Source organism: Chionomys nivalis, chromosome 4, assembly GCF_950005125.1.
Source record: "Chionomys nivalis chromosome 4, mChiNiv1.1, whole genome shotgun sequence".
NCBI lineage: Eukaryota > Metazoa > Chordata > Mammalia > Rodentia > Cricetidae > Chionomys > Chionomys nivalis.
The window spans coordinates 94,876,583-95,145,078 of NC_080089.1; the positions used below are offsets into that span (position 1 = coordinate 94,876,583).

At 45.4% G+C, this 268,496-nt stretch overlaps 3 protein-coding genes across 3 annotated transcripts; all 3 read left to right on the forward strand.

Moving 5' to 3' along the window:
• Window positions 1-7,659: 7,659 nt before the first annotated feature.
• Nmnat3 (nicotinamide nucleotide adenylyltransferase 3) lies at window positions 7,660-128,642 on the forward strand. Its single transcript, XM_057768045.1, has 5 exons — window positions 7,660-7,796; window positions 63,445-63,594; window positions 115,604-115,787; window positions 120,069-120,148; window positions 127,304-128,642. The coding sequence occupies exons 2-5, from the start codon at window positions 63,486-63,488 to the stop codon at window positions 127,705-127,707; spliced, it is 777 nt and encodes a 258-aa protein (XP_057624028.1). The 5' UTR covers window positions 7,660-7,796; window positions 63,445-63,485; the 3' UTR covers window positions 127,708-128,642.
• A 16,635-nt stretch (window positions 128,643-145,277) lies between these two features.
• Rbp1 (retinol binding protein 1) lies at window positions 145,278-164,871 on the forward strand. The gene is given in 5 exon segments (XM_057768485.1): window positions 145,278-145,439; window positions 145,441-145,546; window positions 145,998-146,176; window positions 162,965-163,066; window positions 164,629-164,871. Coding segments are annotated over 5 exon segments (597 nt in total). The 5' UTR covers window positions 145,278-145,283; the 3' UTR covers window positions 164,683-164,871.
• A 37,903-nt stretch (window positions 164,872-202,774) lies between these two features.
• Rbp2 (retinol binding protein 2) lies at window positions 202,775-221,280 on the forward strand. Its single transcript, XM_057768826.1, has 4 exons — window positions 202,775-202,889; window positions 209,797-209,975; window positions 219,684-219,785; window positions 221,230-221,280. The coding sequence occupies exons 1-4, from the start codon at window positions 202,817-202,819 to the stop codon at window positions 221,278-221,280; spliced, it is 405 nt and encodes a 134-aa protein (XP_057624809.1). The 5' UTR covers window positions 202,775-202,816.
• Window positions 221,281-268,496: the final 47,216 nt, after the last annotated feature.

Here is a 268,496-nt window from a genome sequence, read left to right on the forward strand (position 1 = left end):
TGAACATATCTGGGTCTGAAATGGGGTGAAGTAACCTTGTTTCCAGAGCCAACCTCTCAGGGAACTCAAACAACACATGACAATTTACCAAGATTATGTATAATTTGATAAGACAAAGGGCATCTCAAGACACAGAAAGAAGAGGAAGAGAATGCAAGGCCACAGCTAAAAGAGGACTTGTCACCTACAAAGCCAGGGACCACCGGGTATACAGGCTCAGGGAGGACAAGGATGTACTGGGAGGAACTGACAGACACCAAGCAAGGCTGGGTGCAGGCAAGGACAGTGGATAGATGCTGGGAACCAAAGGATTAAGTGGAGGAGAGAAGATGTGGGCAGAGCCCTCCTCTGCAAAGCATAGATTAGAAGAGGAGGTGAGGATGGAAACAGGTCTCTGGTAAAGGGAGGGGTTTTTTTTCCCATGAGGTAGAAGAGACTTAATCCTCTTTATGAGCTGAGAGGAGAGAACAGGAAAGATGAAGATACATCAGAGAGTGATCACAGCAGACAGAGGACAGGACCCAGAGGAAGGGCAAGAATGTCCGGGTCAGTGTCGTCCTTTGAACTCTGTCTTTGCCATTCTAGTGTATCCTAGCTACTAAGGATAGATTGTAGGAGCAAGGGGAGTGACTCAGAAGATTAGCACACTTGCTGTCCTTCCGGTGTGACTCCTAGCATCCATGTTAGGTGACTCACAACCACCTATAACGCCAGCTTAAGGTGACCCAACACTTCCATCTGAGCTACAAGGGCACCTGCACCGTGAGTTTGTATGCACACATTTTCAGAAAATGGATTGTGAATTAATTTCTTGCTTTCTAGTTTCTTTTACTTTAACCTCTGTGATGGGCAATTTTGCCTGTCAATTTTACTTGAATACATGATAGCCAGGGAGTAGGTAAAACATTATTTCTGAGTGAAATGAAGATGAGGGTACTTACAGAGGAGACTGCATTTGAATCAGGAACCTTCTTCCCTTCCTCCCTGTTCCCTCCCTCACTGCCTCTGTCCTTCCTCAAGCAGACTCAGAAATTATCCTAGTATTCTTGTTGCCAGACCCCCACCTGTTCCCCACCCCCAGGTGTTCCCCACCCCCAGGTGTTCCCCACCCCCAGGTGTTCCCCACCCCCACCTGCTCCCCACCCCCACCTGTTCCCCACCCCCACCTGTTCCCCACCCCCACCTGCTCCCCACCCCCACCTGTTCCCCACCCCTACCTGCTCCCCACCCCCACCTGCTCCCCACCCCCACCTGCTCTCCACCCCCACCTGATCCCCACCCCCACCTGTTCCCCACCCCCAGGTGTTCCCCACATACTCTCTGGCTCTCAAACCTTCAAACTCAGACTAAATTCCACCAGTTTTTCTATCTCCCCCAACCAGCAGAAGATCGACAGATTGAAAGACTTCGCAGTTTCCATAGTCACTGGAGCCAATTCCCATAATAGATCCCTTCTTCTGTAACTCCAGAAATCCTTCTGGATCTGATCTGATAGAGAACTTTGTATAATGCAACCTCAACTTGACCTTAAAGTCAAGAACTGTGTCTTTGTAAGTAGAAAGAACGATACTCCCATCGTAGGGTTTCTATTGCTGTGAAGGGACACCATGACCACAGCAACTCCCTTACAAGGAGGGGACAGACATTTAACTGGGGTGGCTTACAGTTCAGTGCTTTAGTCCTTTATCGTCATGGCAGGACATGGTGGCATGCAGGCAGACATGGTGCTGGAGAAGGAGCTGAGAGTTAATACATCCTGATCCGAAGGCAACAGGAAATGAACTGAGACACTGGGCAGTATCTTGAGTATAAGAGACCTCAAAGCCCAACTCCACAGTGACACACTTCCTCCAACAAGGTCACACCTACTTCAACAAGGCTATAACTTCTAATAGTGCCGTTCCCTATGGGTTTATGGGGGCCAATTACACTCAAACTACCACAATTGCAAAGAGAGTCAGAAGACCAGAATTCTAGGACCGGTTTGTATTATGGGATCCTTCTCGACTGTGGGTTACTAAGTTCAGTGACATGGTCAAGGAAACGTTCAGTTTTCTTGTAAGAAATCACAAGGCAGGAAGTTCGAGTTGGTGTGGCTGCGTGTGCTATGTTTCACCCACGTGACTTGAGTCACCCACTCCTCCATTCTCGGCAAAGTGCTGTAGATGTTCTGTTTGCCATCACATTGACTTAAGATGGATGTCTGACCAGGATCATATCCACAGTCCATGGCCAAACAAGGAAGAGACAGAGCTAGGTACCCTGTCTTTGGAAAACAAAGCCTTCCTGATTGACCTACCAAGTCCAGTTTGCAGGTAGTGGCCCCTCTCAGCTGCATGAGGGCTGTCACTCAACTAAATGAGGTTGTCATTGCACCTGGCTTCTCTGGGTCCTTGTCTTCCTCTAACCACTCCCTGGGCTTCTAGGGGATACCCCCCCAACTCCTCCCACCCTCCCCTGCTGTCAGCACCCACAATGAGTCTCAGAAGGAGAGTAAATAGACATCTCCCACCCAATCTCCAAAGCCAAACACCTTTCCCAGATGGCGGAGTGGATCCTAGTATCCGTCTATAGATCAGAGGGCCTCTCTCAGGATTTGCCCCCATGTGTGAGTGTGAACAAGACCAGAAGAAGCACCTGGAGATTAACCCTCTCTCCTTGCGCATATCCTAATTAGGCCATTTCCACTTAGGGCTCCTTTTCTAAGGGTTCACATTCCAGCCTTCCAGAACTGCTTCCTCCCACCTCTTTCGCAGTCCAGATTGCCTGTCTGCCTGTAAGTTCTGAGGGGACATTCAAACCAATATGGTCTCTTCTACTCTGCTGCTTGGAATACACAAGCAAAAATCCAACTGGCACACGAATGCCATCCCTGATCACTTGTGCGTGACCTTGAGAAAAATCGCCTTCCATCATATGGCGCGAGTGTTCGTCTCCAAATGATAGGTTGGCCCCAACCTGTCTTTTTCTCTCTCACAAATGACGGTATCGGTAACAAGGGGGTCCGAATGAACGTCAAAATGTGGATGTGAATTTCTGCAGAGACTGGAACAATTCTGTAGGACAACTAAGCCTAGGTAGAGTCTACGACCCTCTTACCACAATCCAGCTTTTCAGGAGCAAATCTGCACTAGTTGGTGCTTTCCTGCCTTAATTGCAACACAATCGTTTCAGCGGTGTCTGATTGTAAGCTTTTGAATTACATCCACGAGCCAAGTCTCAGGGAGCATGTGCTGTCCGCCGGAGGGCGTCCTCCTCAGCTGACTTCCGTTAGAAAGCCTTATAAAAGCTCAGCATGGAAGGAGAGCACCTCCCCTGTAAATTCAGAGTCTGAGCCTTCAAGGAAAAATTATTTTGTTAGAACAGCAGAGCGGCCTCAGTGTGGCCTTATGTTCTAGAAAAGGCTCACTGCTTAGCTGCATTTAATAATCCATGAAACATCCTATTAGCTTTGGTGTGAACTGTGCGATTGCAGGGGTAAAAACAAAGTGAGAAGCCGAAATACAAAATATGCAAAAAAAAAAATGAAAATAAGTGAGATAATAAATATTTGATCAGGCCTCTATTTTCAGGTAACCAGTTACCATCGTGGGCTCTCCGATGCCAACAGAAGTCATAGAACACCATGCTGAATTATTCAAAGGACCAGGGGAACCTTTCTTTTCTTTTTACTACCTTTAAATAAGTATGCAGCCTTCCAAGCTAACCTTTACTTAAATATTTAGCACAGACACTGGGTCAAATATAAAACAGCAAAATTTCTCGAAAACTCAAGCTGTAATTCTGAATCAGATTAGGGAAGGCGGTTCAGTCTCTTCGTCTTCCCCTTTGTGCCCCCACAGATTCATCTAGTGTGGGAAGACCTGTTAATGTTAGTTGAAAGTCTGATTTTTAGCATGACTTTTATGTTTGTGTTTAGCCATGATATTTTTAACATCATTTACTGAGTCCACCCGTCCTTCATTCATTCAACACACACTTTTTGAATACTTGCTGCTTCCCAGGTGTTGTCCTAGTTGTGGGAATACATCAGGAGGAGCCTGACCTCTTGACCTCATACTACAGTGTGAGAGACAAATTAAAAGGTAGAAATGTACTCCAAAGGCGGGTAAACAAAATACTATGAAAGGGTGGCGTGTGGGAATGTTCCCTGCTTTTGAGGGCAGCCTGGTTGAATGGAAAGCTAAGGAGTGGGTGGTGGGCTTGAGAGTGGGAGGAGCCTATCCCACCCATGAGTGAGAAGTGCCGTACTGGTGGGGACAGGGCCAGAGTGCCTGTCTTAGTGACTCTTCTTGATGTGACTGTGACTACATGCCTGACATGGAAAACTTAAGGGAGCAAAGAGCTACCTTGGCTCATGGTTCAGAGGGCCAAGGCAGTGTGTACGTGTGGTGGGGAGGCACAGTGGTCGAAGCAGATCACGGCAGGGGCTTGTGGTGTGGCTTTCTTCATAGCTTGCCAGATCAAGAAAACAGAGGAAGGCCCAGAAGTCGGTTACTATAATAGTCACTGTCTGCCCTTCATGGTATGTCTGCCGGCTAAGCACCATGTTTCTAAAATTTCCACAGCCTACCAAAAAGACACAAAGTAGGGGTCAAGTACCCAAAACACAAGTGCATGGGGGGGGGGCGGGGACCATTTCCTATTAAAGCCCCCTATAGTGTCCGAGGAAGAACAGCAACATCCAGGAGACTGAAGATGAGGAAGGGCCGGTGTGCATGACATAATTTATGTGTGCCGTGTGGGCAGTGAGGAGCCTTGTGATTTTAGACTAATTGTGATAGAAACCAGTAAGGGCTTCCGTGTGGTGTGAACTGATTCAGGGTTTGAAAGGATCGGTCTTGTTCCAGAGAGGCTCTCTAGTGAAGGCCTGCTTCAATAGCCAGAAAAGAAAGACTTGGCATGAATACCATCTATCTGGTCTTTGGTTCTAAGTCTGCACCCACCTTCTGAAGCACTAGCAGTGACTAAAAAGCCTGCCATCTTTGGTCATTTTAAAAGTCCACCAATCTCCTTTCACACACCCTATTTTTTCTTTATTCAACCACAGCTTGCTTTTCTGAATGAGGGCTTAGAAGACAAGTTAAGAAGGGCTCATGTAAGGGCAGAGGTTGGCCAGGCAATGGTCCCATGCACAGTTCTTCTAAAAGTCAGTTCTTCAGAAGGTCCTCAGAACACAGCCTAAGACCATCACTCTCAGCTAGCTGTACCTTGTTGGCCGCCCAAACAGCTCCTACAGAGGGAGACAGCCTCAGAACCTGATGGCGACAGAGGACAAGAGAAGGGCAGCGTGGGACAAATGTTGCTCTCGTGCTGGTATCGGAATTTTATGCCTGGAAATAATCTCCATATTGTTCACAAATACAAGCTAATTTGAGAGCTCGTTTCTATTCCTTGGGGACCTACCTCCTGCAGATTCCCCTGGGAGGGATAACCCCGAGCCATGTTCTACATGCTGCTTTCTAGAACATTCCTTCACGATCACTCTCTGACTCTAGTCTCCTGTTAGACAGGAGTGCTGGCTTTACAGGACCTCCTTCCTGAACACTTTCCCTACCCTGTACGCCTCCTCCTTACTTGAATTCTCATCATACCTCATGAATAAATAGCTTTTCACTTTCCTTGTGCTGTAGATCGCTTACGAAGACTCAGACAGACGCATCCTCTACAGCAAATCCCTGTCCTTCTGCGAGGTCATTTCCTAGGTATCTTCCTTTAGTGAGCAGAGCGGTAGAGACATTATGTTTACCCATAAGCCCCCATTATACTTATACCCTGGTAGTCAGCTGTGACCACAGCCAAGGGATCCACTTACTCCCCTTCAGAATGCCCAGACTGGATTTCTCAGGCCTGTCTCTCTCCTTATGTTCGCTAAACCTGGCTGTTCTGTGAATGTTATGTTATGGCTGTTACTGCCTTCCAAAAGCACACACTACTTCTTGCCCAGGAAGCCAGGGTCCTCTTCAGCCAGGTCCTAGTCTTCACTGGGGCAGGACAGAGCACTTGCTCTACAGGAGTCGTTGACCAAGATCTCCTCTATCTAGTCTCTGCCTTCCCAGCCCCAGGTCCTGGCTCAGAAGGACTTGGCCTTTGATTAACTTGCGGAATTAACCAACCTGCTGTAGCATATGCTACCTATATTCACAAAAATCCCCAACTTGTGATAAACCACCTACTCTGCAGGCACAAAAACTGGCATCAGTAGGAGACCAGCCAGAGGGCACTGTACACTCAGCTATTATGCCACTTAAACCTCCAAACACAGTGTGGCAGGGGATTGTGCCTGCTGATTACAGGGAAGAAAGCAGAAACCTGCATAGGTAAAGCTGCTTGCTCAAGGTCACCTTATGGAGACACACTGCATCCTGCGACCTGAAAAGAGACCCAAAGGGCATGGAGTCTACTACCTGAGTGGGGAGGTACCCTTTTCCTGGGTACTTAGCGGGGGTTACCTGTGTGCCCATGTGCCCATGTACTGATTAAAGACAAAGGTGTGACACTTTCCTGAGTATGGGAAGACTGTAAGGGGCTGGGGGCAGAAACACAGTCCAGAGCCAACTTCATAAAGCACTGCCCACAGCCAGGAGCTGATTTGTCACTGTGGTTACAAAGAGGGGGAGATTAAGAATTCAGCAGTCACAAAGCCTTGACATTATCCTTGATGTCATTATTATTATATTTATATTTTGTAGTTCCAACTCATTCCATTAGAATTGACAGACGCCGGTGAACTTGATCTTAGAGACTCCTCCCTGAAAGATCCCTGTGAGTGTTGGGCAGTTATAAAGGGTTATGGGGAGGCTGAAAAGCTACACTGTATTAGCAAAGCAAATTAAGGTCCTAAATCACACACAGACCTCAGGGAATAAGAGCTGATCTCTAAGGATTTGGTTGTAATTTCTTGCTATGAATGAATATACTCACTAGAAAGCCCTAATTTTATCTTCTTTCTAAAACAGCTCTGATGTCCCCATCCCCCAAAACCATGTCATCTTAAGGACCCCACCCCCCAACCTTCATCCTCACCAGGGCAGAGCTGGAGAAGAGAGGTGTAAATGTGTCAGAAAAGGGAAGTGGGGACGCAGGGAGAGTAAATCCTCATGTAACACGGCAGAAAGTCAATAGATAAATCAAGAAATCGCTATGTAAGCTCTTTTCTCTCTCTCTCTCTCTCTCTCTCTCTCTCTCTCTCTCTCTCTTTTTAGTGACAAGAAGTGACCATCAAAAGAAAAGAAGGAACTGATCAAAAAGGGCTATGGGTGGAGCAGAGTAAGAGGGCTTGTTGCTTTCATTATAAGTGGTTCTTTTACACTTTCACACTTTCATTATAAGTGGTTATTTTAACATTTTACACTTTTATTATAAGTGGTTATTTACATACATTGCTTGATAGATTTTTAATTCAGACCTTTAAAAAGGCGAGTAAAATTATCTAAAATAAATAAACGGAACACAAAACCGAAAAATAAAAGCAAACGCGAAGCAAAGGCCAACAGTTGTAAGGGGTTGTAACGTACTGCGCCTCTGAGGAGCAGGGGCGGGGCATTGGGCGTGGCCTTTGGCCTGTGAGGGGGCGGTGCTCCATCGGACCCACCCTCGGGGCTGGGGCCAGGCTCGGAGCCTACTTCCTCGGGCTCCTCCCACGACGGGAGGCGGGGAGCTCAAGGTCAAGTTCACTCTGGGCCCCGCCCCCAGCCTAGGTCAAGGCGAGTAACCCGGGTTGAGCGTTAGGTCCACAGTCTCTGTTGACCCCCTGAGATTCTCCGGGTGCCGCTGCAGAGCCCAGCGACGTGCAGGTAAGCACAGCCAGCGGCCTTGGCCGCCTGCTTGGGTCCTGCGTTCTTCCGGGACCCACGTGACTCGAAGCGTCTGTGGTGGCGGCGGTGCCGTTTTAAGCGCGCACGCACATACACACACACACACACACACACACACACACACACCACAAGGGCTTCAGGTAGCTACGGAGCACAGAAACGTGCCAGTTTCACGGTCACGTTTCTGATCCACAGGATCGAGCTGACACGGGTTCGGATGCCTCCTGCATCATGTGTACAGTCAGTTAAACCTAAGCGTGTATCAGTTACGGTGTGTTATGCGGTGTTCTCCTTCCATTGGCCTAAGTGCCGGGGTCCCAGGGATAATGTGCAGCGTGCCACCCCGCGGAGCTCAGGGGAGACCCGACACACGTTAAAGTATGAACTTTAGTAGGGACTGTGGAGATAAAAAGCCCAGAGTGCTGGGGAGGTTTTATCCAGTTCACTACCTGCAAAACCTGTTGAATTAAAGCTGCCGGATGAATTCCTGGGTGGAAAACGCAGGGACACATTTTCTGAGGTGAAAAAATTGTGGGCTGGGGAAGGAGGGTCAGTAGGACAGGCCTGCAGAGAGCTGGGATCTGCAGGTTCCTGTGCTGGTCAGTTTTGGTCACCTGGACACAAGCGAAACTCATCTGAAAAGAGGTCAAAATGCCCCCATCAGACTAACCTGGGGGCCAGGGTGAGAGGCCGTTTTCTTGTGTAAGATGTGAGAGAGTCCAGCCCATATTGGCGGTTCCACCACACCCTTCCAACTTCCCTCACCCGGAAGATGGTCCTGGGTTGTATAAATTGTTCAAGCCCTGGAGAACAAGCCAGGAAGCTGCGGTCGTCCATGCCCTCTGCTTCAGCTCCTGCCTGGATTTCCATCATCTGATGAACTGTGATGTGGAAGCATAAGCCAAATAAAGCCTTCCCTCCCGAGTTGCTTTGGACATGGCGTTTGTCACAGCAGTTCCTTAACCTCGCCTCTGTCCTAGAATGGCGTTGTTTGTACCACCAGGAAATGGGTTTGTGGAATGCAGCGCCAGAGCTGTTGAGGCAGGTGCAGCGTGGGGGACGATGTCTTGCAAGGAGGCTAGGTGCCTCAGGACTGAACTTGGGTGTCAGTCCCCGCGCAAGCATGCCTTCCCTTCCTTAATCCTTTCTCTGACGTGTGAGAAGACACACAGCCTGTTCTCTAAGTTGAGGACTGGTTAGTCATTCCTTTCTGAAACACTTGACCTTTCCTTGGCTCTTAGGCTTTCTAGAAGCCCTCCTGGCGCCTGTGCAGGGTTGGCCATGTGGCCATGCTGACCCTGAGCTTTGTGAGCTAAGCTGCCTGCTTTCTGTCTGGCAGGTTTCCCAGCAAGCTCCACCTGGTTCTGCCAGCCCCAAGAGTCCCAGAATACATGCTCCCACACTTTCCCAAGTGACTCCCAGCTCTTTGTGTGGCTCTCTAAAATTGCCAGATGACTCCCCAGAGGGAGCATCTCTTCTGGTCCCTTCCTGAGGACCCCTTGGAACTTGACACCTACACAGATTTGAGAGAGTGCTCAGCACTTTGAGAAACTCCTGTCAGCCACTTGCTATTTACACATGTGTGCATTTATATTATTTCCTTTATTTACACATGTGTGCATTTGTGTTATTTCTTTTATTTACACATGTGTGCATTTATGTTATTTCCTTTTTTAAGATTATAATGTAATTACATCATTCCCTCTTCCGTTTCCCCCTCCAAACCCTCCCGTAACCTCTCCTTGCTGTCTTTCAAATTCATGGCCTTCCTCTTCATTAATTGTTGTTACATAATGTATATATGTATGTAACAGTTAATACATAGAATAATACATACATGTATATCTGTAACAACAACTAATAAAGAAAGAGGCTTGGTATATTCTATGCCTTGAATGATCCTGATGTCTTCTGTGACCTTGTCCACACTATTGATATAGACTTGTGATTTTCTCCAAGATAAGAGAATGGGGAACACAGTTAAGGGGGAAACCTGGTAGCATTGGAGGGCTGTGGTCAATAGAGGATGATTAACAGGGTGTTGGAAGGAGAGGAGAAAGAGTAGCCATGGTGCACCCCCCCCCCCCCGTTCCCCTCATAAGCCGTGGCAGTATGCTGGCCAAGTCTGAAGAGGTCGCTTGTCCTCTGAGTCATGAGGAGCATGCAGGTTTTTGGTATATAGTTCTGTTCTGAGTCATCCCGTCCCTTCTTTCTCCAAATAAACTAAAACAAGAACGATGGTGCCTGCTCTAGAGGCCATTGGGATCTCGAGTACCCAGAATACTTGGCATTGTATCCAGCATGTAGGAAGTTACTACACTACTGGCGTCGCCCACTCCTTATCTTGGCAGACACTGATGAGGTGGGGAGGGAAGTGTGGTGGGGGGATGAGGAGCTGGGCAGGGTGATTAGTGGGGGGGGGTGAGTTATCTGTGGCAGTGGTTTCCCCCAGAAAGCAGCAGTCTCCAAATGAGAGGCGTGTTCTACCTGATAGTGAACCTCTATCCATCCGCACTGTCAGAAGACCCAAAAGTCTGAGCAAACCTGGGCCAGATAAAAAGTAGAAGAAAACAAAAGTGGAGAAATTAGTCAAAAGGTCTAGAATTGCCTTCAGGGCTTGTCTTTAACTCCCAACTGGTGAGTCCCCTGCAGTGGGCTACTGTTGCTCTAACTGACCTCTGTAATCTTTGTGACTTTGGTAGTATGGCTATAATAATTGCCTGGACTGATCTCATTCACCAAGTGGCTTGGGAGCTGTGGAACATTATAGCCCCTGCACTAGGCGGTCATGCTCTAAGTAGACAAACAGATGAATGAATGAACAAGTGAAAATAAACCCGAGAGCTTTTTGAAGTGTGTGTGTGTTTGTGTGTGTGTTTGTGAGTGTGTGTGTGTGCTTTAATTGAGTATGAAGGCAGAGAAAAATAATGTGCTTAAGCATTTGCACACGACTGAGCCCTTTCATGTAGGAGGCAGCCTCATGGATAACCCCATGGCTTTTCAATCACATAGCACAGCCTATGACTGAAGTCTTAGCATCTATATTTTAGTCCGGGAATTGTACTCAGCTCATAATAAGCAAGTTAAGTACCTGAAGGGCTTACCTCAGCACACAGATGGGGTATGGAAAATTCATCAGTCAGTGATAGCTATTGGTATTGTTTGATGTTTGTTAATCCTCCCATAGACCGCCACTACCACAAGGAAAATAAAGGTCACAGATGGGTGACCCCAGTTCCGAACCAGGCCTGTGTGATAGCAGAGGCACTTTAGACGACCAGACCACGTGTACAAAGTGCAATCAGCCTCATGTGTATTTCTTTTATTACTTAAAACACCTGACTATGGGATTTCTTTTCTTTTTAAGATTATAATTCCATCATCTTTCTCTTCCCTTCCCTCCCTCTAAGCCCTTCCATATATCCCTTCTTGCTCTTTTTCAAATTCATGGCCTCTTTTTTTCATTAATTGCAGATATATATATATATATATATATATATATATATATATATAACCTGCTCAGTCTGTATAATGTTACTTGTAAAGGAAAAATAAAACCTGAAAAATCATAATTTATGTGCCTTTGAGTGCAGGTGTTTTATCATCTAGATAAATCTTCCATGCATCTATGTTAAACCACTTTGGGCTGTCAGAGCTCTTAAATAAAGTGGCTTGTCCTGACCAGTGTCTGTCTGTGCTCGTTTATCATTGCTCCCTAGTAAAGACAGACAGATCCCATTGCACAGGGCAGGCCTCGGGCCAGCAGCTCCCACCCCATATATTAGCCGTGCAGACCCTGAATGGAGTGGTGTTTAACAAGTCACAGTGGACTCCACCCTCCCTTGTAGGTGGGGATTTTTCTTTCTTTTTTTTTTTTTTTTCCTGCCATGCTAGGGATTGAACCCATGGCCTCATGCATTCTAGGCAAGGGCTCTTCCACTGAGCAGCATCCCCAGCCTCAGACAGCCAGGCATTCTATGACCAGTGTGAATGTGGGAACACACAGTGAGGAAGTCTTAAGTTCTTTGAGGTGATGGGTTTGAGGGTAAATGTGCCTGGCTTGAAGGTGCCAGGGAGGCCTACTCTGCTCCTTGCTGCCCTGCCTCTGGCCACAGTTACCCCTGAAATCTTGATTCATAGGCACTAGAGAGGCACAGCTGTATCAAGTGAGCCTTCCTCAGTCACCTCTGACTTCATGGTGATGGGACATCTGTCTGCAGGCCACAGTGCTGCCTCTGCTGGCTGGAACTCTTCCACTGCAGTGCAGGGGCCCTAGCGCGGCTCCTGACCCATTGTCCTGCCTCCCTCTATTGTTTCCTTGTACAGATTCCTTAGCCAGTATCCTAGGGATTTCAGTGGGGATTCAGAAATGGCAGTCTAGACCCTTATGAAGGCCAAGCACGGGAGGCAGGTTTATTAAAGACAGATAAGTGAGCTTGTAAGTCTGTAAGTGGACAGACAGCCTCGAATCGTCAAGGTGGTTATGTGCCGAGCAGGAGAGGCCTGGGAAGCCAGGTCAGCAGGTGAAAGCAGGCCCGCAAACACTGCTGGTTGGACATGGTCACACACCTTCGAAGAATACTGCAGGGCATTTTTCTACAAATTCTGGTGAGCAGTGATTTGCATACTGACCGAGAATGTACGCTTTCAGAGCGGTGTGCCGCCAGCTTCCAAGCAGGAGAGCAGGCCTCATGTTCCCTGCCTGTGTTGATGCATCTCCTGGTTCTCTGTTGTCTCCTCGTAAACCCCAGGTGTCATTACTGCCCATCTCAGGCTGTGTCAAGGCAGCAGGTGGCACTAACTCACCCAAGGGCATATCCGGTAAGCTGGCTACTAAAGCCCTCTTCCTTTTGAGGAGCAGCATGTCCAGAGAGTTTGTTTTATCCTATGCCTAGGCCTATCAGGCTAAAGGTCCACATAGATGTTAGCATATGGTGGCCAGTGGCCTGTCATCTTAGAGGAAGGGAGGGCAAAGGTACCTGCTGCTGACCCCCAGGGTGGGCCTTGTATGTCTGCACCTGTGTGAGCTGGCTAGGCTAGCGGTATCAGGGTGAGGCTGGCCTTCTTAGAGTGGACACTTGTGAGGGACACCATGCCTACCTTCAGCTGATAGCTGTGACAGAAATGCCTATGGAAAACATTATCTCTGTATGCCTGAATATTATTAGACTAACATAATTTGCTTGTCCAGGGATGTTGACAAGTGGCAACTTTATTTAGAGAGCTGAGCCGCCTGTTTCCCTAGAGCAAAGGACAGAAGCACCAGAGGCCCCTGATTCCTGGTGGAGAGTGTTTGACTGCCACACAGACCAGTGGGGAAGGGCTGGATTCCCAGGGCACAGCTTTAATAGGATTGTAATTGTGTGGCTCATGGCCATGGAGCAAAGAAATAGCTCTGGCAATCTCCCTTCCATAAAGGCTGACATGCAGGAGGTATTTATGCCTCTTGAAAGTGCATGTTAAGTGGTAGATATTTATGAAAGGGGTACCGAGGAGTAAATGTGTCCATCAGTCAACCTGGAACTCTTTAAAGCTCCTAAGATGCTTTTAAATTAGAGCCAATCTTCCCCCTGCCTTCCACCTCCATCACCCCCTCCCCCGTTCCTCTTGTAAAAACCAAGTGCCAAGGCAGGGCCAAGCACAGGCAGGATGTTGGAACTCCCGTGTAGAAGAGAGTGAGCACGTGTGTGGTGATTCTTCCCCCTCTCAGTGCTCCAGAGATTGGCAGAATGTGGGAGGGACAAGGCTGACAAACAGGGTCCAGCCTAATTGCATCCTACCCTAGCCATGCGCATCCCGCCTTCTGCACTCCACCATTGGCCAGGGCGTTTGCTCCTGAGGCTGCAGAGGGAGATGGTGAAAACAAGTGATCCACACAGCCTCAGTTTGAGCTCAGAGAGGGTGGATGGGAGAGAGAATGTCGTTGTTGTAAGAAGGCTGCAGAAGGCTGGGAGTTTGTGAGCAGGTGATCATTACTACCAAGTACCTGGCGTGGAGGAGTCTAGCTAGAAATTATTATTGACTTCTCAGTGCTCATTTTAAAGATCAGAGGTAGGAGTTTGTCATAAGAAGTCTATCCTTAGTAGCCAAGCCTGCTTAGCGTCTAATTCCCATCTGGCCTCTTATGAAACTATTATTGGCCACTTTTTGTCTTATTGCTGTTTTGTGTGTGGGAGAAAAAGGATGCTAATGTCTGCTCCCCACTACACGTTTTGTTAAGAATTGGAAGAGCTGTAGACGGTGGAAGGAGAGGGGCTGTCCCTCTCAGCTCCGCCTGGGATTCTGCCTTAAGGAAACAGTCCGAAAGTGGAAAGAGTCCTGCATGATGGCTCTCTGCCCATCATCACTTGTCATGGTGAAAACTTGGGCATGACCCGCATTAACTGTTCAGGGAGATAGTGAAATTATGGGACACCACACTGGTGAGGCCGTGTGCATGAAGCTGAGTCCCCAGCTGCAGAGAGAGCAGAAGGCTGTTAGATTGATCGTGTTCAGAAAAACAAGTCTTCCAGGAGGTGCTGGAACGATGGATACTTGATTTTCATGACTTTAATTTTCTGTGTTGCTATAGCAGTTCTGTTAGTTCCTTTTGCCTCTCTGTGACCACAGATTCTGACAACTTAATGGAGGGAAGGTTTCCTTTGGCTCATGGTTTTGTGGGTCTCAGTCCATCATTGTGGCAAAGGTGAAGTCAAAGGGTTCATGACAGTGGGAGCATGTAGTAGTGGCTGTTCACGTGACATCCAGCCAGGAAAGAGAAAAGAAACCACCAGAGTTCCTTCATGGCAGAGCAATAGCTGAGGGGGAGGAGAAGAAACCAGAGCGCCTGGGTCTAACCTTCAAAGCTTTGCCCTTTTAACCTGCTTTTGCCAGTTTGTTCCTACTTTTTCAAGGTTCCACAACCTCCCAAAGTACTGCCCCTGGCTGGAAACAAGAGGAATGGTGCCGTAGAGAGGAGTAGTTGCTGCTAAGCAAGGCTGAAATGCAGCAGGGCAAATTGAACTATTGCACCTCCGCAGCCAGCTTCTAGGGCATATGGTGACATCCTCTGCAGCCCCACCCTCATGGACTTGCTGTTCGAAGACTGCATGGCCTCTCTCTTGGGCTGACTCCACTTGGTGCCTGTGACTTTCTTCAACAGATGCCCCACGTCCCTGGCATCTCTAAGATCCCTTGGGTTTCCCTAGAGGCTTAGGCTTTACTTTCAGATCTCTATACATTGCATTATCAAGAGCTTCTCTCTATGGTGCCTGACCCACTATACTTTCCTTAAAAATCTGAGTGCAAGCCTACATGACTTTGTAACTTACATTCCGCTTGCTTATAAAACTAAGACTATATGGATAATGCCAAATTCTGACATCACCTGGGTCTCTTTGGACCATACAGTGGTTTCTGTGTCCTTCAACTGCTGGGCCAGGAAAAGCACTTCTCTAAGCATCTCTGAGTGAGCGGGGTACCCTGGAGTCTGTGATAGATGAAGGAGTTGCCATCAATCCCCAAAATCTTCTCAAGGCACATTTCCTGTGGTTCCAGTACAGAGCACAGAGTGTCTGGCCTCTCTTTAACGGTGCTAATCTTTTGAACACTTACAGCCTCATTCTCTGTAACTGTAAACACTCCCCTTTCCTAGCCAAACTCCTCTACATTTTCGTCACAGTTTTCATTGTAAACTGGATATAAGTCAGCAATAACCATGCTAAAGCCTAAATGCTATCCTGTTTTGAAATTTCCTCTTGTCAAATTAATCAGTCTATTACTTTTTGAAACCTTGCTAGTAATTATTATTTTATGTGTATTGGTGTTTTGCCCATGTATGTATATGTATGTGCAACATGTACATGCTTGTGGAGGTCAGAAGGGGATATCAGATCCCCTGGGGTTGGAATTACAGATAGTTGTGAGCTGCCACGTGGATGCTGTGCCTCAAGCCTAGGTCCTCTGCAAGAGCAGAGCCCACTCTCCAGCCCCCTAGTCTATTACTGTTTTTTTTAATCAGGAGGGAGTTTTCAGGGATTCCTCATGAAATCCTGAGTTCATATCCTGAAAATTTCACCTGTGGTTATTCTTCAAATAGCTTTTATACCGAAATGTAAACTGAGGGGGAAATTCATTAGCATTCTGTTTCCTACCAGCGGGACTTAGGTCATGTCTGCAACTATGGCTGATCTGTCATGGAGACTGAATTAACACCTCTTTCTCAGGTGTCCTCCCAAGTTACAAAGAAGGAGCTGAGCGCCATTAGCATATTCTGACCCTTTGTTTAGGATGGCGACAGTTTGTTTGGAAAAGTGTGGCCAGGTACAAACTGTGGCCTGAAAGTCTGGCCACCATACAGAGTAGAAATATGGGCCTGTATAATATGGCCCTACAGCCCACTCCCTCTTATTACTTTTAATAAAACCTGTGCTTCTGCAACAGGACAGATTATCACATCTGTCTTAGGCAAAGACTCCTTCATTTACCCAAATTTACCCATCCTTGGAACAGGCATTCCATTTATGCGAGCTCCTGTCTTAGGCATCTAGGGAGAAGAAACTTCAAACTTGTCTCTGACTGCTGACCTCTGTGAACAAAAGAGATTAAGGGAGAGAGATACCTTTGGGCTCTGTGTCTCGGAGCCATTCTTTCTTGTCAGGAGAAATCCTAATCTTCTATGAATAATCATGCTTCTAAAGACTATAGTCTCCTATTTAAAGAAGAGGAGGATTGCCTGAATTGAAAATGGTTCTTCAATTGGTTGTATCAAAATCTAAAATTCTTAACATATGCATTAAGCCCAAACATTTACAGGGTGTGTCAAACTTTCCTCAACATCTTATAAGCACTTATAAACATTATCAGGTCAATACCATAATTAACAATAAATCCACAATTAAATCCAAACATTTACAGGGCACATCAAACTTTTCTCAACATATTACAAGCAGTTATAAATGTTACCAGATCAATACCATAATTCTAGAATGGGAATTAACAATAAATCCACAATTTAATATATCACAATTTTCTTAAATCCATGTTAATCAAAAGGCAAGAAAAGCTTTTCTGATGGGTGAGAGTACAGTGACATTGCTCTTATCAAGTACAGTTCTGGTCTCTGAGCAGCAGTTAAACCCTTAGGCTGCCCCTCTCTTAAGAGGGCCTTCAGTCATTCATTATTGAGGCTTTCTTCCCTGAGGGGAAAGCTTAGGTCTTAGTTCTCAGGTTCAGTATTTTAATCAAAATGAGTTCTGTGTCCCAAAGAGTAAAACAGCAAATGTTCAGCCTGTGTTTACTATAAGAAAGTTGTGGTCACCGTGCAGCTGGGCCTCTGTGACTCCTCTATTGCTTTCTAAACTCATCCTCACTCAGATTTTCTGGACTGGGACAGAATGTACACTTTGCTTCTTTCCCAAAATATAATACAAATGGCTTCTGCTGTTTCCCAATGGAGTTTGTAATCCTATTTGAACCCTCACGAACCCTCACACTGTATCTGACAGAAACAACTTAAGGGAGGAAGACCGACCACTCTGATGAGGAAGGCATGGTAACACAGCTCAACTCCTGGTGGTGCGAGTATGTTACACGGGCTGCACACATCATGGTGGACCAGGAAGCTGAGGGCCAGGAAGAAAGCAAAGATTGGATATAGCCTCCAAAGGCCCATCCCTGACACTCTCCTCTGTCTGCTAGGTGCTACCTCCTAAACATCTCAGGCCTCTTAAAATAACACCATAAGCTGCAGATTATCATTCAAAACATGAACCTATGGGGGCCATTCTAGATTCAAAACTTAACATTATTTCTATAAATGTTTCAGATGAGACAGGTTAAATAATGTTCTTTTCTGTTGTTTGTAGCCAGTTGTGGCTTTATCCTGAATTAAATCTTCCAATCAGCTATTATTGTGTGTTTGAATTAAGGTAGCCATAGCTTTGTAACTTGCTGTGTGCAATAAGCTAGTCTTGAACTTGTGACGATCCTCCTGCCTCAGGTACTTGAGTGCTAGGATTAGAAGTGTGTGCCACCACATCCAGCTCAATCAAAGCAGGTGTGGCTTTTTGCCTCCACGTCTGTAATTCAAGGTCATAATCTGTGTTCCCTGAATGTATTAACTGTGGATGTGCTCAGCCCCATGAACTTAGAGTCTTGGGGTTTTAAGGTGAAGAAGGCTAATGCCCCTTCTGGTATCCAGTGGTTTGGGAGGGGTTGATTTGGGTTTGTAACTTTTGAGAGCATCATTGGTGAAGTTTTAGCACTCCCTGTCTCCAAGATGTGTACAAGTGTGCACACACATGCACAGACACACAGCAACAGCAGGAGCAGAGTGCTGGACCACCCCTGTGTAATTCTGTCTTACGGCGCAGGCTTTGATACCGCAGGAACTGAATTCCGTGTTCTGTAGTCTTTCATGTATCCATGTATACCTGTGCTGCCTATTGCTGGCCAAAGTCTAGTGCACAGTTTGTCCTAAGCGAAGTGTATTCAATCATCCAGATGCTGGGGACTTCTGGTATGTCTTTATTTGAGACATGGATTTGAGTTTGAGAGGTTTATTTGGGAGAGAGTCCAGGAAGTGCTAGCACAAAGGGGGGGGGGGGGATGAGCCAAAGATGTCATGAGCCCAACCTGAGCAATTAGAATCTAACCAGAGGCTACAGATTATCTCTCCAGGGGTTGTCCTCTTGGAAAGGCCCGGGACCGAGCTTACCCACACCAGTGCTGTCAGTCATTGGTTGGGCATCATTTCTTAGGGGTGAGTTAGTGGTCAGATTCTAGGTACCAGGCAAAGCACCTAGACGAGGAGCTGTAGGTCCTGGTGGTTGGAAGTCAAGCGGGCTTGCCCCAAGGTGGCAACACCTGAAGCAAAGGCCATCTCCCTGGCAGTGCCTGCTGCTGTGCTTAAGCCACAGCAGCACCGTGTGCAGGCTGAAAATAATTCACTTCGTCATTCCGCACTAAGTCACAGCCAGTCACGCCAGGTTGAAGGCCAATTAAGTGGTAGGTAACACAACGTGTATGCGAAAGACAGTCTTACGAAGAACGTGATCTTTTCCCAGTGGATAGGGCTAGAGTCCCAGTATCGACTTAAGAGGCAGAATGCTAGTGTTCTTCAGCTGTACGGTTTGAGACCCAAACTTCAAAAGCAGGCCTGATGGTCTAATCAGATTTATCTGTTTCGTGGCAGTGTTTCCCCTTCTGTTGATTACTCCTGCTATTTCTCTAGTACATTGAGATGCATTCAAAAGAAAAATTCACTGGAAGAAAACATTTAACCTCATTTGTATCAACTCACAGTTAAATCTCCCATGCCATGTTTTACTATTTACTGGATTTACTACACTGGTGCTGATGCCAGAGTGTCAGGGAATTTCTGTAGTTATGGCTTTTGGTGCCCTGATAAATGATTTGTAGTCACTGCCTCTCTACTGAAACAGTCTGTCCCCAATTAAAGATTTAGTCAGCTCTTTATTGCAAAATGACTGTGCACAGTTGAGGTCTGGGTGATGGTTGTGCTGATATTCTGACTTAATTCACCAGGTAGTGGTGTGTCCTTAACCCTCCCATCTGTTTTGTTTTCCTAAACATAGAGGAGGAATATCAATGGCAGTTTGAAACATAAAAAAGATCCTAGGAACGCTACATCTGCTTATTATAATTGAGTCCACTGGAGTATTTATTACCACAGCAAGGGCCTTACTCAGTGAGGCCAGCGGCTAAAGTTCATACGCTTTAGGTTATGGATACTTTAGAATTTATATTGGAAGATTTCAAGATTCCACTGTTTTAGAAAAATGAAGCCATTTCCCTTTAAATTGTGTTCTGGGGTGCATTCCACAGAGACCAAGATGACAAATATTCTATTTCATGCCCTATTGTTATGCCCTGTGCACACGCAGACAGCACTGACTGATGCTTGGGCCCAAACCCTGCTCTGCAGAGGCCTCCAGCAGCCACTTAGTAAATCATAACTGGCTCACAAGCTCCAATCTGTGGCTGCTCCCTGCTCTACTCTGTACCCATCCTGACTACTGGTTAAAATAGTTACTGCAGGACTGACTGAAAACATACATACAACTAACATTATACAGACCGAGCAGGTTGTGTTTATGTGTACAGGAATGCGCGTGTGTGTGTGTGTGTGTGTAACAACAATTAGTAAAAAAAGAGACTGTGAATTTGAAAAAGAGCAAGGGGGTATATGAGAGGGTTTGGAGGAAGAAATGGAAGGGAAAATCATGTAATTATGTTTTCAAAAATAATTTTAAAAATAGCTACTGTACACACACATAATGCACATGTGATTGCATACATATCTGTATAGAATTAGCTGTGTGATGGGGTCTATGTATGTGCTCTCACTTTTCCTTTGTGATAATTATTCAATTTGCCATTGTTTGTATCCCTTCATTTTCTTCTTCTACCATGAACATTTTATTTCTTCTTCCTTCTTTGCTTCTTTTCTTGTTTAGCCAAAAGATTAAACAGGCAGCCCCAATATTACGTGCTCTTGTTTCATACAGACTAGAGTTGATGGGAATGCACTGAGATGCTGAATACTCTGACTCAGGGTGACACATCTGCTGGAGGTCACTAGTGACCCCCAGATTGCCAGGTCTCACGGTCATTCTCCTATCCATGTCTTCCAGCAGCATTTGACCCCTTAAGCTGTTCTCGTCTTTGGAGCCATTCTTTCTGGGCCTTTCTCATTCTCCCTGGCCATTCCTTCTTTGTCTCGCCAGCATGCTCCCTTTTCTTTGCTGTCTTCAGTGGGGACATTCTCACAGCCCCCTTTATCCACTTCATCTGCGTGACTTAATTCATCTACAATCTGGGTATTAACAGCCATCTTTCCATGAGTGCCTTGGACATCCTTATGGCCATCACATCTCCTCCTTAGAGTCTGAGCCTCTGTGTCCAGCAGCCTGTTGTGTGCTTGCTCTCATGACACCCATGGGCATGCACAGTCAGCATGTTTCATTTGTTCTAGTGTATTCCACTGGGGTGTTTCTGCTGCTACTACGTGAGGTGGTCAGAGGCAAACTTGTTAGAAAGCTCCTGCCCTAGGAAGTCAATCATAAGTTACAACTTAGAAATTCAAACAGTCATTTTACTATTATGTCACGGTCTGGGGAGGTGGGGTTGGCTGGGCTCAGTTAGGCAGTTTTGCTCTGGGTCTCTCATTCAAGTAGGTAATGACTGGCTGAGGCTGGAGCCGCCTCACAGGCTTTCTCACTCTGTCAACATGACAGTGGCTTCCATCTGGATCCTTGGAATCCATATGACTTGGATTTCCCTAGTGTGCCAGCTGGGGTATGGAGACAAATCCCAAGTGTGCCAGGTAGAAGCTGGATCAATCTTCTCCATCTACCCTTGGAAATCTCATAGCATCACCTCTGCCATGTTTACTAGCCTATCTGGTTTTAAGAGGATAGAATATAGACCCATCCCTCCATGAGAACCATCACTTTGTAAGAAAAGTTTGTGATGGGAAATTGCCATTGGGGTAGTATAAAACTCATAACCCCACCACCCCCGTATCTAAAAAAAAAATAGAAGGTTTCTAGGTTGGGTTTACCTTTTGTGTGTTTTTGTCACTAGTGTACAGGTGGGAGCAGGAGAGATGGCCCCATGCTACTCTTGCAGAGGACTTGAGTTTAGTTTCTGTCACTCATGTGACTACCAGATCCACGGTATCTGATGCCCTCCTCTGGCATCTGTAAGCACCTGCGCACGTGTACACACACACATACACACGCACAAACACACACACTTAAAAATTAAAAAAAAAATTTTAAAAAGAGAGAAAAGCATATAAACGAATACAATGAGAATGTTCTCCTGCCCCTGCTGCTCCATGGACAATCACTGTTTATTTCTATAATTTTAGGAGTCTGTGTTCTCATACATCACTTTGTAACTAAGCACTTTGCTCCCCCCACCATCTAACAGTGTATCTGGCATGGGCTGTCTTTTCAGTATGCAGAGAATCTCTTTCCCCATCTCCCCCTCTCAACTACAGATGCATTCTATTCTATAATAAATAGTGTTCTACCTTAGCTTATTTCATCAATTCTGTGGGTGTGTTCTGAGCTGCTTCCAGTCCTTAGTTACTGCAGACAACACTGCAGTGAATAACATATATATGCCCTCCTCCCTGAAGAAGAATAAATCAGGATGCTTCCCTCAAGGGCCCCTAGACATAGGCCTCTCTTCGCATCCCCACTTTACATCTGATCCCATCATACAATTCTTGTTGATGTTGTTGTTGTTTGTTTTTCAAGACAAGGTTTCTCTGTGTAACACCGTTGGCTGTCCTGGAACTGGCTTTGTAGGTCAGGCTGGCCTCGAACTCACAGAAATCTACTTGCCTCTGACTCCTGAGTACTGGAATTAAAGGTGTATGCTTCCACCGCCGGGTCACACGATTCTTGTGAATCTTAGTGCCTTTTCCTGTTGTCCCCAGGTCTCCAAAGGAAGCAATTTATGGGAGGGAAGATTTACTTTGGCATACAGTTCAAGGAAGTGTAGTCAAGGGGTGGTGGCAGGAATGTGAAGTGGCAGGTCCCATTGCCCCCACAGGAAGGAAGCAGATGACTGCATGTGCTCGGTTCATCCTTTCTATTCCTCTGGACTCCAGCCCACGCGGGGATCCTCTCTCCTCAGTTAAGCCTTTCTGGAGACCCCTTGTAGGCATGTCCGGAGTGTGTTTCCATAATGGCTCCAGTCCCATCAACAGTGAAGGCTCACCCTCATACCAGGCCTCCACTCAGTGGCCATGAGCTTCCAGAGGTCATGCAATATGTCCACCATAGTCCATGTCCTTGCCATCCAACACAGGGGCTGGCAGTTCACACTGAACAGAGGAGGCCAGGCAAGGAGGAGGGGCAGGTAACAGGATACAGGTGACTGGGTGGCTATACTGCCTAGTTTCTGTGTCAGCTTGACACAGCTAGAAGAGGGAACCCCGAATGAAGAAATGCTACCGAAAGATCAGCCTATGGGGAGCCTGTGTTGCATTTTCTTAATTAATGACTGATGTGGGAGGGCCCAGCTCACTGGGTGGTATCACTTCTGGTTTGGCGGTCCTGAATGCTGTTAAAAAGCAGGCTGAGCAAGCTATGATGAGAAAACCAGTAAGTGGGACCCCTCCTTCCAGATTCCTGCCCTGACTTCCTTCTAGAATAGACTCTGATATGGAAGTATACTCGACATAAACCCTTTCCTCACCCAGTTGCTTTTGGTTATGGTGTTTTATCGCAGCAGCAGAAACCCCAGCAAAGGCAGTGGCTCAGGTTTGGCCTCCCTAGTTGTCCTTTTCACTGTGTCTCAGGAGTAGTCAACACTTTGGGCCTGTGTGGCTCCTTCCTTAGTTTGTTCCTGAATCTGGTTTGTTCTCATGCATGGGCTGGAGGAGGTTCAAGACCAGTGTTGATGCAGACGGGCTCATTTGTCAGCTCAGGTGCCAATTGTACCACACTGGACTTGGTGGTACTTGACAGTGGAAATGGTAGACCTAAAATATTGAGGACTTGCTGTCCTCTATAGAGCCAGGAAAATGAAATTTCTGCTGGGCTCTCCTGACCCAACTGTTTTGAGGTGTGGAAGTCTTCAGCCATTTTGATGTCAGACCCTCCAGAATCGTAAAGGGCTGCTATCCCGGCAGTTCAGACACAGCGGGAGGAGCTCCACACATAAGGGAGGCTCATATCCTGGATGGTGTTCAAAACCTGAGTGCAGACTGGAAAGTACCTGAATTGCAGATGCGAGTTGCGTGCATGCGTGTGTGTGTGTGTGTGCGCACACACACACACACATACGGGGGAGGGCAGCAGGGATCAAGGAAAGACTTATTATGTTAATCTTTTGGCTTTGGTATCTGTTTTAAAAGTTCTTTCTTAAAGTGTCTTAGCAAGAAAGGGAACCTTTTCTTCCTTGAAATGAGGACTCTCAACAAACCAATCTTCCTGGCCCAGATTGCTTACTGTAGTGATTTTCTCACTATTTTCCTTTTGATTGTACAAAGAAACCTTAATCCTTCCTTCCCTCTGGCTGAGGACAGGGAGAAAAACACACAGTGCTTGACTTCAGATCTTTGCAGTGTACTTACAGCAGTAGAGGAGGCAGAGAGGGGCCCTCAAGCCTCCACAGGTTCTGGAACAGAAGCATTGACATTGGGGAGAAGCTGAGCCAGAGTGCCCCACCTGAGCCAGGTCAGCGTGGAAGGACACACAGGTGCGTGCTTGGTTGTGTCCTGGACTTTCTGCTGCAGACACGAATGCACCCCGATCCTCAGCACTCCGTGACATTTGCTGATGCCAATGATGGTTGCTTTCTCACTTAACCTTCATGGCACTGCCCAAAGCAGGTCCTTTTTATTCACATTGAAAGGCCTGACCCGAGGCACCAAGAGTTCATTCTCAGGATTACTCTGGGGTCACCAAGTAGTGTGCCTGGCTCTAGATTTGGCCTTGACAGAACTGGTCACTGGTGTGTTGGTAGAAGGAGACAAGTGTCATATCTTCCACTGCCAAGTGCAGGATCCTAGGAGCATGTTGAAGATGGTGTAGCCTATGCCAGGGAGTGCTTGTGTCTCTTCCCTCAGTAGAGGCCCCTCCCATTCTCCTGCGTCTGGGAATGATGAAGCCTAGATGAGACAGGATGTGACACACTTTCTTTTTAGGGACTTTATGGAGATAAGTCAAGTCTTCCATTCACTGGATACTCAATGACAACTGTATCTACATCTTATTTTATATAAGACACACAGTAATATTTAACTCGTGTTAGATAATACTGGAAAATTTTGTGAATTACTAGTTTTTTTAGGTGTGAGCATGATGCAGAGATAAAAGAAAGTTTGATGTAGGAGGGTCATCTGTCTATGTGTTACTTTCATTGGTTAATAAAGAAACTGCCTTGGCCTTTTGATAGGACAGCAGCTTAGACAGGCGAAGCAGACAGAACAGAATGCTGGGAGAAGCAGATTCAGGCAGTCGCCATGGTTCTCTGACCCGAGATGGATGTAGTCTAGAATCCTTCCCGGTAAGCCAGCACCTCGTGGTGCTACACACATTATTAGAAATGGGTTAATCAAGATGTGAGAATTCGCCAATAAGAGGATACAGATAACGGGCCAGGCAGTATTTAAAAGAATACAATTTGTGTATTGTTATTTCGGGTATAAAGCAGCCATGCGGGAACTGGGCGGGAACACAGCCCGCCGATCCTTCTTACAAAAGTTTCATTATTTTAGGGCATATCTGTGCTTTTGAAGTATTTAGAGACAAAAATATCACACTATTTTTAATGGACTTTAATATACTTTAAGCACAAACAGTAAAGTTTAACATGGAAGTATGTTTGTGATTATCTGAAGACCTTTTGTCACATTCATTATACTGTTTATTTTTGTATGCTGGTAATTTTTTATAATAAAACACTGTAAAAGACATTCTCTGTCCCTTAGGATTACCCTGTCCAAAATAGACATGGCCCCCATAATCAAGGAGAAAACACACAGATACATCACTTTGCTGCAGTGGAAGAAGCATCTTGAGGGACTGTGGTTAGATGATGGCTGGGAGAAGAGGTAGGACATGGTCTGGGAGAATGGGCTAGGAAAAAGTAGGTGCCAGAGGGGTTCAATTCCAGGTCTCCCAGGTAGGACATGACCTGGGAGAATGGGCTAGGATAAAGTAGGTGCCAGAGGGGTTCAATTCCAGGTCTCCCAGGTGCTCTGGCATGTGTTGAACAGTTTTTAGTCAGTCCTGAATCTTATAAGAGAAAGCAGATCATTGTCCTCCAGGAAGGACAGACCCTTGCTCATCTGCAGCAACAGGTATTTATGTGCTTCGCTGTGACATTAGAAGAGTTAGTTCCACCATGGTAGCTTGTCAGACACCTTCCTGGGTGTGTGCCATCTCAGATTCCCCATGCTTTCTTTTGGGGAGGGGAAAGATTCTGTGATCTCATCAGCTTTATGTGAATGTTCATTTTTCAGACATAGCCCTGGAACTGAAAATCAGATTCTCCCATCTCCAAGTAGCTTCTTACTTTGTGTTTTCCCTTATCAAAAAAGTCAGCAGGAAGAGGCACAGCCCTGCAAGTGTTCCACTTCTGTTATCTTCTCTAACTGTTAGCTAAGAACAATGCCAAGGACTCTACCAAGTCGAAGAACTGTGTTGGGCATCTCTGAGAGAGCACTGCTAACCGGGAGGCCAAGCTTCACGTGCATTGGTTGAGCTCTCTGAATTCCCTGTTAGCCTTCAACAGGATTCCATTCTCTTCAGCTAAGGCATTGGCATAGGAACACAAACCCAGCAATCTCAATAGTGATTTCCTAAGTTCTTGGGGGAGATGAATTGTATGAATTCTATCCACAGATATACCACACTTTTTGAGCTGTGGGGGACTACAAAATGAATCTGGTACAGCTCTGTTAGTGGAAGAGACATTCACTTTTACTGCAGAGTCAATTCTCAATTAACAAGGGTAATGGAGTAGAAGGAGGTCACTGATAATCAAAAATCATGGTGAACAGAAGATTATAGTCAGCACTCGGTTTTCTGGGGGCTGATTAACTGGTTTTCGGGTTAACTGTGGGTAAGGCATGGTGAATCCTAGGATGCCATCTGGTTGCTAATTGGCCAGCAGCTGCTCAGCACCTGACACACACACACACACACCTCCCTTATCCCAGAGAGAAGAGAATTTCCCTTGGGGAAATCATAGTGGGGTCAAGTGGGACAGAAGATCTTGGATGAACTGGACTACTGACAGAGATAATGGTTGGGCTGTGAGGAAGAGATGGCAGTTAGGGCTTGTCCCACCAGTCACTTGAGCAGTGACTTTCAGTGCTATCCATCAGAATTGCTAGAGGGCTTTGTGAAGCTCCAGACTGCTGGACCCCAGCCCTGCCTCCTGACTGAGTAGATGTGGGATGCGACTTCGGTACTCACAGTCCTAACAAGTGCCCAGGTGATGCTGATGCTGCTGGACTTTGAAACCTGCTGTAGGAGGAGAGAGCCTCTTGTTGGTTCCTAGCCACTCAGCCCCAAAATAATCACACAGAAACAGTATAATTAAATCACTGCTTGGCCCATTAGCTCTAGCTTCTTATTGGCTAGCTCTTACATATTAATTTAACCCATCTCCATTAATCTGTGTATTGCCACATGGCAGTGGCTTACTGGGTAAAGTTCCATCTGGCTCTAGCAGGGCTACATGGCTTCTCTCTGACTCTGCCTTTCTTTCTCCCAGCATTCAGTTTAGTTTTCCCCACCTACCTAAGTTCTGCCCTGCTATAGGTTCAAAGCAGTTTCTTTATTCATTAATGGTAATCACAGCACACAGAGGGAAATCCCACATGAAGTTGCTGCTTCCTAACACATTCTTTCCATGCAGGTTGTACATTAGCATCCCACAGGAGCTTTTAATAGCTACCACTAGCTGATGCTCTTGGCCAGTTATATGAAAGGCCAAGTTATATGTGGGACCTGGGCAGAACCAGTGTCAGCACTTCCCTGGGTTTTTGTTGTGCAGCAGACATTGAAAGCCATTGCCTCACTGAGTGCTGCTTATACTTTAGACATCCACATGTCATGTCCACAAATCTGCACCTCGGACACTCAGACCGCATTTTGTATTTTTTTCCCTTTCCATGGGTCATAAATGGGGGATAACTGTAAGTACAATAACCAGCTGTTGATGTAAGGTCTATTTTGGAACTACCCTGCACCTCATCACACTTTGGGGGTCTCTACTCTAGAGCTGTGCTTTTCAGTCCCTCTTCTATCTCAAAGGTGTGATATACACCATTTGTGTTCTTTGTCCAGGAAGGGCAGTGCTAACAGACACCTGGTCTGCCTCAGAAAAGACACATAAGAATGGTTGTGTCCGATAGGTCAAAACCCTTACTGTTTAAAAGGAAACTACCCAGGAAGAGCATAATTACGGTATAGCTGAATAGTGGGCTAGCACTCAGCAATGAAAGACCAAACTATGGATTCAAACCACCGTGTGGATTGCCCCAAGTGAAATCAGACAAACGGAACTGTGTGTGCAATTTTACTTCTGCTTAAGGTTCTAAACAACAAATCCATGATGGGAAAGCAGAGTAGTGGTGGCATCTGGGAGGGGGACAGAGATATTGAATGGGACTGACATGGGGTCTCTGGGATGATGTGTGCCCATCGGGAGGGACGGCGGACATGGATGTATTGATCAACATTCATAGAATGCTGCCTTCCAGATTTCTGCATTCCATGGTAGGTGGAAAGGGCATGAGAGTGAATGCCAGCTTGTAGCTGTTGGGAGCATGCAGGTTGTAGGGCTAAATGTAACACTGTCAGTATATAACTTTGTTAAGTGTGAAAAAAGTAAGCTGGATCAAAGAATGGATACAAGGCAGATTAACAAAGTAAAAATTGTGTACATTGGGACAAGCAGGTGTTCACTTTACAAGTCTTTGAGCTTTACTTTGTGTTTGGAAATCTTGTCATCAGCTTAGTGGAAATTGACACATGTATTCAAAACAAGACCTTCACCCACCTGCCTCACCACTTCTGGGTTTGCCACCTTCTAAGTTATGCCAACGGTGGCTGTACATCCAGGTATGTATGGGTGAGAGACCCAGATACTGAGCCTGGAGTGCAGAGCAGGGTCATTCATGAAGAGCTGCCATGGGGGTAAGAGCAAGTATCTTAGTTAGGGTTTCTATTGCTGTGAAGAGACACCATGACCAGGGCAACTCTTATTGATGGGGGAGAGTCTTCTGTTTTGTGTTAATTTCATTGGTTAAATAAAGAGACTGCCTTGGCCCTTTAATAGGACAGAAAATTAGGTAGGCAGAGTAGACTGAACAGAATTCTGGGAGAAAGAAAGCCGAGTCAGGCAGTCGCCATGATTCTCCAACCCTAGACGGATGTAGGCTAGAATCCTTCCTGGTAAGACACCATCTTGTGGGGCTACACAGATTATTAAAAATGGGTTAATCGAGATGTGAGAGTTAGCCAATAAGAGGCTAGCTTTACCCAAAATAATTACACGGAAACTGTATTCTTTTGAACACTGCCTGGCCCATTAGTTCCAGCCTCTTATTGGCTTTTATCATAACTAAGGAAAACTATAATTATCTATTCATTCTTCAACTCCATCAAAGACTCCAGAAGGATATAATATTACCTAAGTAAACAAGAAATAAGAAACTTCCAAAACTCTAGAAATGTCAGAGACAACTCGCTGCCTGGACAGTCACCCAAAGTTCCTTTGTACCTTTGGGGCATCCATCTTCGGCCTACAGGCCCATAGTCCAGCAGACATTTCCAAAGACAGTTCAGTCACTTTCTGCTGTGTCCTGCAGAATGTCTCGCAGACTCTTTTATGAGTCAGGAACCCCGAAAGATCATCTCACCTTTAGGCAAATTCAGCAGTCCTCTCTCTGCGGGTTCTCTGTGTCCAGTTTATGCAACAGTCCAGGCAAGAGCAGTTTCTTACCCAAATGGCTAACCAACTCCATAAGGAGCCTCTTCGATGCCCATCTTCCTCTTGAAGTAGATTGGTGCTGCCAGGAGCAGATGTGTCTCATTGTCATGAAAAACCCTAATTTATTAAAACATTTAAATGCCATATTCTGCAGTATTTGAAAGATATGAAGAATGCCTATCTAACTGAAATATATCTTTATATAGGGCGCCACTCTGTAGTAAGGAGCAGCGGGCCGCTTCCCGCCACCCAGCTAGCTTTACCCGAAATAATTACACGGAAACTGTATTCTTTTAAACACAGCTTGGCCCATTAGCTCTAGCCTCTTATTGGCTAGCTCTCACATCTAGATTAACCCATTTCTAATAATCTGTGTAGCCCCACGAGATGGTGTCTTACCAGGAAGGATTCTTAGCCTACATCCGTCTGGGGTCAGAGAATCATGGCGACTGCCTGACTCGGCTTTCTTTCTCCCAGAATTCTGTTCAGTCTACTCCGCCTACCTAATTTTCTGTCCTATTAAAGGGCCAAGGCAGTCTATTTATTTATTTATTTATTTATTTAACCAATGAAATTAACACAAAACAGAAGACTCTTCCCCCATCATCTTATAAAGAAAACATTTATTTAATTGGGGTGGCTTACAGTTTTAGAGTTTCAGTCCATTATTATGGTGGCCAGCATGGTGGCAGGCAGGTAGACATGGTACTGGAAAAGTAGCTGAGAACCAACAGGAAATGGACTGAGACACTGGGTGGTATCCTGAGTATAGGAAACCTCAAAGGCCACCTCCACAGTGACACATTTTCTCTACAAAGGCAATACCCACACCAACAAAGCCACATCTCCTAATAGTGCCACTCCTTAGGAGATTATGAGGGCCAGTTACATTCAAACTACCACAGCAGGGGAACCCAGAGTCCAAACTTCCTACTGCCGGGCTCTGCTGCAGAGAGAATTTCAAGGCTATCTCCTTCTGTCACCCGTGCTGGGTCCTTAGGGGTTCCCAGAGAGGGTCACCTGGACAGCTAACCCTGGAGGAGGATCAGAGAAGAAGCCATTCCAGGTGTGAGCTACACAAGCCCATAGGGTAATGGTGCTCAACTTGTGGGTTGCGACCCCTTTGGCAAACCTCTATTCCAAAAATATTTGCATTACAATGCATAACAGCAACAAAATTGCAGTTATGAAGTAGCAACGAAAATAATTTTATGGTTGGGGGTCACCACGAGAGGAACTGTATTAAAGGGGCCACAGCATTAGGAAGGTTGAGATCCACTGTCCTAGGGTTTTGTTACAAATGGAACTAGTCCCCATGCCTCTCCTAAACCCAGGATATGCTAAGGCTAGCAATGTTACCGTGGAAGTTTCCTCGCCTGACAATTAGGAAAGAATGACCTTAGGCACAGGTGGGTGCTTACAGTGTGATACTGTAGCACTGCCCAGAGACCACACTGAATCCCAGCTGCTACCTTACCTTCAGCCTATCACAGCTCGCCCACAGACACCCACAGCACACCCACGCACTCTATAGCGTGCTTGCACAGAACTCCACAGCACCCCACACACACACCTACCACATGCCTGCCGCAGCCCGTCAGACTCGCTTGTGTCAGACTCTCCTTCCCTCTCAGAATGTATCCCATTTAGTGTGCACAACGTAATACCCATAGTTCACAACAGAGCATCTCTCTCTGTCCTCTGCTCCACACCACACTCATAGAACACCTTCCATGGCACACCCAGAAGACCCATCACAGCCGTCCTTGTCAGAGTCCTACACCATCCCTCTATACCGCAGACTCCTGGGGACACCTTTGTGACTCGTGCTTCCAGCAGGTCACAGTACATTCCCCATGGCACATCCCAGAGAGAGCATGAGAGGCCCCTGGCTGCACCCTTGGAGGAGTCATATCCTGGGATCCAACTGCAGGAAGAGCTGCCTGCTTTTCCATCCTTACTTTTGCAGAGCCTGAGGTACTCCTCAGGGAAGAATTTATGATTGATGTCTAAAGTACTGTTAACATGCTGATTCCATCTTTTGTTTCCGACAAAAATGAATGTGCCCATCATGAATAGCAGAGAGCTGAAGGCTAGGGTGGACATCTGGGCTCTTCAGGGCTCCTATCACCTTCAGAGATAGCGGGAGTAAGTGGTCCCTCAGGTCCACAGGAACTGCACATGCTCTGTAGAAATGAATCTTTGAGCCAGGCCTTCAGCCTCTGAGCTTCCATCAGAAACAAGATAGCCTAACCATTTTCTCTATATAGAGTCAGCACAGAGGAAAGATAAAATGCAGGGCAGTATAGGTACAGGTACAGAATATGAGTTCAAAACCATAAAAGTACCTCTTAGATAGCATACTGTTTAGCTGGTTTTCCTATTGTTGTTTACATGGCTGTGATTTGTCTTTGTTGCCATAGGAGTTCATTCCTGCATCCCATTCCCCTTCTACAAGACACCCTGAGATCAGGAACTGGATGTACCCTAGTCGTCTTCATCCCCCAGGACCAAACAGTTGCACACAGACCTTAGGGATCTGGATGGCGTGTGCAATGGCACAATTTCTTGGTGAGCAAGCCATCACAGGAACAGCATCATTTAGCTTATCTGAGCGACACTTTCAAACCAGCTGTCATCAGAGCACATTCTCATTTACATCTACTCAGCCAGTTAATGTCACATGCTAATTAAATGGGTCATTAAGATGCCAATAGGTCTGCAACTCCATGTGGTACAATCTTTTCACTTTCAGCCAGTGACCTGAACTCGTTGCTTCCTATCCATTACCAAGGCTTGTCCTCAACCCCATTCCCAGCCACCCCCTACCACACATGGCCCTGCCCAAGACCTATTGGGAAGAAGCCCCATAGCAGTTAGCACGACTGCTTCCAATCACAGTATGACCAAACATTGGAGTTATGAGCATGCATCTGAGTTATAGACATTGTCGTCTTTAAAATGCCCCCCTAGAGGGAGAAAACACAAAATCTAGGGTGCCCATCTCTCCAGGGAAGGCTTGCTTGTCACCAAGGGAAGTTCAGCTTCCAGTGAGCTGCTCTTGGAGTTACAGTTCCTGCCAGCAGCCAAGCCTTTGGCTCGCTGCAGACTCGATTAGGTTTAAGGCAAAGATCACTGTGAGCAGATGCAGTCCTCTGGAAGGCCGCTCCAGTGCAGCCCACAGCTTGTATGGCATTTTTTGAACTCTTGCTATTTTATTGCCCCGGGCACAAAGATGTGGCGGTACTTACTTCTTCCCTCCCTCTGTGGCTCGAACACTTTAGTAATTTAAAAATACATTCCTCCTCCATCTAAAGAAGTAAAAATAATTATAATAGAAAATGGGTAATTTGCAGCTGCGATGCCAGGCTGATAATCAAAAACTTGTAAATGGAAACATGAACATATGTTTATCACTTCTTGAAATTAGAATGCAATTGCACAGAGCTGTGGCCTCTGAGAGGGCAGGAAGGCAGGGAAGGCAGGTGTAGCTGTTAGCTGGAGGCCCGCCTGCTAATGAGGCTTTCAAACTGCCTTTGCCTCAGGAGCAGTTAGTAAAGAAGGCATCCCAGGAGAGACCCAGCTGTCCAGGGGACCCTCAGGTCCCTCAGGGGACAGCTCACGAGCCGCTGCCCCCAGGATCAACGTTAGCCTTAGCAAGCTAGAACCCTCTCCACCTGCCTACTCTGCCTGCCCTCGCGCTGTCCCCACGCCCCAAAGCCTCCCACTTTCCCAGATTTCGCAAACCGTGCGTCCCTTATGTATCTGCCTCAGTCCTCTTCCTCCTCAAAGCATCTGTCACTTCCTCCTGGCCTCTCTCCCTCAAACTGACTGGGCCACAGCCCTCTTCCATGCATCCGGCCCCTCTGATTTCACTGTGCCAGCTCTTTCCTGCGCCCTGACCCTCTAGCAGCTGGCCTGTCTATGTATTACTGTCACAGACAAGCCGCCGGGCCGGGATGCAACTTACCCTCTGGCTCCTGGCACCTAGTAGGTGCCATGTGAAGTTTGTGATATGAAAAGCCAATTAATGGCTGCTAAGGACTTTGAAATGATTTTAAAGTCCTTCTTTGAGAAAGAGCTATGGAGACTTAGTGTCACGGATAAAGTAAGCCCACAATGCATTCTGCAGCCAGGTGAGCAGTTCAGAGCCCCCGCGTCCATCTTCACCTTGGTGATGGACAAGAGACGGATCATGAGGTGCACCTGCCCAGTCTTCAAGCCAAATAGACAATTGGGTGGTAAACGCCTCCCGCCATTCTACTGTAATCAGGACAGCAATGTGTTTGTTGCTCGCCTCTTCTTGTGATATTATTAGAAGCCTGAAGGGCTCACAAATGCTTTCAGCATCTGAAGGAGGTCAGTCCTATTACTGAATTGGTTGCAAGCCTAAAAGCCTTTTTTAAAAAATCCTATTTATGCCCTTGCTCTGGAGCCCAGTGCTTAGCTCGCTCTCCCTGATGGGTCCCCAGACTCAGTGTCTGTCTGTAAGAGGCATGTCTGTCTGTGGACTGGCTTCTCACCCCTGCCCTATTGCGGTTTCAGTCCTATGGACGAGGGAACAACATGTTTACTTCTTAGTCTGCTTTATTTTTGTTAACAGTTCATTACATGTGATTTGTTCTTCGTTCTGGCCTTCTGTTGCTCTGAGCCATGGAGGAGACAAGAGTGTTGAACCAGGACTCCTGCTTTTATCATCTCACCCCTCAGACCAACAGCGAGGACATTCCAGAGTCATCCTTGCTGGATTCCTTAGTTAGAATTTCTATTGACCTGATGAAACACCATCACCAAAAACAACTTGGGGAGGAAAGGGTTAATTTCATCACACATGTTCTGACCACAGTCCATCATGTAGGGAAGTCATGGCAGAAATCTGGAGGCAGGGACTGAAGCAGAGGCCATGGAGGAATGCTGCTTGCTGGCTTGCTCAACCTACTTTCTTGCAGCATCCAGAACCACCAGCCCACAGGTGTAATCGCCCACTGCCATCTGGGCCCTCCAATATCAACTGTCAATCAAGAAAATGCCCACAGGCCAATCTGGCGGGGGAATTTTCTCAGCTGAAGTTCAGCCTTCTAAAATGACCCTCGCTTGGGCCAAGGTGACACAAATCTGGCCTGCACACTTGTTCACTGCCCCAATCCAGAACCCTGCTGTGTTAGCTATCATAAAAATTAATCTGAACCACAAGGAGGGGGAGGAGCTGGGCACCAGGTATCATGTACTCTTGGTCAGATACTTACCTTATCTCCAGTGTGCTGACATACAGACCAGCGAGAGCCAGACACTGCTGTGGTCTGGTCACTGTCCCGGCCCAGGGTGTCGTAGCACTCTGGGTCTGAGGCAGAACATGTACCCTCATGATGCAGGCATTGAATGAATGGATAGAAGATGTGGAAGGCTGGTAGCCAGTCTGGATCCATCTGCTGTAGTGGTTCTGGGGAGGAACTCAGCTAGCATTCCCAAGCCCAGGCTTGGAACTGTGCCAGTTCTGTGCAGGGCACAGAAATGGGAAGGCAGCAAGCTGAGCCCTCTGCCCACACCCTGCTGCTCCTATCGTGTGGGCTCTTACTTACCAGGCAAATGTGTGGTTTCAGAGTGTGTTGGAGCCAGTTGTACTTAATAAATGTAGTCATACAACCTTATTAAATATCATAGAAACTGATGAGTTGTGAGTGTGGAAAAGGGTTCTGAGTACTGAATTGAATGGTGTGGAAAGAGTCAAGCTGCAAGCCACTGCCCTCTTATGCCCCTTCTCCCCACCAGGGGCTCGTGAGGGTTCTAGTTCAGAAAGATGGCTGGAGATAGAGGAAGGGGCTAGGAAGCCTCATGTAGACTCTGGTGTACTGTCACTTACATTTCTGTAGACCACTTCTCTGTCTCAAACAATCTGAAGCAGGGAATTGTTGCTGATAGATAATATTTGTGAAGTCCCATCCTGGTGTAACTCAATACCTGGCCCTGGATCCAGTGGCCTTCTTGTGTCTGTTTTAATTTTAATCTAGAATTCGCTTAGACTTTCTAAGGAATTCTCTATTTTTCCCATTTCCTTCTGCTGTTCTAGTTCATGAGGAGGGGCAGGTGTCACTGGGGTGGGGCTGAGAGGCTAAACTGCTGAGAGCTGAGGCTTTCACAGGGTCACCAAAGCCAGCTCAGGGCTCTTAGGCGCTGGACTAGGAACGTGCAATGATGAACAGTGTTGAGGGGTTGCACAGAGTGGGAAGCCCCAGCCCTGGGAGGAAAAGGGCCTGGCCTGGTATTGGGAGGGAGTAAAGAAAAAGGAGGACAGATGTCCCAGAAGGGGACATGCCATTTGTTATGGAAGCATTGAGAAAAGGCAAGTATGGTATGCTGGATATTCTTATGATGGTGTTTCATTGTAGCAATAGCAATTCTAAGGGTCCAAGATGAAGGTGTCATTTATTCAGGACGCATTTATTAAACACCTCTGTGTACCACCTTGGAAGGCATGGATACAAAAACAGTAGATTGGTCTCAGCTGCAGGACAACAAGAGACAGGGAGTCCACTTACTGTGCCTTGGGCAGAGTGGATCAAGGACAAAGCCATCATAGTGAAGGAGTGCATTGTGGCAGCTTGAAATGTGGGGTGTAAGGGGTGGCCAGGGCCTGGGCAGGAGCCCGAGCTGGCAGGGAAGTTTGGCCTGAAGGAGGACTCACAAGGACTAGACCTTGTTGGTGTCTCATAGTGTAGATGCTTTATGTTTGAAGCAGATTTAGGAAGATAGTAGCCACTAAGTTATCTAGTAGGTATGTAGAGAATAATGGCTTCAGTTCACAGAACCATTTTATGACTTCTGCTTTCAATTATTTCTTAACTGAACAGATTTTTAAATGATGATGTTTTTTAACAACACCCCCCTTTTTGTTGTTCTTTGACCCACTGAGAGGTTTGAGATTGTTTGCACTTGAATTTAAAAATAAAATAAGCATTCCCGAGTCCCATTTTATCTGCAAGATGCGTTCTTAAGGACCAGTTCATCCCAACGTGTGTTTTTATAGGATGCAGCGGGAACAGAAAGTGACAGAGTGACACCAATCAGCTGTGACATTTGTGAAACAGCCAGTCCTTGAACACCGACGTCCCTGGCTTCTGTCTTTTCCTCTAACATTTCAACTCTGCCATTGGGTAAAATAGGAAGAAGGTCCTTTCCACGACACTCATTCTGTACTTTTAATTCTTTTCTGTCCTAAGGACCTACTGCCCCTCTGTGATAAGCATCCTGCAGGTCTCTCTCCACCTTCACCTTTGAACATGAGAGTTCCAGCAAAGGAGAGCAAAGCTAGACTTAGTTCTACAGCACCCCCAGCCTCTCTGGAGGGTGGGAGGACAGACATGGGCGGGGCCTATTGGTCTCTATCCCCTCTCCTAGGGAAAGAGGCTGTGGGGTATCTTTATGGTCTTGCTTTCTAAACTAAACCGGATTTCATTTGTTTTGGAGAGTTTTGTGATTTCCACTTAAGCATGGTGTAGTTGAGACCTTGGGAGTAGAAGCAGCCACGCCCTCCTTGGAAGCTGAGAGGAACAGTTGTCATCCCTAGTGTGTGTTGTTAACTCGCAGCCAGCAGACACCTGGAGAACCCGCCAGGTAGGGTCCAATCCCAGCTCATCTTATCATGCAACCTTAAGCAAATTAGCTCACAGCTGTGGGTCTTGGTAGCCTTCTGCCAAGGTGGGATAGTGGCATCTCGTTGAGATGGAATATGTAAAGCAAGGGCAGAGTGCCCTTTGTGTGGTTGGTAAAGGCTCTGCCCAGGTTACATACCAACTCTACAGCTTTTCTCCCGGACTCAGAATTACTCTGTCTTTAGTCACTGACAAGCTAGGCCATACGAGAAAATGTGGGCCACCCTCATTCTGAAATTGGCCTTGGAGATGTACCTAGGATCTTCAGGAATCTGGAATCTCATCATTTCTGATGGAAAGTAGTTCAAAGCCACAGAGGGTCAGCTGCATCGTCTGCAGATAAAGTGCCACATGTCACCAGCATCTGCCCTCTTAGCATCAGATGTTAGGCTGACCTCTCAACACAACCTTTGGCTGTTTAATTTTTGGAATCAATGGAATCATTGGTGGAGTTTTTAATCTATGTGGTTTTTACTTAGCACAGACACTACCCTATGAAAAGTGGAACCTTCTTTGTCAAAATGGAAGCCATATGGTGGTTGCCATTATTTAGTTTCTTACAGGCAAGTTTTCATGTCTGAAGCACTTTGTCCTCAGGGGTGTTCATACCATTACTTCCATGTAAGTTCTCATACACTGACCCGAGTGTCCTGTGTCCTTACTATTTCCTATAAAAACCCAGTTAAGCTTTGAGAACATTTGAGATGAAGGTGCTAAATTTTCTTAGTTCCCAAAATGTCTTCCTTTTACAGCTGAAATGCTCATGCTGGATTAAAGCAGAAATAATCATTTCTGAATTAGCAAAGTGAGAGGGATTTTTTTTTTAAGCCATGTAGCAGTTTGCTCTGGTTATATCTTGAATCCTGCTGTTGAGGGGAAGTCAGACCTTCCCATCTGTAAGTGGTTGTGAAATCTCTGAAGGGCTTTAGATGGACCGATCTCAGAGTGATGTCAGTAGCTTCGGTTTCCAGGAGGAAGGGAAATGAACAGCATTGCCCTGGGTCCTCCTTATCCTTGTACTTCTCTCCATGTCCTACCTTCAGGGAGAGGCTCTTCTGTGTGTGTCCCCAGGTGCCTGTCTCACTGGGCCTGGTATGGGGGCATTCTGCAATGACATGGCCTGTAGCGACGTAAATGAATGCAGACAGATTGTAAAAATATATACAGCTTTAATGGGGAAATAGACTTACAAAACCAGAGGTTCCCGCGGAGAACAGGAAAGCAGAAGGGGCAGCTGGGAGCATGCCCGCAATCTTTATAAGTAAAAACATATCCTCGGGGGACCCTGCCCCCTGCTAGCAAGGTGATTGGCTGGGTCTACCCTACATCGGCCCTCAGATGTAACCCCCACAGTCTGGAACTGAAGCACTTGCTTCATGTAAGGCAATGTCACCTGTGGTAGAATTGCCAGTGCTGAACCAGAACACTGAGCCTGGAGCTCCGATCTCTCTGGCTTCTCAGACAACCCAGACCAAGGAGCATCACGTCAGTTCTTCAACAGCAAGATGGGTGGAGTGTGACTCCGACGCCAGTGCTGTGAATGGAAGCACAAAATAAACAGGGCTGAAAACTTAATTCATGCAATTCACCCTTTAAGATGGAGTCGCTCCCCCATGGAAAAGCCCAGATCCCAATCCTGGGTGTCTGTGTGACAGTTTTAAATTTGGGAGATGAAAGTCTTGAAATTTTATTAAGGAATCTCCAAGTGTCACTGCTTTTAAGATGTGTGGCAAATCTTGGCAAAATATACTTTGAAGAATAAACAGTTCATCTTGTATGGGAGAAAGAGGGCCTTGGTTTCTTTCAGTAGGCAAAACTCAATGATTTCACAAAGTGCCATCTTAAGCAGTGTGTAAGGACTTGTGGCTGTCAAGTGACTCTGTAGCTTGTGTTGCAGACAGCAGTGATCCATGTCCTAATATATCCTAAAGGGACTAGAATCATAGTTTTATTTATTTGTTTTGAGGCAGGGTCTTCCTGTTCTACAGTCCTGGTTGGCCTAGAGCTCACTGTGTAGACCAGGCTAGCTCTGAACTCACAGAGATCCATATGCCTCTGCCATGAGAGAGCTTAGTGTCCTTTTCCTGGCCACAACTATGGAAACCAAGAAGGCTACAAGAAGAATACAGTGACCAACCCTGCAGGGACTGTTGGCTTACTAGGAAAAAAAGCCTTCCTTCCTGGGGATGAAGGGACCTTCAGAGAGATCCTTCTACATCACAATCATAGCTCCCTTCAGTTCTGGGGGGAAATTGCCAAGTCTGTAACTAGGGGTACTGGGACACAGTCACTGGGAGATCTCCATTGTTCCCTGGCTCCGTGCCACACAAGGACCAAAAGGTTTCTGTTTATACCATTTTTATCTTTCTGTTTCCTCAAATATATGGAAAGACTATGGCAAGCCCCCCTACTGAAGTGATGTGTTAAAAGACACCCAGTGGCCACTTTAAATGGCACAAGGCACATTGTGCTGCCCTCTAGATGGGATCTGGCTTCCTTCTTAACCAAGCACTTCCTGGGCGCTGTGGCCAGGACTGTTGTTCTTTGATGAGCAACAGCAAAAGCTATCATGGCTTTCTCACTCCTACTTCAAAGTTTTACAGAGGACATTTGTTCTCACTGTAGATCTCTGCATGGCTTTGTTTTAAGATTTATTCTTATTTGTGTGTGTGTATTTGTGAGTATATGCTACATGCTCCCTTGAAGCTGCAGTTACATGCATTTATGAGAAACTTAGAATGAGTTCTGGAAGAGGAGCAAGGGCTCTTAACCGTCTCTCCTGCCCAAAAATTTTTTGGGTGTGTGTGAGGGAGGCACGTACATGTGCATGTGTATGAAATGTTTATGGGGGGGCGGTGCCCATGCCATGGCATGCATGTGGAGGTTACAGAACCTCAAGGGTCAGTCCTCAGCGTCCACTCTGTTTAAGGCAGGGTCTTAGTTCACCTCTGGATGCCAGGCTAGCTGGCATGTGTCTTCTGGGCATTCTCCTGTCTCTGTCTCTCATCTTGCCATAGGCATGCTGGGATTACAGACAGACACCACAGGTACTTTATCCACCAGGCTGTCTCCCCAGGTCAGGATGGTTTTTGTTGTTGTTTTGCTTTGTTTTTTTATTTTATTGAGAACTTTCACTGTATCAGTAAAGGAAGCACTATGCAGCTTTAGCATACCCAAATGCCAGCTAGCATCACTCTGCTTATACATGGGAGCCATTTCCAAGTAACAAACAGGTTACTTGAGCACAAGCATTGTGATGCTATAAAATCAGACTGATAGAGCAGATGGCTACTGAGTGAGTAGTGGGCAGGTAGCATATACAGGATACCTAGTCTGGACTAGGAGATGGTTCCTGTGATGGGTAGAATGGAGCGGAATGGTACAAAATGGCATATTTCACCACGTACCACAGAATAACATAAAATAGAAACCCATAAAAGATTTCTGTATAAAGAAAACTCATTTCAGTTTGAAATGACATGGCTATAGCCCAAGTGAGTCCACTCCTCTTGCCTTCTCCCAACAAGCCTGCTCCTTCTGGAAGACAGTGACTTACTGGACATTGGATATATATAAATTTACCTACCCAGTGAATTTATAAATGTGTGTAGATATATGTATGCTGTGTATCATTTCCATATATTATACTAACATAGATTGCTTTGTTTAACATGAGACAATGCTGTAATTCTGCTACTAACTTGCATTTCTTAATCTAATATTTACTCATTAATAATCTGCCATATCAATATATAGAGAAACAGGTCACTCTTTTTAACAGCTATATAAAACTCTATGTAATCAGTCCTCTCCTGGCAGACATACAGGTTTCTGACTTTTCATTATTGCAGACAAACCCCCAGAGAACAGCCTACTGACATATTCTTATAGCTAAATGGTCGTGTTTATTAATAATTACACTTCATTTATTTGAAGATGTGCTTCCTGCGTAGACACCCACACCCACATACATACACAGACATAGCTGCACTGTGAGATTAACTTGTGGGAAGTGTCTTAACTCTGTCCACTTAACAGTCACCTGTTGAGATGTTAGCTTTAAGAACCAAAACCCTCTCTTCATGCCCTCTACTTCCTGCTTCAGGGGAGACCACACCCAGAGCTGGGAGGTAGGTGCCTAAAGGTCAGCGCCTTGTAGCCCACTTGCTAGAGACTGAAGCTGAGAGGGCCTGTGGCATCGGCTCAGCTGGCAGAACACCTGCAACATTGTATGAGATTCTGATTCTAGACTGTAAGCACCCATACGAAAAAGCCAGGCATGGTCATGCATTTCTAATGCTAGCACAGGGAGGGCAGAGATAGGAGACCCCTAAAGGGAGGGGAGGAGATAGGTGACCCCTAAAGTTAAGGCTGGAGATAGGAGACCCCTAAAACTAAGAGTAGAGATAGACCCCTAAAGCTAAGGGCAGAGATAGATACACCCCTAAATCTACAGACAGAGATAGGCAGAACCCTATAGCTTATGGGCCATGTAGTTCAGCCAATCGATAAGTACTAGGTTCAATGAAAGATCCTGTCCCAGGAGATAAATAGACAGCCACCAAAGGAGAATCCTGACATGATCTCTGGCCTCTACATGCACCCACAGACATGTGGTGTGTAAGCTTCCTCCAATGACAACATGACCTGATGGGATGGAAGGTCAGGAGACTTGGGAAGTAAACTCACAAGTCTCAAGAAGTTCCTGAAACAAGGTTCACAAAGCCCTGCTCAAGGCCACACAAGTGTAACCATTACTGGGAGAGGAGACTCTAACACATCTAGTTGCCTGTAAGTTTTGCAGAAAGCTTCATGGTAGCAGCATCCCAGAGAAGTCACCCATACTAGAATGGACTTTTCAGTGACCCTGCTGCCTCTGAGTCATTTAGAGTGACCCCTTACCCATACTTCTCTATGTAACCCCAATAAAACCTATTGGACTTGGGTGAAATGGTTTCTTTGTTCTATCAGCAGTGCTCTATCTGGAGTGCATAGATGTTTGTTCATAACTCCTGAGAACACTCAGTCATGCAGCAGCAGCAGCGTGTGTGTATGCATGTGTGTGTGTGTGTTTGCACACACGCGTGTGCACTCACATGCACATACATACGTGATCACTGAGGAATCAGAGAGTGTTTGGGATAGCTGTTGTATGAAGTGACATTCTTCCTACCAACACCTCTGTGATACACAACAGATGGCTGGTACAACAATGACCACAAACTTGGCAGTTTAAAACAACGGAAATGTCATATTTACTCACAGTGCTGGAGGCCAGAAGTCTAAAATCAGGACCCACAGAACAAAAATCACAGTATCAGGGGACACAGTCTCATGGGAAGCACCAAAGGGCATCTGTCCTTTGTTTCAGCCTTGATGGCTTCCAACATTCTATCTTGATCGGGGTTTTCTGGAGGAATAGTACCACAGAATGGACGTGTATTGTAAGAGGGAATTTATTAGACTGACTTATAGTACAGGCTAGAGAGTCCGTTTGTACACTGGAAAAGTTGGAATCACCAAGAAGCCAAGGCAAACAGGCTCACATTGCTTTTTTCCCTCAGACCTCTATATCCAGCCCCCCAGTTAGATGGCGCTGCCTACTGTGAGAGAAGAAGAGCTTACCCTCTCAGCAAATCATTTTTGGAAGAGTCTCACAGACATGCAGAGGTGTCTCTTAGCTGATCTCACACTCCATCAAGTTGTCAGTCAATATTAACTGTCACACATCCCTTAGTTTGTGACCTTGTCCTCAGTAGCAGCAGTCCCTAGTCTCCCCTGCTGTTTGTTTACACGGCCTCCTCTCTGTGTGTCAGATCCTCTCTTCTCTCCCTCTTACAGGGGTACACAGCACCCCATCCCAGTAGCCTCAATGACATCTGCAAGACTTTGTTTTTGTCAATAAAGTAGTGTTTGGCCTGGGGTCTAGAGTATGGTATCTTTGGGGGACGCCATTCTTTGTGGGGCTTTGTGTCTCAGTTTCCTGTATATGTTGTGACAGGGACATCTTGCTATTTCCTTTGAGCCCTTTGGAAGAATGCATGTTCATTCTCGGAGAAGCCAGGTGCTCTGCTTTCTGCACTGAAAAGTTGGCCTCAGAGGTGAGGTGGCAGAGTCAGGGTCAGACAAAATCTCTGGCTGACACACTCCTTGAACCAGAGAGTGCTGGCATGAGCAGTGTGCACACCTCAGCACACGGCTTTCTGCTCTTTAATAGGGCTGCTTAGCTAGCTCTACACTGTGTGTACATACTAAAAGGAAGCTGAGAAGCTGCCTGACTCTTTTCTTGTAGAACAAGCTGTGCTCGAAACAATGAGGTAGTTTTCAGACTATCCAGACGGACACAGGGGTGTTCTGCTGTTGTTAAGAAAAACAATGGAGGGTACCGGACAGTAGTGAGGGCAGAAGGCCAGGAGAAGTGTATGCCTCGTTAGGCAGGAAGCGCCATTAAAACACAGGATGATCTTGTGAGCACACATCGATCTGACAGTGCTCAGCGTCTGCACCTTCTAACTCTCATCCTCCCCAGGAAAGCCCAGTTACAGTTTTGGAATTGGCCCTGCCCTGATCACGTGAAAGCTAATGTCTTATGCTTCCACTCCGCAATTTCACAGCAGACCCACATGCTCCTAAACTGTGAAGCTCAGCACACTGCGTGCATTCTAGGATTTGGTCCAAATGACTCAAACTACTGCCTATTTCAGCAGAACTCCCTTTGGCCATGGCTTGTTAATACATTATAGAGACATTAGGACAGCCGTTCGGGAGTGTGTACAGTCAGGTGCAGAGCATGTTTCTCTAAAGAGCTTCCTAGTCAGACAGGAGTGGTCTGAGGGATGAAGGGAGAGAGATTACTGACCATGTCAGTTCAGAGACTGAAGCACACAGGGACCCCTAAACCAGAGGGGGCTCCTTGCCTGAGCCCCCATATTTGTAAAGAGCCTTGGTTATGAGACTGAACTTTAGAGATACTGTATCATCTGTAAGAAGTTTGTAGAGGGCTGGAAGACTTGCTCAGAGACATGGGTCTTGAGAATGACCACATCTGCCTGTGAAAGGGCACAGACCATTGTGCTCATGGGAAATGTGAGCCTCTGCCTAGGGCCTAGTGGCATCAAGTGTACATTTGTAATCTCAGTGAAGTCAGGGCATGCTAGTGAGTATCGCTAGTGAGTCCCAAAGAATAACTGAGAAAGAAGCTAAATTGGTCTGCTTCAGGCTCAGGCGCAGTCACGACTGAACTGCCCACCAACCAGGTCTCATTTCCATACAGCACAGCAGTTATGCATAGCATTAAATAAATGTCGGTGAGCACAGTTAAAATTGTTAATTAATCACAGCCCCAAACTGGCTCAGGTCTCTGATTTCATAGAGCGTTGCGTGGATTTGCAGCTGTCTGCTCATCACCATGGTGGCAGTCTGTTCATAGCTGCATCAGGAGAAGGTAGGCTGCGGGGCTTCTCATTTCTCGAGGAAATGGTGTTGTGGAATTCTAGAGAGAATGGCTCTGTCCTTGGTTATGTTGTCCCAGGAAAGCTCTTAAGCAAACACCTATGGTTGGTGTCAGGCTTTTGTCTGCTTCTCCACCACTGCGTGTGATGCTCTGTTCTGCCTTTATGGAGAGCATGGCTGAGTTTCTACCTCCCTGGTATTCTCAGGTCCTTGTACTGTCTTCTTGTGGCCATGAAAATTTTGGCAGCAGTAACAGTTTGTTTTATATTGGGGCAAGCAAAAGAATGAAAAAATTAAAACAGAGATGTTCTTTTTAGAATGTGTGTGTTATGTATAGAGTATGTGCATATATATATATGTTATGTATAATGTGTATGTGTATATGATGTGCATGCGATATATAGTATTGTGATAGACAGTGTGTATGTGTATATGTGTTATGTATAGTGCGCATTTGTATATGATATGTGTGTCATGTATGGTGTATATGTGTTATGATGTGTATATTGTATATCTGTATGTTTATGTGTTATATATAGTGTGTGTATATATGATATATGCATTATATAGTGTATGCATATATTATATGTGTTATATATAGTGTGTATGTGTATATGATATATGCATTATATAGAGAGTGTATGTATATGTTATATGTATTATATATAGTGTGTATTTGTATATTGTATGTGTGTTATGTATAGTATGTATGTGTATATTATTTATATAGTGTTTATCTGTATATGATTGTGTGTTTTGTATAGTGCGTATGTATATATGATGAGTATTATGTATAGTATATAAGTGTGTATGATGTGTGTGTAAGAGTGGGTGTTCTCATGCCACAGAACATGTGTGGAGGTTAGAGGACAGTCTTGGATGTCCGTGCTCCGACCTCACCATCCACTTTGTTTGAGATAGTGTATCTTGCTTAAAGCTGGGCATACAAGGCTAGTTGGCCTGTAAGCTTCTAGGGAGTCTCTGTTTTCTTCCTCCATCTCTTTAGGAACACTGGGATTACAGACCCACACTTCAGGTCTGACTTTTAGGTGGGTTCTGCAGATTCGAAAGCAGGTCCCATACTGGTATGGCAAGCACTTTGCTCACTGAACAATCTCTTCAGCCCCTCTTACATAGAATTCTTATATTTCTCTCTTAGGGTCCTCATTGTTGTCTGGGTTCTCTGGAATTGTGATTTGTAGGCTGGTTTTCTTTTCTTTATGTCTATAAACCACTTATGAGTGAGTACATTTGATAATTGTCTTTCTGGGTCTGGGTTACCTCACTCAAAATGATGTTTTCTAGCTCCATCCATTTTCCTGCAGATTTCAAGATGTCTATTTTTTTCTGCTGTGTAGTACTCCATTGTGTAAATGTACCACATTTTCCTTATCCATTCTCCAGTCAAGGGGCATTTAGGTTGTTTCCAGGTTCTGGCTATGACAAACAATGCTGCTATGACCATCTACATGGGAAGTAGGAAAAGACAAGATCTCCTTAGTAAATTGGGGCGCATAGGAGAGGGTTAAAGGGGAGGGGAGAGAAAGGGAGGGAAGCAGAGAAAAAATGTATAGCTCAATAAAATCAATAAAAAAAGAATTCTTACATTTCATTTTAAAGCTTGTCTGAAAATAACCAGTGTAAGAGGATTTGAGATCATATAGGAAAGACAGCTGTCACACCATATCCCTTGGCAGTTTTTGTTTCTTCATTGCCAGAATCCTCCTTCCTTAAAACAAAAAGAAGACTTGCTGACCTGTGAGTTCATGGGACCAACATGGCCACCAATGCCTTCTGTCTGTCAGGGACCGACATGGCCACCAATGCCTTCTGTCTGGCCCCATGCTGTGGTCTGGAACCCACTCACCAACAGTTGCTCTAACTCTTAGAAGCGTTTGAGGTCCTGGAATCAAGCACAGCTCTGGGCGCTCTGTCGCCTCTCTAGGCTCAGGACTCCCTAATCACCTTCCGTACATGGACAGCTGGGCCACACTTTGCGTACAGTCTCTTTCTTTCTGTCAGAAGTAAAATAATTGTGTGGCATCTGGAGCAAGTGTGGTCACAGCCTTGAAAGTCTCTCCTGACGGTCCTCCTCAGTTGTCCTTCGTGGGTCATGGGGCAGTCCAGAATTTATTTTCATGTTTCTCAAGAATGGTAAAGGTGCTAAGAGTTCCCTCTCCTTACAAATCACTAAATTGGCATACAGCAGCCTCGTGAATACTGGAAGAAGACGTAGGAATCCTGGCCATGGACCACGGCATTGCAGCTGTAACAACGGCTGGGTAACAGGACTTTCTGTGACACTACCCTTGACTGCAGTTCCTGAGGGTGAAGGAAGGTCAGGTGACATCTCCATAAGTAGAGGATTTGGTTACAAAAGAGGAGCCCTGTGCCGGCTAGTTTTATCAACTTGAAACAAGCTAGAGTCATCTGAGATGGAACCTGAATTAAGAAAATGCCTCTAATAAGGCCAAGACTGTAAGCAAGCCTGTAGGGCATTTTCTTAATTGGTGATTGATGTGGGAGGGTGCAGCCCATTGCAGGTGGTGCTATCCATTGGTTAGTGGTCCTGGGTTCTATAAGAAAGTGGTGGAGTAAGCCATGAGGAACAAGCCAGTAAGCACTCCTCTCCATATCCTCTGCATCAGCTCTTGCCTCCAGGTCCCCATCCTGTTTGAGTTCCTGCCCTGCCCTCCCTCAGTGATGAACTGTTACCTGGAAGTGTAAGCCAAACAAATCCTTTCCTCCCCAAGTTGCTTTGGTCATGGTTTTCCATCACAGCAATAGAACCTTGACTAAGACAAGCCTTGTGCTTAGGGAGTCCAAATATTTTGAGTAGCAAACTTGCCTGTCTTTTGTTCCAAAGATAGACATCACCTTTATTATACCATTCAGTAACCACACCTGCTTCTGTCCAGAAAGTGACAGTGTCTCCACGTTCCAAGGCTGCTGGTCACTGCACAGTGTCCTTGAGCATTTGGTGCTCTGCATCTAAGATGAGCAGAAGTACAAGTGGTGATGGGTAATCGGCCCTCAGTGCTGTCCTGTCTGAGCTCCTCCGTGCAGTCTCAGTCCACACGTACCTGTTCTCCTTTACCTCTTTGCTGCTAGGATAAAGCACTAACCAACCGAAAGCAACTAGGGAGGGAAGTGTCTCGCTTATGCTTCTAGGCCAGAGACTGTGACTGAGGGAAGCTGGGAGCAACTCAATCAGGGACTAGAGCAGAAACCAGAAGGAATGCTGCTTACTGGCTCACTCCCTGGTTCATGCTTAGCTAGGTTTCTTACCCACCCTGGAGACCCCTGCCTAGGAATGATGCTGCCCACAATGGACTGGGTCATCAGTCAAGATAATCCCTAACAGACATGGCCACAGACTGATCTGAGCAGTCCTTCAGCTGAGACTTCTTCTGATGACTCTAGGCTGTGTCAGCTGACAGCTGAAGCTAACTAGGGCATATCTTACACCTGCTCCAAGCGTGCCCTGTGTTTAGAACTGGGAATAATAATAAAACACATTGTCTGCCCTCAAAGAGTATACTGTCAAATTGATAGAGAGTAAAGTATTATCGGATTGGCTATAAGGGGAAGGATTCAAAGGCCTGAAGACCAGGGGAGGGTCCCCGCCTCAGCCTGGAAGAAACAGGCCTTAGGAGCCTCCTAGAGTAGATGGGCCCTCAATGCTGTGGCCATTATCCTTGTCTGAATATATACGAGTGGACCCAGTGCTCAGGGCAGGCAGTAAGCATAGAGGGTGTCAAGGCAAGGGAAAAGTACAGCTGGCTACCAATCCCACTTTGGGCACCAGCTGGCACATGGCGCCATCCCCTGCTGACATGAAATGGCTACTGCATTTCTCTGACATACAGAGAAAACCCAGAGGTATAGAAGTGTGGGGCTTCTTTCCTAATAGTAAATATGGCCTTGGGCCCACTGCCGGACCAGATCAGAGGCCCTATGCACAGACTCCAAGATAGAAATGGGCATAGGCAGGAAAGGGACAGAGACCCTGCCAAGGCCTTTGGCTGTGACTGGGAATCAAGGTCCTAGGATGGGGTCACCCAAGCAGTGACCCATTTATAAAATTAGAACAAAGCGTAGGTTCAGAAAGGAATTGGCCCTCAGCTTAGGAGGAAGGAACACTAGAGGGGTAACACAAATTGAACAAGGTGTGTATGCCCTGTGTTGAAAGTGAGCTAGAGACAGGAGGATGGTAGCTAAGCTTGGGGCCTTGCTATTTTGATTGGGGGACAATTCTTCCTTGGTGACTCCCGCTGCTCCATGAAGGTCTTCTCTTAGTGGACAGTCATTCAAACTAACTCATCTAGGAAGCTCTGTCTGGCTTGTTGTTAAGTTGGTGTGGAGCTATAGGGACCTGTGAACAGAATCAAGACCAGAGCTGTCTGCCCTGGTGTTGTCTGCACAAATGTGGTGGAGAGCAGGTAGAAAGGCATGTGATTTATTCCATGAACCTTGGAGCCCAATTTCTCTCTCCCCCAGCTGATGGTAACTTCTGCATGGCCTTCTGTCAGACATGACTGCTGCCCACAGGCTCTGGTGGCTCTGAGATTTGGCTGGAGCTTGTTGGCAGCTGAACTCTCAGAACATTGCTAGAAACTTCATAGTCTCTGATGACTGGAAATAGCTCAAGTAACTTGAGGTTGTACTCACTTGTAAATGTTTGAGTATCATGTCCACAAATTGAGAATTGAGTAACTCAATTCTGAGGAACAGCTGTTATTTGGAAAAGACCCATCTAGGAGCTCCTTGCAAAATGATTGTGCTTCATTTTTGTCAAGTACCAGGAAGTGATTAAACCACTACGCCATATGGCAAATGCCCACTCGAAACAGAGTGCAATGGCAGTGTGGAGCGAGTCTGCTTTGGGGGAGTCGATGGGGCAGCGTCTGTGATGTACATGGGAACAGACTTGCCTCTGCACAGTTCATGTTTCTATAGCCCTGAGTAAGGGCTTTTCCACCCATGAAAAATTCATAGAAAAAATTAAGTGACAGCAGACTTTTTTCCTTAGGTGCATTTTTCTTTTTAAATGATATGCACTTGAGTTACTGCATATAAAATGAATTTAACCAAGGCCACAGGAACTTGTAAAAATTTTACATTTTCATTTCTTTCTATGCTACTTAGATCAACATTCTTTAGCTGTCACTCTCTCGGTTAGAATCATGTTCAATTGGACACAACAGAAAAAAGAAAGAAAACAATGGCAGCTTAGAAGATTATTTCTCCTCCAGATGGAAGACAACAAGAAGTAAGCAGCCTCAGGCCAGTGTGGTATTGGGATCCTGGTTTTTCTTAGTTTGTTTTCTGCCCAACTGGAGTTGACCCTTGTCCTCAGCATCCAGTATAGCTGGCATGCTCTAGCCGTCACATTGTAGGCAGCAGGAATGGGGGGTAGAGGAGACGTGCTTTGTTGGTTTTGTTTTGCTTTGCTTTGTGACAAGGTCTCACTATATAACTGAAGACAGCCTGGATTTTGCAGGATGTGGTTCAGGCAGCCTCAAGCTCACCGGCCCACTTTCCACAGCCTCCTGAGCACTAGGAGTATAGGCATGGGCCACCATGCTCAGCAAATAGCAATAAATCTCTCACCCCCGCCCCCAAAAGAGGTGTGCTAGCCAGTCATCCGGCCTCCCCCTGCCGCCCAGGGGACTGGTACAGGTAGTGATTGCCCAGTTAGAGGCAGGTTCAATGACTAACAAGAAAAGGAATGAGTCTATGGGGGTTTTTTGTTTCTTGTCGTCTGGAAAGAAAAATTCAGTTAAGAGACACAGTCTAGGGGAAGGATGTAGCTCAGTGGTAGAACACTTGCCTAGCAACCACAGGGTCCTGGGTTCATTCCCAAGAGACAGAGACAGTTGGGGGTTTTGTTTTGTTTCACTTTTGATTTTTTTTTTTTTTTTGCTTTTGTTTTAGCTTGTTTTGTTTTGTTTTGTTTTAGAGACAGGGTCTTACTATATAGCTTTGACTGTCCTAAAACTTGCTGTATAGACCAGGATGGCCTCAAACTCGCAGAGATCTACCTGTCTCTCTCTCTCCCAAATGCTGGGACTAAAGGAGCTTGCCACCATGCCTTGTAAGACATTGACAGTTTAAGCAAAGGTATACTTAGCAAATCAAAGCATACATTCTAAAGTTAGATAGGAGTGGGCTACCCTAAAAGTGGGAAACAGCTCAGTAGGTTCTACAGTTTGGATTTCACAGGTGTTTATGACTATAAGGTGATTCCTTTCCTTCTAGATCCCTGGGGATCAGAGCTCCCTTTGTGGTACTTATTTCCATGATCCTCTAGAATAGTCCATGGTAAGGGGCAAACCACAGTCCAAATGATACTCTAATGAAGTCAGGGTCCTCTAAGGATGCAGACCCTTCATTAGTGCGTGTGTGGTAACTGGGTAAGTGCCTTGCACCTTAGTTTCAGATTAAGCAGGAAGAACCTATCTGAAGCTTCAAGGATGTTTAAAGACAAAAAGAGCTAGGAAACAGGGCTACCAACTGCAATGTCCCTTGATCACTTCACATCCATCTCCCTGCCTACCTGATGTCACCAGGCATGCAAGTGTGAGTGGCCTGTGCGACAGCAGGAGGATGCAGGTGTGCCCACGGGCTGCCAGGTTCACACACAGGCAACTGGAAATTGATGGGATCTTTTTCAAGCAGAATAAACAAGAATCTGGAGGCAGGTGCAGAGATGGGGAATTATGCGTTAGACATCATTAAAGGAAACAGGAGAGGGCTCTGGAGAACCCTGTAAAGGGGAATAGAAGGTAACCAGACTCCAATCAGGAATGGAGTCACTTTCTCTTTCTTCCACGTTCTTGTCTTTAGTCCATCCTTTTTGCATCCTTTCCCCACCAGGAGGACCCTGGAAGGTGGGAATTTTAAACTTCCCTCCTCTGCAATACCTAGTCATACCCCTCCTTTAATTCAGGTCACCCAGTTAGCAGTGGCATCCTGCCAGTTCACTCAAAAGAAAGAGGTGAACCCAGCCCTCCCTGACACCCTACTGAGAAGGACAGAAAAGCACAGGTTCTCCAGCCAGGTAGAAGCCTCCAGCTCTGGGTCCCTCCTCTCAAAGCCAGGTAGAAGCCTCCAGCTCTGGGTCCCTCCCCATAGAATCTGTCTCCCTGCATACTGGGCTGTGGATAGTGTGACTTTCACTTTTTTTTTTTTTTTTTTTTTTTTTTTTTTTTTTTTTTTTTTAGTTTTTTCGAGACAGGGTTTCTCTGTGGTTTTGGAGCCTATCCTGAAACTAGCTCTTGTAGACCAGGCTGGTCTCGAACTCACAGAGATCCACCTGCCTCTGCCTCCCGAGTGCTGGGATTAAAGGCGTGCGCCCGGCTTGTGACTTTCACTTTAATGAGTCTTGACAGAGTGCTGTATCTTCAGACTTCTCAGCTTGTAATTCTTTATTCCAAAAGAAATGAACCCAAAGAAAGACCCCCTAGACAATGTAATTCACTCAGGACTTGCAGGAAGCTCATCTTCCAATTAAGGTCAGTCCCAACCAGTCCAAACTACAAAAGGGGCTGAGAACATGGCCATGATTGCCTGGCTCCTCTCTCACCCTAAAAGCATGAGGGGAGAAGGCTGCCTCCACAGGAAGACTGAACTTCTAGGCCAGTGTTGCTCAGTTTTCTTGGTAGGAGGTTCCCTCCCCATCCCAAGGAGCCTGACCCAAGGCGTATTTTCAGGTGATCTGTGGGGTCTAACCCAGGAGCTAGTTTGGTCCACCTCATGCCAAGAAGGTGCTCACTAGTGACACTGACAGCTGCAACCCTAGAATTAAAATAAAACTGAAAAGAACGAGTAAAGATGTCCCTTTCCCTTCTCTCTAGTCCCCTCTTTCTTTCTCCTTCCCTCCCCTCTGAGACCTTACCACATCTCCTCATCCTAAGAACCAGATGGATTAAAACTCTAAGGGAAATGGCCGAGAAATCTGTTGCCTGTTGAAGGAGAGAGGGCCTGCTTTTCATGCCAGCCACCCAGCTAGCTTACACCCGAAATAATCACACAGATACTGTATTCATTTAAACACTGCCTGGCCCATTATCTCTAGCCTCTTATTGGCTAACTCTCACATATTAGTTTAACCCATCTCCATTAATGTGTATCGCCACTTGACTGTGGCTTACCAGCATGAGTCTAACCAGCGTTCATCTAGGGCAGGAGAACCATGGTGCCTCGGCTCTATCTGCTGCTTTCTTCCTCCCAGAATACAGTTCTGCCCTCCACCTATCTAAGTTCTGCCCTATCAGGCCAAGCAGTTTCTTTATTGATTAACCAATGAAAGCAGCACAAATACTGAAGGACCTCCTACACCAGTTGCCTCTGAAATAAATGGGCAGCATTCTTTAGAGACACCCAGTGGCCACTGTTAGTTCACAGTTTGAATACCTCTGGGGACATTTTTATATTCCAACTTCCCCCATCCTTCTGTGACCCAGATGGAGACTGGATGAGCCTCCAGAGAATCCCCCTGACAGGACTTTCTGTCCTAACTTTACCATCTGGGTCATCACACGCTACTCCTGCATCCCACACACCCCGGCTCACTGAGACCTCATGCCTTATATAAACTCTTGAGAATATGGCCTATGTTGGCTGGCCCATCACCTCTTTTATTTATTTGTTTGTTTGTTTGTTTGTTTTTCTTTTTTAAAAAGAAAACAAACTATCTTTTTTCATTTTGCATACCAATCCAAGTTCCCTTTCCTTCCCTTCCACCTCCCCCCTCCATCTACTCCTCAGAGAGGGCAAGGCACATTGCTTTGGGGAAGGTTCAGTGCCCTCCCTACTATATCTAGGCTGAGCAAGTTACCCACCCAAAGAGAATAGGTTCCCTAAAAGCCATTAGAAGCAATAGGAATAAATCCTGGTTCCACTGCCAGTGGCCCCGCAGTCTGCCCCAGCCTACAACTGTCACCCACATTTGGAAGAACTAGTTTGGACTTATGCTGATTCCTTCCTTGTCTGACTGGAATTGGTAAATTCCCATTAGCTCAGGTAAACTGTTTCAGTGGGTGAACCCATCATGGTCTTGACCTCTTTGCTCATATTCTCATTTCTCCCACTCTCCAACTGGACTTTGGGAGATCAGCCCAGTACTTCGCTGAGGGTCTCTGCCTCTATTTCCATCAGTTGCTGGATAAAGGTTCTATGGTGACATTTAAGATATCAATCTGACTAAAAAATCATCTGAGTGAGGTAAAACAAACCCAGAAAGATGAACATGGTATTTACTTACTTATAAATGGATAATAGCTATAAAGCAAAGAATATTGAGCCTATAGTTCATGATCCTAGAGACTCTAAGTAACAAGGGGAACCCTAAGAAAAACATACATAGATCCACCTGGAAAGGGGAAATAGACAAGATAGCCTGACAAAATTGGGAGCATGGGGGTCGGGGAAGAAGAGAGGTTGGAAGAGGAAAAGGAGGGGAGAAGGGGAAGCTATTGCTTCCCTCCAGAATAGGACTGCTGTCTGCACTTAGTAGAGACCAACATTTCCCCATCAGTGTGAACAAATGGGGTCACAATCAGCAGGGCTAAGGCAGCCACCTGTCTTAAAGATTCCTCATCTTTCCCCCAATAAACCCCACTCAGATCCACATCAAGGGAAGGGTTAATTCCCATCATAAAACCTAAAGAAGCAAGGGCTACTAATTGAGTGTTGTGGTCCCTATAACATTCCAACCTTAGGTGTCCAAAGGGTCTCAATAAATGGAAGTTAATCCCAGACCTCTGGTTAGTTAATGAGGCAGTGCCCCCACCATGGTTACTAATCCCTAGGTCGTCATGACTCAGACATCCCCAAGACAGCCTACTATTCAGTGCTTGATCATTTACTTATTTGTTTTTATTTACATGCATTGGTGTTTTGCCTGTATGTATATCTTGGTAAGGATGTTGGGTCCTCTGGAACTTGAGTTACAGATAGCTGTAAGCTACCATATGGGTGCTGGGAATTGAACCCAGGGCCTCTGGAAGAGCAGTTGGTGCTCTTAACTACTGAGCCATTGCTCCAGCCCCCAGTGCTTGATCTTAAGGGTACCTTTTTGTCTGCATCCTACTTTACCATATTAAGCCAAACAACATTTGCATTTGATGCTCTCATTTGGAAAGCTTGCCAGGTTAAATGGACTGTCTTATCTATTTGACCCAGTCCTTGCCCAGTATTTAATGGAATGGACATACCCCAAACCACCCTAATTCTTTATGCAGATGACCTCCAACTGTATGGGCCAACTGAAGAGACTATCACTTGAGGGACAGAATTCATCCTTACTTTCTAGATGATGGGGGCTACAAGGTTCATGGGAGAAGACTCAACTACGTCAGAAGAAGGTCTTGAACTTAGGTCTAGTTTTATCACAAGAATCTGGTGCCCTAGGACCTGAATGAATCCAACCAATCTTGATTCTTCCCCTCCAAAGCCCCCAATTGAGAGCCTTTTGAGGGGAGTTGGGATGTTACAGGATTTGGATTCCTGGATACAAAGAGCTACTAAGCCCCCTCTTTCAAGTTCTCAAGAAGGCCCCCAGCAGAAGGCCCTAACCAAACAGAATGGTCCCCAGAATTATCAGGGGACCCTTCCAAAACTTAAGGATACTTAAGTTTAAGGATTTTAAAACATAGGCTAACCAAGGGGTAGATGGACTCAGCTCTGGATCCCCTTCCCTCACCGAGAGACTGTGCTGTGTGATGCTGTGCCGGGTTACTTTCTCTTTAATAAATCTTGACTAAGTTCTGTGTCTTTGAGCTTCTTGTCTTGTTATCCTTTACTCTGGTAAGAAATGAACCTGAAGAAGAAAGGAACCTGTGGTGATGTGAGTGAGACCAGCCCCCATAGGCTCACATATTTGAATGTTTGGTTCCCAGTTGAACTGTTTGGAAGGATTGGGACATGTGGCTTTGTTGGAGAAGGTGTGTTGCTGGGGGTGGACTTTGAGGTTTCTAAAGCCCACACCAAGTCCAGTGTCTCCTCTCTACCTGCTGCCTGTGTATCAGGATGTCAAATTCTCAGCTGCTGCTCCAACTCCATCCCTGTCTGCTTCCTACCATAATGATAATGGACTAACCCTCCGAAACTGTAAGCCCCAATCTAATACTTTCTTTTATAAGAGTTGCCTTAGTCCTGGTATCTCTTAATAGCAATAGAAAAGTGGCTAAGACAGACCCCTAGATAGCATCTCCTATATGGGCCAGGGCTTAGCCCCAGTCCTCATGAGAGTTCTATGCTATAGGCCCTGTAGTCATCTCTACTTTCCATGGGGCTCATTGAAGCTTGGAGAAGTGAATTAGGCTGTTTACCAGAATGTAGGCACTAACCTTTCCCTTCCAGGTGTGTTGAAGAATTAGCCTCGGTACGTGCAACATCTTTAGCACAGTGTGGAGCCCATTGCTCAATAAACCCAGTAGCTATTACTCAGCTCCCCCTACAGTGACACTGAATCAGTCACAAGTGTGGCATGGCAAGGGACCTCCTTCCATTCCTCGTGCTCCTTCAAATCTTTGGAAACGTCTCAAGCCTGAAGCTGCCTGCTTCCCTGGGAGTCTCATAATTAGGACGAGTGCTTGATTGGCATGTCTGTTTCCTCCACGGGGAGGTTGGCACAGGGTCTTCACAGTGACATAGAAGGCCTGTGTTGCTTTTGTTCTTAGCAGGACTGGGTGCCCATAGCAACACTGGGCAGAGCCAACAAAGTTAAAAAGGAAAAGTAGCTTAGCTCTCATGAAGGTTGATTGCCTCAGAGAGGTTGACACATCCACACAGATAAAAAATGGTCACCTAGGGTCCTGAATAACATGGTTGCCAGCCTCTTCCCACCCCAAAAAACAAATTGTGCCTTGTTTTCTTGAACGTAAGCATCCTGGTCAGGTGGTCTGTGTAATGAAAGACATGGAAGATTCTTGTTGAATCCATTTCTATTCTGCCCAAAGCCGTCTGCTTTATGTCTACAATAAACAGGATGTTTGCAGCCCAGGGTAGGCTGTCAAAGGCACTCAGTGCATGGAAAGGGAAATTGACAGCCTCCCAAGCCATGGGCATTAACACATCATATCCTCAGCAATGGCTCTTAACCTGCCTGGCTCACTTTCCTTTCTGTGTCTCACTGAGGACCTGAGGCAAATGACCACAGGATGGGTGCTGGGTTAGAACTGAGTATGTGGGGAGAGCGGCCAACTTTGAATTACCTGGCAAGTGAGGTCAGATGTGTATAGCAGAAAAGGCTGGCTTCCTGGATATGGCGACCACCACATCAAGACCAGGGCAAGGTGGGGTCCTCCCCTGAAGACCCTTTCTGGAACACATGAAACTGAAATCTGAACAGGTCATTCCTGGTTTAAAATCTTGCGAAGGTTTCTCCTTGCCAATGGGGTAAAATCTCTACCCCCATGTCTCTGAGTCTGCAGGGTCGTCCTGCCTTTGCACCCTCATGTTGAGCCCTCGCATCAGCTTACACCTACATGGGGCCATGCTGACCCCTGTTCCTTCTTGCCTCCTGTTGCCCTGTTTCTGTGATAGTATTCCCTGCCTCACCCCAGCTACCTCCTCCTCACCACCTGGGTTCCTGATCTCCTCCGCCCTGACTGGGAGCTGCCCCTAGACAGCGAGTGGCTGCCGTGACAAGTCCAAAGTGTGCTGAGGGAGTGGTAGCAGGCCTGAGATACCTGTTCCCCTCCGAAGGCTCTAAGGGTCAGATTTCCTTGCCTGACCTTGAAATCTGGAGGCCACGTACATTGGTGTGGGCCCCCTCCTGAAGACTCCCTTCCTTTTTTTGACCACTGTCCATCCATATATCATCTCTCTCCTTCTGTAAGGACTGCTTTGATAAAACTGGATAATTAAGATATGCACCTTGTGTCCTAGCTGTGGTAGTTTGGATGAAAATGGCCTCCATAGGCTCAAGGGCATTGTTTGAAGGATTAGGACCTGTGACCTTGTTGGAGTAGGTGTGGCCTTATTGGCAACAGGTCACTGGGGATGGGCTTTGAGGTCTCAGAAGCTCAAGCCAGGCCCAGAGACTCACTCTCTCTTCCTGCTGCCTGCCAATCTGGATGTGGACCTCTCAGCTACCTCTCTAGCACCATGTCTGCCTGCATGCTGCCATGCTTCCCGCCATGACAATAATGGACTAAACCTCTGAACTATTAGCCAGCCCTGAACAATGTTTTCTTTTGTAAGAGATGCCATGGTCATGGTGTCTCTTTACAGCAATCAAAACTCTGAGACAGTGCCCCTGTGTTTAATCACTTCTGTAAAGTCTTGTACCATGTAACTCAACATAAGTCCAGGGTCAAAGGATTAGGATGTGGGCATCAAGGAACTGTTATTCTGTTACTCTGCCTCTTGTGGTGAGCTGTTATGCTGTAAGCCCTCCCCTAATGATGTTGTTTCTCCCATCCTTGACTCAAAGATCTGTGAGGGCAGGGTACATATATTCTTTGCCTTCTCTTGTACTTGATGCCCAGAGGACCAGACACTAGCATTTGCTAAATATAGTTGTCTGGTGGGTACTTGGAAGATGGGCAGTGGCAGAGGCCTGACTATGGTGTGAAAACTGGAAAATGTCTAAAACTTGCAGTGACATCCCTTCAAAATGTCCGAACAGCACTTGGGGAGAGTGATCTGGAACAAACTGGCTGGACTCTGGGACTGCCAGGGCAGAATGACCACTATCAATTTTCACTTCTTCAAAGCAGAGGAGTGGCTCTGGGGTTGGTGTGTTGGGGCGGGGGGCAATATTCCTATTGGCAGGATCATTGTGCTGAAAATGGCACAGCACGGTAGATTTGTTTAGTTACAGTCTAAAGTGGTTGGATGGGTCTGTTGCATGGGGTTTCTTCAGTAATCTCTAGGTCAGCAGTTCTCAGCCTGTGGGACATGACCCCTCTCACAGGGGTCACCTAAGACCTTCAGAAAACACCAAGAGATAAACATTATGATTCAAAACAGTAGCAAAATTTCAGTTATGGAATAGCAATGAAAAACATTTTATGTTGGGGGTCACAAGCCATGAAGAACCTCATTAAAGGGTCACAGCTTTGGGAGGACTGAGATCTGCTGCTCTAGGTCCTCTAGTTCTATTTCTGTCTGCAGAAGGCCCAGTCCAATAGCAGTTTGCAACAGAATAAAATGAAACAACAAAAAATAATTAACCATGTAACAAAATGACCCATGTCAGGGACATTGGCCCTCACTGATGTTACAGGCATTTCCTGAGTCCTGGGATGGGCTGAGACTTGAAAGTAAGAGGTTGGAAGCCAGTAGAAATCACACTCTAGGACCCACCTTCCACTGGGGAAGAACAACAGGAGAAAAGGCAGCCTCCGTGATTCTGTGGCTGATAAAAAGGGGGAAATGCCTGCAGGTGCACATTCACTAGGTGGAGGAGGGGCCGTAGGTAAAAAACGCAGAGCATCTTTAAAGGGAGCCCACAGCATGATGGGGTGAGGAGAGCATTTCAGGGAGCCTTAACCTCATTACAGAAACAGCAGGTCCTAATTGACAGGCGGATGAATCACTCTCTGAGCTGACTGTAAGGTGGGAGACCATAGCTGGAGACCGGAAGGGGGGCAGAGGTGGAATCCACTCTGTCCCCCGTTAATGATGAATTCTAGGAAGGAACCCTCAAGGTGTTAAATCCTCCAGCAGCAATTATTGCTCACTCTGCAGGCCTCCGCTGAGGGCTTATCGATGAGCAGTCTTTCCCAATTGGAGAACTCTCCACGCGTCCTCACCCCACTAGACACCCTTAGAAGTGAGGGCAGAGGATCTCCTGTCACGTGCATCTGATGAGACTTGCTCACAAGCCAGGCTCAGGTGTGTCCTCCTGTCTGACCCCTGGGGTGAGTCATTTTGACCTGATGCTTGTCTTTTCTCCAGGTTTGCGTGGAAGAGTGTAGCTGAAGTCAGGAGACACACACGAAGGGTCCACACTGACTTTGTTCTTAAGCCAGGGTCAGATGCAGCTGGCCATGTGCTGTTTCCTCCTACTCAAGATGGGGCAGAACAGAGTCACTATTGAAGCAGTTATGCCCATGGCAAGGAAAGAAAGAGAGGTCCTTAGTACAAGCCATTTGTTCTCAGCGTGACGCTCTTCCACCATCGATGCCAACTTTCAAACAACTGTTCTAATTTGCCTTTGGAAAAATGAACCAAAATCCCAGGCAACCTGACATGTTGTGGTTACATTTCAGTGGCTCTAAATATTTATATTTTGTCAAAATGAAGTAAGATATTGAAAAAAAGGCTTCAAAACAGCTGTGAAAATAAAAGAGTCTTCCTTTCCGGGCACCTCGTCATGAGCCTGCTCTTGAGGATAGCTGGTACACTTTGCATACTCTTCCCTAAACTACCTCACCCACCTGGGGAGAAGAAGCCAGTAGCAGACTGTAGCCAACGTTCTTTGCGCACAGTAGGTAGTGTTCCTGCTGCTTAAACGAAGCTCAGAGAGCCCAGATGTGCTACATCTGGACTATGAGGCTGCATCCTCACAGGTAGCTCAGGATACATTCAGAACAACTTCCCTGCGTTGCAGAACACACTATGCCTTTTCATGACCGGAGGCAGGTTCCTGGCTAGCTGGCAGAACCCTTTTCAGTGCCCACTGAGCCCCATGGCAGGCCATACTTCCTGGAGCAGAGATCCACAAATGAAAGGGCCGCTCCTGTTCACATGGGGCATACCATCCAGAGAGCAGGAAGCATACTGACTTTCTGTTTTTTCCTCAGTAATGTGGCATGGGACTTACTTAAAGGTGCATCCCAGACTAGCTGTCCAGGCTCCAGGCAGAAAAGCCATGCTAGTTTTCTGCCCTCACAGCAGCTGGGCAGCTGTACCCCAGCCCTGACTCAGCCCTGTGGATTAGCTCACCCTATCCCAATCCCCCTTCCTTGCTGATTCCCACTGGAAAGCCGTGAGGCTAAATTCATACCTGTCCAGCCTCCTCATGACTAGGGCAACTGTGAGACCTAGCTCTGACCAATGACACAGAAATAAGTAAGTAAATAAATAAAACTTGTGATCTGAATAGGAGGGACAGCCATTCTAGTCCTTGGTCCTTTAGGCTGTGTTGGCCTGAGGTTGTGACAGTAGCTACAGGCAGCTGCAGCAGCATTCTTGTGACCTTGAGGGAAAAGCCAAGAGACCTGCAGGTTCTCACTGAGCCCTTCTTCCAGTGCCATCACCCAGACGTGTGCTTTCTTCTAGGCCTTTCTGTCCTGAGAGAAATAAACAGCCCCTGTTTGTTTCCACTCTAAGGTTAGCCCTCTGACTTGGACTAGCTCCCTAAGAGGCTGTCAGTAAACAGGGAGGAACGTCCTGGGTGTTGAATATTATCAGTTGTGCTGGGGGATGTTCTGACTGGGGGAAACTGGGATAGCTTTAATCTGGAAACTTTAAAGGACCGTGTCCTAGGGATCTTACAGTAATGTAAAGCTCACTGTTGCTAAGATTTAAAAGAGTAGCACGTGGGCAGTGCTTGGATACAAACCTGGAAATGTCGACAGGAGGGTGTAGGTTACACACAGGCCTCAGGTCCTGTTGCCTAAGAACCCTCTCTGTTCCCTGTGAGCTGCAGTAAGTGTGGCCAGGGTCACCATGACAGGTAGAGCAAGAGAGGAGTGAATGCTTCCTGTGGCCAGGCCACTGTCAGTTACTATTGCTGCAGGTCAGACTGCCCCAAAATGTAGCAGCTTCAAATAGCATGCGATGAATTTATTCATTTATTTATTATCATGGCTTATGGCTCCACAGTATCTATGGGTCAGGTGTCTAGATACAGTTTGATCTCATCTTCTGACTCAAGAGTGTCAGTTCAAGGTTCTATTGCTGTGTTGAAACACCATGACCGAAGCAGCTTGGGGAGGAAAGGGTTTATTTGACTTACACTTCCATATCACTGTTGATCATTGAAGGAAGTCAGGACAGGATCTCAAACAGGGAAGGAACCTGGAGAAAGGAGCTGATGCAGAAGCCCTGCTAGTCAGGGATCAGAGCTGAGCTGCTCACTGGCTTGCTCCTCCACGGCTTGCTCAACCTGCTTTCCTATAGACCCAGGAGCAGCAGCCCAGGGGTGGCACCACCCACAACAGGCTGGGCCCTCTCACATCGATCAATTAAGAAAACATCTTACAGGCCTACCTATGACTTGATCTTATTAAGGTATTTTCTCATTTGAGGCTCCCTCCTCTCCAGTGACTCTAGCTTGTGTCAAGTTGACATAAACCTAGCCAGCACAGTTTGGTTTTGAGGTATTCGCAGGGCTATAGTCTCGCTTGAAACTTTACCATGGAAAGATCTGCTTACACTCACATACATAGTTGTTACTGACACGGTTTCTGTGGTCTTTGGTGACCATAGCTCTCTCTCAGTTCCTGGCACTTCCAGCCCTTCCTCCTTGGGCAGCTCACAGCACGCAACAGCTTTATCGGCTTCATCGGAGAGCAAGCAGAGTCAAAGAGATGAACAAGTGAGAAGCTTTTGGAACCTTATCTCAGAGGGACTCCCTACCTGCCGGCTGTATTCTATTTGAAGAAGTTACTAGCTCCAGCCCACTCCCAAGGGGAGGGGTTACAAATACTAACCCTCTAAGGGCTGCCTGCCTCCCCTGCACAGCTATCTTCCTGTTCTCCTCCTGTGGGTGAGGAGGGAGGAGACCAAGGCTCAGAGAGGGGCTGTGATTTGTCTTTGGTCTCACAGGCACAGCATGAGTCGAAGCCAGGCCAGCCTTGGGTGATATTTCACTGCTACCTCCAAGGCAACCTGGAGGAATCCAAAGAGCCAACAGCAGCTAGCTCTCAGGCCAGGATCATTCTTCTCTCCTCTAACCTCCCCTTGGTGCCCATATGGTACCGGAGAATTGTCTATATTCTGTCAATCATGTTTTAAATAAATGCTGATTGGCCAGGCAGGAAGTATAGGTGGGACAACCAGACAGGAAGTAAAGGTGGGGCAATGAGAACAGGAGAATGCTGAGAAGGAGGAAGCCCCATTCCTCCACAGTCCTGCCCAGATCACTGAGAAAGCAGGATGTGACCTACCCCGCTGAAAAACATACTGAGCCATGTTGCTAACATAGATGAGAATAATGGGTTAATATAAGCTACAAGAGCTAATAAGAAGCCTGAGCTAATGGGCCAATCAGTTTATAATCTTCTAAAGACCTCTGTATAATTTTCTTTGGGGCTAAACGGCTATGGGAACTGGGCAGGACAGAAACCCCGACAAGCAGGCCCTCATGTTACTGTAATACAGACAATTCTCCCACACCATATGGACACCATATGGGAAAAACTCATATGTAGGGGTGTGTGTGTATGGGGAAGGAGAATGGATGTTCAAATGTGTGGCAAAAGATTAGTATTTGGGAATTATGGGTAATGAATATATCATAATTGTTTATACAAAAGTTTTCTGCAGCTGTTTTACAAGTCCAACATTATTTCAAAATACAAAAGTTTACAAAAGCACCACCTAGGCCTGGTGGTGGTGGTGCACACCTTTAATCCCAGCAGAGGCAGGCAGATCTCTGTGAGTTCAAGGCCAGTCTGGTCTACAAGAGCTAGTTCTAAGACAGGCTCCAAAAACTACAGAGAAATCCTGTCTTGGAGAAAAAAAAAGAGAAAAGTGCCACCTGAAATCTTTCATAGATGAATCATGAAAACCTCGCAGATCTTCTTTAAAGCAGAAAACCCGGGCAGAAGTCAAAAAGAGTAAATATAGACTTGAGTTTGGGCTGCCTCATTTCCAGGCCTGACCCAGCAGCTCCTAAGGTCTCTGAGCCACACAGCTTTCATGTCAGATGACAGAAGGGTTTGGAGAAAAGGTTTGTGTCACACTATGGTTTGTAACACTAACACGGTACCTGGACTGTGGTGAGCTCTGCATAGAGGTTACTGTTATTGCCTCCTTGTATATCTTGGCGTCATGGCTGTGCATGGCTTAGATGCTGAAATAGACAGTTGTCTCCATACTAACTTCCTAACTAATGTTTTTTTTTTTTTTTTTTTTTTGTCCCTATAAAGGCAGGGTGGCCGCTGCTGTGGATGTGGATGTGTGTGACAGCATGAAGAACCGAATCCCTGTGGTGCTCCTGGCCTGTGGTTCCTTCAACCCCATTACAAACATGCACCTGCGCTTGTTTGAGGTGGCCAGAGACCACCTGCACCAGACAGGTTAGTCGGGGTTGGGGCTTTGTTTAATGGTGTCTTTGTCACCATGAGGAAGGCAGCTTGGTTGTTCATTCTCCACTAAAGCTGTAGGCTGCATCTCCTCCAACCTGGGCAGAGGACTCATGCCCTCTGCTGTGCGGCACGTGCAAGTCCATCCCTAGCCATAGAGTTGATGTCTCGAGGCCCTCCCCCTCCCTCTTGCCCACCTGGCATTGACCATAAATACTGTGAAGACATGGGAAAAGGGTAGTTTAGGGAAAACATGCCCCACCCAGGGCCTCCTGGATGCTCCCCACATTTACCATACAGCTGAGAATAGGCCTTTGAAAGTTCCTGCTACCTGCAGCAAGTAAACCAATCTTCAGTTATGGGAATTGACATTTTTCTTTCTGAAGACTATGTCTTTTCCTGTAACAAACTGCTTTATGTATTCATAAATATATTTTATGTCTGCTTTATGTTTTTATAAATGTGTTTTGTATTACTGTGTTGTCCAAAATTTTTGCCTTTAAAGGCATTTTTACACCAGAATCAATGCCTATTTATTTTTAATATAGAAAAAAGTATTTGAGTAACATGTCAGTCATTTCTTCATAGAAATCATACACAAATGTTGGCTTATTTTTGATAGAAAATGACTTTGTTTACAAAACATACTTTTATTACTGAACAAATGATCATGTCTGTCTATTCATCCAAATAAATGGCTTTTACAAAGGAATTTTTTTTGAAATACAAACAATGCAGTTAAAATTGCTCATCGGATATTAGTAGGCAGTATACCAAAGAACTGTAAATAGCCAATAAACTTGAGGATGGATACTCCAGATCCCTAGGAAACAATGAAAACGCAAATAAAACATGGGAGACATAGTCAGGGTGTACGTATCACAAGGGCAGTACTGTGGCTGCAGTGGTGCCCCCAAAGTGCCACCACCTGTCACTGGGCTGGTAGTTGTAAACATTAGTTGTGGGAGTCAGTAGTCTCAGCCTATGAGATTGGGAAAGGTTAAAGATTAAAGACTGGCAGAGCCCAGCACTACAGCATAGGGAGGAAGTAGGAAGTAGACCCGTGTGTTCTGGTAGTGATTCAGTCAACTATGAAACAGCTTTAAAGGGCGGTTTGCTATTCTATGATCAAAACGTATAGAACCAACATCCATAATCATAAAAAGTAGATAAATCTGTCACTGAAACCAAACCAGAACCAGCAAAGATTGAAGCAGATGTTAGAATTAACAAAGAGATGATGATAATCGATAGTTATGTGCCATATGTTCAATGTTTAAATAAAAGCACAGAAAACATTTAAAATGAGCCCAAATCAAACTCCTAGAGATGAGAAAGTGTGCGGGGTGAAAGCACAACTGTTAGTGTTAGTGATACATCAAACTTTACACAACTGTTAGTGTTAGTGATACATCAGACTTTACACAACTGTTAGTGTTAGTGATACATCAGACTTTACACAACTGTTAGTGTTAGTGATACATCAGACTTTACACAACTGTTAGTGTTAGTGATACATCAGACTTTACACAACTGTTAGTGTTAGTGATACATCAGACTACAGAAAATGCAGAGGAGAGGGCAGAGAAAGCAGGGGACCAACCAAAAGAGAACGCAAGAGAAAAAATCATTTTAAAGCAGGAGTAACCATGATCTGTGTGACAACTTCAAGCAGCATGATGCACCTGTCACTGTAATCCCAAAAGGAAAAATCAAAAAGAGAGTAGGAAAAATGTTTGTAAAGTCACGGCTGCAATGTGTCCTGATGGAAACAAACCCCACCCCCACCCCCCACCCCCTACCCCCTACAGTTCCAAGGGGCCCAGCGAAGCCAAGCTTAACAGGCAGGAAGGAAACTGCCCAAGGGATGTGACCATCAGATTTCTTAAAACCAGAAGAAAGATAAAAAATCTTAAAAGCAGCCACATAAATAAATATATATATATAAATAAATAAAATAATAAATAAACAAATAAATAAACATGACGGCAGATGCCTTGTTACCAAATTCACTGGGAGAATTCAATACAGTGACTTCCTTAAAGGACAGAAAGGAAGGCCCTCCAGTCCAGAGTTCTGTAACCAACTCTACATCCAGCAAAAGTACCTTTGCAAAAGTAAAACCAAAGTGAGGATACTTGCACAGACACAGAAGCTGGGAGGACTGGCCATCAGCAAACCTGTTTTTCAAAAGCCATGCTCCTAATTGCCCTGGGCAGGGGATTGTCAACTAGGAATGTTCCCCTGAGAGGCTGCAGAGAGTGAGAAACAGTGGCCACAGGAGGCTTCGTGCCTAAGATGGGGTAAGATAGACGCTGTTAACATTTAAATGTCTTTGAAGGGAGGTAGACAGTTTAAGTGAAAATTCAATATTGTGGGATTCTAGGCTGCAGAAATAAACTCAGGATGGCATTAGTGCACTGGTGGGGAGGGGCAAAACCAAGTATTCTGCCAGTGAAATGCCTCGGTGTTACTCAAAGGTAAACTCTGAATGGGTGGATGGGTGTGTGCCCATGCGCACATGTGCATGCGTGCGTACAGGTTCTTGTGTGCACATGTGTGCATCTGTGGAGATAAGAGGACAACCTCAGGAGGTGTTCCTTAGGTCCTCCCCCCACTTATTTTTGAGACAGGCTCAGTCATTGGCCTGGAGGTTGTTAAGCAACCTGAATACCCTGGCTGACTAATAAGCCCCAGGGGTTGTTGGTTGCTTTTACTCCTTTGCTCTTACTCTTTTTTTGGGGGGGGGGGTCCACCACCCAGCTCCCAAATAAATCACACGTGGAGGCTTGTTCTTTCTTATGATTACTTGGCCTTAGCCGAGTATTTAAGACAACTTTTATTTAGTATTTAAGACAACTCTTCTTAAATTATCCCGTCTACCTTTTGTCCCTGGGCTGTTATCTTTTCTTACTTCTGTATCTCTTTCTGTCACTCTTAATCCATGGCTGGCTGTGTGAGTAGCCCCTAGTGTCCTCCTCTCCTTCTTCTCTTGCTCTTTCTTTTCTAAGATATCTCCTCCTACTTATTCTCTCTGACTGCCAGACACACTCTTTATAGATTGAGCCATTGTCCTTGCCCTCAGCTCCAAAAGATCAGAGCAGACAACTATGACTAATAAGTATACAAGGGAGATAACGCAGTACCCAAATATACTCAGCCAATTCAAAAATTCAAAGAGGGGACAGAAACAGGTGGACAGACAGAAAACAAGATGAGACCTCAAAACCTAAGATATCAATAATCACTTTAAATACAGACTAGTGGCATGTGTTGTCAGATTATAACCCAGTAAAATGAGCTAGTCTTGGCTATCTAGAGCTGCCCTGTCCCGCTGGAGATGTGTTCCAAGACCACTAATGGATGTCTAAAGCTGAAAATCACATCAAATTTGATATTCTGTGGTTTCAAAACACACTTATCTATAGTAAGTTGAATTTATTTATTAGGCAAAGGAAGATATTAACAGCAATAGCTAATTAAATGGAATGACTGTATAGCAGTACACATAATAAGAGTTATTTAAGATATATGTGCTATTTCTGGAAATTTCCATTTAGTATTTTCAGAGAAAAGTTGACCATGGGTTGAAATGGTGAAAAGCAAAATTGCTAATAAGAAATGATTATATATAAAAGCCACACTTTCATGTAAAAATATGGATATGTTAAGGGGAAAGGAATTGAAAATTATCCCACATGAACAGCAATTAAAGAAAAGCAGGAATTGCTATATCAGAGGACGGAAATTTCAGAGGAAAGAGCATTACCAGGGATAAGATAGTTTTTCCTTAATTACAAACTTAACCTCAGTTTCAAATTACAGAGGCTCACAGCCAGACAGTATCAGAGTGAGAGACCATGTAACACTCAGCCCCAGTGGTTGTCTCCATCAAACCCTCTCCTTGGGGTCAGGGAACCTGCAGAAGAGGGGGTGGGAAAGAGCACAGAGCCAGCGGGGATGGAGAACACCAAGCAAACAAGGCCCTTTAAATCTATGAGATCATGCGAGCTCATATGAGCTCACAGTGACTGAGGCAGCATGCACAGGGCCTCCACGAATATGCACCAGACAGGGTCCTAGAGTTGAAAGAAGTGGACACATGCCCTCATCTCTAACCCAGAAACCATCTCCAATTGATAACCACTTGCAAATGAAAATTTAGTTTTCTCTAAGAGTGTCTCACTAGGGAAACAAACTCCTCTTACGGGTAGGCTGCCTGCCCAGCTTTAGACAGCCAACACTAAGTGAACTCAACAGCATCTTTGGAGGGCCTTTGTCTCATAATGTAATGTCAGAGCTTTTTATTCTCATTTTTTAAACTTTATTTTGTGCGTATGTGTGTGTGTGGTAGTTTGAATGGAAATGGACCTATGGGCTCATATCGGCTGGCACTATTGGGAGGTGTGACCTTGTTGGAGTAGGTGTGACATTGTTGGAGGAAGTGTGTTCACTTGTGGCACGCTCTGAGGTCCCAGAAGCTCAAACCAGGTTTAGTGTGTCATTCTCTTCCTGTTGCCTGCTTATCCAGATATAGAACTCTCAACGACTTCTCCAGCACCATGTCTGTCTGCATGCAGCCATGCTCCCCGGTAATGGACTAAACCTCTGAAACTGTAAGCCAGCCCCAGATAAGTGTTTTCCTTTATAAGAGTTACTGGAATCATGGTATCTCTTCACAGTGATAGAAACTCTAATGAAGACTATATATATTTACCCTACAGGTCCTTTGAATATATGTTATTGTATTTCTATATAATGGTAACAATAGATTCTAAATAGAAACTTAAAGTTACACTATTTACAATTGTATAAAAAACACTTGGGACTTCCAAAGTGTGAAAAAAGTATACAATAAATAAGACATTGATGAAAGAAATTAAAGACCTCCTCATTAAAGTGGAGAAAACTTTATTTTATTTATTTATTTATTAAAAATTTCTGCCTCCTCTCCACCACCGCCTCCCATTTCCCTCCCCCTCCCCCAATCAAGTCCCCCTCCCTCGTCAGCCCCGAAGAGCAATCAGGGTTCCCTGCCCTATGGGAAGTCCAAAAACCACCCACCTCCATCCCGGTCTAGTAAGGTGAGCATCCAAACTGCCTAGGCTCCCACAAAGCCAGTACGTGCAGTAGGATCAAAAACCCATTGCCATTGTTCTTGAGTTCTCAGTAGTCCTCATTGTCCGCTATGTTCAGCGAGTCCGGTTTTATCCCATGCTTTTTCAGACCCAGGCCACCTGGTCTTGGTGAGTTCCCGATAGTACATCTCCATTGTCTCAGTGTGTGGGTGCACCCCTCGCGGTCCTGAGTTCCTTGCTCGTGCTCTCTCTCCTTCTGCTCCTGATTTGGACCTTGAGATTTCAGTCCCGTGCTCCAATGTGGGTCTCTGTCTCTGTCTCCTTTCATCGCCTGATGAAGGTTAATATTCAGGAGGATGCCTATATGTTTTTCTTTGGGTTCACCTTCTTATTTAGCTTCTCTAGGATCACGAATTATAGGCTCAATGTCCTTTATTAATGGCTAGAAACCAAATATGAGTGAGTACAGAAAAAAGCAGTTGTGGCCATACTAATTTTAACAAAACTGATTTCAAACTAAAATCAATTAGAAGAGATCGAGATGGACACTTTATACTCATAACAGGAACAATTCATCAGGATGAAGTCTCAATCCTGAATATCTATGCCCCTAATATAAAAGCACCCACTTACGTAAAAGAAATATTACTAAAACTCAAGGCAGACATCAAACCACAAACACTAGTAGTGGGAGACTTCAACACACCTCTCTCACCAATGGACAGGTCAATCAGACAGAAACCTAATAGAGAATTAAGAGCATTGTTGGAGGTAATGAACCACTGTCTTTTTACTCAGGAAAATCTCCAAATTTTTCTATAGATTCATCCTAATGCAATAGGTTTTTGGTAGCAATAAGCTGATTGTAAAGTTTATATAGAATTAGAATCGCTAGGAGAGTAGCATAACTGGAAGAAGCACAGGTTGGAGAGACTGCAGAGCTAATTGTCCAGCTGCCCCACTCGTGACAGTGCCACACTGCTGAAGACAAACAGCCAAACGGAACCATATGAAAGTACAAAAGACAGTGGTAGAGAAGGGTAGGTTTTCCATAAATGGTAATAAAATAATTAGGTATCTTTATCCAAAATGCGTTTAACCCATAGATCAACCATGCACTCCAATTCAAATGGATCATAAGCCTTAATATAAAAGTCCAAACCCACAGAATTCCCCGTAGAAAGAATAGGAAGCAGCCTTGGTGACTTGAGGTAGAGATTTCTTATATAAAACACCCAAAGTGTGGTTCATGATGAAAAATGATGGTCAGGTGGAGTTGATCAAAACAAAAAGATGCTTCTGAGAGCCACAGTTAAGAGAAAGAGAGGACCAACACCAGGCTGGAAGACCTGCAGCGTTCAGATCTGATGAAGGACTGGTGTCCAGAATGTAAAGGGTCCTCTCGACTCAGTAATTAAATATAAACACATATTCACTCAGTATAAATTAACATATCAATATTAAGTATGATACAAGTTAAAATTTTTAAAATTCACCCAACAGATATGTGAATGGCAAGTGTTCACATGAAAAGACGCACAGAGAACGTGCAATTTGGTCACAGTGTGACACCACCCCTGTGGGGAAGGTGGCTGAGGACAAGCGATGGGAGAGCTCTTATCCCAGGCTGAGGGATGCAAGTGGAGCGATGCTGTGTGAGGCAGCACTGCAGTGTCTTAGAAGTTAGGTCTACCTACTGTGCACCACCACATCTGTGCAGTTTGAGCTGCTACACAAGCCATCTTGTGAATACATGATCAGATTATGACTTCGCAAAATTATACTCAGCAAGAAACAGATCAAACCAATAACAGAAATGAATCTCAAAAATAATTACGCTGAGTGCATGAACTCGGCTCCAAAAGAACCTATTTTATAGCCCATGTCTCGAAAATTCTAGAAAAGCCAAGTTTTCTAGTATGTAATCTAAATGACATCAAGTACAATAGGAACTGAGAGGAGGAGGAGTGTGTGTGGGGGGGGGGGTGGAGACAGATGGATCCTGGGAGCTAACTGGCCAACTGGCCTAACCAACACAGTGAACTAGTTCACTCTGTTTCAAGGCATAAGGCAGAGAATGATAAAGAGACACCAGAATCCTGCTGTGGCCTGATATACACATATGTAAGCATGCACCCTTCATATTCCTGTATGTACAACCCCATCCCACAAGCACAAGTGCACACACGCATGCACATACACACACACACACATACATACATACATACACACTTACTAGACTTTAAAAAGATGACTCCACAGAGTTGACTTGAGTTTTATATGAAATTCTATAAGTTCTTTAGAACAAATGACCCAATTTATTTAACAAATAAATAAAAAGAAAGAGGAATAAGAAACTGTATTATTCAACAGAGACTCCACAACATAAATGAAATATTGTGTAGTGTATAGACCTAATTTGAATCCTGATTCAAACAAATCATCTATAAAATAGTATTCATGGAGAAATTTAAACCCATGTGGATATTAGATGTTATTAAAGAATTATTTTTCTCAAAAATAGCTATTACTTACATTTTTAAAAAGTTGTCCTTTATTGTGCAGAAAGAAATATACACAGTTGTGGTCCAGTATTCCCTGTACAGCTTAAAAAGGGATGCAGAACATTGTTAGTTATCTTCAGGACATAGAACTGCTGGGACTGCACTGCTGGTGTGCTATAGTGTGTCATGTAAGTGTGCTATAAGCATCTGTCCGACTGTAAGACCTGGCCACTGAATAGCTTTCCCGCCAACCGTGACTCATACAAAAGGCCTCTGACTTTAAGATTGATGTATTGTGAGGTTCTCAGGGCAAAACAGTCAGACATCATCTCCTCCTGCCCAAAGCCCAGATGGCTGCTACCACCTCTCACAGCCAGATTTGTGCACCAGGCTTGACCCAACACAGCCTCTCTAAGAACAGACATTTAAACGGTGCATTTTCTCTCCGTCCAAAACAGATCACCATTAAGGCCGTGTGAAAATCTGTCCCCACAGCTGACTTTTGTTTTCATAACAAAAACAAAATCTCTCTTCTGTTGGTGTATCCACCAAAAACAGCCTACAGAAACAACGCTCTATATGGTATTGCATACATACAAATTGTATTAAAGAGCCTGACACCATTTGTTTACCCCCTTTATGTAGACATTATACTCTCCTCCTGTAGCTCTCTCGGCCTTTTTTGTTTGAATCCCTTCCCTTTCCACAGCTAGCCCTTCTGCCAGCTGGAACTGTCCTTCCTACACTTATTTCTCCCTTTTTTCCTGAACAGAACCTTAAAACCTGACAGAAGCACTGTAATATGTCCAAAGCAAGTGCCGCTGGCCCTGGGATAATGTCCCCTGATGACGGACAGTGAGTGCAGTGGATGAGAGAAAGTGGAAACTGAGTCTGTAGATTTGTGTGACCAGTCATCCTCCACCAGAGTCTCCTCTCCGTGGATGAATGCCACACCCAGCGTTCAAGCTCCTTAACATAAAGACTGTTAGGGAATAAGTTATAGGCCAGAGGAATGAGAAGTGCCCATGGGTTTTCTGTGCCTTTTTCCTTGGGCACATCCTGGCCTTGCACTGTGTGCTCTGGGCACCACAGAAACTCTCAAAGCTTCGTGGATGAATTTGCATAGTGGATGTCAGTGGCTCTTAAAAGTTTGTTTGGAATTTTTTTCTTGTTTTCTGATTTTAAAAGAAATTGTTCAGCCAAACACATGGCTAGTCAATAGCCTCAGACATACCTAAAGCATTCATTGAAGCTCTTAGGAATTCAAGAGTGTGTTTCTCTGAAGACGTTGGAAGGATTCCCAGTTGTAAGTGGTCATTTCCCAACATGCAGTCACAAACTTACAAATGGAGGCTGAATAAAATTTAAATGTTGTTTTCTGCTGTTTAGATGGTTTGGTGTTTCTGATCAATATGTTTGGCCATTGGCCTATGTTCCAACAAGTCTACTTGTGTTTCCTTTTTCACATCAAACCTTGTCAGCTTAATTAAGGCACTCCTTTAGCTGTGAGTTAGTACCATTCATTTTTTTGTCTTTAACCACATTTGTGTCAAGCTTACTACACTCTGGTAGATGCCCGGTGAGAATTCATTTACCCTTGGTAACAGTCCTGTGGTGTGGTGTTACTGATTTGACAGATGAGGAGACTTGGGCAGAAGCTCAGGGAGATGTAATGTCTTGACCGAAGTCACACATTTAGCCGGTGGCTCTCCATCATGCCAGGCTTCTTCCATATACCTTACTGACCGCCTGTGCTGGGGGCTGTGCTAGACTGAAGGGCACAGTGGGGGAGAAGCAGTCCTCATGGTGGGGACAGACAGAAAGCAAATCTCATAGAAGTCAGAATTACCAAGGTGACATATGCCACTATCACTGTGGACAGTGTGGTGATTTGCCATACACAGAGAATCCAGGGAGGTCGTTCCTAAGGTTGTGAGTGACTGAGCTGGAGGAGAACCATGAGGCATTACTTAGGTTGCAAGTGAGCTTAGTTAGCTGGGGCCAAGAGCTGCAAGGACAGTTTGTGCCTGGGGAGTTACCTGTGTGAAGACGCTGCGGCAGATGACAGTGTAACTCTTAGGGCTACGAGATGAGAATCAGTTGCTTGCACATCTTTTGCTCTCTGTAGTGCATGTGAGCCTGCCCACTGAACAGGGGGTGCTGGGAAGCCAGCTGGGGACAGACAGCTGAAGCAGTATTTGCAACATAGTCATTGTCATGGATGCTGTAAACTGCCCCTCATAAACTCATGGATTTGAGAACTTGGTCCCCCACTGGTGGTGCTGTTTTGGTACTTTGAGGACTATGGCCTAACTAACAGAAGCTGGCCCAAGCTTCCATTTCCTGATCTGCCAGGATGAGAACAAGCTGCAGCCAAGTCCCTACCACCAGCCAGGCTGCTCTATCCACTGGGCCTCACAGCTTAGCGTTGGTTGTAGGCTTTCAGCCCTTCCGCCTGAAGGTCCCTGTGCGGCACCAGGAGATGGGACTGCAGCTCAAAAAACCTGGAGTGGATGAGCAGGGCCAGGATGGGTATTGGAAAGTGGGGCTTGGAGCGGGGGAGAGAGGCTGCCCCACTGTTCTTCAGCCTGGACGGCACAGTTCTGAGAGGCCTGCAGAGAAGGGAGAATGCTGTTGGTTATGCTGTGTGCGACCATGTGAACCAGAGCCTCTAATGCATTCAGGGTCAGTGTGGCAAGTCCATCTGAGGACATTTCTCAGCGACTCTGGAAGGTGGCTTTTCCAGGGGCCTGCTCTGGATAATGTTAGGAAAAAAGAGAGTAGCAGGAGGGTATGGTACTGAGGTGTGGTGGAGTGGAAGTGGCGGTGTTGGGGCATTGTGCAGTGGGTCTTGCTGGAAGTATCCATAGAAGGACCGTTTGGAATCCCAGAAAGATCAAAAGTGAAGATAGAACCGAAGGCTGGAGAGAGCGCGGCACAGGCTGAGCCCCAGAGAGGCGGAAGCACATGGTGAAGAGTTACTGGGAAGAGCTGATGCGGTGCAGGGTCAGTACATGAGGGGGTCTCAGGGTCTTCAGTTGACGGGGGACTTCTAGAGACAAGAAAGTGGGACTCCAAGTGGCTCTTCTGGGCAGACTTGGAAATAGAGTAGGTAGTGTTCAGATTAGTGGTGAAGAGAAACATGCCAGAGTCTGAGGCCAATATGTGACTGGGGTTTTGTGTGTTGGTGGCAGGATCCCTAAGGACAAGGAAATGGTCAGTGATGGAAAGGAGTGTGGAAGAACAGTCTAGGCAGAGGAATGCGGAACCTTAGACATGACAACCCTAACCCTACCGCAGATGGCGCTCTAGGCTCAGTTGCATTTTACAAAGACAGCTGCTTCGCTGTCTCAGGAATCCTTGAATCAAATGAGCCACAGAGGACACTGAGATAACAGGGATGCCCAGTGCAGCTTCACACAGGAGGGTGTGTACAAGGCTGTGCAGTAGTCAGCAGGCAGGATGACTACCCCTTACTCTGTGCTAGAGAAACTGAGGCACAAAGAAGTTACACTGAGACCTGTCCTCAGCTCTCTGTCCTCAGGGCCAGTGTTCTTCTCATGCCTTACCCCGCGCTGTAGAGAGGCAACAGCAGGTCATTGTGAGGTCTCCAAATGTGGAATCCCAGAGACAGATGTGGACAGGGCAGAGTCTGAGTCAGCTAATGAGAGTGGGAAGTGGTCACGTGTTCCATTTGCAGTCCAAAATGCCAAATAAAGATGGACCTTAGGAGAGGGGACTAAAGGAGAACCTTTTACCAAATACCCACTGGATGGCATCTTTGCCATGACACGGGAATGCACAGTCGCCGGAAAAGAGCCTCTTTCAGCCCGGATTGCTGGCCAGCAGAGCTCAGCTGAGGCTTGGTTGCCCCCAGGTACCAAGAGCTTTCTGATATCTCTTAGATACCCAACCTCATAGAACAAAGTGTGGTGGTGGTGAAATCCAGAGCAGCTACTGTGCCTCCCTGTGATTATGGGTCAGTAGCCACATGACTTTGAGCAGCTCACACCAGCCAGAGTTTAGGTTCTTCTGTTGTCACCCAGGACTAGCATCTCCCACCCTTGCAGGGTTATTTATTTTAAGGCTTAAATAAAAGGCTCACACTGTATACCAGTGTGTATTTGACCTTCCTTGCATTGCGCTTAAGCCCCAGCTCAGGGCTGGCCATGACCGGAGGGGTTAGCATAATCTTCTCATATCTATGCATGGAAGAGCAAGAAACCACAGAATGGTATCTCCTGTTTTCTCTTAGTCCTTTCTTGATACTTTATGGTGTTATTTCCTAACGATCTTGCCCCACATGCTTGTGGCATGCCGGATTAAATTGCATCGTAAAGATAACAACTGAAGCCCAAAGCCTTGTCCTTTTTTGTTCCCCTTTGGACAACCTTGAGGAGGGGAAAGGTGTTTTATGGCTCCCAGTTTTTCATCACAGTGACTTGCATTTTAAACGGAGGCATATTTATCATGACATCATTTACACTCACAGTTTTCCATGCTAAGTAAAAATGTCTGATCAGTGTTCGGTGAGCAAAGCCCCTCTGCTCCCCTTTCGGTTTGCATTTCATTCTCTGTTGCCCAGTGCATATGGAGAGAATTAAATGCATCATGATAAAGCAGTGCGATACAATCTGAGTTAAGGGGGAAATTAAGCTATAATAATTCCATTTAAGCCAGTGACAGCCCCAGCTCTGGGTCTTCTGGGCTTTCAGAGATACCGTGAGAGCATGAGTAAATACTGTACAAGCCCAGCATGTTCCTTTAATCTTGGGCTCACACGGATGTGTATTAATCAAACAGAGTGATCTTAATATATATTCATGGGCAGTGTTCCAGCTTGGTCTGAAGGGAAAAAAAAACCCTTCATTTCTATGTTTCTAGTTTAAAAGAGTTTTCTGGAGAAGATAGGTTTAAGAATGGTGAATTATTCCAGCAATTGTTTTGAACCAAGATAATTTTTTCCCTGTCACGTGAGACTCAAGGATTTGAGATTGTATTTATTATATTCTTTCAGAAGGAGGTGTTTTTCTGATTTAATAACACATCAGCATTTTTCTTGCCCTTCTGTTTCTTCCTTGAGATACAGCTTAAGGGAAACAAATCTTAAAGTGTCCATGAGGAGGCAGCTTCTGTGGCAGGTGTCATAGCATCGACTCTGCCATCCAGGATCGGGTATGGACAGCATTGCATTGGCATGTGTGCTTCATCCCTCAGCTCTTCACGGAGCCCTGCATGTGCCCATTCCTGTCCAGTGCTGGAAAAATGGGGGACCCATTATTCATCAGCTAAGATGCCCCCAACTCCTTCTCCTGTCCTCTCATCTCCTTCCTCCCAAACAAATACAGAACTGGGATATATCAGTGTTCTTTATACTCATAAAGAACTGTGTAAGCCGCATCTGATAAGACACTAGTTTCTGGGATAGATAAGGAACTCTCCAAATTCAGCCATCAAATCATTCCGCCCATCCAGGAAACAGGCGCAGGGAGACACTTCATCAAGGAGCATACACAAATAGGAAATAGTACGAGGAAGGATAGTCAGCATTCGCCTGTAAGAAAATATGGCTTTAGAACCACAAACGACATTACAACACACCTTTCAAAATAGCTAAAATGCAAAGTCTTGGCATCAGCCAATAGATGCCAGGAAGAACACTAAGAACTGAAGGCCTCCTGACTGATGGCAGGAGAGCAACCTGGCCCAGCTCTCTGGAAAGCTCTCATGTCTCACGGCTTCTTATGGAACTGAACATGCAGTTACCATATGACCCAGCAGTTGTACTTTTGGGCATTTGTCCCAGAGGAATGGAAAAATGTTCACATAAAAGCTGGTACACAAATGTTCATTACAGCTCTGCTCATGCAGCCAAAGCCCAGAAGCCACCCAGCTGTCCTTCAAGCACTGGCTTTATTCACATGGCAGAATTCTCATCAGTAAAAAGAGATGAACCAACACCTTGGCTGGATCTCCAGGGAATAGGACTGAGTCAAAAGTGCCATTCCTAAAAGGTCATGTGTCACGTGGTTACGCTTCTATAATACTCTTGAAGTGACAAAATTGTATAAGAATAGATTAGTGGCTGCCAGGGATGAGGAGTAGGGGTTGAGAAACAGGGGAGTGGGCACAGTTATTAACAAGCAGCATGGGACCAAGACGAGACAACAAGGTCTTGTCCTTGCAATGAAGGAAGTGTTCATGTTTTGATTGATGGTTACATGGAAATTGTAATGAAATAATCTCTGCAGAATTGTTCCGCACTCACACCTGCTTTGTGCACACCCTTGAATGAGTGCGTGTAAAACAAGGAAGTCTGAGGAAGGTCACTGGATTATGCCAGTCTCAAGATCCTGGTTGAAATATTGTAGTATAACTCTGTAGGTTGTTCTGTAGCAGTGTGAAGGGTACGTGAGATCACTCTGTTAGTTCTTTAAAATATGCAAATCCATAATGATCTCAAAGAGTTTAACAAGGAATACACAAGGAACAGCAAGAACACGCTGGTGTCTTCCAGCACACTCTCCTCTCTGCCGGTGCCTTTCTTGCTCCACACTGTCCTGGGGGTTCAGTGTTAAGGACCTAGGACCTTGTTTTGCAGATAAAGGAGCTGGGATTTGTGAGTGTTTAGCAAAGCCCAGGTCTCAGGCATGCAGAACCAGAACTGCTGCTGTACCAGCCCATCACACCAAACTCTCCAACCCCTGAGGAGGGAGCTCCAGACTTCAAGTGCCAGGGGCTGGTAACCCTCTCTGCCTTACAAATGGGAAGCAGCCATCACTCAGAGTCAGGGGCCAGCATTTGGCATCTTTGCTAAGCAGACCAGCACGACAACCCATGCAAAGAGCATTCAGCAAAGCCAGGGCAGTATCAGATCAGACAATCAGTGAAGCAGAATTCCCAACAGCACAGAGGGCATTAATTAAAATGAACTGAATAGATGTGTCTGTATAAATATTCCTAAAGATGAGGTTGTCAGGATAGAGTTAGACCTTGGGGAAATTTATGAGTTACTGATAATTATCGAGAAAATAAATTTACAAGGACAAAATCATTTAAGAATAGATTTTATAAACTAATGAGATTGGTTAGTTAGGGGATGGATGGGAGGAAGTGGGAAGGATGAGGGATGAGACAGGTAGGAGGGATGAGCAGACTACTCTGGGTGCTGCATTTCACAGCTCTGAGTTTCAGAAAGGCTAAATACATATTTAAAGTCTCCCAGGATACCTTGGGAGAGCTCAAGATGAAATACAAACAGTAGCAAATGAGCCTGACTATGTCACAGATGAATATCTAACTGCCCGGAGGAAGAGAGGGGAAGAACCTAGCCTTGGCTCTTTGAAAACAGCGCCAGGGTGGATCCTGCAAAGCTCAGGACAAGCATGCACAGGTTCATTCTTTTCCCTTTAGGGAGTGATTGTGCAGCTTTGCAACATCTGTATGTAAATATTAGGGTCCAGCAAAGGAGTATGTGATTGTGGGTAATAGCCAGGTTTATTGCTACTGAAGAAAGCCATCCCAGGAAAGGAAGGGAGTCTAGCATGGACTCTCGTGTTGACTTGAAAATTGAGGTTTCAATATAAACACATAGTTCAAACACACACACACACACACACAGAGAGAGAGAGAGAGATAGAGAGACAGAGAGACAGAGAGACAGAGAGAGAGGGGGGGGGAGAGACTGAGACCTAAGCCTGATACTGGAAAGATGGCTCAGTAAAGTGCTTGCCACATAAACATGCGGACCTGATTTTAATACCCAGGACCTACCTAACAAATCCAGTGCAGTTGCAAACACCAGTAATAGCAGTGCCAAAGAGGCAGAGACAAGAGGATCCCACCTCTGGAGTTCGCTAGCTCTAGCTGAACACACACAGACAAGGCAGGAGGAGGAGGGAAGGGAGAGGAGGGGAAGGGAGGACATCCCAAGTCTAGAAACAACAAAACTTGCGTAGCAGTGGGTGCAGTTAGGTCCCTCTTCTAAATACCATTCTTCTGCCTTGAAATGTTTGAGCCGCTCCCAGACCTGGTGGCACAGGGCCTGTAAACCCTGTTGCTCAGACAGCTAAAGCAGGAGAATCAAAAGCTCAAGGTCAGCCTGAGCAACTTAAAAAGGTAAAGAGATACCTCAGTGACAGAGCATTTGCCTTGCTTGCCTACGGCTCTAAGTTCACACCTAATACCACAGAGAAAGGGAGGAAGGAAGAGGGACAGGGAAAAGACTGGACAGCAAGATGATGAAATAAACCTGGACATCTTAGTGTTCTAGAAAACAAGGCCATGCTTCATAGATCATGAACACATGTCAGAAAAAGCTGCAGAGCTAACCCAAAGGCATTCCTATTAGACTCACCTAGGATAGTTTAAGAAACAAAATAAGAAAGAATGCTAGATTGCACCCTCATAGAATAAAATAAATACCCTGAGTCCATGTTGATAAAAATAAATAAATGAAATAATTTTGATAAAAATAAAATAATAAAAAAATGCAGGTGAAAGGACAGTTTTCTTACAGCAGAATTATAATTAATATGGTGGAAAGAATGTTGGAAAAAGAAAATTGCCCTTCCCAAAACATCACAGTAATGATTGTTGTGGACCAGAATCACCAGTAGATGCTAAAACTAGTAAGCAAAGACATGATAGGAAATAGGGTATTTGCATAGTCTTGTAGTTTTGTTTTTTTTTTCCCAAGAACTTACTAATAACAGATCCATGTAAGAAAATAGTAGCTTCACTGCTGGGATCTGGCAGATACCAACTTACCTATTCATCAAGGTTAATACGCCCAAGTTAATACACTTCAATATCCTGGGCCCTCTGATGAGAGGCGCTGAGAAAGGCTTCTCAGGTACTCTTGCCTAAAGCACGTAAGCATCACAGAACCCTGAGAAAGCATCAGGCAACACAAAGGCTCTCCACACAGTAACTGGCTGGAGCATTTTTAGAGTCTAGATTCTGGAGAGTGAGCAGCTCTTTGAAGGAGACTTAAGATGAAGGGCTACTATGTGCTACTGGATCCCAGATTTCAACTGTAAACCAGAAAGGGGGCGTGGTGGGACGTTCGAATCATCAGTAGGTAGTGTTGGATTCTTGTTAATTTCCTGCTTTAGGAGATCTGTAGCTTGGTTATTTAAAATGTTAAAATTAGCAGTAGCTGAATGAAGAGTATATGAGCATCCATTACACTTATTATCTTTGCAACTTTATTAAGTCTAAAATTAGGCAAAGTTAAAGTAAGTAGGATTGCAAAGGATGTCATTATGTTGGGTTCATTATCTAGATATTTAAGCAAGTGTGTTAGTCTAAAATAATTTTATCATGAAACCAACACAATATTAATAATAATGAGAATAATTTCTTACATTTCTCAAAATACTTATTTACCCTTTAAATATCCAAAATAACCCCATGAGGTTGACTTTTCTCTCCTCCCATACCTCTTCCTCTCCCCTCCCCAGCCTTGCCTCTTTCTTCTCAATTTCCCTCTCCCCTCTTCCCCACTTCCCCCCTCATTTTAGGGATGTAAACACTCATGAATTTTGATCTAAGAGGGTTCTTGGTATAGTTAAAATAAGCACAGAACACATAAACATGCAAAACATCCAAAGCCGGACAAAGAAGCGGCTTTCAATGTCATTGCTACTTCTCCAACCTTGAAATGGCCTCCTTGATCTCCTGAGTCAGGAAATGCAGAGGAATGTTTGGACACTTGCTATTTGAACTTCTGTTGGGATGTAAACCTGTAAGCCCTGAAGGATAGACCATGATCTGACCTGGGCACTGACAGAAAGGATGGGAACTCTGAGCCCCGAGCGTCTTTGAGTTAGCCCTGCAGCCTCCTCCAGCACAGGGTCAGAGCAGCCCTGACAATGGTTGGGACGATTTTGGTTGATTATTAGCATGGGCCACATCTTACCATTGCATGAGAATATCTATTTCCTTTTAAAATATATAGTGTTTACTCAGTTTAAAGTGTTTGCACTTTACACTCAGTATGTGTAAAGGAGTGTACATATTGTAACAGAGCTTTGTGTATGTCAAAGAGTTAAAATGTTATTTTATTTTAATATTATTTGCAGTGTAATAATTTATACCAACCTGTAGGAGAAAATGAACAAGGATGAGAAATTAGGATTAATTCCCACTTGTTGGCATTCTGGCAACCCCCTTAAACTTCCCCCCAGTGTGTGTATCTCCTCTGGCTCTCGCTGTTGTGAAAGCGCCTGGAATGCATACAGCTCTTTGACCCTGCGGTGTTTGTCTGGAGGCCCCTTCTAGGTATCAACCCGGGCAGTGCTGTGAGATAAGGGCAGGGGGCTGGCCTTGCCTGGCACACTGTGGCCTCTCGTTGCAGGGAGCAGAGGTGAAGTAACGAGGATCCGTCTATAGATCATCCTCTCTCTCTATAGTTGAATCGCATTGCTTTTCCCTGTGCTCACAATGCAGGAGGTCTGGAAATCTCATAGATCAGTAATCTGCCCAAACATCCCTAGGTTCACAACCTGCATGGGAGTATGTGTATACAGCTGGTACTTATACACTGCAGCAGTGTGGTGCAGCATTTTTGTTACGACTACATAGATCAAGTTCTTTGTCCTGCAATTGGTCAGCTATGTAATGCTGGAATAAACTTTCTGCATGATAACTTGACGATGAGGAAAACAGGCATGGCACTCACAGTTCTTCCAGAGGACTGGTAAGGATTAAGAAGACAGCAAGTGTAGGGCTGAGGAGATGGCTCAGCCTGTAAAGTGTTTGCCTCAAAAGCAAGAGGACTGGAGTTTGATCCCCCAGTAACCACGGAGAATAGCCCAGTGTGGCGGCTCATGCTTGTAATCCAAATACTGAGAAGAAGGTAAACATGGAAAGCAAAGATTTAATATTTTTCTACTACCATTTCACAATGTGTATGAAATTATTCTGTCTTTGGGTTTTGCTATTTAAAATGGCTGATTTTCAAAATTCCTGTTTGAGGACCATCCAAATGGCTCAGTAGATAAAAGCATCTGCTGCCAAACCAGAAGACCTGAGTTCAATCCCCAGAACCCACATGATCAAAGGAGACTCCAACTCCACACATTACCCACACACATACATACAAACATAAATAAATGTAAAATGATTATTTTTTTTAAGTGCTGTTCAAATTGTTGACTTGAGTTTGATTTTACAAAGAGTCATTCAAGAGATGGAGAGATGTTTAGCAGTTAACAGCACTTCCGGCTCTTCCAGAGTTCCCGGGTTCAGTCCCCAGCACCCACATTGTCACTAGCAACCATTTGTAACTCTAATTCTGGGAACTTTGACACCCTCTTCTGGCCTCCACAGGTCCTCTGCTCACATGGTGCACACGCATATATGCAGGCAACACACCCATATACATAAAATAAAATTTAAGTTTTAAAAAATTAGAAATCACCAGTTTTAAGTTAGAATTAGTAAATAATTTCTAACAATTTCTGAAATGACTTTAAACATACTTCTGGCATATATATATATATTTTTTTTACTTTTTTTTATTCTTTTTTAATTAAAATTTCCAACTGCTCCCCGTTTCCCATTTCCCTCCCCTCCTCCCACACATTGCCCCCTCCCCCCACTCCCCTCCCCCATCCCCACTCCTCTTCTCCTCCCCCCAGTCCATTCCCCCTCCCTCTCGATACTGAAGAGCAGTCCAAATTCCCTGCCCTACAGGAAGACCAAGGTCCTCCCACTTCCATCCAGGTCCAGGAAGGTGAGCATCCAAACAGGCTAAGCTCCCACAAAGCCAGTTCATGTATTAGGATCGAAACCTAGTGCCATTGTCCTTGGCTTCTCATCAGCCTTCATTGTCCGCCATGTTCAGAGAGTCCAGTTTCAACCCATGCTTATTCAGTCCCAGTCCAGCTGGCCTTGAAGAGCTCCCAATAGATCAGTTCCACTGTCACAGTGGGTGGGTGCACGCCTCGTGGTCCTGATTTCCTTGCTCATGTTCTCCCTCCTTCTGCTCCTCATTTGGACCTTAAGAGCTCAGACCGTTGCTCCAATTTGGGTCTCTGTCTCTCTCTTGATCTATCGCCAGTTGAAAGTTCCTGTGCCATTCTCCTTGGCCTCTCGTCAGCTCTCATTGTCCGCCACATTCAGAGAGTCCGGTTTTATCCCATGTTTTTTCAGTAGCAGTCCAGCTGACCTTGGTGAGCTCCCAATAGATCGGCCCCACTGTCTCAGTGGTTGGGTGCACCCCTCATGGTCCTGACTTCCTTGTTCATGTTCTCTCTCCTTCTGCTCCTCATTATAACCTTGGGAGCTCAGTCCGGTGCTCCAGTGTGGGTCTCTGGCTCTATCTCCATCCATCGCTAGATGAAGGTTCTATGGCGATATGCAAGATATTCATCAGTATGATTATAGGATAGGTTCATTTCAGGTTCCCTATCCTCAGGTGCCCCAATGAACTAACTGGGGACATTGCCCTGGGCATCTGGTAGCCATTCCAAGTTCAAGTCTCTTGCCACCCCTTAGGTGGCTCCCTTACCTAAGGTATGAGTTTCCCTGCTCCCCTATCCAACCTTCCTTTATCCCCAATCACCCCGATTCCCCCAGTTCCCCTCATCCTCTCCTTCACACTTTTCTCTCCCCATCACCCCTCATCCCCATCCCACCCCACCCCCAAGATTCCAATTTTTTGCCCATCAGTCATGTCTATTTCCCATAGCTGGGAGGATATCTATATGTTTTTCCTTGGGTTTACCCTCTTGTTTAGCTTCTTTAGGATCACAAATTATAGACTCAGTGGCCCCTATCCATGGCTAGAAACCAATTATGAGTGAGTACATCCCATGTTCTTCTTTTTGGGTCTGGGTTACCTCACTAAGGATCGTATTTTCTATTTCCATCCATTTGCATGCAAAATTCGAGAGGTCATTGTTTTTTACCGCAGAGTAGTACTCTAATGTGTATATATTCCACACTTTCTTCATCCATTCTTCCATTGAAGGGCATCTAGGTTGCTTCCAGGTTCTGGCTATTACAAATAATGCTGCTATGAACATAGTTGGACAAATGCTTTTGTCATATGATAGGGCATCTCTTGGGTATATTCCCAAGAGTGGAATTGCTGGGTCCAGGGGTAGGTTGATCCCAATTTTTCTGAGAAACCGCCACACTGATTTCCAAAGTGGTTGCACAAGTTTGCAGTCCCACCAACAATGGATGAGGGTACCCCTTTCTCCACAACCTCTCCAGCAAAGGCTATCCTTGGTGTTTTTGATTTTAGCCATTCTGACAGGTGTAAGATGATATCTCAAAGTTGTTTTGATTTGCATTTCTCTGATCGCTAAGGAGGTTGAGCATGACCTTAAGTATCTTTTGGCCATTTTAACTTCTTCTGTTGAGAATTCTCTGTTCAGTTCAGTGCCCCATTTTTTAATTGGGTTAATTATCCTTTTAAAGTCTAGTTTCTTGAGTTCTTTATATATTTTGGAGATCAGACCTTTGTCTGTTGCAGGGTTGGTGAAGATCTTCTCCCAGTCAGTAGGCTGCCTTTTTGTCTTAATGACAGTGTCCTTTGCTTTACAGAAGCTTCTCAGTTTCAGGAGGTCCCATTTATTCAATGTTGCCTTTAATGTCTGTGCTGCTGGGGTTATACATAGGAAGCGATCTCCAGTGCCCATATGTTGTAGGGTACTTCCCATTTTCTCTTCTATCAGGTTCAGTGTGTTCAGATTGATATTGAGGTCTTTGATCCATTTGGACTTGAGTTTTGTGCATGGTGATAGATATGGGTCTATTTTCATTCTTCTACAGGTTGACATCCAATTGTTCCAGCACCATTTGTTGAAGATGCTTTCTTTCTTCCATTGTATACTTTTAGCTCCTTTATCGAAAATCAGTTGTTCATAGGTTTGTGGGTTAAAATCCGGGTCTTCTATACGATTCCATTGGTCGACTTCTCTGTTTTTATGCCAGTACCACGCTGTTTTCATTACTGTAGCTCTGTAATAGAGTTTGAAGTCAGGGATGGTAATGCCTCCAGAAGTTCCTTTATTGTATAAGATTGTTTTGGCTATCCTGGGTTTTTTGTTTCTCCATATAAAGTTGATTATTGTCCTTTCAAGATCTGTGAAGAATTTTGATGGGATTTTAATGGGGATTGCATTGAATCTATAAATTGCCCTTGGTAGCATTGCCATTTTTACTATGTTGATTCTCCCAATCTAAGAGCAAGGGAGATCCTTCCATTTTCTGGTATCCTCTTCAATTTCTTTCTTCAATGCCTTAAAGTTTTTGTCAAATAGATCTTTCACTTCCTTGGTTAGAGTTACCCCAAGATATTTTATGCTGTTTGTGGCTATCATGAAAGGTGATGATTCTCTTATTTCTCTCTCTGCTTCCAGATCCTTTGTGTATAAGAGGGCGACTGATTTTTTGGAGTTGATCTTGTATCCTGCCACATTACTAAAGGCGTTTATCAGCTGTAGGAGTTCTTTGGAGGAGTTTTTGGGGTCGCTCATGTACACTATCATATCATCTGCAAATAATGCAAGTTTAACTTCTTCCTTTCCAATTTGAATCCCCTTTATCCCCTTATGTTGTCTTATTGCTATTGCTAAAACTTCGAGAACTATATTGAAGAGGTATGGAGAGAGTGGACAGCCTTGGCGTGTTCCTGATTTTAGTGGGATGGCTTTAAGTTTCTCTCCATTTAATTTGATATTAGCTGTCGGCTTGCTGTATATAGCTTTAATTATATTTAGGTATGACCCTTGTATCCCTAATCTCTCCAAGACTTTTATCATAAAGGGATGTTGAATTTTGTCAAATGCTTTTTCAGCATCTAATGAAACGATCATATGGTTTTTTTCTTTCAGTTTATTTATATGATGGATTACATTGATAGATTTGCGTTTGTTAAACCAGCCCTGCATCTCTGGTATGAAGCCTACTTGATCATAATGGATAATTTTTCTAATGTGTTCTTGGATTCGGTTTGCCAGAATTTTGTTGAGGATTTTTGCGTCGATGTTCATGAGTGAGATTGGCCTGTAATTCTCTTTCTTGGTTGGGTCTTTGTGTGGTTTTGGTATCAGAGTTACTGTAGCTTCATAAAAGGAATTTGGCAATGACTCTTCTGTTTCTATATTGTGAAATACATTAAGGAGAATAGGTATTAGGTCTTCTTGGAAGTTCTGGTAGAATTCCGCATTGAAACCATCTGGTCCTGGACTTTTTTTGGAAGGGAGGTTTTTGATAACAGCTTCTAATTCTTCACGACTAACAGGTCTATTTAGGTTGTTCACCTGGTCCTGGTTTAACTTTGCTAAATGGTATTTATCTAAAAAAGCGTCCATTTCTTTTACATTTTCCAGTTTTGTGGCATACAGGCTTTTGTAGTAAGATCTAATGATTCTCTGAATTTCCTCTGTGTCTGTGGTTATGTCTCCCTTTTCATTTCTGATCTTATTAATTTGCAAATTCTCTCTCTGCCGTTTGATTAGTTTGGATAGGGGTTTATCAATCTTGTTGATTTTCTCCAGGAACCAGCTTTTTGATTCATTGATTCTTTCAATTGTTTTCTGTGTTTCTATTTTGTTGATTTCAGCCCTCAGTTTGAATATTTCCAGTCTTCTACCCCTTCTAGGTGAGTCTGCTTCTTTTTTTTCTAGAGCTTTCAGGTGGGCTGTTAAGTCTCCAATGTATGCTTTCTCTGTTTTCTTTAAGTGGGCAGTTAGTGCTATGAACTTTCCTCTCAGAACTGCTTTCATAGTGTCCCATAGGTTTGAGTATGTTGTTTCTTTATTTTCATTGTCTTCAAGGAAGAGTTTAATTTCTTTCTTTATTTCTTCCTTAATCCAGGTATGGTTCAGTAGTTGACTATTCAGTTTCCATGAGTTTGTAGGCTTTCTGGGGGTAGCATTGTTGCTGAATTCTAGCTTTAATCCATGGTGATCTGATAAGATACAGGTGGTTATTAATGTTTTTTTGTAACTGTGGATGTTTGCTTTGTTACCGAGTATGTGGTCGATTTTTGAGAAGGTTCCATGAGCTGCAGAGAAGAAGGTATATTCTTTCCTATTTGGGTGGAATATTCTATAGATGTCTGTTAAGTCCATTTGATTCATTACCTCCATTAATTCTCTTATTTCTCTGTTAGGTTTCTGTCTACTTGACCTGTCCATTGGTGAGAGAGGAGTATTAAAGTCTCCTACTATTAATGTGTGCGGTTTGATGGCTGCCTTGAGTTTTAACAATGTTTCTTTTACGTACGTGGGTGCTTTTATATTAGGGGCATAGATATTCAGGATTGAGACTTCATCCTGATGAATTGTTCCTGTTATGAGTAGAAAATGTCCCTCTCCATCTCTCCTGATTGATTTAAGTTTGAAGTCAACTTTGTTAGAAATTAGTATGGCCACCCCTGCTTGTTTCTTAGGTCCATTTACTTGATAAGCCTTATCCCAACCCTTTACTCTGAGTAGGTGCCTGTCTTTGTGGTTGAGGTGTGTTTCTTGTAAACAGCAGAATGTTGGATCCTGTTTTCGTATCCAATCTCTTAGTCTGTGCCTTTTTATAGGAGAGTTTTTATAGGAGAGTCCATTGACATTAAGTGATATTAATGACCAGTGGTTGTTAACTCCGGTCATTTTTTAAGTTGTAAATTTTGTGTGTTCCCCTTCTTTGTGTTGCGCTGGTGAAGGGTCTCTAGTTGTCTGAGATATTGTGGTCATTGTTGGACTCCTTGGTTAGTGATTTTCCTTCTATTACTTTCTGTAAGGCTGGATTTGTGGCTACGTATTGTTTAAATTTGTTTTTATCCTGGAAAATTTTGTTTTCTCCATTTATAGTGAACGAAAGCTTGGCTGGGTATAGTAGTCTGGGCTTGCATCCATGGTCTCTTAGTTTCTGCAGTACATCTATCCAGGACCTTCTGGCTTTCATGGTTTCCATAGAGAAGTCAGGTGTAAGTCTGATAGGTTTACCTTTATAAGTAACTTGGCCTTTTTCCTTTGCTGCTCTTAGTATTCTTTCATTATTCTGTATGCTTTGTGTTTTGATTATTATATGGCGAGAGGATGTTTTTTTTTGATCCAGCCTATTCGGTGTTCTGTATGCTTCTTGAACCTTCATAGGTATATCTTTCTTTAGGTTGGGAAAGTTTTCTTCTATAATTTTATTAAATATATTTTCTGGACCGTTGAGCTGCGCTTCTTCTCCTTCTTCTATTCCTATTATTCTTAGGTTTGGTCTTTTTATTGTGTCCCATATTTCCTGAATGTTTTGTGATGAGAATTTGTTGGCCTTGCTGTTTTCTTTGATCAGCGTGTTTATTTTCTCTATGGTATCTTCAGAATCTGAGATTCTTTCTTCTATCTCTTGTATTCTGTTGGTTATGCTTGCTTCTGTAGTCTCTATTCGTTTACCTAGATTTTCCCTGTCCAGCTGGTCTTCTGTTTGTGTTTTCTTCTTTGCCTCCATTTCAGTTTTTAAGTCTTGAACTGTTTCCATTATCTGTTTGATTGTTTTTCCTTGGTTTCCTAGGGTATCATTCACTGATTTACTCAATTCTTCAAACTTTCTGTTATACTTCTCATCCATTTCTATAAGGGCATTTTTTACATGTTGTTTAAGGGCGTCAATCACTTTCATAAAGTCAATTTTATCTACTTCTTCATGATTAAGGTGTTCATGTCCACCTGTTGGGAGGTCGCTGGGTTCTGGTGGTTTCATATAGTTTTTCAGATTGTTAGGTGAATTCTTGCATTGGCGCCTGCCCATCTCTTTCTCCGAATGCTCCCCTCTGGATCTTCTTTTACCGGATCAGGTCTCCTTGCCTACTGATGTACCTTCCCAGTGATGGCTCTCTGCAGTGTTAGCTCTCCTGGTGTTCTAGTGATGTCTCTCCTTGCTTGTTGCAGGCAGGCCAGTGAAACAAAGGAAGTCTCGCCTGCCTACTTGCCCTGAGGATTTGCCCCCAGCGCCAGACAGACTGAGCTGGATGGTGTTATGTGCCCAAAGAGGAAAGGGGGCAGAAGGAAGAAGGGTTCTGGATGCAAGCTGGGTGGGACAAGAAGAGAGAGGCAGTATGTGGGGTATAGAGCCCCTGCAGGGAGCCCAGGGAGTATAGGGAGGGGGATGAGGAACTTCAGAGTTCCCTGTCCAGGGCTGCTTCCGCCGCCGCTGGTCACAAACTCACCGCACTGCTGTCTCTCCTGGTGCCGAGATCAGATCTCCGTGCAGGTTGGGTAGTTTGTAAACAAAGCGCCTATCTTGGTTGGTGCAGGCGGGCCAGTGAGACAAAGGAGGTCTCGCCTGCCTACTTGCCCTGAGGATTTGCCCCCAGCGCCAGACAGACTGAGCTGGATGGTGTTATGTGCCCAAAGAGGAAAGGGGACAGAAGGAAGAAGCCATATATATTTTTATACAGAACAGCATTCTCAGCATTGACTATTATAAAATCAAAATATTGTGATCAACTATAAAAAATATTGGACATTCTGTCCTGAATTATCAACTAATCAACCAAGATTTAATTATTTATGTAAAAACAAATGAACACTTTCATTCCATCAGTACTCAAAACTTGTTTTCACCTTTACTTTATGGCAAAATTATATCTATACTAAAGATTTGTTTTAAAGTAAATTTTTTATGATTTATTATCAGTGAATGTTTGATTTGTATGTCTGCTTATAAAACTAGGTACTGAGGTCATGTGAAACTTTCTTAAAAGATATTACAAGCAGAAAAAGCCCACGAAGCCCTGCTGTAGAAGGGATGGTGCCAATTGGTCATCGCATGGTGGCACACTGTACTGACATTGTTAATGCTAAGAGGGGTTGTGTTGCTATTGGCTTGCAGTGGGAAGGTGTGGAATAGGGGCACTGCATGCTGTAGGTCATGGTGATGGCATTAGCAGTGATCTTGTTAACCGTGGTGTGATGCTACTAGTGTTGCCAATGTGGTAGTTACAGTGAGGACCACAGTGTTGGCCAGCGATGCTCATGAATTAGCAGTTTTGGTGATCAAGTGCATGGAGTTTTCTATAATGTAAACCATCATTTAAATCTGGATAACAGAGCTGGGATGGTCTTATATACACCCACAGTTATAGAATAATGGAGATGACTCATTGAATAACGCTTGTCACACAAGTGTGAGGACCTGAGTTTAAATCTCCAGAAGCTCGGCAAAGCTAATGGAGGAGCATACATCTGTAAACTCAGCACTCCTATGTTGAAGTGGGAAAGAGAGAGAAAAATCCCTACCAGCTTGCAGGCCAGCTAACCTGGCCTATGTATCAGCAGACAACCAAAGGACTGACACCTAAGGTTGACCTTTGACCTCTGTACTTGTGCTGTGGCAAGTGCATGCCCCCCCAGCCCACCCCTCATCTCTCTCACACACATACACACAGAAGTCCTTTTTAAAAAGAAAAGTAAAGAATTTCTTGTCATCTCTTAAGCAATGCATCCAAATAGAAGCAGGCTGGCTTCTTGGCACTGTCTGTAGAGACCTCTGAATACTCTCTCATCCAGCAGAACAATCCATGAACGCTAAGGAGCTAAGGAAACCCTGGGGTTTCTGTCACCTCCTTAGTTACTGTGCACATCCACATGTTCAGGACTCTCAGAGGATCTGCAGCCGACAGAAACAGCCTGACTCACTTTGCCTACGCCAGTGTTTGCCCAGCACATTCCCTCCGCGAATGCTCTCCTCAGAGGAGGCCTACAGAGCAGACAGAGAAGCACTAAACAGCACTTGAAGTGAGGGGAAAAATACAGCTTTAAAAAAAAATCTCCCACAGGGACCAGTTGTTTTAAGTGTTTGTTGAGAATGGTTTGCTTTCGGTTAGTTTAAAGTGTGTCATATATTGTAAGTGGAAGGATCATCCTAAATTTACATAAGCAGAATTGGCCAAGGTCTATATTAGGCATGTAAATTCAAGGGTATTATTAGAAACAAAACTCAACAGTGAAATTGTATTAAGTCGGGAAAGCATTTACAACCTGAAAACCCAGGTCCTTTTACTCTGCACTCAGAATTGTTAATCTGAGCATTATACAAAGTGGTCCTTGTCTCCTTGGGAGCTCCAGTCTAGGTGAATAAAATGACCTGAGTGACTGAAAAGAAGCAGTCTGTCTCCATGGTTAACGCTCTTCTGATTCCTGCTCACCTGGGAAAAAGTAAAACTCCAGCGCACTGTCAGTGAGCAGGCGCACCACGAAGGCACACTAGTGAGCAGGTGCACCACGAAGGCACACTAGTGAGCGGGTGCACCACGAAGGCACACTCTTAACGGGCCTCCCTTTGAGCCACCCATGCTGATGCCAGAGCTGCCTCTGCCTCTGTTCGTTCTCCCCAGTGTCAGTCTTGGGGAAAATCCCAACTCCAGGCTTTTGTTCCTGCCCAGTTTCAAGAGCACCCAGGTGGGAGAGAGAGGTTGACCACTGGGCCACTAGGGTCTCTTCCCTGATTCAATGTCTGTTAACCTTGAGGCCAGAGTCCACAACCTTACCAGATGTTCTTAAAGAATTAGCAAAATGGTGCCCTGGCTTCTGTACTCTGGGTAATTATTAGTCTTAACACGAATAAGAGGGTAGGGGGACAGCTAAGCAGTTTAACTTTTATCCATAAAATTAAGCCCCATGTTCCGACACAGCATTTAACTCCATGACCTATTTTATTGAATCTGCTGGCAGATCTTGGATAGTTTCCTCAAGTGTAAATCACCATGAAGGTAAATTGAAAGCGTACCGAGAACTGGCCAGGGGTCCTCATGCGGTGTCAAGAAGTCATCAGACTTGAGTTGTTCTGGAAATTTCCCTCAAACTTTCCCTTTCAGAATAATTAAGGTAGAAATAATTGATTAACAAACCTCCACCTTCCTTAGGTTGCTGTTTGCACTGGGTGGTCCACTTATCTCTCCAGCCTCCATAAAAAACTGCTCCACCCTTCTCTGAGCCTCTCCTGAGACCCTGAGGCTGGCCTGGGTGCCTCTGCCCAGCACTAACTACCCTGTGTGGCTGCCTGCCCCCCTGAGGCTGAGGACCCAGATCCATGAGGGCTACCCCCATGTTTATTTATAAGTGACCAAGAAGAAATGGTGCTTGTGGTGACAAAAGGGGCGGGGTTAAAATTCAGACTCAGTAGTATTTCCTGTATGCCATCCACCATGGCTGCCTATGACCTACTTTCTGTCCCCTGTGCTCATGCATTTGACTGCTGTACCAAGGCTTTGAAATAGGTGCCATCATTAGTTCTCATTGTATAGGTAAAGGACTGGAGTACAGAGAAGTGACAGTTTCTTGAGTTCTCTGAGAAACCTGACTTTAGGGAGCAGATGAAGTGACAGGTTCCCCACCATTCATGTTCACAAAGAGCAGAGCCACTTTGCATGGTTCCACAAATAGAGGAGGACAAGACAGAGGTGAGCTGCTTTCCCATGAGTTAAAGGGCCACACACCCAACCAAAACTGCCTGCCGAAAACCCATCCCCACTGCTCCCTCACACCTACGTTTCTTTATATGGAAAGTTCAGTGAAGATCTAAGGCCCCCGAGGAGACGGTAGTCAGTTTCTGAGAAGCCACAAGACCCTGACATTTTCCAAGTTCTTAAAAACTCACAGGCACACACCTATATTCCCAGCACTTAGGAGGAAGAAGCAGGAGGATCATGAGTTTGAACCCTAGTGCAGGCTAAATAGTAAGGTTAAGGCCAGTTTGGGCTACATGAGACCTGTCTGAAAATAAATAAATGAAACAAAACAAAACAAAAAAACTTAAAAAGCACCCACCTACTCTTGAGACAATGAACCAACCCCCACATCTTGTGTTCATCCAGGAGTTTAGCACTGTTAAATACTGTGAAGAATGTTACGTTTCCTAAATCTTTACTATAAATACCTGTAGTTGGAGGCCGCTTGTTCGTTCCCAGCTACCCAGACCACAAAATAATCACTGAGAAACTATATTATTTGCAGTACTATTTGGCCAGTAGCTTAAGTGTACTGCTAGCTAGCTCTTACATCTAGAATTACCCCATTTCCATTATTTTATATTTTACCCCGAGGTTTGTGGTCTACCGGCAAAGTTCCAACAGACAGCTCGCATCTTTCTCCTCTGGCGGCTACATGGCCATCAGTTAGTACTATCTATCTATCTATCTATCTATCTATATATATATATATATATATATATCTTCCAGTCTGGCTATATTCTGTTAAGCCATTGGCCAAAAGCAGCTTCTTTATGCATTAACAATAAAAGCAACACATATGCAGAAGGACTTCCCACACCAAGTACCCTTTCATTTTTTTCCTCAAGTGAACAAAGCTGGGGGGCAGGCATATGGCCCCTGCAGTGACATGTAGTGACTTGTAGAACTTTCCCTTATGCCCATATGCCTAATAGGAAGCTCTCAACTGGGAGCCACTGAGAACTAAGGGCCCTGCTATCCAAAACTTAGCGTTGTAGAGAATTACTACGGCTAAGAGCCATGATACCCAAAGTTCCATAGCACTAAAGCAACCTAAGAGCTCCCAACCTGGGGCAGAATCTAGAAGATGCTAAGACTGTCAAGGTTGACAAAGGGCAAGAAATGCCAGAGAAGCTGAAATTGTGGAAGATGGAGGGTGTTGTAAAACAGCACATGGTGGACTTCAGTGGGTCAAGGGGCCATGTAGAGGGTGAGAGCCCATGAGGGTGAGGGACAGACACGCAGTACAGGCAGAGTTTATGCGAGAGTTTTACTGAGATAAAGGGAGTGGGGGAGGAAAGAGGGAAAGAGAGATACAGAGAAAAAGAGGAAGAGGAAGAAGAGGCAAGGACCACCCTGCCTCTTCAGAAGGAGTGGGAAGAGAGCTAGAATGGGTGGAGCTTGTCTCTTAAAAGGACCTTTGCACCAGCGGACATAAAGTACATATGTAGAAGTCATAGGACCCTGGGCGGGCCAGGATACTGCCTGGGTTCATCCTGCCAGGTGACAGGGTCCAGCATAAAGCCTGAATCCTAACAGAGGGCTCTACAGAGGCAGTGCTGTGAGGACTTTAAGCCATGATCCCTAGAAGAATTTAAGAGTGTTGCCAAGGGTTAAAGACCCCATCAAAGCTCTGGAACATTCAAGCATGCCTTAGCCTCTGCCTTGAGCACCTAGAGCAGCAAGCCTCCAGCTTGGAAAGCTTGGAGCCAAAAGTCTCTGGTTCTCAAGGCTTGGAGACAAAAGCCTGTAGATGTGGGGCCCAGCGTGTGAGCCCCCTGGAGTTCCGGGACATCAGTGTGAGGGGCTGCCACTGTGCCAGTCAGCGTTATGTCCAGATAGAGTAGCGGAACTGCCAGGCATGTGTGGCATTCTTAAAAGACAGACGTTAGATTCATCAAGCACATCATCACTAGATGCACACAGAGGGTTGTGGGGGCTGCAGAGGGAGCATTCGGGCTTTCATGCACATTAATAATAATAATCTTCACATATGCAGGACCCCAAGCACACAACCACCACACCCTACAGGGGCTTTGTAACCACTGATTCAAACAGAAGCACTGTCATTCAGCCAGGGCCACATGTCTGTAAATGATTACAGAGGATGGGGTTGGAGAGAGGACCAAAAATCCTTTCTGACAATAAATAAATAAATAAGTATTTTAAAAGTACCAAAGAAATGTCTCAGCAGGTAAAGATGCCTTCCACCAAACCCAGTAACCAAAGTCTGATCCTCAGAACTCTCGTGGTACAAGGAGAGAATGGACTCAGGAGCTTTATCCTCCCCGTGATGTGAGCACATGCCTCCCAAATAAATACAAACTTTTAAAAGGGTTTTAATCCCTTCTACACCGGCTCAGAAGGAAAGTTTAGACAACAGGAAATACTGCTGCCTTCTTGTTTACTTTCCCCAACTGTTACAAAGGTGTTTACAAAGAAAGCAGGCATTTGAAAATGAATGAAAGAGAAAACGCCCACTGGTAAGGTTGGGCGTTGAAAGGTTCTGGAGGGGGCTTTACAACTACCTGCAGAGGTTGCTTGTTGAAAGGAAAACACTGCCTGACAAAGAGATCATGAGCAGACAGAAGAGCAGCAAGCACCTAGAGCACCAAGGAGGGTGGGTGGTGCACACACTTGAAGCTGCAGACTCCACATGGGGGCTGCCGGCTACCTATACCTGCTCTCCTCTGTACCCCAGGCCTCCACAATCCAGGCACGCCATGGTCTTCGGAAGGGATGAAAGCCGCCTTTCCCCTAGAGCACTGGGCTGCAAAGGGCTAAAAATTCTGGCTGAAGAAACAACCATATGCAAAGTGTGTTAAAGGCACTTGGAATCGGATAAGGAAATGAAAGAGTGCCCAAATGGCCCCAAGGTCTCAGCAGCCTCGGCTGGAGCACGCTCTCCGAGCTTCTCTTGGAAGCTGGGTTTAATCACCATAATCTCTTTTTAAAAGCAGGCTTACCCTGTGTAGTTGAAATCCTGGCTTTTTAAAAACCTGCTATCCTCCAGCTCTCTTCCCGTGTTTCCTGAACTCCCCAAAGCATGTGCAGCAGTTCCTGTTGCTCTGTCTTAGATATTTCCCTTTCAAGGTCTTATTTCCAGGGTACCTTTCAGCCAACACAGCCAAAGAAAGAGAAAAATGAGCAAGAAGAGAATGCTGATGTGGGCGGGGCTGAGGCTGGGAACTCACAGGGACCCTGTGCTTCTTTGCTCCTGCTGAGCCCAGGACTAAGTCTTTGAAAGAGAAAAGGAATCAGCCCATGCTCCCCGGCAGCCACATCCTAACATTAGCCACCCCTTATCTCAATTGTTTTAGTATGTGTAGTTTTGTTTAAAATATGTATAGTAGGTCTTAATAAAATGTGATAAATGTGCCAAGGCATTTTCAGTGGAAATAATGCAGTTTTTAGTTTGGAATATCGTTAAGGCTTTGCTCTGTGGTTTGTGAGGCTGCCAGTGTTTTAAGTAGCAATAACGTTTTATTAAAGCCCAGTCTTGCTGGCAAAGATGGTCCCATTTTTCAGGTCAGCTCCAGAGAGCCTGTTTCTCATCACATTCCCCAAAGTAGCATGGTGTGAGGACCACACTCGGACAGGTGAAGAGTCGAGTGGTCTCCTTCTTAGCCTTGGCTAGCTTAGCCACCCCCATCTCGACTTCACTGCCCCTCACCAGCAGAGTGCATCGGGAAAGTGGAGGCAGACCTAATCTAAATCCTATATTTTCTGGTAGTGCCTACAATCAGATATTATAGAGGCATATTCTCAATTAAGGCTCCCTCTGCTCCTGTGGCTCTAACTTGTGTGTCAAGTTGGCATAAAACTAGACAGCACCACTACCATATGAAAAACCACACCAAAATTGGTGGCACAAATTGACCATTTTGTAATGTTCCCCAATTCAGTGAGTCAGGAATTTGGACAGAGCACAGTGGACATCACACTCATCTCTTGGCCAGTTTCTCAGCAAGACAACTCAAAGACAAGACACTATTTCACTCTCACCTGACAGACTATGCTGAGAGTCGAGACCATAACGTGGACATGTGGCCACTCAGCTTTCTCCAGGTAGACTGGTTTAGAAACTACAGCAGGATACCTGTATTGAAAAGATAAAGTGTCTCCAGACTCTAAAATGGAAGTATCCAGTTATCAAGCAGTATCACTTGTATCATGTTGTAACATAGTCACATAGAGGAATAGCCAGGTTCTCATAAGATGTGCTGCTGGAGGATAACATGCTCATGTTGTGTGTGTGGGTGGGGGGGTAACATGCTCATGTTGTGTGTGGGGGTGGGGGGGTAACATGCTCATGTTGTGGGAGGATAACATGTCTATGTGGGGAGGGTAACATGTCTATGTGGGGAGGGTAACATGCTCATGTTGTGGGGAGGATAACATGTCCATATTGTGGGCATGCTTGGCCCAGGCAGTTGCCACAGTCCCCCCACCCCCCCCCCCCCCAGGCCCACTGGACCAGGAAAGAGGAGCCCCCCATACTGAGCTGGGTTTGGAAGTATTTAAACAGTATCCCCCACGTTGTTTTGTGTTACGTTTGTGTTACACTGTTATTTTTGTTACATTTGTTAGCATTAGTTACATCTAAATCACAAGTTCTCAGTGACATGACAATTAATGGTTTATTTATTTTTTCTTTTTGAGACACCAACTTGTTTTAGAGCTCAGATCTCAAACTTGTGATCCTCCTGCCTCAGCCTCCAAAGTGTTAAAATGACAGGCCTGCCCTGCATAGCACACCAGACTAATGGTTTGTTAATCACAGATCAGTTGATCAACAGGACAATGAATGCTGCCTCTCTTGTTCTGGAGGCTAGGAAAATAGGAAGCTGCTGACTGACAACAGAGGTCCAGGGTAACAACTGTAACAAAGCCAGCAGGTTTCATATCACTCCCCACAGTCAGAGGGTGGAGAAGTACATTCTGTCTTTGTAGAATGGTATAATGGGAACATGAGGAGTGGGGGCCATTGATTCAATCTACCATAGCCATTTTCTAGCGCAGAGAAAATTGGATAAAGAGATTGTGGCATTGCAGCTAGTGTTAACAGCGTAATCATGGATACAAAATGCCCACATAAAGTAGAAGGTTATCAAATTGCTAATAAAAGAATAATTCAGCAAGACCAGGTATCATTTAACCCCAGTATTAAAGGACAGTTTCCTATAAAGATATCTATTCATGTATCATATTACTATGACAATATATTTTTATGAAACCTAAACCATCATCTCGATACATACTGAAAAGTCATTATGTAATATGCAATACCTACTCAGGTGGGTTTTTTTTCATACGCTTAGTAAATTAGATCTATAAAAATACTTATCTATCTGATGTGCAGTGGATTATCACTACTGAAACAAGGAAGCAGAAAGGAATACCTTCCCACTGCCATGTTTCCAATAGTATGAGTCCAAAATAGGAAACACTCAATAGAGGCACAGTCTTCATTACTTGCCGGTCACTGTACCCCTTGGAAACCTGGAAGGATTTGAAAAAACCATTAGAACTAATAAATAATAAGTTCAATAAAGTAGACTAAAGTGTGGGGTTGCCTATGTAATGGTTATAATACAACCTAATGAAAAAGATATAAACCATAACAGGAATGAAAATCAACCATAGAATTAATACCCCAAATACACATTTTTGGAGGTAACCTGAGCCAGACAGGTGAGAAACATGCCAAGTGGAACAGTCTGCCTTTGAGATACTTGACAAAGTGGAAATATGGCCTAGTCTCCATAGAGATGTCTTTCAAATGTTCTGAGCCCCCAAAGTCCAGTTGAAGAGTGAGAGGAGTAAGAATATGAGCAAGGAGGTCAAGACCATCATGGGGACACCCACTAAGACAGTTTACCTGAGCTAATGGAAACTCACCAACTCCAGCCAGACAGGGAAGGAACCAGCATAGGACCAAACTAGACCCTGTGAATGTGGGTGACAGTTGTGTGACTGGGAAAGACTGGGGGCCACTGGCAGTGGCAACAGAATTTATGCCTATTGCTTGTACTAGCTTTTGGCGAACCCATTCTCTTTGGATGGATACCTTGCTCAGCCTAGATATAGTAGGGAGGGCCTTGGACATTCCACAAAGCAATGTGCCTTTCCCTCTCTGAAGAGTGGATGGGGAGAAAAGTGGAGGGAATGAGAGGAGGGGAGGGAATGAGAACTGGAATTGTTATGTAAAATGAAAAAAGATAGTTTGTTTTCTTTTTTAAAAAATAAAATGATGCAAATAAAAAAAGGAAAGAAAATACCAATGGGTATGTTTATTTAACTTCTCAAGGTTCTCCTAGAGAGCTAAGCAGGTGTTGGGAAGCGCTCACAGATAGTCAAATGTAATTCTTCAGGTAGAGAACTGAACAAATACAGTACTGACTCCAGGCAGCAGAGCAGAGCATACAGTCTGCATTAAAGGATGAAGAATGGGGTGGGAGGAAAGATGCACATGTAATGCCATGCATTCGTATTCTTCACCCATGCCAAAAAAACACACAGGGTCTCACACTCCTGTGATCCCAGCTTGGAGGAAGCAGAGACAAGATAATTAATTCTTAGAGCTTGCTGGCCAGTCAGGCTAGTCAATCTGGTGAGTTCCGGGTTTAGTGAGAGATCCTTGCCTCAAAAAATGAGGTGGAGCAACTGAAGAAGAAGCCTGGCATCAACCTCCACCCTCCATGTTCATGAGTACACATATGCATAGTCACGAACGTATGCACACACACACACACACACAGAGAGAGAGAGAGAGAGAGAGAGAGAGAGAGAGAGAGAGATTAGAAGTTGAACCCAGGCCTCACATATGCTGAACAAATACTACAGTGAGCTACAGCTCTGTCCGTTTGTTTGTTTGTTTGTTTGTTTGTTTGTTTGTTTTTGAGTTTGGGTTTCATAAAGCTTCCCAAGCTAGTTTTGAAATTCCCATTATATTGCTTCGGCCTCCCAGGTAACTGGGGTTACAGGTCTGTCTGCAAGGCTCGCATTTGTTCAGAATTTCTAAGAAGTGGTGTAGGGAGAAGCAGCTCCTTAGGATTTTGCTTTTTCTATCTCTTGAATTATCCATAAGTTGGGACAATGGTCTACAAAGATGGTCAGCACACATTGATTCTAGCACAGATTTGTTTATTTTTCTTTTAATTTCCATTATTATGAAGATATGTAAAAATGATATTTTCAAGAGAACTATTACCCAAGAAGAAATGTCCATACAGTGAAGTTGTAAAGCAGATATAGATAGTAAGTGTATAACAGTAGACGTACATAGCAGGAAGGAAAGCATAAGGGACCAGCTGAACCAGATGAGCAGTGTAACTGCATTACTTTATTCTGATCCTTTCACTTCTCAGATTTAGATCCTATCTCTACTATACTATCTGCTTCCCATTATGAAAAATGAGGATTTGGCTCTCTCATGCCTCCATCTTCACATTCCTCCACAGTTAAGCCCCACTGAATGGATTGGCTCACAACATTTGACTGATATCTTTACTGCAGACTTTTGGGTTAGTGTAAAGAGTGTTAACTAGACTGCATAGTTCCCTATGACTCCATTGTCTCTCATAGAAGCTTTGTTTTTATCCTAGAGTTAGCGACTGCTTCGTTTGTTTACCTGGGTTCCTTACACCTGTCACTAATTTAACTCCAGGTCCTCCAGAAGATCTATCAAAGTTTTCTGTGTCCTCCTGGACCCCCCCCCCCACACACACACACACACGTACCCAGAGCTACACATCTCGGATTCCAACAGCCAGTCCCCCGTGCTGCCAAACGCACACTGTCTTCCTGGGTTGCGGGGGGTTAGTTTCCCCAAGGAGTCCCTTGACTGGTTCCTGGTCCCGAACACTCTTTCTTGAATGCTTTCTGCTTTTATTGATTTACATTCTCATTTTAGAAGAGTTTCATCCTCAGACATCTTCTGAGGAAGCCTGCATAATGGGTACATTTGCCAAGACCTCGCCTATGCATGAACAAGGTTTAGTCAGTGTTCCTGCGAGCTGCAAACTACAGCCCACAAGCCACATCTGGCCCATGGGCTATTTTTCATTCATTTTGTGAAATAAGAGGGGTTTTATGTTTTCTTTCTATTTAATTTTTTTTTACAAAAGAAAGAGTATCAAGAAATATTGTACATAGCCTAAAACCTAAAAGGCCTAAGCGTTTGCCATCTGTTCTTAGTAGAAAACGTCTGCCAGTCCCCATTTTAGTTGATTGGTAATCAGCCAAATAGAGAACTGTACTTCGGAAGTCGCTTCCATTTAATGTTTTGGAGACTTCTCTCTATTGTCTTCTGGGTTCCCTTGCTATGAAGAAACACAGCACTTCCCAACCAGGCATGTTCGATCTATAGTTTCCTCTCTGGAAATATCTAGGTTCTTTCAAACTAGTGGTCTGAACTCTCATAAGGGGCCACCACGGTGCAGACCTTCTTCCGTTCAGAATGCTAGTGATCAGCCTAAAATGTGCTTTTCTAGTCTAGAAAAAGCCTTCTCTCTCTCCTTTGATTTTCTCTCAGTTTTTCTGCTCTGTCTGGAGTTTCTGTTAATGTCAGCTACTTCCTGGTTTGAATGACTGGTGCTAGCATATGATTCTCTTACGTTTTTCTTCTAAGTCATCTACTAATTGATGTCATTGCCACTGTCATCCAGCGGAATGTAAGTTCCAAGAGTACAGGGTCAGCCTATGGCATCACCACCTGATCTCCAGCATCAGCACCACAGCTGGCCTGTGCTAGGCAGTTGATGAACATTGTTGGTTGGACGAATATCTTTTAATCTCTAAGAATTGTGTCTTCTTTTATAATTGTTTCTTTATAAACTCTCATTCCTATTTCATGGGTAGGATATAGTCCCTGAAGTATTTTTGACAATATTACTATAGGGTTTTTTAAAAGAACATTTATTGAGTTTGTGTGCTGTAGGGAGCTAGTTAGGTCCTAAGTGAATGAGTATTAATGTCAAGGACCCCTGCAGTGATATTTAATTTTATTTTAATAAATAAAGCTTGCCTGAAGATCAGAGAGTAAAACAGCCTCACTGATCAGCCGTACACATCAGAATAGCCAACTAGTTTGCCATAGAAACTGGGCAGTAGTGGTGCACACACTTAATCCCAGCCCTAGAGAGGAATACAAGATAGGAGGAGAGCCAGGCGGTGGTGGCGCACGCCTTTAATCCCAGCACTTGGGAGGCAGAGGCAGGTGGATCTCTGTGAGTTCGAGACCAGCCTGGTCTACAGAGCTAGTTCCAGGACAGGCTCCAAAACCACAAAGAAACCCTGTCTCGAAAAATCAAAAAAAAAAAAAAGATAGGAGGAGACAGCTCTCAGACAGTCTCGTTCTGAGGATTCCTGGAGGCAGGATCGCCATTCAGACTAAGGTAGAGGTAAGAGCCAGTGACTGGCTGTTTTGCTTTCCTGATCTTTCAGGTTGGACCCCAATATCTGTCTCTGGGTTTTTATTAATCTACTACAGACCCCAATGCCTCGTACCCATGGGAGTGACAAAGCCTTCCCTGGTGAGGCTCAGAGGGAGGGCAAAGCCGTCCTCTGGTTCTTGTCAGTGTTGATGTGTTATAGAAAGTGTCCACCAGAGCTTCCCTTAACTTCCAGATGCTTATAACCTAGAGATTGCCTCTACCAAGATTAGCTAAACCTGCCTCCCTAATAAACCCCGCCTCCCTAATCAATTGTATACCCTAAACCCCACCTACCTGTTCAGTTGTATACCTTAAACCCGGCCTCCCTGTTCAGTTGTATACCTTAAATCCTGTCTCCCTGCTCAGTTGTATACTTTAAATCCCGCCTTCTGCTCAGTTGTATATAATAAACACACTGAGCTTTCAGGGTGCTGTTGCTTCTCCATCCGAAAGCCCAGACTGTGCATCTCTGTGTCTGTCATTGCTTCATTCCATTGTCACCCTAGTTAGAGTTCGAGAACCCAAGCCATAGTGTGTGTGTGTGTGTGTGTGTGTGTGTGTGTGTGTACAACTTGGCCAGAATCTGTTCTTTTCTTCCATGATGTAGGTCCTGAGTATAGAACTAAGGTTGTCAGCCTTCATGACAAATGTCTTTACCCACTGTCTTCTGACCCATCTGGTTCTCCTGGAAGATTTTTTTTCTTTAATTCTCTGTTGCTTTCTGCATTGCCTGTGACTTCCAGAGACCTTTTCTCCTAGCATCTGTTTTAGTCTTTTTTTTTTCTTTTTTATTGAAAAAAAAATTCCGCCACCTCCCAGCCTCCCATTTCCCTCCCCCCTCCTCCCCCTCCTCTCTCCCTCTCCCCACTCGTCTCCCCCTCCCTCTCCAGTCCAAAGAGCAGTCAGGGTTCCCTGCCCTGTGGAAAGTCCAAGGTCCTCCCCCCTCCATCCAGGTCTAGGAAGGTGAGCATCCAAACTGGCTAGGCTCCCAGAAAGCCAGAACATGAAGTAGGAGCAAAACCCAGTGCCATTGTCCTTGGCTTCTCATCAGCCCTCATTGTCCGCCATGTTCAGAGAGTCCGGTTTTATTCCATTCTTTTTCAGTCACAATCCAGCTGGCCTTGGTGAGCTCCCAATAGAGCAGCTCCACTGTCTCAGTGGGTGAGTGCGCCCCTCACGGTCCTGACTTCCTTGCTCATGTTCTCCCTCCTTCTGCTCCTCCTTGGGACCTTGGGAGCTCGTTCCGGTGCTCCAATGTGGGACTCTGTCTCTATCTCCATCCATCGCCAGATGAAGGTTCCTGGTGCTGGCTCTCCTGTTTTAGTCTTTTGTGCCTGGGACTGAGTTGTTAGAGTTTTGGAGCCTGGAAGCTCAAGAGCAAGTTGTTCATCTTCTATTAAAGGCCTCATGCAGGGTATGACATGACATGAGAGATCACGTGACTAAGAGGAGCGCTGGAGACTCTGAGAAGCGGATCTCTCTTTTATGACAGCTGTCTCAATAGCTCATTCTGAAGCATCCATCCCATCAGGCTGTGACCCAATTGCCTTATAGGCCCCTCCCCTTAGTATGAACTACACTGATGACCAAGCTTCTAACATGTGAACCTTGGGAAGATGCTCTTAACCATAGGAGCTTCCAGGCATAGTTGCAGATCAGGTCCCAGTGCCAACCAAAACTCTAGGCACATGTGTGAAGTTGGCCTCACAACTGCACTCATGCTTGTGTAGGGGTAAGGTTCCCAAATATGAGAAGATGCCCTAGGAATCTGGATAACTTCCCCCAGAGATCGTTACTTGTGTTCTGGAAGAGAAACTTAAAGGATAATATCTAGATGTGCCCCCCCCACCCTGCTTCAACTGTACTTATACCCATGAAATCAAAGTTCTCTCCAGTCCAACCTAGTCAGAAGGCTCATATGTTGCCTGACTGGGTGAGAGATTTAGGGTAGGCAGCAGGAGACTGAAACATATCTAAGGTTCCTTAGAAAAACTCTCAACTGCTCCTGCTTTCTCCCTGTCTGGAACCCCGACCTATAGAGTTTGCCACCACTCCATTTCCCAAGTCACTCTGGGTTTTGGCTGTGGGTATAACTTGGCTTCTATTAGGTCCGCTGCCTACTGGCCCCAGTCGATCTGTTACCATCTCAGTCTCCAGATTCCAAAGTCTTGTTGACTTTGCTAACCACTGCTTTCTTTTTCACACCTTCATCACCTCTGTGATCCCAACTTTATTTTATCCCCCTTTTTTCATCTTACTCATTTCCAGAGGGAGCAGAAATAAAAAGGAGCCCTATCTGCCGCGGTAAATTCACAGCCCTATATTGCTTTAATAACCCCTAGATGAGGCCAGTAAAACTTCTTACTAACTGATGCTACCCAGGAAGAAATGACAATTGTGTGTCCTTTAGGAGCTCTCAGTTTCTTGGGGAAGACAAGGGCGGGCAGATGCAATCATATATGAGCTATAATGGAGGTGAGACTGAGCACCAGGGGGTCGCAGGAGAAGAACTTGCATGGAATGGGAGAGCAAGGCCCTATTCATACATAACAGGCAACACTGAGGTTGCAGCCAAGAACAGCACAGAAGGGAAATAGCTCAGACTCATGACCCATTTGGAAGGCACACAGGTGTCTTAGCTCAAAGTGCTATTTTGATTGACTCTCCTCTCCTGGCGACTGTAAAAGAGCATCGATTTCTCTGTGTATGACCGGCTGTCTGATTGAGCTAACCCACCAAAGACACACCTGACTGTCCAGGATACCCCGCAGAGCGGCACGTTGGTGTTTGTCCTTCCATCCTGCTTTCCTATAAATGAGAAGTGAACATGAAGGTCAACTGTATGTATGCCCCCAGATATCCCTCCTAGGCTTCCATTTCTAGGAAAATAGACAGGAAATAACAGGAAAATGGACTGTAACACACCTGTCCTCTGGAGAAAATGGGACACAGATGTGCAGAGATATAACATCCTTTGCTTTCCGTGATGCTTCACAAGTGTTGGAGAAAAAGACTACTCTATTACAGGTCAGATATTAGTGAAGTTTATCTTTCTCTGCCAAGCTCTCCAAGAGCAGCTTAACCATCCTGCCTTACACTCAGCCTCTGAAAAGATGCACCTGGTCCTTACTGCCCCAGGTCACAGGTGTGAGCTTCAGTCCACTCTGCCTCCACCATTGAAGCTTCTTCAGCATCTTTGGCTCAGGCTACGTCCCTGCTGTTGTGCCTGGGCTCACCATGGGTCCCTGTACTTTGTACTCTCGGACTGCTTCTTCTTAACCTTCTTTGTCACTGCATTTTAAGAGCCTCGAGAATCTGTGAAGGTGAGGGAAGGGTGTTTTATGAAGTGCTCTGCCTATACATGCCACCCTGAAGTTCTGTTCACACTGGCATGGCATAGTGCGAGATGCCTTTCTCACAGAATTCCAGGAGGAAAGCAAAACAGGAGCCTACCAGCCCTATAGCTTCCAGACTCAGCTGGGCCCCTTAGCTGTACCCATTGTCCTAGTTAGGGTTTTTTCTCTGTGATAAACCAAAAGCAGCTTGGGAAGAACAGGGTTCTTTTGCCTTACAGATTGCAGACCATCTTCAAGGGAAGCCAAGGCAGGAACTGAAGCAGAGTCCATGGAGGAATCGTGATTACTAGGTTGCTTCTCCTGGCTCACCCAGTTTGCTTTCTTATACATCCCAGGATCACCTGACCCTGAAGTGGCACTGCCTACAGTAGGCTGGGCCCCGTATCAATCATTAATAGAAAGCCCTACAGAGTCACTTACAGGCCAGTCTGATGGAAGTGGTTCCTCATTTGAGATTTGTTCATCGCAAATATGTCAATGTCTGTGTCAAGTTGTCAAAAGTCAGGCAGCATACCACCCAACCCCATCACCAGCATGGCTCATTGCTGAAAGGTAACAGCCTAAGGAGCCATCTTCATGCCATGGCTGCACTCTGTGAACCACGAGCACTTCCAGGCTCATCTCTGCTCCTATTGTCCAGTCCATCGAGCTCCAGATCTCTATTTCTGTGTTCTTCTATTCCTGCCGCTCTCTAGACTCTAGTAGAATCCTGTGCTCTGGGTGTTGATACATGTCGTCTGTGCACAAGCGCGGCTCTTGCAGCGAGAGCACTCACACAGCTTCCTCCTCTGAAATGAATTTAGGAGCCACTTCTGGAGTCAGAAGCGGAGGCTGCTGCCTCGTTCTCAGCTCTTTTCTCACCCCCCTCCCCTTGAGACTGGAACATGAGAGTCCAGGATAGCGGGCCTGAGGCAGCCAAGCTGTTCGGGGACATAAAATGCATCTGAGAGCTTCCGGTTTCCAGGAGGGAAAGCTGCACTTTCTCATCCACTAGCACAATAAGAACATCTTTCGAGCTTCACTTTCAAAGCTAAAACGATGAGCTATTAAACATTTGTAACCACAACATAAGCAGCTTAGTGTGATAGCACGGGCCTGCCACTACAGATGTCAGTCACTTTAGGAGACCACTCTGATGAGACTGACAGCCTGGAAAAGCAACTTTACTCCCACCGCAGTGCACTCTCTCTAGCTCTCTCTAGCTCTCTGTTTCTCTCTGTCTCTCTCTCTCTTCCTGTCTCTATGTCTCTGTTTCTCGCTGTCTCTCTTTCTCTCTCTCTGACACAGAACTAAGAAGTTGAGTGCTATAATGTGGCCCCACAGCCCCTCCCCTTCTAAGCTTTAAGGCCCTACCAAGTATCTGGTTCCATGCTTAGAGTTAAATAAATAGACGAAATCAAACTAAATTAGATGGTGTGGTACTTACCACCAGCCCCCAAAAGCTTATAAAAGCAAGACCATCCCCTTTGTTCATCCCCTTTGTTCATGCTCAGTCTTTCTCATCCTCCTGAAGAACCCTATGCCCATCATGTCCACAGCAACTCTCTTTTACTTTAAGCTGTCTCTCTTAATGAACTCATCTCCAACCCTTTTAAAGGGGACCTCTTTCCATCAATGACTGGTCATGCTGCCTCTGATATGATGGGCTGTCCCCTTTTCATGTCCTCTCACTTCACGGCCCAGTCATCCCTCAACATGCCTTTCTTAGTTCTGTCTTACAAGTGCAAAGAAAGAACTGTCAGAGACATTATCCAGCAAGCATCTAAAGTAAGCACAAAAGAAGCAAAAACATGGATGAGAACAAAGGATGTAAAAATAGCATGTACAAATGCTGAAATTGTATTATCAAATGAAGATACTGAAACACTTGTATTTAAAGAAAAAGAAAACTCTGAAAAGTGACATACCAGATTTGTTGAAGAAGCAACTGGTAATTTCTGCCAATTACTACAACAAAATTAAAAGCTCAACAGTGACCCCTAAGACATAGCAACCCTAAACATGTGCACACTAAGAACAAAATTATAAAACACAGGAAGTGAAAATGGAGTTAAGAGAAAATTATCAAATTTGCAATTGTAAGTGACACTCAGCTCCCAGCTCCTAGCATTCATGACATCTAGGCAGAATACAAGATGGGAAAGAATTCAGGAAGGACACAGGAAAAGTGTTCTCCTGTGTCTAACTGACTATATGGAGCTCAACAGACAGGACTGGTAAAATATGCATTTTTTTCAAGCACAATTGGAAAATTCAGTAAAACATACCATAAACTAGAAAGCATAACTTAAGAGATTTAAAATATTGAAATCATATAGTATATGGCTTTTGGTCCAAGTGTGTTGCAAGGAAAGGCTGCTTTTTTGTCCCGGCTGCCCGGTTATCTTGGCCCCAAAATAACCACACAGAAACTGTATTAACTAAATCACTGCTTGGCCCATTAGCTCTAATTTCTTATTGGCTAATTCTTACATTTTAATTTAACTCATTTCTACTAATCTATGTATTGCCACATGGCAGTGGCTTACCGGGTAAAATTCCCAGCATCTGTCTCTGGTGGGTCCATGGCATTTCACTCTGACTCTGCCTCCCTTCTCCCAGCATTCAGTTCTGTCTTCCCCACCTACCTAAGTTCTGCCCTATCAACTAGGCCAAGGCAGTTTCTTTATTCATTAACCAAGAAAAACAACACACAGAGGGGACTCCCACATCACCAGTGTGTCAAGCTGATAGCAAAAGAGACAACACAAACTATTAAAACATTTGGGAAAGTTTTAAATATATGGAATTATGTGGAAATGAAATCATGGCCAATCAAAATGTTGGATGCAGTTAAAACACTGGAACAGAGAAAAGATACCACTAAATATCTATATTTGTGTAGGAAGTATACACATCAGGGAGGGAAATAATAAACTTTCCCTAGTTGCATGTGGCAATGCTTGCCTATATAGCAGACCACAGTTACATTGTAGTCTAAATCTGAAATACCCACCCCCACCAGGCTTTTGTAGTTTGAATGTTTGCTGCCCAGCTTGGTAGCACTATTTTGGGAGACTCTGGAAACTTTAGGAGATGGGAGGAAGTAAGACACTAAAAACAGGTCCTTGAAGCTTTTTTGTTTGCCATGAACTAAAAGCTTACCCACATGTGTGTGTCTTCATTAACTAAGCTGTTCCACCATGAATTCCTAGCTATGATGTACTAAAACCTAATGAAATCTTTTTTTTTTTTTTTTTTTGGTTTTTCAAGACAGGGTTTCTCTGTGGTTTTGGAGCCTGTCCTGGAATTAGCTCTTGTAGACCAGGCTGGTCTCGAACTCACAGAGATCCGCCTGCCTCTGCCTCCCGAGTGCTGGGATTAAAGGTGTGCGCCACCACTGCCCAGCTGAAATCTTAAACCAAACTGAATCCCTCTTCCTTTAAGTTGACTATGTTACATTTAGTCACAGTAACTAACCATAGAACAAGCAATACAAAAATCAATCAGTACCAGGAGTTGGGTTGTTATTGTAATAAACCTGATTATGTGATTCTTTGCCTGTTGGGACTTTGGTTTGGGGAAGGAAGTATCCTGGAATACTTTAAGCAGAGCTTTATACATGACTCTTATGGGGTTCAAAATACCAGTAGAAATGGTTCAAAATGCCAATAGAAAAGTATATAATAATGACTGTGTTTATAAGGTTTCAGATGTAGACAAGAAATTTGAGGGGGGAATATACCAGGGATTGTTCTTGTTACCCTTTGTCAAAGACACTCAACATCTTATTGGTGTTCCAAAATTTTAGTTATGGCTAAACTCAAAAGTAATGGACTAATAAAGTTGGCGAAGGAACTTTGAAGATAGGATAATATTCCGCTTATTTTGGCCTGCTTATTACAATGCCTTTATTTAGGTTTAGAGTGAAATTGGGAGCAAAAAGAAGAGCAGAATGGTGTGGAAGGCATGAGAGTTAGCCAGAAAAGAACCTTAAAGTTGAAGCAAAAGAGACCATAATTAAATAGATTGGAACCATTAGAAAGAAGCCAAGTACTTCAGTCTGGGACAATAGGAAGGATGCCTTGAAGTTATTTCAGGATTTATCATGACCTAATAAATCCAGCTCCAGGGTGTAAAAATATAAACTTATTTAAAAGATCTTATTTTTTAAAAGTTTGACTCTTGTACCTGCTCACACAGAACCTCCTAAGGAAGTATTTCCCCAGGTTCTGCAGCCATAGTCCAAGAGGGTCAGGGGGCCTGACTGCTGCTTAAACAGCAACAATTGCATGTGATCTCCATGATGACATGCAAAATGCAAGTTACAGGTTCATAGAGGCTTTCACCAGGATTCCCGGGGAAGCCTGTGAAGCTAATTAATATGCAGATGGTCAGATTCCACGAAGGATGCTTCTAACAGGTTAATAAATAAAGCTGGGCGAGTGAAGCCTACATTGTAGAAGAGACCCTAAGATATTCTAGAGTCCAAGTCAGGCCACCACATACCTCTACTGTCAGACGTGAATCTGTAGAGTTGCTGCTTGCTCTAATGGGGTTCAGTCTTGCTTTGGTCCTCACCTTCCTTTCTGCCCCCATTCCTCCTTGGAAAATATGTTTTTCTTTTTATTTGTACAGGGACTCATAGCTAAGAGTTCGCCTTGAGTCTCAGTGGGGACTCTGGGCTTAGACCTTTGACATTACTGGAACAGTTAAGACTAAGGGGATGTTTGCAGATAGACTGAATGCATTTGTATTATAAGATTATCATAAGCCTTTGGGTGGCTGTAGTTGTAAAGCGCATGTCTACTCTATACACTTTCCATGAGCCAGGAAAGGGTTCTGGAGATTAAACACATATACACACAGAGACCTGGAGACACGGGTCATTCTTGAAACAAGAATGTCGAGAATGCCAACTTTATTGTGTTCAGCAGGGGCAGCTTATATAGGGCTCTGGCCACGCCCCAGCTCTTGGGATCTTCAGCTGCAGCCAACAAGAATACAGATTGCCTGCCCGGAAGTGGCAGACATACATGGTGCTTCTCAACAGCAACAATATAGGAAGGACAGCGGAACAATGGTTGAAGAGTACTGAAGAATAACATTTTAGCCCATTTATTTTATACTAAGTAAAAGTATCTTTCAAGATTATAATCTAAAATAAAGTCACCAACTTAAGAAAATCCTAGTGTTCTGCCAGAAGGAGGGTAATTCCAAGATAGAAAGACTAGTGTACAGGAAGAAAGGTACAAAGAAAATAGAAATTGTGGGCAGAAGTTTAAGTATTGATGACATTAAACAAAACAATATGGTCTAACAGAGTAAGGAGAAATACATATTTAAATAAGCCACAACAGTAACCAATAAGTTAGGAGAGTGTCATATAAAGCGACAGCACCCCAGAGTCCTACTAGCAAGGTGGTAATGAGCTTGGTCTCCTTGGATTGTAAAATTGTGCAAATATTGTCTACTCTAAAAGACAAAGAGAAGGAAATAATAAAATAATAAAAATCTAAACAGTCAAGAAAAAAGAAAGAAGCATAGAATGTGTGCAAGGAAGATAAAACACAAAATACATGGTACCTTTAAATGAAAATACATCACAGTATGTGAGTTCACTGTTCCAATTTAAAGTAAAAAATTGTCAGACTTGACTGAGAATGTCTTAATGGGCTATAAACAAAGGCTTGCCTATTTTTTTTAAAAAAAAAAGGTGTAGAAATATTGAAAATTAAAAGGTGGGAAAATCTCCAAGTGTGGTGATATATATCTTTAATCCGTGCACTAGGGAGGTAGAGGCAAGTGGATTTCTGTGGGTTTGAAGCTAGCCTTGCTAAACAGAGTTCCAGGGCATCCAGGGCTACATAGAGAGACCCTATCTTAAAGAAAGAAAAAATTAGAAAAATGCATACATCATGTGTATGTTTTTTATCAGACAGACTAAATTTCAACACAACCTTACTAGCAATTTTTAAAAAGCCTCCTATAAAGACATGTTATGATGTGTATTCACCCAGTCATGTAGCATTAAAATATGTCAAGTAAATGTTTAAGAAAGAGAAGGGAAAGGAAAAATCGAAAAACCTATGTATTAGTGGGAGATTTTCTAGATTTCTGTGGCTAATACCATAGGCAGACACAATACTAAGAGATGTAAACAAAGCCACCACTTAGCTTGCCTGGATGGACCCTGAACACCCACAGGATGAATGCACCTGCTTCTGAAGCACAGAATTCCCCAGCCCTGCTCATGTTCCAGTTCATAACATACGGAAAGGAAGACACAACCCAGTGCAAGAGTTTGGATCCATTTACAGTGTTTCTCTGACTATGGTGGAACTAAGCCAGAAATGAATATCACAACTACAGCTTCCCAAATCATGATATGCCTGGAAATTAAGAAAAATGTTTCTAAATAGCTGATCAAAACAGACATCACGATGGAGCTTAGAAAACTCTTTGAACTGAGAGATCATGAAAGCACAGATACTAAAATGTGCAGGGCATAAGGAAAGATGGGAATCTTACAGCCTGAATTGTTTATTTGAGGATCTAAGACAAACTTCAAGTTAATTAGCTGGGCAGATATCACAAAAAGCTAGAAAATGAACAGCAAGAGAGTTGCAGGGTAGAGTCTATAAAAAGAAGAAAAGAAATTGGTAAGACAGAAAACAAACATTTAGCAGAGAAAAATCAATACTCCACGAGTTGGCTCTTCAAAAAGACTAACAAAATAACAAACCTTGCAATCTTATGCAAGGAAAAAGAAAAGGGCCCAACATTAGGAATGAGAGGGACCCACATTGCAGATTGTGCAGATGTTAAATACTTAAGAGAAGGTTGTGATGAACTGAACCTTATGCCAGTAAATTGAAAAGTTTAAACACAATGGGAAAAATTCTGAAAAAATATGCAACTTACCAGAAATCATAATGGAAAAATGAAAAATCTGTATCATCTGCTAACCAGTAAGGAGATTAAACCAGCATTACAGACTTTTCATACAAATTATAGTCCTGCCTCACAAGACTTGACCGATGAGGTACAGCCTAAGGGCACGGTGCTTGCACTGGATAACCAAATATGATCCACAGGACAGAGAGAGAGGAGGGAAGGAGGAAGCAGAAAGGGAGAAGGGGAAGAAAGGAAGGAGAGAAGGAAGGGTTGCACTGGTGAGTTCAGTTCTTCATGCTGTCCTTTTAGAATATAAAAGAGGAGGATGTAGCCTTGATGAGAAACCTGACTAGGCGAACTACAGACATGTCTTCATCTCTAAAAATAACTAGCAACCAGAGCCCATCAATACACACAAAGGTAAGACAAGCCCAACATGGTGGCACACACCTTCCATCCCAGCACTCAGAAGGCAGAGGTAGGTTAGTATCTGTGAATTCCAGGCTAGCCTGATCTACATAGTGAGTGTCAGGCTAGCTTGGTGTACATAGTAAGTTCCAAGCTAGTCAAGGCTACAGAGTGAGACCCAATCTCAAAGAATTATGTGCATAAACAAATATTTAAATACACTAATAAATCACACTTTGTTTGGCACTTAAGAGATGGCTATATATGGTTTAAAGCACTAACTGTTCTTGCAGAATCTTGTAGGTCTCATTTCCAGTACCCACAACGGCCTGTGGCTCTAGCTCCATGGCTCCTAATGCCCTCTTATGGCTTCCACAGGTTTTTGCACACACATGGTTCTCATATTCTCCTACAAGAGCTCTCTCTCTCTTCTCTCTCTCTCTCTCTCTCTCTCTCTCTCTCTCTCTCTCTCTCTCTCTCTCTCTCACACACACACACACACACACAAATAAATAAATAAATAAATCTTAAAATAATAAGAAGATATCTTTCCTTAACTGAGATTGTTTCAGGAATGCAGTGTTTGTTAGTGATTACAAATTAACCAGAAAGCTGGAGAAATGGCTCAGTAGTTAAGATCACTGCCTGCTCTTCCAGAGGACCTGGTTCAATTCCCATATGGGAGCTCACAATTGTCTGTAACTCCAGTTCCTGGGGACCCAACACCCTCACACAGGCCTACATGCAGGCAAAACACCAATGCACATAAAATAAATAAACCTTCAATTCTAAATGGAAAAGCTATTATTCATTAAGAAAGAAAGAAACGAAAAGAAAATTAATCAGTGCTATTCCCCTGTAGTAACTGACCAGCAGAGAAAAACCACACAATAGTTTGTGAAGGGTGACAGAATATTTTAAAATCTTATACACTCACTGTGCTGGCTGCTTTTATGTCAACTTGAAACAAGCTAAAATCATCTGAGGGGAAGGAACCTCATTTAGAAAATGCCTCCATAAGATCACGCTGTAGGCAGACCTGTAGGATATTTTCTTAATTGGTGATTGATGGGGGAGGGTCCATTTCATTGTGGGTGGTGCCATCCCCTGTCTAGTATTTTAGGGTTCTATAAGAAAGCAGTCTGAGCAAGCTATGAGGAGCAAGCCAGTAAGCAGCGCTCCTCCATGGCCTCTGCATCAGCTCCTGCCTCCAGATTCCTGCCCTGCTTGAGTTCCTTCAGTGATGAGCAGGGATATGGAAGTATAGTTAGATAATCACCCTGTCCTCCCCAAGTTGCTTTGGTCGTGGTGTTTCATCACAGCAATAGAAACCCTAAGACTCATCTGAAAAAAGCTCTTAAGCTGGAAGGCACAAGGAATGTCTCTTAGTGTAGCATCATCGAAGTGCACAGGCTTGGTCAGTTGCCCTTGTTTCAGGGACTTAACACACCAGTTAGTCTCTCATTAGTTAAATTCCACATAGGCGCCCAATGTCCTTAGGCAATACCCAGCTCAGCCTACTCCCTTCCTATCAGCCTCCCCTTCTGTTTGGCTTCCCTTTCATTGGTCACACAGCACTGCAGAGTCACAGAGTCACCAACCCCGCCTTGGTCCAGACTCCCTCTGGCCTAGTTTGCTTCCTTTTGCTGTGATAAACACCATGACCAGAAGCAACTCGAAGGAGGAAACAGTTTATTTTTCTTCTAGATGTTAGTCCGTCATTGAGGGAGGCCAGGGCAGGAACACAATCTGAGTAGAATTGTGAGTTTGCTTTAAATGAACGCATTGCCTTTTCTAGGAAAAGAAGCAAGTTTCTCAAGGTGGGAACCTAGAGGCAGGAACTGAAACAGAGACCATGGAGGAGCACCACTTACCAACTTGTTCTCATCCAGCCTGCTTTCCTGTGCCACCTGTACCACCTGCCCAGGAGTAATACTGCCCCGTGGACTGGGCCTTCCCATATCAAACGTTTAATCAAGGAAATGTCCCACAGACTGCTTCAGTCCAGTGTGATAGTTTGGACAATTTGAGGTTTATAGCAAGCTTTTTTTTCTTGTCAGACTGTCTTGGACTGCCAGACCATAAATAATGACATGGAGACTCATTTATTAATTATGAAAGCTTGGCCTTAGCTTAAGGTTTTTCCCAACTAACTCTTATAACTTAAATTAACCTGTTTTTATTAATCCATGTCCTACCACATGGCTTTTGCCTCTTCTCAATACAGCACATCCTACTTGTTCTGAGTTTGCTGACAAAATCTGCACTCCTAGATCCCTCCTCCTCTTCCTCCCTCTCCCTGGAAACACCAGCTACCCTCTCCTGCCTAGGGCCCTCCTCCTCTTCCTCCCTCTCCCTAGAAACACCAGCTACCCTCTCCTGCCTAGCTATTGATCACTCATCTTTTTATTACATCAGTCACAGCAACACATCTTCACAGTACACAAAAAGATTATCCCACAAAGAGGTTCCCTCTTCCCAGACGACTTTAGTTTGTGTCAAGTTGCCAAAGACTAACCAGCATTTCCTCCCTTTGTTTTCCAGCCCAGAATCCTCTTCTTGGGATAAGACTAAACAAATACAATGCCCTACAGAAAGGCACCTTGTGATGTTCATCAAACGCATCATGATGCTATTTGTCCTATGATCTGCTGCCCTAACCCCCACCTCACAGCTTCCTCTCAATAAAGTACCATCTTAAGTTGTTGAAGACACTAGAGGGGAAGCACGGGTCACTGGTCCTTGCTTGCAAGCCCTAGGTCCGCCAAGAGGCCATGTCTGCTCACATGCAGGATGAGGTGTAAACCCTGAGCACCAGCCTACGCTGTGCTGCCAGGTGGCCAGTATCTTTCCTCATGCATGGCGTCCCCCATTCTCCCCTGCCTAGGACTGTACCAGGTGGTCGAGGGTATCATCTCACCTGTCAATGACAGCTATGGAAAAAAAGACCTGGTGGCCTCCCATCACCGAGTAGCCATGGCCCGGCTGGCCCTGCAGACGTCTGACTGGATTCGGGTGGACCCGTGGGAGAGCGAGCAGGCCCAGTGGACGGAAACGGTGAAGGTGCTGAGGTAACAGGAGTTGTGTGTTTTTGTAATAACAAATGCAGACTGGAAGGGTAGGACAGATGCTGAGGTGACCCCAGCCAGGACCCAGAGAAATGCCTCTGCTTCCAGAGAGAGAGACCTGCAGAGTCATGTTTTCAGAGGGGTCTCTGGGCAAAAATAAATGAGCAGCTTCTGGCTTTGGGGACATTCTTGATTCCAAGGGCTCCAGCGTCAGGCCCACTGTTACCATTTAGCACCTCTGTGACCTTGAACATGTGACTTAACCTGTCTGAGACCTCTTTATCACTTGCAAAATGAAGACAGTATAATTGAAAGAAGATTTTTTAAAACGACTTTCCTGTCCTAGAGCCAACACATCGCCTTCGGTACCTGGGGCCTTAACTTCTCGTCATTGACAAGTTTGAAAACTGAACCTATATAATAGCCATCTTTTCTTCTTATTTGTTAAACATAGACTCTAATGTAAAAGTGAAGGCCTTGGGAAGGACTTATTTTAAGAGCATAGATAGTTAATAGATAGATAGATTATCTTTTGTCTTTTGAATTCTTAGTAGTGTTCAGCATAGTCCACAGCCATTTGAAATCCCTGGACCAGCCCTGTGCTTTAGGGCAGCAGGTCACTGCCTTGGTGTTGAAGGGGAGTAAGGCAGGCCTGCCTCATCACTGGTTACAGGCTGCTCTGCTAGAAGGCACTGTAGGGCTGTGTCCTGTGCAATCATACAGGTCCTACACCTTCTGTTAGGGAAAGGACCACAGAGCATTCAGCAGCTCCAGTGCCATCTTAGAACCTGCTGCCAAACTGATAGGTCAAGTGTTTAGTAACCGCGCGGATGCATGACCTCTTCCTTTTAACCCTCCTTTGGGGTAAGCCAACTCTCACACTCACACCTGCACCTAGAACATCCTTTTTAAATGTGCCTTTCTCACCACTCACTTCTCCAGGCTGAGAACAGACGCAAGACAGCAGATTATCCAGCAAACCACTTAGCTTTAGTAAGTACTCAGTGACTAGGCCCTTCTCCCTCTCCCTATGAGAGCCACAGTTGCCTGGGACGTAGGCTTTGAAGCCACATTTGACTGAATGGCTTGATGAAAGTGATTTGTCCTCCCTGAACCTCAGTAAAATGAGAACAGCCTCACCTAGCTCACAGGACACCATGTGGGTTTGATGAGATGGTGCAGGCAGGTCAGCTGGTGGGTGGTAGGTGCTAACTAATGCCACCTGCCCTCCCTACAGCCCTACTGCTGGCTGTGGTCTGTCCTCAAATCCAGAAAACCATTCACAGACAAAGAGGTGATGGCATAGCAATTCCGTGTCACTACTACTTCTGCTGCGGATTGCCCATGTGAGCAGAGCCACTGCCAAGCACTCATTCTCCTCTTTCCCTATGCCCTTTGCTCAATGCTTCTGGACACTGGACACACAGGGGACACCCTAGGTCCACCACCCATGTCCCACCCACCCCAGAGATTGCCATCTCACCAGTCTGGGTGACGAGGGGAATGATCCAGTTTTTCAGCCGCTCCTGGTGGTTCTAATAGCTGTCTAGGCTTGAGTCCCACAGCTTCAGTCACTGAATGAGAGAATCAGGATTCTGATCGGTGTTGAGAGCCTCTTAAAGAGCATTGACACATGGTCACAGCCCTGGCTGCCAAAATCACTTGGAAAACTTTCTTTAAGGTTCTCTCCCAGGCCAGGGCTTTCCGCTCGCTGGCACAGACACTAACCACAGGCGTCTATTTCAGGGTCCCAGATGATTTAGGTTATGCTGTTGTGCTTGAGACTTAGCCAACGGAGTCAACAGTTTCTTTCAACAGATAGCTGATTAAGACGTTTTTCAAAGGTTAAAAATCAGGCTAAAATTGTAAAGTCAAGTGGTTTTAGGATCGTGGTAGAACTCAGCCTGAACATCTGCTGCGTTTAGTGTCCTCTTGATGTGGTCACAGTGGATTTACAACGTGGCATTCCAAAGGTCACTGTGCTATCAGCTCACTCAGGGACTCAGTGGAGACTCTGTATTCTGATGATGTTGGCATTTTTGCCAGTGCCATAAAGTCTCGGCCAACTTTAATGAGAGAGCCGTTGGTGGGTGCTGGGCATGTCACTTTTTCCTTACAGTGGGAAATAACTAAAAGAAACCGTTTAGTGAGAAATCGTCTTTTTCCTTACACTTTGAAAGTTTCCAGCCCTCATCCAGCATCGCTATCTCCACCCCATCGTAGGGTAGGACATCAAGGTGGAGGGGTGTGGTGGAGCCAACTAACTCATCTCCCGGTGGCCAGGAAGCAGAGAGACTGGAGCCCAGAATAAGGCCCAGGTCCCCAAGGTCATCTCCCCAAGTGACCTACTTTCTCCAGCTAGACCTCACCTTCCAGAGCTTCAGTCATCTCCTAAGAATGCCATCAACTCACAAACGTGCCAGTAGCCAGCACTGGTTAGATGAGAGCCCATCTTTTAATGACTGGATCTACAGCTGCGGCCCAAGCCTTCAGCACACAAGCCTCAGAGAGTACACTTAGTCACCAGCCACAACAGTAACTTTTCCCCGTGTTGTGGAAACAGCCACTTCCTGTAGTCTGTCCTCCACCCCCATCACCTCATGATCCCACTGCAAACATGACCAATGTCTGCATTTTACAGATGAGAAGCTGGAGGCTCAGAGATGCTCAGATGATCACAGTCACACAGCGAATAATAGACGAAGCACCAGCCCCTAGGCTCTGAAACCATACCAGAGCCAGCCTCTAAAACAGAGGTTCTCAACCTGTGGGTCATGGCCCCTTAGGGGATCAGATGACCCTTCATAGGAGTCACCTAAGACCATCAGCAAGCACAGATATCTACATTCTGACTCATAACAGGGGCAAAATTATACTTATGAAGTAGCAATGAGAATAATGTTATGGTTGTGGGTCAGCACACCGTGAGGAACTGTATGAAAGGGCCGCAGCATTAGGAAGGTTGAGAGCCACTGCTCTGAACGATGATGCTGGCCGGGAGTGTGAGGTGACTGACTTTTCTCTTGCCATAGCTACCCTTTGCTGGGGCATCCCTGGGCAAGAAAGAAGCCACACTGTTAGGGTCAGTTTAGAGACTTAGGACTGGGCACACTGGCATACCCCTCAGGCAGGCAGCAAAGAGCCATCCAGGACCAATACCGCCCCAAGGAACGGAGTCCTGAAAGTAAATGGCCTCTCTGAAACACAGCCCTAACAGTGCTCCCTCGAGTACAGGGACAGTGGAAGATAAATTGGCTCACACGGGAGTGCTGAGGTTACCTATGTTTGCTGAGAAAAGGAAGTGCCGGAGTCTCAATTTGAAGATAGATTGCTTAAAATTGAGCATGTCAAATTTGCATAAGTCTGATCATCCCTAACATGCTCTGTGACTTCGCTTGGATTAACTCCCTTCATCTTCATAACTACCCCTTGTGGGCGGCACTGCCGTCACTCCCCATTTGCACACGAGGACCCATCCGTGCTGACTGAGACTTGAAGTCATTCATTAGGGTGACAGCCGGCAGTGTGGGGGTTGGGATCCAATCCCAGCTGTCTCTCTCCAAGCCCAGGTTCTTAGCCACCACACATAGCATTTTAAAACACAACTATGATGTGTGTTCTGGAGCCAGTTGGAGGCCACACCTTCCAGGGCTTACTATACACAGCTCATTTACCTTCAGAATTCTGAAATCAGGCATTACCACTTACTGCTTTCCAAAGGAAAATGCATGTTCAAACTTACATTTGTCTGTTTTGGTTTTTTTTTTGGGGGGGGGGGAGGGTTGTTGTTGTTTTGTTTGTCTTTTGGCTTTTTGAGACAGGGTTTCTCTGTGTTGCTCTGGCTGTCCTGAAACTCACTATGTAGACCAGACTGGCCTCGAACTCACAGAGATCCACCTCCTCTTGCTTTCTAAGTGCTAGGATTAAAGGTGTGCGCCACCACCCGGCTTACATCTCTCTGTTTTGAGAGCCACTGCCTTGGGCACCTACTCAACACTAACACCTGTGTTTCCAATAGGGCATTGCTGAGATGCACGGGCGGGGCAGCGTCAGGCTGCCTGCTTCCACCCAGTTTGTGCAGAATGTGGTAACGTGAACGGAATAGGACTCTCTGTGGCATCTGCTTCCTGTCTTACCCCTGGAGCACCACCTGACATGTGGCGGATCCTCCATATTCAGGGAATGGTCTAAGATGTGTAGGAGCAAGTCTTAAATTCTGAGACTCTGGGATGATGTTGGGGGTCTAGAATACAGCACACCTGAGCCCTTGTGTTTACACAACAGGCACCATCACAGCGAGCTGCTCAAATCCTCAGCCCAGATGGAAGACCCAGACCCCAGCAAAACACCATCAGCCTCCGCAGGTGGGTGCCAACTCCCTTGTCTACGATGGGATTCAGGTAAAGACTGATGAACCTAGGGGTTTGTCCAACCCTCTCAGCATGAACTAGAACTTGAGACCTGCCTGGTAGTGTATGGAGAGAGGGGGGGGAGGGGAGGGGAGGGGAAGGGAGGGAAGGGGAGGGGAGGGGAGGGGAGGGGAGGGGAGGGGAGGGGAGGGGAGGAGAGGAGAGGAGAGGAGAGGAGAGGAGAGGAGAGGAGAGGAGAGGAGAGGAGAGGAGAGGAGAGGAGAGGAGAGAGAGGAGAGATCTCCAAAGTCAAAATGTCATTTCGGACACCCTGCCTTCCCCACTCCCACCCCAACCCCATTAATTGTGCTAATTTGAGATTTACTTCCCAAAGGAGTTTAACCACCCTGTGACTTGTGCTCATGACATGAATTACAGTGAGGGCCACACAGGGACAAACTGGTGACTGGTGCTGGGGTTCTTTATAAACCTTAGCCTTTTGAGTTGAAAAGGATAAGATTTGGACGAGAGACTAACAGTTCCTAGCAGCCACTCAAAGAAAGAAGCTTAATTTTAGGGGAGCTTGAGGCTCTCTTGGGTTATCTTTTTAAACTGGGAAACCCTGAGCTCTATTTTCTCTTTTCTTGCTTGGTAGAGGCAAGTCCTGTGATTTCAGAGTATGCAAAGTCCCGGTGTCAAGGGTCAAAGGCATGGCTCTCTCCTGCAAATACTCGGGAGTGTAGGATGGGCGTGGGAGGGAAGGATGTAACATAAGCTGGGAGTCGCTGACCCCACTGGCTGAAATTCCAGCAGGCCGTGTGTGTAGTTCAGGGTTCCCAACTCCAGTTGGTGAACACTTTCATAGGAAAAGGGTTCACGACTTCCAAGGGTAGCTGCACCTCCAACAGAACTTCACTGCAGGCTTTTGCAGAACCTTTGCCGTGTCTCTGTGCATTGTGACTTTGAGAAAAGGACAAAGCCTACCACTTTTTAACCATGGCACTCTTATGGTGTCTGCTGGTCCTCAGAATTCTGAGAGCACTCCCAAACTCACCTCGGAAAGGACTTGAGGATGTCCCCAGATCCTAAAGTTGCCATGGAGCCCTCAGATGCTGATCAAAGATTATACACAGCAGAATTACCATGAGTCTTGTTAGAAACAAGAATTGCCAGATCACTCCCCAGACCTCCCTGAGTGGGAAGGACGCCAATAGTGGGATGCTTAGTGTTTACACAAGCTATGGGGTAAAGAGAAATGCAGGCATTAGTGTGAACGGCTGTTGTGTGTAGGAGCAGACAGTTACACCCGTGTGCACAGGACCAGTGGGCTGTGGAGGTTAGAGCATTTCAAGGCAGAGATGTCAGAGCAGGATCGTGTAGTAGCCATGGGACACAGTAGACTGGGGATACTGTATCAGGGACTCCAGGGAGAGGCGGGGCAGCCAGAGGCAAACTGGGATGGCATACTGAACCATAGCTCTTGGATTGCCTCTCTGCAGGTGCTCACAGAACCCATTCTGCTCCGCTTGGAACCTACTCCTCCCCGTCAGAAACTGACTGTCCTGAGAGTCGTTCAGAATCCATACTCCCAGTGAAGCCTTAACTGCTAAATTTATGACTTCACCTTCTATCAGAGCCTCCCCCCACATCTGTTCCCTCTTCATTTCTCTGGGGGTTGCCATCCCTAAGACCCTGTTTGGGTTCGTGTCCACCTGCCTCAGGCTCCCAGACGTTGGACATAAACGCATTTTCCACCATGTCTCGCTTTTGTTGCTGTTTGTGTTATGAAACCAGATCTCACTATGTATCCCTGACTCTGCCTTCCCAGTGCTGAGATTAAAGGCATGCACTAACATACCTGCTGCCCATCCCCATTTTAAAAACTATTTTATTAATTCTCAAGAATTTCATACCTTGCCGGGCGGTGGTGGCGCACGCCTTTAATCCCAGCACTTGGGAGGCAGAGGTAGGCGGATCTCTGTGAGTTCGAGACCAGCCTGGTCTACAAGAGCTAGTTCCAGGACAGGCTCCAAAGCCACAGAGAAACCCTGTCTCGAAAAACCAAAAAAAAAAAAAAAAAAAAAAAAAAAGAATTTCATACCTTGTATCTTGAACATATTTATCTTCCTCACCCATCTCCTCCCATATCCACTCCCCCATTTCATACCCACCCAACTTTTTGTCCTCATTGTTTTAAGCCCATGAAGTGGAGCTCGAGAGATGGTTCAGTCATTAGGAGCACTTACTGTTCATGCAGAAGACTGGGATTTGATTCCCAGCACCCACATGGCTGCTCACAACTGTCTGTAATTCCAGTTTCAGGGGAAGTGATTTCTCTTCTGACCTCAGTAGGCTCTTTCACACGCATGGTACACATACATACACTTAGGCACATGTATGCACCTAAAATAAAATACTTTTAAAAACATCAAGCCCGTTAGTGATTCCCATGTCGTCTTGAGTGTGTAGCCATCCACTGGAGCACATTAGACTACCAGGGGCCACACTCTTATAGACCGCCAGCTCTCACTGTCAATAGCTTCTCAGTTAGGCGCGGAACTGCCCACCTGCCCCCGCCATGCTGACACTCGTCCGACTTGAGCTTGCACAGGACTTGTGCGCACAGTAGCAATACCTATGAGTTCATGTGTGCATGCCTGCCCTGCTGTGCCTGCCAAACCCTGTTTGTTTGTGGTCATCCACTGCCTCTGTCAGTTTTGCTGCCCCGTCTTCTAAAATGAACCCTGAGCCTTGGGAGGAGGGGTGTGTGATAATAGATATTACTTTTAAGGCTGAACATTCCACAGTCTCTTATTGTCTGAATCTTGACCAGTTGTGAGTCTCTGTGTTAATCACCATATTCTGCAAAACAGAAGCTTCTCTGATGAGGGTTGAGAGATGCACTGATCTATGGATATAATGAGACATCATTAGGAGCTGGTTTAATACTGTGTCCTATTAGCAGAGTAATAGCAATAGCTTCTCTCCTAGGGCTCTCTGACCTATCTGCTACAGGTACTTGGCCCCCAATAAATACCTAGCCACACACACACACACACACCTTTTTTTTTATTTACTTTTAATCTTGTGACAGGGTCTCACTTAAAGGTCAGCAACTTAATGAGACCCTCATATCTAAGGCAGGCCTCGAATTTGCAATCCCCCTGCCTCAGCCCCTTCAGTAGCTGAGATTGCAGGTCTATACCATCATGTCTAACGAGTGCAGCAGTTTTTACAATGGCAGAAAATAAAAGCAACTAAGAATTTAAATATAGAGGAACGCTGAGTAAATTACACTGTATGCATCGAAAGAATCCACACCAGAAGTTTCAAGGAGATTGAGAAACCCTGGGAAAGTGAGAGAGCCATCATATGATCGTGTGTGCATAACTTCAGAGGGAAACAAGCGCAATTCCATACTGTTGGTGTGTCTAACTCAATATGGAAACTGCGAACATACACCAAAATGTTGATGGCTGTGGAACCAGAGTCAGACTGATGGATTGCTGTTGTTGTTTTCAGTTTCAACACTTGCAGTTTCCATATGTTCCGTCGGGAACATACATTTCATGTTCATCATCAGAAAAGGAAAAAAATTAAAAATGAACATTTTCAAACAGGAAGGTGGGCTTTTCTCAGCATAAGCTTTGATTTTGATGGGACAGCACATATGTTACCAGTGACATATTTATTTCTAAGGGGCACTTGAGGAGCTGTGTGTTTTATTGTACGTTGTCACAGTCTGGGATGGCAGATTACATGCTGAACTCAGCACTGGTGGCAGCCAGATCTGAGCCTCCTGTCACCTCTGTAATTGGCAGCCTCTTTGGACTCAGCTGTCCTCATATGGAATGCTGTGATCCCGGCTGCTCAGGTGGCACACTGGAAGGGTGACACCTCAGGCCCTTTAACAGCAGCCTGTCTTTGGTCTGTAAGGGTGGCCCTGCCCTGGACTGATAGGGCTGAGCCTGGCTCAGAGAGCTCTCTCTCTGTAAAAACAGCAAGTGCCCAGTCTTGTGCCTATTTCACTGGGGATGGTTAGTTTGGGTGCTGACTGTCAAGTGTCATTCCTGGGTTCAGCTCTATTGTCCTCCTATGTAGATCTCCCATAGTGTGCCAGTTGCATGTCATTGTCCATGGCTGTAGTCGTACCCCTCAGCTGACAGGCTTTCTCTCTGCCTGTTACTTTCTGTTCCTTCCAGGGAGCCTTTACTATCCCCATCTTACAGCCGAAGAAATAGGCCCACAGGCAAGGTCACTTTCCCAGGGTCCCAAGAGATCTGAATTGTACATCCAAGACTGACTCACCTTGAGACTGCTCTTTGTCAAGGCCATTAGCTAAGGACACCAAACACTCAGGCTCCTAGGTTCTAAGGTATTTTCCCTGCTGCTTGTATAAGCTTAGCCCATCTGCTTTTCAGAGTCTGCAGCTACATCAGAGTGGACTGCTCACCAGATACCCACAGACCTCCCACTGTGTCACTGTGTGGCTGTCAGGCAGGTCACACTGCAACCGCTATTTAGTTTTCATTGTTTATTTGGTGGGGAGTAGTGCCTGCATGCATGTCTGTACTCCACGCACGTACTGTTCCCGCAGGGGCCAGAAGAGGGCATTGGATCCTCTTACAACTGAAGTTAGAGACAGTTGTAAGCCATTCTATGGGTGCTGAGGGTCCTCTGGAAGAGCAGCCAGTACTCTTAACTGCCGAGCATCTCTCCATCCTCCAGCCTTTATTCTTGAATTACATATTTGGACTTGGACACTTACTTGGTCTGTAGCATGTATATGAATGAGTTTGAAGGGGCGCTATGAGCCCAGAGTTGTGGTGGAGGCACATGTAGCCATGAGAGTTGATCACTTCACTGTCTTGTCTCGGGATAACAGGGACTATCCAACCTCACAGACGTGCCTTTGATTGAGGGGCAGAGCGCAATCCTTTCTAGTCACAGCTCAAAGTGAATATTATTTCTTTCTGTCGATATTAATGAATCCGTGTCTAATGTGGAAGCTGAAATGTCAAAAATTTCGCCACAGAACCCACTAGGAGAACCTGGGGAGATGGCCGCATGCTTGCCGTGCCAGTGTGAGGACATGACTGTTCAGGTCCTAACACCTATGTAAAAAGACAGATGCAGCTATGTATACCTGTAGCCCTCGCCATGGGGGATGGGAAACAGGAATATTGCTAGGGCTTGCTGGCAGTGAGCCTGGCTCAGAAGTGATAAGCTCCAGGCCCTGCCTCAATGGAATAACACAAAGAAAGTAATAGAGGGAGAAATTCAACATCCCCTTCTGGTGTGTGTACATGCATGCATGTGCGCGCGCACCCACCCACCCACACACACACACATAAATACACAAAGAGGGGGAACAGTAGGAGAAGACAAAGTGTCTTGTCTATTCCATGACATGTAGAAACAGCAGATATGCCCCAGGTCCCAGGAGATGCTGAAATCAAATGAGTATCATTGAGCCAGTTGTTTGAAACGCCAAACCCTGGTCTCTTACTATCCTGCAGTGATTCAATAAATAAGAATTAGAGCAAATCCTCACAGCTGTTGGAAAATACAAACCCATACCAAATTAGTAAGGCGTGAGTTACTGGATAATTTGTAGCACAACTTTATTGCTCTAGAAATAAAGAGATAATTCATGCTTATTAGATGGATATTTCTGCGGAGACAGAGAGATACGTGGATAGGAAAATGGATTAGCGACTGAATGAAAAGCGGTTAAAACACAAACACTCTGCCAACCGTGGTCCTTTCTTATTTGATAAACTCACTCGATGCTAAATAGCCCCACAGGTGAGCACTACTAACATTCCCATTTGGAAGTTGAGGTCACAGGAGCCACCAAACAGTAGAACCAGAACTGAGCCTGAGACATTTGGGGCTGTCTGTGGCCACCGAGAGCCTTGCAGGCACTAGTCTAAGAGTGTTCCAGTGTTGTTGACTAGACCAGTACTCTGAAGCGACAACATGGGAGAGTCCCTTTGTGTGATGATGTCTGCTGCTGTGAAGAGTCCCCAGCCCAGGGCGGGGAGGCCAGGGTCAGCCCCACAGCAGCTGAACCCCAGAGACTGCCAGCTTCTCTTCTTTCCTAGGGCAGGCCCTGCTTTTTTGTAAATCAATCCTCTCTGCATGACCGAAATCCTTCCAGCATCTCACTGTACCTTAGCAAACCCTTTATACCATGTTTACCCCCAGTGTGTGGCAGCCCGGGATCTCTTCCTTGCCAAGTCTTCAGGGTGACAAAGATGGAAGGCCAGCCTTTGCCATCTTCTGGAATCAGTTTCCAGAAGCACCAGGGACACAGCATGTGCTTCTGGCATGGCATGGCTTTTCTGTTCAGATGAATGGTGCTGCTACTCAGCTAATCCCTTCCTTCTCTAGTGTTCCCGGGCTTCCTGTTCTTGACGAACATGCAGATTCTCACCAGCAGGCGGCAGCAGAACTCCGCAGCTACAGGTGCCCCACCTGGAAACTGGTTGCCAGTTTGCATTCATTCAGTCTTCCCAACTGAGGTCATGAGCTCTCTCCTAGCCTCTCTGTGCCTTGGTTTCTCCCCTGCAGAGTGGGCACAACAGACCTACCTCCTATGTTTGTTCTGAGGGTCACATGTTACCTCACACATTGGTAGTATACCATGCTAAGAACACAAAAATGTTAGAATAGACTCCACAAGGCCACTACACTGCCCATCTGCCCTAGAGCTCTGTCATACTGCAAATGAAAATGCAAAGGCCACCAGCTGGGATCATAGAGACCTTGTTGTCTTCCAGAGAGCCTGTTGATGATGAAATGACAAAATGCCATGAAGTTTTGTATGAAAATGCTAGGTCCTCGGGGCTTATAATAACAAGGGCTGGGGGCTGGCTTATAATAACAAGGGCTGAAATGGATGCTGAGTGGTGACTTGTCCAGCGCTCACATCTTCTTGATATGGGGACTTTAAAAGTCTCATCAGATAATGGACGTCTGGGGACAGCATGGTCTCCTCTGGGACGCTCTCTGCCCTGGTCCGAAGCAATCACAGACAGACCTCTGTAGTAGTAGCACTGAGTGCTAAAAGGCAAAATCCTTTTTCTTAGCTTGACACTTTGCCAATATTAAACAAAAGCGATGTTGCCGAAATCATGACTTATAATGTTGCTGTATCACTTTCAGATTCCTGTAACTTCCCTGGGATCCGCCCTTGTTCTGTTGCACGCCCCGAACTGAAACTCCTCTGTGGGGCGGATGTCCTGAAGACCTTCCACACCCCCAACCTCTGGAAAGACGAGCACATCCAGGAAATAGTGGAGAAGTTTGGCTTGGTGTGTGTGAGCCGGCGCGGGCACGACCCGAAAAGGCACATCTTGGACTCTCCCATCCTCCGACAGTTCCAGCACAACATTCATCTGGCCAGGGAGCCCGTTCAGAACGAGATCAGTGCCACATTTGTGAGGAAAGCCTTGGGCCAAGGGCAGAGCGTGAAGTACCTCCTCCCTGACGCCGTCATCGCCTACATCAGGGAGCATGGCCTCTACAGCTGTGGCAGTCCCTGGAAAGGAAAAGGAAACACTAGCTAGAGGGCCTCTGAAGAATGGGCAGTCAAGGGCTTTGTTTGGCTTTGGGGTCTGTGTTTCCCTCTCTGTTTGTTTTGTTTCTACCATGGTGATGCCATGGGTGACTTCCTGCTGCAGGAAGAGATTTTTTTCTGTCGCTGGGACAGAGCAACTTAAATGGCTTGGCAGGTCTTCGGACTAGGCAAAACCTCTCTACCTTTAAGGAGACCTGCTTACTTGGTGCTTAGAGGATGCGCACTGATGCTTCTCTGAACACAGCAGGCCCCTGAGGGCTTGGATCACAGTTGCCCTCTGCATTTAAGAAAAACTCAGACCAGGTGCAGCATGGTGGTCTTGACTGGCAGGATTTGACAGGGTGCTAATTGCTGAACAGGGGGCCTTTGCAACATCCTTCTTTCAAACAGAATAATACCAAGTGAGGATTCAGAAATCTGGAAACAGTGCATCATTGATTTCCAGTGTAGACTCTCTTACCAACCATGGCCTGTCCGCCTATCTGCCTTTCTGTCCGCCTGTCTGCCTATGGTGTAGCATAAAAATTTTTTGACCACGTTTGTTCTATTTTGTAGCCAAGCAATATGTGTAAGATTGTGTGTGTGTGTGTGTGTGTGTGTGTGTGTGTGTGTGAATATGAGGTGAAATCAGAAGGACCTCAGAGTTCCTGAAGATGGAGTTATAGGCACTTGTGAGTCACCTGATGTGGATGCTGGGAACCAAGCAGTCTTATGGAAGAGCAGCAAAGGCTCTTAACCACTGAGCCATCTCTCCAGCCCTTCAAGCAATATTTTTGATACAGCAAGTATTTTTACACTGCTATCCTCTAAACACTAGGGTTCCCAATATCCTGATTTCTAAAGAGGAACTGAAGTAAAGCAGATGCCTAGCTGTTTTAGAAGCTCTTTTGAATGTTTTATGACTGCCTGACTGTTTGAATATTGGCAAAAGGATAAATAATAAATTGACATCAAAAAGTACTAATGAAAAGTTTCTTTTTTTCTTTGTTATATTATTAATGCCCAGTGTTCCAGCTGTTGTTCCTCTTTTTTGCTGCTCTGAAATTTGCTCCTGTTCCAATCTAAGTGGCATGAACTTAAAAGTTTGTGCCCTAAGTACTAGAAGTAGAGAAATGTCCTAGTCAGATTAGCACAGCCTAGAGTTGCCCAGAGGTCGTCTCAATTAAGGATTATCCAGATCAGAATTTATCATGTGGACATATTTTGGAAGCAGGTGTCTTGATAGTTAACTAATGAAGAAGTGTTCAGCCCACTATGGGCAACATCAATCCCTAGGCTGATATTCCTGAGCTGTATAAAAAAAAAAAAAAAGGTAGATGAGCATGAGTTTAAGCAAGCCAGCAAGCAGCCTGCCTCCACGGTTTCTGCTTCAAGTTCCTACCTTGACTTCCCTCAGTGGCAGACAGTGTTACCTGGAAGAATAAGATGGAATTACCCCTTTCTTCTCTAATTTGCTTTTGGTCCGAGTGTTTGATCGCAGCAGCAGAGATGAAACTGGAGAAGGGAAGGAATGGCTTCTTAGCATAACCCAGATTTCTAACCTAAAGCAGGGGACTGTGGTTTTGTTACTGTGCACCCTAAAAGATGAGAAGAAAGTTTGGGATTTGCCACTCCACTCCTGGATTAATCTTTGGGAGTCTTCTCTTTGTGCCTGCTGAAGGATTAGCACAGACTCCGAGTCTCCACACTCTGTACGGGCCCATCTTTGCTACATATTTAGTGACACAGGAAAGCAATAGGGCAGACAAGGAGGATCTAATACCCCCTGAAAACTCCCAATATGAATGTGAGTCATAAAACACGGAAGAGGAAATACAGAGCACAGTGACCATTCTGTGAGGTCCTGCAGACTCCCTCTTGGATTAGGTTCTGGCCTCCAAGAGGTCCCTGAGAGCCTCCCTCTTTGATTAGGTTCTGGCCTCCAAGAGGTCCCTGAGAGCCTTGCCCACTCAGGAAAATACAGAGCAAATAGCTTGTCTAACTGCACACAGTAGCCCTTTAGCTCCTTCCACCGCTGGAGTGTGGGTTCTTCAACTCCAAAGTGGACAATGTGGTTAGGCCTGCTCTAGACTCTTCCAGCTCTAATTTTCTTTCTCTTTCTTACTTAATAAAAAGGAAGGGAGGCATGGAGAGAAGAAGAAAAAGAAGGAAGAGGAGGAGCGAGGAAAGAAAGAAAAAAAGTAGAAAAAAGAAAAGAATATAGTTTGGGTTTGAGCTTTGATTTTGAGGTTCTGTTTTGATTTGGTTTTGTTAGTTTGGGGTTGTTGTTGTTCGACAAGGTTTCACTCTTATCCCAGAATGGCCTGGAACTTGCTAGGTTAGCCATACTGCCTGGTCTTAGTTTTTCATCAATCCTTCTGTCTCAGCCTACCAAGTGCTGGGACTCCAAGCACATACCACCCCCCAAGGTTTCAGTTTCTATGCCCTTCTCTGAGTCCAGCACCCATCTAGTCAGACTGGAAGCTTCCAAAGTTCGAGAAAAAAAATCTTGTCATTTGCAGGTAAGAGTTGCTATTGCACTCTGGAGAGCTAGTTCCAGGAAGACTCTTGGGTCGCCTGCAAATGAACCAACAGAATTGACTTTCTAATGAGATTCATTGGCCTCAGCATCACTCACTCCAAGTGATCACTTGTTTTCTTTAAGATTTATTTATTTATTTATTCATTTTATATGTATATGAGTGCTCTATCTGCAGCATGCCTTTATGCCAAAAGAGGGCATTAGATCCCACTAGAGATGGTTTTGAGTCACCTTGTGGTTGCTAGGAATTGAATTCAAGACCTCTCTCTGGAAGAGCAACCAGTGTTCTTAACCACTGAAGGTACCATCAGAACTACTTGGCACTCTGATGGGTACCACCCCTTATCAGAACCACATTGCCCCCACTGTTCTGTGTGGGTCAAGAAGGAAAAGACCAAAAGCCTACAGATGGTGAGTTAGAGAAGGGGTCCTCGGCCTCAACAACAGACATTCTGCGCTGTGTAACTCTACTTGGATAATTTTTTCCTATCCTGTGCATGGTAGGACTCCTTCCTGGCCTCTGTGCACAAGATGCTAGTAGCATCATTAGTAACCATAGCAACACAACTTCCTGATACGTTTGTCAAACATCCAGCACACCAGTTCCAGCCGCAGCTCAGAGCCACTGGTTCAAGGCTACGATGCAGATGTTAGGAAGAGTGGGCCTTCTTTCCTCTTTCTCATTGAAGACATCAAGACGCTGCAGTGTCCACCTGGAGCTTCTTTCAGAGAAATCTAGTGAGTGAGAGGTCCTCTGCTGTGCATGAAGTCATGTTCATTCTAGGTGCACAATGCCATTGCATAGGAATTGGAATACCACACCACTGACTCCCAGGCACCCCAGCTCCCATTCTCCTCTCTCCTCTCTCAGCACTCACAGTGTCTTTCTGAACTAGGTTTTTACAGCCAAGGATTCCAACGTAGCTGAGCCTTCTGTGCAGGCATCAAGGGCCTGATAAGTGGAGGCTCCCTGCTGGGAGTTGATTGTTTCCTTGTTGTTATTGAAGTCGGGAGTCATTTGTTCAAGTCACATTTATTGAGGTCCTCGTGTGTGCTAGGGTGTAATGGTGAGCGGACACGGTCTCCATCCATAGGAAGCTTGTAGCACAGTGGAGAACCAGCAGTCCAATGATCAGAAGCTAACATGATTGCCAGAGATGATGGGACTGCTAAAGGCCACACTGATGTGCTGATGGCCAGAGACAGCAAGTTCTCTGTGACGCTAGAGAAGCTCGGGCTTTGGCCTTCCACTTTCCAACATCCTAATCATATAGGAATCCGAGTTCCTGACTCTAGGCCCTTTTTTGAAAGGGTTTCTCTGAACCTGTGCAAAAAATAGACTCTCATAAAGTGGTTTTCCCCAGTGAAAGTGTTCCAGAGACTTTGGGATGGGTGGAGGAGGCAAGTGGTTTTGAAGAAGAATGGCAAGTGCAAAGAGCCTGAACCAGAAGGGGCAAAGTGGGCACCATGGAGATCTAGAGTCATTATTACCTCTCAAACAAGGTACCGGTTACTCCGCTGCACCTGACAGCAGGTGCCCTGCATGCCATGGTCTCCCTGCCCAGCCTTTCCATGGGTTTAATAGCCTTTGAGGGCATGCCTTCTTCTCCCTGATCCATGTCTGTATTGTGTAGTTCCCACCAAACATCAGTTATTTCTATAACAAAGCATAGTAAGACCTATGCTTTATATATATATATGTATATATATATACATATATATGTATGTATACACATACACATACTTTTTCTTGATTTCTGTCACCTGCTCTGTCTCACTGATTCATGTCATCTTAGTAGCAGAAGGGAAAATATGTACCACTGCTCTGCCCCTGATGCATTCATTGCCTGGCACCACCCTGTGTACTGATTTCACATTCCTCTCTACTCCCTCAGGTGTCCTTGCATCTTGATGCCTGGGTATTTTGTTTGTTTTGCAAAAACAGAACAGTGGCTCAGGCTCCTGGGTAAATAGAATTTCCAGCCTTAAATAAAGGTTCTCCTATGACACTCTCCAACACCCAAATGAGAACAGTGTTGTATCTTTGCCTGGGGAAAGAAATTTTCATTTCTAATACTGTCTGTGTTGCTTGGGACAGAATGATGTGAAATCCCATTTCAAACCAATGGAGCTTCGGCTTTGCAAGGCACGTTTGGTAATTGGGTTAATACATAAATATGTATTTCCTTAGCTTCATCCTCACTTTCTGTGCTGTCAGTGTTGCTGCCCCTCCCAGTTGTAGAGGTCTTCATACATTATAGTATCCAGTGTCAGTCATAAAGTTATCTTCTTAGCCCAGAATCTGACATTGTAGATGCAGATATGAGTGACTGATGAATAGATCTCTGTAATGATTCACACAGGCACATGCCTCTGAATAGTTTAGTATTGTTTAGCATTGCTCTTGACAGCACAGGCTGCAGGGACTATAGGAGGCACCCTGGAGTTCACTGTGACTCGTGTTTCTGAATTAGCAAACACTGTGTGAGTGGGAGTTGGAGCATGAACAAATGGTATGCTCCGGGACACGTTGGGGAAGCCCTGTATTACCTCCTGCTGGAACTGCAATGTGCCTGCATGTCCTGTGCATACTGCCTTCTGTGCACCCTTCATGTCACCTCCTGCTCTAGTTGCTTTTCTGTTGCTGTGATAAACACCGTGACCAAAAGCAAGTTAGAGGTGTGAAGGGTTTATTTCATCCTATTCTTCCAAGTTAGTCTATCAGGATGTGACATCGGGGAGGAACTCGAGGCAAGAACTCAGAGGCGAGGTGGCTTGCTATTCTGTACAGCTTTAATTCTGACCAGTGAATGACCTCACAGCAGGAGGATGCTGCTGGACAGTGGGCTCACAGAGTTCACAGCAGGAACCATGGAGGAGGATGTTGGTCAGTGGGCTCATAGAGTGCACAGCAGGAACCTTGGAGGATGCTGGTCAGTAAGCTCACAGAGTACACAGCAGGAACCATGGAGGATGCTGGTCCACAGGCTCACAGAGTACACAGCAGGAACCATGGAGGATGCTGGTCCACAGCCTCACGGAGTATACAGCAGGAACCATGGAGGATGCTAGTCAGTGGGCTCACAGAGTGCACAGCAGGAACCACGGAGGATGCTGGTCAGTGGGCTCACAGAGTGCACAGCAGGAACCATGGAGGAAGATGCTGGTCAGCAGGCTCACTGGCTTACTGTCAGCCTCATGCTTAGCTAGCTGTCTTACACAGTCTGGGGAATAGCACCACCCACAGGGTGCTGGGCCTGTGTATATCTGAGAACAATCAGGATAATTTCTCACAGGCACACCCACACCACACTCATCTCCACAGTTGTATTAAGGCTTCTCTTAGATGACTCTAGGTTGTCAAGTTGCCATAGTCAACCAAGACACCTTACGACATCCAAAGCATCCTCAGCTTTTACCTTGACCAGTGCAGTGACCAAAAGGGGTGTCCCATCCCACTTCTGGATCCTTCAGTCAGGATCTTCTTCACCTAGGAAGTATGTGTGCATGTGAACATCCATGCATGTGTGTTCAAACACAGTCATATTCCCTACTGGCATTCCTTCTGGAAGAAGCCATTAAGAAAATAGAAAGATAAACCACAGACTGGGGGGGGGTCATTTGCAAAATGTATGTATCTAATGTATGTATCTAGTAAATGGGCTGTTTCCAAAGTATGTCAAGAAGTCTAACAATGAAATAGCAGAATCAATAACTCAGTTAAAGGCTGATCCAAAGAGTTCCAGGCTGGAAAGGATAAAGCTTCCAGACCCAGCAGTGCTGGTCAGAGGGTCTGCAGGTGAGGCTCAGCTTGCTTGGCATCTGAGAACTCACCTTCTGCAATGCTGCCTGTGTTTCTGATAGGTGCTGTGGGACAATGGTCTTGTACCCTGTAAAGATTTGCCAGTTATATTGTTTAAATAAATGCTGATTGGCCAGTAGCCAGGCAGGAAGTATAGGTGGAGTGACCAGAATAGGAGAATTCTGGGAAGAGGAAAGGCTCAGTCTGCAGTCGTCACCCAGACACAGAGGAAACAAGATGAGAATACCTCACTGATAAAAGTTACCAAGTCACATGGCTAAAACAAACAAGAATTATGGATTAATGTATGATGTAAGAGTTAGTTAATAAGAAAGCCTGAGCTAATAGACCAATCAGTTTATAATTGATGTAGACCTCTGTGTGTTTCTTTGGGACTGAACAGCTGCAGGACCAGGTGGGACAGAAACCTCTGTCAAAAGATAGGCCTTTGATTCTTCTCGGGATACTGAAGCCTGCTAAACCACCCTGCCTGGGATGTTCGTACAGTGCTGTTTCTGGTGAACATCTGCCTTCTAGGTGGCTGTGATTTCAATAGCCGTGGCTGCTTGTGTACCAGAGGTGCCTATCTCACCAACCCAGGAAGGAACCCTGACTTCGAATCTCAAGCAGGCTTTCCAGGCAGAAGCAGTGTGCACTGTTGTTTCATTTTGCTGCTAGAGAATGAGTGTGTTCTGGGGACCCCCGCCCTGTGGAAGAGTCAAAGCCTGCACCTGGAGGCCTCCACTCTGTCTGTGTCCTTTGGTTGCAGTAATCATCACTGTGGTATAACTGCCCTGGAAGCCTGATGTCCTTCAAGCAGGTCACCTAAGGTGGAACGCCCCAAGACACCTTATCAAAGGGAGCATACTAGTGACAAGGAGTTGTGTGGAAAGGTCCAAACCTAACCCAGAATGAGACCTCATGTCAACCTACTAGAAGGGCTGAAGTCAGCCCAGCCATTCCCCTTCTAGGAATCTACCCTAGAGAAATTCAAACAGATCCGCTCAGACCCGTGTGTAATATGTCTGCAGCATTATTCATTTAAGTAAGAGAAAGAACTTGTGTCCGTTTGGGCAAGCAGAGAAACAAGTATCTTAAAACCACTCACTCAGTCAAATACTTTGTTGGCTTTCCAGATAACAAATACCTAAGAAATCTAATCAATACAGAAGGCTTATTTGGGTTCATAGTTTCAGAGATCCAATCCTTTGTTTTTGTTCTCTGATTGTGTATTTTTCAACTATGTCTGTCTGTCTTTTAAAACTATTTAAAATTACATGCCTGGTGGTGGTGGCACACACCTTTAATCCCAGCACTTGGGAGACAGAAATGGGTGGATCTCTGTGAGGCCAGCCTGTTCTACCAAGTGAGTTCCAAGACAGGCTCCAAAGCTACCAAAAAAACTCTGTCTCAAAAAAAAAAAAGGAAAAGAAAGAAGAAAGAAAGGAACTATTTTAAATTACATTGATTTATTCAATGAGAGCACTGTGAACTATGCACAGTGTGTATATGGAGGTCAGAGGACAGCTTGTGGGGGTTGGTTTGCTCTTTGTCCTGGGGTTAGAAGTCAGGTCTTCAGATTGGCAGCAAGCATTCTTACCCACTGAGCCATCACATTGGTCCTGAGCCTGCCTGCCTTGTAGCTTTCTGGTTCTTTGTTCAATGTGGTCTACTGGGCTATTGATAGCATCTATCATATTTTTTAAATCTCATTTAGTGTACTTTTCTGTTCACGGATTTCAGTTTTTAAATTCCTGCCATCTCTGTTTAATTTCTATGACAGAATATTGAATTGCTGCTCTGTATTTCCTTGAAGTTCTTTGTGGTTCCTTAAGATAACCGTGTTGAACTCTTTGCCTGGGGGTGGGGGTTCATATTGATTGTTATGGTGTCAGTTTGGGGTGCCATATTTTGTTGATTGAGCTGTTATTACTTCCCAAAAATTGCTCTTTGTTGGAGCACATTGTCACCTGTGAACTGAAGGGCAAGGCCTTCATTGCAACTTCATCTGTACCTTTTCTTCCAGAAATTCTAAGCACGTGGCTTCTTTCCCGGAGTAGTGATTCCTGCTCTTGGATCCCAGGTTGGGATGTTGTCAGTATTTCAGCACTAGAGGGCATCCCAAGCCCAAGGTAGTCCCCTAGTCTAGCATTGCTACAGTGTTCTAACTGTACCAGGGGGATGGAAGACCTCATTCATCCCCATAGGTCTCCTCTTGAGGTCGTCATGGGACCAGTCTCCTTCACAGCCCCTGGCCTATGGTCAGGAACCAGGAGACTTTACTTGACTCTGGGTCCTCACTGAAGAGGGATCAGCCTCAGGCTCTGTAACTTGGTGCTACTTTCTCTTCCCCCACACATGGACAACTAGTCTGTGTTGTGCTGCGTGAATTCCAGGGTAAATAAATGGGTTGTGTAGTTTAATAGTTACCGAGAATCTAGTGTTTGGTCATGCTCAAAAGCCACAGATCATGAAGACCAGCGCCATACAGAGACAAGACCAAGTTTCACACTGCTGTGACCTGCCCCCTGCTGTGCGGTGCTCATGACTCATGTTACTGCAACAACCACAGGTGATCCAGCCAGCAGAGAAGTCCGTCAGGCTGGAGCGATAGGTCGCCCCTTGACAGGGTACGTCCATGGGCATTGGCCAGAAGATGGGACCCCTTGGGATCTTCCCAGGGTTGGGTTTCACCCACCCATATTAATTTCCAACCCAGAGTCCCGGTCCTGTGCTTACTTCTGCCCTGCTCCAGACAGCTGGGGGGTAAGCTGCAGGTCTACTGCCACAGGGCTGAAGATCCAGGACTCAGGCAGGGTCACTAGCCTCCAGGCAAAGTCTATGGGCTCTCTTTGGTATTGGGTTTTACACTGACAGTCTGGGCTTAATTTCAGCTTGTTCCCCAAAAAGGAGACCATCTCTTCCTATCCTCAGTCTAAGAAGCAATAACAGGGCCAGCGTTTCTTTCTGTCTCCTTCAGTGTATCTTATAATGCTGCAATCTTAGCTCGCATGAAAGGTGCTTCATGTGTGAGTGCTTGCTTGGGCTCATGTTTCTGTGAGAAGACAATTATTCAAGGCCCTGTCCTCTCTGTCTTGCAGGACATCCTGTGTTTAAACACTTTAGTGTCTCTTCTATTTCCTCCCGGATAAAATACACGTAACTGGTTAATACCGACTCCAAGGCTGTCTGTTGTCCATCCTGAGCCACACTTATTTCTTCTGTTTCCCCTGAAGATTCCAGCTTTCCTACAACGAGTGATAGCTCATCTTAGAGCAACCAACCTCAGCTCTGGGTCAAATGCCTGTTCTTCCTTCAAAACTTGGTTTCAGCCGGGCGGTGGTGGCGCACGCCTTTAATCCCAGCACTTGGGAGGCAGAGGCAGGCGGATCTCTGTGAGTTCGAGACCAGCCTGGTCTACAAGAGCTAGTTCCAGGACAGGCTCCAAAACCACAGAGAAACCCTGTCTCAGGAAAAAAAAAAAAACAACAACTTGGTTTCATGTTCAAACAATGAGCTTGAAGCACACTGTTAGACCTCTCTCTTTCACTAGACATCAGCTTCCTTATCATTGCTTCTCAGTCACAACAATGTCCTCGGCATCCAGCCAGTTCCAGGCACCAGGAGAGCAGTCCATGGGGTTTGCTAAAGGATCCATAGGCACACAGTTTTGACAATCCCAAGTCCTTTCAGCACTGAACTCTAACTATGTGCCCAGCTCTTGACAGGATGCTATGAGAAAAAGAGAAGAATTTAAAGAAACAGTTACTGCCACAAAGCAGACAGTCTTGCTAAGGGAGCCAAATCAGGTACGTACAAGTACACACAGGCGGGGAAGATCTCTGTTCACTTGGGGCAGTGCAAATCACATGACTGTGAGTTCTCAAAGAAACAACCATGATGAAACTAGACTGGGGGAGGGGCAGAGAGACAGCTCAGTGGGTAAAGTGCATGTGAACCTGAGCTTAATCCCCAGCACCCATGCAAAAAGCTCGGCTTGGCAATACATGCCTGTCATCTTCGCACAGGGGAATGGAGACAGAAAGATCTGGGGCTGAGTGGCCAACCAGTCTAGTTAATCAGTGAGGTCCTGGTTCGGAGACCCTGTCTCAAAATACAAAGTCAGGGGGTGGGGCAGAGAAGAAGACACCTGACATTGACCTCTGGCCTTCACAGGAACATTCACAGGCATGGACACCGACTTATATATGTGCACACATGCAAATACCACACATACACACACACACATTTAATTTAGATATTGATGGGCGCAAGAGAAGGAGAAGGGGCATTTAGCATAAAGGATATAAGAGAATAGAACTTAGTTGTGAAGGCGAAGAAGGAAAAGCCACCAACTGGATACAGGAAACAGATGCAAGGCTTGGAGAACATGCTGCGGTGGGTTGGCAGAAGGTCACCACTGCCAGGGAAAAGAAACAGAATAGAGTTTATAGAGAACATACATGTCAGACTCCTCAAACCTCCCTTGAGAGGATGACCCCTCTAAGACACCAAGTGGCTGAGATCAAACAGGCGGCAATGGGCCTGTGGTTTCAATCCAATCTAATTCTAAAACCCAGCCCTGACCGTTCCCTTGATTCTGTCAGTCACAAGTCAGAGCAGGAAGGTCATAGACAAGAAATGATCATGTGATATTTGGAGGTGGTCATTGTTTGACTCAGTGAACTTCTGGGCTGCTCCTCATCTTTCCAGATGCCTGAGTGTTCTGCAGCCTATCTACAACCATGTTTGTCCCTCTAAGGTTTCTGAGGAGATTGAATCTAGCCTGTGGCCTTAGCTTAACCCAGTGTGATCGCGGCCCATCCCTCTGAGGTCAGCACCTCCTGGCCACAGTCAGCAGGACTCCCAGGGACTGCCTCAGAGAACTCGGTCTCCTGCTCTGGAAATCAATGTGTGCCTTACCGGATGTCTCCCTTTTATCCCTTCATTGTATAACTCTACCCCAAGATCACACAAATATCACTCTGGCTGGATTTGTTCTCCTTAAATCTGGTCAGAACCTTACGAAGGTACATTAATTCTTAACACCTTATAGATTTCCTTTTCTGCTTAGACTATATGCCCAGTGATTTCATTTTACATGGGATTCAGTTTCTACTTCCATATTGATGATGGCTTGGGAGGCTTGTTTCCTCTCTGTGGCTCCCTTCCACAGACTTACTTATCAGATCTGGCAGGCTAGGGTCCCCGTAGATCCTCACCTCACTGGAGAGACAATGGGTGGTTAAGATCAGAGGCTTTGGAACCAGACAGAGCTAGACACAAATTCTGACTCCAGTCAGCGCTGACTTTCCACCCATGTGGCCTGCCTGGAACAGTGAAAAACAAGCAAGCAAGCAAACAAACAAACAAACAAAACCTCCCTCCAGACTTCATGAGCCTCTCAAGACCAAGCCCCTATAGTCTCGTCTTACCCAGAATTCTACAGCTGTATGTAGTTAAGAGTCGTGGCATCTGAAAAGCCCTTAACTTTGCACAAGGACTTTGGTCTTGTCTTGCCTCGCATCTCTCCCCACCTCGCCTCTTCTGCCAAGGGTCACTGCCTGCTCTTGCTGTGTCTTCCAAGCAGCAGTGAAGAGCCCATCCCACACCCTTTATTAGCTTGAAAAGACGATCACATGACAGTCTTTCTTATTATATTTACTGGCGTCTGTTTTGTTACTGGAATGAGGGTTTGAGTTTTCTTTTCTGCTTTCTCTCCTCCCCATACTATAGCCCAGGCTGGTCTTGAACTCACGTAATCTTCCCATCTCAGCCTCCTGAGTGCTGTGGTTACAGCAATAAGTCATCATACTCTCTAGAGGTTTTTCTTAGTTCCCCATGTACAGGCAGAATTGCAGCCCTCTCAAAGGTACTCAGGGGTCAACTGTGAGACCCGCAAATCTGTTTCTGCCGTGGTGTGGATAAATGTCCAGTAAAATCCAAGGTATTAAAAGCTTGGTCTACAGAGTGGTATTTCAGGGAGGGAGTGAATCTTTGGGAAGTGTTGCCTGGTGGGGAGGTCCTTAGATCATTGGTCTTGATAGCAATCATGATAGCATCCCTTTCTCATCTCTGTGCCTCCAGCTTGTTCTGCCCCATGCTCCTCACCATTGCTTCTAGGATGCCCACCAGAGGCTCAAAGCCACTGCTCAGGCTGATGTTAGACTGGAACCTCCAACCTGTGAGCCAAAAATGTGTCCTTTGTCTTTATAAGTTAATTATCTTGGGGATTTTGTTACAGGGATGGAAAGCTGCCTGACAGTTTATGACAGATCTGCAGAAGGGATGCTGGGCACAATGGAATCACACACCTTGTGATTCTAAACCAGCCAGAGTGTTGAAGATGAAGAAGCTGGGGAAGGGAGCAATAGTCAGCATGTTGGGGTCATTAGCTAGACAATGTAGGTAACATTTAGAAGCTGGAGAGTGAGAGAAGCAGGCTCTCCCAAAGAGGCAGGAGGGGACTTACCTTGATTTTAACCTATGAGATCATGTGAGATTCTGACCTTCAGTGTGGAAGATAGTAAAACATGTGGCTTTATGCTCAAAAGCACACAAGCCTTTGACTTTGAGAGAGAATTCTTAAAATGATACAATTTATCATGTTTACTTTAAATTCTTTGGAAAGTGGAGGCTGAGACAGAGAAGAAACAAGGCTGGTCATGCTTTGATAGCTGTTAAAGCTAGGATGAATCCATGTTGGGTTTTTAAATATTTCTTTTCTTTTTCTGGTTTGATTTTTTTCCATAATGATATAGTTTATAAAACAAAAAGGGGGAGGAGGAGGAAAGAATGGAGGAGAGAAAGGGACAGCAAAGATGGAGAAAAGGCCCTGTATGGTCTGTCACAGTCTACAGAAATAAATGTCATGTGATTGATTGAGAAGTCACACGGAAGGCAGCAGACCCACCCTGTAGAGCCATCTTCTACACAGAAATTAACACACACACCTTAGGTTATGACTCCAGGAATTGAATTGTAGACATGGGTATATAATTTTCACATTTGAATATGTTTGTATGTGTGTGCACATGCCACATGTGTGGAGATCAGAGGACAACGACCTTTCCTTCCAGGTAGGATCCCAGGATGGAATTTGGGTTATGTCCAGCTTGTGCACCAAGTGTTCACTCACTGAGCCATCTCACTCATGTCTGAATATTGATAGTCTCACCAGTCAATGCCCTTAGGACCTCTTGATAAAGCCCTGTCAGCCCAGCACAGGACTCAGGAAAGCAGTTTTGATGTCCGCCCCCTTTTTCTTTCAAACAATAATCTTGAAGATAGCATGGTGGCATCTGACCCTAGAGTCGGGTCATTCTCTAGAGTGTGACTTCAGAGACGTTTGGCGATGCTGCAAGTCCCCAAAGCAGGCTGAGCCCTTAAAGAGAGAAGCAGAGATACAATGTGAGAATACAGGACAGAGAGCCAAGCCACTGGATGAGGTGAGGGTCCTGGTGTGGAAGATCTGGCAGAGAGGATGGGATGATGTCAGTACCCTCTCTAGCATCTTGACAGGAGCATTTTCTGAGGATGAAGAGAGCCTCTGTCTATCCCATTGCCCTTGGGGAACTCTGTAGTTCCAACAGCTGGAGAAGACACTAAGCCAGCTGCTTGCTGTGCCAGCAGCAGGTGCCAAGATAGCCCACCTTATAAGGCAGGCATGTGATGAAGAGCCCCGTGCCTCTGATGTTATCCTGTGGAGAAACAGGTCAGCTGAAGAATGTAAAAGCATGTTTCCTCCTGGTCTACAGAGGGAGGGCCTGGAGCTCCTCCAAGCCCCTCCCCAGTCTGCCCCCATGGTCCTCCTCCCTACCCACCACAGTCCAGGAGTGCTCCTTGCTCCCATTTGTCCCACTGTATACATACAGCATTGGCTTGACTGCTCTTGACCTTGGCACTCATTGGGTCTCCAAGATTTGGTTGTGAATCTCCACTCCTATTCTTAGGACTAGTGAATGAAGAAAGCTCAGTTAGAGGTGTCCTCGTGTATTGCACCCTGCCATGAACAAGCCTGCCCCTTGCTTCCCCAGACTCACTCCTCCTCCGCCCTTTTCTTCCCCCTGCATGCTGATCCTCCTCTGGACCCCCTCTTTGACTCTGCCTGTCCTGAAGCTCCAGCAAGAGCTGCCTCCTCTCTCAGTAGCCCCTGCCCTCCATTGTTCTCCTCTGCTTACACATCCCGGGTAACTCTGCATCAATCACACAGAAGGGCATTTGAAACCCGCTCTACAGAATCTGACGAGCAGAGGCAGCTATCAGCCAAAGGATAATCACAGTGGTGCCTGAAGCTTCCGTGGAACACCTTGCACTCCAGTTTAGTGGATGGATCTTAAGGCCCTGGACTGGGGCAGAGGCCAGCAGTACCTCTCCCCTTCTTTCACTCCTGTTCCCTCTGGCTAACACATAGAGGGTGTGGATTTGCCCTCTGTGTCATACCCCTTATATCTCTTTATTCTTCGGGTCCCACCATTCTGAGGGGTAAAGTACCCATTTTACAAATGTGGAGACTGAAGTCTAAAGAGGCTAAGTAACTACCCAATATCCCTCAGTAAGACAGTGACGTGGGTTATGTCGAAACGGATCATCTACCCTAAAGCCCATGCATGCAACCTGACACAGCTGCAAGCCAGTCAGCAGCTATACCCCTCCATAGGCTCATATGTTCACAGTCTTGTTTCTCTTTGTGGAACTGTTTGGGAAGGATTAGAAGGCGTTGACTTGTTGGAAGATGTATGGGTGTGGTGTGCAGGAGGCAGGCTTTCAGGGTTCAGGCTCCTGCCTTCATCCCTGTATACTCACTCTGCTCTGGATTATAAATGTGAGTTTTCATTTCCTCCCCAGGACCATTCCCCTGCTTTGTGCTCCCCACCATGATGTAAGGGATCCCTATCCATAATAAACCCTTCCTTCTATACGTTGCCTTTGTCCTGGTTTTATCACAACAATAGAAACCCTAACTCAGTGGTTTCAACCTTCCTAACCCCTTAATACAGTTCCTCGTGTTGCAGTGACCCAAAACTATAAAATTATTTTTATTGCTACTTCATAACTATAATTTTGCTATTTTTATGAATCTTAATGTAAATATCTGTGTTTTCCAATGGCCCTAGGCAACTCCTGTGAATGGGTCATTCAATCCCCAGGTTGAGAACCACTGCCCCACAGGGAGCCTCCTAGAAGACCCAGAAGGGCAGGATTTTAGGGCACTAGAAAAAGAGACAGGAAGAGACAAAGTAAACTAACTGACCAGCAGCTACGTGCTCAGCAAGGCAGCTCAGCGCAAAGGTCAAGAGAGCAGGAGATGGCCAAAGTGGCCAGGGACAGGAGTGGTCAGATCTGGAGCAGGACAGTGGGTAGAGGAACATGCCTCTGTCCAGAACACAAGGTGCCACTCTGAGCACTGCAACAGAGCAGGACTCACAAGCACTACACTGGGCTTTGGCATAAATAATCTCAGGAGCCTCATCTCTGGGCACAAAGGGAAGGGGCTGGAGAGGGTGGAAGTTCTGGGGATGTGAGGAGGCAGGAGAAGGACTTTAGATTTTGGGGGAGTGGGGAGGCTGAGGGACCACCAGTTTGCCATTTAAGCCGCTAACCAGTCCTCCATCCCAGTGAGTCAGGATGACAAAGACGCTGTGTGCGGGGGCTGCCCCTCATTCAGTGTCTTAGACTAGATGATTTGGGCCAAGGCAGGACCTATCCTGCAACTGACGACAAAAGTGACTTCTTACACCCTTGGGTTATGCACAGCTAGGACAGGCTGCCTTCACTACCCAGCCCAGCTGAGCTCTGCACTAACTGGGGAGGAGACTCAGGGCCAGGATCTGGAAAACAGCCCACAACCTGAGCAACCCAGAGCCCGACAAAGGGCAGGTGGAGACCATGGCTGTGATGCAAATACAGCTGTGGCAGTCAGCCAGGATGATTCCCCCAACCCCAGAACCTGACAACATCTGGAGGCATCTTTGTGGAATTTTAGGGAGTCGGGGCTAGAAGTGGTACTGAAAATTCTCCAAGATACAGGGTAGTTCTACATTCCAATAGCTATGCATTCCAATAGCGCTACATTCCAAAGGAACTGAAGGCTAGAAGCCCTGGGGGACAGCAAGAGAGTGAGAGATGCTAAAATCCCAACCTTTCTCCCAGAGGAGAGGACACTTTCCCCACCCTGAGAGAATGTGCCCTTTAGTCATTTAGCCAAATGCACTGAGGACTGGAGGAGGCATGGTTCTGTAGCTAGAAGAAAGCATACCACCCCTCATTCCACAGGCTCCCAGGCTCTGATCTGTGCTAAGAACAATTTTAAAAGAAATATTTAATCTTTCGTAGGTCAAAAAGTCAGCCACTGTGAATATGCCATCTCTTTGTAGCACACAGGTGGCAGGTGAGGTGTGATAAAGGTCTTCACTGCTACTGTTGCCAATGGCAGCAAGGATCAGAAACCACGGAACACGCCTACCCCTACCCCAACCACAGCCCTGAAGCAGGCAAACAGGAGCTGAACTGGGTAAGTAGTGGAAGCCTACAAAACAATGGGGATTCGTTCTCTGCACAGGTATTGGAAAGGGGGCACAGAATATAAGTGAGAAGCCAAGTGCAGAATTAAGGGGAGGGCTGTGCTCGCCTTCTGTCGATGGAGAGGAAACCACAATAGCCCGCAGAAGAATGACAGTTCACACCGGCAAGAAGCCTTGGGTCTCCGATCACGGTGCATGGGTTCACCTGGAGCGTTTTCTCGTCCAATGCACCTTTAATACCACCAACTTTGCTTTATTTCCTGGGAAAGCTGTGGGCAGTTGTGCTGCTCTTCATCCCCAGAGTTAAACAGACCAGCTTTTCCAAACTGGCCAGGCCACTGGCATGGAGCTCTAGACAAAGGCCTGGAAATGACCTCTTCCTTAATGGTAAACCCGGAGGAGACAAGTTCTCAACTCTCGAGAGGTCTGTGGGTGAGAGTTCCTGACGTTTCAAGAACTCCCAGGCGGGATACCCGTGAGAATCCAGGCGCCTAAAGGACTCCCAGGAGGGTACACAGAAATTAGGGCCAATAGCAGCTCTTCCCCTTCCACGTCTTTCTGGCCTGGGAAAGTGAAAAGAACAAATGCAATGTCTGAACTAGAAGGTGGCCTGCTGCTGGGACAAACCTAGGACCGCACCTTCCTCGCCCCCACCCCCGCCTTAGTCCCCGCCCCTGTCACCGCCCCGCCCTCGTACACTGGGAGGAGGGAGGATTACAATGGATCCTCCTGCGGGCTTTGTGCACGCTTGGAATCCAGCTGTCACCGCCCCGCGGAGCCCCGAGTCCCCCGAGGGCGCCCATTTCCGGGCCGCCCATCACTCGGAGAGCATTGGCAGCCAGCGTCCAGGCCGAGCCTACAGCCACTCCTGCCTTCTCGGTGTCCGACCACCCCCAGACCGTCCCCAAAATGCCTGTGGACTTCAATGGGTACTGGAAGATGCTGAGCAACGAGAATTTTGAGGAGTACCTGCGCGCGCTCGGTAAGCGCGGCTGGAGGTGCGCAATCCCGGTCTCCATGCAGACCTGGTCACCCCGAGCCCAGAGTTCGGCTGCCGGCTGCCAACTAGCGAGCCTGAGCTGTTAGGGTTAATTGGTGGCAAGAGTCCATTAGCTGTCCCTGGTGACAGATAATTCAATTAGGAGAACCGGGTTAGCTTTGCTAGTTTTGTTTTTAAAAGGCTAGCGAAACAAAACAAACCAACCAAACAAAAAGTTTATTTTCAAAAGAAAAAAGGGGCGGGGGGAGCACAGAAGGCCCTCAAAAGCCTGGCAACTTGAGCAAGGAATCCCAACCTTGTTCCTCCGTGCGATCGCTCCCGAAGCTGTCTAGCTAGGAAACTCTTCCTTTTCCGTTTTCTTTCCTTTTTCTTTTCTTCTTCTTCTCCTTTTTTTAAAAAAACAACTCTACCTATCTTTCCGCACCCCTTGCAGATGTCAACGTAGCCTTGCGCAAAATCGCCAACTTGCTGAAGCCAGACAAAGAGATCGTGCAGGACGGAGACCACATGATCATCCGCACGCTGAGCACTTTTCGCAACTACATTATGGACTTCCAAGTTGGGCAGGAGTTTGAGGAGGATCTGACAGGCATTGACGACCGCAAGTGCATGGTGAGGCCCCGCGAGCCCTTGATGTCACCTACCCTGGGGTTCTGTTCTAGAGCTGGCTCCTTCATCTGGAGGGAGCAATGATCCTGTGTTGGGAAGGACTGCAGATCTTCCCTCCCAGCCCCAGGACCTCAGGATAGGCAAAAAAACACTCTTCAAATGCTGGTGGCTGGTGGTGGCAGCTGCGGAGATTGCAGTTCAGTGAGTCTCCATGGTATTCAGGCTCTACCAGGTGCTCAGACACACGTGGCTGCACCAAGGCCCACCCTAACTGTAAGGAGATAGGAGCTCATCTATTTTACAGATAAAATTGACTTAATGAATCCGGTACAGTAGTGGGGAGAGGGCCTGAAATTCCCAACAAGGCCATGAACCCTTTGATAAGGAAAAGGAAGGAAGGAGGAGAAAACACAGGGACCCCCCCCCCCAAGCATAATCTCCCCAGTGATCTAGTGTGAAGTCTCTGTAGGGAACAGGGGGCCTTGGCCTCTGCTGGAAGTCCCCTGGCCTGCTGCTCTTGCTACAAAGCTGGGTTTTGGTCCTGGCTCACCCTGATACCCACTGAGCCCTGAACTTCCTTTCAACCTTTTACCCAATTCCTAAATCTATAGAACAGTGCCCAGCATCCAGAGCTAGAAGAAGAAACAGTAGTGGTACAGGAAGGCCCAGCCCCTGCTTCCTAAGAGTGGGAAACTAGTGACCCTCAGACCCCAATTAGCAATACCCCAGCAGACTCCGGAAGGTCAGTCTCAGGCTGCCATCCCCAATTGCGGGGGTTTCTGGGAGGCCAGGATGCTTCCAGTGCCTCTTGTGTTGTCTTGGGTCCAGACCTCACTTGTGCCTGCTCCCAGGAGCTGCCTTGTTTTGCAGGAAGGAGGAGCTTGCTATCCTTCCCTCGCTTGTCAATGGCTGTCACCACACTGCTGCACTGGGTTATCACTGAGTTCAGCACTGCTCCCAAATCTCAGGCACCAGATGCTTACAGTCAAAAAGGACACCTTCAAACAGGGTCTGCCTTCTCTCCATTGCCCAAGACTGCTTCCAGGCCACTACATAGAACTCTGCTCCATACTTCAGTTCCCTCTTAGGGGTGCTAGCATAACACATCAGATGTGCCTTCATTTGGGATCACTACAGTTCTGAGTGTGGTGGCTTGAACTTGATTGATTATTGTTGGTGATCACCTAGTAAAACTAGGTGTCTACTGTGTGCCTGGTGATGTTATAGTGTACATGAACTCATCAGTTCTTCATCAGCTTTATACATAAGGTTTCTTCCTGGTCAGAGTGGGAGTTCCCTGCTAAACAGTGGAAGAGTCTGAATGAGCAGTCTGCCTCCCTTGGGTGTGGTTGGGACAACAGGCGTGTACACACACACACACACACACACACACACAAGCAAAGCACCGTCCTTGACATCCAAGAACACACAGTCTTTGTGTAAGACAGACTCTCAGAGGTCATAACAGCGTTTGTGTGCCAGGAAGACAAAGGGAGGCAAGGCAAGTCGTGGGGCAGTTAGGGGGGGATCCTGGGGTTCTGGGGGAGGGGATCCTGGGGTTCTGGGGGAGGGGATCCTGGGGTTCTGGGGGAGGTCTCTTCTGCACTAGTTAGAAAGGGATGGGAGATGGGGGGAGGATTTGGAGCACAAAGGAAGGGGCAATGGCCACCTTTTCTCAGACCTTCCTGGTAGGTGAACCAGAGAGGGATCTAGCCACAGGCTGAGCTGGAGGATGCTGGGGCATTCTGGGGGATGCTGGGCTAGTGTTCCTGTTATCTTCTCTGCTGCAAGACTTGTTGGCCTCACTCTCTGGGAGATGGGATTGTTATCAAAGTTGGAGTCAGAGACAGTTCTCACTACCTGAGCTGAGGCCTGAAGGATAGACAGGAAGTAACTGTAACCAGCTAAACAGGAAAGGAATGACAGCAAGGCCAAGAGCAAGACAAGTGTCTGACAAAAAAAAAAAAGAAAAGAAAAGTTATTTTAGACCTGTTTCTTACTGGGTTCTGAGCTCAGCCTGGGGAGCTGGCTTCCTGGGTGCCCAGGGTAGTGGAGGAGGGAGATGTATCTGTATCTGTGGGCCCTTGCAGACCCATGCCTGGTAGAAACACAGAGGACTGAGGCACAGAGCTGGGGCTAAGGGAGCTATGGTTAGGGAAGGCTCCCCGGAGAGGCCACCTGAGCAGGGTCCTGAAGGACGAGGTGAGAAGGAGGCAGAGCAGACAGACGTGGTGAAACACAGCACTCAGAAAAGCATGGGTGAGAGGCGGCTGTCAGTGAGAGAGCCTGTACTCTGCAAGAGCTTGTGTGTGGCTGGGCTTCAAAACATGGTAGAGGGACAAGGGGTGATGAGGACCTGAGAGAGGACCTAAATGTGACCTGACAAGCCAGCAAGGCGGGGCCAGGCTCACATTCCTCTGCACAGGGCCAGAAGGCTGCTGGTGCAATGTCTCTGTTTCTTCCTCTTCCATGGGAACTCATCTGTATTCAGAGTGACAGCCAGAAGACGGAATCCAGCCTGCAGATGTATTTTGTTTGGCCTGCACAGTGTTTGAGCCAGTTGCCAATGAGGGCCAAGGAGTCTAGATTTCATAGGGAGAAAAAAAATAAAAAGATTCTATGCCTGACTGTTCTTAGGAAACAAAACATCAAGAGCTGAAAACCCCGAACTTGCGCTCTTGCTCCACGGTGTAGGTCTCTCACCAATCAATACTGCCTTTACCTGAGCAGCTTGCCACCATCCTCCCGCACCTTGGTACCAGAGGGTCAAGTAGCCGTTTGTCTTGTTTACTCTGTAGCTCCTGCTTTGGAGAAAGGCAGCCTCTCTACACTTGTGCCTGTACAAAACGCAGAAATGAGATGCAAAGGACCATAGGTCGCTGGCTCTAATCTACCTCACCTGCCTGGACATGGTCTAGAAACATATGAGCTGTCTGAGTGACTGGAGCTCCTAGCCCACCATTTCCAGTCTGGTCAGTAGAGATCTTTCTGGACCACAGGGCAAGCAGAGGCCTCAGTTCTGGTAGATGTATAGGAAGGCTGATTGGGATCCAAAAGACACAAAAGATTTCCCCACTGTCTGCGGTCTCTTTTGTCCGTACTGTTAGCTTATCGGACAAGATCAACGGTGAGTTTCAGATACAATCAACCTACCGGGATTTCTCAGGGTGGGGCTCAGACAAGTAGGTGTTCTGCAGCTTCAGGTAGAGTTTCCCGCTTCTGGTCAGGACAAGCACTACAATCATTCTGGTCTTTGTCCTCAGCGGCCCTCCACAGTGAGGGGGATGAGACTGAGCCTCAGCTAGGAACCAGCAGTGAGCCTGGCTCTGCATGCTGGTGGCAGAAGGGCCATCTGTCATCCCACAGTGGACACCAGGTCAGGGTTTCCCTGGAAGAGACTGCTTTGTTTGCTTGGGTCTGGCGCTGCCTCCCCCGGCTTTGGCCTCGCCTTCATATCTAGCTTTGAACTCAGAATGACCCCTCCAAGGGGCCTGCCTTCCGCTCCCAGCACTTGGCCCACTGCAGCTTTCTTTGTTTTTATTATAAAAGGGAAGGAGAAAGAACCAAATAACAGAGGAAGAGAACAAAAAGAAAAGCAAAGGGCCCCTTCCTCCTCTCAGCTGGTATCCTATCCCTCAAAGCTTCTAACTGCTACAGTTTCCAGAGAATGTATCGGAAAAGCCTTGCCATGTGTGTCTATCTGCCAGCTGGTGAACTGGCCAAATTACCTGCTAAAGGCTAGAAGGGAGAAAGAGAAGAAAAGGAGAGAGGAGGGGAAGGGAGGAAATGGAAGGGAAGGATGGATGGGAAAGAGGAAAGGAGGGGAGAAGAGAGATGGGAAAATTCCCTTTTTCTGCATATAGTTTTTTTTTAACTCCATGATATTTTTAGGCACCTCTCCTTATCTGCACTTTCAGATTTTTTAAATTTTTTTTAACTGTCTGTGTTTCCTTCCCTCCCCTCCATATAACTTCCTTGCACATGCCCGTTTATTCGTTCATCCACATTCATCCAGCCAGGCATCTAATTATGTATGGCAACACATGAAATCCATCAAGCCTCTGTTAGCACTCTGGTTTAAACTCTTGCCAGCTTCCTGATCCTGTTCTTGACCCATTAGAGAGATCTTTGGGTTCTTGTGTTAACAAATGTCTTGCCAGTGGTAAAATGAACGCCTCAGGCTGCAGAACTCAGATGCCGTTGGATCTGGGAGCCTCGTGAGAGCCCCTGACCAGAACAGGCCCCTGCCTTCAGCTGGGTCTTTTCCAAGGCTTCAACACAGGATCTCTTTCATGTCCTAGCTTAAGTTCTCCGACCTTTGAAACCAGTGTCCGCAGCGTGCTTTTGAGGATTACAACCAGAAGAATTAAAGCAGCCAAACAAAATTTACAAAGTACCTTTCAGGACTCCCGCTGGGAGGGTCTGGAGTTTTGCGAGGCAGGAGCGAGGAAACAACGTGCAGTCAATCTTCCCTGCACCTGCCTGCGCCAAGCGCTCTCCCCACCTCTTTTTTTTCTTCTATCCTCACAGCAAATGCTCTTCAGTAGGGGTCGTTTTTCCCATGTCATAGATAAAAAAACAGGGGCTCAGACAGAAATGGTATTTTTGAAGATCTCTGCCCCAATGTCTGTCAGATAAGCAGTGAGCATCCGAAGGGTCAGAGGTCCTGGGCTAAGTGGGAAAAGCTTGTGGCACTGTCAACACAGCTGCCTGCAGGGTGATGGCAGCTGATTAAACACCCTGCTTCTGTTTCCACATTCGTAAAATGGGCATCGTGATTGCTGTTCTGCCTGGCTTCCTGGGGTCAGTTCTGAGGACTGACCATGGAGATCATACATATTACCTTGGCTATGCTGCCATGCTATGCACAGAATAGGACCAGCACCCTGCTGACGCCCGGACAAGGCCCTTGCATCTAGGGCGGGGGCAGGTGTTTGTTAAATAACTTGCAGTTGTTTGATTTTTCTGGCCACGTTGCTTCCTTACACCCCGCTCCGCCCCATCTGGAAAGGTACCTGTTTTTACTGGTAGGAATTCCCTACTCTCTTTCTGGATCCTAGTGGGCCCACAACACAGCACCTCTCCGTGGATGAGTGCCTGCAGACAGGGTGATGCATGCCCATCCCGCCCTTTCCTAGGATTTTATCTGAGGATTGTCGGAGAGAGATAACGAAGCTGATGTGACCTGACCCCGAGACTCTCCGTGACCAGTGCCTACACCCATCTTCCCACTTCCACAGCCACCTGGAGAAACCCAAGTGAAGGGGAAAACAAGACAGGGTCAGGGACATGGGCATCGAGGGAGAGAGCGAAGAGGGAAGGAGAGAGCGAGCTTGGAGCGTTGCGGGAGTTCTCGACATTTTACAGTTACGGGAATTGTACATTTTACAAATATATGGGAATACAATTTCCCATATAGTCAAGCTAACAGTGTATCTTTCTTTCTCCTTGAGCTCTGCGAACTGCATTCCCATCTCTTCTGTTTGGAAACATCCTAAGACATTCAGAGTCCAGAGCTCCTGAAATGACCTCCCAAATCTTTAGAACAGTAGTTTACACACGCTTGAGCCTGTCTTGTCCAGAAGGTTCTCTCGGGGTTGGGTCTGAATGCTTGTCTTTCCAACAACCAGTCCCCAGGTGCTGCTGATGTTGCTGGTCCAAAGGACCACACTGTTGATACTCTGAGGAACAGCTGGCAGGGCCCAGGTTCCCATGGCCTTCTCATTATAATTCAGAGTAAGGATTTTGTTGCTTCATTAAAACTGCTCCCTTCAGGGGCAGGAGATATGAATGAGTGATAAGAGGTCCAGCTCTGTACCAGTGGGGGACAGGATCAGTGACTGTCTGTGGACACCAGTCTTGGAACAGCCCAAGATAGTTCTGGGTTCTGGGTTCCGGTGAGGCAACTGAATATGCAGATTGACACAGTGTGCTGAGAAGATAGGGAATGACAGTGTTCAGGGAGTCAGGTTAGGCATTTGAATCCTGCTTTCCAGTTTCCAGCTGTTTTCCCGGAGAGATGAGTCCCCATGTCCTATTTGCAAAGAGGAACCAGAAACTATACCCACTGTGCAAATTAAATATGATGATAAATTATATATTTCTTAATTGCAGAGTAACAAACTATCTTGAAAACTAATACCTTAAAATAAGTCGTTTATTTCATTTGCAAACACACACTTTGAGCTAAAGATGAGAGGGGATGTCCCAGCTGGGGGCCCGAGGATTCTCTCTCCAGATGGCTAACTCACAAGAGGAAGGCAGATGTGTGTGACATTTTTGTGAGCTCCGAAGGCACTGTAGCTTTCCGCTGCTGTAACAAAAATACCTGAGCTAATTTAGATAGAAGGAGGCAGGGTTGACTTTGGCGTGCAGCCTTGCAAGTTTTAGTGGATGGTGAGTTGGTGCTGTTCCTTCTGGGGCCGTGTCAAGGTGGTATAGGTCGTGGAGGAAGCTCTTTACAGGGGATGACTGTTTCATGGGCCATTAGGGGTAATGGCCAGAATAAAAGCAGAATCCCAATATCCCCTTCAAGAGTATCCCCTCCTATCACCAGAAGGCTTCTGAACAGGCCTCAACTCTTAAAAGTTACAACACCTCCCAGCAGGGACATTGGGCTTGGGGACACCTGTCCAAACTGTAGCATCTCCTGGCAACTCCTATATTCTGTAGGCAGAAGTGGTCAGAAAGGCTCCCCCATCCCGTGTAGGAGAGGATCCAGGCTCCACCTCTGAGCAAGCAGGGTGTGGCTGAGCTCTGAACTAACACTGACGGATACTTCAGGGGAGCTGGCAGGGATGCAAGCCTGACACACTGTCACCATGGCCTCAGGCTCGCTGTGACTGCCCAGCAGGTCTGGAGCTGGTTTCTTTGCTGAAGCTTTGAAGGTCTCTCCAGATGGGGCTGTGTCTCTGACTAACGTCAGTGGGCTCTGTGGGGGTGTGGGAATGGAGCCCCAGGAGGTGTGCCTGAGCCTGTCCTTTGTAGTTCGGGTGGGGGTGGTGATTTCTCACCTCCTGGGCCCAGCTCAGGAACCCATCCTGTGGGTTAGAAGAGGAGAGTAACCTCTGTGCTGAGGTCTCTGCCATCAGCCCAACCTTCTCTGAGGACCCTCCTGCCAAAGGCCTCACAGGAGGACCCTGGGGAGTTTGTTCCTTTCTTTTGACAGTCACTCCTGTGACCATTTGTCCTCTAGAAATCAAGGCCTCAGTCAACTTCAGGCCTTTCTCTGCGAGCTCAGGAGTTCAGTGGTGGTTTTGACTTAGAGTTGATTGGAAACACTCCTGAGAACAAGGGTCCAAACCACCAGTACCTCTCTGGGGATCTTTTTTGTAGCATCAGTCACTTGGTTTTCTAGAACCCTGCCACACCTTGTGTGTTGTGTAAATTGTTTTAGAGTGCTTGGTGCACACACACAAACACACACACACACACACACACAGAGAGAGAGAGAGAGAGAGAGAGAGAGAGAGAGAGAGAGAGAGAGAGAGAGCAAGCGCGCACCCCTGCCAGCTCATCCAGGTACCTTTTCTGCTGACTGAATCCTTCATTAAAGTGCATTTTTATTGTTAACTGTTCTGACTTCTCTTGGGGTTTCCTCTGATATGCAGACACCCCAGGACAGCACCTCAAGTACAAGAGGAGCAGGGCATCTTTCTGTCCTTGTACCCCACCAGCCCTCCTCTTCTGAACTGGGAGTAGAAGGACAATGGAGAGGTCTTCTGGGAAAGAACTGTAAACTGGATGTACACAAGGGTGACAGGAAACAGGCCCTACACCATATTTCCCACCTCATAGTGAAACTGTTCCTACATCCCGCCAGTGAAAAAAAGTCTCTGTCTGACAATGGTCTGTGAGTCAGAAAATCGTCTTACTCCTGACTCAGACAGCCCACAGCCCATGCACAGGACTGGTATTCCAGGAACACCTCTTTCCCCTTAAGTTTGCACAAAGGTGCCTGTGTGCAAGTTCTTAATAAAAATCCCCAACAGCCCCCCATAAACACAGCTCTGAGAGCTCATGTGACCTTGTTTCTGTTGAGCGCTCTAGGGGTCCTGGAGAACAGGCCTCGCCCTTGCCCTTCCACTTTACACCCTGGGGCGGAGGTGGGGTGAGCGGTGAGGAGGAGAGTTTCCAGGGTCACAACCACTTCACGTCTGTTGTATTGGGCTTGAACTTTAGAAGTTTGCAACTTCTGATTTTGTGTGGTTCCGAGAACAAGCTGACTCCTGCTGGCTTCCTAAATTCCAAGTCCTCATGGGTGGCCAGAACGACCGGCTCTTTAACTCCAGAGACCACTACGCAGCCATGTCAACGGTTGCTGTGAAGATAAAAGTGTTTATGGGCAATCCGTCGGCCAGTTCCAAGGACTCTGTTTTGTAATATCCACCCCCTTCCGTCTGCATCGCTCTGAATATCTTGCCTGTAATAACAGCAGTAATAACAGTTAACATCTCTTGTGCTTGCTGTGTGCCAAGCACGGCACTTCCTATGGACGGTTTCACTTAATGACTGCTGTACCTCTGCGGTCATCTCCCCACCCCCGTCCTCCACACTCCAGCATACTACCTGCTCACACACTGCTCCCAGCTTGACACCTCCCAGAGCTCCTCAGGGCTGACCACCCTCTGACCTTAGGAAATAGCCACTGGCCACTCCAGACCCACTCCCCACCACACATCCCGTGTGGGGTGCCTTCCTTTGCTCTCTCTCTTGGCTCTCTCCTCCGGGATGCTCTCTTGCCTCCTTGGAAGCATAGTTACCCAGTGGTGGAGAGCTAGCCCAGGCTTACCTATTCTCTTGGCCTTGTCTGGATTCTCCTTCTTGCCATCATCCTTCCTTTTGCCCCAGGCTTCCTCTCTGCAGGGGTATCCATTTCTTAGGCCACCCATGACACTCACTAATGTGTCTGAGACTCTAGACAGCAGAGACCCTTCCTTCTGCATCTCATGACCTGGCGTGAGGGGTTCCAGTGTGTTTGTTAAATGAGTGTTAAATGAAAACAGCAGGACAGTATAAAAGATTGCCATTGGCCCTGTCATACAAGATCTGCTCTAATCCGATTTAATAATAGATTATGTCTGCCAGGTATTTTCCTCTACCAGACATTCTTCTAATCACTTCCTCTCTCTCTCTCTCTCTCTCTCTCTTCTTTGATCTTTATAAAGAAGGTGCCAGATTCTTCTTCCTATGTTGCAAATAAGAAAGTGAAATGCAGGATGCAGGATAAACCGGCACCTGGTGGATTTGGATCCAGGCAGTGTGACTCTAGGTTCTTAGCAAAGAGAAGTGTGACTATTGTCTTAGGGATCAGAGCTCTGGGTTAACCTACCTTTGAGCTTTGTGGTGTCCCTTCTTGAAGCCCTGCCATGGGATGGACTCATCAGTGACAGGAGAGAGGGGTCCCTTTTGAAATCTGTTCTTCCCAGTCTTGAAGGCCACGGGGCTGGCTAAGAAGCCCGAATTCAAGGGAGGCAATTATCCCTTGTCTTCCTGGATGTGATTTTTCATCCATGCCCCCTCCTGTCTAAGGAGTCTAGAAGTCCGTCATGGCCATCAACTCTGCTGCCTGGCCGGCCTCCTTTGAAATTTTATCCCTGTGTGAACTGTTGCCCCGGGAGGTCGGGAGGGGGGAATTATTTCCCCCACTCTGAGCCTCTACTAATCTGTGAAATCGGGGTAATTAGCAAGTCAGGGATAACAGCTTCTCGGTGAAAGTTAAGTGATGAACTGCCTGTATTGAGAAATCTTCAGGGCAGGATGGGCTGTTGGTTTTTATCCTCCCAGCCTGTGAGCTGTCACCTCAGGAGATCATTTCTGGGTTAGGCACATGTATGAAGGGACACCTACCCATCCAGGGTTGGGAGAGTGGAAGGTTTAAAATGGCATGTGCCACTCCATACCACAGACCAGGCTTAGGGAGGCCAGCAGAGGACCAGGTTGCCGCTGACCCAAGAGTCTATGGCTTGCATGGGAGCAGCCATGTCTGAGCTGACCCATTTGCAATGAGGAAATGGAAGCTGCCGAAGTGGGGTGAATGGCTCAGGCTCACCTCACCAGAAAGGAGTAGAGATGGCTCCACCACAGCTCCATGACTGTAGCAGACTCCCCTGCAGCTGGGTAGAGATCCCTGGTGGACAGTGGCCCTGTGGGAGCAGAGGGCAGGTTGTGGGCTCAGAGTCTGACAGGAGATTAAAACTATGGCCCGTACTTCATGTCTCTGTGTATCACCCCTCACTTCTTAGGCCCTTGAAGCCAGGTTACTCCTATGGCAGGAATATTCTATAAAACTCATCTGTGGAGGAACTGGCTGCCACATTGCCTGGGGTTTTTTGTCTTGTGGACAGAGGTTGTTCTGGAAGAGTCATTGAAAACTGCCGGCGTGGTCCTAGAATGGCTTTTGCCAATCATTCATTCATTCAAAAACGTGTTGTATGTACTTTTCTGCCACAAAGCAGTGATTGGCATCCCAGACCCCCTGGAAATACCTCTTTGAGCTGCATACTCTTCCCTGGTTACTAAGAACGCATCTCATATCATCCGGGTTCCTTATTTCTGTTTGCTGGGAAAGATCTGCAGAGGCCAGGGGCTCTTGTGAGAGACAAAAGGCTTCTTTACACTCAGGTGGGTCATCACCTTCTGGATCCCTCCTCATCCTGTCTCCACCACTCCCTGGGAGCAGGGGCAGGAGAGACCACTCCCTGGGCTTAACACAGACCCGCCTTTGGCCAGCTAGAGCCCCAAAGACAACAAGAAGGAGGGGGTTGAAAACTTTCTAAGCAAATTCTGTTTTGGAAGTGCCAGGTCCAGCTTCATATAAAAGAATGGGAGAGTCCACCCTGGAAAGGTTGGCCTAGCTCTTCCTCCCTGCAGCCCTTCCCCTTTGACCTGCCAGCAATTCCTAGGCTGTTCCCTTTGCCTGGGATTCTCTGATTCCTCTTCTTCTCTCTCCTGCTTAACAGAACTTTCCATAGTCAGTTCTAGTGTCACTCTTGGCCACGCCTCCTTCAGGCTGCCTCTCCCTCCAGCTGATGGGGCAACCTCCTGCTTTCAAACCTTTAGCACTTTGGCTCCCTAGGACCTACCGTTCATTCTTGGGGAGGTTTCCTGGTGTGCAGGAAGCTGGGAGGGGGATGCTGAATGCTGTTCCCAGCAGAGCCCAGCCACACCTCGTTCTTGTGCAAGGCTCAGCTGAAATCACGGGACTGCTGAGCAGTCTCTGGCCTCTCTAAACTGAGGAGGACCAGGGCTCCAAGAGGTCTTGAGATGTCAAGGTGATGTGTTCCTAACCTGCTCAGTCCGCTGCCTGCTGCATTCTGAATATCTGCATTTGTCACGATGGTGACCACAGTGGTGGTGATCATGACATGATACTGTCGCTTCAACCAGAAAGCCTTCCAGTTGCCTGAACAGGGTTGGGTGGCACGGACCTCCAACACTCTTCCGCCCAGCCTCTCACCCTTTCTTCAGAACCTTGGCCTCAGTGGCTAGCACTTTAGTATCTAGCACTTTCGTCCCTTTCTTAAACAATTGGGGGTAGGGTGGGGGTGGAATAATGTACCAAGATTATTCATCTGAACATATTTCCTTTCATTAGTCCTAAGACTCATATCATCGTTCTCTGTTAACATGGTAGAGCTAAAGACTTGTGCTGGAATTGCAGTCTCTTGTGCCCACAAAGGTCTCGTCATAGCTCTATTCGTTCATAGTAGCTGTTTTTAGTTCTCTTTATGTCTCTAATTACTCATTTGCATTTTAAAAGCCTTATTAATTTGGTTTTCATCTGCAAGTTAGCATCACCCTGTATGTGCTGGTTTTAGGTAGTTGCAAGCCCCATGGGAGTAGACCAGAAAAAGAGAAGCCACTACCTGTCCTTTGCACTTTTCAGGCCCCAAGGGCTGCAGGCTGGACTTTATAAGAAGCTTAGGGGGTTTGTTCTTTTGTTTTCCAATTCTAAAGCTTGCAGATTACAGAAATGCTGTGGCAGGCTCTCAGGACAGGGCCTGGTCCTCATGTGTTAGCGCTTAGGACTTTCCTCCCCCTCCCATCTAAGAGCTTATTTAACACAAGCACCGAAGGCCGTCTTCACAATCCGCCAGGAACAGAAAGACCCTCAGAGAGAAAAGCACGTGTTAAAAGCAAACTGTGGGAGGAAAGGCCAATTTCTGTCTTTTGCCAGTTCACAGAATATACACAAAAAGTGCCAAGTCACTGTCTGAACTCTGCCTTTTACCCCCAAATCTAAAGAGTGTGGGTGTTAGTGTTAGAGTCAGGTCAGGCCTGGCTCTGCAGTTTGCACACAAAAGTCACCACAGGCAGAGAGTCTCCTCTTATGACCTCCCTCTGGATCCACAGAGACAAGACTGAGCCAGAGGTGGGTCCAGCAAGAGAGAACCTGGTAGGGCTGGGTGGACAACATGGAGGGATAGAAGTGACCTGTCATCCCTGTCCTTGGAGTAAGCGGCAGCATGTGGGAACTTTAATAAATGTCACAAGTTTCCCGAGAGCCACATTGAGTCTTGGTGTTTATGGGTCATGTCAGGCCGCTGACACAACCACTACTAGTCACCTGAAAGGGACAAAGGAGCACAAAAGCATCCCTGGGACAGGGTCACTCAGACTTCTTGGCTGCAGTACCAACTGGGATTTCTGAGTGGATGGAGGGGGGATAATGGCTTATGAAATGACAGTCTCTTGTCAGAGTGGTGTGAAATTATCCTCACTCATCTCTTGGCATGTATCTCCCTCAGAAAGCTGCTGTCAGAGCCAAAGAGATGTGAATTATTGTTCATTTTTAATAAAAACTTAGACAAGATTTGCTTATAAGCTTCCACCCTGGCCAGAGTCCTGTTGTACTTTCCTGTGATGTTGGTAAGAGCTGTTGAGAGTCTGAGTAACAGTGAGACTGTCCCCTGCCTTGTTCTTGGATGTATCTGGCCTGCATTTCTAAGGTGGGGTTTCTGAGTCTAGGGCATCAGTTCATGTCACGTACACACACACACACACACACACACACACACGGCATTTCCTCTCCTTGAGACTTGAAAAGCATCAGGAATGTCCTCTTGACTGAAGTCATAACCTAGTCACGCTCATTCCCTGACACTGGCACTGGAGGGTAAACAGGTGTGAGTCTGGAGATCCAGTTGGCATGGTCATTAAAAGCTTTAAAAAAATCTACACACAATTCCCCAATACAGTTCCTCCTCAGGACATATGTCTTGAGGAAATGTGTTAAAAAAAAATATGTGTACAAGAAAGTCTTATTTATACTAGTGTAGAATTCTAAAATATCCAATGCCCAAGGAGAGGTATTTAGCTGAATAAAGTTGTGTAATTTCACTAAAACACCACCAGGGCCAGCTTCAAGGGCCCCAAGGGGCTCCTTGCCTAGCTGGATGGTCTGCTGTTGCTATCTTCAAATCTTGATGTGTTGGAATAAGAGCCCCTGATTTTCATATTATTCTGGTCCTTACAAATTATGTGGCTATTTTTTGGACAGAACATAGCAATGAAAAGAATGCTCATGGAGACTATTTGTCAAAGTGGGAGTAGTCTCTAAATGAAGAGACAATAAGGCATGAAAGAATGGCATAAATAATGTAATCCTATCTAGGTATGTTGATAAATAACTGGACAGAAGTACACCAAATGCTGGGCAGTTATCACTGAAGAAGCAAGATGGCATAGACTCATTTCTATTTCTTCTTTTCCACTATGGGAGGTTGATGTGAGAAGTCCTTCTGTATATGTGTGCTTTTATTGGTTAATGAATAAAGAAACTGCTTTGAGCCTATAGCAGGACAGACCAGAGTTAGGCAGGGAAAACTAAACTGAATGCTGGGAGAAAGAAGGTGGAGTCAGAAAGATGTCATGTAGCTGCCACCACGGACAGACAAGCTGGAACCTTGCCAGTAAGCCACAGCCACATGGTGATACACAGATTAATAGAAATGGGTTAAATTAAGATGTAAGAGTCAGCCAATAAGAAGCTAGAGCTAATAGGCCAAGCAGTAATTTAATACAGTTTCTGTGTGATTATTTCGAATCTGGGCAGCAGTGAATGAACAAGTGAGCTCCTACAACAGAGGGTCTGCCCATTGACTAACTTCACTTTATTCTGACCGGGATACTGGACTTTCTCAAGTTTGAGGCTACACATGTGCTCCAACTGAGTCTCTGATTCAAGGAGAGGAGCCACCCACAAATCTCCCCGTGCTCCTCACTATGAACCCCCTCCAGGAGCTGAGGTCAGATTTATTCCTTTGTGGGGTGGCACACAGCTGGCTGCACCTGCCTCCCTCCTGTGTGTCTGTGTTCGTGCCAGTGAGTGCAGCTACACACATGCAAGGCATGCATGTGGAGATCAGGGAACAGCCTTACGTGTCGGTTCTCACCTTCCACTTTCTCTTAGACACACATGGTCTCTTGTTCACTGTTGCTTATGTGAGGCTGATTGGTCCACTGACTTCAGGCAATTCTGTCCACCTCCCATCTGCTTTGAGGGGCACCCTGGGATTATAGACGTGCACTACTGTGCATAACTTTTAATTGTGAGCTCTGAGGACCCAAACTTAGGTCATCAGCTTGTGCAGCAGGCACTCTGCCTGCTGAAATGTCCACCCAACACTGTTTGTGTGTGCGCACACACATACACCCATCTACACAGGCAGGTGCATGGACACATGTGTATGGAAGCCAGAGGTCCTCCCTGGGAGGCATTCTAAAGAAGTGCCTTCCACATTTGTGTTTCTTTTCTTTTTTTTTTCTTCTTTGTTTGCTTGTTTTTGTTTTGCTTTGTTTTGTCTCCCATTAGCATGTGGTTCTCAGATTAGGCTGGGATCCCAAGGATCTTCCAATATCTGTCTCCTAGCAATGAATGGCATCATAAGCACAGGTCAGCTCCAGACTTTTTACATGAATGTTGGAGCTCTAATTCACACCCTTCTCCAGATGTATAATCTCCCAGTCTCCCCGTCTCCTCCTACATGACTCATTGAGGGCTCATCTCAACAGCAGAGGGCAGTAGTGATCAGAAAGCCAAAAGATGGGGCTGGTACCTCTTCAAGGGCAACAAGGAGAGAGGTAAAGATCCTCTAGAAATCCTCACTCCACACTCGTTGCCCAGATTTTTCCTCTCTCCCATCCGCCTTAGGTTGTTACTGATGGTCCTGATGCTAAGCTAAGTGCAACAGAGAACACAGGAAGCTCAGAACTAAGCTATCTAAAGCCTCTGAGTTAGCGCCCTCATGACTGGTGGGGATACAGGGCCCCAGAGACAGTGTTAAACTCACTCAGTGCCACACAGTGAGCAAGAGTGAACAGAGCCCTTCCCAGGGGCAGACAGGGCAACCAACAAGGACCTTCCCCTATGGCAAGGATGTTTATCCAAAAGGTGTGCACGATATGTGGGCAATGTCCTGGGCATGTCTGTTCACTCAACTGAGGTCCTGTTGACACCAGATGCTTATTCATTGGCCATGTTAGGGAGACCAGACCGAGCTCTGGCCCTCTTTTTTTTTTTTTTAATATTTATTTATTTATTATGTATACAATATTCTATCTGTGTGTATGCCTGCTGGCCAGAAGAGGGCACCAGACCCCATTACAGATGGTTATGAGCCACCATGTGGTTACTGGGAATTGAACTCAGGACCTTTGGAAGAGCAGGCAATGCTCTTAACCTCTGAGCCATCTCTCCAGCCCCTCTGGCCCTCTTTTGAGTCCCCCTATCCACCCCTGTGTTACTGGGTGGGTCCTGGCTGCTCCAAAGAACCAGAAACTCCTCAGAGATGCCTGTCTCCCTGTCTCAGCATCTGGAAGGGCATACCATGCTCTGTGAAGATGTGAAGGCTCAAGGGTGGGATGTAGGGATGAGCTGTATCAGATAGAGTGCAGCCTATAGGCTGCTGGTCTCATAGGACAGGACCATACATAGTTCAAGTCCTGAACACTCGTACCTTGTTCTATCCCTCCTCTGCCTCTATCTCACAACAGAACCAAGCACCTCTCTCCCATGGACTCACCCTTCCTCTTTGGAGCCCAGTATCTCTTCCTCCCTGGCTTCCCCTTCCTTAACTTACTGCTGACCTCCTTAAAGTCTCTCACATGAGACGTAAGTGGCGTAAGGTCTTTAAAACGAAGCCACACAGCAGAGTGGAAGAGGGGACTTCATAGCCCCACCGACCTTAACCTGGGCCATATACAGGAGATTCCAGCCCATGTAGCAGGCTACAAACATGGAGATTGAGACTTGGTTCAGAGCGGCAGGTGGCTGTCAGCCAACAGCTGGAGCTGGCTGTTGATATCTGAGGTCATTAACCCTGGGAGATGAAGGGTCTTTGAGGGCATGGGTGAGGCCTTGTTGGTATTACAAGACCTAGTGAAAGCTGAAGTGATAATGACTGAATGGCTGATCTGTCGGGGGATAGACAGGGTTCTCCTCACAGACAAAGATGCGGGCCTGACTGGCACACCCAGACACAGCCTGCGCTCAGCCTGGAAGCCCCTCCTTCCCAATCCCCATTCTCAACCCTATCTCAATGACATTTTTCCTTCCTAATTGCCCTTTTATATGGAATTTATGAAGGTTTTCATAAATTTTAAAACTGATCTGCACACTTTAATAAAAGCATGTGGTGGGTAGGGAGTATTGGGCTGCAAATTTTCTACACTAAAATTGCCAGAAGCGTATCTTGAATTATTGAGGTCAGGAAGCATCCCTCTCTTCCGGTCCGGGGGGGTGGGGTGTGCCTCCCTAGAACTGACTACTGTGGGTTTTTTGCTTGGCAGACCACAGTGAGCTGGGACGGGGACAAGCTCCAGTGTGTGCAGAAGGGCGAGAAGGAGGGGCGTGGCTGGACCCAGTGGATCGAGGGTGATGAGCTGCACCTGGTAGGTTCTATGGTGGGGACCCGGACTGTGCTCCCCGCAGAGGTCCTTACTCCCTGCAGAAGCGATGGATGCTGGGAAAGAACAGAGTGGCGAGGCCTTGGTTCTGCTCTGAAGTTTCTCCTCTAAGGGTCTGGAGAAGACGCCCGAGTGACTTAGAAATTTGTTTTCAAGATCTAGGCTGACCCTAAGTTCAAGGAGAGGGAGCAGGTAGAGAGGTATTTGGTAGGACTGGCAGCTGGCAAGGCCCTTCTGTTCTCTGGAAATGAGAATCAGCTTCCTGTTTTGGCAGTGAAGATGTGGAACTCCGAGAGGCTGGCTTGCATGTCTGGTTGCACTTCCACAAAGCATAGAAATAACCAAATTTGCTTCCAAATAATTCCTGCCGAATTCACCAGGAGAATATGAACTCAGCTTAGGCCAGGGGCCAGGAAAGGTTTTCCTCAGTTCAGTACTGTTCTCCACCCTCAGCCTCAGGTCAAAGTCACTTCCACTTTGACTTCAGCCTGGGAAAGCAAGCACAGACACCTACACTCCCTCAGAGCTAACACGGTCCTTGTCCTCTGATGGGGAAGTCACCTATCACTCCTCTACCCTGGAATTCCCCAACTACTACCCTTCTGCAGAAGGGACCTGGACCAGATGACCTTAATCCTGGGCCACTCACTGATCCCTAGCTGTCCCCATCCTCCTCTGATGACACCATCCTGCTGCATATGAGCTCAGCAGCTGAAAGGAGAGGAGGCCAGCTGCTTGGGGCCTGTGCTGTTGGGTCCATCCTCAACTCAGGCTCCTCCCTGGGCTTCCGTTTGCTTAGCTACAAAAGGGGCAGGCACGATCTAAGTGTCCCCTCACCCAGTGTCCCCTGCTGCTCTAGGCCAAAGACTACAAATCGGGCTGCAGAAGGTTCTCAGGTGGTTTCACATGGCTCTTAAAGGGCTCCAAGCTTCTTGGGTCAACACTTAAACTTTAGTGAATGTCACACAAATGTCCAGTTTTCCAGCTCCACTTCCCAATGACTTGGAAGACACAGAGTTTAACTGCCATTGGCCCATGGCCTTACTCAGCAGGAGCTGTCCCTGTGGGCAGATCTTGGGCTATCTTGGTTGCTCTTAGAACTTGATGGAAGGCCAGGTTCCACCCACTGAGATAATGGCAACTCAATGCTGTCCCCAAACTCCAGGTAACTCCAGTAGACAACCCAGGCTTAAATCCTTGTCTACTCTGAAGCAAACTAGCAAACCAGTTCCTTCGAGCCTGAGCACAGACTGTCCCAAGCCTGGGTTCCTAAAGCTCTTTGACTTTTTAAGGGAGTAGGGAGAGGGGCGCCATCAAGGACTCCTATTGGTCAACTGGGAACCAACCCTTCTGCCAGCCTGTTCTGTCTATAGGAATCAGAGAGCCTCATCTCTGTGGTTCCCACTCCATCAATTGTCTAAGGAATTAGTTAAGCTCATGCCAAATGATAGTAGCCATTCAATATGCTCCAAGTCCCTGTCCTGAGATGCTTGGAGCCTCAAATGTAACATTGCTTTAACTAATAATGAGCGTCTTTATCATTGCAGGAGATGAGAGCCCAGGGTGTGATCTGCAAGCAAGTGTTCAAGAAAGTGCACTGAGCAGCCTGAGAAGATAGCCTTGGTCTTGAGGAGCGAATAGGATGGGTCTGTGGTCAGGAGCACCCCCAACCCCCTGCGTAGCATGGGTTGGAAACACATAGCCACCCAGGCATCTGCCATTAGAGTCTGTCTCGTCATCTTGTCTCTTTTCCTCTTCTTGAGATGAAGCTACCCCCAATAAAGGTGATATCTGTTTAAGACGTGTGTTTTGGAGAAATTTTACATCCACCCATGCTTGCTTTTTCTCCAGGGCCTCTGAGGCCAGTTCCTCCTGATGCCCCCCTTGGGCAGAGAGAGAAACTGCAAAGCCACAGAAGATTCAGTCCTGAGGGTACAGCTATGCATCTTTCCCCAGAGGCACGCGCTTAGCTCTTAGAGGAACACGCTGTGCTTGGTTCAGTATCTATCATCTGGGTGTTAAGTACTTCCCACATCCCTTGTCCAAACCAAGTCACAGTGTAATGAAGCCATAGTCACCATCAGCCTAGTCACTCAGAGCCTTAAGAGATCTGACCAGCAGAATCTGGCCTCACCGGTGCACCACACACCCAGGAGATGCCTCTGTGTTACCCATGAATGAAATGGAAACGAACAGAATTTTCATTCAAAACTAGAATGAGATGAACTGTAATCCAAATTGGTTACTGACTGGATTTGACTCCATCCCACCCACTGGTGGGCTGATGCCAAGCCATTCTTCTCACTATTCTAATGAGACATGCAAATCCTTCTAGAAAGGGAGAGCAACCTCAGCTTCACACCCAAGCGTAAGTGATTGCTGGCTGTACTACCACTGCTGTAGAGAAATGTAAAGAAGAGACTGGACAATAGCTCAGCAGTTAAGAGTGCTAGGTTGAGCGAGTCCTGACATGCATGGCAGCTCCTCACCACCTGTAGTGCTGATTCCAAGTGATTGGCTGTTCTAGTCTTGCTACCTTGGGCTCCTGCACATATCTGGTGCGCAGAATATATATATATATATTCTGGCACACATACTTTTAACAGGGCAATGGTGGCAGACGCTTTTAATCCGAGCACTTGGGAGGCAGAGGCAGGTGGATTGCAGTGAGTTCAAGGCCAGCCTGGACTACCTGTTCCATGACAACCAGGGCTGTTCACATAGAAACCCTGTCTTGAAAATAGATAGATGATAGATAGATAGATAGATAGATAGATAGATAGATAGATAGATAGATGATAGATAGATAGATAGATAGATAGATAGATAGATAGATAGATAGATGATAGATATTTAAATGAAAGAAACAGGAAAACAACTGGGAGATGTGACGGTGTAATAGAGTGCTTGACAAGCATGCATAAGATCATAGGTTCAATCCAGGAGAGAGAGAGAACACCAGCCCTGGAAGGGAAGTAAGGAAAGGCTCACATGGAGGACAACCCCTCCATAATTAACCTGACAATCAACTAATCAACCCAACTGAACTCCACACTTTGGAAACAGTATTGGGTTAGGAGTCACATGCAGAGTTCAAGGCCCACTTCACTGCTCACAGAGCAACTCCACAGCAGCCTAGACCCTGCTGCTACCAGAGCGTCTGCCATCCCTCCACACAGGCAGGGTGTGGTGCCTGCAGACTGCCCGGCACCGGAACATTCTCACCCCAACTACATCTCAGACAGACACCTAGGGAGTTCTTCATTCTCTTCCTCCCCCTTCTCCCTGCTCACTAAACCCTGATTACTCTGGAATTTTTTTATTTATTATTTGAGATTTTTGTTCAGTATATATTTTTATCATGTTCTTTCCCATCCCCAAACTTATTGCAGATTCTTCACCGCTCTATCTACCCTACTTCAAATTTTTTTCTCTTTAAAGAGAAGAGGACACTGAAAACCATGGAGTCTGATTCACGCTGACCATCTGCTCACCAAGCTTTCCTCCCACCACCTCTCTAGTGAAGAAAACTTGTTTGATTGTTTTTCTCTCCGAGAAGCCATCATTTGTGAATTCTTTCTCGACTCTTGATAGAACTCTGTGTCCGCTTCCCCTCCTTTGTGCTGTTTTTTTTTTTATCTGACTTGAACTTGTATAGCTCTTGTGTACACTGTCAGAGTCTCTGTAGTTCTTTCGTACATCTGCCATGCTGCGTCTGGAAAACACTGTTTTCTTGAAGTCACCCACTGTCTCTCGATCCTATATCTCTCCATTTCCTGCTTATATCCCTCAGTCTTTCAGAGAGGAGTTTGATAAAGACATCGATTCAGGGCTGAGCACTCCAAAGTCTCTCACTCTCTGCACAGCGGCCAGTTCTGGGTCTCTGTGTTAATGCCCATCCACTGCAGAATGGAACTTTTCTGCTATGTTCAATTAGTAAAAATAACAGCAGAATTTCCCCCTAGGCTATTAGACTCTAACAATACGGGTTTCAGCTCGTGGAGTGGGTCTTAAATCTGACCAAAAAAAAAAAAAGGAAGAATGAGAACAAGGAAGGAGGAGGAGGAAGAAGAAGGAGGAAGAGGAAGAAGAGAAAGGAGGAGGAGGAGGAGGAAGTAGTGGTGGTGGCTGGTTATTCCCATTACATTTTTACCACGGTTGTACCACTGGGCATATCTTGCAGGCAGACCACTATTATAGCTCACAGGGTTGGTAGCTGAGCCAAACTGGTGATTATTTTTCTCCTCTAATAGTGTGTAAAAGCACCATCACCATCTAGCACTATAAATGCAAGCCAGTAGAGGCAAAGCTTCCAGTTGAGTGCCACATAGTTTTCCCCGTGTTCTGTGCTATAGTTATGAGGTGTCTCCAGCAATAGGATCTTACTGTAAGATTATGTCAGGGTAACGGACAGCATTGGTATTAGGCTATAGAGTTTGAGGAATCTGTGGGAGCCTGTTAGATAAAGATTCAAAAAGATGAAACCCATTCCTGGTACTGGGGGTTTTATTTGGTAACATATGATGTCTAGTTGGGATATTGTCTCCCCTACATATATGGTGACTTCATTTGAATTCCTTACACACACACACACACACACACACACACACACACACACACACACGGAAGCTTCTATAGTAGTAAATTTTAATATGACTTTTCAAAGGACCTCAACCCTACCCTCAAATCTCCCACCCCCTTTAATCTTCTTGTTTTAATTTCCCTTCCACTATAACATTATATTCTATTTCCCTTTACTCAGAAGACCCCCTTTTCTCTCTGGGCCCTTACTAGCTATCTCCTCTGCGGTTATTCTGAATGAAATACACAAAAGCTAGCATATACATATAAGAGGAAACATGCAACCTTTGTCTTTTTGGGCTGGGTTACCTCACTCAGAATAATTGTTCCTAGCCCCATCCATTTATCTGCAAATTTCATAATTTCAATTTTCCTCATGGCTGAATAATACTGCCTTGTATAAATGTACCACATTTTTGTTACCTGTTCACACCACAGGTTCCCATACTGCCTCATGTGTTCATCACTTGATGAACATCTTGGCTTTCTCCAGTTCCTGGCAATTATGAATAGAACAGCAATAAACATGGGCAAGCAATTATCTCTGTAGTAAGATGAGAAGTCCCTGTGGATTTCTTATAGTCTCCTGGCTGTTCCCAGAATCAGTTCTATTTGGGCTATATCAAAGCACCAGGCATCTTTAGTTTTTAAAGTTCCCAGATGATTTGGAATGCCACCAGAATTAAGAGCTGCTGCCCTGGGCCAGGGGTTCCCAATGGGTAATTCAGCCTCAGCTATGTCTGGTGATAATTTTAGGACTTGGGCAGCAACATTGCTAAGCAGCCTGCTGGGCACATGACAAAGATTTATCCAGGTGGAAATAGCAATAAAAAGTTGAGAAACTGCTTTAATTATGTGGTCATTTGAAAGAAAATCGCCCCCAAGGGGAGTAGCACTATTAGGAGGTGTGGCTTTGTTGGAGTAGGTGTGGCCTTATTGGAAGAAGTGTGTCACTATGAGGGGTGGAATTTGAGGTCTCCTTTGCTCAAGCTACCCTCAATGTGGCACACAGCTCGCTTCCAGTTGCCAGTGAATAAAGATGTAACACTCTCAGCTCCTTCTCCAGCACCATGTCTGCCTGCGTGCATGCTACCATGTCCTAACATGGTGATACTGAACTGAACCTCTGAAACTGTAAGCCAGTCTCAATTAAATATTTTCCTTTATAAGAGTTGATGTGGTCATGGTGTCCATTCACAGTGATAGAAACCCTAGCTAAGACAGTCAAAACTAGATTTTTTTTTTTTATCATCAATGTCACCTGTACTGTTCACCTATACTACACGCACTATGGTACTACGCCTGAGGGTACTGCCTGCACTACAAGACGGTTTGCAAGTCTTGGGCAAGGGCCTGGAAATTTAAACACACAAAAACACAGAGACAGAGACGTGGGTCATCCTTGAAACAAGAATGCCCCCTTTATTGTGTTCAGGGGCAGCTTATATAGTGCTCTGGCCACACCCCAGCTCTCAGGATCTTTCAGCTGCAGATCCACCAGAAACCACTCCCCTGCTATCAGGGTCTTGTGCTCAGAGCAGCTGCAGGCTGCTCAGAGTAGAGGAAGAAAGTTGTTTACAGGAAATTCAGGGTCTGGTGGTCCGCAGTCCCCAACAGTCACAGAAATAGCGGAAAGCCTAGACTGCCCTATGCTGTGGGACAGCCCTTTTCTGGTCAGCCTTGGTTTCTGTCCTCATCAGTAGAGAACTCAGACAGGGCTTCTTAAAAAGACCTGTCACATACAGGTCATACAGCTATTTCTGAAGGCCTGTTATGCACCAGCTAATGACCAAGTGTCGTGCCCATTGGACACTCAGAAATGTTTGAAACACCGGGAGTTGTCCCATACTACCTCAGGTACTGAGGCCTTCCTCATGAGTGCTCCCCTTCCAATACATAAATGCCATCCTCAACAGTTAAGTCCTAATGGAAGACCAAGACGTGACCCTGGTACAAGCACATGTAGAAACTGTGGCCCTAACTTCAAGAGCGCCGGTCCCATGAAACTCATTGTTATTCTCATTGAATGACGTGAATACCAGAGTTGGTTCTAGTGGGTAGTTAGTAGGGAGCCAAGAAAGCTTTAGAGCAAGAAAGTGACCTGCTCAGGCTTTGAAAATAATTGTGCTGGTGGCCATTGTCTCAGTAGTAATAAAAGCAAGTGAAGAACAGCACTTAGAAGTTTGGCACGGGACAGGCACAATTAATTCAGAGTTCATCTGCCGCCAAAGGAATGCATGTGGAGCAGAGGACAACATGTTGTTTGTAAACCTGTAACCATAGCAACAGGTTTGGCTTAATATTGCTCTTTATTTTCAGAGCTGTCTCCAACACTTCGCAGAGCCTTGATCCTAAGCTGGCAGCACCTTGCGCCTCCGTGGCTGCTCAGCCTTCTTTGTGGTACTTTAGCCTCTCTCACCTCCAGTGCCAAGCTACTGATGCTACTACCGTGACGCCAAGCCCTGCTGCCTGACCAACATGTGGATGTCATTATCATGGGGTACACAAAGTTGCCTGATATAAAATATAACCAGACACTCATAATGGAGTCACCCTCAAATCTCGAAAGCAAGGCCACAGCACTGTGGTACCGACAAGAATTGACAAAAGATGGCGCTTGACTGGACTGGTACCATGAAGCTATGGAGAGAGTTCCCCACATTTTACAAGTTTCAGGGACAGTCACCTCAGAAAGAATGTCATTTTGAAACTGCTTTTGGACCGAGGGTTACAATCTCTCAACGAATGCTCTGAGACCATCCTGTACTGGCGTCATGTAACTTCGACCTGAGAAGCAGGTCTGCCCTGTGCACTCCCTCAGGAAAGTGGTGCTTCTGAGGAGCACCTCAACTTTACAGCTGAAGACGGACTGAGGTGGCTGAGCTCTGCATCCATCTATCCAGGGCTTAGCTCCACCTCAGTCCCTTCCTTGCTCTGTGAGGTGAAAGAACTTGGGCAAATACTCTGTGCCTCAGTTTATCCGATTATCAAAGGTTTGTGATAACTGTGAGTTTAATAACAATGACAGAAAGATGATAGAAAGGCAGGTAGACAGACAGATAGACTGGTTATAAGACAGACAGACAATAGACAGGTATGAAATGGTAGGTAGGTAGGTAGGTAGGTAGGTAGGTAGGTAGGTAGACAGACAGACAGACAAATATAGACAAGTTAGTTTTTTTGTGTGTCTAGCACATAGAAAGTCAATTTATTGAATTTAAACAAGCAAAAAGATCAAAGAATCTCCTCAGGGTTGAGATAAGCAGAACAGTTTGCCCACAGCTATAAGTGAGAGGAGCTGAGGTACAGGACAAGCCCCATGAGCACAGAAATCAAAAGGGGAGGCCCTGACTCTGCCCCAACAATAGGTGAAAGGGTCAGAGACTCAGACTCTCTGTTATATACCATATACACACATGCCCACATATAGGAGGCAGACTGGTACCCTATATACACATATACACATGACTCAGGTTAATATATGTATGTATACACACACACACACACACAATGTGGACTGGAACTCAGGAGCTTCTGATGCAGACAAGTGCTGTTCAATTTCAAAGATAAGGATAAACTTTAGACTCTAAGACCCCAGGGAGCCTCCAAACCTTCCTATAAGTATAGTCGGACAATGTGAACCCCAAGTATCTCTCTGGAAGTCCTGATTTATAAACTGCCTCAACCAACTACGGTGCCAAAGCTGCGCTAACAAAGCACAACACCTAACTGTGATCAAACTCAGCTCAACTCTGGATGTCCCTTATCCATGTCAACAGTGGCAATAGCCATCCTACCCCAACTTGAACATCCCAACTTTCCACACCCTTCTGCTGTAAGGGTTTTGCTGTGTCCTCATCCCTGCCTCATGTCCCCTCTAGGCTTGGGACCTGCAGAGCTGCATGGGTAGGGGTAGAGTGTACCCACAAGTTTTCCTCTCCAGGGCTTGAGGCAGGGACAAGAATCGCCATCCTAGTCTTGAGAAAGGGGTCGTTTTGCCCTGATAGAGACACTACCGCAAGCATTCCCCTCGCAGTCCAGTGACAGCAACAGGCCCTGCTAGACCTTCAGAGATGAGCTCAGAGGTCCTCTCCCCCCTCTTCAGCACCCTGAATATCCTCTTGTTTAAGCTCTGAATTTCTCAAAGTAAAACCTGATCATTGCCCAGTTTGAGACAACTCTAAAAAGGAACCACTAGTTCTTGCCAAAATTGAAAGTATTGTGGATTATCGCAAATAATTATCTGTAGCAAATTAAATGACTTCACACAGAAAGAGGAGATATAATAGTATTAAGCAGTGTTAGTTCAAGATAATGATAGGGTTATAAGACATTCAAATTAATGCTGCCCCGGGACTATCTGGCCCCACTATGGTACACAATGGTACAGAAGATGAATGGGCTCTTTCTCTCCTGTCACTGTGTTTCTGCACCTCTCTTATTCAACTTTATTTGGGGACAATGTCAACAATTGAAACCTCTTGAGTAAACGTCTGGGCCAGAAGGTTCCCTTCTCCAATATTGCATGTCACATAGGAGGTCGTGTGTGAACTCCTAAGGCGCGGCTCTCACACTCGCCATCATTTCTATTTTGGCTGGACTGGGGATGGAATCTATGGCCTTATGCTAAGGAAGCATCCACTCTACTGAGCTATATCCTCAACCCCTTCTCTTTAAAGCTTTTTTTTTTTTTTTTTTTTTTTTGGTGTTTCAAGACAGGGTTTCTCTGTGGTTTTGGAGCTTGTCCTGGAACTAGCCTCTTGTAGACCAGGCTGGTCTCAAACTCACAGAGATCCGCCTGCCTCTGCCTCCCACATGCTGGGATTAAAGGCGTGCGCCACCACCGCCCGGCTAAAGCATTTTATTTTGAGACAGGGTCTCACTGAATTTCTCAGGCAGGTCTTGCATTTGTAATGTGCCTGCCTCTGCCTCCTGAGCAGCTGGGGTTATAAAACTGCTTCGTCACTTTTTAACATCACTTGTATTTAGTAATTATACATATTTACTAGGCATGGTGTGATATTTCAATACGGGAACATATTATTGCTGACCAAATGTAATTTGTGTGTCTATCCCTGAAAGTTCAGGTTCTAAGTAACTAGGACGACATCCTGGTGGGTGTCATGGATACTGTCTACATTGACGGTGGATGCTGGGTTGTACTGCCGTGTAGACTGTACTACTTCCTCATGTGAAGCCTCAGTTTTGACTCTGAAGATACTAAGAATCTATTCCCTTTCCGTGTTCTGAGTTCTGCTTGCAGTGAAAACCAATGAACATGAGTAGGACCCCGGGCTTTCAGCGGTAATCCCAGCACTCTGAAGACAAAGCTAGGATGCCAGGAGTTTGAGACTAACCTGGGCTACATAGAACGTTCCAGGCGGTTGAATGCTCATCTCATATCCACTACCCCCCCTCCAAGCTTCTTGAGGCAAGCCTCACACATACCTTCACGTTCTCCCAGAACAGGAAGAGGCGGTGCAGCCACAGCTGTACTTCTTCACTTGGTTCCTCAGCCCTAACAGATTGGAAGGGATCCTTGAAACCCGACTCCTGAGTGAGATCCTGGGAACTGAGATCTAAAGCCACTCACCAGTCTCTGCCACTGAACAGCGGCTCCTGAGCCTGGGTATAGATCAAGAGACAGGTCAGAGAAGTGTTTTGCAGCAGTGCTTGGAAAAGCAGAGAAAGCCGGTCTGTAGAGATGGAGTGACGCAGATATGGGCAGAGCAGCCTGGGAAGGCAGCTGCTGTGTTCCTTGTGGCTTCTCATACTCTGCATGTGATAGTCGTTGATCATGCTAAGGGATGCTTCCCACTAAAGACTTAAGGAGTTATTCGTAAGGTCTCCCAACATGTTTCTCTTTCTAGCCTAAGGCAGTTACTCTGAACTAGAAAAATCTATTGAATAATAGTTACTCATTTGGAAATTAATCATGTGCTCCCTGAGACTTCCTGAAATGGCTGTCTCAGGTGTGGCTGTTGTTTTCATAACACTTATATAGATAAACACATACAATAACATATTATATTTTTATTTTATTTGTTATATACATGCACATATATAATAGATCTTCTTGATCCATAATCACATAAATCTCAGTGTGACAGCCATCCTGATTTTACCATACTGAAACATCCCCATTTGCTTTTCTGAAGTAATTTCATCAATTTCTTAAGACATGGCAATGGTGACATCAACACGGCAACCTGTACAGAGAAAAGGTAATGAGCCAGGAGGAAAATGACACTTGATTTTTACTCTCCACTTTATATCATGTTATATTATTTATTATTTTAAGGTGAAGACACATTCATTTTATGACTGGGAAAAGTTAATGACTCCTAATGAGCTGATGGATTGAAGCCCTGCTCCTCCATTGCTGTTATGGTCACAGAGGGAAGAGGTAGATGAGCAAGTGTGGGTCCTATACGGTGCTGTTAGGAAGGGGTCCTACCGAGAAATCAGCTCTGAACCTCATGAGACTGCAGGTCTAGCAAAACATAAACAAAATCTGAGGACAGAGGGACATCTTAAAGGACATTACAGAGAAGCAATCGATAACACACAAGAGACTCCCAACAGCACGCAACCCGCCTCATCAGTGGGTAAGTTCTAGAAGACAGAGAAAGGTACTACGATGGAATCTACAGTTTAAAGGGGACACAGGGGACAAATTAACTAATTATACTGTTTGGCCTAACAAACCGGCCATAAAAACAAAATGGAATCGAAACAAACAAAATCATACAATTGGGGGAATATATAAAACGAGTTGGCTATTTGCTGCCACTGGAGAGACTGCTAAGTTTTTAGTGTGATAATGGCAATGTTAAACCAATTAAAGAGCATGCTGAACAGGATTTGTTTAAAGATCCTTAGGAAGGGGTGGCTAGGGTGATGTGGCTCAGTGGTGGAGTTTTTGCCTCTCATACACAAGGCTCCGGGTTCACCTCTCCACACAGGCAAAACAGCAACAACACACAAGATTACTGGGGAAGAAAGGATTAAGAGGAAAAGAGGCAAGCCAAGACTGCAGTGAGCAAGGCCATGAGTGTTTAAGCAGGCTCTGTGGAATCCATCCAACTATCACGTCTGTATAAGCAGACACTTGACCCACTCTGAATATGATGACGATGACAATGATGACGATGATGGTGACAACAATGATGATGACCTAGTTAAAGGGACTGGAGAGATGGCACAGCAATTGTTCTTGCAGAAGACCAGAGTCTGATTCCCAGCGAGCAACTATGCTAGGCAGCTCACAATTGCTTCTAACCCCAGCTACAGGGTTCCAACGCCTTCCAGCCCTCGTTATAATGGCTTTTTAGGATAAATATTATTATTCCTGGTCTCCTGCTGAGGAAATGGAATGTCTGAACAGTTAAATTGCTTAAAATTATATAATTACATTGTTAAAATTGTGGAATCCCCCCCAATCGTTTTCTTTCTTCTTTCACTCATCCTTTGTGGGAAAAGACTCCTTGGCATTGCGGAGCAGTAAGAAAATTTTTGTGAGCGCCAAGCTCTTTCATGAGCAGGCAGACTCCATGTTAGCCAGAGAAAGACTTCTCCAGTAGACACCTAGCTTTAACCCTGGAGGGACCGTCCATGCCCACCCCACTAGTGCTGCTTAGGACTTCTAGGACTGAATTTGACAATCACCATGCCCATTGCCCCCACACTCACACCTACCATGGACTCTGAAGATGTGGGCAGAGGTTAGGAGAGGGGAGCAATGCAACACGGGGATCAGGTGGAGGGATGAGGAGGAGGAGAGGAGGAGGGGAGGAGGAGGAGGAGAAGGAGGAGAGGAGGGGGGAGGAGGAGGAGGGGAGAAGGAGGAGGGGGGAGGAGGAAGAGGAAGAGGAGGGGGGGAGGAGGAAGAGGAAGAGGAGGGGGGAGGAGGAGGAGGAAGAGGAGGAGGAGGAGGAAGAGGAGGAGGAGGTGAGCAAAAAAAAACAAATGGAGAAGGGAGCTGCCATGGTTTTAAACTACTTCGCCAGATTCTTCTGGGCTGGAGACACGACTACACAGTTAAGAGGACTTGCTGTTGTTCCAGCACTCAGCTTGGGTGGCTCACAATCTTCTGCAATGTCAGCTCCAAGCTGTCTGAAACCACCTTCTGCCTCTATTGTGCCCTGCACACACATGACAGACATATACATACACATAAGTCAAAGCCAATCTTTAAAATATTTTCAAAGGCCTGATGGCCCTTGACTACAGAGACTGTGGGCTGGAAGCAAGGGTGATATATGGTGCCCCAGGTTAGGCTATAAAAAGATACTGTTTCTTCCTTGCTCACTCTTTTGACCACTTGATCTGCAGGAAGGCAGCACTGGGGCAGCACTGGGTCATGAGGATAAATGCGGGGCAGCGAGACAACCCACATTTGAACAACTGGGGTATCTCCCCTACAGTTGCTGAGCCATCTTAAAGCAGAGGCCCAGATCTACACAATTCGCTTTCATTTCCTGCCCTTAGAATGGTGAAATGTGATGCTTTGTTTACCTTACCAAATTTTAGCGTTTTTTTTTTTTCTTTTTACCCAACACTAACACAATCAGGGTGACTTCCGTGCAGACTGAGGTATCTCGATGGGAGCCTGGGAGCCATGAAGAAATGCTTGCTCTCATAGACTCCTTATATACAGCCTACAGGCTGCTGGTGACTTACTTTCTGCCCTAGAGGGTTTTAAAGAATCTTGTTATGCCACAGACTGTCTCCTCTCCTGAAGGCCACATCACTGGATGCCAAAAAAGTTAGAATAAGGTGACATTTAGGGGAGACAAAGGACTAACAAACCTAACTATTACTTTGAATCTCAGACCAAAACTTGGGAAAGATGGTGATATCGATTCTTGTTAACTTAATCATTTAAAACCCAATGTGAAGTGTTAGGTCTCAAATGTGGGACAAAGGGCTGAGATGCCTGTTAACATAGCAAGGCTGATGGTGGCCACCAGGTTCCCACAAATCCCCAATCCCTACCTCTTATAGGATCTCCCCACACCACCCCGCCCTGGCTGGCACCCTGCACCCCATACCCTGAACTCTCCAGTCCAAGGGCTGGGTTGCCCCTCCCCTGACTCCTCTGGTTCCTATACAACCCAGCCATTTTGGCTTTACTGATTCTTTTTTGGCCATTTTGGCCTCTCGGCCTCTTGATTGCTTCTCCAGATTCCATTCTCTTCCTCTCCCCTCTCCTCCCCCAACTCTCCTCACTGGTCCTGGCTCAGTTGGCTGACCATGTTCAGTATGGACTCTTCCAGATGTCTCTGGCTATGTTCACCCTCATCTCTACAATAACCCTTCTCCTCAAGCCCTGAAGTAAATCATGTCCTCCTTTTATTTTATTTTTTTTTCATTCAGAAAGTAGGTGGTGTGCACACTCATAATCCCATCTGAAGTTGAAGCAGGCAGATTGTCCATGAGAGGCCAGCCTAGGCTAGTAATACCCTTTCTTAAAACAAATAGTGCCAGGAAGATGGTTCAATGGGTAAGGCACTCACAACAAAACCTAATGACCTAAGTTTGATCCCCAGGACCCACATGGCAGGAGAGAATTGACACCCCAAAGCTGTCCTCTGACGTCCACATATGCCCCCCCCACACACACACACACGAGGACGCGCACATGCGTGGATGAATGTGCAAATAAACCAAACAGCAAGCAAACGATGGAAATATGACTAAGGTAAGGAACAAGATAAAGTCATGGTAGATGAGGGTCAGTCCTAGGTCCAGTGAGACTATTCCTACAGAAAGACACACACAGAATAAGGTAATTTGAAGAGAGAATAATGGAAGAGACACACTTACATATCAAGGAATGGGAAAGACCGCTGTGTGTAGGAGCTAGGAAAGCGGCTCTGATGGTTCAAAGGTTAAGCAGATTTAGCCACACTCGTGTTTTACTTCTGGCTCCCAAGCCTTGAGAAAATCTTTCTGTGATGTTCAGTTGAATAAACAACAGCAAAGCACAGCAATGAAATCGAATTGATGGCGGGAAGGTGGTGTGATAGAAGCACTTTCATCATAGCCTTGGGGAACTGAAATGCCCCCGAGTCTTTTCATGGATAGTGATAATCTTCTCAGTGCCAGGAGATCTGTTAGGCCATTTGCACAGGAAATGCCATATCAGGGCCAGATAACAAAATGAGCATTCCAGATAGCCAGAGGTACAGATATAGATGGCACTTGAGCTTCCGGAAAACCTCCTGCAAGATGGGAAGGGATTTGGGAGGTAAGGGGGAAATTTCTGGTAGGCACAAACATACAGCACCAGGCCACTCTTGGGTCCATCACTGGGGGATCAGAGGAGGAGGAAAGACCTTCAGAATGTGTCTCTAAAGAACCTGAAGTGGGAGCCAGGTATGGTGGCAGACCACTGTGGTCCTAGACCTCAGGAGTTGGAAACACAAGGGTCAAGAGTTCAAGGTCATTGTTGGCTAGATAGAGTGTTGGCAGGCAGCCTTTCTCAAAAATTTAAAATTTAAAAACAAAACCTGAAGTAAGCAATGCCTCAGTGCAATAATGTGATCTAGGACTCTCCCTGACATCTCAGACTCTGCGGGGAATGAGAAGAGGCTTCAAAGTCACCTGTGTCCCTGGCAGTACCTCCACTCCTGCCACAGAACATATGCCCTCTTCATTTGGTATTTGGGAGGCCTCTGGTGTCCCCCTGAAGCTGCTGGACTCAGGCTTCTCTCCCGAAGTGAATGCAGAGTGTCCACACTCCACTCGTTCTCTCCCTAACCCCTGACTAATGCCCCTTCTGTTTTTAGAAACCTGCTCAAAAAGTCAGTCCTCCTTGAAGTGTTCTTTGGATGACTCTCCTAATTCTGCTCAGTTTTGACTGGGATGATGTTCAGGATACTGTAGTGGCATTTCAAATGTATTTTAATAAATAAAATTGCCTGAAGATCTGAGAGTGAAACAGTGCCACCAGTCAGCCTTATAAACCAGGTTATGGTGACACACACCTTTAATCCCAGTAGCCACAATGACACACACCTTTAATCCCAGCCCTAGAGAGGAATATAAAATGAGGGAGGGGATAGTTCTCAGACACACAGTCTTATTCTGAGATTCCTGGAGGCAGGGTTCCACTTCAGATTGAGGTCAAGGTAAGAGCCTGTGGCTGGCTATTTTACTTTTCGGATCCTCAGGTTAAACCCCAATTTCTGACCCTGAGTTTTTAATTAATCGTGCTTCATTTGGTGCCCATGTGAGAACAGAAGAACTTTGGGTGACTGTCTAGGTAGTGAGATGTCTGTCAATTCTAGAGTTTTAGAAGCTGCTTACAATGTACTTCTTGTTTACTTAGGTAATATTATAGCCCTCTGGAGTCTTTGATGGAGGTAAAGACTAGTTATAATTTTCCTTAGTTATAATAAAAGGTAAAGTAGATATAAATATTATAACTGAAATTCTTGTTTGATAATTGTTTTGCATATGTAATTTTACTATGTTAAAGTTTAAACCTTCCTTTTTATTTTAACAGAAAAGGAAAAATAGTGTGGAAAGTCCTTCTGTATATGTGTTGCTTTTGTTGGTTAATGAATAAAGTTGTTTTGACCAGTGGTTTAGCAGAATAGAGCAAGGCCGGAATTCTAAACAGATAAAGGAGGAAAGAAGGCGGAGTCAGGGAGAAGCCATGTAGCCACCACAGGAAACAGACGCCAGATGCCAGATGGAACTTTACCAGTAGGCCACAACCATGTGGTGATACACAGATTAATAGAAATGGGTTAATTTAAGATGTAAGAGCTAGCTAGAAATACGCTTAAGCTATTGGCCAAACAGTATTTCAAATAATATAGTTTCTGTGTGATTATTTCAGGTCTGGGAAGTTGGGAAACAAACGAGCAGCCTCTGCCAATAGAACATCTTAGCAGGAAAGGGACAGTTCTGCCCACACATGCCAGGAGCTCCCTTACTGACCCATCTTATCACCTTGCTACTTCTGTCAGACAGAAGGATCTGGTCAAACACTGTTCTCCGCTCCCTTCCTGCTCCCCCCACCCACTGAGTACAGTTCTCTAGACTGTTCAATAAGTTAATTAATACCTGGAAGTCCATGCACTGTGGTTATCGGCCCAACCTTTACCACCCCATCATTTATGGTCCTTCTAAGAAAAGTATAGATGAACTTAAGAAATGTTCCTGCCACGCAGCAATGGACAGGGACCTTTGGCCTCTAAAAGAGTCATCTCTGAGAGGCTGGTTGCTCTTCAGGTGGTACCGGCATTGCCTCACCTACAGGGGGGAACAAGATAATGCCTGGGGAGGTCTTAAGAAGCTTTGCTATTTTGCACTTTGGGACTCTTGCCATTTTATAGCCCCCAATTGATAGCCCTCAAGGTTCTTGTAATCAGCCACAGATTTCTTCAAGACTGGGTTAAAAGCCATACTAAAGCAAAATGTGTCTCTGTTAGCCTTTGATGACCTACCCCAACTGACACTGTGTCACTAATAAATCCCATTCTTTTTGTGGTCTATCACGTCAGTTTTTTGAAATAAATTATAATTTTATAATTATATTATAATTCTGTGATTAGAAACTGATGTGAGGGAGGAAATGTGGGAGAAAAATCATGCATCTAACAAAGGACTCTTCCCCAAAATAAGTGAAAAACACTCTAAGGTGAATGGTAGGAAAACAAATAATCCAGCTAGAAAGGTGCGACCAGCACCAATGGGGGTATCAGAGCATCAGATAACCACAGTAAAAGATGTTCAACAACATCAGCCATTGGGAGAGTTCAGAGTAAAACACTGTGACATAGTACTGAGTGCTTCCCAATGGCTATAACTGTAAATACCGATAAAATTGAACATTAATAAGGCTACAGAGAATTTAAGGTTATTTGCGCATTGCTAGAGAGAATAGAAAATGGTAAGTGTGCTCTGGAAATAAGTTTAATAATTTCTTTAAAATTTAATGGGGCTAGCTCAGTGGGTAAGAATACTTGCTGTTCTTGAAGAGGACCAGGGTTCAGTTCCCAGTACCCACATGAGGCAGCTGTAACTCCCAATCAACTGTAACTCTATCACCAGGAGATCCAACACTCGCTCTGATCACATGTTGCACATATATGCAACAGGCATATGCATGAATAAACTACATAGATTTATATGCTAAATACAGTTACTTATAACCACTTTATGTATAATAGCCAAAAACTAACACCAAAATGTCTTTTAACATATGAAAGGCTGAAGCAACTGTGGGACATTATGCACTGGACTGTCACTTTGCAGTAAAGTAACGCATAATTGTTACTTAACAGCAATTTGGATGGACCTAAGGGCGTTCTGCAGACCTTTAAAAGCCAGTATAATGAGTCTGAGGGATGACTTAGGCCTTGCCACCAACCCTGGCAGCCCAAATTCTCTCTACTGAACCCACATGACAGAAAGAGAGAACCGACATCAGAAATTTGTTGTCTGACCTCCTCCATATCTCTACCATGGCACACTGAGAACAAGAGTATGTGCCTTTAAAGCCAATCATAGAAGTTAGGTTTTATACAGCACATTTACACGGCAAGGTCTCAATGACAAAAGTAGAAGGGACACACGTGAAGCTGAAACAGGGAAGGGGCAGGAGAGGAGTGATGTAAGAAAGGGCACAAGAAGCCGGGCGGTGGTGGCGCACACCTTTAATCCCAGCACTCGGGAGGCAGAGGCAGGCGGATCTCTGTGAGTTCGAGACCAGCCTGGTCTACAAGAGCTAGTTCCAGGACAGGCTCCAAAACCACAGAGAAACCCTGTCTCGAAAAACCAAAAAAAAAAAAAAAAAAAAAAAAAAGAACCTCAGGTGTGGCTGGGCAGACTTGTAACCCCAGGGCTGGGGAGGCGGAGGTGGGCAGATCCCTGCCACCCAGTCCCCAGACAGGCTGGTCTATCAGGTGTCAGGTCCCAATGAGAGATCCCGTCATAATAGGAAAAAGGTGGATAGATCCTAGGAACAGGAACGACACCCAAAGTTGACCTTTGACCTCTATGTACATGCACATACAAGTGTACACATATTTACACACACACACACATGCACACACGCCTTGCACACATGAACTACCCCACCCTAAACACAACTAAATGAAAAGTTATAAAATGAAAAAAGAAGCATAATAATAATGGAAGGAAATTGCTAACAGCGAAAGGAATTAACAGGTATGTTAATGAACAAGGTTGAAAATACAACTATATAATAAAGCCAATACTTACAGCTCTAAATAGAAGACAAGCCACTAGCTAGCCAAATCAAGACAAGGCAGAAAAGTCTAAAGTGCACAAAATTAAAACTAGGATGGGAAAGAATACTCATAAAACCTAAGGAGACCAGGTAGCTTGCAGGGAGTTGAGAACCCTGGCAAAGCACAAGACTTTCTCACAAAGGCAACAGGCCAAATGGTTTTGAATGCATGTTCTTATTAAACCTTCAAGGACCAAAAAGGATTCTCACATACACACAATGAGTTTATCCTTTTTATTTTTATGTCCTCATTTTCCAGCTCCCTCCATAAAAGTCATTTTAATAGGATTAGTATAGCATAGTTTAGAATTATTTTGTATTTAGTATTACTGAGGTTGGGGGAGGTGGGGTGGGCGTGCATGCCATGGTGCCTGTGTGGAGGTCAGAGATGACTTTTAGTGAGGTTCCCACCTTTGTATGAATTCCAGGGGTGGGGCTCGGGCTGACAGGCTTCTCAAGAAGTGCTTTTACCTGCTGAGCCACCTTAACCACCCCTCATATAACACATATGCATAAGCTGGGCTTGCTGGAGGTGCCTGCCATGTTTTCAGTGGTACCACATGACCGTGGTAGAAGGGCATTATTCCTACGCTGTTCTAGTTTATTCTCCCACATTATTCCCAGGCTTCCTTTGTGATCTTTAGTAAACCTGCTAAGATTTCTCCACAAAGATCATGTGGTTTCCGCTTCTGCTCATTCCTTTGGTGATTTCTTGTCCCGGTGAACAATTCCAGCTGTTTAGCTCGCACTTCGGGAAGTGTGAGTCACAGCTGGCACAGGGCAAGGCTGTTGGTTTGGTAGTCCCTCAACTCTCTTCTCCGTGTTACCTTCCTGTTGCTGTGATTTAAAAAACAAAACAAACAAACGAAAACCCTCATGAGCAAGGCAACTCAGAGAAGACAAGGGTTTGTTTGCGTTTCCAATTCTGGATAGGCTCTTATAGCCACCGTGGCAGGGAGGGAGAGCAACCCCAACAGGCACAGGGGCCAGAACAGCCAACTGTACACTCATCAACCACAAGCATGAAGGAGAGAGACCGAAGAGGAAATGGCATGAGGCTTTAAACTCTCAATGCCCCTCCTCTAGTGACTTACTTCCTCCCCCAAGGCTGCCCCTCCTAAACCACAAACAAAGTCACCAACTGGGAAGCAGATGTCCAAACACCAGAGTCTATGGGGGATGTTTCTCATTCAAACCACTGCACTTTCCCAGGTCAGTTTTCACAGACTCAGGGTAGAGTCTGACGGCTTCCTAGGCAAATACATAATCATTTAATGTCAAATTCTGGTAATTTTAAGTTTTCAATAAACTCTAATAACTCATAAAGTAATCTAGAAAAAAATTGTAAGTGGTTAAAAAAATAAATCTGTTTTCAAAAAAGTCTCTAAATAGCATGTCCATCCCACAAAACTGAATGAACATATTTTGTAGGGGAAAATTATTAAATTATATCATAGACCTCTTTTATAACAAATATATCATGTATCACAGACATCAAAGGGACTCAGAAAACCCAGAGTAACTTTAAACGTTTCTATTCATGAGAAGATCAGATACACACTAGAAAACACTGGCTAAGCATAACTTGATTCCATTTTGTATTTTTTAAAGGAAAGGGTCTGTTGTCAAATAACACTTGAAGCAACAATTGAAAAACATTTTTGGGGCTGGAGAGATGACTCAGATGTTTAGAGCACTGGCTGCTCTTCCAGAGGTCCTGAGTTCAATTTCCAGAAACCATGTGGTGGCTCACAACTATCTAGAATGAGATCTGGTGCCCTCTCCTAGTGTACAGGCATACACGCAGATATAGCACTGTATGCACAGTAAATCTTTGGGGGAAAAAAAAAAGAAGAAAAAGAAAAAAAACATTTTTGGTAAACATCATTAGGTATAACACTGTGAAGACTCAAATAACTACAGGAAAAATCAACAGAACAATTTTGCAAGACCTCTAACTAGTGGGGTATTTTCCTTTTCTTAAAAGCAAAATACCTGTAGAAATGAGGCATAGATGAATCCTAAGACCTGCATAGAAAGTATGAGGTTTCTTTAGTATTTATGCTAATAGCATCTCCAGGGCATACGTTTCGTTCTAGCGACGCCAGAGAGTGTTTTCTGATTTGACAGCTTCCTCCATTCACCCTGCCAAACCTATTTATTTTGAGCATCTCTTTTCACAAAGTAAAAGATAAATCCTTGTGATTTTCCAGCAATCCTTGGGGAAATCTCAAAGTCTGTTTTAGGCTTAATAGATGCTCTGCAAGCTTTATTTAATTTTCTTCTGTATCTCACGCCCGATTTGTGGAAAGCAAAAATCGGAAGATGTTGTCAGAGGAGATTTGAACCCTTGATTAAGAGAGGTAATGGGTGCCTGAGACACCGTGTCTGGTTGCTATTGAATCAACGTGACAAGATGTTTAAAAAACAGACAGAAGGCAGTGGGATCGGAAAGAGTCTTGCTTTTTTTTTTGCATGGGGAACCCTTCTCCCCTCTTTCTTCTTACTCCCCACTTCCTTAATAATTTCTTTTACTCCTCTCCTTTTTGTTCTTTGTGTTTCTGTTTGCCCTCTGACGACATTTTAATTCTAATTCAGGTCTAGGATACAAGCTCAAAGCTAAATTTTAAATAAATTTAAGAAACTATTTAAGGTAATGTGATACATAGTCATCCTGCTATCTTTAGATGAATTTCTTGTTTTACCTTAATAAACAGAGTAGTTGTTACCACATAAATAGTTCTTTCAAGTCCCCAATGATTGCAAAGAACTCTGAAGCTTTTATTGTTTTAGTGTCTTTTTAGATTATTTCACCTGAGAAATATAAAAATTTAAAGAGTTTAAATTGTTAGTGTTTGAGGTTATATAATTACTTATTTATCTAATAAAAATCACAATCAAACCCCAATCTTGTTTGTAGTAATGAAAGAATTTATAGCATTTTCCAGCTATCAGAACAACCAACCAAATCAACAATATTGCTCTGTGCCAGCTATAACTTACCAGAAGTGCAATCTAAACAGCTGGAATTGTTCACACGGGCAAGATATATATACAGAAGAACAGAACAGAACAAAGAGCAGAAGCAAAAGCCACATCTGATCATGATGGAGAAATCTTAACACTTTATTAAAGAAGTTGGAAGAGGATTGAGACATTCTGTGTTTGATCTGATCATGTAACATGGTAAAGGATTTTATTCCTCCCCGTTCATTTATAAACTGTATTTATTCCCAAATGATGGCCCTCCTCCACAGTTTACATGAAATAATAATGCCCATGAATAAAAAAGTCTTTATAAAGAGTGGTGTGGGGAGAGATTTGTCTTATTAGAGATCAGAATACACTGCCAAGGCAACGTGAAGAGACCCAGGTTCAGACATGTGGAGGAGTGGACTGAGCAGAGGAGCCAGAGACAGACCCTTGTGGAGGTAGGAAGTTCATGTCCAGTAGACAGGGCTGCACAAATCAAAGGTGAAGGGACAGACGGCAGAGAAGTAGTTCACTAACCAGTGAAAAGAAAGTCAGACACCCTTACAATACCCCACCCAGAAGGCATACTCTGGGTGAATTAAAGGCTTGAATAGAAACGGCAAAACAAAAACCTTAGGAGCAAAAGGGTGTCTATTTGAAGACACAAAGGGGTAGACGTAAAACTTCAGAAGCACAAGTCATCAGATAAAACATCACACTGATTGCATATAATTAATGTTTTCTGTTCAACAGATGATACAACCACAGGGTGATTCATAACAGGCAACACTGACCCATCTACAACAGGAAGTGAACTCTATCTAGAACACACATAGAATTGATAAAAAATAATAACCTTAATCTTAAAAAGACATCAAGGAAATAGATGGTGGTAATGCACACATTAAATCCCAGCACTTAGGAGGCATAGCCTGTGAGAGCCAGGCCAGCCCGATTCTCATAATGAATTACAGGCTATTCAGGGCTATATAGAAAGATACCATATTAAAAACAAAATGTAACAAAAAGGTAAAGGACATAACTTCATACCAACACCAGGACAGAAGAGAAAATTCTAAAAATTCTAAAATATAAAAAATTAGGGAGCACCGCAGGGAAATATGAACTGGGCAATAAAGATTTAAAATAACTCTCCCCTTTGAGTTCTAATATAGGGAACATAAATATGGGTGACGGCAGGAGCAAAAGGTCTAAAAGGTCTGTGAAGATGTCAGTAAGTGTCACAAGGCTGAGGACAAGAAGCCCAGGAAAGTGGCTGCACATCCTCAGATACTGCCCTACCAGCTGGGCTCCCAGGGGTGTCGCAACCCCTGGAACTAATGATAACTTTTAACTGGAGCAATTAACTCTTATTTCACAAAATAAGGAGGGGGATAATTCAGATCTCACTTCAGAAGATTAACAAAGTTTATAACACGGCTTTTACAGTGCTGTGGGCCACCAAATGGCAAAGAGAAGGTTGTTAATCGGAACCATTGCTGTAATGTTTGCTTTTTCCCTACCAAGATGAGAAAAAGTGTGTTTGATAATCTACAGGTCATTAGGTCAGTGTCCTGCTCCACCCATAGAGGCCCTTTGTGACTACTGACCACACCACAATTGATTTTTTGTTTTGTTTTGTTTTTCCAAGACAGGGTTTCTCTGCAGCTCGCGAGCCTGTCCTGGAACTCACTCTGTAGACCAGGCTGGCCTCAAACTCACAGAGATCCACCTGTCTCTGCCTCCCAAGTGCTGGGATTAAAGGCATGCGCCACCACTTCCAGGCTCACTACACTTGATCTAATTTAGTGTCTGTGCAGAGTTTTAAATCATATAGAGATCTTGGAAATCATCTTCCAGCCGACATGTTACAGACACACAAGGACTGTTGCAGTAAGGATTTTTAAATGATTTGGTTTGGTTCAACATAAATTTACACTTTTCTTAATTTTAAATTTTGTGTCGACATTAGCTTATTTGATAAGTAAAAAATGGGAAACCACACCAACTAGAATAAGCTACTTATTTATATTGTGATAATGTGATAAATTAGAGAAGGTTTGTCTTCATTAAAATGTGTGGCGGAGCAAATGAATGTAGACAGATTATATAGATATATACAGCTTTAATAAGGAAATAGACTTACAGGACCACAGGTTCCCGCGGCGGAGCAAAAGACAAAAAGGGCTGCTGGGCTCACGCCCGGCAGATTTATCCGTAAACATTAGCCCGAGGCGAACACGCCCCCAATGGGTGGGGCTATGTCCCTACATCTCCCCCTTTTGTCTAAATAAGATAGAACCAAACCAAATACAACTATATACAATAATAACAAATAATAAATATAACAAACAATATTGAGAACAAAACTTTTGTTAAACATTTTATCTCAAGGAGTCTAAATAACATAGAGAGTAACTACAATTATATAATCTTTAACTCCGTTAAAGATCTGAGAAGGGAATAAAGATTACTTAACAATCGAGAGATATCCAAAATGTGTAACAATTGACAGAGACAACTGACTACCTGGGCAATCACCCAAAGTCTCGTTTGCAATGTTGAGTCAACCAACTTTGGCTAAGGCCTAACATAACTGGCATACCATTATTAAAGGCAAGGAACTTTTTTAGGACTATCCTACCCTGTCTTGGCAAGATAAGACAATCCTGTTTTATCCACTTAGGGATATTTTGTATCTTTGTCAGAAGTTGAGGTATGGGCTTTTCTTAACCCAAAGGCCAGTTCTGTCAAGAAGACAAACTCCCAGTGGAGTGTCTTTGGTGCTCAACGTTCTCTCGGGAGTAGAGTGGTGTTGCCAGGAGTAATTGTGTCTTTTTGGCATAGAAATTTTAGGTTAGATTAAAGGCCATTTTTTACAGCTCTTCGAAGAGGCTGAAGATCATACTATCTATACTAAATATAATCTCTATGTAACTAAAAGACCTGATAAACTTAAAAATAAATATGACAAACATATAATTCTCAATACCTATCTAACTTTGAAGACTAAAAGAATAAACAACTGTGTAATATATGAAGACAATGATCTTCAACTGTAAACAATGTCATAGTATCAGAGGTAGAAATGTACAATGTAATATGGTAGAAGTATCAATACAATATAGACAAAGTTATAAGCATACTCATACAAAAATAGAGGTAGGAACACTCATATTTAATATTTAACATATCAGTATACAAGAAACAGTACCAGTACAATTTTCTATAAACAGTAATTCACAAATACCAATCATCCCAAAAAACCAGTTAATCCCCCTTCTTCTTCCTCTTCTCTCTTTTTTTTTTTTTTTTTTTTTTTTTTTTTTTTCCAAAAAATTATCACCCCATCCCCTCAACCCTAAACCAACCACTAAAAGATGTCCCCAACCCTGAGGGCAAACTCTGTTGGGAGAGGGGACGTCGTCCTCTAAGATTGCTTCTAGCTGACATGGGGGCGACGTTCTTCTTAGGGGGTTTTGTGAAAGCAAATGATGGTAAAATTTCCAAATTAACCTTTGACCTAAGAAAATTGTAACTAGTCTCAGAGCATTTTGAGAAGGTCCGACCAGAGTGTTGTCAAAAATGTGCACCATTCGAAATTGTCTCTTGTAGTTGGTACCAAAAAACAGGTCTAATATTAGCGCTTTTTTTTAAAAAAAAAAATCATGACGTCATAAAAACCAGATGGAGTTGATGTTGTGGGGCCCCATCTTCATCCTGGAAACTTCAAAGATTACTGTAGGAAAATTTGTTGCTTGTTATGGGAAATTTAAACATTAACAACAAGGACATATACTGACATATAAAGAAAGACACAGATATGAGGAAAAGCAAAGAAAGTTTAAGACATATATATATATATATATATATATATATATATATAAAAATTAATACTTACAGAACAAGTCCCTCCATCAGTAATTAAATATTAGGGGTACCTTAAATTCTTTGAAGATGGGTATTTTCCTGTGGAGATAAGAAGAGAACCCTGCCCCCAACCTATTTGTATTACTTACCATCAGTATGGGTGGGGCTATGTCCCTACAAAAATGAAAGTCATTTACTTTAGTTGTGGGAATCCAGACTTTTAAAAAGGTGTCTGAGCCGGGTCTGGGAACACATTCCTGTAATGGCTGCACTCAGTAGGGTTACAGTAAAATTGAGACCAGTCTGGTCTACACAGCAAGCTCCAGCCCAGCCAGAGCTACATAGTGAGACTGTTTCAAACACAAACAAAATTCCTGAGTTAGTTGAAGAGAAAAATAGCACATTGTCATGGCATGCTAAAAAAAATTGATGTTTAATTAGCCTACATATTAGAGATTTTATTTAGGCAATTATTCATTTTATAAACCAACCAAATAAAAAGCAATTGTAGTTTTAAAATGTTTCACAGTTTAATTTGTTTACCTCATCAGAAACAGGAATCCAAAGACACTCGTTGAGAAGAAGCAGCATTTCCTGATTGCAGAGAGAGAGCCACCAGCTTTAACTCTACAAATACAGCCACAGCCTGGGTGACACAGAGACACAGATTAAAAATGAAAGCGGAATACTTTCACTAGCGGTTATGAAGGAGATGTTCTCATTCTCCACAGTAGACATGACATTTTTAATCAATTTGCATTCAAAACCGACAAACGCGTAAGCTACATAAAATAACAAAGCAAAGCAAAGACTTACACCTTCTGCTATCTTCTCTATTATGTCTCACTCAGTAGAGGCCCTCTTCTGCCAGACTGGCTATGCCATAAAGCTAATACTCAGTTCTTCTGTCTTCGAGGAGATATCACTTTTTGCATAGACAGCGGAGTTCAAACCAAAACCAAACAAGACATAAACTGAGCGGGAAAAGTCCCACTGACTCTAAGTCTGCAAGAGCAAAGATTTAGTGCTGGTCAGAATTCTCTCCAAGCCAAATGGGGGTTGCGTGGAGGAGGGTGTCTTTCAAGCTGTTCAGGAGACAGACTTCTCTGGGTACAAAGTGCCCCCGGATCTGTCGGCTTACAAGGCAAAATCCTAAGTATACAAATAAAAAGAGAAGGCTTGGTGAGGATTTCATCTTATCTCATTCATTAATAAAGAAACCTGTGGCGTTTCAAGTGATTTAAGGAAGATTTAACTTATAGAGACTTCTATTCCTTACCCCCCCAAAACTGTTTACATTGTTGTGGTAGGGAATCATTTACATAGCTATAAACCAGAAATGTGTACATTATGAACAGTTCTACATTTCCAAGATAGTGTGTAGCTGTTGGCTCCAAACTGGAACATTCTCTTTGGGAATCTTAAGACTCTGGAAATACATAGAAGTTATTCGACTCAAGAACCTCAGAAAGCTACAAGTCTCTAAGGCCCTTTCCAAGGTTGTTGAGGAATGGGGAAGAAGTAACTCAGGCAGCACTGTCTCCAAGTTGCACAGGTAACTCCAGGAATGCGGCTTCCTTGAATCATCATGAAAATGAGGCAAAAAAAAAAAAAAAAAAAAAAGTGTCATGACGCTGCTTCCTCCAAAATGAAATACTCCTTCTTAGAGGGCCAAGGGAGGCTGGTACTGTGCAGACTGCTGACGAAGTTTGCAAGACTTGGTTAGGTACGATAGAAAGTTATACGATTCATCATGCTCCTTCTCCGTAACCAATGAAGGGCTGCTGGGGAGAAGAGACGGCCGGATAGAGCTTCCTGAGGGTGCACAGGAGCTCCGGTGATGCAAGAATGCAGTGACGCAATTTTCTTGAGTCATCACCCACACGGGGTGGAGCTTTCCAGTAATGCAGTGCTCTTTGCTTCATTCATGTTCCCGTAAACAGCCCCTCGGCTGTGCTCATCTAAGTATTCACGGGGCGCCAACCTAGCCTTCAGCAGGCTTGCTCCTTTGATTCATCATTGGTGCCCATGTGGGGTACATAGACATTCGTTTACTTCCCTGCGCAACAAAGCCACACAACAACAGCCTTGGAAAATAATCCTATTCGGACATACCCAGGTGGGACAAGGACAACCTGAAGGACAAGTGAGGCGATTAGCCACCCATTAACTTTAACATGCTAACAAAAAATTCACAAAAGACGAAAGATGTCACTCATTTACAGAAGCAAAAGCCCTGACAGAGAGAACAGCAGCAAATGAAGGGTGGGGAGACTGGAATGTGGTTGGATGAAGCCCAGAGGTTATGAAGGAAGCTGACACAAAGAACCAATCTAGTTTGCCCACAACACTCTAGAGGAAGCCCTGGTTGCAGCCAGATGTCCCAGCAATGTGGTGACTAACAGCAAAATCAATCAATCAATCAATCAATAAATAAATAAATATTAAAAAATAAAAAATAACTCTAAAGCAAAAACAGAGATTGCAGGTTTTTAAATTAGCTCAGGCAGAAAGTGAAGTATGCCTACCTACTCCCTTTAAGAATCACAAGTTTATTCTCCAAGAAATTATATCATGGGACTCTGGATTTGAGCACACCAACAGCACCATCTTCTTGGTTTGAGGAGCAACCTCAGCAGAAATGTTGCAAGGAGGGTGAAGAAACAGTTGGATTCGGATGCTTGGCTCCCATCGGAAGGCGTTCACAGCACAGTAGAGCGTTTGCAAAGACACAGCCAAAGATGTGGATTAGCTGGAAGCACGTGGGATTTTAAGTGAACATTTTGGCCTACAAAATTTTGTGGCCATTGATAACACCAGGAAAGAGAGCTGACAAGAATTATTCAGGTCCATTCCAAACACTTTTTCACCAAAATAATAAATGCTCACCAAAATTGAATTAAAATTATATGTAACATATATGCATGAGTATATATGGGAGGGGGTGGTGGAATAAAAGTATTACATTTTTATACATCCACTGACAGTATCAATAGAAAAATGTCTAAAACTGGAATAATAAAGTAATAGAAATTTATTATTTTGAAATGTAAACTTTATATTCTAGAGAAACTACTAACATCTGGAAACAGACACTTCTAAGAGGCGGGAACTCAGGGCCTAGTGATATGACAACCCCCTCCCTCTGCTCTATGTAACCTGACTTTTATATAATAACTACATGCACTGTTTGGAGAAAAATATTGGGACAGTACTGTTTTTAAAAGCTCATATGCAAACAAGACACTGAGGGAAATATTCCTAAGTTCTACATTAAGATTGATTACCTTAGCTGGGCGGTAGTGGTGAATGCCTTTAATCCCAGCACTCAGGCAGATCTCCGAGTTAGAGGCAATACAGAGAGAATTCCAGGACCTTGGGCTACATAAAGAAACCCTGTCTCAATAAATAAATAAATAAATAAATAAATAAATAAATAAATAAATAAAATATTGATTTCCTTAATATTTAAAAAAAAAACCTTTTAAAATCAATAAAAAAGGACTAGCAACCCACTAGAAAATGAAGAGAGGACATAAAGCTACTCACAGAAAAAGGTGAAAACTATTTGAAAATACTTAGGACTTAGAATCAAAGAAATCCGCCCAAACAAAGACAACATTTAGAAACATATCTGACTGGCAAAATGACTTAAGCTGATAACACACAGAGCTGTGAGGCCTGGGATCAGACCTGTCACAACAGTCACAAATCAGGAAAGCCTACATGGAAACTATTCTGACATTTGCTGTCGTATGCCCAAAATCCTAGTTTAAAATAGATCAGAGTAGCACTGCTCACAGTTACAAGCCAGAAAGGAAGCAGCCCAATGACCTCCAGCTCCAAGTGGCTAATTTAATTGTGGCACTTGTAAGTTGTGGGTTCTCTGCATAATCAGAGAGAACATGGATGTCTTCGGCTGTGCTAAGGACAATCTGCCAAGAGCTGTTAAGTAAAAGGACAAACATGGGCCCAAGTATTCTGGTCCCTGTGGCAAGACACCTAAAAGAGCAGTGGAGGTGGGGGGCGGGTCCCTTGGCTTGCAGATTTAAACAGCTCAAGGCTCTTACGCAATTGGACAGAAGAGCTGGGTTACAAGAGCCTTGGGGGAGGAAACGCTTCACCTCCTGCAGATGGCAGCAGAGTGGATGCAATGATGTAAGAAGGAACCAGAACAAACTATGACCCCAGTGACCTGTCTTCCTCCATCAAGACCCCACTTCTCACTTTTCACCGCTTCCTTATGATGCCGCCATATAATGGCTCTACCAAGAGATCAATGGATTGATTGAGTCAGGATCCAGCCATTGACCACTGAGCTCCCAATATATAAGAGTATAGAACACACTTCATATCCAAGCCATAACACCAAGTTTGTTGCTCCTGCCTGAACATGCTCCCCTCCTCCATATATTGAAAACTTCCTATTTGATGGAGCAGTATTAGAGGTCAGATGTGTGGACTGATACCTCGTAAAGTGCCTGCAGGGGCAGGTTTGCCCTCCCTGGCCCCCTTCACCTTCTTCTATCAGGTAAGAATACAGAAAGAAGATCTTTGCCATATGCCAGCTCCTTGATCTTGAACTTGCCAAGACTCTGAAACTCCCAGACCATGAGGGGATGAATTCTAGGAAATGAGTTTCTATCCTTTATGAATTACTGTGTTGGGTTTTCTGGATCAGCAGCAGAAAATGAGCTAAGGAAGTTGTATTTTACTTTTTGGATTAAAAGGCAAGAAATAAGACATGCCTTTGAATTCAATCGTATGTGCATAAGCAGACCCTGGAAGCATGCACCAGAAATCAGCGTGAGTGGGTGCCTCCAGCAGCCGCCGTGGGAAATGAACACAGGTGGGCCATGTTGCATCCTCTTTCATGCCTAGTGCTTGAATTTAGAGCTATGCAGATGTTTACTGCTCAAGCAAAAAAAAAAAAAAATACAAACAGAAAAATAAGAAGGAAACAGATCGTATGGGTTAGTGGAAGCATCCACACGATTTATTAGGTGAAATGTCAGGTATTCCTTTGATGAGGCACAGATAACCGGAAGCAGATCCCAGGGAGAGTGTAATGATAGACAGCCACTAGAATCCCAACAGTCCTGGAGGGGAAAGCCAGACAAGCCTGCTCCAGGGGAGGTGAGGGAGGCTGGATTGACCCTGGCTCTGATGCTCACTCCCTGCTAAGAGGGGAGGGAAAGAAGGAAAGGTACGAGGGTTTCCTTCCAACCACTGTGATCAGGGAGTAGTGAGGGCATCTGTCCTCCTCTGTCCTCCCTGCTCTTCTTCCCTGCCATCTGGAGTGAAAGTGGAAAGGGGCACATGTATGTGGAAAACTAAGACATGGCCCAGGTGCACAAACCTGACCTGATGCATCTCCTCTGCCTTCTTCCCACTGAGGCCCGAAGCTGAAAGCAAGTCTGCCAGTTCACACCCAGCCTGTCCTATTCACACCCAGCCTGTCCTATTCACACCCAGCCTGTCCTATTCACACCCAGCCTGTCCTATTCACACCCAGCCTGTCCTATTCACACCCAGCCTGTCCTATTCACACCCAGCCTGTCCTATTCACACCCAGCCTGTCCTATTCACACCCAGCCTGTCCTAGGACTTCTACTGTGGCAACGAAACACCATGACCAAAACGCAAGTTGGGGAGCAAGGGGTTTATTTGGTTTACACTTCAGCATTGCTGTTCATCACGGAAGAAGACAGGACCCAACTCAAACAGGGCAGGATCCTGGAGGCAGAAGTTGATGCAGAGACTGTGGAGGGGAGCTGCTTACTGGCTTGCTTCCCATGGTTTGGTCAGCCCACCTTCTAGTAGAACCCAGGACTACCAGCCCAGGGATGGCACCGCCCACCATGGGCTGGGCCCTCCCTTTTGATCACTAATTGAGAAAATGCCTTAAAGCTGGATCTCATGGAGGCATTTCCTCAACCGAGGCTCCTTCCTCTCTGATGACTCTCGTTTGTGTCAAGGTGCCACACAAACCATCCAGTACACAGCCTGTAAGCACTAGGGTTGCCTAGGGACCCTCAGAAGCCCCGTGGCTGATGTCCCACCCCTGTTGGCAAGAGCAGACTTTCTTGGTTCCAGTGACCTCGGAAAAGGATGTCCCTGGCTGGGTTTGGTGTGATAGTTGACATTGATAACATCGGGGAGACAAATCCCTAGGTATGTCAGTGAGAAATTGTCTAGTTTGGGTAATGGAGATGGGAAGAACCATTCTAGGTAGCACCCCTCCGTGGACTAGAGTCCTCAACTGAACACAAAGGAGACAGTTGTCTGTGCACCACTGTTCATAGCTCCGTGCTTCCTGACTATGGACACAGTATGAGCAGCTGCCTCTCACTCCTGCCACAATGATGTGGTAGGGTTTTCTGTTTTGAGTTGATTTCCTTGGTTAATAAAGAAACTGCCTTGGCCCTTTGATAGGATAGAAAATTAGGTAGGTGGAGTAAACAGAACAGAATGCTGGGAGGAAGTGAGGCAGATGCCATACCTCTCCTCTCTGGTCAGATGCAATGGAGCAAGCCGCCAGGTCAGACATGCTGAATCTTTTCCCGATAAGACACCACCTTGTGGTGCTACGCAGATTACTAAATATGGGTTAAGCAAGATATGAAAGTTAGCCAAGAAGACTCTAGGTATAATGGTCCAGGCAGTGTTTATATGAATACAGTTTGTGTGTTGTTATTTCGGGTGTCAAGCTAACCATGTGGGAGCCGGGCGGGATGAAAAGCAGGCCTGCCCTCAGCTCCTTCTACACCACAAGGACTCCTCACCACAATAAACTAGAACCCCTCAAAGCCAGAGCCAAAATAGACTTCTCCTCCCTGAAGTGCTTTTGTCAGGTATTCATCGGGTCACCGCTAACAAGAAAAGCAGCTGCTACGATGAGCAACCTGCACTGGGGTTCTTCATGGCATCCCAGCCTTGATCCAAACAGGTACTTGTGCCCCATCCCCAGTGTGTGTCCTGAGGATGAAGTGGAGGGCAGCCACAGCCATGGCCATCCCTTGTGTCTATTCCAGAGGCCTGGCTCTCCCAAGCCCAGAGGGTGGCCCCGGGAATGTGGAGTCCCAGAGGAACCTGTGTGACAGTCACTCCCCCTGTCCTGGATCGTACGCATGCTCTGTTCTCATTTGTGTCACAGCTGCTACCTCATTGCTCCCTAGCTCTGTCACGCTTTGGTGTATACAACACACGCTTGGTTCTCATGCTTTGCTGGGTATCAGAATCATCTGTGATGCTAACAGGACACAAAGAGTCCTAAGACCTGGGGAAACAAGGCTAGATAAACCAGACAGACAGGTTCTGTGTTCAAATCCATGATCTTCTTACTACCTATCTGGCCTTTGCAAAATCACCTAACCTTTCTGAACCTAACATTCATCATTCTGGAAGTGAAAATTCAATGACACCCCCACTTTATTGACCGAAGACAGACCACGTACTCAGGACACAAAAGTTCACGATTGTCATTCTGATCATGGGTCAAACCACTTGCTGGAACATAACACCGTATATAGAAGTTTTTGAATGGTGCATCTTCATTGATTTTAGGACATCAAACACATTTGATAAATGCGGGGAGAGTGCATGGACTGATATCTTATTGATCAGCTCACCGATGCTTTTATTTAGTTTGAAGCCTTAAAAAGAAGAATTGCTAATAGTTCACAGAACCACTTGTAATCAAAGTTCTTCTGTCCTTCCAACTCTCAGGAGATGCCTCGAGCTAGGGCTTAATGTCCCAGAAAGTCCCACCCTGGTCACACCTCTAATAAGCTGTGCTCATTCGACCTGCAGTGGCATGTTCCTTGGCCACCACACTGCAGGCACTAAGCACGGGAGGAAAGTGAAGTGGTGCCTACGCCCTCAGAGACTCATAACCCAACTCTACCTGGCCAGATATCCCTTGGGTCTGGCGAAACGGGTTGCAGTGCAGGGAATAAAAGTTTCTGTGGGTATTCTATTGGGTACTCACCAAGGCCAGCTGGCCTGGGTCTGATAAAGCATGGGATAAAACCGGACTCGCTGAACATAGCGGACAATGAGGACTCCTGCGATCTCAAGAACAATGGCAATGGGTTTTTGATCCTACTGCACGTACTGGCTTTGTGGAAGCCTAGGCAGTTCGGATGCTCACCTTAATAGACCTGGATGGAGGTGGGGGGTCCTTGGACTTCCCACAGGGCGGGGAACCCTGATTGCTCTTCGGGCTGACAAGGGAGGGGGACTTGATTGGGGGAGGGGAAGGGAAATGGGAGGTGGTGGCGGGGAGGAGGCAGAAATCTCTAATAAATAAAAAAAAAGTTTCTGTGGGGTAGATCTTTCAAGTACCCCTGGAGAGGTAAGGAGCACCCCTAGGGAAAAGGATGGTTAAGACTGAACCCTTCAGCTCCTGCCTTCTCTGACTACAGGATAAGGGAAGGGAAGAAACCACTAAGACTCTTCCTGAGCCAGGGCAATGTGATCCCTGGGTCCTGGGTGGGGGAGGGGTGGTGGAAATATGACCTCCTTGCTCTCCTGTTCTCCCTTCTGGAATGCAAATGTTTTAAGCACCAGGTATGTAAAAAACTGAGACAAGGCCCAGCCTGGCCTCTGACTCAAAGAAATCCCAGGTCGCCTTCCTCCTGTGGCCTGCAGACAAAGGCATGGACTTTCTGATCTCCGCAGAGAGCACATACAACTGGGCTGGAATCACAAGGGCATCACCCCAGAGGAGAGGCAGGCAGGGATGGCGTCTTCCCTGAGGCACTGAGCAGCAACCAATACAGAGCCATCCTCATTGTGAGGGAAGGAGGGGGTTGGAAGAGTTCAGAGGTGGAGCACTTGCCGGGATGCAGGAGTTCCTGGGTTTGAGCCTCAATACAGGAGAACAACAAAAAACAGTGAGGAGGGAGGAATAAAGCAAGCAAGGGGAACTTGGGAGGACCTGGGCAGGACTGGGTGAGGCCGCCCTGGTAGAGGGAGCCTCCCTAGCCAGCTGGCAGGCACAGCTGAAGACTTCACACTGGCCTGGGCCCTTCCTTGAGCTCGTTCTCGGCGATTGACCTGCCTTTCTTCCTCTGATCTCCAGAATATTCCTTGCAGGTTAGTTACAGATGGTAATTTTTTTCCATGCTTAAGTCACCTCAGGGATGCCCCAAAGGTAAGCAGATACAAAATGGGATGCACTCAGGTATGGTCAGAGTTGGAGGGAGGGCTGGCTACCGGCCTCTGTAACCACGTGTGAGGGACGTGATCTTTTGTGGACTTGTATGGCTGAGTGCTTAAGTGGCCACTGCTTTTCTCACTCATGGCCCCGTTTCCTCCTAGTTCGCCTCTGTCCTCTATACACAGATCAGAAACCATGGGATACGAAAGCTCTGGTTTTTGGAAGGGTGATGATGAATCAGGCCCTTGCCAGCAGCTTGGTCGGCAGCCCCACACCACCGCCGCCATCCTGAACAGACCATTAGTAGATGCCAGGAACACTTCTAAGACCCTATCGGTCTCTTTCTCTATTTGGGGAGATAGCCCAGAAGATAAACTGCTGGCTACACAAGCATGAGGACCTGAGTTGGAACCCCAGAACCCACATTTACAAACCAGGCATTCTAACCATTTATAACTGGCACAGACCCTGGGGGTCACCTGACCCTAATCAGCAAGCCATGGGCCAGTGAGAGACCCTGTCTCAAAAACCAAGATGGGTGGATCTGGAAAGATGGCTTCGCAGTGAAGAGCACTGGTTGCTCTTGCAGAAGACCCAACTTGAATTCCTAGCATCTATTTGGTGGCTAGCGGCCATCTGTAACTCCAGTTCTAGATGATCTGTCACCCTTTCTGGCCTCTCCTGGTACCAGGCATGCAAGCGATGCACACACATACATTCAGACAAAATATTCACACACATAAAATTAAATTCTAATAAAAAAAATAAAAATAAAAAGAGTGATGCCTAAGGAGGCATGCTGCCCGGAATCATCTTCTGGTCTCCACACACTTGTTGGCAAGCACTCATGACCAAGTGGGCCCTCTCTGTCTCTCTCTCTCTGTCCTCTGCTCTGTCTCTTACAACGACTAGAGAATAAATGTGAAACTCAAGGTAGATAAGTACCCAGCGGTCAAGGCCAGGAAGTGACGCTTTCTTCCATTCTGTTAGACAATAATTTCACTTGTGGTCCTGGGGTAGGGCACTGGCTCCTGGAGGCTTTGTAGAAATGCCCATTCTTGGGTCTCACCCTGCCCTCTTCAGGGGAGGAGCTCAGCAGCCTGTGCTCTGCTGTGCTCTCCAGAGGACACCACCCATTGCAACCTCCTAGTCACAGTCACTACACGCCACTCAGCCCGTTTCTCACATACCTGTTCCAAGGGGAAACAGCTGGCGAAGTTCTGAGTCCAAGGCTGAGCTTGCAGAGGGGAGAGCTGCAACGTGAAGACAAAGGCACCAAGCCTTTTGTGCCCTCCTAGACATCCATCAGTCATACATAGACATTAATAAAAAGTGAGTCATTTGTCAATGGTGTCGGGTTATGGTGCTGTATCATATGGGATCTATAGCTTTATTTATATCTATATAAAAGTAGCAATCTGGAAAGTTGTTAGACAAACATAGCTGACTTTGAAGCAAGACAACAGGATCTTACCCCTCTGATGTAGTGGAGATAAAGCCAAGTCACATACTACGAACAAGGTTCCTTTATTGAAACCTCAGCTTAAACTGGCTGGCTTGAGCCGAAAGGAGCACAGACCAGGGGTAACCAGGTAATTCACTTCAACAACAACAACAACAACAAATGTGACAAGCTTTTGTTGATTTTTTTTTAGAATGGGATACAATTTGATAATTGTCCCTTAGTAATGGGCATGATTTCAAAGGATGTTTCTCCTCCTACTCAAACATTCTGACATTGAGGTTTGCAGTCTGACAGGTGGTGACTTAACCTAGGAAGTACTGAATCCTTCTTGCTGCTGGCATCACACATCCAACATAAATATCTTGGCTTTGTGGTTCACTTTGGGCATTAGGCTATGGCTGATGGACTAACTGGTGTGTGTGTGTCTGTCTGTCTGTCTGTCTGTGTGTCTGTGTTTGTGTATCTCTGTGTGTACCATCATACTTGAGTGATTGGTACCTGGGCTTAGAATTCTTGTTTAAAAAATATTTTCCCGGGGCTGGAGAGATGGCTCAGAGGTTAAGAGCATTGACTGCTCTTCCATAGGTCCTGAGTTCAATTCCCAACAACCACATGGTAGCTCACAACCATCTGTAATGGGGTCTAGTGCCCTCTTCTGGCCTGCAGGCATACACACAGACAGAATATTGTATACATAATAAATAAATATTTAAAAAATATTTTCCCTCCTTGTGAGAATGTAGTATTCCATTGCTATATTCTACCAGAATTCAGGTTGAAAAACCTGAAACCAGTCTGATTGCTGTACCTTTAGAAATGATCTGTTGTTTTTATTTGCTTAGAGGATTTTGAACTTTTTCCCGAGTTTTCTCCACAGTATCATCTGTGTTAGTGCCATCTTTGTTTTCTATTGCTGTAATAACAGACTGACTGAAAATAACTTGAGAAGATTGACTTGGCTTACATATCCCAATCATAGTCCATCAGTGAGGGAAGTCAGAGCAAAACTCAAGGCAGAAACCAAAGCCGAGAACATGGAGGAATATAAATGGAGTCTGCTCTTTTTTGTTTCCTGGCCACCCAGACCTAAATAATCATACAGAAACTATATTGATTATAACACTGTTTAGATGATGGCTCAGGCATATTCCTAGCTAGCTCTTACATCTTAACTTAACCCATTTCTGTTAATCTGTGTATCACCATGAGGCTGTGGCTTACCAGTAAGGTTCCAGGGTCTTTCTCCTTCAGCAGTTACATAATGTCTTCCTGACTCTGCCTTCTTTCCTTCATTAGCTCTGTTTGGATTTCCCACCTTGCTATATTCTGCCCTGCTATAGGCCAAAGCAACTTCTTTATTAACCAATGGTAATAAAACATATCACAACATACAGATGGGAATCCCATAACAGAGGAACACTGTTGGCTGCCTTGCTCAGCCTGCTTTCTTATACAACCCAGGACCACCTGGCCATGGGTGGCATCACCTACTGCAGACTAGATCCTCCAATGTCAATCATTTATCAGGAAAATGCCCCCAATATTTGCCCACAGGATAGTCTGCTGGAGGCAATATCTCAATATGTCTAGGGCTGGATCAAACTGATAAAAACTAAAGAGCACATTTACTCTCTGAGTAAACTTCTTGGGTTTTCCATTTTATAGATACTCTCCTCAGCTATATTTAATAAACTGTTCAGACCATCTACTGCCTTTTTAATTTTTGCAACTATATATTTTAAATATCTCTTTATTTATTTTATATGTGTGTGCCTGAGTATATGTATGTGTAGCCCCTAGCAACTATATTTTTAATTTCTAAAATACTAACAATATTTTTGAGACAGAATCTCACGGCATATGTAACTCTGTCTAACTTGAACTTGCTACACAGACCAGGTTGGCTTGGAACTCACAAGAGATCCACCTGCCTATGTCTCCTGAGTGCTGGGACTAAAGGCATGTGCCACTATACCTGCGTAATTTTTTTTAAATATCATTTTATGCCTTTTTAAGTTTTGGTGTGATTTCCATAATTTTTCCAAAATTTGATTATGGAAATTTTTCATCTCCATAAATTTCCATATTGATTTAAATTCTATTTTCTAGTTGGTATCTGAAACTCTCGGAGACCCATTTACTTCTGGGACTAGCTCTTGGTAATAAGCCTCACAATGTTTTCCGATTCTGAACCTCTTTTTACATGTGTTTACCACAGAGAACTCTTTCTGGCCTGGACTGAAATATATCAATGTAGTTTCACACTTACTGAATCCCTTTGGTTAGTCCAAGTATAAATTCAAAGTCTAAACCCATGTCAAAGTCAGGCATGCCTCATTCAACGGGTCCTTTCAACCTATGCAGAGTCCAAGCTAAAGACACAGACTTCCTTGTTGTCTCAGCGTGTTTTGACTAGTGTACACCTTCACTGAAACGACAGCCCGCAAGAGTTTGGATCTCCTGTGGGCGTATGGATTTCCTCTTTGGTCTTGTATTAGCACCAACGCCTCCATTAACTTTGCTCATCAACACCCAGGCTTCTAGTTCATCACAATTAACATCCTTTCTTGTCTCCAGCCCCTCCCCCTACTAGGTCAGCCTTCCTTCCATTCTTGGATGCAAGACCTGGGGGGGGGGGGGAGGAATTGAGTTGTTGTGTTAAATTGCTTAAATCTGAATGTGGGCACAAATCCCCACCGCTACCCCATGCTCTGTATGCTTCTGGCTGGGCCTCAAATGATGAATCCCAACATCCCTTTCTGCCTCGTTCTGTTGCCATGGTCCGTTCTCTTGACTCTGTCTTTTACAAGACACCTGCTATTAGGCAGCTTGCCATTTAACCTCCTGGAGCCTTGCTTACCTGTGGAAGGAGGGCTGTGAAATACAACCCAAGATCTTTCGTAAACTAAGACAAAATGAAGTTCAAGTTCTGCCTGGCACTGAGTACACATTCATGGATGTGAGAGCCACCATCTCAGCTTCGCCAGCCTGGTTAGAGCGCTGGTGATGTGGTGGGTAGGCCTGGTGCTGGGCTGCTGCCGGGCTGCAGAGCCTGTGGGGCAGACACTGGGTGTTTGCTTCCCTTAGGAGCTGGATAGAATGTTCCATGTGAGGCCAGAGCCTCTGTGGGAGGCCACCAGTAGCAAACGAGCTGCTCCAAGGCAGTGCGTCATGGAGGTCACTGGGACACGCACACCCAGCAACAGCAGGACTTTGTGCCCAGATTGCCCACAGACCTGCTGAACTTTGCAGAGGCAAAGATGATTCCTTTGAGTCAGCCTTGTGACCTTTGACTCCACTATCTCCTTACACCCAGCCAACTAAGCTATAAAAGCAATTCGGTTTAACACAGTCTCCCTGCAGCCTGTCCCTTCACGGTCACCAGACGCCTACACCAGACCAGAGGCCACCATCATGACAAGGGACCAGAATGGAACCTGGGAAATGGAGAGTAATGAGAACTTTGAAGGCTACATGAAGGCCCTAGGTAAGAGGTAAAGGGGATGGGGAGGAAAGGGACATTTGGAGGATATTAGACTGGTCCTCTAGGAGGTGCTAGTGGGAGACTCATCAGAGCTCTGGACAAATCCCCTCTGTCCCAGTCAGAACCGTGCCAAGTGAGCTGAGACACATGAACTCTATGAGGTTCTTTCCCTACCTGGAAATAATAAATAGGATGGGGTTAGAATGTTCTGAGCACAGTGTCTGGCTGACAGAAAACACACTGGATGGAGGATACAGACACGTGTCACATGTTCATACACACACATACACACACACACACACGACCAGTGTTGTCTGCCCTAGAGGACACCACAATCACTCTCTGGCCTTACCATCACCACCTCATAGATAATCATTTTATTTTTCGAGATAATCATTTGAATCAGCCATTATCACCAATGACTCCTGTTGGAGTTTTTCTCGGCCTCGTCCTAGAAAAAAATTGAAGAACCAACTAACCAATTTCTCTACCCTGAGACATTCAGGCTCACAGAAGGCTGAAGGGAGCTGCTATCATATGCTCAAACCACCCACTGTTATCTGAGTTCTGCTCCAGGCCAAGGGCTACTCATCTATGTCCCAAGTTAGTGACAGGGTAGGTCTGGAGGTCTCTCCTAGTGTTGGCAGAAACATGTGGTCCTGGAAACCTCTGGGCTATACTTGAAAGGAGATGGGGTGAGTCACCACAGGGGCTTCCCGATGGCGGCAGCAGCCGGGCACCAGGCGAGGATCTCGGCTGCCCAGCTAACTTCTTCCCCACCCTGCTCACCTTCTCCACCCTGAATTTCCTCACACACATGCCTGCACATGAGGGAGCCACGCAAGGATGAGAGAGAAATGGCTGTACATGGCCTCGGAGGCCCAGAAATTTGGGTATGGTGGTGAGAACTATGTGAGAATGGGGGCTGTGGGGTTTACCTCAGCATTTAAAGAAAGACAGGCAAAAATCTCCTCTTATTGGGACTCCACTCACTAGGGTGAGGACACCTAGCTTGTTTGGAACGGAGTGTAGAATGGTGCAGGCAGAAAAGAAATATTCCTGTCACACTTCTGCTTGGTGACACAGGTGACCAACAGAAATGGGGTTCTGAGTCCACATATGTAACTGATTAGAGGGGTAGGTGAGCCCAGAGTGCGTGCAGCCTAAGCTCCCCCCAGGACTTACTCTGTGATGTGGAATCAGGTTTTTGACCTTTTGTGACCTCAGTTTCCCCATCTGCCAAATAGAGATAAGAACACTCATATTGTAGATTCTCTAGGTGCTGCTAGGTGCAGCTGTGATTTTGGCCAACTGAAAGTCTTGTCAAATAGGCTGTTTGGAAGCACCTTGGTTTCATAAGTATGCTAGACAGCTGGGCACATAGATTATTATCAGAAAGCAGTGTGCATTTTGCTGCATTTGCTTAAACTATACAAATTCCAGGGAGAGCGAGATGGTGTAATGAGTACAAACTCTTGGTACACAAGCCTGAGACCTGAGTTTAATCCCTGGAGCCTACAGTAAAAGGAAAAAAACCAACTCTCAAAAATTGTCTTCTGATCTCTGCACACACGCTGTGGCACACACATGTCCCCCACCCACGCACAGACCACATACGCACATACGCATAATAATGATATTAGGGATAAAATCCAGTACCAGTTCAGTGTATGGTCCCATGGGTAGACTCCTGGAGTCCAGCTCCTCAGTTTGAAGGTAGAAGGCAAACATAACCACCCCCTACCCTTTTCCCTTGAGATAGATGGTGGGGGTATACCCTTAGCTTTTTGAAAGGAATCTGCTATCTACATCTGGCTTCCTTTGGACTCCAATACAAGCTTACACCACAATGGGCACGCGGGGCTTACAGTGTGTGAGTGTGCTGCTTAGATACTTCAGGATTGATTTTTTGAATCCTTAGCATCAGTTACTTCTCATCAATTTGGGCTTCAGTAAAAACGTACACTCTAACATCATGTTAGACTGAGCAGACTGATTCAACTCTTTGGAGCTGGTCCCCGCTCTGTAGAAGGGCAGCTGGCACTTTGGGGATTGAAATGCCTACCGCAGGTGATGGCTCTAGCTAGACACAGAGTGTGGGTGTCCTTGTGCTGGCGCCCTGCTGCTGATAGCATTCTGTCTCAGGACCCTACAGACTTGGCCCCACCTTGACACCACAATGCCCTGTACAAACAAACAAACAAACAAAAAAACCTCAGTCAGAGTCATGCTCGCACTGCTGAGCCAAGATATCTGTTTTCCTTCACCTGCCCATGGGCAGGACGGGGCTGGCAGTGATTAATACCAAGAGAATCAACCAAAAGCAGATGAGGAGTGGCTGCCCCGTCACTCTAACTTGTCAAAAGTTGCTCCATAGATTTGTTTGACATCTGCCTCACCCTGCTGAAAGACGGTGTTGTTTTTGCGAGGCTGAGAAATCTATGAAACTTGTCTTCTGTGCCCTTTTGTGCACTTGGCATTTGAAGTGAGCATGGCAGAGATCTTTGCAAATCCCCAGATGTGTAAATGCCATCAGGTATGACAGTGTTCTTTGCCTAAGAGCCGTCACTTTCTTGGACTTTAACTCCATCCATCAGCGAGGGAACTGGCTTTCACTGGGGAACCTGGTTCTCCATGAGGTAGGGAGGGAGCAGCACGCTGGCTTTGTCAATAGCCCGGTGGCTCACTGGATATACTCACCTCCACACGTGACTCAGTTCCAACCTCAGTACAATGACGTGGCACGGCAACCTTTGGGTTTGCCTCAAATTATCAAAGTCATTAAGAGCACAAGTGTCCAGAATGACTGAGTGGTGCCTCTTGGGCACTGCAAGGCTTTCCTAGACACTTTCTGACCCTGAAGAAAGCAGCTTAAAAGCCCCATCACCCATCAACTCTGTCATGTCTACCATGTGCATTTGGACCAGAAAAAGAGGAGTGGGAGAAAGGTCTTCATTTCTAAAGGAGGGGTGGGCAAAGCTGTAGAAAGAAGCTTCTGATCATGTGAAAGAGATGAGAGCAGAGTCCATTAGTTCTGCCCAAGGGTAGAGACTCACCCAGCTGCCACAATGCAGCATCAGTGGTTGCTTATAGAAGCAGGGGCTGTGTCATCTGCGCAGAATCCAAGCAGCTCTGCTCTGGAGGGAGCTATTGTGGTCATTGGTGGAATGGTAAATGAGCAGACTGTCCCCCACCCACGCAGATTTGATCTCCTCCCTTATGGGAGGAGCGGAAGGGTGCCGAGAGAGGACACCAGAACACTGTGCTACGTGATTCTAGGTAATGAAACCATTCTAAAGACAAAAAGAAGCCGGGCAATGGTGGTGCACGCCTTTAATCTCAGCACTCTGGGAGGCAGAGGCAGGCAGATCTCTGTGAGTTCGAGGCCAGCCTGGTCTACAGAGCGAGTTCCAGGACAGCCAGAGCTACACAGAGAAACCCTGTCTCAAAAAACATCAGAAGAAAGAAAATAGATAACGAAGGAGAACAATGTCTGAAGAGTTACAAAAGGTCATGAGGTCAAGGAAGAGAAGCCAAAGAGTTGGCAATTCTTAAAGCCAGAAGCTAAAGCTAAACTGTGTTCCCAAAGCAAGGGACAGTAAGTGCAAAAGATTTGTGTACGTCCAGGAAGTACACCGCAGGAGGGCTGGGGTGTGGGAGTGTACAGACAAACGAAAGATAAGTGAGGAGGCTGAGGGTGGAAAGACTGCCAGAGGTTAGACCAAGAATTCTGTTTCTCCTGGCTTGACTTCATACACCCCCTACACAACCAAGACATGGACAGCGTGGATATGGACATGTTGAGATGAGACCTAGAGCTTGGAGTATAGTCAGGTCTGGGGACAGAAGGGATATTTTTCATTGGATAAGATGAAGAACCTGAAGCCCAGAGAAGAAGGAGAAACGCCTAGGGATACAGGTGACTGGGAAATAGCAGGACCCAGACAGGAACCCAATCTACCTCTTCTAACAACTTGCAAACCCTTCCCACAGGGCTGCTCTGGACAGGAGGGTGGTAAGAACTTCACTTTGAGCATTGCTAAATGGGGGAGACATCCAAAGTAGAGAGACAGCGCCTTCAAAAAACACTAAGAAGGTTATTCAGGGTCCCTAACTAAAAACCAACCAGCAGCTGATGGTCTGATAATGCAGTTATCATTTCTGGATTTCTGCTGGCATTGAAAAGCCAACTAAGTTATTCAGTTCATCAGAGTCTTAATTGTGCCACATGATACTAGTTGGCCTTTGAAAGGAAAAAGTACCAAGAGGCAGAAAAAGCCAGGTGACAATGCCAAGAGCTTCCCCCTTCTCCGGTCCCGCTTTCACGTGCTGGTAACACTTCTCCCCTGAGCCCACCCCAGTGGAGATCATTAGACTAAGGGTGCAGAGTACCGCTTACAAACCAGTAGCCCAGGGTCACCAGCCCTCCTGCAATAGCCAGAAGGGAGGGAAGGAAGAGAGGCAGGGATCAGTCTAATTCCCTTTTAAATGTGTCCTCTGGAGGAGGAAATGGTATGGAAAGAAAGAGAAAATTGTTCTTCCACTCGGCTTCTCCCTATTGCCTGGAAGAGTCGATGATCTGAGAGTTAAGGAGTCTAGGTTCAAAGCCCATTGAAGCCGCACTTTGAACTTTTCTCAGATTTCCTGTGATGGATTCCTGCGCATCTCCGCTCTTTAATTTACAAAGAGCACCTGCCCTTTTAGCTTGCAACTTTAGCTTTCTTCGCAAGCATATTATAGAGCGTTTTAACGTTGAGAAGCACGCTCGTATTTCAGCTTTATGGCTTGCATTGTTCAAGATGCAGTTATGAAAAGTATGCTTAATAAAGTCGCCTGGCTGTTGTTGATTTGTTTTTCCGCAGCGGCAGCCACTAGCCGTGTATATTATTCAGAAATAGCTTGTCTTTGGACCTTTCCTTCTGAGATAGAATGTCACTTTACCTGGCTGTAAATCAGGCTCAGAGGTACCTGTAAGACCGAAAAGCAGATAAAGCAAACTTGATAACCCTAGTGTTAAAATATCATATCAGGAAAGTAGTTTCCTCTGCAAAGTTCAAAGAGGAACTGCTTGTGTACTGTGTGTGTGTATTAGCACGTGCACACAAATGTGTATTCTATAGCTTCAGTTATACCCTCTGATTAGAAATATCTAACAAAAAATCCACCAGTAGAGTATTTGGCTCCCTTCCCCGGGGTGGAGCAGAAGTGACATGATTAACTGGCTTGTGCGAACGCTAAAGGGTGGCCAAGAGGCCAAGCCATTTTTCAATCTGGAGGCGAAGCAGTGTTTGCTTCCATTTGCATAGAACCCCTAATAACATTCTCCTGGCCCTAGTCAGGAAGATTGACAAGGATGCTATTTCCAGGACACACTGGTTCTCTCAACAACAACCAGCCATTTCACTGCGATCCGCTATTCTAGGCAGCCCAGGACAAGTCATAATTTTTGTTAGGGAGCCTGAGCTATAAATGACAAGCGGGCTGCATTTGTAGGGACACTGTGAAGCCGGATGGTGCTGAGCCCACCATTTCAATTCTCTGGGCCACGATGTCCACTTCCACAGAACGGATATAGATTAGCTGGCTAAAGAACAATCTGTCCTAAATTTCCCCACAGTTTCCCATTCTTCCATAGTCGTTTACCTGGAGTGTTCCCCTTTGGTTAGCAGCATCTTCTTCCTACCCGTAATGATGGCTGCAGGAGCTTTGGTTAGCACAACTTCAACATGCAGGGTTTGAGTAAAAGCCACTGACCGAGCAAAGCAGAGGGAAGAAGCTGGTCCAGCCTGGGAGGTATCCCGCTAGGCTGGACAAGGGCACCATGATAGCTACAGTTATATTGCTCTGTAGTGAGGTGTATATCTAGTAGCTATAGGGATACATAATTGTGATCTGAAACTTTTACTCTGGGCTAAAGTGATCTGGTCCCCACGTGACCCACACAGACAAGGACATAATGGAAGCCTGTGTGTAGTGAATGAATACACGCAAACTCTTGGGAGCCGTGTACAGACTTTCTCCATAGAGCTAAGTCCTCACCACCACAACGAAAGAAATTGAGCGCTCTTTCATCATTCGCCAGGAGAAAACTGACACTCTGGAAGGGAGAGTGGCTTCTGTAAGGTCACATAGCCGGGAAATCGGGACCCACCTGCCCCTCGCCCTCACTCTTGGGTGCTCATGGTTTTAAACAGATTTCCATGTGTAGTAGGAGCTGCAGGCTGCGTTCTGGGCCTTGGCTAGCTTATACCCCGAAATAACAACACACAAACTGTATTCATTTAAACACTGCTTGGCCCATTAGCTCTAGCCCTTACTGGCTAATTCTCATATCCCAATCAACCCATCTCTAATAATCTGTGTAGCACCAGTCTTACCGGGAAAGATTCAGCATGTCTGACCTGGCGACTTGCTTCATCGTGTCTGCCCCAGAGAGGAGAGCTATCGAGTCTGAGCTCACTTCCTCTTCCTCCCAGCATTCTGTTCTGTTTACTCCACCCACCTATGTTCTAACCTATGAGGGCCAAGCAGTTTCTTTTTTTTTTTAACCAATGACCTTCCTCCATCATCCATGGGTTTCCAGGTTCTGCTGCTGCTGCTAATGGTGGTCCAGGGTCCTGGCTTTAATATCACTGCCCTGGACCATGCTCCTCTATTAACAAGTCCTTATTATCTGAGCATCTACTATGAGCATCACCCTAGGGCTGGTTCTGCTAGGGGACACAAGGGAGGACAGAATCATCAAGACCCTGATCAAGTCGTGTGTAAGACAACTCTTGCTTCTCACTTAAGTAAAGGAATGTGGCATGTCCCTAGCCTGAGTTTCTGGGCCTGAGCACTTTGCCTTGTTAAAGAAATGAATGAGCCTCGCTGCACACATCATAACCTCCGCTACTCCCTCTGCCAACAGATATTGATTTTGCCACCCGCAAGATCGCAGTACGTCTGAGTCAGACAAAGATCATCACTCAAGACGGTGATAACTTCAAGACAAAAACCAACAGCACGTTCAGAAACTATGATTTGGACTTTACCGTCGGGGTGGAGTTTGATGAGCACACAAAGGGCCTGGATGGCCGGCATGTCAAGGTACTCCTGAGTGGGAGGGGTTTCACTGGGCCTGTTCATGCAAGGCATGACTTTCTGGTTTCACACTGACTAGATGATAGAACCAACCCCAGGAAGGTTCCAGTAAGCAGATTGAGAATGAACTGACATCGGCAATGAGTAATTGTTGAAGGCTGAGTAAAGAGAGGCAGGAAAGGCCTTAGATCACGTGAGAAATTAAGGCCGGGCCCCATCCTCTCGACTACAAGCTGGGGAAGCAGCAGAAAGAGGATAAGATGGAGTGTCCCAAGAACAGATAACCATGGAGCTCAGCCAAGCAGTTTACCTAGGTCTAGAGAGGCATCCATGCTCAGGTCCAGCCAGCCTGTCCCAAGAAAGGATGAGGTTTCATGATAGCTGCCTTTCTGTTGTTTGTATTTGTTAGGGTTCCTGAGAAGTCAGGTGTTTTAACATGTAGCCTCTCACTTTAACATGACCCAATTGGCCACCTTCCTTTTTAGAAAATCATGATGCAAATGAAATATGACAAACTCAGTGGACTCGTAAAGTTAGTAACCCAGTCTTGGTGACTTGTGTGGCTTCTGCCCAGTGAGACTTAACTCCTAGGACATAATCTAGGGAACCCTGTGGAGTCAAAGGCCTTACTTCCAGTATTTGAACTGCGGTCGTCCTCTGTTAGCCAAGGTCTTACTAGGTCCCACAGTTTCTATCACCCATGGTCAACTGCAGTGCAAAAGTAGTGAGTGAGAGATCCCAGAAACCAACCCCCAAGTTTTACACTGCACCCCATGAGCAGCATGACGCAGTCTCCCTTATCTGCTCCACACTGCCCAGGATGTTAGCCATTCTTTGTCCAGCCTATCTACCCTACACATTACTTATGCATTACCCATCCACCGGTCACTCGGTAGTAGCCATGTTAGTTCCATAGAATACATAGGGTTCAATTCTATCCGAGGTCACACTAAGGTTCTTGGAGCATATACCTTATTGATGAGAGGGGGCTACTATACTTGAACTGATCAACCCTGAAAGCACATAGAAAACCACTCTCAACAGAAGGTGACATGTCATCTTCAAGCTTGAGACCTCAACTCTAAGAAAGAGTATGCCTTTACCAAAAGCACCTGTTCATGAAGAAAGCAGAGGCTGCTAAGTGGCAAGGAAATGTGGGGTAAGAGAAGTAGGGGCAATAGTAGCTCCCCTACATTGTTGTGGGATGCCCCTTTCCAGTGGCCTGCTCCTCACACTATGTCCCAGTTTGTGGCCATTGCACCTGGCCTGTACCCTCCGAACAGGAAGAAGAGAGATTCTATCTCAGTCCCACTTAAAGGCTCTCCTCCCCGAACCTTAGCATCACAGCCCTGAAGATTGTACAGAAGACCTGGAAGGGCTACTGATTTGTCACATGTCCTAGTGGCCATTGGCTAGACCACCTATGCCTATGTAGTTTACACAAGGCTGCCAGTTTGGATGTTTGGATAGTCACAGCACTCTCTGTGCCAACTTGCCTTTGCCAGGCTCCTAACCAGAGAAGGGTGGTGCTGGATACACTGTCTCGAGTAAATGAGCCCTCATCCCTAGCCCCTTGAGATGACACAGTGATGCGGGACCCTCTACCTTTCTCTGCCCAGTCACCACAGCCCCCTCCCTCTTCCTAGGCAAAGCCCCTGTCTTGTTCTTCCAGGAGCTCTTCTAAAGTCTCAGGGGAAAAGTTCTGGTTCCTCTCCTGGCCTGAGAATTTTAGTCATTGGCTAGCTGAGTCCTTTAGCTCTACTAAGGAGAGACCAAAGAGCAAAGGAGAAAAGCTCTCCAAATGCTGTTCTCCAGGACTTTTATTTCCCTTAGTATTTGGCTATAGCAAGTGGCAGCAATGGGCAGGCGGGAGTAGCAGTAGGTGTTACCCTCTGACGTCATTGACCCTATGCCTGTCTCAGGAATGGGGACCTTAGCCAACAGGTGTCAGAGCTCTTCTGCAGGTTAGAAGTCCAGGTCTCTTAGCCCTTACCACTGACCACTGTTAGAGCTCGTAGCCCAAGAGTCTGAAATTCTTGGCTCTAAATACTTGGCATCTCCCTGGAGAGCTGGTGACCAGGGTGGCAGTTTCTCATCTGTGACTCTGTCCAGCCTTTTATCTTTCTTCAATGTCAGCTATCTGAGGAACCCACTTTGAGAGTCAGAGAAAGGAGTTCCAGGACCAACCGCAGTCTTGCCTCTTTAGCCCGGTCACAGCCGTTCCTCAGCAAGGCCACCAGGGAAGGTGGAAGACGTTGTAGAGTCAGTCAGAGTCCTCCAAGGCCCGGGGTAGTACAAAGTCTGCTACAAGCTGTTTCCAACAACCTAGGCTGAGGCCAAGCCTGCAGAAGCCAGAGCAATTAGCTGTGACCATCAAGGAGCCTTTTCAAGGCATACTCGGAGGGTTCAAGATGGGTGATGCCAACATCGTAAGGGCAGCCCAGCTAGCTGTTGGACTGGCAGAGCTTTTTTCCAAAAGAGTGAGGGCAGCAATGAGGGAGAGCCCAACAACTGCCAATTAGGGAATCAAATTAGCCTGTGCCCTAACATCTTAGTCACGAGAAAATAGCAGAAGGGGCGCTTGCCATAGAACCCATCATTAAATAGCAGCGATGTAAACCTACTTTAACGGTGCTTAAACCTTCCCAGCATCCCAAGGAGTGGTGGGTCCCTTTTCCTGCCCCCGTGTGGTGGTTCACAGAAAGCAGGGCACATCCGCCAACCAAAGTGACCTAGTATTCATAATCTCATCTATCGAGGAAAATTGGATGCAGTGATTCTTGCTGAAAAATGGCTGCGGTAAGAAAGTATTTTGGAGCTCTTCCCTCAGAGCTGACGAGGGAAAGCCCCAGAAAGTTCAAGTTAGGTCCCTTCCGTGTGGGTCTCTGGGATGGTAGATCCACGACGCTTCTCTGAACTGCGACCAAAAAGCCAATTCATCAGATACCAGAACTAAGGGGGAAATTTGTCCTTGGAGTTTTGCATCTCTCTATTGTTCCAGCATGATTCGTTCCCCATGATTCACTCCCCTGCTCCTTGAGAATGAGCGTGCGCTCTTGAGAGGCAAGCTGCTCCTCTTTAACTTGTTCTTCATCACCCGAGAAGACAGAGAATTCCCTCTTTCTGAAATAAGTCACATCCTTCTGGCCTTCCCTGATTCGGAAAGAGTTCCACTTGTCGCACCAAGATTGCCCAGTCTCTGGCCCTCCCACTTCCCATTCTCCTTGTTCTCATCAAGATCATCACTTAGCCCTGAAGGGAAAGTAGCCGCTAACTCAACTAGCAGCTTCTCCAGGGCTTCTCTCTTTGCCTGCAGCAGAAAGCCAGGGATAGTGCGTGCTCTCTCTCTCTCTCTCTCTCTCTCTCTCTTCTCTCTTCTCTCTTCTCTCTTCTCTCTCTTCTTTCTCTCTCTCTCTCTCTCTCTCTCTCTCTCTCTCTCTCTCCTCTCTCCTCTCTCTCTCTCTCTCTCTCTCTCTTCTCTCTTCTCTCTTCTCTCTCTTCTTTCTCTCTCTCTCTCTCTCTCTCCTCTCTCCTCTCTCTCTCTCTCTCTCTCCTCTCTCTCTCTCTCTCTCTCTCTCTCTCTCTCTCTCTCACACACACACACACATACACACACAAGGCTGGCGGGATGAGATAAATTCAGCTAGAGACTGAACAAAAGTCTATTCACATGAGAATTACAATTCAGAACAGGTGCCCTCAGGACCATCTACTGTCCGTAATTGGAATAGGTCCGAGAGGATGCCAGGCAGGCAGTGCATGAGTCTCTCTCTCTCTCTCTCTCTCTCTCTCTCTCTCTCTCTCTCTCTCTCTCCCTCCCTCCCTCCCTCCCTCCCTCCCTCCCTCCATTTCTCCTTCCCTCTCCCCTTCTCTCTCTCTCTCTCTCCTCCCCCCTTTCCCTCTCCCTCTCCTCCATCTCTGAGGACACGCACAAGCCGTGTGCACACACGTGTTGCACAGTTTTGCATATGCATGTGTTTTGTGTGCAGTAAGCCTCATTTGGCATACTCTCACTCCCTAGAGCTCCACTTCTCAACTCTTTGATCATACTCAGAACCCTCAAGAAAACTCGACATTCATTAGAGAAAGGTGTGGTTGTAGCAGGAGCCCTGAAGGACCCAGTTCCGTGTCATCCCAGAGCAGAAGCGTAAAAGCACATCAAAGATAAAGCTGATTCCAAGGGCCTCGGAGGCCCCCCTTCTCTTCTGAGCACCATATCTGTTCTCCACTTCTTACCCTGACTTGTTTCTAAGAAGGTTAAAAGCCCCTTCTCAAATAAACAAAAGCACGGATGGAGGTGTGGCTAGCTGATAATAACACTTGCTTAGCATGCACAATGTCCTAAGTTAAATCTTCAAAGCTTAAAAGATACACATATATTTGCATGCAAAATATAGAGAAAATTGAAGGGCTTGGGGGATACCCAGCCAGCAAAGTTCTTACTGAACAAGCGTAAGTTCTGGGATTGGGTTTGCAACCCCAGAACCCACGTTAAGAAATCCAGGCACAGCAGCAAACATCTGTAACCCCAGTGCTGGGCAGGTGGAGACCAAAAGATCTCTGAAGCTGCCTGCCAGACAGTCCAGCCAAATCAGTGAGCCTCATATTTAGTATGGGACCCTGTCTCAAAAAGTAAGGTGAGAAGCAATTATTAAAGACAACAACATCCAAAACCACAGAGAAATCCTGTCTCGAAAAACCAAAAAAAAAAAAAAAAAAGACAACAACATTTATCTCTAGTCTATGCAAACACACACATACACACACACACATGGACTGGCATACACATACAAACAAACTTACATTATATGTACACACACACCAATAAGCAAGAAGTAATTGATATCCATATAATGGAATTTAAAGTATTATCCAGTCATCAGAAAGAATGAAGTACTGATTCCTGGTATAGTGTGAATGAACATGGAAAACATGCTAATCAACAGAAGCGTCACATAAAAGATCATGTATGAAGACCCATGACAGGTGAATGCACAGAGATAAGGCTAGAGGGCAGAAGAAGCAGGATTGAGTGCTAGTAGAAGCAAGGTGATAAAATGAAAATGTTCTGGATGCATTGGTGAAGATGGCCACACAATCTTGTGAATAGACAAAGAAAAAAGGTTGCCACCACTCAAAGCTCTATTAGAGTTGTAGATTTTAACAGAATGAATTTTATGGTTTGCAAATTATAAATCCATTTTTGAAAAAGTTTGGAATTGGAGTGGCCAGTGAGGGGTGGGGAAAGTAGGAAGGGACACGGCAAATAGCACCGTGTGATTTGGGGGCTCCCTGTCTGAAGGGCATCCCAATGGGACTTCCTGGGGCACTGCAGGTGGTTGGAGACAAACTCCCTAAGGAAAATCTCAAGGAGGGACATCTCCACGGTCAGTAGATCCCATCCACACCTGGAGTTTATAGCTGTTACTTTCAGATTCAAGAACAAAGAGCAACTTTTCCCTCTTCGCACAGAGTTATCTGCCGTTGGTGCGGGAGAGCTGGCTCAGCAGTTAAGAGCCTTAACTCCTCTTACAGAGGACTCGGGTTCAGTTCCCAACACCTATATCAGGTAAGTTACAATCATCTGTAGCTCCACTTCCATGGAATCTGATGCCCTCGGCTTCCAAAGGTACCTACATGTATTTGGCACACATAAATTCATGTAGGCACATACACATGATAATAACTTTTTTTAAAAAGAGTTGCATGTTATTGTTTGCCCCTTGTGTTTTTAATAGAGATCTCCCCCCTCTCTCTCATACATACATTTATATTGAACAATCTGACACAACCTCCAAATGATTGTACTTCTGAAGAATGAAGATGTTACTTTGCTTCCAAAATCCATGGCTTCCACTAGTTCTGTGTAGTTGGCTTGTTTTTCAGGACCACGCATGATTTTCCTCTTGTTGAGTGGGCCATATGTATAATTAGAGAGCTGTTGGTTGCCTCCAAGGTGTGTGCCACTACTGCACTCTAAGGGCTATCATCCCATGATGGTTGTTGTTGTAGTTTATTGATGGCAAGATGTCATAACTGGGTAAGACTACTGCTTGCTTCTCTCCTTTGAAAGCCTGCATTGTACCTTCTGGTACCGTGGAGGTTAGTCCAGGAAGCTAAGGAATGCTAAAAGCAGCAGAAATAGTCTTCCCCAAGGAAGGGCACTCTAACTGGTTATTCAATGCTCAGCCCTGAAAACATACAAATAACATTATATGTACTGAGCTGTATTCGCGTATTCAAGAACACATACACACATATATGTAACATCAATTAAAGAAAAAGAGACTGTGAGTTCTAAGTGGGGTGGGGCTGGGGTTACAGGGGAAGGTTTGGAAGAAGGAAGAGAAAGGGAAATGATATAGTCATAATCTTAACACAATATTTCTAAAGAAATAGGATAGTCTTTTATAGGTCCATGATTCAGCTATTGACTCACCCAGATTAAACAGTGGGTGGGCAGCTGTATCTAATTTGGCACAAAGAGCCTATTTGAGAGATGCTGACTTTGGAAGTGTAAGAGGAGCCACATTGGGGCTCCACCCCTGCCTCTGTTCTGTGCAAACCTGCCCTTTTCCAAGCGCTTTCCTTGTCCATCTTCCCACTCAGAAGTCAGGGCTTCCTCAGCTGCAGGATCTTTCAAAATAACTAAGCCTGTTTTTAAAACCTCTTCAGACACAGGGATGAGGTCTGAAACGAAAAGCTGGGTGTGATAGCAAAAGCTGTAACCCCGGCACTCTGAAGAGCTGAGACGAGGAAGTGACAAGTTCGAGGTCAGCCTGGACTATGTAGTAGGACTTAAAAGGGGGAGGAGGAGGATAATTTAATTAATAAGAAATTTAAACTTGGAGTTGGTTCATCTAACTGTTCTCTTCTTTCTGCTTCTCACTGTCTCGTGGAGGAGCAAGCCCACAATCTTGGAAGCATTACCATGATTCATTGGTAGCCAATTTACTTTTGGGTCAGAATAACTTTGAATCTTGCTGCCCAGTGTGAGTTATTAAAATGAAATATTAGGACAGGCCTCTTTGCACTCACATTTTTCTCCTTTCTTCATTCTGCAAATTTTGATAAGCTCCTACTGCCTGCCAAGTCTGTGTCAGAGAGGTAGGTGACAAGATGAATTAGACACACCCCCATTTCCTGCCCTCAGGGATCTCAGGCCTTATACAGAAGATGAACAATTAAAGGGTTAGTATCCACTGCATGACCCCCTGGCAGGGCATGTGTGCTCTCTGCTGCAACCTTCTCTAAGGCAGGAGGCAAGTGGGCTTCCCTTGGGACTGTGCTTCAGGAAAACCGTCCACCACACAATGCCAGTCACTGTGCTGAGTGTCCTCGCAGCCACCAGCAGCCACGTAGCCTCTCCTTCCCTGAGCTCCCTTGCCTGGGAAGAGAGACAGACACCAGTGCAGTCAGCATGCACAGGGGCTACCCGTGCAAGGCACTATGGGAGGAAGGAGAAGAGAAGACACTTTCCTTACCTAAGGAGAAGACAAGAGTTCTTCCCTATCCACTAGGGAAGCAATGGAGTCCAAGGCAGTGGGGAGAAACGGTAGATGCATTTCCCAGACATTTCTTCCTCCCAGAGGAGCCAGGAGACCTACTATGGCTTGAACGTCTCTAAGTCCTTCAGAAATGTGGGGCTTCAGATGGTCTTAAAGGAGGAGGAGACATCTTTCTTTTAGAAAGCACAGCATATTTTGTTTTAAAATTAGATTTGGGGTCTGTGATGATATGGATGGATACATTTTTTTAAAAACAGTAAACAGTGGAACTTCCATCCCATCTTGGCTCCCTAGCTCAGTCTCTTTACAGGGATAATCATTACTCAGGGACTAAGCATGGGAATTCATGCACACTCCTCACCTGGCTCCCTTGTCGTACGCACATTGCTCATCCTCTTGCATTTTTAAACATTTTAAACAACCGGCTTTGGCTGTACTCTGTCTATGGCTGCGAAGCAGGGAAGAATCACATCGTATTTAACCAGCCACCCACTGACAGCATTTATGAAGCTTCTAGTCCTTTGTGGTAACGCGCCATCCTGTGATACATGGAGGAGTAAAATGGAGAGGAATAACACTGTACAGAAAGTATATCTTATGGTCAAGGTCAAACCTTATTTTAGAAGTAGGTAGATTTAACAACGTGTAGCAAACAGGTCTGTATAATGCACAAGAAGAGAAAAAAACTCCTACAAGTCAATTTATCAACAGTTGCGTTTACAAGATGTAGAAGAAAGCAAGCTTCGGGTCCTTAGCCTAATTTTGTTCAGAGAGGCCCCAGGTAGTTTATGCATACAGGGAAAAAAAAACCCAGCTCTGTCAGGCTCATCTCCCCCCAGGAAGTAAGGCACAGACACAGTGGGGTGACATAAACATCTCAGCAGGTACAGTGCGTGGGCCTGATCTGGGCACGAAGGCAGGCATTAAGAGGGAAACAGGGTTGTCTAGTGAACATATACCTTGCGAGTGTGTGCGCAGGGGCTTGCAGCCTCCAGGGTGCAGGCAGGCCAGCAAGGCTTGGCTGGAATGGAGGATGCCCTTCGTGAGTTCTGCTGTTGTATCTATACCATTAGCATCACCACCCAGAGAAAACCCGAAGGAAAGCAGGGCACCCTCCTGGTTCTGGGTGACTGAAACTGGAACCACGTGAGCAGCAGCTCTCTAGTTAGGGAACCTCCCTGGGATTATTTCTACCTGCAGCGGCCAAGGCTCAAAATGTGACTCCTGCAGGAAAATTCCCAGGGTAGACATTTTAAGTCAAAGAATATATACAGTTTCGTCAGAGATGATAATCCCAGAACTTGGGAGGTAGAGGCAGGAAGGTCAAGAATTCAAGGTCATCCTTAGCTACACAGTGAGTTCTATGTAGAACATAGAACAGGTCTATGTGAAACCTTGTCCAAAAAAATTAAAAGCATATGAAATCTTTAAATAATAAGTTAAGTATTATTCAAAACAAGTAAGCAAATAAATAAAAGAAAAACATAGGCAAAAATATGTGCAGTCCCCTATTTTGAAAGCTAATATGAAATAGTCCTTGTAAACCATTTCTCGTCCCACCTGGTGAGTCCTGAGAGAGGGTGGACAGCCCTCCCTTCAGTGCTACTAAACCTTTGAACTATGACCACATGATTAATTGGATCTGAGAAGCAGTCTTATCAGCATTTCTCCTGTTATTTGTGAAGGAGGCTATCTCTTCTTAGGTTTAAAAGCCATCTACTTCAAGAGTTTTCTCTGTAAGCCCTTGGTTCATATGTTTGGTTGGCGTGGACTGTTAGGTTAATGATCTTTTTATTGATTTACAGAGGCCCTTTATGTATAAGGACATCAAGTCTTTACTGATATGTTACAGCTCTTTTTCCCTGCTGGTTATTTGTTGACTTTGAGGTATTTCCCCTTCCAGAAATTCCACATTGTTGATAGTTGAATTTATCATCTTTCCTTCACTAGCTCGAAATGCTATTTTTGCCAGATAATAAAATGGGTTGAGTAGAATCCCTTAAAAGAGAATGCAGGCAGCCTGGAAAGACCAGCTTGGCTAGAATGGAGTACAGACCGGAAGGTCCCTGGGGTCACTGAGGCAGGACTCTGTCCCATAGGCATGCAGGAGGCTGGCAGAGCTTGCAGGAATTTGCAGCTGCAGAGGAAAACTTGTTCAATCTCCCAAGGCCATCCGTGTGATTTGCCTGACAATTTGTCATTGCAGACGCTGATCACCTGGGAAGGCGACACTCTGGTGTGTGTGCAGAAAGGGGAGAAGGAGAATCGCGGCTGGAAGCAGTGGGTGGAGGGGGACAAGCTGTACCTGGTAAGCCCCCGGGGTCTGGACAGCACCTTCCTCCCGCGGCACTCACCTGGCCCGGAACTTTGACAAGAAGAATGGCCCTGAGCCCCGGCCAAATGCGTTTGGTCATATAGTCAGAGAGCCATTCCCATCTGGCTCAGGGGACTCCAGGAAGAAATCTATATGGCTGTTTCTGTGAACGGCTGCAATTAAAAAGAAAGTTTAAAATGCTGAGTTAGGGAACCAAGATCCAAGGAGAAATGCAGACAGCCTGCTAAGGAGCAACTAGGGAGAAAGGTGAGCCATAAGTCGCCTGGACAAGACCAGGCGTCCTGTCAGTACCTGGGTGGGGGAGGGGGACTAAGAGCGTGAGGGGTGTGGAGGGCGTGGTGGGAACACTGGACTCTCACCCTAAGCCTTGGAGCCTATGACATGGTGGACCTGATCCCGGCTCCTATGAGGTTGATTTGTTACTAGAACAGAACAGTAGGGGCAATGGCTGACATCCTTCAATAAACGGTCACTGTCTAGACAGCTTTATTTTTCACTCTGCAATCTTCACAACAATTTATGGGCCCCACATCAGAAGAGTGAGAAAAGTTTCATCCTTTCAAACACTCAACTACTCATCTGCTAAAAGAGAGACTCCTTTAGCAAACACATCCTCAATGATCATTCATTCATTCATTCATTCATTCATTCACCTATGGAGTCAGGCAGGTACCCAGCTCTGAGGTCAATATGATGTCACCAAGATACTCTTCGGATCTGAGCAAGCTTCACCCGAGATCTTTATTTCAGGGACATGTCAGCTAGTGATCTATGGGAGGCGGTCTCAGCTCTTCCCACAGGCAGCTCTCCCTATTTCCTGCGGCTTGGATGATAGATTTTTTAAAATTGTATGACCATCCCCAGCAGTGCCTGTGGTTAAGACAACAAACCTGTGGTCAGTGGCAACTCATGTTCACTCACCCTCCTCCCTCAGGGTTCAGTGAGATGCAGAGAAGGCCCGAGGTTCTATTACCTTCATGAAAAGTGGGACCCTGTCCGCTGTGCAGGCAGAACACGGGGAGCCCTTCTGAAGCTCCTCCCCTATTTTGGGGCCATCGCTAACCACCTACCTAGTGCTTTTCCATGCTACCCTTCCCTTCCTCTCGGCTTCGCCACCTTTTAATAAATTAGGCAATGTTGCTTTAATCATGGGAGTAGGAGAAATCCTGCCCAAGAGGGTCATTTCTTTGCATTTTTCATTTTTATAGTTGTTCAAGCTCAATTTGAGTGTCAAAATCAAATTACTGCTACCTGCAGGGTATGGCAGCCTACTGGATCTGAGAGGGACACTTTGCCCAGAACAGCTAAATGCCCTCTTTATCCCAGCCTCACCCACCTGCCCCAGACCCTTGGAGGGCCAGGTGGGCAGAGGGCAAATCTGGGCTTGTCGGTCACTCATCCACTTTCTGACTTGCAGGAGCTGACCTGTGGTGACCAGGTGTGCAAACAAGTGTTCAAAAAGAAGTGAGGGCTGCAGGGGAAGCCGGGAACGCACGCAGAGTTCTCTGCCAGTTTTGGAAACCAGCCTGGGTAACCTCCTGCTACTGACAGAACCCACTTCAGTCACTGGCCTGGCTTTAAACTCGAATGTGTGAAGGAACCCCACCCCACCCCCCACCTTGGAACCTATTATTAAATTTTAAAAAATGTCTCTTGGCCTTGGAAACCCTTTGTATCCGTTATTCCTAGTTGTCCATTTTACCCATGGGCAGAGGGGCACTGCCTGCCAGGCTTGTGTTGCTCTTGGCTTCATTGTTTGTTTCCTTTTCTCTGTTTGGTTTGCTGGAGGGGTTAGCAACATAGTCAAGCAACAATGCTGACTCATGAACATCTCCTCTGGGAGACACTCCTTTGTAGAGATGTACACCCCTTTTCTTAACAGTCTACATAAAGACTCATCTGCCTTCCGATGAGCCGACCATATAGAGCTACCCCAGGGCCTCCGCAGGTCTGCAGTGTCAGCTGCTTTCAGCCCTTGGCGCTTCAGCCCTGCATGGAGAGGTGGGCTGTGAAGCGCCCGCCCATCCACACCTTCTCCCCCTCCACCCACGCAGCATGCTCAGGTTTAGACACTAGAAAGTTCCACTGCAAGTTCCCACTCCACCGCTTGGCTAAATGACCAGGGGCGCATCCCTTTTCCTTTCTGCCCTTGCTTTCGCTCTTCTGTAAGAGAAGATGTTAGGTCACTGTGGCAAATAAGCAAATCAATGCACATTGATGTTTGGCGTGGGGCCTGGCCCTGGTGAGGACTCAGTCCCTGCCAACAGTGCAAGGCTGAAGCACTGAGGGCTAAGAGAAGCTGACACTGCAGACCTGCCAAGGCTCTGGGGCAGCCCTATACGGTCTGTTTGTGCTAAGTCACTCCCCTCGGAGCCACAGATGAGCAGACACCACAGCGATAGGTGAGTACCTCTGAAGTGCCACGGTGCCATCAGAATGTTAAACTTGATACTCCGAGCACAACCGTGTTTTCCTGCTGGCCACACAGAAGGGTGCACCTAGAAAGACAGAGAGCTTAGGGGTGATAGAGCTATGGGGCTTGTTTACGGGGTTCATTGAGTCCTGCAGCTCAAAATCGTCATCTTCTTTTAAAAATTTATTTACTTTTATTTCGTGTGCATTAGTGTTTTGCCTGTATGTATGTCTGTGTGAGGGTGATGGATCCGCTGGAACTGGAGTTACAGACAGTTGTGAGCTGCCATGTAGGTGCTGGAAACCTGGGTCCGCTAGAAGAGCAGCCAGTGCTCTTAACTGCAGAGCCATCTCTCCAGCCCCCAAATCATCTTCTTTATCCCTCTACAAAAAGCCTGGAGTCCCGCCAACAGGTAGACACTTTCTATAAAAAGCAAGTTTCTCCTGAGAGGGGCCAAACATGGTAGTTACATGCTATCGCATAGTTTGAATGATTGGATCTCACAGTGCTGGGCATCCTGGAATTGGGATAGGTAGGAAGGCTGACATCCAGCCATGTGGCCCAGGGCCAGCCTAACTCATACACTCTTGCCAGACAACCTATGAAGTGGGGTTCCGGGCATGCTGCACTTCCCAGCAACCATGTCATATGCCTGGGACAAGAAAGCCAGGAAAGTACCTGGCTGGAGCCTCGTGATGGCTGGGGTGGGCTTCCAAGGGAAGCCTTTTATTGAGAAAGTGGGCTATGCCTTAGAGGCAGAGGAGCCTCCTGAAGAGAACCATGCTGCATCTCCTGTGCAGACCAGGACTGAGGAAAAGGATTGGGGTGTGCCCTTTGCCCCACTTTTCCCAGAACTTTCCCAGGAACCTCATCCCCAACCACTGTTCCCCTCAGTCTTGTCCTTGCTCAGTGTAGCCTCAAATGACCCTCCGTTTTTCTCAAGAAAATCATACTGGCTGGGCATAGTGGCACACTCCTTTAATCCCAGCACTCAGGAGGCAGAGGCAAGTGGATCTCTGTGAGTTCAAGGCTAACCTGGTCTACACAGTGAGTTCCAGGACAGTCAAGGATACACAGAGAAACCCTGTCTCAAAAAAAAAAAAAAAAAAAAGAAAGAAAGAAAAGAAAAGAAAAAAAGAAAGAAAAAAAAGGAAAGAAGACCCTACTGAAGGAGGTAATGGAAGCTGTTTGAGGACCAGTTGTGGAAACGTCCTAGACACAAAACAATTTAATATCTGTTAGCTTTTGATCCTGGGTCCTGCAATAACTATTTAAGAGAATAGTAAACCCCCAAGGCTCTGTGAACCATGGGGGGAATGAACCTCAGAAATTGTTCCAAGACTTTTAAAGTTATGAGAAGTTTCCTAGCAGTGGAACCCACCCTTGAGCCGCAGGACCCTTTCACGCACTGCTTTGCCCCGCTGAGAGGAGCAGAAGCGCCCTACACAGTCCTCTAACGGGTCTACCATTTTCAAAGACAAATCGCGAGCAGCGTAACTCAAAATTCTGGTCTCCGAACGGATCAGCCTCAGAAAACACAGGCCTTCCTCGTGGTAAGGAACAGAACGAATAGATTAGGTAGGGTGTGGAGGCATGAAAGCGGCTGATCATTCTTTCCAAAGAAGAGCTGACTGAAGTTGCAGGAGTAATGGTGGCAGGCCCATGTCAAAGCCACAGCATGTACTTTGCACCAGGGCTCCCCATATGTTCCTATACCCACTGCAGATAGGATAAGTCGAGCCACTGTCTTCCTGTTTCTTACCCTGTTTGAAAACAAACTGCGTGCGGCATGAATGCCTCACCCTTGCCCTGAAAGACACGGCAGCTGGGGAAATTACTGTTGCACAGCCAGTGGGGGCTGAGCTGAGGGTGAGGGCTCTAGAGGAAGTGGTCATTGGGCCGGGGACATCTTGAGGTCTTATGACCCATCCCTACATCCTGTCCACTCTCGACTTCCTGACAGCAAATGTGAGCAGATCCGCTGTCTCGTCCTCGATAGGCCACAGCCCTCCCTGAACTGGGAGCCACAGCAAATCTTTCCTCCTTTAAGTTGCTTCTTGTCAGAGGTTAGATCAGAGAAACAAGAAAAGTAACTAACACAAAGTCAAAGAGGCCAGCAAGATGGCATAGTAGGGAAAGGCACTTTGCAACCCTGATGGCCCAAGTTCAATCAAGTGAGGAGATCATGGAGTCTGGGCTCGCCCTTGGTTCAAGCACAGATCACACTCCTCCCAGATGCTCCTGTTTGTGAGGCAGTTCGGTCCCTTCCTCTCTCTGAGTCTCTGTTTCTTCCTTAGTAAAGTGAGGACTACTGAACATGATCCAAAGGAGATATGAGTAAGATACTAGCGTGGTATCTGAGACAGTCAGTTACCCAAGGCAATTAACAACACACACGCACACACTCCTCCCGAATCCCAGGTATTTGTACTGTATATATGACGGTATGATTTCCTTTGTTCAAAACATTGTCTTCTAAAGCTTAAAGACCAAGATCCCCTGCAACAGACATTTTCAGACTTGACATTCACTAGGAAGTTCTATCCAAATCATGGATTCTTGCCATGCATCCTTTCCAGGTTTGGGGAATGGACCTTTGTCTAGACTGTACCATTTCAGCCCCTTGCAGCAGCTTGGCAGGCACACGGACAACTCTGGGTTTGTTCATTTAGAACATGGTATGCTGAGGGATTCACCACACCCTCCGTTGTAGAGCAGTTTCTTCTGAATGGAAACATTCCATCCATGAGGGAAGTTTGGTAAGATTCAGAAGTTCTAAAGCAGGTTGGGGAGGGGTGCCATCAAAACCCAGGAAGTAAGCAACTCACAAGTCTCAGGAAATCCCTGAAACCTACTAGATGTATAAATTCCCCCTCTCCTCCAATTTTTCTACTGATAAAAGATTTGCTGACCTGCCAAACTACCTGAAAATAGGGCAGAGAGCACCAAGTTCTAGCATCTGATAGCCATTATCTATGATAGGCTGGGAAGTTGATTATGAGTTGCCTTTCAGTCATTCAGTCTTCTGTAAGTAAGTTCTCACCCATAATACTGTACATAACTCAAATAAACTCGCCAATTCACCAAGTTGGACTCAGATGGTATTGTTTCTATATCTGGTAAGTAGACATTTGTTTATATCATCCAAGAAATAGTTTACACAGTATCTTCAAGCCAAAAACCATCTTCATTGTTGGATGACCAGTTAATTAGTGTTAATCCACATAGAAGACTGTTGTCTTCATTACTGTTCTATTGCTGTGAAGAGACACCATGACAAAGGCAACTCTTTAAAAAAAAAAAAAAAAGCATTTAACTGGGGACTTGCTCACAGTTTTAGAAGGTTAGTCCATGATTGTCATGGCAGAAAGCAGACAGGCATGGTGCTGGAGAAGTAGATGAGAGCTTTACATCCTGATTCACAGACAGTAGGAAGAGAAAGAGAGAAAGAGGAGAGGAGAGAAGTAGAGAGGATCGAGAGACAGACAGAGAGACAGAGACGACAGAGATTGGAGATTGGGCCCAGTGTGGGTTTTTAAAATCTCAAAGCTCACACCCAGTGTCACACCTCCTCCAATAAGGCCACACCTTTTAAATCTTCCCCAAAAAGTTCTACTCCCTGGTAACTAAGCATTCAAATAATGAAGCCCAAAGGGGCCATTTTCATTCAAACCACCACAACTACTGTGACAGGGACAGACCTTAAGCTTCTTCGAAGACTCTGATCCCACATCTTCACAACTGTTTGAAATTAGACATCATTTTTTTACATCATTTTTTTTTGTTTGTTTGTTTGGTTGGTTTTTTGTTTGTTTGTTTTGTTTTTTGAGACAGGGTTTCTCTGTAGCTTTGGAACTGGTCCTAGAACTAGTTCTTGTAGACCTAACTGGCTTTGAACTTGCAGAAATCTGCCTGCTTCTGCTTCCCAAGTGCTGGGATTAAAGGTGTGCGCCACCACTGCCTGGCTAAATTAGACTTGTCTTTCATAAAATAAAGTTTTCGAGACCAACTCTGGAGTATCACTGGAATACCACGTGATTCCTTTGCATCCTATCTGGCGGCAGGGGGTTGGGGTGTGACATTCTGCCTCTGCACAGAATCTAATAGAACGCATGGACAACAAAACCGGCCTTGCAGAGCTAACTGCACCGGACTTTCTATCAGCCTAGCTCTTTCCTTCAGGATTTGTGCTTGACTGGAAAGATAGAAGTCAGAGATGTTTAATTTTGGTTCCCTTGTTGTAATGTGAGTGGCAGGGCTGCGTCCCCGGCACCCGGCTGCCCGCATGGCTTATGCCCCGAAATAATTACACGGAAACTGTATTCTTTTGAACCCTGTCTGGCCCATTAGCTCCAGCCTCTTATTGGCTAGCTCTTACATATTGATCTAACCCATTTTTAATATTCTGTGTAGCCCACGAGCTGCCTTACCAGGAAAGATCTTAACCTGCGTCTGTCTGGAGAGAGAGAATCATGGCGACTCCTTACTCAGCTTCTTTCTCCCAGCATTCTGTCTGTTTATTCCACCCACCTAAGGGCTGGCCTATAAATGGGCCAAGGCAGTTTTTTTATTAAATGAAAGTAACTCCTCCATCATTTCCCCTTTTTTTGTTTAAACAAAAAAGAAAGGCTTTAACTTTAACATAGTAAAATTACATATAACAAAACGGTTATCAAGCAAGAATTACAGTTACAATATTTATATCTATTTTATCTTTTATTATAAGTAAGGAAAACTATAACTATAACTAACCATTTTTTAACTCCATTAAAGACTCTAGAAGGATATAATATTACCTAAGTAAACAAGAAATAAGAAACTTTAAACTTTAGAAATGACAGAGACATCTCGCTGCCTGGACAGTCATCCAAAGTTTCTCTGTACTGTTGGGGCATCCATTTTTGGCCTACAGGCCCATAGTATCCAGCAGACATTTTCATGAAGCAGGAAAATTTAAAGACAGTTTAGTCACTTTTTGTTGTGTCCTGTAGAATGTCTTGTAGACTCTTTTATGAGTCAGGGACCCCAAAAGACCATCTCACCTTTAGGCAAGTTTAGCAGTTCTCTTTCTGTGGGTTCTTTGTGTCCAGTTTATACAATAGTCCAGGCAAGAGCAGTTTTTTGCCCAAATGGTTATCAAACTCCATAAGGTGTCTCTTTGATGTCCATCTTTTTTTTTCTTGAAGTAGATTGGTGCTGCCAGGAGCAGATGTGTCTCATTGTCATGAAAAACCCTAAGTTATTAAAACACTTAAAATGTCATATTTTATAATCTTTGAAAGATATGAAGAATGCCTATCTAAAATATATCTATGTACATCTAGAAAATCTAACTAACATGACTACAAGCTTGATTATTATTGATAATTATCCATTAACAACCTATATACATTACATTTTTAAACAAACTACATAATCACAATACCTTAATCAAGGTCAGAAATACATATACCTATAACAAAATTGACCTTAAAATCTATAGCAATGTAAATTATTTATACCTATATCATCTCCCCCTTTAAATGTAAAAGAACATTTATAAACAATATTTGGGAATATGGACGTAGTTCCCTGGTTACATTTGTTATGTAGATGGACACACTTAGAAACTGGGGCTTGAGAAAACGAAATAGAAATTAACTAATCCAAAATTTTAAGAACTTCAAATATTTGGTGTGGGTTTTTCTGAGGCCAGCCCTCGCATTAGTTGTTCCTTGTGCTTTCGGAATGATGCAGTTACAAAAAATTGGTGGATGAGTACACAGGGAGCAAGCCTGAAAAATAAACAAAACTCGCCCTTTTGGGGACTTTACAACAATGAAAAAGTCAAAAACATCTTCCTGAGATCCTGCCACGGTCAGGTGCTGTAACAGAGCCTGGAGAGCCGTGGGATGCTCAGGTCCTTGAAGAGAGGAAGGAGCCACTGTAAATATCCCACCTGAAAGGGATTTAGTACAGCAGAAACATTTAACAAGGAAAGAGGTTAATACAGAAAGTGGAAATGCCTCGATGCCCAACAAGAGATGGTGACACAGGTCAGAGCAGCATTTGGACAATGCCAACACCACTAAGAGTCCACGCACACAAGGAAGAAAGTGGTTTATCACAACTGGGTCATCAGGCCTGTCATGCAGATCCCGCCATGAAGGGGGCTAACAGGCAAGGCATACTGTTTCCCGTGCTGCAGCAGATACCACAGAGATACAACCTAGAACAAGATGGCCAGGAAGGAGAGAGTGAGAGCGAGAGAGAGAGAGAGAGGGAGAGCGAGAGCGAGCGAGCGAGAGAGAGAGAGAGAGAGAGAGAGAGAGAGAGAGAGAGAGAGAACTATGCTGGCAGACTTCCTGCTTCTTCCTCTTTTGTCCCCCAGCCTATTCGATGGTGTTGCCCAGATTTGGAGCAGGTTCCTCTTAGTTCTTTGTTTCTGGAAATTCCCCGCAGACACATCCAGAAACGTTTCTTCTTACTATTATAAGCATCTTTCCATCTAGTCTACAATTAAGATGAACTGTCACCCAGTCACTGCCAAAATGAGGACCGAGAGAAACAAGTCAGCCTCTCATCTCCTCCCACTTTCATCAGCCCCTTTGATAGACCCTGTCTATCCTGTCATTAGGCCCTCAGAAGCGGACAGTTGCCAGGAATCCTGGAACCCTTCCAGACAGAGCAGACAAGGAAAGGACAGGTGTCTGGTAGGTAGAGGCTGTAGCTTCCTGTGACTATTTTGAGTTGAGCTATAAAGAGTAAACACTGGCAGTGCCTAGCTTGTGTCAGGCTCTGGCTTGACCCCCAGCACTGAAAACAAAGTTACCAAGTGACTTGAAGGGAGGTAAAAGAGGTAAAGGAAGAGAGGTTGTCCTCATCAGCTACCTGACACCTCCCTCTTTGTACCCCATGACACACCAGGTACTTTACATGTGGACTTTAGCTCTCTGGATCCTTAACACAATCCACACAGAGGTATCATTCCAACTTTACAAGGCAGAATGGAGTGTGGTCACACACAGGTAGTTCTAAACCTTAGAAGGCACAGGCAGGTGGGACTGTGACTTTGAAGCCGTCCTGAGCTACATAGTAAGTTCCAGGCCAGCCTGAGAGACACACAGCTAGACCCTGTTGCTAAAGCAATGAGGAGACTGGGGCTCTTCCAAAGGTCCTGAGCCAGAATCCCAGAACCCGTACGTTGGCTCATAACTTTTCTAACTCTACTTCCAGGGGGATCTGATGCCCTCTTCTGGCCTCCACGGGCACCATGTATGAATGTGACACACAGACATATAGGTAGGGAAAATACTCACACATATAATTTTAGAAAAATTTCAGTGAGGAAACCGAGGTCAAGTTGGCTGTGCTAAACGTGCTCAGGGTGACCGCGAAGATGTGGCAGGACCAGAGATGGAGTGCACTTCACAGAGTCCAGTGTTGCCTAGCATCCCGTAGCAGTCCGCCTTCCGTGGTCACCCATCACTCTCTGAGCAAATGGTAAATGTGACCTTTTCCAAATGCACACAAACCTTAATCTCAATCACAAAGGACAATGAAGTGAATAAAAAAAGCTTATTGAATTGAAACGGAACAGACTTTTGTTAGCCTAATTACTTTTAACTCCTATTAAGTACTTAAAAGCTACAATGGAAATATTTTCTTTTACTAAAGTTCATTGTTTAAAGCTTTAAATTTTTTTGAAAATTATTTTTTATATATGAACATTTTGCCTAAAAGTTTTATCTTAAAACTTCTCCAGAGCCCAAGATACAAGCTAGCTGCCTCTGGGCAGGAGGTCTCAGCTGACCATGGCTGGAGGGGTGACTCTGAATCCTCACCTCTCAGGCTTTTCACACATGCAGCCACTCAGGGGACTTGTGGCTCTCCATGGTTCTCATCCTCCCAGGTCAGAGGTTCTCCCAGGGCTGAGATGTTCATATTCAGTGTCCCCTGTGCTGCTGCCCCTGAACTCTACTGGCTGCCGGCTTTTGCCTGGCAGTACTGCAATCAGCTGTCCAGTACTGATTGGCTATAAATCCTTACCAGTGGCTGTGAGATATCAGACACTTTTTCCACCAACTGTTCATTCAAATAATATTTATTTATCAATTATGAAGAACCCAGGAATTGAGTAGATGGCGGTAGGACAAAATTCCCTCTTATCCCAATGTGCTTCCTGCTCCTATAATGAAACACCATGACCAAACACACCCTAGAAAGGAAAGAATTTATCTGGTTACAGATGATAGTAACATATCATTGGAGGAAGCCAAGGCAGGAACTCAAGGCAGGAAGGAACCTGGAGGCAGGAACTGAAGCAGAGGTCATGGAGGTTTGCTTCTCTTGGCTTGCCCAGTTGGCTTTCTTATACACCCCAGGACCACTCCCTAGGGATGGTACCACCCACAGTAGACTGGATCCTTCCACTACAATCATCAGTCAAGAAAATTCCCCCATAGACTTGCTTACAGGGCAACCTGAGAGAGGCTCCCTCTTCCCAGATATAGCTAGGTTTGTGTCAAGTTGACAAAACCCAGCTAGCCCACCTCCCATTCCAGGTTCTGGCTTTTCAGCTTCACAACCTTGCCTGGCGGGAAATACTATGCTCATCTTGTAAAGGGAAAGACCTAGGTTCAAACAGGGTGAGCAGGTGCCCCTCTTTGCTTGCTAATTCCATATAATTTAAATGTGTTCACCAAAGGTTATCATGTTGGGGGACACAGTCCTTAATGTGATGATATTGAAAGATGAACTCTTAGATGTGGGTCTAGTGGTAGAACCTTAGGCCAATTGGGTGTTAGTCTCAGAAAGCACTATAGGACCCCAGTATTCTCCTCCCCACCCCTTTCTGTCCATCTGTCTTCTTGATTAGCAACCTCTTCCTTCCACAAATGGCCCCACAACAACCGTTCACCTTCAGCTGCCATGGCAAAAGGGATCCCTCAAAATCTGCACTGTGCTGTTAGAAGTCATAGCCCTTTGGACTGCGATCTAAACAAACCTCTTTATAAAATTAAGCTGCCTCCGGTGTTTTATTATAGCCATGCAAACTGACAAATACATCACCCTGTACCATCTCTCTTACTTCCTGGGTGAGGCAGGAGCCAGCAGAAGAATTGGGAAATTACCTAGAGAAATTGGAAGCCGCTGCTGCTTTGTGTGCTCCAATAGAAGAAAATAAATGCACCTGGCCATCCACTGGCCTCAGATAATCAAGATCCCACCTGTAGTCCTGTCACACACTACCGAGCATATAGCGCTTACATAGTTAAACAGCGGCTCAAGCAAAAAGTATGTTTGTTGTTGTTTAGAAAAAGCGGCCTGAGAGAGAAAGACGACATGAGACGGAGTTCACAGGGAGCGGTTTTTATTAGGGGAGAGGGAACGTAAAAGGAGGGAAAGGGAAGGGAGAGGCTGGCCTCTGGGGACAGAAGAAAAGAGAAGAGAGACAGAGAGGGAGGGAGGGAGAAGGACAGACAGAAAGAGAGAGAGATGGGAGGTAGGCAGGGTTCTTTTAGAAGTGAATGTAATGAATGTGTACAGGTGGTACCCTTAGAGGCTGCCGCTGAGGACATATCCTGACAGGACCCCAAGGGCAGGCCAGTACAGATGCCTGAATACTAACAATGCTATCACTTTATTTACTTTTTTTTTTTAAAAAAAAAATGAATTGTTTTACTCTATTGTAGTATTTCTTAGGCAGGGATAAATTTGCCCCCAGAAGACAGTTAGCAATGTCATTTTTTATCGTCATCACTGGGGGTGAAGCGGTATTGGGTAGAGCCTGGGATGCCACTAAACACCCTACATTACACAGGACTGCCCCCACAAAGTAAGAATTAAAAGGCCCCAAATTTCAAACACAGAAGATAAGCAATTGAGCTAGTGGGGACATTTCCTGGCATGTTTGCCATCCTCATGTTATTTTTAGTGGGTGCCATAGTATTTGACCATGTGGCCGATGGCTTCCTGGAATACGCTGGAAAAAGGACTTCTCTGTACCTGAGTTTAGGACTCCTCTTCTTTGCTTCACCTTAAGAGATTCAGACAGCAGTGATGGCCTAGGAGGCTTCCTTTAGGGTAGGTAATACCATTGTTTGGTTCACTCCACTGGACCCTGGGGCTCACTGGTTCTTGAGGGAGCATGAGGGTTGCAGTGATTTAGTCACTATTTCAAATCATTGTGCTCTGTGAGTCCTTTCTCTCCTTTGTCCTGGGCCCGGAGGCCCCTCTTGGCTCTGTTGTGAGCTTTGGGTGGATGCTAATGTCTTCTAACTAATTCGAACTCCAGAAGCTGTGTAACACAAATCCATCAGATGAGAGCTATTTCAAATCCTTCAGGATTAAGGAACAATGACCTTGTCAGAAACATCAGGAGAATTAGAGACTGAATGTGGTTTTCCTAGCCAGGGTGAGGCTCTGGGTGACTGAAGAGACCAGCAAGCAGCTGTGCTTTCTCTGTAACAAGAGGCCACTGATGGCTCAGTTCCTGGCTCTCCCTTTGTGTGGCCGCGGGAGTCATTGGTTTCTGAGTGTCAGCTGCACCTCACTGACGTCTTCTCTTTGTTAGGTGAAGGCTCTGTGTTGAGAATGGGTTACCCCTGGCTATGGGGGTAAGGTGGCCAACCAGACCTTCAGACCTGAAACCAGGGTGGGGGTGTGGCAGAACATGATACTCCCTCCCTGTGGGAAGACAGAGAAGGGACTTGCTGAAATCCTTTAGTGATATCTTGGCTTTGAGGAAGTTGGAATTCAGATTCAGATTCTCCTGACTTCCTTTCTGAATAAGAAAGCCACCTCACCGAAGACCATACTGTCTTTCTGTGGTCTTATTTTTAGACAGGAAGAAATTACAAAGCACAGCATTGTGTTGGGGATTCTGGAGGGGCGTCTTCCATGTAATTGTGTCAGGATACTAGAGGGACCCTCTTCCATGACACTGTATCAGGGATACTGGGGAGGGAGGCATTTCCTATGTCACACTGTATTGGGGATACTAGAGAGGCCATCTTCCATGGCACTGTATTGGGGATACTAGAGAGGCCATCTTCCATGGCACTATATTGGGGATACTAAAGAGGCCATCTTCCATGGCACTATATTGGGGATACTGGAGGGGCCATCTTCCATGGCACTGTATTGGGGATACTAGAGAGGCCATCTTCCATGGCACTGTATTGGGGATATTAGAGAGACCATCCCCACTTAGAAAACGTTCACTCTTCACTGTACTTTTATGCTTGGTACCTTGTATGACAAGAGAATCAGGAAGCAAAGATGAGCTTCCAATAAAGGGTAAGAAAATCATGGGCTGAGGCCTCAGGAGGAAATGCCCTACTCAAGTTTAGGGGACTTTTGAAAAGGGAAACAAAAGGAACCTCGGGAAAGAGGCAAAATTCAGGCTGACCCAGATGCCAGTTCCAACTCTGGCCATCAATGGGCATCTCAGCTGCTGGTCCCAATGGCACCTGGGCAGGGAGCCTCCTCAAAGGGTAAAGAAGAAAAATGGATATTCTTTGATATGGCTCTTCTACTAGAATGTGAAGAACTTAGAGGAAAGGGGAGAGTCCTTACTGGACTCCAGGAGCAAAAGTTAAACCGCACCAGTCAGACTCCTGCTTCTCAGCTCTATAGTCAGCCTCTTGACTATTCTGTTTGTAACCTGAACTTCACACTAACCCTCATAAAGGAAATGGCTTCATACGATGACCTCTCAAAGGCCCATGGGCTCATATGTTTGAATACTTGGTCCCCAGTTGGTGGTGCTGTTTGAGAATGATTAGAAGGTACACAGAGCTGTTCTATGTAACTGACAACATAAATGCTCCATGGTACGGCTAAGGGGATGGATTTTACTGTGGAAACGGGAGAGAAAACAGGCTGAGGCGTCTTGTAGAGTCCAGAGAAGAGAGAGAAAGAAGTAGACTGAATATGGCCAGGAAACAAGGCCAGGAGAAAAACTGGAGAAGAGGAGAGAGAAAGAGAGCATATTTAGAAATAGTAGGGTTAAAATGAGAATGAGTAGCTAGGATGAAGCCAGCCAGTGAACTAGAGGGAATTTATGGCAGGGAAGGAGCGAGAAGGGCTAGGAAGCTAGGATGGACTTTGAAATGTGTAACAGGTGCTTGTTATACCGCGAGATCCCAGAGGCTGGCTTGTGCTTTGGTATAACAGGTACCTCAGATACATTTGCCCCTTCTTTCTTTTGGAATTTGGGGAAATGGCATTTCCTTCGGCTCTGACGGTTACAGGTACTAGAGAGCCTGCGTGCTTCCTCCATGTTTACTGAAGACCCAGCCTGACTCCATCCCATGCTTAAAAGCCAAATTCGGTTCTTTCCTGTTTCTGATTAACCCTCTGTTTCTCAAGGATTAGGCTTTTGTAACCCACTTGTAACCTTAACTACAATGGTTCTCTACTGCCTGTTCCAGGAATGGCAATCATGTTTTTGTTTCAAAAAGTTAATAACCATCTTGCAACCCTACCTTTGTTTCCAAAGGGTTGTTATGGCTACCAGGTTACGACCACCTGTTGTTACGACCACCTTACAATCATGTCTTTTGTTTCAGGAGGTCATTATGACTCATTGTGTTTATGTTCTGCTCCTACAACCCCACCTATTTTGCCCTCTAAATGCCCCATTTGGAAAGTCCCTACCCCTGAGATATAAAAGTTTCATCACCCTTACATCTGATGCTGATCTCTTGAATCCATTTTAGCAGGAGGCAGTCTGTGTACGCTATTAAAAAAAAAAAAACCTTGCTTTAATTAAATTAATTTGGCCATGATGATTTGTGTCAGTGGTCTTTCTCCTTCCATCTTTGGGATTAACATTGCCAGGACAGGGAAGTTGACCCAACAGGATGGAGGAGGCAGGAAAGGAACAAAGGGAGGTCCCAGGATCCACAGTCACCAGAGGTCCAGCCATCTTAGAGACCATTCCCTCCTCCAAGCCTCCCTTAGGGCACGAAATGTGTGTCCTGTATCTGTTTGCAGTCTGCTCTTGAGTCCTCTGTAGACCTTCATGAATCCTGGCCTCAGACCCAGGCAGTCCTTACACCCTTCCCCTCACAGCAGTGTCCTGCGATGGGCATGTATCGCCTCTTTGCTCTACTTAGGTCTTGACCAAAAGAAACCAAGAAAGGCAGGAAGTGACTGAAGACCAGGGACAGGTTTACTTTGGAATGAGCCTGAGAAGGGCTCTGTCAGGGACACAGAGAGCAAACTTCTTCTATAGGTCAGGCTTCTTGTATGCTGGGAAGGGGACTGAGTCCCAGTTCAGCTAGGCAGTGTTAACGGTTAGCCTAGTGGAGGAATGGCACCAATGGCGGAACTCGGGAAATGGGCTTTGGGGAACTGAAACAGCAAGCAAGGACAAGGACGAGGGGCCTATTTGCATCTAAATGGGGACTGCTCCTGCTGGAATGTCATCATGGGAAGTGGGGCAGTTATTGAAGCCGGACTGTAGCTCACAGGAAGGAAAGGGGCTAGAATGGGTCACATCTTACACTGTTGACAGTGAGGCCCTCCCTCATAGTGCAAAACCCGATAACCACGTCCTGTGGTTGTCAGCAGCACTGAAGGGCTCCAATGGAAGAGACCAATCACAGAGATATTTTTCAGGAGGATCCCACAAAGACCATGTGAAGATGAGTCACGAGGTGGGCCAGCCAGCCTCCCTCAGCTCCAGGGTCCCAGAGACTGTACACAAAGCCAGCCTCCCTCAGCTCCAGACCTAGGGGCTGTACACAAAGCTGAATGGTTGCTGGATCTTGTATGGGAAGCTCAATCAACCTTCTAAAAGGAACAATGGATCTATAGTACAGCATATGTTTCAGTGCTTTCTTTGCACTGTGTAATAGGCCTATCTCATTCATTTGCTTAATGGCTCCTCCCAATAATTAACAGGGTAGGCATCGTTTTATTTCCCACTTTACAGACAAGGTTCCCCAGTGCTCAAAACACTCAAAGAATATAGTCAAATCCCCTGGTTGCAAAGCAGCAGAAACTGCAGGAAGTTCAGATCCCAAAGTCCTGTCTCTCTTAAGGAGGTGCCTGTCCCGTGCTCCTCACTGTGGCCACTATGAGCGCTGTGCTTTGTGGGAGGCAAGAACACAGGCTGATGGGGTTTCTAGGAAATGTCCTATCATGTGAGTGTGTCTGTTCAGCATTCCCTGAAGGCAGAGCTTGGATCTGAGCTGTCACCCTAGGCAGAGGGCTGTCAGAAGCCGGACTAAAGCCATTTCAAACCCTGATTTTGCTTGGGCCCCCCTCTGACTGAGTTCTGAGGAGTGGAATTGACGCACGTGGGAACAGTGGCCCACTTCAGATTCCAGTCTGTGCTCTCTTTATGGCAGACAGGAGTTGGGCATGATGCCAGAAGGGAACAATGTCAAAGGTTTCTGTGAGTCCTGGGGAGGGGCCCTGGTTAGTCGAGCCAGGCAGTGCATGATACCAGGCTCCTGGAAGCAGGAATGGAGTCTTGCAGGGTTATTCCCCACTTGGTTTTCTGATATCAGTAGATGTCAGCAAGAGATCATCTGGGCCTCAATGAATAGTGCTGAGTCTCTGGCACCTACCAATTTGTCCCTATTCTGATTTCATTCATTTCTTCCACACATCACGTCACCCTGCTTTGAAAAGAGATGCACAGCGCCCATGCTGGATTCCCAGCCTCACCCTGAGGCCACCCTGGCAGGCCATGAAGTCAGTGAAGAGGGAATGGGTTGTGCCCTCTCTCCCTCCGTTCCCATCTCCCACCACCTCCGCACCTCCCCACTCCCCGTGCCCAGCTTCTACTTTGTTAATTAAGGAAGTCTTTGGGGCCCTGTGAAGGAGTCTATTGTGCCCTGCCTCTCAAAAGCAACAGGCAGCCACCACTTTCACAAACAGTTGGCATGACGACTAAGCCACAAGGACACTTTCAAAATGGGCAATTTAGCTTTAAATGATCATTGCATTTTTAACTGGATGTCACATTCCCGTAATTGCACAGACAGCTAATTGGGCGATTGTTCTCAGTTTTTCATTTCTGTTCATTTGCCACTTAGTGTTTCTATGTACAAATGTACACAGTAGCACTCGTGCACTCCCACACACATGTATAGGCACCCACGCAGAGTCATTCACAAGATGGGCCAAGTTGATAGCTCTGTGGACACCAATGACTAGCTCCAAGAGGCAGCCTCAGTGCTGGACCATTTGGTGGATACTGATTCACCAGCATCAACGCCCCTGATGGGCAGCCTTTGATGCTCCCACATTCCCTCCTCTCAGACCAAGGATTCTCATAAGGGTCAAGATATTAGGAAGCCTGCACACACATACATACACACACACACACACTGACAGCAGGGCAGTCAATGTGTGACTCCCTTACTTACCTGGGAAAGTTCAATGTGGCTCTTTTTACATTTTTAGATTCAGAAGCTGGCAGCCAGAATAGATATCTATCTTTTTTTCAACCTTACCCCGCACAGACAGAAAACACAAACGTTGCCACCTGACGGAGAATGTCCTGGACTGTGAAGAGATGCTTCGATTTATTCCTGGCCCCTGTGGCCACACGCATGGCACCTGACCTGGAACTCAGAGAGCTGAGTTCCCTGTGTCGCTGTACTAGTTACACAAAACATTTATTTCTTACATTTATTTGTGGGTCCCGGTGTGCCAGCACAGCCCTGCGGAGGGGCCTCAGAGTATACGCGGAGGTGGATGAAAACTGCCAGGCGTTAATTCTCTCCTGCTAATCTCTAGCCTCCCGAGACTGAACGTGGGTCCTAGGTTTGGCAGTGCCTTTACCAGTGAACCTGTCTCTCCAGCTCTCATTTTCGTTTCCAAAACACCAATCTTGGGAAAGTTCCTGCATTGCTGGCCTTCTGTGTTAAGTGCGCTCTGGAGGAAACATTTCTATCAAAGCCCGGCACAAGTTGTTCTTCCTAAAAGAGTAGGGAAAACTGGTTCTCTCATCTTAATTACTGTTTAAAATCTAAATTGCTGCTCCAATAAACTGGACATCATCATTGATGCACTCAACTTGTGTTCCAGCCCAGGGCAGATGGTTAATTCTGCTGCTGAACTGAGCGGAAATCCAGACATAAAAGACTGGAAGAGGGCCTGTCGCTCTGAGAGGGAAGGGCAGCCATATTTCCATCTCAGATGATAGGGGCCATTCTGACCCCTCAGCGCTAATCATGAGCCTTTTTGAGCACAAAACCCTTCCTTGGTTCTGCTTTCCTGGCGACTGTCTAATCGTGTCTAGTCATAGACATTACAGTAGAGTCTTCTTGTTTCTCACATACCAAATAAGATAATGCACAGAGAAGTCAGGTTCGGGGAACAATAATTGAATTGTTAGACTCCCACAGGCGGTGCGATCACGAGGCCTGTTGGAGGCTAGGTGTGTGGGCGGAGGGGGCCTTCAACCTGCCACATCTCCAAATAAATTTGTCCTCAACCCACAGCCTGGCCATCAATAAAATGCAAGGCTAATTTTAAGAGCTTAACGCAAAGCCACTGGGGAGGAATCTGACTTTTATCAAGTCTCTCTCACACGCATTATCTTATCAGATCCCTACTGTGGGCTGTAACGTGTGACGTTCCATTAATTCCATTTCGTGGGCAGGGGCCCTGAGGGAGGGAGGAGAGACAGTTACCACAGCACGTCCAGTCAGCGAGGTGCTGGGTCCCTTCTCTTGCACAGCTGCTTTTTGCTTTTCAAAGCAATCCGCCTGCCACAACCCTGATGTCCCATTGGCTACCTCCACAGCTGATCACGGTCACACCAGGCTAACGCAACTGTGCCGAAACATCTCCAGCACGTGAGACTGGAGGGCTGGGCCAAGGCCTAGCAAGCTGCTTGGTACTCGGCCTGCAGCCTGAACAGCTCAGTCTCACTCCTCTGGCCTTTTTCATCCTTGGGTGCCCTGGGCACCTACAGAACCTCTGGCTGGAGTGGGTTAGACACAGATGCAAGCTTTCTGTTTTGTTTCATTTTGTTTACACAAAGGCAGAGTTTCTTATTTTTAAAAATAAGAGGCTGGGGTTGCATCTCGGAGGACTGGGGCAACGAATTCGATCAAAATACAATGTATAAAATTCTCAAAGAACTTCCACAACTTTTTAAAAATAAGAGGCTGGGGAGAGGGTTCAGTGGGTAGTGACGCTTCTGTGCAAACATGAGGACCCGAGTTCACATCTCCAATACTTAGGCAAAAGTGAACACAGCGGCCTATGCGTCTGCTATCCCAGTGCTGGGATGGGGAAGGAAGAGAAGGTGAGAGGGAGCCGTGTACAGGCAAACCCTGGAAGCTTGACAGTCAGTCACTATAGCTGACATTGTTATATTGCCATGACACCTCTCCCCTGTCACTCTCTCCATCCTTGATGCTCCCTGGCTTCTACTGCCTTGATCAAATCTCACACCCACAGGACATTCTTCTTGCATAAGTGTCAGACTTCTTTCATGAGGTTGTCACTCACAGGGGGCCCGAGGGTCCACCTGGCTTTCATATGATCTCATCATACACAATTCCCTGAAAGGGTCCCAGTTCCACATAGAGGTCTGAGATACTGGGAAGTCAAACTTCAACACGTGTGCTTTGTGTGGGTTGGGGGCAGTGAAACCCATGGAAAGCACCAGAAGACTGGTATAAGTCAATCATGCCCTTACTGTTTTTCAGGTCACTGGTTTGGAGGTGGGCATGTCACTTACAAATAGCCAATGAGCCCAGAGAAATCCTGCCAGAACATTCTGGGGGAATAATTGCATGCAATGGTTCTATGTCCAGATGAGCTGACAACCATTTTATATTGGCAGGATGGTGATTTCACAAAGACAAACTTCAGGAGAGGCTCTGAGGTTCCTAAAGAGAAAGTCAGGAAGTCAGACTTCTTCCTCAAAGTTCTGTCAAGCATGGGTGTGACATCTGGAACTCCTGCAGCCCTTATGGCACCCTGAGGATAGCCAGCACCCAGGCACACACAGAAGAAACTCACAGAGCAGCCACACCCTATTGCATGCCTTGTAGCCCCCCTCTTCACGAGGAACCTAGGAAGTGGGCTCATCAATCACAACCTGCAGGTGGAGAAACCGAGACACACGGAAGCTCACGAAATCTGCTTACCAGAGACACAATGCTGCAGAAAGCACACGGCATCACAGCAAAAGGGCACTGGCTGAAGTAGGTCACCTTCTGCCTGCAGAAATGAACGGCTCATCCCAGGGGAAGCTGCTCAGGCCCCTGTTTTCAAGGATGGGTCTTGGAGGCTGAGGCCACAGGGCTGCCCGTGATGCTCTGCCATGTCCTCACCCATGGCAGGTGCTTCTGCTCAGTGGAGGCCAAGAGACAGCAAGGAGATCCGTGTAGCCAGACGTGCCCTTGCATCCTAGTCATGTCCTGGCAGACAGTGTGCACTGGTACCAGCTGTCATGTCGCAGAGACCAGACGGGAGTCCCCGGGGATGCACAGAGAAGAAGAAGAGAACCCAGAAGATAGGCCCTGCCTGCTCATGTCAGCTGAGCTTGACCCCAGGATGCAGCTTCACTCATTCTGAGAAGCACACTTGTGCACCTTTCTAAAATATTGGCCACTCCAAGGAGGCAGCTGAAGGTAGATTTTTGTTTCAGTTGTCTTAGCATCTAAGCTTATAAACGTCATGGAACACTTTTCTTTGGAAATCAGGAAGCCAGGAAAACTGGATAGAGACAGTCATTGCTCACTGCTGGGGACTGATGTGTGAGTGGAGCTGACTCCCCTGCCTCTGAGTGCTCAGGCAGTGCCCTGGGAAACGATGGTCCTTTGAAAAGGCACAGTGCTCAGACACACCGCACCGTGTCCAGCGGTGCTTTTCTGGGACCATCCTGATTTCATTGTTCTCCTGCCACACTCGGCACCTTTCCATTGAAGGCTGGCCACAGTCCAGGCTCCTGGCCCTGCCCCTGGCTCCTTCCTACAAGAGGCCATGTAAGTCTGTTTGCTGAGCTCTGCTGTTTCTTCTCTCCTCTGTGGGACCCCAGAATGAACCTGCTGAAACCGGTTCCCATGGCAATCACTGCTGTCGCTCTTTAAAAATAATAATAATAATTCATACAGAGTCTGGAGAGATGGCTCAGCAGTTTGGAGCACTGTGTGCTCCTTCAGAGGATCCGGGTTCAGTTGTTAGCACCGTGGTGATTAACAGCTGTCTGGAACTCCAATTCCAGGGAGTGCAACATCTTCTTCCGGCTTCTGTGGGCACTGCATGCACATGGGAAAGGTTTGGGGGGACAGAATATCTGGGTGTCCTTAGGCATCACCTTCCCGATAGTTATCACTTGTAAAAGACAAAATAACGACCTAGGCATGAGGGAGCATACCTATAATCCCAGCTCTCAGTAGAATAAGGCAGGGGGATTATGAGTTCAAAACCAGCTCAGGATATATAGTGAAGCCTTCTCTCAGAAACCTAAAAAAGTAATCAAAAGGAAAGAAGGAGTGGGCAGGCTGGAGATGGCTCAGTGGTTAAGAGCACTGACTGCTCTTCCGGAGGACCTGGGTTCAATTCCCAGCATCCACATGGCAGCTCACAACTGTCTGTAACTCCAGGATCTGACAGCTTCACACAGACATACAAGCAGGCAAATACCAAAGCAAATAAAATAAAAATAAATATTTAAAAAAAAAAAGACAGAAGAGAGAAAGAAAGAAGAAAAAGTTGTGGCTTCAGAAATCTCCTTAACCAAGTGATCAAATTTAAGCAGCACAAGTAAGAAGGGCCATTTGGGTGGCACCATTATGACATCCCCATCCAACCCAGAACCTCAATCAAACAGGAAACAAACACCTAATAAACCCCCAAGTTATAGTTATTCCCCAATGAAGTTGACTGATGGTCTTTAAAAGTGCCAAAGCCAAGAGAAGACTGAGGAATTGGTTCCCAGAGGGAGCAGCCTTGAGAGCCAAGGTGGCTGACTTAGCTCAAGAGCATTGCCAAGGAGAACTGTTGAAATTCAAATGAGGGCAGTAGCGTAGTTATGGGACTAATAGCGGTAACAATAACATTGATATTCTGAGCACTGTGCTATGACTGTGGTAGGTATTACATTAACATTCAGGGGAGCTGCGGGTTTATGAAGATTGATTGATATTAATATTAATTGATATTAATTAACGATTTATTAATATTCACCAACTTTTCTGCGAGTCAAAAAACATCCCCAAATAAAAAGTTAAAAAAAAAAAAAAACACAACTCTAGGTGCAAGTGAAGCTGAAGCCGAAGGCCTGGGGGTCTAGGTAGGTCTTGCCTGCCTCTTCTGCCTCCTGGCTGGCTACCTAGATGTCTGAAAGGTCATCACTCAGGGTGCATCACTTTTTAGGATTTTCAGTTTTTAAATTTCAGAGAAATTTATGTTGTATGCTAACCATAGTCCTCCTCACACAGAGCTTTAACTAAGCTTTTCTGTACGCAAAGGTCCCACGGGTCATGCCACAGACATTTACGGATCCTTTTCTGTGTTCAGGCTCCCATCAGATACCCAGGTTAGGTACTGGATACGGATGACAAGACTTCTGTCTTCCTGGAGATCAGAAATAGCCGTCCATGTCTTAATATAATGATAACACTACTTTTTTTTCTTTTTCTTTTGGTTTTTTAAGACAGGGTTTCTCTGTGTAGCTTTGGAGCCTATCCTGGAACTCACTCTGTAGACCACCAGGCTGGCCTCGAACTAACAGAGATCTGCCTGCTTCCCGAGTACTGGAACTAAAGCAGTGCGCCACCTAGCGATAACACTACTTTTTTAGCTCTACTCCCTGCAACAGACACAGTCAAGGGGCAAAGCAGAAGGAAATTCCAAGTGCCTTTTGGGGAAGGACCGTCTATAGAGAAGCTTCTGGAAGTTCCACGAAGCATGGCCCCTGGTCAACAGGAGAAGGCAGTAGACCTACTGAAAGGACCCTATTCTTGAACTAAATAAAACAGACATGACCCGGAAGGCCTTGGCCATGCGGCAGCTGCTGTTCCTGAAACTGTGTGATAACTCATCCGGAACCCCCAAAGAGAAGGTACTTCAGTAACAGCGGAAACGGAGGCATTGAGTTTATGGTACAGTTGGGCCACAGAGCTGGGCGGTTTGGTGCCAGAGTCTATGCATGTCAACTTATGATCTCTGATGCCTCTTTCAGAGCTGGAAGGTGACACGCAGGCACCGGGAAAGGAGGAGGGAGCCACAGGGTCAGGGTTCAGCCCCACGGAAAGAGCGACACAGAAGTGAACAGGTATTATCGGCGTGTCTATGCTGTTTTCCTCAGACTTGTCTCTTAAGATTCACTCTTCTGATATGCCTTCCTGCTCCTGTTAGAAGTGAGGGTACGTAGAGAGGTCAGACGTTATGTAGTTCTATTTGAAGGTGAGGCTGGATTTTTCAGGTTTATGGAGAGCCTTCAGTTTTGCTGCCTTCGGCTCTGGGTCTTATCCCTAGCTGAGCATGCGCAGGCTCCCTCACCCTCCCTTTTCCTTTCCCCAGCTCTGCCTCCCTCTCACACACTAAGTTAATTATTTAATGCCCATAATATATATCTTGAGGATGGCATTTTGCAGCACTGAGCTTTAAACAGTGCGTGTTTAAATACATTTAATCCAATGAATATTTCAAGGTAATTAATCTCCACAGGGTGAAAGAATGCTCAGGTTTCCCAGCACATCATAATACATTGGAATCAGCTGAGGGAATGATCTGCAGACTCCGCAGTGGGTTCAAAAAGATTCACTTAAAGACCTTTAGTGATGACTCCCCGGTGTTAACTAGCGAATACGTTGCTGAAGAGAAGGGTTAAGGCGCCGCCTAGTGGTTGATAGTGTCTGTGCAAGGAGAGAACTTACTAGGGTTTGGGGACAAGCAGGCTAACTTGTTCGAGTCTTGAGGGGGTACTGTTTTGAATTTGGAGAGGAATGCCCTACAAATGTGTAAATGCACACGCACACCTACACTCACATGCCTACAGACACAGTCATGCTTCACATGGAATTCTGTCTGCTAAATAAGCTCATCCTTGTATGTGTTGCTGCTTGTGAGTGGGTGGGACAAGAGAGGGTGAGAATTTCCATGGGTATGCAGGAGGGATGCTGCCTGGATCCCGTAACCTTTCTGTGAGGTGTCATCATAACGAAGTCTGAATTTTTGTTTGAAGATATTTTCAACATCTAGTATTTGCTGTAGTAGTGATAGCTGCCATTAACTAAAGACACACACAGCCATATCCTGATGTATGCACACACCTACGTACACAACCCTATTATGGTTGGTTTTAATGACAACTTGCCACAAATAATAACCACCTGAGTAAGAAACCGCACTTGAAGAGCTGGATTAGTTGTCTTAATTGATGTGGGAAAATCTGCCCAGATTGTGAATCCATCCAGTAGCAACCCAAATGAAAACATGGCCGTCCCTCTTGCTGAGCTGATTTTGCCCCCTTGCTGACAGACACGGATGACTTTTTAAAGATGTATTTATTTATTTATTTAGTATACAGTGTTCTATCTGCATGTATGCCTGCAGGCCAGGAGAGGGCGCCAGATCTCATCAGCTCAATAGGGATGGTTGTGAGTCACCATGTTTGCTGGGAATTGAACTTAGGACCTCTGGAAGAGTTGCCAGTCCTCTTAACTGCTGAGCCACCTCTCCAGCCCCAAGAATGATTCCTTCACTGATTTCATAACCAGCATTTCCATTTATCCATCATAGAATAAGGACCAGTGGCTCTCAAAGAACTTCCTCGGTTTTCCACGCCAGTTTGGAACTCTGAGGCACACAGCCTTGTAGTCTGAGCGATAACTGGATTGTCACCCTCTCTGATGACAAACAGCTGCTGTGGGATGACTTGCCTGCCGAGGTGCCCAGCCTAAAGGACCAGGCAACTACAGGGTTCTCAGCCTCCCAGGTGCAATGCCACAGTTATTGCTGTGTTAGTGTGTGCACATGCATGAGTGTGTGTGTATTTATATATATATATATATATATATATATATATGTATATATATATATATATTCATCCATTGGTTTGTTCCTCTAGAAGACCCTAACTAATGGAAATCCCATCTAACCTTGTTAGTCCTGGGAGAGATTAGTGTTTATTCCATACTGGCGACAAAGAAAACCAAGTCTCGCCTGGGGTCACATAGCTTGTCAAAGTCAGGTGTGCTGGCTCCTGAACCGACCTTGCTAGTCCTCCTATGACAGACACTACCTTATGTCACACTTGGCTAGCAGTGTCAAATCAGCTGGTGGCCTTTACCCACCTACTAGGTTGTGGTACTATGCTTGGCACTGTCGGGGACAAACACACAAGCCATGATGCCTAGTCCAAGACTGGGAAGGTTTTTCTTTAAAGCTAGGCATGGTGATACACATTGGTAACCCCAGTTCTCAGAAAGCAGAGGCAGGAGGATTGCTGCAATTTCAAAACAAACCTAGTCTATATAATGAGTCTCAAGCCAGTCAGGGCTACATAATAAGATTGTGTCTCAAAAAGCAAAACAAAATTAAACAAACAAACAAACACAAAATCCTTATTGGGTTCTTAAATATTACACAGAGAGACTTCACTTTCCAGATCTTTAAAAATACAGATAACTGGAAAAAATAGTTAAGCTGGCAGAGCAACAATTTTTTTTAAAAGATTTATTTATTTATTTATTATATATACTGTATTCTGCCTGCGTGTATACCTGCAGACCAGAGAGGGTGCCAGATATCATTACAGATGGTTGTGAGCCACCATGTGGTTACTGGGAATTGAATTTAGGACTTGCAGAAGAACAGCCTGATGAGGTTCCCAGTATAAAGGACCAAGCAACTACAAGGTTCTCAGCCTCCCAGGTGCAATTCTGCAGTTATTGCTGTGTAGTGTGTGTGTGTGTGTGTGTGTGTGTGTGTGAGAGAGAGAGAGAGAGAGAGAGAGAGAGAGAGAGAGAGAGAGAGAGTGCGTGTATGTGTGGTGCTCTTAACCTCTGAGCCACAAGCATGGATGATGATGTGCTATGACTGGCCCAAGGCTTGGGATGGCTCAGTGGGTAAGGGTCTCCTGGTACCAACATCTCTGACTTTCATGCCTTCCTGTTCCTAGGGGTCAGGGAGAGCGTCAGGGGCTAGAGTCCATCAGATTATGAAAATGTTCAGACCAGTCCGAAGAATACCTAGACGGGACTGTGAGGGGGGGACATTCAGTGACACATCCGCTCTGTGGCTGTGGCAAGGCCATGCATGAAACACAGCACTGCACGTGACAACTGGAGAGTCTGTCAGAGGACAGGGAGGGATGACAAGTGGATACACTGAGGGCAAGGAAGGGTATCTCCCAGGCCTGGGTACATAGGCCTCTAATCATAATTAATCTAGAAGCTGAGACAGGAAGGTTGTGGGTTCGAGTTCTTAGTGGGATCCTGTTTCAAAATAGAAATAAGTGTAGGACTGGGGGCATAGCTCGATGGCAGAGTGCTTGCCTGGCATGAGGTTCTGGGTTCATTCCCCAGTACAGCAGACAAACAAGCAAAATGGGAACATGTAATTTTAGTGGGAACACTGGTTTGAATGGAGCTTCGAGCTTGATAGTATTGTCAGTGTCTGTCTCCTAGTTCTTAACATCCCTGTTGATTCAAGATGTTAAGGCTGAAGGTGCATGGAGACTGTATCAATTTGCTTTTTCTGCTAAGTCTGAAAGTAGTTCCCAGGGACTCCTACAGCAGCATCTAACTGACGTCTCTTTAATGGCCAGCAGCTAGCCAGGTCACAGTTTCTATCATCTTGTCACTTCCTGCAGTGTGTGACGTCCCACAATTGTTTTCGCCGAGCATGGCTGTCTGACGATTCCAGGCTGTCACCGGTACCCACAGGCCATCGCTTCTTGCTGCTGAGTCGTGTTCTGTGGTGTGGATGCCTTCAGCTGTGTCACTGCTCAGCAGCAGAAGGACAGCTGGGCTGTCTGCAGGCCTCTCCACTGTTAGGAGCAAAGATGTTATAATCACGAACTATGGGTTTTTACACATAGTTCCATTTATCCAAGAGAGAGACCCAGAAGCAGAATTGCTGAGTTTTACAATAGCTTCATGCCTTCTTTTAAAAAAAAGAAAATGTTGAACTGATTTCCACGATTTGCATCGTTACCGGCAGCAAGTGAGTAATTGTGGCTCCAGATCCTGGCCAGCGCGTTAGCTGTGCTGATCAGTATGCGTTGTTTCCCCCAATGGCTAATAATGTTGAACATCTTTTTGTATGCTCATTTGCATTTCTGCATATTCTCTTTGATGGTTCATCTCTTTATGTCTTTTGCCCATTTTCTGACCAGATTGTCTGCATCACTACTGAATTTGGAGCATCCTGCACACATCCTAGTTACTTGTCCTTTTGGGGATTGTGGCATGCAAATATAACTTACTATTTTGGCTTTTAAAATATTTTTATTTTAAAATTAAAATATAATTACGTCATTTCCCTCCTCCTCTTTCTTCCCCTCCAACATTCCCGAGGCACCCCCGTGCTCTCTTTCAAATTTGTGGCCTCTATTTCTTTGCTGTTACATGTATGTGTGTGTATATATATCACTAAGTATCTAAACACAACCTGCTAAATCATGTTACTTGTATGTGTATGATTTCAGGGCCGACCACTTGGCGTTGGATATATTGATATTGGATTTTGAAAAGGTTCACATTAAGGTAAATGAGTCCATAATAAAAGTGCTCCAAATTCATATTTGGTCAGCTCTGATAAAATGTTTGAAGAATCACACCGCTACATCTAAGTGGTTCTATTTACATGGGGTTGTTTGTAGTCTTGCCATCCTCATGGTAACTCTGTGGGTTTTGTCACTTGCTGGAGATTTCCCAAGACCTGGCTCTTCGTCTCACCTATACCCTCTGTTCTCACTGATCTCCCCTATTTTCTGCTCTTTATTCCCTCGGTGTCTGCTCTTCGGATTTCTTTCTTCTGCTTATTTGGGATTTTGTTTGCTCTTCTGGGTTCGTGAGGACAGCGTTTAGACTGTTCACTTGGGGCGTTTCTTCTTTGCTTGCTCCTTCTGGGCTGCCGGTTCACCTTTCAGTGTTGCCCTAGCGGCACACCAGGGGGTCGGTGAGCTCTTTGCCATTGTTATTCAATGTACTTCCCCCCCCCCCCAAGACTTCCTCTGTCATTTACTGTTTCAGCGTGCACTGTTGAGTCTTCAAGCACAGATAGGTTACTTTCTGTTAATTATGACTAGCTAGAATTGACTGTGCTAGGAAAACAAACTGTCTTCAGAGTTAGCGCAAACCCCACAGGTCCCTGAAGTTCTGCTCCTTGTGTTTTCAGTCCATTTTCTTCATATTGTTGAGATTTGGTCATTTCTCCGCTCCACCAAATTGCTGAATATTTGACTCACTGAACCTTTTAATTTCAGTTATAGAATTTTTGCCGTAATTTTTCATTAGATTCTTCAGCTTTCATTTCTTTGCGCATATGCTTTTAACTTCTTGAGGCTTCTTGCTTGCATCCCTAGTGTTCTCGTCGCTCTTCACTGAGGCATCTTTTATGGGGACTGCTTTAAAATATCTGTCTTATGGGTCTCAGGTTTCATCCTGATGGTGACATCTGCTGGGTCTTTGGTGTTGTTTTTTACTTAGTTTGAAATCTTCCTAATTCTTGGTCTGAAAACTGATTTTCAGCTGAAACCTGGACATTCTGGGTACTGGGTTGTCTTATTTGAGCGTTCTGTTCTGACTTCCTCCCACCCTGCTCTGGTGGCATTCAGGGACTTGGGAGAAGGGCGTCTCATTGTTGACAGGTGCAGAAGGAGTCCAGGTTCTCCCTCAGCCTCCATTCCCTTCTCAGTATAGGGGAGAGCAGGTTCTTGTTCACTGCTGGGAAAAGGTATGAATTTAAGCTTACCACTGGGCTGCCCCTGATACGCTCCTGATGGGATGGCAAGGCATGCATCATTGCTGTTCCCAGCAGCGACTTTACTGGTATCATGGAGGGAAAGAAGAGGTCTTTTCCTTTCTAGACCTTCTTAGAGTTTACCTGAATGACATGGGAGAGGACTTCATGTCTGGGCTGGCATCCCAGGCTTCACACTGGTCTCCACTGATGCTGTGGATATTAGGTCCTAGACCTCTGCTTGGCTTCCGGCAGGAAGACTGGAGCATCTTATAATAGTTTAGTGAAAAAAGAAATCTAGGTTTACCATTTGGTCTTTTGTTTGTCTGGGTGAGGTAAGATGGCTTGTTTGTGTGCTGACTTTCTAGATTCAATCAGTCATCATCTAAAAGTTCCTGCCTTAATGGGCTATGCCTTTTGTGGTCCGTTGGTTAGTGAGAACAGGGTTACTTTTTTGTTTGTGATTATTCATGTTTCCAGGCTGCTGGTTCTTCAGTTCTAAGTCTGAGATACATCATTGTGGGATAATGCTCTTGTCCACTATAAAGACTTGTCTCTCATATTGGTTTAATAAAATGCTGATTGGTCAATAGCCAGACAGGAAGTATAGATGGGGGAACCAGACTAGGAGAGTTCTGGAAAGAGGAAAAGTAGAGAGTCAGTCAGCCAACCAGACACTGAGAAAGCAAGATGAGAATGTTGCACTGAGAAAGGGTACCAAGCCATGTGGCTCAACACAGATAAGAATTATGGGTTTATTTAAGTTCTAAGAGATAGTTAATAATAAACCTAAGCCAAACAGCTTATAAGTCTCTGTGTGTTTAATTGGGACTGAACGACTGTGGTACCAGGCAGGACAGAAACTTCCATCGACAATACATGGTAAAGAGAAGAAATGGGAATTCATTACTGTCATTTTTTTGGTCCTGAGGTCCCTAGCTGGTCGGTTATACTTAAGAATAGAGAAGACAAGAGAAAACATATCTACTCCATAGTGCTCCATATTCCTGTAAGAGAGCCAGGTACTGGCTTTACAGATTCTACAACTCCCTGTATTATTAGTAATTCCCTAGTTTTGAAATGGAGTCCTTTCCTCTATCCATGCCTACCCAGTAACTGCATGCAATTCCTTTGTGTCTGGTTTTACCCGTATGTCTTGTCCCTAGGATATTAATACAGGTATTATTATTATTATTATCATTATTATTATTTTATTATACAGCTGGCTATGAATGGAGGGTGGAGTGGAAGACTTGTAACATCAAGAAGATAATGCAAAACCAGGTTAGTAGTTTAAAAATAAATCATCATTTCAAGTGTACTATTTTGAAGCAACCTATGACTTACATCATGGTCATTCTGTGTTATCAGTTTTTGAGGTTATTAGAAGTAGCAAATTTCCTCAAGTCAAGAAAGTATAATAGATGGACCTATGTCTGTCTTCTTTCCCCTGTAAATGAAGGTTTCCTAGAATCCCCCACTAATCAACTTCTGTTTGCAAATCTCTGCCACAATAACTGTGCCTCATGGTCATTCATCAGTGAAGAAAGAGGTAAAGAAAGAAGAGAGAGAGAGAAGGAAGGAGGGAAGGGAGAGAGAGAGAGAGAGAGAGAGAGAGAGAGAGAGAGAGAGAGAGAGAGAGAGAGGTGAGTAACCACCATGCACATTTATAACCCATTACTACTTATGAGAGCCTTCACCTCCATAGTCCAAACCAAACCATCAGGGAGCCTGCTTCATTGTTTAAAGGTATACTCAACATACTTCCATATTTGGAAACCTTAAAGATGAGTAAGTTTAAAGCCAATCACTATCTACTTGATCCCCAAATCTGTGAAAACTGTGCTATTCAGTGTGTGGGGCAGGATCTGAACAGATTAAAACGCATTGATTGGGAATAGAGCACCGTGAACACTAGGAGAGCTGGATGAGCTGGCTGTGACAGCAGGCACCTGTAATCCCAGTGCTCGAGAGGCTCCAGCAAGAGGATCGGGTGTTCAAGACCAACCTAGGCATACACAGTGAGACTCTGGGGAGTCGAGGCATGGATGGAGGGGAGGGCTCAGAGGAAGGGAAGAAAATAAGAGGGTAGAGGAGGGAGAGAGAGAGAGTCTCAACAAAATACAAAACAGTACAAAATGAGCTCACCCTCCTTTTCCCGGCGTCATGTGTCCTACTGAAGGCAGTTCGTCCTCTAGGCCTGTCTAGAGTCACGTTGTGAGGTGGCAAACAGTTCCGTGATAGCATTAGTGTTCTTGTTCAGAAAGTACAAAGGAGACCCGCTCGGGTAGGGACAAAAAGAAGACATGATGCTGTTCCCAGCTAGGCACTTAGCCTTGGGGATCAGCCGTTCCCTTCAGGCTTGCCTAACACAAAGTGATTGCCTACTGCCCAGGAGCACAGAAGGCATAGCAGGCAGTTGCAAAACTTGAAATGCTGGCGCTAAGTGTTTTTAACCTCTCCTAAAGGAACATTATGGAGGCTTTCATGCTTTGGTGGGTGGATAGGGGACCCCAACACTTGAGAAAAGGAACAGCAATTGCTGACCGCGTCACTTTTCACCTGAAGGAAGCATGCCAGAATCAATTTCTCAGAGGCGGGAAGGGCACTGAGGGTGCACTGTGGCTTATAGTCGCATTCCGGAGCTCCTCTGGACAGACTGTAAATTACCCTGACCTTAAAGAAAATGTTCACACCAAGGCTTTGCTTTTTATGAACATTCCACCTGGATAGCCTGATCTGGCTTTAGATAAAATAAGAAATGAGCCAAGAAACCAACCGAGCCACAGGGCCTGATGATTGATTCTGTTTCCCCTCTGCTCGTTTATCAGAGAAGAGAGCATTGTTTCCAGGTGATAGCCAAACTCAGGTGGATTTGGTGTGGCTCCTTGCTATTCTCCCCTGCTGTGCCTGATTATAGTCCCTGTGACTTTGGGCTTCCCTTCGGGTTTCAGAACCACCTCCCAGAGTGCCGTCTTGTCTTTTTTTGTGTGGGAATGTTATTGGAAGACTGCTGATTGAAAACAGACATGACCAGGGGGAAGAAGGAAAACCAGGATCCTACTGTGGGCTCTGTTGCTCCACCTGGTACACCGGAGATGGGTAGCCGAGCCTCTGGACCTTTCCACAGATGCTGCTTTGTGTTCCCCGTGCTGGGACCCCACAAAGTTAGCACCAGCCTCTCCAGACTTGGCACAGCGGTTCACCTCCCACATCTATAAGAACACCAGTCACCCCGACAGAGGCCACCAAGGGACGCTCAAGCCATGAGGGGATGACAAGCTTTCCAAACTAGAAATGGCATACTGAGCAACTAAACTAATGGTTGTACTAGACGGGAGTCAGAAACACTGCCCCATTGTGACATCCAAAGTGATAAGTATCTAACATTATGCAGATATGTTTATTGATATGTGTATATTGTGAGCACACATACAATCTAAGAAAAACTGGTGCTTGCTGGAAGTCGATCAACAAACATTTTTAGGATCAATAAGTCTGGGTACCCAGTAAAGAACTTATTTTCAATTTCTCAACAATAGCAAGACAGTTAAACATGTGGTCATGGTATTTGCAATGGGGGCTACTTGCCAACTGTCAGGCCCCAGTGATTGGTACTAGTCTCCCCGACCCCAACAACACCTCAATTCCACCCTTTACCCCTTCCCCGGACTTCTTCAACAGCAGGTAGTGACCCTACATGGGTTTATGTAACTGTATCACAAAATTTTTGGTATCATTACAAGGCTTCTGAACACACAACAACCAAATTATATCCTAACCCAGTGCAGCATAAATCTGGGAGCAGTCTGTCATGCTGCGTCTCCCATTGTCCCTGCAGCCTTGGTTCTGAGTACATAGCGTGTGTATCAGTCCATGCAATCCCAGTGTATACTGCCCGAGACATCTCAGGGCAGGACGAGATTCTGCTATGAGTCTATATGAGCTTTTCTGCTTTTAAAGAAACACAGTGGCTTCGTCACAGACCACAAAGACCTTTAACATTTCCCCACCATCTTTCCTCAGCTAGTAGGAATCAAATTCCCCTATCTTTGTGTTAGCGTGGTTTGAAAAATTGATGTTTGCATTGCTGACTTGAGTTTCTTAAAAGTCATTCGATGAAGTTTGGATTAGGCTTAGGACAGGATTTCTAACAACTTCTGAAGTGGCCTTAACATACGTTTGCCACTTTGTGCTGTACATTTATGCAAAGAGCATTCTCAGCCTTGACATTTATAAAACCAAAACATCTATCAATTCCGAAAAACACTGAAGGCTCTTTACATCCCACAGTATCAAATATCTAGCCAAGATTTAATTCTTAATTCAAAAATAAGCAAACTCATCTCATTAGTATGCAAATTTGTTTCTGCCTTTAATAAATGGGATGCATTGCAAGTTTGTTTTAAAAGCGCATACTCACACAAAAAATAAACTTAAAAAACATCTAAAATACATGTGTTCCTGATTGATTACTCAACAAATGTTTACTTTGTATGCTATTATATATAGCTGTAAACCTGGGGCCTCACCAGCCTCTCTCAGGTAAAAAAAGAACTGGAAACACAGCAGTTTAAGAAGCCTGCTCTAGGGGCCAGAAGTGACTTCCTTGGGAAAGCACCTGTTGGGCAAGTGTGGCGACCTAAGTTTAGATCCCACCCACCCCACACATGAAAAGCTAAATATGAAGGCCCACACCTATAAACCTAGTGCTTGGGAAGAGGAAACAGGAGGCTCTCTGGAGCTCACTGGCCAGCTAGTCTTGAAAAGTCTGGGAGCTCCGGAGTCAGAGAGAGACCCTGTCACACACACACGCACACACGCACACACGCGTGTACGTCCTGCTGTCTCTGTTTTCTTGGCCCCTTTCAGACATTAGCTGCCAAGCTCAGGGCTATAGGACAGCCAGTATAGACAGAAGAGAGAGGACTGATATTTACTGAAAGCGCAGATACGGATGCTTACGAGCTAACCTAGCTCAGCATTGCCCTCATTCGGTCAGACTGTGATCTGACAACACCCACCTGGGTTTGGGACTCGACTCTACCACATATTGCAGCTTAAGGCAAACCATGTGCCTTTGTGATTGCCAGAGCTCATATCTATCTATCTCTTATGATGGGGGTGGTGGATAGTGAGTTGGCTCAGCAGGTAGAGACATTTGCTCTGTATCCTAGAGACCTGGGTTTGATCTGTGGAACCTGTGTGTGTTACTTAGTCTTTTTTTGGTTTTGTTTTTGTTTCTGTTTTTGTTTTTTTGTCACAGCTGGGGTCATCTGGGAAGAAAGAACCTCAGTTGAGAAATTGTGTCCATCAGACTGGCCTGTAGGCAGCTCTGTGGGATTGATTGATTGATTGATAACGTGGGAGGGCCCAGCTCATGGTGAACAGTGCCACCCCTGGGTAGGTGCTCCTGGATTGTATAAGAAAGCAGACTGAAGCTGGGCACATGCCTTAATCCCATTGCTCAGAAGACAGAGGCAGGCCAGTCTCCGAATTTTAGGCCAGTCTGGTTTACATAGCAAGTTCCAGGCCAGACAGGACTATACGGTGAGACCGTGTCTCAAAACAAGAGAAAATAAAGAAGATAGGCTAAACAAGCTATGAAGAGCAAGCCAGTAAACAGTATACCTCAAAGCTTCCTGTTTCAGTTCCTGTTTGGGGTCCTGACCTGACTTTCCTCACAGCTGGACTGTGTGATCCAGATGTATAAGCCAAGTAAACCCTCTCCTCCCCAGTTACTTTGGTCACATTAGAAAGCAAACTAGGACTCCATGTAAAGGTGGAAGAAGAGAACCAATGTCCTTTGACCCCCCACATACGTGCTGTGCCATGAACATCCACACATCACATCCACCGTGAGCACACACCATATATACACACATGTACACAAACATATGCAATGATTTAAAAAAAAAAGATGTGGCTAAATGTTTGGGCTTTCTGCCTTCTCTGCAAATCTCAATGTATATTATTTGTTTTACATCCACATTACAGTTTCCACTCCCTCTTTTCCCCCCAATCCCCACCCCAACTCCCCTCTGTTCCAACCCCTCAATTCTCTCCTCCCCCATTTCTGTTTAGGAAAGGGCAGGTCTCCCATGAGTATGAACAAAACATGGCATATCAGCTAGCAGAAGACTAAGCACCTCCCTGTGTGTTAAGATTGGGAAAGGGTCCCAAAAGCCAGTAAAGAGTCTGAGACAGCCCTTGTTCCCACTGTTAGGAGTCCCACAAGAGGACTAAGCTACACAACTCTAACATATATGCACAGGGCCTAGGTCAGTCCCATGAAGACTCCCTGGTTGTCAGTTCAGTCTCTGTGAGCCTCTAAGAGCCCAGGTTAGTTGGTTCTACGGGTTTTCTTATGGTATTCTTGACCCCTCTGGCTCCTACAATCCTTCCCCCATCTCTTCTGCAGGATTCCCCAAATTCTGCCTAAAGTTTGGCTGTGGGTTTGTATTTTTCCATCAGTTGCCGGATGAAACCTCTTTGATGATAATTTACCTGGGACTGTCAAGGAGGAGTTTGCAGCCCAGACTGCTGTGGGACAATGGTCTGTATCCTGTCAATTGTATTTTAAATAAACACTGATTGGCCATTAGCCAGGCAGGAAGTATAGGCAGGGTGACCAGGCAGGAAGTAGAGGCGGGGCAATGAGAATTCTGGGAAGAGGGAAGTTTCAGTCTGCAGTCGTCACCCAGACACAGAAGAAGCCAGACACAGAGCTGTGGGGAGCCGCCCCTGCATACTCCATTACAAGATGGCGCCTGCATTCGGCAGCACCAACTGAAATTTCCATCCCTTGTTCTCTGCCTCTCCCGTGGCGTCATATGGGCTGACGAGCTGCAACCAGTCGGAGCGTGACACGTCAGAGGCGAGGACTATTAACCTATAAAAGGATTGGGCTTTGGTCCTCTGGGGTCTCCGCTCTGTAAGCTTATGCTCTCCCTCTCAAGATGCATTAAAGCTTTCTGCAGAAGGATCCTGTGTGTGCCGCGTCGTTCTTGCTGGCGAGACGGTTGCGCGGGACACAGAGCAAGTAAAATGTGACTGCCTCGCCGAAAAAGGTGCAAAGCCACGTGGCTAACACAGACAAGTATTATGGGCTAATATAAGTTATAAGAGTTAATAAGAAGCCTGAGTTAATAGGCCAATCAGTTTAAAATTAATGTAGAACTCTGTGTGTTTCTTTGGAATTGAATGATTGCAGGACTGGGTGGGACAGAAACCTTAGTCAACACCAGATCATCAACTTAGTGCTTGGATTTTAACATGGGTTTCATGAAGTCTTGACATTGTACTCTCTTCTCTCTCTCTCTCTCTCTCTCTCTCTCTGTGTGTGTGTGTGTGTGTGTGTGTGTGTGTGTGTGTGTCCATCCTTGGGAGAACATACTGTTCTGATGTGAGAATCTAGTGACAGCTGGGAGTCTTCTCAGGGCTTGCTAGAAGAGATGAAGGCAAGAATAGAAACTGAGGAGTTTTCAGGGACTCATGGGAGATACAATTTACAGAGACTCAGTGACTTCCAAACTAAATAAAATAGAGCTCATGTTTGGAAAATTCACCACAAAACTTTGAAAGAAAAGAGAAACAAGGCACATTAACAGTTGCTGCAGGAGAGGCTGGGTTATCTTCCAAGGAGAGACTAGCAGTTGACTTTGACAGCAAGTCAAGGAAGGACAGGATCCAGGGACTTTCAGGAACTCATAGAAAATAACTGTGAACCTAGAATTCTGTTCACAACAACAACAAAAATACCACCTGAGAACAATATTGGTTCCTGTTCTTCATCTGTGGCTCTTAACAAAATTCTGAGCACTCTGGAAGACACTGGAAAACTCATAGTGATTGACTGCACTTTAAGTGTGATCAGCTAGGGAATGAATTCATCAGACTGGTGACTGATGGAATTATAAAATAAGGCATGTCCATAAAACAGAATTGGCTGGAAAAGGAAGGAGGGTTGTTTGTGCAAGTTTGGAAGTAGTGTCCCAACCCAACCAAGCCTATGTTAAACCGGATCCTGTAGGGATATAGCCCCACCCATTGGGGGCGTGTTCGCCTCGGGCTAATGTTTACGGATAAATCTGCCGGGCATGAGCCCAGCAGCCCTTTTTTCTTTTGCTCTGCTGTGCTCCGCGGGAACCTGTGGTCCTGTAAGTCTATTTCCTTATTAAAGCTGTATATATCTATATAATCTGTCTGCATTCATTTGCACCGCCACATTTTGGCGTCCCAACGTCGGGCTATTTTGCCCCCGACCTGGCACAGGGGGAGCGTAAGCTCCATCTTTCCCAGCTAGTTACCGGAGCTCAGGAAGTGCGATTTTACAGCATGCTCCCTGCTCGCTTTCCCTTCCCCCACTCCAGGCCACTACAGTTTTGCAGAGCAGCGACCCCCACAGAGCAGTTAACAGCTCCCTGCTTCTTCCAAACCCTCACTGCCTGATTTTGAAGCAAAAGCCTCCAACCCCTTCCCTTAACAGGCAGTACAATAATTTTTGTTTTGAGTTAATTGTTTCAGACCGGCTCTGGCTTAGACCACGTGGACTCAGGTGCATTTCTTTAGCCACCACTGGCAGGAAAACTTCATTACAGGTACATAATTTTCTTTTATAAATAAGAAAAATGTCTGAAAACATTACCATTCAAGACTTTAACAGCCTTTTCAGTTGTACCATGTGGGAGATTTTACAAGAAGTGTCTGTCAGCCCACAGATATGGATCTTTCTGGGATTCGTAGTTTTCCTTGGTACTGTATGGTTTGATAATAGAAATATGATAAAGTCTTTATGAGACGAGGTTGAACGCTTAAAAACAATTGAGAATGACAACAATCTTCTCAAAAATCAGTTTGAAGTTCTCCAGGCAGAGAACAGATCTTTGTTTAACACAACCCGACAAACTGAACAAAATTTAGAAGAGGTACAGGCTGATATTAAGGAGAAATTCATTACTATGGAAGAGGGAACAGCTGATTTGAGTCGTAAGCTTCAGTCCCTTTCAGTAGGAACTGAAACATTAACGGCTGATATTAAGGAGAAATTCATTACTATGGAAGAAGGAACAGCTGATTTGGATCGTAAGCTTCAGTCCCTTTCAGTAGGAACTGAAACATTAACTGAGAGAATCAAAACTGCTGAATGTGACTATCGGATTTTGTCTAAAGCTTATGACAGATTGATGGAAAGATTGTCTATACAAGAAGGCATGGTATATGCTATAAAAATTATGTCCAAAGATGAGACGTTATCTCTAATGGACAATCGCCTACGGACTCTTAATGACTTTCAAAGACTATTAGGGGACATTTCCAGTCTACGGCCAGCTATTGGGATAACACCTGATCTAATAATTCATTTGAACAAAACCTTGGATGGTGACAAAGATTTAAACAGTCCCAGAGAATTAACAGCTGAAGCAGAAAAGGAACTGACGATGATTGAGGAAAAATTACATCAGGCACATGTGGATAGGGTAAATCCAGAGCTCGACTGTATTCTCGTCATACTACCATCAAAAATTTCCCCTACAGGAATTTTAATGCAGAGAGATGATATTATCTTGGAATGGATCTTTTTACCACATAAACCAAGTAAGAAACTGAAAACTTATGTGGAAAAAGTCTCTGAGTTAATTATAAAAGGCAAGTTGAGACTTCGTCAACTAGCAGGCATAGACCCAGCAGAAATTATAGTGCCTTTCACTGCTGATGAACTAAAGAAATTATGGGAAGATAATGAACCATGGCAAAGAGCTTGTGCTAATTTCTTGGGAGACATTAATAACAACTATCCAAAAAGCAAGAGGCTTAACTTCATAAAGAGAACTTCTTGGATCCTTCCTCGAATCGTCCGTGATACTCCAATAACTGGAGCCCGTACGTTCTATACTGATGCCAATAAATCAGGGAAGGCAGGTTACAAATCAGAAGACTTGGGTAAGGTGGAACAAAGTCCTTATGATTCTGTCCAGAAGGCAGAATTATATGCCATTCTTATGGTGCTAAGGGATTTTAAAGAACCTATTAATATAGTTACTGATTCACAATATGCAGAAAGAGTTATTTTACATATTGAAACTGCTGAATTTATACCTGATGATACAGAACTAACCTCTTTGTTTATCCAGGTGCAAGATTTGATTAGGAACAGGCTTTGCCCTATGTACATAACACACATCCGATCCCATACGGGTCTGCCAGGTCCTCTAGCACAAGGTAATGCAGAAATTGATAAATTATTGATTGGTAGTGTGCTACAAGCCTCTGAATTTCATAAAAAACATCATGTTAATAGCAAAGATTTGAAGAAAGAGTTTTCTATTACATGGCAACAAGCTAGGGAGATTGTAAAGAAATGCCCTACTTGCTCTTTCTATAACCAAACGCCACTGCCTGCAGGGGCTAATCCAAAGGGCACCCAAAGGAATGGAATCTGGCAGATGGATGTGTTCCACTTTGCAGAATTTGGCAAATTAAAATATGTTCATCACACCATTGACACGTATTCAGGCTTTCAGTGGGCAACGGCTTTAAGTTCAGAAAAAGCTGATTCAGTTATCACTCATTTATTAGAAGTCATGGCTATCATGGGTATACCTACACAAATAAAGACAGATAATGGTCCTGCTTATGTCTCTAGGAAAATGAAACGGTTTTTTGATTATTACAATATCAAGCATGTTACAGGTATACCATACAATCCCACAGGTCAAGCAGTCATAGAAAGATCAAATCGAACTATAAAGGATATGTTGAACAAACAGAAAGGGGTGGAAAACACCCCCAGAAATAGGTTACATAATGCTTTGTTAACCTTGAATTTCCTCAACGCTAATGAGAAGGGAACATCGGCTGCAGAAAGACATTGGATAATGGAAAAGTCTACTGAACTAAATCAACCAGTTTATTTCAAGGATGTGCTGACCTCACAATGGAAGCCAGGAGATGTGCTGCGTTGGGGAAGGGGATTTGCTCTTGTCTCCACAGGTGAGGAAAAATTGTGGATTCCGTCAAAATTGATAAAGTTTCATTTTGATGAAGAGAAGCCAGTTGGGAAAGATAAATAACAATTCAATCACATGGATGGCAATCATACTGATGGTAAGTAATACAGATAGGTTGGGGGCAGGGTTCTCTTCTTATCTCCACAGGAAAATACCCATCTTCAAAGAATTTAAGGGACCCCTAATATTTAATTACTGATGGAGGGACTTGTTCTGTAAGTATTAATATATATATATATATATATGTCTTAAGCTTTCTTTGCTTTTTCTCATATCTGTGTCTTTCTTTATATGTCAGTATATGTCCTTGTTGTTAATGTTTAAATTTCCCATAACAAGCAACAAATTTTCCTACAGTAATCTTTGAAGTTTCCAGGATGAAGATGGGGCCCCACGACATCAACTCCATCTGGTTTTTATGACGTCATGAATTTTTTTTTTTAAAGCGCTAATATTAGACCTGTTTTTTGGTACCAACTACAAGAGACAATTTCGAATGGTGCACATTTTTGACAACACTCTGGTCGGACCTTCTCAAAACGCTCTGAGACTAGTTACAATTTTCTTAGGTCAAAGGTTAATTTGGGAATTTTACCATCATTTGCTTTCACAGGACCCTCTAAGAAGAACGTTGCCCCCATGTCAGCTAGAAGCAATCTTAGAGGACGACATCCCCTCTCCCAACATAGTTTGCCCTCAGGGTTGGGGACATCTTTTAGTGGTTGGTTTAGGGTTGAGGGGATGGGGTGATATTTTTTTGAAGAAAAAAAAAAAGAAGAAGAAGAGGAAGAAGAAGAAGGGGGTAACTGGTTTTTTGGGATGATTGGTATTTGTGAATTACTGTTTATAGAAAATTGTATTGGTACTGTTTCTTGTATATTGATATATTGAATATTGAATGTGAGTGTTCCTACCTCTATTTTTGTATGAGTATGCTTATAACTTTGTCTATATTGTATTGATACATCTACCATATTACATTGTACATTTCTACCTCTGATACTATGACATTGTTTACAGTTGAAGATCGTTGTCTTCATATATTGCACAGTTGTTTATTCTTTTAGTCTTCAAAGTTAGATAGGTATTGAGAATTATATGTTTGTCATATTTATTTTTAAGTTTATCAGGTCTTTTAGTTACATAGAGATTATATTTAGTATAGATACTATGATCTTCAGCCTCTTCGAAGAGCTGTAGAAAATGGCCTTTAATCTAACCTAAAATTTCTGTGCCAAAGAGACACAATTACTCCTGGCAACACCACTCTACTCCCGAGAGAACGTTGAGCACCAAAGACACTCCACTGGGAGCATGTCTTCTTGGCAGAACTGGCCTTTGGGTTAAGAAAAGCCCATACCTCAACTTCTGACAAAGATACAGAATATCCCTAAGTGGATGAAACAGGATTGTCTTATCTTGCCAAGACAGGGTAGGATAGTCCTAAGAAAGTTCCTTGCCTTTAATAATGGTATGCCAGTTATGTTAGGCCTTAGCCAAAGTTGGTTGACTCAACATTGCAAACGAGACTTTGGGTGATTGCCCAGGTAGTCAGTTGTCTCTGTCAACTGTTGCACATTTTGGATATCTCTCGATTGTTAAGTAATATTTATTCCCTTCTCAGATCTTTGACGGAGTTGAAGATTATATAATTGTAGTTACTCTCTATGTTATTTAGACTCCTTGAGATAGAATGTTTAGCAAAAGTTTTGTTCTCAATATTGTTTGTTATATTTATTATTTGTTATTATTGTATATAGTTGTATTTGGTTTAGTTCTATCTTATTTAGACAAAAGGGGGAGATGTAGGGATATAGCCCCACCCATTGGGGGTGTGTTCGCCTCGGGCTAATGTTTACGGATAAATCTGCCGGGCATGAGCCCAGCAGCCCTTTTTTCTTTTGCTCCGCTGTGCTCCGCGGGAACCTGTGGTCCTGTAAGTCTATTTCCTTATTAAAGCTGTATATATCTATATAATCTGTCTGCATTCATTTGCGCCGCCACAGGATCCTACTGTGAACAGTTTGTTGGTGGCAAACACTCTCTCCTTTGGTCTGCTTCCCCTCTCATCTTCCCATGCATCAGGACCTGTTCTGTATCCCTTCTCTGGAGGAAGATTGACACAGGGAACATTGAACACTGCTAGCTGTTGGTACTCACTGCTAACTGCTGCACTCATAGGTGACAAAGAGCCTCCTATCAGCCTGATGCTTGCTCTGGATCTGGATCCTGATGGAGCCACACAGAATGAGCTCGTTACCCCAGGGAGCTGGAATGTGGATGTTCCCTGCAAAGGAACCTGACTGGCTAGGGTGATGAAGACCTTTAAGAAAAAGGCTACTTAATAATCAGGGTTTCAATACTTTAATACCGTATATGTTCACAAAACCAGTACATACCAAGTGAATATGAGCCCTACTTATAGCCCTGCCTCCCATGGGTCTCATTGACTACTGTCCCTTGACTGTCTATCCCCGCTTCATTCTTCTTCTTACAACTTTGAACCTTCTGACAGAGTATCTTCTTTGGGAATATTCCTTAATGTAAAGCCATTCCTTTCTTAAAACCTAGCTCTCAGTTCCCCTGGTATATATAGTCTCTTGAAAACTATTCATTTTGGATATGACTGTATTATCGTGGAACACCAAAAAATGGGTTTTATAAAATGAAAATAAATGGCCTTTCATTGTTACTCAGATTCAAATTAGCCTTCCTTCAAAATGGCAAATTCTTAGCAAGGTGGCGCATGCCTGTAAGCTCACTCTCAGAGGGCTGAGACAGTAGGATCAAGAGTTCAAGGTCATCCTTGGCTACTTATCGAGTTTGAGGGGAGCCCTGGCTGTATGAGATTCTATCTCAAAACAAACAAACAAACAAATAACAACAAAAAATGAAAGCAACCATGGCTAACTCTTTAGAAACATCTTATATTCACTTTGGGTAAATTTTTCTTTTTTCATAATATATATCACATGTGAATCAGAAAGCACAAATAAAATCATCTGTAACCCTTCTCACTCTCCCCCACACAGACTTGGTCTCTACCAGTTTGTTTGTACAAAGCAGGTCATGTAAAATGTAACGCTCACTTTACATAGAAATCTTTTCAAGATGAAGTTACACCTGCAACCAAAATGCAGCCCTGTTTAGAAAAAAAAAAAAAAAAAAAAAAAAAGCAACTTGCCCTTTCTTTTTTTTTTTTTTTTTTGGTTTTTTTCGAGACAGGGTTTCTCTGTGGTTTTGGAGCCTGTCCTGGAACTAGCTCTTGTAGACCAGGCTGGTCTCGAACTCACAGAGATCCGCCTGCCTCTGCCTCCCAAGTGCTGGGATTAAAGGCGTGCGCCACCACCGCCCGGCGCAATTTGCCTTTTCTAAAGCGTCATTTGGGCTTTAGTGAATGCATCACGGACCAGCACCGGTGTGCTGTGACGTGGACTGGAAGGGATCACAGTAGGGCAACCGGACATGACTTGGATTATCGTATTCATACAAAGACCACCAGGCACTCGGCCCAAGGATTTCATTTTTAAATCTTAGGGTCAGCACTACATTTGAATTCAGCTTCAGTAATGTCTTTAGATCAACTTGAGCTGACAAATTCCTTAGAAGAAAGTAGAGGAAAGCAATTTGATGGGAATTACACTGTGCGGGGCTTGTCACTCCAGATATTTCACTTTTACATTCAATTTTTTCCCAATTAATTTAAAGGTAGCTGCCATATGCCAGATAGCTAGGCTATTTGTCATTATTATTCATTTATTTTTATGCAGGACTGCCACTTACAAGGACATAATTCTTAAGGAAACATAATTGCTTCAAACTTAGCAATTTGATTGTACAAAACTTTGTGAAATCTTTTCCCTGGAAGGAAGTTAAGGGCCAGTTAGGAGAGAGCTGGCCAGGGACTAGGGACCACTGCCCAGAATGCATTGTTGGGCCTTCCTAGGACTTGCTTGTCTGCTGAGCTCCTTCCCTGGGTTCCCAGGACCCTTGAGTCTATAGAGCATTGTCCCAAGTCTGATGGAGTCAACCACAAGATTCACTGGAGGAGTGTGACTTTCTGAGAAAAAGAAGACATGTCCTGAAACACATGGGAAGAGCCACACAGAATGTGATGTAAAAATAAATATCCATTTTGTCACAATGTAAGTTGACAAGAGCACAGAACCACAAACCCAGAATCTAAAAGAGCTTGGAGTAGGATGGGACACTAGAACTCATGCTATATAGATAGCATCATTGTGTAGGCCACAAAACCCAGAGTCAGGGAGGTCGTTCCACAGGACAACCCTGGGCTAGGACGCACTCAGAGCCTTCTGCTCATGCGCTGCCCCAGGGTGCTCTTAGTACCCATGGGTGAAGAACAAGGCACAGGATGCTCGAGCAGGTTCTCCACTATGGGAGGGACTACGTGCTAGACTCCTAAAACTCTGCAGTCATACCGACAGTGGAAAGATGCCCCTATTTAGGAAGTTACCCCCTGATTTCTATTCGAAACCCACTCTAACTCTGACTCTTTCTAAACAATGATTAAAAGACAAGAAACTAATGGAAAAAATTTAAAAGTTCAATTACATACAAGTCAGGAATATGAGCATCAGGGCTGAAGAGATGGCCTACAGTTTAAGAACGCTTGTTGCTCTTGGGGTGGACCAGAGTTTGGTTCTCAGCACCCAGGTTTGGTGGTTTTCAACCATCTGTAACACCAGCTCCAGGAGATCTGATGGCCTCTTCTGACCTCTGCAGATACCTAAGCTCATGTGCAGAGAGAGAGAGAGAGACAGAGAGAGAGAGAGAGAGAGAGAGAGAGAGAGAGAGAGAGAGAGAGAGAGAGAGAGAAATATTCTGTCCACCACAAATTCTACATCAAACTCACATGGAGCAAATTTGTTTGAACAAATTTGAAGTTCTTAGAAAGCCATATGAAGGGTCACATTGTGATCAATCAAAACTTCTACAATCAGTCAGGTATGGTAGCACATTCCTGTAATTTTAGCATTTGAGAGTATAAGGCAGAAATTTAGATTACATAGGTGAGTTTAAGGCTAGCCTGGGCTATACAGCAAGACCCTGTCTTGAAAAGCTAAACAAAAAGGACTATTTTAAATAATCTACAATCCGATCAGGCTTGCCTGGAATATCAGTACTCAGCAGGTTGGCGCAAGAAGATCAGTAATTCAAAGCTAGCGTCAGCTACATACCAAGTTCAGAAACCAGCCTGGGCTACATGAGACCCTGCCTCAACAAAAGCCGAGAACCTTCGCAGTCAAGACGCTGCCTGTAAGTGTTATGAAGCCACATCTCCATTCTTCTAAGGAGACAGCTCAGTGGTTATCCAGTTCACTTTAGTCCAGTGATGGATGGTAGTGTGACCATGTGGTCAGACTCTCACTCCATTCACTTTATGCAGAAATCTGGGTAATAATTTTGAACATTTCCTTTAATAGGGAAAGTAACTGATGTGCAGCAATGAATCAATGAAGAAGTGTAATGATTACCCTGCTTAACATTCTTCCACTGTTCCCCAGAACTTGCAGGATAAAGTCCAGACTCCTTAAACTGACAGTCACACATCTTCAGAGCTCAGCCTCATCTGTCTTAGTACCATTTCACAATTCTCCCCTTGTCCAGGCTCAAGTAAGCAAACCTAGCCTTAGTGTGCCGAGACTGCAAAGGGCCATTAGCTCACAAATATCCATTTGAAGTGTTATGATTTGTATAAACTACACCCTGCATGCCAAAGAGTCAACCCGTGTTCTGTGTTACATGTTTCAAACCCACATCTGTCTTGCATCACTAATCTCTGGGCAAACGGTACCCACCACTCCCATTTCACTGTCGTGCCATCATTTCAAGCCTTTCATAACTTGCTTCTCTTAGCACTGCTCACCCAAATATGTTTGTGTGTGTGTGTGTGTGCGTTTAATTGAAATTCCTTAGGATGAACACCCTATTTTGAAGGATTTTTCAAATACTAATTTTCCTTAGATTCTCCAAAACCACCTTGACTACAGCCTCCCCACGTCCTTCCAATGCTTTCTGTTGTGCATCCAGCTTCCTTCCGCTTCTTAAACTGACACTTCCAGAGTGCCCTGACCTTTCTCTGTTTACCCTTTCCAAGATCTTTCTCTGATTGTTTTTTTCACTTGTCTCACTGTCATTCAAAGGCTCCCCACCTTCCTCTACTTACAAAATTGGGGGGCTATTAGGTTGGAAACAGCACTAAATTCTTCCTTCTCCATCAGCTCTACGAACTCCTTATGTATCTAGTTTATTCTGGCTTCTTAGACATGAGAGTGGATGAGGGGGATGGGAAACTACAAAGGGCATTGGGATAACTCAGTATCATTTAGGTATGACTGAGTTACAATAGCAGGTCTGTCTTTTATCTTGAGCAATGTGGCATGGAACATACTACACACATCCCATTTGGGTCTCAGTTTCTCTCCTATACATTAGACAAAATAATACTTATATTTTAGATTTATCATATGAATCCCAATCGTGGCACTCAATAGAACTTTTATTGCCATTAATTTCACACCCATTTACTCCATATTTTATAGTCTATTTTTCCCAATTCATTTCTTCAGTTGTGTCATAAACATCAACAAAGGTACATATGTGCACAAGCATGTTGTCTGGCTCAGTGTTGACTGAGTCAAAGCCCTAATTCTCCCTATGTATATGTGTCCAGGTTCCAGTCCCAGTCTCCTCTTTTTCCTTTTCCCATACTGTTCTTGTAAACGAATACCATTTTCCAAGCAAACATGAAATATTCGGATCCACAAACATACCATATCCTCTTTACAAATTGAAATTTGTCTCAAATTCTGCATGTGTAATAAAGCTTGTTATCCTCCCAGCTGGACACTTTCTTCCGTTGTGGCTCCTCCCTCAGGTACTCCTACTCTGCCCAGCATGCAATGGTTTGTGCACAGCTGATGCTTCCTGTTTATAGACTGTACAGCGCCCCTCCAGGCGAGCAAATAGCTACGGCTTCATGCTCTAATCTAGTTCTCTGCTAAGCGAATACACATGTATTAAACAACAAACAGACAAACAAATCCAGACATTTCCTCAAAGAATTTTCATTGTCCTGGTCTCTTATAAAGAAGTGGAAATAGGATGGTGGGCAAGTGAAATTTTTGTCAACTTGTCACAAGCTCAGGTCATCTGGGAAGAGGGAATCTCAATGGAAAAAAATACTTCCATCAGACTGGCCTGTAGGCAAGACTAGGTATGTGTTCTTGACTAATGATTGCCATGCAAGGGCCCAGCCCACTGTAGACAGTGCTGCACTGGGCAGATGGTCCTGGGTTGTATAAAAAAAAAAATCTGAGCAAACTTTGGATTGCAAGTAGCAAGCAGCATTTCCCATGGACTCTGTCTGGTCTTCCCTCCAGGTTCAAGCTAGGGTCCTGTCTTGATTCCCTGCCCTAGCTTCCCTCAGTGACCGACTGTAACTTGAAAGATGAAAGAAACCCTTTTCTCCCCAGACTGGTTTTCGGCATTTTATCAGAGCAACAGAAGTCAGACTGGGCAGATGGGGAGGGCTGAGTGCCCACACAGTACTGCTGGAAGTGCTGCTGGAAGGATTCCCTCAGGTTAAGACAACCGCCTGAGAAATTGACCAGGTAAGACTTTTAAGCTCTGTTATCAATTGCAGTCAACCCCGTGGGAGCCCCTCCAAGCTTCACCATATTTTTTTCTTCCCCTGAGCTATTTTCCTAACCTTCCAGTCTCCTCTAAACCAGAGTAAACAAGAGCTTTTGTTTTTAAGCTCACAATTGAACCCTTAAGGAATATATATGTATATGTGTATGTATGCATGTATGTATATATGTTTATGTGTTAGGAGTTGACTATGTTCTTGAAATTTCTTTCAAACAAAACTCAAGAGCAGAGTTTTAGACATTAACTTAAGGTAGTACCCAGTATAACATTTCATACCATGCAAGTTCAGCACATAAGTTTAGAGAGAGGGGGGGAGGGGAGGGGAGGGGAGGGGAGGGGAGGGGAGGGGAGAGGAGAGGAGAGGAGAGGAGAGGAGAGGAGAGGAGAGGAGAGGAGAGGAGAGGAGAGGAGAGGGAAGAGTCTTGCTCAAACTGGCACTGAACTTGTCTCCTCCGTTTCCCGAGTGCTGTGATCACATGGGCACGCCACCATGGCCTGGCTAAGAGCTGATTATAGGTCACTATTGCAGAATTTGATGTTGGTGAACTGCGGCAGAAAAAGATATTAGGATACAAAGAGAACTTGACACTGTGGGCTTAACTCTCCAACAAGGTAAACTACATCAATCTTTGGCACCTGGCGCTATATATATTTAAGTATTATTGAGATCCTGGGGAATGGAGTTATTATTTTATTTTGATTTCT

Coding starts and splice junctions, on each gene's coding strand:
- Rbp2 (XM_057768826.1), top strand. CDS start 202,817: ATGACAAGGGACCAGAATGGAACCTGGGAAATGGAGAGTAATGAGAAC. Junction 202,890..209,796: donor AGGCTACATGAAGGCCCTAG/GTAAGAGGTAAA, acceptor CTCTGCCAACAG/ATATTGATTTTGCCACCCGC. Junction 209,976..219,683: donor TGGATGGCCGGCATGTCAAG/GTACTCCTGAGT, acceptor TTGTCATTGCAG/ACGCTGATCACCTGGGAAGG.
- Nmnat3 (XM_057768045.1), top strand. CDS start 63,486: ATGAAGAACCGAATCCCTGTGGTGCTCCTGGCCTGTGGTTCCTTCAAC. Junction 63,595..115,603: donor AGACCACCTGCACCAGACAG/GTTAGTCGGGGT, acceptor TCCCCTGCCTAG/GACTGTACCAGGTGGTCGAG. Junction 120,149..127,303: donor AACACCATCAGCCTCCGCAG/GTGGGTGCCAAC, acceptor TATCACTTTCAG/ATTCCTGTAACTTCCCTGGG.